This window comes from Toxotes jaculatrix, chromosome 8 (genome assembly GCF_017976425.1).
Source record: "Toxotes jaculatrix isolate fToxJac2 chromosome 8, fToxJac2.pri, whole genome shotgun sequence".
Lineage (NCBI taxonomy): Eukaryota > Metazoa > Chordata > Actinopteri > Toxotidae > Toxotes > Toxotes jaculatrix.
Genome location: NC_054401.1, coordinates 9,836,351 through 10,112,016, shown reverse-complemented (window position 1 = coordinate 10,112,016; position 275,666 = coordinate 9,836,351). Strand labels below are relative to the sequence as shown.

The window sequence follows — 275,666 nt, the reverse complement described above, 5'->3', positions numbered from 1 at the left end:
CGGGAAGACAAAAGGAAGAGGACTTGTGTGACGTCGCAGCTTGCCCTACAGAGTGACTTTGTCAACGTGACGTGACCTCAGTCACATGGAAGGGTGGGAGGATGCCCTTTTGCAGACAGATGGACACACATACACGCAGACACACAAACAACTTGCACAAACACACATATGCTTACGTCTGTTAGACTGTTCCCCCCAGCATTTAAAACAATTTATAACCCACTACCCCCTTTAACCTGACATGTCCTGGCTGTTTCTTTGAATGCTGACGCACTTCAGGCTCCTTCAACCGTGGCCATTCATTAAATTAACGCTCATTATACACAGACAATCATAAATCAACCTCCCACAACAATGATAGCAGATAACACAACTTATAACAGAGCACATGGGCAGCTGTATTGATTCTGCTGTCGTTCCACTGACCACTTCCTGTGCGTCAGCCATACAGAGTGTGTAAATTTCATCATAACTAAGAGCAAACACAGGAAAGGAAATTTCATATCCGCACGTTGTCACTGTTTATGTTTTGAAATAGCGTACGGAGAGGGATCGGGGAGCTGAGCACAACAGTTCGGAGGCAGAGTGCATTTGAAAATGTTTGGATATCAAAAAGACTTCTCTCCACACTCAGTAGGCTGTGCTTTGACCGCACAGGGAGGGGAGGTGGACCTCAAGTTCACTGAAATGTCAACTTTGGTTTGAAGTGACTTTGACTTGAAGCGGTGCAAACACGGCACAGAAGATACACTGTCTTCCGTTTTTAGATTGAAATTTCTGCAGTTGTTGCCGTATTGCTGTTTTGCAGCTTGGGTTTTTTTTGCATTCTCTTGCGTAAAGAAAACATTTACTGTAAATGTTTATATAAACTGAACTATCTATCCCTCATACTTCTTGGACACCTTATCTTTGGAATAGTGAGAGAAAGATATGGAAGTAATGTGTTTGCGTGCATTCTTCTTAACCACCATTATCATTATCTCCAAGTCGGAGTCTGACGGCCATCATTTACTTGTACATCTGCATGACCTGTCACAACCCCATCGTCTCTTCAGTTTTATTTTCTTGACCTTTGCTCATTGTGGGAACTCACAAAAGCTTTGTTTAGTGTGCAGTTAAAGAAGTACCTTTATCGCTGGAAGGCTGTGACTAAGAGGAATGACATGGAAGTTATTCCAATCTTGCTATTCTTTTTCCCAGTGTTTGTGTGCACTTTGACCCTCTGCTGTTCCCAATTAGCCACAAACTGCTCTGTCGGTCTGTCAAATGCCTTACATGTCTTTTTCTATCAATAACAGTCTGTGAGTCAGGGACTGAAAAATGAAAGCTATCCAGAATTTTCTATTTTTGGCACAGAGTTCACACACATTACCATTACGCCCCCGCCACCACTGTCTTTTTATGTCTACTCCTCCCTTTGCTCCCTGGCTCCTCATCCTCTTTCTGTTCATCAATCACATTGTCCATCCTCATCAGAGAGGTCACCACTGGATGCATGAATGGTGTCGTTGGCCTCTGCATCTGCCTTGTATTACAGACGCCCTCGCATCTGGCTGGACCCCTGGTAGTGCCAGGAAGCATGCCAGGAATGCAAAGAATGGCCCAGTGAGCGATAAGAAGGAAATTCCCCACAGCAGATTGGACTAAAAGCCCAGAAAAAACAGGCACACGGACAATCACTAGGGAGAAATGAAAGGGATGACGACAAAGAGTGGGATGGGATGGGAGGGAACAGGATGCCTGGACAGACATAGGTCTAGGTTTCACACTAAGACAATAAACACAGTGACAGTGACTATCCTTGGAAGCTGAGAATGATGACGAGAATGGAGTGGTGACACATCAAAAGAAAGGAATAGGATGGGTTGGGATGGCTGGATAGCGATAGGTGAAAGATTCAGGGAGGAAAAGAGCTAATGAGCTACGACAGAGGTGGGATTAGAAAAAACAAAGTGATGCCATGGAAGAGAATGACTGTACAAACATAGAGAAGACGTAAAACAGACTATCACCCACCTAAAGGGTGTTGGGTGAGAGCAGGGGGCAACTGTGGAACAGGAAGAGAGCCCAGAGATAGAGGCACGCCACAGGAAAGGTGAACCCCTTTTAATCGGCCCCTGATTGGGTGACAGTGAGTGGGAAGAGAAAGACACCCACAGACACGTCGCACGCAGATTTCTGGCTGGTGAATCCTTGGGTTTGACTGACAGCACCTCTTTATGACTCACCAACCCGGCTTTTCTAGTGTCCCCCACACTGCGCCATCTGCAGAGGCTTTCAAGCTCAGTTTGAATAGCGAACACAACATTGCCAAACCCTGATCCAGATTAACTTCCCAACTGTGGTGACCTACTAAATCTGACTTTACATCAGCTCCTACCAACAAGTCTACAGCTTCTTTGCTTGGCTGCTTGGGTGCAGATTTTCAAGGCAGCCAGTTGGTAATTGTTTTGAGCTGCTAAATTGCACCAGGAGGGATTGGATTACCTACCACCAGGGTTGTTCCCCCCCTTCTCGTTTCCCTGTTTCTCCTGGATTACATCAGAGTGTAGGCTCCTTCATCTGTGAGTAAGCACATACCTCACAGACACAGGGGGAGGTCAGAAACATTTCTAATGTGTTAGAACAGAAAGGGGATAATGGGATATAGGGAGGAGGGCAGGAAGTATAAACAGTCCTTTCTGTGTATGGTTTTCTATTCATCTCCAATGGAAAGATAAGAGATATAGAGGCCGGTTGGTGATGGTGATCTAGTTTCTGTTTATGCATGCTGGTGTGCGTATGTGTTTGCATGTGTGCTTATTGTTCCTGGCCAAAACCCAGTCCTTTCTGTATTCAGATCATAAATAATGAGCAACCTGGAAGGAAATGAAACATTATCCATATAACTCCCAGGGGCGTCTTATCTTGTATGACAGCGATTCATTCCTGTAATCTGACAGCATAGGCCTCAGCCAATTACAATAACAAAATTGAGATAGATAAACAAAATCACCAGCCACAATCTGGGCTTCTTCTCTCAAAAGCTACGTACTAATTAGTCTTCAAAGTAAAAAGCATTCTTGCATGACAAAGGGAGTCCTGTAAGTCGCCACCGCTCAGATCGAATCAGAACACTTTACCGGGTCAGATCAACATTGTAAAGCTTAATAGAGATACAGTAAGTGCAGAACAATGTGATGAGGGGCAATACATGTGACATTACTCGTACTTTATGGTGTGGTTGTACAGAACAAATTGGGGTCAGAATTTGATCCAGGGAACGTGAACTGTTCTGCCTCTCGCTTGTATGTTTAGGTCAAAACCTCACATAATGACTTAGTGTGGTTCCCTGGCTTTTCGACCCATCTGAAACAGCTGACACAAGGCAGAAAGGTGGGTGTGTGAGTTCTGAAGCGAGGCAGTGAAAGGCACAGGCAGACAAGAAGGAGAGGTAACTTTTTTTTGGTAACTCCATTAAAAAGAACCCCTGGGAAGTTTGGACGACTGACAGCTGAGGTGGAGCCTGGGGCAGCCAAGCAGGGGAGAGTGTTTTCATGTGTTTATGTGTGTGTTTCCCTTCACTAATGGGACATATATATATGGCTTCAGGGCTGTATCTCAGGCCCTCACTGAGTGTGACGGGGGGTTCACTCAGGAGTATAGGAACAGGCCTTGGGGACGACCTGTGGAACACCCCCTGTTATCCTCCAGGGAGCGATGCTTTTGAGGTGCGATCCCCCACCACCCTTCACTTCCAATGTGCCGAATCAGTGGAAGGCAGAAACTCAGAGAGTATCCCTGACACTAATATGGAAAAAAGCCTGTTTGGAGCGAATATAAGGGCAAATATTATTCTTCCTGAGCGTAACCACGGCGAGCACCTCTGACCTGGCAGTGAAAGTGCTGAAACAAAAAGCCCAAAGACTTTTTCTGCTCCATCAAAGGAGAACTACATAAAATAAACATGGCCATCAGATTACCACGCTGAACACGGGGCCGCATTAGCCCGCGCCGGCCGCCCTGCCGCCCAACCCCATAGCTCTATGGGAGTTAAGTGTGGGGTCTGCTCAGTCAACACCATGACGCAAAATGGAACAAGCCTCTGACAGAAGCCCCAGGCTGATGGAATAAGGCCCCTACCCACAGGCCCACAGGCCCCCCGGCCCGAGAGAAACATACTGAGCGAGAACGAGGGAGCAAGAGAGACAGGAAAAGAGGAGGAAAGAGAAGGAAAGGAGGGAAAAGGTAGATGAGGGCATTTTGGAAAAGAGGAAAAGACCACCAGTCCCATATTGGTGGCACTGGCCCTGTCCCAAATTGAAAAGCACACACATAAACGCACTGCTGCCCTGGACAGCCAGCAGCATCAGGCCAGGACAGACAGCCGCCAGTGGAGAGAGAGCCAGCGCAGGGCAGGGCAGGGCAGGGCAAGGCAGGGTACAGCGGTTGGTGGTGGTGGTTGTAGCTGCCAGTGAGACTGTGAGGCTTAGCTGGATAGTCCCACTAACAGTGGACACCCTCAGCCCAAAGGATCTGACCTCACAGGGGTTCTTTATATCCCTGCGTGTGCATTTGTGTGTAGGGGCATGCATGTGTGCACCAAAAAAAAAAAAAAAAAAAAAAATAGACACATTTGTGTGTTTATGTGTGCATTTCACATTTGGGTGACGTAACCAGGAGAAAACAGATCTGTCCCTTGAGGAAGACCACGGTTTTTCTCTTGGCCTTTTAGTCACCTCACTGAGGCTCTGCTGTCCATTTCATCCACAAATCTCCCCATCTCCAACCTCAGCCACAGTCTGTCATCTGTCTACATCTGACTGATTTCCCTCCCGGCACCTCTGACCTTCTTTCCAGTCGTCTCAAACCTCATGCAGATTCCTACACCCCCAGTCTGTCTTTTTGTCTGTCTGTGACCTAACAGAGATTCCCTTGCTCCCTTGTTTCCTTCCTGGCCTTAACACCAATCTTCGCCTGGAGCCATGCACAATTTTTTACTTTGACTTTCTTTCAGTCTAGAGCTGACTCTCTAGCTCTTTGGTAACTGTGTCTCATACATCCAGGTTCTTAAATATTTTCAGTCTTAGACCCAAAATGAGAAATATATCTTTGTTTCCTCTGAGCCAGACTCATAAAAGTAATATTACTCCCTTTGCCCCAGTGGGATCAGGATAAGAAAAACAAAAAAACAATTTAGGTCCCCACTGGTATAAGAAACCAGATTCCGCAATATTTGGTATGATGACTACTTTGGACTTAAACCCTCACACTTTCCCCTCTGATTTCCTGATAAAACATGTCTCACAACCTCCAGTGACTCTACAGTCATCGTATTCTGTCCTTTCCCCTGACGTACGACTTGAAAAACCTCCTTATACCGCAGGCTTTACGATGACGCAGGGATCAGGTAAAGTGTTACCAGATCACAAATAGATACTGAGGCCGTGCCAGGTTGTAGCTGTTAGTGTTAAGTGTGAGAGCCATGGGCTTTTTCTGGTTCCTGAAAATGACTCCTGTGTGTAACTACAATGAACACAATCACTGTGGTCCACTGGGCCTCACACCAGCAGCATTGCATTACCGTGCTTGCCTCCCTACTGTTCTCCTTTTCTTTTCATCCTCCTCTCTTTTCTCCTCTGACTCAGCTGTTTTGTAGGAAACTCCGTCTCTTTGAAGAAGGGAAGAATCTTTCATTACTCGACAGCAGGGAGAGAGAAGGAGATGATAGGGAGAGAATAACTGCCCCATTGTCTTCACCCCCCTTCCTCCATCCACCAGTGATAATTGTGTTGAGCTAATTACAGAGAGCCGTTACAACAGGTGTGGGACTCTGCACCTGGGTAAAGAAGTCTACTTAGTGTATGTGTAAGACAGAGAAAAGGGTTGTGTGTGTGTGTGTGTGTGTGTGTGTGTGTGTGTGTGTGTGTGTGTGTGTGTGTGTGTGTGTGTGTGTGTGTGTGTGTGTGTGTGTGTGTGTGTATGACTACTCAATGCTGGGTGAAAGTGTGTCAGTGATTGAGATCACAGAAAACAGTGTGTGTGTCACATGCTTACTAAACCTTCCATGTTACTTAATAGTACTCAGACATTGGTCACCGTATTGTATCACAGACTACTGTAATATCATACAATCAGCATGGACCTATACCAGTCTGAGCACCATCTGTGTTTAATTATAAAGCTACAGACATCTGTATGACATTACTGGAAAGTTGAAATTAGCACACAAACACAGTCTCACTCTCACTCATACACCGCATTGAATTTCAAATGAGAGTGATTACAATCACTTAATTGATAAATGTAACCACAGGGAGCCTCTTCTCGTGATTCATAATCTATAACTGGTCTTTCTCAATGGCATGTTTTTTGATGTCAGCACAGTAAGAAATTGGGAAAAGAGAACCGGAGGCAACAGTGATGATGTAAGCTGGGGGTCTCTCACGGGATCGATGTTTTTTTGAGCTTCTTACCGTAAAGGAATTCATCTGAGAAGCTGACCGGAAGAAAGGAAGCCATTTGGCCAGACGCCAAAGGAGGAACATCATAACTTGTGTTTGCCAAGATGTCGTAGAGCTTCATTCTCAAAACAAAGAGAGCGGTGATCTGTTTTCTAAAGACGTCTGGCTGACTAGACAGTGAAATTGACTGGATATTACAAAAGTGTGACAGGTCAAGTTAAGCTGTTACTCACTCGAAATAATGATATCACCAGTCTGCTGTCTGTTCATGGCAAGCACTTTCTAATTTATGCTTAATGAGCTGGACTTTTTTTTTAAGGGCCAGGGCATTATACCACATTAATGAAATGGGAAACCCTACCAATCAGACCACTTGAGTGTGTCACATCAACCAAAGGGAAATTAAAATCTCCCCTGCTCTTAAGTCACCAGCTTTGACCTTTACGACAGCTTACCTAGGTAAAGGTAACCTCTGTGTGTGGTCGTCACAGTCTCATTTGCTTGTTTGAGTCATGACCCTGCGTAAAATGCTACCATTATTACAGGAAATGAGAATGAGTGTGCCTTTGGAACAGAGGATAATGTAGTTGTATGATCGCCTCCTTATTCAAGCAATTCTACCTGCAGACTCATCATTTAACGTCAAAGAGGAATGAGTCCTGCATCGCCACCTTGTGGAATATTTCTTTGGTGTTCAAGCTGAGACGAGTGCCAAGCCCCAGGGGCCCTGCAGTAGGCAACAAACCTGTCAAAGATTATACGGAAACTGTAGGTCTTCTAGACGACAGTTCAGCGTTTTATTAAAAACAAGTACTTTCAAAACATACATGGAAGCCAAGTCAAACAGTCACGTAAAGCATAACACTATGTGGCCTAACAGACATGGGGTTTTACTCCCTGCTTTAAAATATATTCTATAAAGACATACCAAAGCCAATACATTTGTCTTACTTGAAAATATCTAAGTGAATAAATGAACTGATATGGAAATGTCATGAAAAAACAACCAAGGCACCAAAATGCAGAAAACATGTCCAGTTTGCATTTTCTGTGGTTTGTAATTTGCCATTTCTGTTGATATCCGTTTTTACTTCAATGAGACATCTGTAAGGAGACAAATATGGGCTTCCTCAAAGCCGAGTCCTCTGATTGGCAGGGAGCTCATCCTGGTCAAGTCCCCACAAGAAGGTGCGGAGACGTGTCACTTCCTTTTGGAGCTCAGGACTTGGGATTGGCTGGGAGAGGTCAAGGCGTGGCGTCTCATTTGGCAGGATAAGAGGAGGATGGTCCAGGAAGCTCTCAAAGATGTCTAAAAGATGAGAAAAGAAGTAAAAACAAATGACTTGGCATGACTTGATCATTTTTCTATTTGTGTCATTATATTATTATTCCTATTAGTAGTATCGGTACTAGTAGCTTGTTTTACCTCCACTCAGTTCAGTGCCTGGTGGAGGGCCCCAGGATGCTGGTGGGGCTCTTGTTGGTCCCAGCTTGTAATGAGTGAGCAGGTGGTGCAGCTGGGCAGGGCTTAGCAAGGCATGGTCCTCCTGTAGACTGGTCCAGGATGACTGGAAGCCAAGAGGTCAGTGCAGCAAATGTTGGTTGATATTCTAGCAGAGGACTGAGTAGGCACAGTGCATATGTAGTTGTATTACCTGGATAAGTCGAGTCTTGGGAATACACAGGAAGTTGACTGTGACTGACAGCTTCTTCATAAACTCAGAGGCAATGTCCCCTAATCCTGCCCCCTGTAGCCAGTCCAGAACCAGGTCCAAGTTTGTTCTGATCTGGACAGCTCTGGACCATGAAAACAGTCCATCTGAAAAAAAAAAAAAAAAAAAAAGGAAGTGGATGGAAAGGGAACAGAAAGAAAATGTGTCAGTGTCTGAAAAGCAAGAATGGAAAGGATTCTGTTTCTAAAAATAAGATAGGAGTTTATTCTGTTATCTAAGAGAGCATTTTTATCATGTTATCCACTCAGCCCATATTAAGATGTGACTCCAATGAGCTATGTAACTTTGAAAGAAAAAAGTCTTCTTTTTACAAATGAAAAATTAAACTTTATAAACAATAAACAATGTTCAATTCAGTATATTCAGGGGTCTTGCCACTATTTCACCTTATTTGGTCTGGTATGACCTTAGCAAACTTTAGATTGATATTGCTATATAACTGGTATTACTGATTCAAGTCACTGTTACTGTTACACAACATGTTAGCATTTACCATTGTCTCATAATTGTTCCCTGTGGTCACAGTGGTCAGAAAAAAGTGACACAGGGAGGCTTTAAGCCATGTCCTCTCACCTCTCTCCAGCAAAGTGTTGAGCAGGGAGGTGTTGGTGAAGAAGAAGAGGTAGCCAAAGGTTTGGGAGGTGAGAGGCGGGGACAGACACGCTTCCCGTGACAGCATGAGGGAACAGCGATACACCTCCACCAGCCCGGCAACCTTGGGTGGTAAGGCAGAGATGTCATCCACCTCTCCTTCCTCTCCCCTTTTTATTTCTCCCTCTGCACCTCCAGCTCCATCCTTCTCTTTCTCTTTCTCCTCACTGGAGAATGGGTTGGTGTCCAGGAGAGCTGGAAGTAGTGAGTACAAGGTCTATGTGGACACAAAAGACAGAAACTTGAGTTAATTTGTTTAAAAAAAAAAAACAAAAAACATATTTGATGCTGGAATGGATGATGGTGGAGGAAACAGGTTAAGTTGGGATGGATGGAATGACAGCATGACTTAGTGATGGCAATGTCTGTCTTTCAGCCGATCCACCATTTTGGTCCAAACTTAAGTATTTCAACAAATATTGGATAGGCTGCTGTGAAATTTTCTACAGACATTCCTGATCTCAAGAGGATAAATCCTGCTGACTCTGCCCATCCTCTGACTTTTCCTCTCGCAATGAGGTTGATATTTGTGGTTAAGATTGAAATGTCTCAACATCTGCTGAATTGATTACTGTGATATTTGGAAATACATTCACGCCCAACTACGGATGAATTGTAACAACTTTGGTGATCCCTCAACTTTTTTTTCCAGTGCCGCTATCAAGGCAAAATTTTAATTAGTCTTTTTCACCACATACCTACAAAACTAAAACCTTTGCATCACCCTCACTTTTACTTTTTGTAGTTGTAAGTAGCCAATGTTAATTTGCTAAAACACATTACTAAGATGGTGAACATTTATACATTAGCATGTTAGCATTGTAACTGTGAACATGTTGGCCTCTAGCATGGGTGTAGACAAGTCCTAAATCCATGCTACATTCTCAGTCTAAGCAGGTTTTTGGTATGTAGTATGTTTACAATGGAAAAGTGATAAAATGAAGTAGGCCAAAGTCACATACAGTATGCATTCTGAATACGGTCGATTTTTGAGTGTGCTGTTGATGCACACTATCCTACCACAATGCAAAGCACAAAGGAAATGGAGGAGATGCTCACAGCTGGGAAAAATTAAAATAAATTGTGGGTGGTGGTGAGACAGCTCCAGAAAGATCGTGGTAAACAACAAAAGTAAGTATTAAGACATTTTGCTGTCTTGTTAAGTTCAGTTGGTGGTGACTTTCCAAAGTCACAGTATGGTCAGTGTCACATGCATTGTACCATTTCAGTGAGTTGATTTTTCTTGTAAAAAAAAAAAAACGTATAGAGTGGTGATTAGTACGCAGTGTACTATATACAATTAGTTTTTAGTATAGATTTGGGCTTTTGTCTTATTTTTTTTATACCTTGGTGAGGTGATACACACACTGTTGGAAGGTGTGCATAATGACATCATCCAACTGTGCCAGAGCTTCTGAGCAGGTGTCCATGTCAGCTGTCAAAACTGGGTCCCCGGGGGCTTTAAAGAAATGATCATTAAGATAATGAGATAATAAGATAATTTCTATATCCAACATTGCCAAAGGCCTGTGGTGATTTATTAAACTGTCATAGCTTTTAAAGGTCTCAATTGTTTTCAGATCGCTCTCACCCTCAAACTCCCACTCTTTCTCCATGGTTTCAACTTTGACCTGGAAGAAGTTAAGAAGCTCTGTGGCATTTGACATCCAGAACATCAGGGGTCGAAGGTCAGATGACAGTTTCTGAACATTGGGAGTGCTTATCTCACCCTCTTGCTCTGTGGAACTGGACATAACATTTATGTAGTGTCAGAGTTATGTTAGCTGTAAAATTACTGTGAACATTCTTCTGTCAGTGTTTTGTTTATGCTGTAAAAGAGAAACACACCATACCGTGAGTAAAAATAGACTAAGTTATTATTACCCAACAGTGTTTGCTCCATTTTTCAACGTGACTTTGTTACAAAGCTTTCATCATACCACAAAAATTTACCAAAGACATAACAGCACAAGCACAAATGTATCATGAATCACTCAGCAGGAGATCTCTAAACAGAGGAAACATGACGTAGAACAAAAATGCTCTTACTTTTGCGTGGGATGCTTATCCCCGAATTCCTTAATGTTATCCTGTAAAGAGAGTTGGAGACAGAAGAGAGGAGAGACATTTCAGCTTAGTGTGGGGGTGGAGGAGGGGGAGCAAAGTCTAGCCCTGCAGCCAGGACAATTACAGCACATTTTCCAGCAGGAGGGAAGTGACATCAGCTCATCCTCACTCATGTCCACAACCTAGCAGGCCACAATGAAGGGCATATGTCTGTCTGCTGGTTTTTCTGTCTGACTGAACTTGGCAATCTCAATCTACCTACCTGATGTTTTCGTGCCAGGCTTGTTTAAGTGTGGTTATGGCCATGCACTACTATGCTAAAAAGGCTCATGGTTCATGGTTCACTTGTTCCATAGATGAACTACACTACTTTGATGAACTACTCTGGTCCAAACTGAAATATCTTTAACGAAATATCTATCAAACCTACTAGATGAATTGATATGACATTTGGTTCTCTTGGTATCTCTTGCTTCCAGATAATGAATCTTGTTGACTTTGGTGTTCCCCTGACTTTTTGTCCGGCACCATCAGCAGGTTGACATTTTTGGCTTTTAGTGAAATATCTCCACAGCTATTGGACCGCCATGAAATTTGGTCCAGACATTTATTTCCCCTTAGGTTGAATTGTAATGGCTTAGAGGTCATCGGCAAATGTTAGCATGCTAACACATGAAGCTAAGATGAGCAAAGTGAACATTACAATGTTGTCACTGTGAGCATTACAGTTCTAATGTCCAACATTTTTATGCCTTTAATACAAAGCTAACAGTAAAAAGATGAAAATAAATGAGAGAGAGGGCGCAGAAGTGACACATAAAGGCCCATGGCTGGATCCATTACGCTGGTTGGCCACCAGGTCACCTCACATGCTTTTATCTGAATTTTTGTATATTAAGTTTGTTTTTACTTACCCAGACAATTTCTTTAATTAGATTGGCTGACTTGAGTAATATCTGTGGTGTGAGAGCAGGGTCCAGGTGTTTAGAGGCGTGATCTATCATGATGGACAGGAGATAAGCAGGAGCTAAAGGCCCACCACCAGAGTCTGGAGAGGAATTTTTGGAGATTATTTCCTAGGAGAAAAGGGAGGGACAAACATAACATATGTCATCAAGGCCATTTCAACGACACTAGATAACTACACATTATTACGATTTTATATATGTTTTCCTGCCTCTCTCACCTGTAACAACACATCTGCATGACGGGGATGGAATTTCAAAACTGCCTCGGTTGATCCCAGGTACTGCCTCAGAGCTTCTTGTCTGTCCACCAATCCTGAGGGGCAGCAGGTGGTGGAGGCATCAGCCTGCCACGGCAAGGTCAGAGCCAGAGGTGGAGCTGGGGTGACACGGGGGTCACGGTATAGGAAAAGGAAGTGGCTCCCAAGACCAATCACATCCCCAGACTTTAGGACTGTCTCCCTGTAAAGGGCCACTCCGTTGTGTGTGACTTCACCTCCCCTGAAGGGCCGCATCAGAGCTGGGATAAAATGAGATTAGTTCAAGATGGAATATGTCACTGTAAGAATGATCTTTGTTTTAGGTCGCACACAGTATTTGGAAGGATAGCATAACTTCGCCAGTTATACATTTTGCTGCACCCTACTGAGTGCACAAAATATCTCTGAGCAGCATTGTTAGTACCTTGTCCAGTAGCTGTTCCGGGAACAGCTGAGTCTCTCCGCACCAATAAATGTCTAGCCAAAAGGTCAGGAGCAGAGAGGAACGTGTCCACCTTCAGAGGCCTCTTCCCCTTCCTCTCCCTCTCTCTATCCTTCTCTCTCTCTCTCATTGTGGGCTTTCTTCCAAACACATGCGTATGTCCCGCCATGATGTACAAAACAAAATCCTAAACAAAACACACAGTGGAGAGTAACAGAAAGTCAGGGAGGTCTGTAATCTTTTAAGTGGTATGGTTTATATCAATCCTCTATCAGATTTTAAGTTGAACAGAGGGTGGTTGATAAGGTATGAAGTGTGTCACAGTTTGCTACAATGGAGACCTGTGTGAGGTCATTGTGTGAGATGGAGTGATGCACACAGAGGGGTTTTGTGCTTTTGATGGAGAAATTGTTGAGGCATTGTGTTGCTCTGAGGCTGTTTTGTGCAGGATGCTGAATGGGAGAGGCTTGTAGAGGGATGGAAACCCCGATGGTATTTGGCGATTACAGACATGCAGGTATGATGTCATGCTCAGGATGTGTGCATGCGTGTACCTCCTCACAAATCCTTTACAATATGCCTGCCAGTTTGCATATGTGCACATTAGAGTGTATGCACCTTGCTTTAGAGCATTTGTGCCTGCATTTGTGTGTGTGTGTCAGTGTGTGTTCATGTGTTTACATAGTGTACGTGTGTGGGCGTTGTTTGCGGGTATTTGTGTGTGTGATACCATCTGTCAGCATGTCTTGCCTTGCTCTGATCGTAACCCTGCAGCAACAGGAAGTAGGGCCGGTCTGTGGGCGGAAGGATCAGACTTTGTGACATCACTTCCAGGTCGCAGCAGGAGTAATCCCTCTCATCCTCTGCTGGCTGATTTGTCCATCCAACCTTTGCTTCAGCTTTTGACGCCCTAATCTGAAATAGCAGGTTAAGACATGATGAATAAAACCAAAAAAAATGCATTAGTAATTCCGTTCTTCCTGAACACATCATCTTCTTTACCTCTCCTGGCTGTGGGTTGATCATGCTGACAATGTTCTTCCTGTCCTGCACTCCTCCATTATTATTAGCCCGGTTGCCAGAGCCACGTGGGTCATTGCTGACATGGTTGCCTTGGCGACGCCGCAGACTCAGGTTCATGTCGCTGATGCTCCTCCTGAGCTCTGTGTTCCTTCCCCGGTGGCCGCGCTCACTCTCCTCTGGTCCGCCTCCTGATGACATCCTGCTCCGCCGCCAGCGCACACCTGTTGTCCAGGCAGATAATAGGTGCATCGGTCAGTTTGACCCAGTGTCATTTCATAAAGAGTCAGTCATACCTGTCTGTTGAGTCTTACCTTGGTAGTTCTCTCCCTCCCTCTCTCGCTCCTTCTCCCTCTCTCTCTCTTCTCTCTCATAGTCTTCCTTCCTTTGGATTTCAAAGCGCCGTTCAAATCCGTCCTTAGGCCGCCACATGTCCACTAATAACAAGGGACATTCCCATGGTGCAACACCTCTCCGGCACTCTGTCTCCCATTTGATAGCTCCATCTGGCTGCTGGATGGGCTTTCCAATGACATCACACAACAGGAAGTCCTCAGGGCTGTGTTTCTGGAGAACTGGAAGGCAAATTAGGAAGGGAGGAAGAGTGGAGGGTTAATTATTTTTCCATAACACTGCTGTTTATGTTTATATTCAGTCATTCCCAGTTGGTTCAAAAACGTCTGAAAAAACTATTCTAAATAACAATTCAACAGAGACCCAAATGAGAGAAAATTCCTCCCTCTCATACCTGCGTCATCTGTTTCCTCCCTCTCTCTCTCAGTGTAGCGAGTGATGACCTGGGCAATGAGCTGCCTGGCTGTAGAATGGATGTTGGCCAGGAGGGAGCGATAGTTGGCTCCGCTGGACAGGGCATCCCCATAGATCTTGATCAGGCCTGGGGCAGAGGAAGAGGCAGGGGGCAAGTAGTGGTGGGAGGAGGGGGCAGCTGAATGAGCCCAAACCTCTCTCTCCCTCTCCCCCACAGCCCGGTCCCGGTCGCTGTTGGAGCGCCCCCTCAGAAAGAGATGGGAAAGGCGCTTTGTGCGAGACTGGGGCCCAGCAGGCCGCGGCCTGAGGAAGGCCGGGGAGGGAGATGGGGATGGGGTAGGGGAAGCCAGCGAGGGGGTGGAGTTAGAAAGGGAAGAGGAAGGAGCAGAGGGGGCCTCGTGGAGGGAGGCTGCGTCAGAGCTGGTTGTCGACCTGGTGAAAACCAAGGAAGGGAAGACAGATGTAGGAGAGAGGAAGGAGAGAGGAAGGGACCAGTCAGCTGTGAATTATGACTGACAAACAAGGACCAAAATAAAACAGGAAAGGGTTACAAGGTTGAAAGGATACTAATGACAGTGGAAGTAAGATAAGATGCCATCAGTACATATACTGTTCATCCAACAATACTTATCAGCCACTGAACTCTAACTAAACAATAACTAGAATGAGAGTTGCTTAACCTAAGACCGAATATGTGTGATATAGAGGTCTTTAGACTGACTTGACAGAGACAGCGCTGGGCCAGCGACCACCAAGCTTAGCAAAGTGTTTCCTGGGAGAGTTGATCCACAGACCCACTGGGAAATGAAGTTTCCTGAAGCGAGGACTGCCAGACCCCTCCATCTGACAGAAAAAAATTAAGGAGAAATTTGGCTTTTCAGTTCAGTTATCCGTTGTATGTCAACATACTGTAAATGTCATGTTTCTTCCAACCTGCCTCCCCACTGTATCAAGGAATGTGTTGCAGCCATGCCAGGATTAAAACAATATAACAATAGAATGATGTCACCATAAAAAATATCAACAGGATACCTACAGCAGGTTGTCAACATGATGAAAACAAAAAGAAATGAACCCAGCCCAACACCATCAGCCCCTGGAAATCATAGTGAGTATTCTTCATTCTCAAACAGGAAGCAGGTTTTGTGGGACAAGTCCAGCTGTTTGCAGTGACAGGGGAAAACCCACTCCAAAAGTCACTGCCTGTCCATTTCTCAGTGTTATTCCTTTGTAAATTACCACCAAAATTAGAGGATCACGTTTTCTTTTTTTCCTTTCTTTTTTTTTTTAAGTATAATCTCTCACAAGACTGAAAATCTTGTCATATCTTGACAAGTGTGTCCACACTTTAAATCTGTCCATTCTGGACAGAAAAGATTGCAGCTTTTCATAAGCATCCTGACATCAACGTTTTTGTGGGAAAAACCATAAAATCAAAAAGGTACAAGAAAGAAATGCTTTTCGGTATTAGATAATGAATACACTTACCCACAGAGACTTCTGATCCTTATAGTGTGTTATGATTATCCTTCACCACCCAAATGCTAACACGCAGCTCAGAGTAATCTAATAAAAACCTTAAATGTTTCCTTCTCCTCACAATGAAATTCCATTTTTTTAAAGCGTAACCCTGTCACACATCTACATACACGTCTCTACTTCTAATCGTCCATTTCTCTAGACTTAATTACCTTTTTCTTTAGTTTTTCTCACTAACTGGACAAGCTCTGCTGCCTCTCTCTCCCTGGCTCTCAGCTTTTCTGCGTCTATAGATAGAGAAACAGGCCCATTGTTCTAAGTGACAGAATTTCCTTCCTTTGCTGTGGACAACACCTATATCCTGACTGAGTGAGGGAGAGAGGGAGAGATTGGTAGAAAGCGAGAGAAGGGTGAATTTACACACATATGGGACCTTGTGGGAATATTGTATACTGGATTGTACACCACAAAGCAATCTAGTCTGTCTAGTCCAGTCTACTCTATTTTTTGGCCTGTGTGGATAAACAAAAATGTGCTATCACTCTTTCATCCATATACATTTTAATTACATCAATCTAAGTGCCAGGACAGATTCGTAAGAACATGCCCATTTAAATCCTGTAGCATGTTATGCTTTCACAGTCACGGTGCATCACACAACACACAGAAAATAGCCCAGTTTGAAGTTTTGTTGGAAAGAGGATGGAGGAAATGCACACACTGAGACAGGAAACTAGAGGGAGCAACAGAGACACCTGTGATCTTTGACCTGGTCTTCGACAGGAAAATGGTGATGGAAAGAGAAAGGAGACAGTGACTGTGTCCCAGTTCAGGGACTGGGTTCTCTGAAGTCCACTTTGCTAGATAGAATACATCAGAACACGCCAAATGTTTTGTCCCATTTCAAAGGTTCCCCCACTGTTTCAAAGTGCCTGTATTCACTGAAAGAGAGAACAGATTATTTCCACTTAAATACAGACAAGATGAACAGCAACTGTAAAATTAGCCTGGTATTGTCATTAGTCATCACTGTCAGAATCATATTGATACAAAAAGTCTGGCTTAACTGTAACTGTTCCCCTTACCAGTGATGTTTTTGAGCAATAAATAGCTGAGCGCCAGTAGACTGACTGATATATGCAGGAGGCCTGAAAAAAAGTGCCATTATATGACAAGTGACATATGACAAGAATAACGTGTGGTAGCTACAAAAAGGCAAATACAGAATGTAAGCCTACAGTGAAATGTTGTCAAATATTAAAAAGAAATGTTTTATCAAAGGCATTTAAAAGAAAATGCAAATATTAGAGTTTGAGTGCTCACATTATAAAAACTGTTTTCTTGTGGCCTGAGGGACCTGAGTCAGTACCTTTGACATGAGTCAAGAATTTGATGATTGACAAACTAAAAAAAAAAGATGTGCACTTTGAGTTTGACACTTAAACAGTGGATTTGTGGCTACACTAGGACTGAAATACCCAATCCATGCCCAGAGATTAAAACTTTGGGCTGTGTAAGCTACTTAAAAAATAGTGTCTCTATTTTTTCATGGCAAATAGAAGCAGAGTATTTGGCCATATTTGGCAAAAATATGAGTGTGGAACACATTGAGGACACAGATGGACAGAGAAAAGGAGCAGGTCGGTTTGAAACATTGCTATGCATATTTTGATATATTTTTTTTGAAACCGACACAAATTCAAGCTGACCACAGCTGCAGTCCTCTGAGGAAAGGAGTAAACTGGACTAAACTTGAATCTGCTGCTGGATTTTGCCAGCCACCTTTCAAGCCTACAAGCTTTGATACTAAAAGGATATACTTTGGGTGGAGTATTGCTCTTAAATTGAAATCAGAGAATCCTGTAGTCAGTGAGGTGAAGTCATCTTGCGTTCAAGATTAAGCAACCTAATGCTATGTTGACTGGTTGCAAAATGACTGGTTGAGTCTTGATGTTTACACTTCTTGCAAGATAGTTGGTCTTACTGTTCACCCTTGCCTTAACAACAAATATCATTTTGACACAAATACATGATTACAAGAGAAGACAGACTAGAGATACTTATTACAATCATTAAAACTCAATAAAGCTCAATGAAACAATTTTTGAGTCCTGAAAACTTAAGTTGAGAACAGGGACAGTCCCAATAACTACTCCAGCCATGATTTAAACTAATGCTTCAAAGAGCTAAGCTAACAAAATTGGTCTTTGGTTCACAGTTTCAGATTTCAACATTAAAGTCTGCAAAAGAATCAGTGATGGCTCATTGGTGTATACTGGGTAGACGCTGGCAATTTTGTCAGCACTGCAATTGAATACAGATGTGAGACCTCTGAGAGCAATAATGTGCTCTGACTCCAGCTTGTCACAAACCAGCTTGAAGTACAGCCATTAAGAAAGTCTACCAGATGTAGAGATAACAGCAAACACAATATAGAACTGAAATAATGGGACTAAGCATGACATTTGTATGAATACCAGCACATAAAGGAGCCAAAGGAAAGGAATTAGCTGACAAATATGCAAAGGAAGCCACAAAAAGGGAATGACACTGATGTGACCATATGCTTAAGGTGGAAAAAGCAGAGGGGGAGAGAGAACAGGAGGATAGTTATACAAAATTCAAAGGAAAGTTTGAATGCATGGTGCGAGCAGGAGAGAGGAGACAGTAATATCCATGCCATGGTTTGGATTTTACAGGATTAGAACAATATTTAAATCATTATTATAATTTATTTTGTGAAGGGGAGCACACTTTAGAACACACTAAGCTTTACTGTCCAAAATATGATGCCTTTTCATTTTCTTTCCTTTACTTATCATTAACAGACTCCCAGTCCATTTAAACAACGAGAAGAAGAAGAGGGGGAGGACCTTATAACCCAGCATTCATTGCGCGTCGACGAAGAAGGACATCTTTCTGAAGAGGACACAGCTAGAAGCGTCCCAAGGTTAGCATCGGTAACTCCGATTTTTGTTGTTGTTATTAATTATTCGATCGTTTACTTTATCTTTCGGGCTTTCTGATGCTCGTATCTATCAAAAACTCGAGAAACAAGCGGATGTTTTTAAACGTGTTAGTTATCAATCAAGTCTAGATAAGTTAGCATGTTAGCTTACTGCTAGCATGCTAGCTTGTATTCAGAGCTAAATGTGGCTGTAACATGGACCTTATGATTGTTTATGTCAGCGCAGATTTACGCCTGTGTATGAACAATTTAACATTGAGTAACGCAAAACAAAAATGGCGTAATATCCTTGCTGACGATAACTTTTGATTACAGTGTTATATGTCGACTTAGCCAGTTAACGTCGAGCCTTGTGTTGAGGTTAGACTGGTCGCTGTGTTCGTCTGACATTTATTTAAACCTGTTTCAGCTGAAAGTTAATCCAGCCTGTTTCTTTTCCCACAGACTCGTTTAGACGTGTATTTGAAGCCGATTAAAAATGGCTGAGACTATTGACGAGAAGCTGAAGAACTACAGGACTGCTCCCTTCGACGCCCGATTCCCCAACACTAACCAGACCCGCAACTGTTACCAGAATTACCTGGGTGAGTACAATAAGGATTTTTAATAAAACTAGTTATCCGTAGTACGCAAGGACAGACACTACAGTCATTTCATGTCTGAGCTTTGTCTGGAGTGGCTTCACCTATAAACGTCTGCAACAGCTCTAATATTATTTTAACAAATTGCTTGAAATGTGGTGAAACTGACAAGTTTGTGACAGTTCAATTAAAACCATTGTATACATGTTAACATCAAGTGTTTTGCTTACCCAGCCATCAGATTGACATGGTGCACCATAACAAAGATAGCTGACAGTTAACAAAGGCATATCAGTTGCCAATCAGTCATATGAAAGAGTAATTAAGATATTATCTCAGCACAGCATTGGTAGTGTTGAGTAACACAGTTTTGGCAAATTTACTGTTGTGATTTACTCTTGAAACTGTTTTGTTATTTTATATTTCCAGATTACCACAGGTGCAACAAGGCCCTGGAAGCCAAAGGCCAGGATCTGACTCCTTGTCAGTGGTACATGAGGGTTTACAAGAGCCTCTGCCCCATGAGCTGGGTAAGCTGGGGGACTTCAGCTCTGATAGTTCACTCTTAACATATGTTAAGGTGTCCTGTCCTTTTGGGGAAGATACTACAAAGTTCTTTGAGATGTACATTAAACTGCTTGTCATAAAGGACTTTATGATAAAAACAGTTTACCTGTTTTTGTTCTTAGTTTTCCTTATTATATTTTTATTTTAGAGATAGAATAGTCTCACTGCTGCATTTAAAGCTCAAAGAACCTGGTAAATTTGAGTTGAGAATTCACAGTCACAGTTCTTACCAAGGTCAGGAACAGACTTCCATGCTCATTGTTATTGACAGGTTCTAATGATTGACATGAAATGATTGTGAATGTAAATCAGTGCTCCTGCCTAAACTTGGGCATTACTGTTTGCTGTCATATGGCTGATATTTTCCTCTATCTCCTGCAGGTTGCTAAATGGGATGAGCAGATAGAAAATGGAAGTTTCCCAGGGAGAATCTGACATCTTGAACCATTATGGACCAAGACAGTCAACTGCAGGACGTTCTGTTACTTAAACCTTTACCTCTGTAGCATAGCATACTTAGTGTCATATTCAAAAGCTGTCACATCTTTGTTATCATTGATGTTACTTAAACTTTAAACTATAAACACGCACAAGTTTCTACCCTGCATGTTATGGACTGAAGTTTGTTTCCAGTTTCTATTCTACAGCATTGTTTAATCAATAAATACGGCGCAGATTTAACTAAAAGGTCGTTGTTCATCATGATGTTTTAATGTTTCTCTGCACTGAATTGAATTCTAGGGTGTTTCTCTAAGTCAGGCATGGATAATGTTTTCCTTAAATCAGTAACTTAATTTAGCAAAACAGGCCTGTTTGGCTGCCACTGTGGTTAAATTCTGTACCTATTTAGGGATAGATGAAATGGAAATGTCTTCTTCTCAGTGTCAGTCTCAACCATTTTTAAGGTAGGGCAAGGTTACACTGTGAATGAAGTTCAGCTGACACTGGGATTATCCAATTAACATTTCATTTTATAGATAGATAAATAGATACACATACTCACACGCCGGCCACTTTATTTGGTACATCTTGCTAGTACCAGGTTAGACCCCGTTTTGCCCTCAGAACTGCCTTGATTCTTCGTAGTGTAGATCATGGATTCAACAAGGTGCTTGAAAAATTCCTCAGAGATTTTGGTCCATATTGATATTTTTGCACATCCATAATGCAAATCTCCAGTTCCACCCACAGTCTATGGTTCCACCACATCCTAAAAGGTGCTCTGTTGGATTGAGATTTGGTGACTGTAGAGGCCATTTGGTGACAGGGAACTTATTGTCATGTTGAAGAGGCCAGTTTGAGATGATTTGAGCTTTGTGGCATGACATCCTGCTGGAAGCAGCCATCAGAAGATGGGTTCACTGTGGTCATAAAGGGATGGACATGGCCAGCAACAATACTCAGGCAGGCTGTGCCGTTTTAATGTTGTTCAATGGGATCCATGCTTTCATGTTGTTTAGGCCAAATTCTGACCCTACCATCTGAATGTCGCAGGAAAAATAGACAGTCGTCAGGCCAGGCAACGTTTTTCCAACCTCCTGTTGGCCAGTTTTGGTGAGTCCGTGCGACTTGTAGCCTCTGCTTCCTGTTCTTAGCTGACAGTAGTGGCACCCAGTGTGGTCCTCTGCTACTGCAGCCCACCTGCTTCAAGGTTACACGCGTTGTGCGTTCAGAAATGCTTTTCTGCTCACCTTGGTTGTAACGAAGGGTTATTTGAGTTACTGTTGTCTTCCTATCCGCTCGAAGTAATCTGGCCATTCTCTCTCAACAAGGCATTTTCGCCCAGAGAACTACCGCTCACTGGAATTTTTCTCCTTTTAGGGCCATTCTCTGTAAGCATTTGAGATGGTTGTGTGGGGAAAATCCCAGTAGATCCACGGTTTCTGAAACAGACCAGCCCGTCTGGCACCAACAACCATGCCACGTACAAAGTCGCTTAAATCACCTCTCTTACCCATTCTGATGCTCGGTTTGAACTTCAGCAGGTCGTCTTGACCACGTCTACAAGCCTAAATACATTGAGTCGCTGCTATGGGATTGACTGATTAGATATTTGCGTTAAGGAGCAGTTGCACAGGTGCAGCTAATTAAGTGGCTGGTAGTCTCGCTCGCTCTCTTTTCCAATTGTTGATTAACAGGAAAGACTTTTAGACTCGATTATCCAATGGACTGATCATTCCTATCTGTTAATAGCAGCTTTACTGGTTTTGTATCATAACTGATTGTGCTATAATGTGTGCTGGAAATCTTTCTGTAATTGAACAGGTATTATGTCGGTGGGGTGTCTGGTGGTCCAAAGAAAGTCCTGAAATGTTTAATAACATTCATTCTGGTGACCAATTTTCCATATTGTACAGTTGTATATCCATCACTATCTTTTGTTTTGAAACAGAGACATTGCCATGATCAAGTTGTTTTTTTTGTTTTTTTTTAAACTTTGATTTGAACTGTAGCCCTCCTGGATTACCCGTGTTTCCTTCATCAAGTACTCCATATTCTACGGATTATACCAGAGATGAAAATACACACAGTGATCTCCATGTGTTTATTTAGTCTTCTCTGAAACACCCATGGGCGGCACGGTGGTGCAGTGGTTTGCACTGTCTCCTCACAGCGATTCGAGTGAGCCGGCCGGAGTTCTTCTGTGTGGAGTCTGCATGTTCTCCCCGTGTTTGCGTGGGTTCCCTCCGGGTTCTCCTTCTTCCTCCCATAGTCCAGAGACATGCAGATTAGGTTAATTGGCGGCTCTAAATTGCCCATAGGTGTGAACGTGAACGCGGATGGTTGTCTCTGTAAGTCATCCCAGTGATAGACTGGTGACCAGTTCAGGGTGTACCCCGCCTCTCATCCAATGTCAGCTGGGATTGGCTCCAGCCCCCTGCCCCCAGCCTCCTAACTCAAGAGGATAAGCGGGATGGATGATAACGGATGAAACACACATCAGGCCTGTCTACTGTAAAAACTGAAAGTAACCATAACTAAGCTTTTCCAGAGGGTGGCAGTTTTTGAATCTCGTGCTTCTTTTGTTGTAATTCCCAATTTTAACCACAAGGTGGCGCCATTAGACAGTAAAGATGTCACGTCTCTGTAAGAGCAACTTACGTACTTAAGCTTGAGCACTCTGAGTTGGTGGTGGAGGTGGTGGGCAAGACCCATTTACTTTCACTCAGACACTGCGATCTGTCAGTGAGGTAGTTTTGAAGCTGGCTACCTAAAAGGCAAAGCCCCAATTTGATTAATTGCTTTGTGTTAAAGCTTCACTCTGGCACTTCCGTTCCCAGAGCACAGCTAAAATCTTCCTTTGTTTAGCGTCAGCTCACTGCATCCTTCACCTCAGCTATGCCACAATAAGTCCTGACATGCCTGATAGGGTGTGTGTCCCTGCTCTGTGTTGGTTTGCAGACCAAATAAACTCACGCTTTTCTTTCTCCCCCCCCCCCCCCCCCCCCCCCCGACACAGATACACTGTCATAGTTCTGGTTGTGAAAACAGAAAGTATAAGTGAAAAATAAATTACACAAAAATAGTTTCATGAAGTTGCGACTTCCAGCGAACTGTGGATGTCATTGTGAGGGTAGAGTATGACTGGCCAGGGTTAGTGTGAGGCTTAAGGTGAGTCAGTGGCAAGACATGAACACGTGGTGGCACTGTGGCATAAAATCATGTATCAGTCAAAACTCTGAACAGACAGCTCCCTAATTTCTGAGCAGCACTCTACAGTCTGTCAGATCTTCAAAATAAATGACCTTAAACCCTGGTGATCCTGCAACAGCAGATTTTCATTTTAAATACATATTTATCACGTTCAAACCCACAGTAGATGCAAAACTTACAAATTAAACACAAATTTCCTGGAGTTAAAGAGAATTGTGTAAAATTTTGCTGCAAGCAATAGTTGCAGTATTTCTATTTGACACAATGATGCAGCCATTTTAAACATGATATGACTGTGTTTGGCTATTTTGTTCAATGTAAAGTACAATAGGCCAGTAAAGAGTGGAAATAACCAAAATGTTGTTGTGATGATGATGTTGAAGTAGCTTAAATGTTGTTAGAAACTTTTAAGCTACTTCACAAGACATTTCAATGGGAAAATATTGGTTTTAAATGGCCATTACTTGTGTTTGCTGGGGATTTTTGTTGTTCCCTATTGTTCCCTATTGTTCCCTATTGTATTCCATATTGTTAAAGGAAGATATAAATTGGCTTTTAAGTACACAGTTAAACAAATCTTTGTTTAAATTCTCATTCAGCTCATCATTTCATGTAAAAAGACCTCAAGTCCTTGAGCGCTTGTTCATAAGTTCTGTAGGGGTCTTAAAATAAAAACTGGAAATTTTAAGCTGAATGAACTTGACAGGAGTTGTTTGACATTTTTATTTAAATTAAAATATGGGCCCAGGCTGCAGAATATGTGTCTCTGCAGTATCTTGTATTCACAGAGAGATACTGTGAATACAACTTCCTCTCTCTCTCTCTCTCTCTCTCTCTCTCTCTCTCTCTCTCTCTCTCTCTCTCTCTCTCTTTCTGTACTTTCTGTGTATCTGTGTTTGCTCTTTGCACATGTCTTATAATTTGATTTCCTCACTCAGGACCGGTCACTGGAGGAGATGCTGCACGATCAGTTTCCCTGACAACGGCTCGTGGGATACAGATGGGATGCTGGGACAAAGAGGTGTAATTTCATAAAAAAAAAAAAAAAAGAAGTGTGTTGTTGCAAGCACTTCAGGCACTGAACCTGAACATCCTCTCTTGCTCTCTCTCTGTTACTTCCTTTTTTCTTTCCTGTAGTTGGGGGAGAGATTTAATGAAATAGTTGTAATTCCGACTAAGTGTGTTGCACATTTTTTGATGTAAGTGCTGTGTTACAACAGATTTCCGGTACCTTTTTTTCCACTGATACCAGAAAAAAATCAGCCCATTGATGAATCAAATGCATTATGATGACTTACCTCTGCTTGAAGAGCTTAAGAAATGTGGGGTTTATCTCACGATAAAAAAAAAAAAAAAAAAAAAACGGATACAGAGGCTCTGCAAAAATGAACAGAAGTGATGAGTCTGCGAGTGAACCCGCCCACAAGCAGGTTTGTAGGTGCTGAGGTTTTATGTCAGTATGTACAGACAGAACCTGTTGTGTGTGATATTCAAGGTCACGTGTCAATTGGGTCAGTCATGGTTTGGTTTGGTTTTGAACTCTGATCACCTTTTAGAAACACATCTTTACTTCTTCCTGTTTTCATTATACTGATTATTTCCATAAACCGACTTGTTTCCTATCATGCATGACAAATTCTGATACAGTGTGACTGCTTCATAATGGGCCACAGAGATGAGTTCACACAAGTTAAAACAGGCTTTATCGCTGTGCATTGTTAAAAATAGTTTATCTTTCATGAGGTCAGATGCTTTTTTAAACCTAAAACTGGAATGAAGGAATCACTGTTGATCATCAAAACAGGAACATAAATAATCAATGTGCATTTAGTTTTGATGTCAACACCAAATCTCCACTTTCCATTAATTTGATTGAGAAATTGCTGCAAGCAGATATTAGCTTTATTTATGTTTAACACTCCTTAAACTACAGTGTACAAATGTGAGATTAAACTCTAGAACAGCTCAGAAGGCTTGGCTATGCCATCAGCTGAAACAGAGTGAGCTGGTACTTGATGCCAAGTTAAGACAGTGATTTTGATTAGTCTGATTAGTGACCCAAACTCATAATTACTCCATTATTCATTTCTGCATAATCAGTAGCCGTCTTTATATAATGCTGACCAGGGGCCCTGTGGGACATAGAGGTCACGGAGGTGGTTTTATTTTCAGTAATAGGCAATTTAAGAAAAAAAAAAAAAAAAAAGATCAGATTTCATGGATTTTTATTTTGATGTTTGGTCAAAATTTTCTGGGAGTGGGAACAGTATTTCTCATTCACCTCAGTATTTCTAAAATTCTTCCTGGCCAAGCTCTGACATTCTTTCACATCTTTAAGTTTCTCACTTAAAGCTGTACATATGGGCGAGAGAATCTCTGTTTAATGCATTTGGCCTCCATTTAAAACTGTCAATGAAAATCAAATAAATTTGTAAAAATATGAACCCAACCTGCTCACCAGGTGGATTTAAAAATGATCCCAGACCTCGCATTTTTTTTTTTCCTAGAGAACTTGTCAAATTCCAGACTGGGATTTAGGCGGGCTGTGAAGATTAGACATAGCTGATGAAGAATTAAGAGGGCTCCCCATTTGTTTGCCACCCACTGAGCCGGTCTCATGATTTCTGCATGACCAAGCTTTGTATCTGAGCTCCGCGCACATTGCCTTTTGTTCCCGCGCCCCCGGTGGGCAGCCGACGGGGCCAGCAGCAGCACAGAGACTCCTTTCACCGGCTACCGTTTGTTCTCCATCGCTGCTCCGTTGTGTACGCTCGCCCGAGCACGTCTCCCCGCCCGTGTTCGGAAACGCATCTGCGCCGCTGCCACCGACATTACGGCAGTGAGGAAACGCCGAAATGACTCGAGTACACTGGAAATTGCTACACGTTTCCAAGCATGTATGAGTAAGTGAGAACCGAAGGCGGTGAAACGTGCCGCTTAACTTGTACCACTTTTCTTTAAAAGCTCACAGGGGTGGGGAGGACCGAACATTTGTAGTAGCAAACAGGTCTGGACACGGCTCTTTAACTGGATAAACCGGTAAATAAACTTTTTTTTTTATTCATCATGTCGATTCATTCATGCGGGTTGTCACTGTAAAATAAATGTTGTCATTAGTTAATTTGGGCCGAATTCCTTATCTGTTGTGTCATTGTCATACTGTTTGAACAAAAGTATTATAAAGCATGTTTGAACTAAAATCCGGTCCATTAGAGCAGCATCAACTGCCGCTCCATCACACCATGTGGATAATTCTAGTCTGTGCAGCCCACTGAGGTGATGTTTTATGTCTGTATTGATTAGAACAAGCAAAGCGACAGTAATTTCATTTGAAGAGATGGAGTTACATCACTTTTCTCCTTTGATTTCATAATTAGTGAGAGCAGAAGAGGAGGGTGAATAGGGAGGCGGAAGGAGGGGTTTACTTTTATCTTGGGCACCGACTGACTCCGGTTGAGCACAGTGAGTGCAGAAAAGTACTTCGGCTGTTTGGCCCGCAGAGTCCTCTAGGTCCGCTAGGTCTTTGGAATATAGCCCTTACTGGTATAATCTGTACGAAACAGTAAAAGTTTGTATTATAAGCCACAGGATTCGTTTTAGTATTTTAAAGCTGAAGATATATTCAAGATGAATAATCTAATGAATGTTTGCTACAGGGTGATCACATATGCTTCCTGTGTTCGTTTATTTGCAGGTTTTTCTGCTGCCTGTCTGCACAGAGAGGTGTTTCCATAAGAAATAGGAAGAAGCTCAGTATAAGAAGCCTCAGTTTGTGATCTGAAGAGTCCCTGTGGTTTTCCTCTCAATATCTTCTAACAGACAGCAAGCAAAGATGGAGCGGATGCAGGATGAGAAGGTAAATAAACCTCTTTACTTATACTTCAGTGTGTGTAGCTGGTTTTATGTTGAGATTTGTTATTCTTTTTAAACTTAGAATAATTTTCAACCATTAAACCCTGCACATATGATATTGTTGCACTTTTTTTTTTTGTAGATTTCTGTAATTTCTTGTCAGATGTAAACGTACTTGCTTTAGTGTCGGTTATAATTCCCAGTGCTTCCAGAGGAAGAGTGTCAGCCTGGTTTTTGCCATTGTTTGTTTTACTCTGAGCCTGTTCTTTTTTTTTTTGAGCCAGCACCTCCCAGTGAATAAGAGGTTGTATAGACGGGCAATTCGGTATTTTTCCTTTCTGGCAAGAGCAGAAACTGGGGATGTGGGATGATAACTTCAGGACGTGACTAAAAGGGAAAGAGGAGGACACAGGGCTGTTGGGTGGCAAGTCTGAACTTGAGTGTGCTTTAGTTCCTTGCTTTTATTTGTGTGTTGCGTTGAGAGGTGGGATGAGGGAATAGTAAAATGACAAAGAAAGGAAAAAGAGAAGCAAGGCTGGTCAACTTGCTTCTAGTGATAACATGCAACATGAGTTAGTGAGTTAGTTTAATTAATCAAATGGGGAGCGTTAAATTTGAAGACAAAAATTTGCTGCTGTCTCTGGACGAGCAGTGCAGTTGCAAACCTTCCTTGTGGTTTGTGTTTTGAAATATGTTGCATGCAGTTGCTTCATTTTCATGGTTATTACTTCAGATTTTCACATCAACCATGTTACCCACCACTCTCAATATGAACATGCACTGCAAAAAGACCTGTACAAAATGTTTGCACAAAATGATCATAAGTAAGTAAACATTTGTTAAGTAAATATTTTTTCACATGTACTTTAGTGAAGAGAAAATCATTGTAAAAGGATGACTGCAAAGTTCAGGTACATGATAAAGAGATACGAGAAAGGGACAGGGAAAGAAGAAGGAAAAAAATATTTATAAAAAGTGGGAATGAGAAATATTAAATAAGTGAGAGAGATGTGAAGACAATTTCAAAATAACATAAATGTGGAAGTTAAGCATTGAAGAGAGAAGGCAGGCGTCAGTCCAGCATCACTCCTCTAAAAATTTTATGGGATGATGAAATATTGAAATCTCAACACTGATGAAATACTGCATCTGCATGTGGTTTGGAATTATTTATTCATTTTTCCGTATAATGATTTAGTATTATAGATAAAAATGAAATAAACATTAGCACAGAGAATGACCAAATTACAACAGTGTAGCAGAGCAGCTAAGGTTTAACGTTCATTCTTGACAGTGGAGAAAGCAGTTAAGAAAACAATCTCACCACAAGGTCCATTTAGCAGTTGTCAGTCATATCACATGATTTTCATGAGCAGGAAGTTTGTCATCAAAGTGTATTAGTTCAGAATGTTTATATTTTCTGAGCACTTTAAGCTCAGCTCAGTAAGTTTGATTTGTCACTATTTACATTACTGTTTACATTTATCGGCAGGTAATCAATAATTAGGTGTGGCTACAGAGAGTGCTGAGTGGCACATTGTAAAATGTATCTGGAGATCTTGAGCGTCATGTGCTCGGTTGCTGTTTGACAAGTAACCTACACAACACACACAAATGTACTAAAATGAACACATGCCTGAGTAACCACATGCCTCACAACATGTCGATACAACATCTGAGTCAGCCACATCATGGTCATAACATACATAATGCTCCTTACTCAGCCTGCCACTCCCAAATTAGAGACTCTGTTGTTACAAGAGGATGACTTAACAACGCTGTTGTGTTGTCTGAATCTTACTCAACACCAGCATGTCCCTGCAGATGCATCTGACATGTCTGTTTTACATGCTCACACATATGCACACACACCACGTGCAGTTTTTTTCCTAATCTAAACTCCCTGTAAGATAAGATGGTGCTACGCCCTTTATTCCCTTTTTAGGCTATGTGAGGTAATCTTGTGGCCAGCACTACAATTAATCTGTTCTTATTTTAAAATAACACATTTAACGTTAATTTGATTGGCGTAAGTAAACACTGTATTTCCTCCTCCCTCCTCCCTATCAGTTTATCATGTATGCAGCATTTCCTGTTTCCAGACCAAAGACATTCAAGCTGCTCTCTGTCTGTCACAAATGTAACACCAGTGCGTTCAGCTTGTTCTTGGCCGTCATATCCCTCAGTGAAATGTGAATGCAAATGTCGCTCGATTACAACTACCCCGATCTCTCTCTAGTAAGACTTAGAAATATTCTTTGTTATCAGTCCGCTGTCGTTATTTCAAATAATTTGTCATTTCTTCATGTGTGCAGTTTTATTCTGCACATTTTATGGTAACTTCACCAGCACCTGATACAAGCACCCACGAATACCACATGCTTAAAACACATTTTTATTGGTTTTGTTGTTAATAAGGAACCTTAAGTTCCCTGTTGAAAGTCAGTAAATCAGAGCAAATGAAAGAACAGACCGTGAGATTCCTGAGAGGGAGACTCTTTGAACTGCCCTGTTCATTTTAAAATCCAGTTCATATTGAGGCAGTCTGTGACAGATGAACACGCTGTTTCATGACGTTTGAGGAATTTGGTATTTTATCTGTGCAGATAGTGATATCATGTACGGTAAAGCTCACTGTGGGACAAAGCTCACTGTGCCTGTCTTTGTACATGTTTGTTGCTAGAAGAGGCTGTGATTACAAATTGTACAAAACAATGTATTAATTTGCTGGTGGATGTTTCGTTGTTGTTGCATGGTCGAGTTAGTGCTGAAACAGCAGCAGATTTTGAAAATAGATGGATTAAACTAGATGTTTAGAATGGATTTCCTTTCATTAATGAGGCTGTTTGGAAATTAGCCCCTAACCCTAACCGCTCTGGATTCAAATAAAAGCCTTTGCAAAAGTTCTTAGAAAATGTAGGCATTATAGTAAATATAACTCAAAATGAAACTTTGATTGGGGATGTCCATTTTTGGCATGAAGCCCCACATAGTAGACTGGGAACCCTAATTCAGACTAATTACTCTGTTCAGTTCTGCTTGATTGGATACTTTACATATTGCAAATTTCAGTCCCCTGCCATGCAAGGGATTAATGTCAGGTGTATCAGCTTGTTATTATGAGCTAAACCCACTTTAATTCCGAAACCAGCGGGAAAAAACACTGACAATAGGATTGTGTTTTATTCTCTTAAGGTGTGTTTAGCTACTTAGCTGAGAAATTCCTCAGAGCGGCGAAAATCATGGAGCCTATGTAGAGTTGTAGTAATACCTATCGTTCACAGCACGGCTGCGAGCCTCGGCTCTCTAATGCAGCAGACTGAAATCAGGAAAGGAGAGCAGATGTAGAAAGGCTCATTGTGTGTATTTACCAGTGTCACTATAAACAACAGGAGCTTTGTAGAGCCAGGAACAGGCCATGTCCGCCACACTGACTGAGGGGATGATTGTACATGAGCTGCATCCACTCATTGTTTTAATCTGTCATATCTCTCTGTTGTTTTCCCCCTCAACAGCCGAAGAAGACGATTACCGCTTACCTTCTCTACTGTGTTTCAACAGCAGTCATTGGCTCGCTGCAGTTTGGTTACAACACTGGGGTCATCAATGCACCAGAGCAGGTGTGTGTTTATGTGTGTGTTTTTCTGGATGTGTTATTGTTTTCTCACCACACAGCTAGTTGAATTCTGGTAATGGATGCCTAATGTTGCCATGAGACAGCCATTGAGGGAGTAGGCATAATTGCTGGATTAATAATTGATGCAATACCACATCTTCTCTCATTTTCTCATATTACAGTGATGCACAGTTAAAAACTTTTTTTAGTAGGTCTGTTCTGACCTAAACAGAGTTGTGGTGCCATACATTTTGTGTTGCTGCAATAAACCAGTGCTAACAGCTTTACTGCCCCCATGTGGATATGTCAAAAACTCAAGCACAAGCCCTGCCACAAGACAAATGCTTTCTTAAAAGCTTCCGCCTTGAACCTTTTTTAACCATTTGTTTCTGTGGTGTGACAGAAATTGCGTGGGTTTTTCTACAATGTGTCTTCGGAACGGTACGGAGAACCTTTCAGCCAAGGAACAATCACCATGGTGTGGAGTTTCTCTGTGGCCATCTTCAGTGTGGGAGGCATGATCGGGTCCTTCTCTGTCGGAGCTATGGTCAACAAATTTGGCAGGTGAGAACAAAAGGAATAGATAGATTGATTGAGAAAATAATCTGTTGCAGCCTAATTTCCTTATGTACACCATTGAGAGACATACTTTTTACAGTTGCTTTTTTATCTCTTTACTGTCACTAACTATGTGTCCTGCCTTCTTTCTGCCTTGTCGCTCATCACCAGGCGTAAGTCCATGCTGCTGTCCAATGTCCTTGCTATCATTGGGGGTGGTCTGATGGGACTGTCGACCCTGAGTCGATCTTTTGAGATGGTCATTTTCGGCCGGTTGGTCATCGGTGTGTTCTGCGGTCTGTGCACGGGACTGACACCCATGTACGTGGGGGAGATCTCTCCCACTGCGGTCCGAGGAGCTTTCGGCACCCTGCACCAGCTGGGTGTAGTTATTGGCATCCTGGTGGCACAGGTAATGGGTTGTGATATGGTGGTTATATAATGGATGCTTTTTATAAAAGATTTTGAAAAAGTAACATCAGTTACATGGACTAAATATATCAGTTTGCTAGAAGAATTTTATCACTCTTTTCCATTTTCCAGCTTCAGACACTACTCTGATAAAGATGATACCACTGAAATTGTTACTGAAATTTAGTTCATCTTTGCACTCTCAAAGTTATAACAGAAGAATTTCATGTAACAGATATAAACTGACTTAAATACATCTGCTATAAACACTTCATCCTCCTGTTGTGTTTCATCTCCTGTGTTTTTTAGATCTTTGGTCTGGAGTTTCTGCTGGGCTCAGATGATTTGTGGCCTGTGCTGCTGGCTCTGACTGCCCTGCCTGCCGTGTTGCAGAGCATCATGTTGCCCTTCTGCCCTGAAAGCCCCCGCTACCTGCTCATTGTCCTCAACCAGGAGGAGGAGGCAAGAAAAGGTCAGTTTGGAGACAGTTTACACTCTGCCAACAACCTGGAAACATCAGGCTTTAATGAGACTGAATCTAGACTGACTCATGGATTTTTAATGCTCTGTGGATTGAAGCATGTCCTGTAGATGAGGTGGCCTTGTGAGTTATTAAAATTTCAGCATGTTGCATGATGTTCCAAAACCCTTGCAGCCTCTTTTTACTTGACATTATATTTGCATAATAATGTCCTGACTTACGCTCGGTGCATCCGTCTCTTCTCCTCCTTGTAGCACTGGTGCGCCTGCGTGGCTGCGAAGATGTGGACGACGATATTCAAGAGATGAAGGAAGAAGGGAATAAGATGGCTATGGAAAAGAAAGTGACCATCCCCGAACTCTTCCGCTCCCCAAAATACCGCCAACCAATCATTATCGCCATTGTCCTCCAGCTCTCTCAGCAGCTGTCTGGCATCAACGCTGTGAGTAGACATCATGTCTTATAGTGGAGCCGAGTTGTAAGGATATAATTATCAAACGTCAGTCTATGTGAAGTGAGGGGGGCAATCTTTAAACTCAAACATAAATCTTTAAAGAAGCATTCACTGAAATGATACGAATGTTTCTGACAAGCACATGACAAGAGCTGCCTCTTGGCTCCAGGCAATGTTAGATTGAGTGGAATAATTTAAGCCTCTGAGGGTCAATGGAGAGAGACATGCACAGTGGTATTGAGTAGATATTTTGTTAATAAGGTCATGTAACCAGGCTGACTAAATGTGTTGACGGTTGCTGCATCAGACCTGACAATCACAGTAAAGCTGCCCGCAGCCTGCGGCTAAAGGCTGCAACATTGAATCATCGATCGAACCCTGACAGACGCATTAACACTCATGACCTCTATCACTCACTAGAAGAGTAGCTGGTACAATTTTCCAAAATGCAACTTGTATAGATTTGTGCTTTGTAACTATTCCTAAAGTTAAAGCTGCAGTAAGAATATGTAACTGTTTGATAACACATTCATCTTATCAACTTTAGAAACTGGTAATATGTCATTGTTGTGTTTAAAACTTTGAATGCAGGTTAGTAACTCTTTCTCTCCTTTCAGGTATTTTATTACTCTACAGGCATATTCAAAAATGCTGGTGTAACTCAACCCATCTACGCTACTATTGGAGCTGGAGTCGTCAACACTGTGTTTACTGTTGTCTCTGTAAGTGTCTGACTACCTTGTCTGTGTCTCAGAATATGGTATGTTTGATATTTAGTGGATTATTAATCAATCCCTTTTTTTTGTCCGGACCAGCTCTTCCTAGTTGAAAGGGCGGGGCGAAGGACGTTGCACCTTATTGGGCTGGCTGGAATGGCCATTTGTGCCCTCATTATGACAATCTCACTCTCTTTAGGGGTAAGTGCCCATTGCTAGATTCTTCAAGTCCTGTGAGCTTTTGGCCTACAGAATTAAAATGTCTCCCTTATGCTCCTTTATTATATTGCTGATTTCTCTCTGTTTCTCTCTCTGAGCAGAAGACCCAGCCGTCTCTAAGCTACCTGGCTATTGTGGCTGTGTTCGGCTTTGTTGCCAGTTTCGAGATGGGTCCTGGTCCCATTCCCTGGTTCATTGTGGCTGAGCTCTTCTCCCAGGGGCCCAGACCTGCTGCCATGGCTGTCTCTGGTTTCTCCAACTGGACCGCCAACTTCCTGGTGGGGCTAGGTTTCCCTAAACTGGAGGTATGGTTAAATTTACTACACCTTAATCTTCTTCATGAGGAAGTCTTGCAGTTCATCCAATAACAAACATCTTTCTAATCTTCTCTCAGGAACTTTGCGGCGCATATGTCTTCATCATCTTCACGGTCCTCCTCATTCTGTTTTTCATCTTCACATACCTGCGAGTGCCTGAAACCAGAGGAAGAACCTTTGACGACATTGCTCAGGGATTTGCTGCCAGTGCGGGGAAACCGCCCCACTCCCCGGTGCCTGAAGCGGTGGTCGTCGGCCTGCCAGACAGCAAAGAGCCTGCGCCCATGTCCCCGACAGAAAAGGTTCCCATGGTGGATCTTCCCATAGAGAAACCATGAGCATCTTTTGAGAAAAGAAGGAAGGTACAATGCAGACAAACAAGTTCCAACCACATCAATATTCTGAGGAGTAAGAGCAGCCAGAGTGTGTTTAGAAAAAACAGCTCTGTATTAATGCAGTAATACATTTTTAGTTTTTTAATGTATGTTTTCAGTGTGCCTTTCTTAATTTATATGTTTTTTTAAAGATTCTCTGGTTACAGATGCTAAAACAATTGACCGAATTCTCTGTAATCCTACTTTTAAACGTGGGCCAAACTTAACTGAATTGCCAGTACTTAATTTTTGTTGACATTCCCAGTGCCAGTTCCGTGCATATTGATCAATGTGAGAGGATCAACATATGTTAAGTGTTGAGTCTCAGCTACCCCCAGTATTAAAAGGTTGTAGGATTTGGGTGGGGGGTTACGAATTGAGGTCAAGCCTGAAAAGCCGGTTTTTGAGCACAGTAGTTTGACCCAAAAAAGACTGACTTGGTGTCCTCTCTGCTTGCCTGATGTGCCTCACTGCCATGAGATGGGAGCCATGTTGACTTGAGTAGACAGAAAAAACATGGAGGAGGTGCTGTAGCTATCCCTCTCTTCTTCAGGTGCACAAAAGGTTAAATTAAATATATTTAAACACCTTTAAGTATGAAATGTATTATAACCTTATTTGGGAGTAGACCATATTTGTATTTATGTATGTTGTTTGAAGTCGGGAGTGTTTGTGCTGATAAAGAAGTAACTCAAGTAAATTGGTGGTGCTTACATCACATGTGTTGTATGTATGAGAATGAGGTGTAGTCTATCACTGCCAAGTCTTAACAGAGTCTCTGTTTTACCATTTCACTATAGGGTACAACCATGGATGACAGAAAAATTGTTGTAGTGCCATTACAAAGTGCATTATAACAGTTGGGTACAAAAACTCAGGTGGCAGTTTGTGTTATTGTACATGGCTTCTGACTGTTACAGCAAAAAAATTTTATTCATCACTGTACTTGAACCTTTTTTGTCATTTGTTTGTAACTACAAGCTACTGCATCACAGGTCATGAAATAAAATATCTTATAATCTCCTAAACAGTGTTACATCAAATCAAATGTGCTTATCAGAGGGTTAGGGTTAGTAGGATGCACTGGAACACATTTAAGTCTACTGATAATTACAGAACAACACATATCTCAGTCTAAACAAGACATCAGTCATGTGACATGGTTATACTGAATAAAAACACTAGATGAATTGTATTTATTTCTACAGTTTACGCACAAAAAATGTCTTCTCATATGTATTTGTGTCCAATTGTCTGAAATTGTGTGTATATATTGTAGAATTTGTAGTTACATGATCAGCTTTTACAGCACAGTATACATGCTTATAAATGTTGTGCCAATGTTTGTACAGTTGCACCTTCTCTTGGATGTGCGCACTGTCATAAAGAAACACTTTTCAGCATGTGAGCTTTTCAGTGTTTGGTTTGCACTTTGGCCGTCTGACTACTTTCTAATGATTGTTTTGTTTATGTGTCGATCTCTGTTACATGTAAATACACTTGTATGTGTTCAGATATGTGCGGTTGTGGTTGTGTTACTGTGTTTGTTTTTCATAATCCTGTTGAATCCACTGATTTTTCTTTCCCTCTGGAAATACTGTTACTATGGTGAATGCCACAAGGTTGCTTTGCAGTTCTCCACATTATGCACATCTTTAATATGTATATTTTGCTCTTTTGTTGTTTTTGTGTGTGTGTGTGTGTGTGTGTGTGTGTGTGTGTGTGTGTGTGTGTGTGTGTGTGTGTGTGTGTGTGTTTTTTGTGAGAAAACAGAAATGAGAAGTGATGACAGTTGAGTGTGTGTGGGAGTCAGATAAGAGGTGACCTTTACTGTTTCTCTATGTAGTAATATTAGTGACACTTGGTTTGAGAAACTAAAAAGGAAATAAAGCTGTCCATCATGTAAGGAAATGTGTGACTTGAATTATGAGGTGGTCTGGTTTTTTCTATCTGTAATGCCATAAGTCAAAGCAAGTTTGTTGTCATGAATGTTTAATGTATCTGCAGCGTCTGTGCTGAAGTGAAAGTGTGAGAGGTATGTCTGGCGTTTTGTCTGATGCCCAGTTCAGCACTGTCACAACTCCTTTTCTGCGCCAGAGCAAAGCCTCAGTCAGCTGCTCAGTCATACATTTCAGAGCTAACCAACACTCTGAAACACTGAACTAAAGCCATGAGTTTTTTTTTTGTTTGTTTTTGTTTTTTTGTAGCTGCTGAAATGATATATTGATATATTTCATGTTGATGTTTTTTAGGGAGTGAATGCGTGAGGAGGAGTTAGGGGGTCACATCTCCTCTTGAGCCACACAGCTTCAAGCCAGACCACAAGAAGAGATGCAAGAGAATATTTACCGGAAAGGTAAATATTGTGAAAGGTAATATTATATTATTATTATATTATTAAAGGTAATAATATTCTGAAATTATAGGCCCTTTCATTTGTGTAGTTGTTCTCACTTTGATTATTTTCATTGTTATTTCAATTTAATATTTTATAATTCGGCCAATAGGTCAGCAAACAGAAAACTTTTTGTTGTGTTCAACCAGCAGTCCAAATCCAAATACATTCAGTTTTCTCTCACAGAGGACTGGGAGAACCACAAAATATTCACATTTGAAATGATGGAATCAGTGAATTCTTGCTAATTCTTGCTAAAATTTTGTGACTAATTGATAATAAAAAAATGCTGATAATTTTCTGATGATTGATCAATTTATCAACTAATTGTTTCTGCTCTAAAAACACAGAAACAGATTTTATTCAAGCTGCCACAGGGAACGAGTGCAGAAAAAAAAAGTGAGAAGTGATAAATCCCTGCTTAATGACTTGAGGATCATTATCCATTTCCCTCTTCACACTACCTTCTGTACATCAACCCCTCAGAGCAAAGAGCCCTGGGTAATGGGCCCCAGGCAGGCTGGGAATGGGGCCATCTAACTATGTCAAGCCAATAGGCAACATCTCCCTGCAAGAGTCTACTGAAGTCTTGCTCATTGCAGTGAACTGGGGCATGAAAGCCCAACAACAAGCTGCAGTGCTGCAGTCTAACCATCGAGTGGCGTGCACACACCAGAGTGTTCAAATCTCTGTGTGTGTGTATGTGTGTGCGAGAATACTGTCTGGATGAGCAATCCTGTGAGGGGAGGAAGTTGTCTGAGAGATGGAAGGGAGAGTTGCGGGGGTGGTGGGGGGGGGGGGGGGTTGTCATGTGAAAGATGGAGAGGATCCAGAACTGTGTCTAATTTATATTCATTTTCGGAAAAAAAAAAAAAAAGAAAAAAAAAGTAGCAGTGAGGGTGAGCAAGAAAAAAAAGAGGAAAAGAATTTGGGTACTTTCACATGCCACTGCCTGAAAAATGCAAGTTAGCACAGTTTTCAGACATGTGAGGGATGCCACAGTTTGAGGCACAGTCTGCCAGGCGGCCAGAAATTTGTGTGAGGCTTTAGAGGAGATCTGGAAAAGGATGCCGTTAGACATGTCTAGACAGTTGTTTTAGAGACCAGACAAACTTGTTTATTAATTTTTCCACCTCCTTCTCTCTCTGTCACTCTCTCTTGTTGACTCTCTCTTTGTCTTTGTTTCTCTCAAATAAAAAATAAAAAGAACTCTCCTCCTTTCTCTCTCTCTGATCTCTTTCTCTCCTCCTGTCTCTGTGACAACAGCGTTTTGTTTACTTCCTCGCTTGGCAGTGTACTTATTGTATGTGCTGTTCTGTAAATATTATTCTCCTTCTCTCATCCCTTCATCCATCCACCCCCTCATCCCCCCTCTCTCCCTTTTTCTCTCTCCCTCAGATAAAGAGAGCAAACAGACTCCACCCCTCTCTCACCCCCCTCTCCCTCTCTCTCTCTCTCGCTCTGTCACACACACTCAGTCTATTTCCCTCTTTCTCTCTCTTTCATGCTCTCTCCCTCCCTCTCTCTCTCTGTCAGTGTCATTCTGTAGTGGAGATGTGGAGTGTCTTTCTGTCTCTCTGTCTGTTTTTCCAGCCTAATTCAGCGGAGGAAGGTAAGAACTGAACTTTTACTTGAATTTATTCACATTAAATCGATGCTTGCATGTGTGTGTGTGTTTATGGGCATATTGCATAGTGCAATGGAGACTTTACACAGTTCTCTCATCATGTGCTTGTAATGAGTCCACAAGTGAAGGATGGACTCTAGGTATGCTTCTGCATCGGCTCTCCAAGAATGTGGCTCTCTGGGAATTCTGGGCACTTTGACAACATGTGAAACTGTGGCACTTAAGGCCCTGTAGTGCCACAAGAAAGTCCAATTCATCCTGGAATTTTTGGGCTCCACCTCCAGCTTGAGACCCCCTGAATAATTATACACCTTTCCCCTTGCTCACGCAGCCCTGTGTGTGTTAGTTCTGTGGGCTCTGCCATCGTGTCTGATTGAGTGAATATGCATGCACATGCTCGTGTGTGCCACTGTGGCAGCACATCAGATAGGACTTTGTTGGCATGGAAGTGCCAGGTGCTTGCCGGGGCCTATCAAGCTCCTGCAACAAAAGAATATGGAAATAAGGCAGGAGACAAACGAATAATAAGTTGCATAACCCGTTTCTCTTTGACTATGGAGTCTGCGACCTCCTCCCAGCCCCCATGTCACTTATGATCTCACGGATGTGACAGCCAGAGACCCCTACCCCCCTCCAGTACAGTTATCAGTGCCCTTTCTTTCTATGGATGCATCTCCTCTCTTAGCTCTCCACTCTTGGTCTACGTAAATGGAAATAATACGTGTTTAAAAAGTGCAAGAGCAAGTGAGCGAGCGTGTAAATATGTATATAAGTGTAACAAACTGGGAAGGCTGATAGTTGAGTGAGACTCCATCCATGAAGAATTCTGTCAGATCAGGGTGGGCTGACAATAATTTGATGACTCAAACTGCCTTTATACACTCTATATGCCTGTGCATCTGTACATATCTGTGTGTGTGTGTAGTTATAGGTGCATACATGTTTTAGCTTCTGCCTATACATAGCTCCCACTCCTACATCCTGTCCCCAACACTTGAGGGGGATTCAGCCGTCAGCACGCAATTATTTTCAAAGGAAAGAGCTGCACATGGGAAAGGGCTGCACCTGTTCATGCTCATCTCCCATTGGCTTCAGTTTACTGCGAGGTGTGTGTCAGTACTGGCCTATAACAGAGGTAACTTATATGTCAGCCTCATGCCACAGATTTGAGCTGCGTCTGTGACAGATGGCCTGGACTAAGATGAGACAGAATGACAGAGAGAGGCTGCACAGTGCTGCTGGCCTACTGACTCTGTTTGCGTAATTGAAATAGAGCGCTTCATAATACAGTATTAACCCAATAGCATGGAAGTCCATATAAATCCACATAAATTGAAGCATCTAGTTATGTCACGAAGGGAGGATTTGGCGTCTGCCTCTGCTTTGATCGCAGTAAATGACATGTCTGTCTGGACTGACTGACTATGGCTGCCTGTTAACTGATATGTTTACTGTCTGTCTTCCTATTGTTTATTGTCTGTCTACTGCTTTTGAAGTATATCAGTGTATCCACCTTTAACAACCCCTACTCATGTCTGTTTTCACACCACAGACCACGAAGAAGTGCAATTTGTAGTCATCACTTCTCACAGTTAAAAGTATAAAAGCTAGTTTGCTGCTTCTTTGCATGCAGACAAACTAGCAGAGCGTGTGAGTGACAGGGCATTTGATTTATCACTCGCACATGCCGCCTGTGTAAGTGTCAATGTGTTCGCCCACATGCATTGTTGATGTGAGGTGTTGATGTGAAGCCACATGGCTGGCCTCTAAATTACTGGATCTGTGTTCACATTGGATTAACACACCGCACTGAAGGGGAGGCCTGCGCAGGAGGCGCACCTGATGCCCCTCCAGCTCTTCCCATCATGGATGAGTGGAGCTGCAGTGATGCTCACGGAGCTAAGCATACCCAGATACTCACCTTGTGTCATTAGTGAAACTTGCCATACCCCGAAATGGTAATGTCATCTGATTTTGACCAAAAGGCGGCAGGCTGGCTAAAGTCTATACTAAAATAATTTAAATGTGAATGACTTTTCTGTATGAAAATCCAACTGGTGAAAATATTTTGCAGATGTTACTCCACTGCTCTACTTACATACAATTTGAACTTATTTTATTTGAGTGTTTCCCTTTTTAACCCTTTTCTGCTTGTACTCTGCTACGTTTCAGAAGAACATATTGTACTTTTTTGTAATACTAAATTTGTCTGACAGCTAGACTAACTTTTCAGATTAAGATCTTTACATAAAAACTTGTCAGACTAATAAAATTAAATACATTGCTAAAGGCTTGTGACACATTTCAAAAAGGGTATGTCTAACTGGGGTCCCTTGTCAGAAATGGCTTCAGAGGTCTCTGAGTTTAACATTTGCCCCTTAAACTTTTGTGTAAGTTTTTTATTCTGTGTTTTCTCATTAATAATCTCAAGTATATTTTGCTGCACTTTTTTTAACTTCGGCAAATCTCTGACTGCAGAACTGCTTTTACATTGTTGTACTGAGATTTTATCTTAAGTAAAGGATCTGAGTACTGCTTCCACCACTGGTTATCTGTGGCTTCCACCACTGGTTATCTGTGCATAAAAAGAAAAGCACCAGGCGGCATAAATTCTGGGGGCATGTTGACATTCTCACTTTAAGGTCATCCGCACCATCTTTCCTGCTGTGGATTGGTTCTGGCTTTAACTGGGTATTAATTAGGCAGATTACCACTCTTATCCTGGGTGTAGTAAACTGTTTTGTCTTTTTCATGACATGATAAATTAGAGACAGTGTGATAAGAAAACAAATGGCATGCTCGACACAGTGGGAGTGCGGTAGGACAGATGCCACTAACGGCCCTGAAAAGCTTCCTGCTCTCGTTCCTCCGGCCTGCACGTTCACCGAGCTGCAGAAAGAGAGAAATCACATGCTGGTGGGAAGTGGAGCACGCAGCATCCCCATCATTGCCACTACAACACTTAACTGTGACCAGGCGTTATTTTTAGCAGCATTTTTTTTTCCCATGTAATTTTTAAAAGCAACATCATTTTCTGTGGCTGTTGAGAGCGCTGTAATGACATTAGGCCACTTTTCCTCAAATGAATCACACATCTGCCATTTGTGATATGAGAGGTTGAAGCCCTCAGGCAGCTGCGAGCCAAGACTCTCTGCTTTGAGTCAGTCAGTGTCGTGGCAGATAGCATCACGGATAATACGCCTGTGCGGACAGGCAATGAGTTAGAGCCAAAGTATAACTGAAAGATGAACGTGTGGTATGGACTGCTGTGACACTGGAATGTAGTTTGCAGTTTTGAATTTCACATTAAAGCTGCACTTGGCACTTTGCGTGCTGGCACCAACCAAAAGGAGCTAGAGCTAAGTTTGATTGTTGAAGGCTTCACTATTGAAAAATTACACAATGAGATTACAGTAAACTGATCCCTTCACAGATTTACATTCCTTCTTCTTAGTGGCTGTTGAGGGTGGAGATGGGGATGAAAATATGTTTGATTTTTAGGAGCAAATTTTGTATTTTGATTCTTCCTTTCCACTGAGCACAGATTACTGTTCTCCAGTGAGCAGTTAAGTACGGAGAGGGACAAACTTCTCTACTGTGGCCCCATTGACAAGTATTTTTCCACAAGATTTTCGGCTAACACAGCTTTTATTAGGTCTCATTAAGTAACGTCATGATTTTTTCCTTCTTGCCAAAGCCAGGCCTTTCTGGCTCTTAAAACACAACCAAAATGTGTCTAATCTGGTCTTCAGTTTTCAAATCGACTGCCCTTTGCTAAAGGGGTAGGAAAGAGAGGTGTAGGAGTAACTGAACAGCATAAAGGAATTTGGGAAGGACATTTTGGCAAATACATTTATTTGACTACTTGCTCACAGTTAGATGAGAACATTGATAACACTCACATGTCTGTACGGTAGACACAAAGATGGAGCCAGGAGATAAAGGCTAGAAACAGGTAACAAAGGTAACAAAAGCTCCAAAGATCAAAAACTGAACACGTCAACTTGTATTTTTAAAAGAGGTCACGTAGAGGACTATTTCTTGGTTTGGTAAATTCCTGGAGCAAGACTGCTACAAATTACTTCTTGTATGCATTAAACATACAGTCTACACTGAGGGGCTGGTAGGTGGATTTTGTTCCACAGAGCCAAGCTAGAGGTTTCCCCCGTTTCCAGTCTATATGCTAAGCGAGCTTCCTCTTTCACCAACATACATGAAAATAATAATGATCTGCTCATCTAAAGATGCCACTGTACTCCATCAGAACTGTTTGTTGGACTTTTTTTTTTTTTGTTTGTTCCACAGCCGAGTGCAACACTAACAGTGTCTTCCAGGAGAAACCGTCTGAAAATTTGCACCATTATCTATATTTAACCAATACTGGGTCTCCCCACTCTTCACGAGGGCTGGATTTTCACACTCCCTTAAAGTGCGGCCATTTGTACCAGCTGTAAACACTTCTGACCTCCAACGAGGCTGTACAAAAAAGCTTAACTCTTGGCAAATGGAATGCACGTTTCCCAAAAATGTTGAACTATTCCTTTAAGATGTAGTTACCCAGAGCTTTTCTCCGGTTGGTAAACTAAGCACTCTTGCTTTTGCAAGAGTCAGTTCTTGTGAAATGTCCTCCTACCTGCGCCTGTTGCTGCCTGTTCTGCGACTCATTGCAGGCATTGCTCTGTCATCTAACCTGGCTTAAGTGCTGTTTGTTGCAGCTGCACTTTCATTCAGCTTAACCGCCACTGAGTTTTTGATAACTCCCTTTGACATGTGCATGCTTATTTCTGGAATCGCGTTAATCCCCCTCCTTCCTCGCTCCTCCACCCTCGTCCTCCTCCTCCTGCTCCCGCTCTGTCTTGGCGTATCACTCTCTCGCTGTGGTTGTTTGTAATGATGGTTTGGTGTAGGCCTTGTCCTTGACTGACTGTCTGTGGGTGGGAGCATCTGGAGTGTATAAAGAATGGGTGGATGAGTGGACAAAAGACAAAACATGACCTGATCGCCGCTCTGAACGCTTTCAGGCACTGTGGGAATTTTTTTTTTTGTCAAAGTGTGTGTTTTTCTGTAACGTGTTGTTACCTGTGAGCTCGGCGACTCTGTGTACTCTTTGCAGGTGCGCTTTCTTTGGTGTTCAGCCATATTACGCGCACACTCTCACACACTCGCACCTCTCTAGCCTACGTTAACGTTAACACCAAAATCCTTTGCTGAGTGTTTCGGGGGGGGGAGTGTATTGCCCGGAGAGTGTGCTGTAAAGTAGAATACATCTGCCGTCAAAGAGGCGTAATGTGAACGACAGCACTACACTTAGCGCTGGAGAGTGTCGGTGCATGCATGGCCACACAGAGAGGGAAAGTGTTGGGCAAAGAGAAATGCATGGAGAGAGCGGAGAGAGGGTCACTCAGCTGAAGTGAACACTCCAGTGGCAGAGGGGACAGTCGTGAACTAATGCAGGTCACCTCTGCACAACAGAAAGGAGCATTTACACCCACACCGCACACAGAGAGAGAGAGAGAGAGAGAGGGGGGGGGAAGAGTGAAAGAAGCACGTTCGTATGCACAAACACAATCCTGCCATCCTCTTTTCATTCCCGTTTCATAATCCTGCCTTTTCTATTCTATTGTCTACTCTTATTCTATCAGAGCTTTTCCCACACAAACAGCAGATCTGGCATCAATAATGGAGCACAGAATATTTTCTTATTTAATGTACAGAGATGCCTACCCTGCTGTCACTTTTTAGATGAATAATACACACGGAGGGGGGGTTTGAGGGGTGGAGGGGATGAGAGGGACAAGGGACAAGATGGAAGTAGAAAAAACGGGAAAGGTATGAAGTAAAGTGAGTAAAAGACCAGAGTGGAGCATGAAGATGTGAGAGGCCGCTGTGCATCAAAGCAGCACTCAGGTCCAGATTGCAGACTCAGCACTTCTGCAAACTGTCAGGGACAAACTTTGAGTGTCTCGGCCCTAAGATGGACCAATAACTCGGATGCTGTTGCGCTCTGTGTACATGATGGCCTTGTCTGAGAGTTAAATAAAGGGGCTTTTACTGCCAAGTGGACTTGCCAGAAAATGTCCCCCTCTTTTGTTCAACACTGTCTCACACACACACACAAGATCCAGTCATGATGCCTCAGCTCGAGTTAATCCTTGAAAGGTGTGTGAAACACAGCACTCAATGCTCATCTTAAGATGTCGTGGTGAATTATTCAACATGCTAATGTCACGCAATGAGACATCCATGAAGCTCTTTGAACACCCCTCCATGTAATCCTCATGTACAGGTTTGTCCCGGATAGATTGGAGGGAACGTGAGGATCTGTGGTCCCTAAGGCTCCACGACAAGAGGCTAAATAGTAGAGGCATAAATATTAATGTCAAAATAGTTTGCTATATATTATTCATGCATGACTCTGCCCTGAAGCACAGGGCTAATTGAATCTGGAGTGACACGCTTGCAAAATTTGTGTGTATGTGTTTCTTATTTGATCTAAACAGGGTGGGGTTTAATGAGGTCAGAATACCTGACAGGTGAGTGAATGTGTTTCACGCTGGACAGGTTTGTCCATGTAATGATCATTTATTATTCTGAAGTGAAATGAAGGACAGGGGACACAGCTTGGGAAACTAATCAATGGGCAGTCTCACACACACAGTGAATGTTGTGATCTGCTTGAGCGGCATCATTAAACAATGAGGGAAAGGTGTGTCACAAATGGGAATTGTCAACCTTCTGAAAGACTTTGGACTTCCTGGCTCGGTGGATTTAGTTTTCTCCCTGTAGCTGATTTTATCCTCATCAGCTCTGCCAAGCTGTCCAGACATACGTTGCACTAAAAACTATTTATTCTGATGCCTGTGGCTGCATATAATCCTTAGCTGTCACAGTCCATTTGCATTCTTTTCTTGATACAATTCATATCATTCTGAATCTTGGAGGACTCCCATGGAAAATGTGTGAATTTAGTGAGATTGACACAAAGACAAGCTAGTGGGTGAAAACAGATAGACTAGAGGGGAAGGGGGGCTTCTAAGAAGAAAAAAAAGGAGGGAAGTGAAGGATTGGAGGGCAGATTTGCTGGGTCTCCATCTGTGAGTATAATCCTAAAAAAAAAAAAAAAATCTGTACAGCACAGTCAGGGAACAGAATGGTGGGGGTAATTTATGTCATAAACCACAAATTATATCATTTTCTTCTAATTTGTTTGATTTATTAAGAAGAAGAGGGACTCAGAGTGTGTGTGTGCACAAGCTTGTACATCTGAGAAATAAAAACTGAGCCATCTCAGTGAGTCACCGGTGTTTTGGTGAGACAGGGTACCTTTTGAAATCCCATCCTATGACTGTGATGATTATGTAGATAATATTTTTCAGTCACTCTTTGTCTGGTTGTCACAGAGAGGAAAAGAAGGCCTCCTTTTCTCTGGTGAACGATTGTGTGACATGAAATGGAAACGAAAAGCATAAAAATTGTATGACAACAATGAGGAGAATTATTTATTTGTAAACAGAGGCGGATAGCTCTTACCTCCCCGCAAGGCTTTGTGTGTCTATGTGTCTACAGGCCTTTATGTGATTAGTGTTGTGCATGACCAAATTGGGCACTGTGTATTTGCCTATTAAATCCATCTGTGCGAGCATCCAGACCTGAAGTCTGATGTTTCTTCCACCTCTGTGTGCACGACAAACTTTGGCTTGCGTTCAATCGGCTGCTCCTCAAGACTGTGCCAGACTGAAGGAGCGGCAGCCACCATGGTTTTGGAATACTAATGGAAAATTCAAGGGCTTCAGTTTTGTGTGGGAAGCTGCCATGTGTCAGCATGCAGCACTCAGCATTAAAGTCACTTGGTGTGTGTGATTTCTTTGCCAGCTTGCTTTTTAAAGCACTTAAACTTATAAGCAAATTATGGGAAAATACACTCCAACATAAAAGTCGTACGCTATTCTCCTGCTTCCCCATCCAGTTCAGTGGAAATGAGAAAATGCCTGTAAAACCTGAAACAAAAGAGAAAGCTACAATGAACATATCATCCTCCACAAAATGATGAAGTTTCTCCTTGGGCTAAACTACAAGAAGAATCAGCTTGATAAGTTTCAATAAAATGTGACAGTAACTGTTATGGCCTTTTAAAGTTGGAAAATTTGACCTTTAATCACGGTGCCCCATCAGGTCAATCAGTTTAATTTTTGAAACACCAGAACATCGTGCCAAAATGCATCATCACTCAGAATCCGTTATGAGGTTTGACAGATGCACACAGCTGGAGCCCTCCCTGATTTTACTGCATGGGAGGAAAAGTCAAAAGAGAAATGTGGACAAATCCTGGACCTGTTCCACCAACAGTAGAGCAGCTTCCAACTACTTGTGGTATTTAAACAAAGGCATAAAAGACTGTTTGATTGATTGATTGATTTGAGGGAAGTACAGCTCACCCACAAATAAATTACTTAACAAAGTCCATCTTTGTCAAGGCATCTCAGAATCACACATTCTGCGGCTTTCAGTCCATGAGAGAATGATTACAAATTCTGTTTCACAGTCACTTCTCTTTTTTTTTTAGTGCTCACACTATTTCAAGTTTAAAGTTTTAACTCTTGAGCAGCAATCAACAGCATTCATTTGAATTCTGTACATCTTGTTTGTCTGTTTTCTTACACCTTGTCTTTGTCTTTGATTCCTTTTCCCTCAGTGATGTTGCTGGACACAACAGAGTCTACCTCAGAGCTGGGCTGGACCACCTATCCAGACACAGGGGTAAGCAGAGAGCAGACTGTCAGTGTGCTTTCCAGCTGTTGGGAGGCCAGTCAAATGTGTTAAACACATGTTACACATGGTTACATTTTTAGTGCTGGGTTGTAATCACATTGTTTGTTGGGCTTAGTAGTAACTCTAATGATGGATTAAACACCATTATACGTAACACATTTTTGTTACAGAAACAGTCCTGTTAGGTAAAGTATAGGCATTAAGTTACTAATGATTGTCTTTGACAAATTGTTCCACAAAGGGCTGTGTGGCTGCAGGTTTTTGTTCCAACCAATGAAGAGCACACACTTTGACCAATCAACTGTCTGAAGACTGAGATCAGTTGATTAAATGAGTCAGGTCTGGTGTGCTGCTGATTGGTTGGAACAAAAACCTGCAGCCACACGGCCCTTTGTGGAACAGTTTGGACACCCCTGGCTTAAACGATTGATCGACTATCACAAAAAGGTTACATTAAAGGTTTTTAGTGAAGCTTTGGTATAAGATTAGGACGGATTATGTTAATCTATTATGTCAGTCATGATGAAAGGTCCTGTACAGTTATTATGGCAAGTTAAATACACATGCTGTACAAAGGGAAAAAAAGAGAACGTCTAGATGAAAAATAATTGTTTCTGTGCTTCTCAACTTATCATGTCTTACCATAATGAGGTATATATATATATATATATATATATATATATATATATATATATATAGTTTCTGAGCAGGTTGTAAGAAAACACGCAAACACATTTGATTGTACATCTGTGTATGGCTCACACATGTCCAGCCAGTAACAATTTTTTTGTCATGGATTCCTCACTGTGTTTGCACGTTCACACATCAAAATCAAGCAAAAATCAAGCTGCGTAAATATGTGTGTGTGGGCTTACATGTGTGAGCGCATGTGTGTGTGAGTGTGTGTACTTGCGTGACTGTGCTAGGGTCAACTCCTGGGTCAGTTAAATTCATTCATCTGTGAGTGATTGTGGCTCAGTTCTAATATGGCTCATAATTACACTCATACATCGTCTTCATTGTCATCATCTTTGAAATAATCAGTCAAACTACATGTGGGAAACTATAGGACACATGTACTTGTTCTTATTCCTGTGGAGGAAATTCCTATGCCAGTTACTCAGAACAATATTATTTTAAGTCTTTATCCATACATGGACAATATGTTTAAACATGTGACATATAAATTTAGAGCATCATACTGCGCATGAAATGAAAACAAGTCACAACTAGCTACATAAACCTTCATGCGTGTTTTGAGAAATGAGAGCCAACAATTACGACCCCCTATACCACCAGAGTTTCACATGCTGGCAGATGAAAAAGGACCAAATGAAAGTACAGTCGTCTCTAACCAACATCTGGCAGACATACACACTCACATCAAGCCTTTTATCTCACCTTACACTAAACTGTAGCTTTACGCGCTGTCATTATCACCCCAGTCTGGCCTCCACTGTCGGCCCATAATTGTACACGATGTTGGATTAATTAGGGCCTCATGTGTGTTAGGAATCTGTGAACCATGATGGCAGCTGCTAATAGGGGGGCATCCATTTGTGTGTGTGAGGAAGTGAGGGAATGTGTGTGTGTGTGTGTGAGCAAATCAAGCATTTACATGAGTTTTTTCCCCTCTATGGTCCCTGGATGAGAAGTGCTTCTGAGATGGAGATATGGTTATTTGACCTGGGGCATCAAGCTGAGAAAAGTAGAAAGACAGACCAAGAGAGGGGGAGAGAAGAAGGGAGGTTGTGTGTATGTGTGTGCGTTCTTTTTTTAACCCTTTCCTCACTTTTCTCTTCATATCTCATCTTTTCTTCTGCTTGAGGGTCTGTGGATATGCTTTACTGCGCTCTCCTCCTGCTTCTCCTTGCTTTCTTGCCATCTTTCCATTCTTTTAATGTACTGACAAGCGTCTTTGTCTCTTTCTCTCCCCTTCTTTTAATCTTTCCTTGCTTTGCTGTTCCCAGTCCCAGGGCCACTGGGTCTCTGCCTCATATTTTTCCTTTTATCCCCCAACTCAATCTCCCCTCTGCCCCTCAAACCAGCAGAGACCCCCCACTTCTTACAGTAGTCTTTGCTTTTTTTCTCTCCACTTGTTTTCACTGTTTTTCCATTGTCTGTCTGTCTTTGCTTTGAGTGTGTGCACATGCATATGTCTTCGGTATATGTGCGTGCCTTTCTCTGCTCCTATACGTTTGTTTGTGTGTCCACAGTTGTGTCCGAGGCCCCTCCCTGTCCTCTGTCACTGGAAAGATCGCGTGGCTCTCTGGCGTTTCGGTTCAAATTAAATCACGAAGATGAGTCGTCCCTTTTTTTTCCCCTCTTTCTTTCCAACGCTTCATCCACCCCTCCTCCCCAATCTGCCCCTTTTTTTCTTTCTTCATGACGAAGGAAGAAAACGAGACAAGGAGAAATAGGAAAGGGAGAGGGAGGGGAGTTGGTGGTGGGGGTTTGGGGGTCAGAGAACAAATAAAAGCTGTGTTTTTTCACAAAGGTACAGAAGCAAACTGCACGCAATGCCACACATGAACACCAACAGCTACTCTCTCTAACTGAAAATCTGCGCCTTTTGCCACATGCTCAGGTTTTGTCAGCGGCTTCCTGACTGTCGCACAAAAATACACACTCACATGCCCTATCTGATTTCTATTTTCCCACTTTTCTCTCTCCCTACTCTCCATCTGCATCCCTCCACCTCGCCATGTGCTCTCTCTTGTCCCCTCCATCCGATTTCCCTCGTTCTCATGTCTGACAGAGAGTGAATCACGGCCCGGGAGAGAGAAAACTGTCCTTTCACTCCATTAGACTGACAGTGCCTCAGACTCTTTCTATCTGCTCACTGATCTTATCATTATTCCAATTGGACCAAATATGAATGCACTCTCTCATGTGTGATGCTACGAAGATCTTTGTTCACACTGGCTGTCAGAACCACACAGAGAAAAAGACATAAGCATGCAGAGATACACTAACATGCACAAACACAGGAACACACACACTTGCCAAATGCACCCTGATAGGGTGTCAGGACCTTTTGTCCTCTTGCCATTGTTGTAGGGAGAATAATGATGATGAGGCCTAATGCATAATTCCTCTGTGTTACAACAGAAAAGACCCTGCTTGTCACTCAGGGCTACACAGGCTTAAAGCAGAGCCTTTTCATCCTTGGAGGCATCGTACTGTATAATTGGTGAAACTAAACCCTGTGCCTACATTTACATTTTGACTCATCTGACTGAGTCTCACTCAGAGCCGTGTCTCTGAGCTCTGCTTACTTCTCTCCATGAAGATACCACTCATGTCCTGTTCCATTAGTGCATCCACAATTATTCAGATTCCCTAAAATATGACAAAATATTCTTGTTTCATTACATAACAGCAGACACGCAATTGTCTACTGCCGGTCTCGTGCGAGCAATTGTACACATGCAAATGCAAAACCAGTGCAAGAGATAAACCAACTACATGCCACTCTATAAAACGGAATTATTGTTATTAAAATAATTTAGCAAATTGTAACATATTAAACTGAAAAATGACAATATCAGATTTTACCACACAGACAACCAACATCATTGGGGGCAGTGAAAAACTGCTTTTCATTTGTGGATTCAGTGCCTGTGTGTTATATCAGGACAAAACAAATGCTCTATTATACTTATCTCACTCAGGATGAAGATGTCAAACAACAGTGTAATCTTAGTAAAGGATAAGATCCACATGTCAGCGCCACTGGCAATATGCTAAATATTTATCTGGTAACATGTAAACCATCTTTTAAGATATGAGGAAGATTCATAACTGTGAATAAACGTTAAACATACCTGGGTTTTAACAGTTTACACAGAGCTCCCTGTTTAGGATCATATGTTCCCCTTTTAGGATGTTGAGTTTACACAAGCTCATGATATTGTTTCTGTCTCTCTCAGTGGGACGAGGTCAGTGTCCTGGACGACCGGGGGAAGCTCATACGAACCTTCGAGGTCTGCAATGTCAACCAAAATCCCCGTCTGCAGGACAACTGGTTGGCTACGCCTTTCCTGTACCGCCACTCGGCTCCACGGGTGTTCGTCACGTTGCGTTTCTCGGTGCGTGATTGCGCCAGCCTGCGATCACCATCACCCACCTGCCGAGAGACACTCACCCTGTACTACAAACAGGCCAACTCCCAGAGGGAGCTGGAGAGGACCTGGGTAGCTGAGGTGAGGCAGAAGAACAACGCTAGACGTACTGTATAAACACTGCCGTGTTGTAATTTACCTGACTGTTGTATTCATATGGTAATCGTTCTTTTACTTTAAGTGCCATGCATCTTATTTGGATATGTTAGCATAACAAGAACTTAATCGATCCCCAGGTAGAAATAGTCTCCAGACCAAGTAATATAAAAGTTCCGCCAAAGAACTTCTCTTTCAGGCAGCCTTAGGTATGTATCTCCTCTATAATAACAAATACTTCAACAAAAACTGAATAGATTTTTATGTATCACAAATTTAAGTTGTGTGGCAGCACACAAGTTTTCACATAGAGCTTTATGTGTCCCTAAATATTTACACCCAGTAACAGCCAAGTAGCAGTTGTGTAGCTAACGGACAAAACTAATGTTAACTTGCTAATATATGAACCTGTTTAAAGAGGTTACATGAAATATGTCTGACACTATTTGACCTGACACTTGCGGCACTTGAGAAACTGGGAAGATTTTAAACGACATTTCACAAAAAATAACAAAATATAACATTAATCTTAAACTACAACATGTTATGCTAATAACATCAGGTTAAATACTAGCATCAGTTAGGGTAGCATAGTTTATTTCTCTAAAAGGGATGAATACTTACTCTGAAAGTCATATTTCTCATTTTTTTATATATATAATTGAAGTCTGAAGTCTTCATTAGCTAAGATATTTCTTAAATTTCAATGGTACAACCTGGTTTATTAAATAATTTGTTTGAAATAAGCTAGTTCTTCAAAAGTTGCACACAAATTAAGTAATGTACTTAAAAACAGCTAATGTCACCCAATCCAGGTTATGGATAATGTGTGTTCACCCTAACGGGCTTAGTTGCGGCATTTATTTATGTCTTTGTTCTTTGGTTTCTTTTGACAAACAAATTAATTAGAATTTTAAAATGTTCAACTAATCTCTCATTAAGGCTCATCTGCTCATATACTGAATTAAACAGGGATTAATTCCTCTCTTTTTTCCAGTTGTTTTTCATCACTGCTTGAGGCAAAGCAGAAGCAAACCTTCAGACAGAATCATTAAACAAAGTAAAATGAAAATTCGATTGTTGTCACAATTGTTGTTACGCTAATGTTACACCAAAACAGCAAAACCTCTCATCATCCCATGACAAGGAGTAATTGTATAATCACCCTGATTATTGTTGTGCTTGCCAAGAAAAGCTGCTTAGATTGACGGCCTTCTCAGACCGCAGTGGTGTGAAGCACATGCTGTGGTTTACAAAATACAAAAATGTGCTACTGTGGTCTGCAGAAATGTCACTTCTGTCCCACTAATTACATCTTTAAGGCATAAAATAAATGACAGTGACCATTTTACACTCACTGCAGGAAATTTTTCTGAACCTTGTGTGTTGTCAGCGAAGCAGTAACCATGTTTTTTTAGTGACTGATACTGACTGTCGAAAGAAGCTCTGTGTATTTATGTGTTTAGTCTGAATTTTACATTTTTTGGGAGGTGAATTGCAAAGTCTGAATTGCTTGAGTTACTGTCACAGTGGGAGGGATGCAGTATTTGTTCAGATGAATGCATTTATCCTTAGGGAAGTGAGATGCTTTTTAAAAATGCAAATCAAAGCCTGATGAGGAATCAGAGGAGAGTAACAGAAGAGCACAAGGCACTGCAGTGCTGAAAATCTTTGCAGCGACTTGAGCACGAACCCCCACTGGGACCTTCATACTGCAGATCTAAGTCAACATTTACTCTCCTGCCTGGGAAAAATTATAGCAGAACTTTGAGCTTGTCTTTCATCTTGTCATTTTCCTCTATATATATTTATTTATTTTTAATTTAATGCACTGCATATTTCCAATCCAGATTCATCCATCAACCAACTTATTTTAGTGCCCATCATTTTCTTCTTGTTTACTTCTTTCTTTCCTGTCAACCACACATCCTGTACATGCTATTTTGTTTTCTCTTGGCCACTCATTAACTTTCCCACCGCTGTCTCCTGTCCACTTTGCTCTGTCCTCACTGCAGCCATCCAGCAAGGAGAAGGAAACCAGGGAGGGCTGGGTGAAGATTGACACCATTGCAGCTGATAAGAGTTTCTCCAAGGTGGAGCCCAGTTCACCTCACCAGTACCAACCAAACAGATACAGCCGAATCAATGTCAAGACACGCAGCTTTGCCCCTCTCACACGCAATGGGTAACTGTCACTGTCCTACACCTTGATGCTCATGTTTTACTAATATCCTCACTCCCAAAGGTTTAACTGCTCTCCATCTAAAAATCTGTCTCTTGTTTCAGATTTGTTCTGGCTATTGTTGACAGTGGAGCTTGTGTTTCCCTCATGGGTGTGTCTATCTTCTACCGGCGCTGTCCAGCCACCAGTCTCTACTTGGCGTCCTACCCCGCGACACCCTCAGGGGCAGAACCGACAGCCTTGGTGCCCGTGAATGGGACATGTGTCGCCCACAGTAAAGCACAGGGAGGCACACACCCTCGTATGCACTGCAATGCTGAAGGAGAGTGGATGGTACCTGTTGGAGGATGTGTCTGCGATGAGGGCTATGAGCCAAACCTCAATGGATCTGCCTGCTTGGGTGAGTCAGGAGGAACGCTGACAATATACTGATCAGGTTGATTCCCACAGAGACGCGTCTTACAATCTCTGCACAATGTTCATTTAATTTGTCACGCACAGTAGCTGCAGTATATCAGCACTGTGTTGATGGTTTCAAGGGTTTTCCAATTTCACATTCCATAAAGTTGAGGGGCCATAATGTTCAGGGATCAAAAAAAGAATGGCTAAAAATTTATCAAAATTGTTGCAGCAGAGGCAGAGATATCCTGACTTTGAGTGCCTCTTATTGGTTAAGCTCTAAATACACTGGATCCTACACTTTACATAGTGCAAATCAATGGTGTATTTAATTTGACAGTCATTGACTAACATTGATTAATTTGATATTAAACACACAATGTGGCGTAATCTTAAAGTTTATTTTGTGCACTTTATTAGTATTATTAGTATTATTTATTTTAGCAAATGACTCATACTGAAAATCAAGACCTGTAGTGTGGGGCATATATACCATACATTTGAATTACGCACAGGTGACAGCCCTGATACTCACCATGACCTGCTAACTGGCTTTGATGAATTTGATTATATAATTTAAAATATTTAAATGATATTTAAATATTTTATATATATATTTATATATTTTAAAATATCAAAAAAGTTAAAAAGTTTAAAGTTTAAAAAGTAAAAACACTGGTAACCGGTCAGCTTTTCGGACCAATGTTGACTTCTGGCCAGTTTTCTTCTTGGTGTATTGTGAGATATGTTGCATCTGGATCAATACTGATACTGAACTAGGGTTTCACAGAAATATCTTCAGGAAATGCGAGGAGATTGTTTGGCCAGAGGTGCTTTATTGACAGTTTACTCTTCATGTGATATTACTGTAATGAAATGTAGGGACAGGAGAGGAAATAAAAGAGAGAGCCAGACAGATTGCACTGAGGTCAGCAATTGAAAAACTGTTCAAAGGCTTTCACACTTTTTCAAGTGGGTGTAAGTGGGGGGAAAAAAGAAGTAGAAAATATTTGAGAGATGTCCAGACGGACAGGAAGGAATATAGGGAGAGAGCAGGAGGAGGGAAATAGGAAGAGAGGGAGTGAGCCGTAGTGAGAGGGATGTGACACATTTAGGTCATGGCGATGTAATGGCCACTCGTCTGTGAACAAGTGACAGAAACCGCAGGGGGAGAGAGGGGGAGTGGAGGGAAAACAGGGAGAGATGGAGGGAGAGTGAAAGATAGGAGGATGCAAGTTAATGACTTAAAGAACAGGAGCTCGCAAAAAAATTCTGAGGGCGTGAAGGGAAAAGAGTCGATGGTTGCATGAGTCTTTTTGTGTAAATGTGAGTGTCTTGCTGAGATGCTGATATGTGCTTGCCACTCCGTTCACATATGTCTGAGGGCTGTAAATGTCAGAATTACGGAATTACACTAAAACACTGCAGTCTTCCTGGGATTTCAATGGTCATAATTGCTCAGCCCACTCACACGGGGGCTCTCAAAGTCTAACTAAAACCAGCACAATTAATCCTCCAATTCTGCTAAGTCAGCTGTGAAATGTGCTCATGCTCTTTTGCTTTGCATCTGCACTCGGCCCGCCACTTGTGTTTGTCTGCGCTTGATTGATATTTACTGACAAATCACCCCTCGAAACTACTCAGCTGCCGGAGCAAAGGCTTGCACTGACGGTCTATTAATGATCTAACACGTTGCTGCCCACGCTGCTCCGGCTTTTTGTTCCAACTCTCATTTGATTATATTTTGTTGATCACTTCACTGACTAATGATGTGGATTGGCATCATTACATTGTTGTCCTCCCTGGCTCCCTGGGAATATTGAAAAAAGAAGCAGATGGTTAACTGGCGATTCAGTCGTCATGGATTATTAACAGTAGCCGATCCTTGTTCTCATCGAAAAGCGGAGCACCGAACTTTCCTCACTATTAAAAGTTGTACATTGTGTTCTTGTTTGAATTAAGCCACAAGGACATTTAATAATAGCACAAAGTGTGCAAATGGTAGGTTTTACTCTAATGAACTGATGGATTGGTTGGAAGCTGTAATTAAAACACACTAACCTGCAAAATGTTCTTTGAACTCTAAGAAAAAAAGTCTTTATCAAGGGTTAACTGACATTTATTTCCACTCGCTGTGAGTATGTCATCATAACCCACATCCATTTCATTTAACACATTATGTAGTGAAATCACCACAATCCATTAAGGATGAATTGCAATGTATTTTTTCTTTCCATTTTTTTACTATTTCATTGAATTGTATTTGGCCACTTGCTATTTAAGGAAATCACTACAATGTAAATGAATGCGGGTTGATAGCTGTGTGAGAATACTACACCCAGCACAGCTTTACCCCCTCAAGTAAGACATAAATTTTAAGGACAAATAAGGGACTCTAGTTCCCTCCTCCTCTCAGTCTTGTGCGAAAATGAATATCAGTGTTAAATGATTGCCTTGAACTACACACAGCTCTAATAGCTTTCTATTTTTATATCCAGAGGGTACTCCATAATATATTTCTTTATTGATGAGGCTGGATTGTTATAACAAGGACTTGTAAGTCCTTGTTATAATAATATACAGTGTAAATAAGGTAAGTTAGGGTCACATTATATTATATTAATTTTCCAATAACATTTTATGTTTTAGCCCAAAGAGGTGTACTTTCTTAGCAAAGCTAATGTTATGGCTTTGTTGATGGAAGTTGTTTTTTTTTTTCAGTTGATCAGTAGGTCTAGCACTTTGGTCCAGAAGGAAATATCTCTCTTCTATAGTTTGGATGGGCACAGCAACCCCATTATTGAGGGGTTACTCACTCTATCGCCTAAGCAAGCTCTGTACTGGGGGAGATTCACACTCAAAATCTAAACTTATATGCTTTTCATGACTGTATGTGCATAAACATACCTTACATAATGTTCTTCCAACTGACCCACAACCAGTTCAAGAAACATAGAAATATCTCATGTGAAATTTGCAAAGTTTTAGCAGAAAATTGTGTGCTCATATAGGACCCCACTGCTCATAGTAAATTGATGAAGGTTTCAGGGTCTTCAAAACATATAACAACTTTATCCTATGTTTTTTTTTTCTCATATTTTCCTTCTACTGTTAGATCAGACCTTAGATGATCCCATTTCTGTGTGTTTGAAATGAAAATGAATCATGACAAATGATGACAACAACACTTGGTGGTGAACTGGTGAGAAAAACTTTGCAGCCGCCTGTTAATCTACCTCATGTGTGATGCCTGATTATCTGATAAGTCAGACTCACCAAAACAACACTGCACCATTTGGACTGATAAATTAAGTAACCAACTGAGGCATCAAGCACTTACAAAAACATAGTCGGCATTTTGGCAGACTTTAAAAGAACATTACTCAATTATTTATAAAGCTGTTTATCTCAAGCAAGTCTAAAGCAGCATTTGGGTTCTGTATGATTACTGTGACATTCAAAGCTCAGTTCTGGGATACACTTGTCTGCAGCTTTTTGAAAAATGTGAAGGACAGTGGCAGACGACAAGCAGCAGATGTCTGCTGTTATTTTATTTTCATGCCAAACAACAGAAGGATGTTTTTCTCTTTTGACATTTGCATCCCGCAAGGGAGATAGAGAGGCGGAGAGCACAGGCAGAAACACGACTGAGCATGAGACACAATTACACCTGTTCAGCCAGACATGAAACAGTCCTTTAGCTGTGGTGAGCTGGTCCGAGCTGGCCGTACGTCGCCCTCAGACAAACTTCTTCTTTCTGTTGGATTCCTCCTGCATATTAAGCCACTGTCAAGGATTTGGGACATGGATTAGTGCCGAATGCTCAAATGGGCTTTGAGATAATATGGACCCATGGTGGTATTTTGTGTAGCGTGCGACTGTGTTCTGACAGTGAACGATTCAACATGTCAGATTGTCCTGATTTGTCACCCAGAGTGCTCTCTCCTAGTACAGGCACATCCACTAACTATCCTGAGGCACGTTATGGTGCAAAACAAGAACATCTGGCCAGAGGAAGAAGTAAAAGTGCAAGTGCAATACTATTTTGAGTGTGATCAGTGACTCGACCTTGGTTCTGAACAGCGTGGATATTTTCACCAAACCGTGGATATTTTGCTTCAATCACACAGCAGGATTTGTGTATTTTACCTAATTCCAATTGCTCTTTTTTCTTCATAATTTTCACCCACCATTATATGTCAAGTGGACACTTATTACCACTGTTGAGATTTGAGTCTATTAATAAAGGTCAAGCTTTGAGCAAAACACAGCTTAATGAAATGATCAATGAGATACAGTATTGATTTTTGGCTGGACCTCACTGTGGGGGGACTGGTCATGCAGTGATGACAAATGAGCCTAAACTACATCGCATCAGTCGTCTGTGGAGGAAATTTATTGAGCATATTGGATCATCAAGCTGTAAGCAGTGTAAGAATACTGAAAAGGGAAACTCCATGAGGTTTTTGAATCCAGGGCAGTGGCCAGGATTTTAGAAATACAGAGGTCATGAGTCCCGAAGCTCCAACTACTTGGGACTTGACTAAGCAACAAAAAACACATAATTTTCACATCAATTAACACTTCCTGTAAACTGTATTTCCAAATGATAGTCTAAATCCTGTTTTTTATCCATGGGGCTGCCAGGAATATAATTCTGGCTTTTTAACACAACATTTTTGCCTAAAAATAGTCTCATTTAAAGATTTTGGCTCATGAATATCAGATTCACCTTTTAAAAAACTACCATGTGTAATTTTTCTGTAATTACTGCATGAATACTTCCCCTCACAACCTTACAATCCTGAAATTCACTGAAAGAAAACTGAGGTCATGCTCTCATTGTCCTCAAAGGCAGCTAAGGTCTGATTTTAATCTGTTGTTTGTTTCATAAGAAAAGGTGAATAATGTGTTGATCAAATGTGCACGTCGAAAGCAGATAAGAAATAATGCAGGTAAGAAAAAGAGAAGTATTGTGCACACTGAAAATTGCAAAAATCTTTAAAGTTTAATAAGGCAAGGTCTTAGGCAAACATCCATGTGAAAGAAAAACAACCTATAAATAAACATAAAATTACCACTCCACTTACAATTACAATAATTTGCTTTATGTAACCTCCTAATTGTAGGTGGAGGTGTAATTTTTTGGTGCACATAGTTTCTCTTTTTCACGGATGACAAAAATACTTAATGGTCAAAAAGTTTCCTCATTAAACATTTGGGAACTTGCGATATTCAGTGTGCAAGCTACAATATATCTCTTTTTCCTTAAGATTTCTGTAAACAAGAAGGATTTATATAAAACATGGTGTTGAATTTAATGGTGCGCACTAAAAAGGGAAGGAATTGTTTTCTTTGTCACTGTTATATATAAAGTTCAGCTTTTGCTGCAGAATATTTCACGGGTTGTGAAGGGCAACTTGTTTATGTGAGAAAATCCTACAAAGGATTATTTGCTTTTACATATGGCTGTGTGCTGTTGGAGCTTATATGGAAACAGATGATTTTAGAGTGCATATGACTCGGTGTCTGTCTGTTTCCAGACTGCACTGAACAATACAACGTAGAAAAACACAAAGGGTGGAGGGAGACAGGGAAAGGCATTTACAGTTTTGACTGTGTGTACCGACCTCTCCTGTTGTGTGGTCGCATCTGTGACCGAGCTTATGTGTGCGTCTGAGAGAGAGAGAGGGAGGGAGAGAGATTATGCTGGGAGCCAAACGAGGGAATGAGTGCATGAAAGAGGGAGAGGAAAAGAGAAAGAGGGAAACTGGGTCAGTGATCTACATACTAAAGTATTATGTTAACGTCAAATTACTCACCTCATTGCTGTCTTTTTTCAATTTCTGTTTATCTCTTCAGAAATAGATATTCAATTCAATTGTACTCTTGTTTTTGTTTATGTGATTCAGTTCTGTTGTGCGTACGTGTAACCTTTGCCAAACTAATCCCCTTTTCCATGTCAGTCTCTCTCTCTCTCTACTGATGGTCTATCTATCTATCTATCTATGTATGACTTTTTCCATTTTTTCCTATCACTCCTATTCATTGCATTGCCATGAACTCATCAGGTCATTGGATTAGATTAGATTCAGCTTGATTGCTGTTGCACACAGTTAGTAGCAGTACTGTGTGCAATGTCCTCTCTCCTTACTACCCCCGGGCATGCCTCTGTAAAGGCATGTGTGTCTCTGTTTGTAATGGCCATGACCTATCTGACTTTATAGCCAGAAGATAGAGTGAAGGGAGGAAGGAATGGATGGATGGAGCCAGGGGGGTGGGGGGGGTTGCAGATCAGGCGGGAGGGCAGAGTGCATGTACCATCATTGGCTGCTGCAATCAGGTGGATGAGGATGGGAGGAAGGGGAGGAGGAGGAGGGGGCTGAGTTGTTGCCGGAGCTCGTAACAGTAGGGGTGAGAGGCTTTGTAGCAAAGTCATGTTTCATGTCATAGCTGTAAGAGAACACGTCTGGTAATGTGCAGCCAGGACATAAAAGATGGAGGAAGAAGGATGTTTTCCTCTCCACCTCTGTTGTCACTCTCCAGCTGTTTTTCCCTCTCTATTTCCACTCGTTCTTTACCCATCTCGCACTCATTTACATAATCCTACTGTTCATCCTAACAGCTCGTCTTGAGCTATCCATCTTCATGTTTACTTCCTACCGGTTTATTGTCCCTCTGTGATCTCTCCACATCCTTTTTACTTTTCTCTGCCTCTTTTTTTCCATTCTTCACACCTGTTTGAGAGCGGAGTCAGCTTTCTGAGACAAGTGAGAACACAGAAAGCCTTTTATCTGTTTATTCTTTCCCTCTTTCACATCTTACCCTCTTATCTTTTCCTCCCACGCTGTCCCAACATCATCTAATATACACAAATGCAGCCACACGCACATACATCATGTCAAATTTAAGACATGTTCTTGACAAGGTTATATAAACAAAGTCAGGCGTTCCCTCCCTGACTGTACAGAATAAACACACTCATCCTCTCCTACAACTCTAAGAGCACTTTAACACTCTTTAAATACATATGAGAGGGTCCTTCTTTTAAGCTGCTGAGTCAGGTGTTATCAGGTGTGCCATTTACACACTCAAATGTACAAGAAAGCCTCTCTATATGAGAATATACACATGCACTACATTTAGCTTACAGACAAAGGGACCTTTTTTTGATCGATGCAACCTTTAGTTGATACTGCTGCTTTGGGCATTGACTCATACAGAATCACACACACACACACACACACACGCACACACACACACACACACACTCACACACACATACAGTGTAAAAATGGCAGCAGACCAAACCAGAAGCAGTGCTCACAATATTCTCATAGTCCTGTTCAGGACAAGCACTCGAGGCTCTGGCAGGCGGCGGCACAGTGTGTGTGTCACCTTGACCTCCGTGCTCAGCTGTCCTGCTGTTGACATTAACAATTGGCACTTTTCACATATTTCCCACCGTAAAGCACATCAGTTCAGGACAACAGCCTGCAGGTTCAAATGGTATTTTTAATGTGTGTGTGTGTGTGTGTTTGTGTGTGTGTGCTTGTGTGAGAAAGAAATAATTTTGCGTGCAGTGAACTTGAATTGATTTGATATTCTGTATAACACATTTTGGTAATGCTCAGTATGGTGTCACTTCACTCGAGGGGGCACAGAAAGGGTTGGTAATGGTCTGATAATCATGAAGCGATGAAGGGACTACATAGAAATTACTCAGTGTGATGCATCACTTTACTTGGGGGTGTTACTAGTTTTATGCCGTTCAGCGGCTGATTCAGATTTAGGAATAACTCCTAACTCATCATTTTCTATAATATGGTCCTCAATTCAGAGTCATTCAGAATCAACTTATTTTCGCTTCTCCTAATTATTAAACCAGCTTGGAGGAGACAGAGTTTTTACAGGTAAACAGCAATATGTGACACTTAATTTCTCTACTTACTAGCTTTATAGCTTGTGGTGAAGACTTTACCACAGCTCAAAAAACAAAGCTCAAAAAGTGGACACTGGAGTTTTAATTATTGTCCTCAGCATCAAGAATGATGAATAATTTGTATTACAGTGTGTTTTTGCTAGGCTAGGCTAACTTCCCCCCCTGTTTCCAGTTCTTGTGCTAAGCTAAGCTAACTGACAGCTGGTGGTAGATTTATATTTACCATACATACATGTGAGTGGTATCTATCTTCTTATCTTACAAAGATGAAGGAAACAAACATGGGTATTTCCCTAAACACTGATGCAAGGTCAGTGTGGTCATTGTGAAGTTGTGTGTGTGACTGGCGGTTTTGCTGTTCTCTGCTAACGGAGGCCACTTCCTCTGTAAACACAAGTAAATGACTGTGCTGCACAAAGCCAACAACAAAAAACAGGCTGCTGTGTTTTAGATGAACTTTTGACTCAAAGGGAACCACAAGCCAAGCTGAAATTGATACTTTACCCAAAAATAGTACCTGGTGTTTGATTTTGTCTTGGACAGAACTGACCAAATAAAAAAAGGGCGAGACATGTAAGAATTACACAAACTGTGTATATCACAAAATACTGTGTATTATTTTATTATTTTATTTTTTATGAAGTTCAAATATTTTTTTAAATATCAGTGACTTAATCAAGGATGTTGGTTAAGTATTTGAGATTAATTTATACTGAATCTTTTCCTTTTTGTACACCATTTATTTATACATTCCTTTATCAATGAATCTGTTATCATAAACCAAACTTGATCCTTAATCAGTTGACAAAACAGTCTTATCTCAAGGTTCACTTACGCGCTTGTTCTCAAGCTCTCATGGATCTTCTAAAGTTCTGTGACAACTGAGCAATACTCCATCTTTAGTTAAGATTATTTGCTCAACTGCTGTTTCTAAGGTCAAAAATGAACATAAGTACTAGTAGTTATAATTTAATTTTAATTTTACTTTTATGACACTTCATTTAATTGATTATAAATGGTATGTAAAGCTCAACCCTCTTTGTGTCTCTTCTTGTCTCTCTGCAGCCTGTCCTGTGGGCTACTTCAAGTCTGTTTCGGGCTCGGTTCCTTGCTCGGTGTGTCCCCCCAACAGTAGAACCAGCCAGGAGGGATCAAGAGTGTGTGAATGTCGCAGTGGCTTTTACCGTGCAGCCAACGATGCCAACTCTTCTGCCTGCACAAGTGAGCTTTGTGTGTTTGTTTGTTTATGCCTGGCTTTCTGGGAGGTGTGCAAGGGGCCTCAGTGGAGTCATTTACTCAGACTGTGAGAACCAAGATCTACTGTCAGTGACCAGAATTCTTCCTCTTTTTTTTAAGTCACAGTATAATGGACATTTAATTACATCAGCAGAAAAAAAATGTGAAGTATTTAGTTTCTATGCCTGCTTAGTTTAAAATGCCTCACTGCCAAACTTTGTTTTACAAAGTTCTTTCCATTATTTTTACTTTGTTGAATCTCTTTGCCAGCATGCGGCTTCTTTCATATCTTAAACTTTTTAGCAGATGCTTCCATCTAAGTGTCCACCGCTTACATTATGAATGTCAAACCCCTCCCGATCTCTCTGCCTCTCTTTGCTACTTCTCAGCTCCTCCCTCTGCACCGGTGTCTCTCTCTTGGGAGTATGAGAGCGGTGATGGTGGGGTGTCCTTAAGGTGGCGCCCTCCAGTGGACATGGGAGGCCGCAGTGAAGTGTGGTATGGGGTGGTGTGTCGGATCTGCCCCTCACCCACATTCACCAACCCGGCATCATGCTCCTGGTGTGGGGAGGGCGTCACCTTCAGTCCCTCCCAGACGAACCTGAAACAAACCAAGGTCACCCTTAACAACCTGCTGACCAGAGTCACTTATCTCATACAGGTACTGTGGAAAATGGTCAGTTAAAGACACAAACCATTTTTTGTTATCGCCTTGTAAATACAAATTCTCTATGAGAGTTGATTTTACTGTTACTGCTGTTTTAACCTGAACTGTTTGCTGTGCTGGGTTTACTGGTGAATGTTTGGACTGAATCATTCGAGCCTGTTGGAAGTTGTTTTTAAGTAATTTCTGTGAATGGCAAAACAGTTCCTGGAGCCTCAGATGATGCGGGTCATCTGTGCTGTATTATTCCTTGAGCTCCACATCAGCAAATACACACAAACATTTATTATTTAGCTTGATGTAGCTCAACCTAAATCACAGCTTATTTCTTATTGATAGTGGACAGATATTTCCCATTTACTGGTTTTTGATGACTGAGCGAGACAGCAGCACATGTCAGGCTTTGTTTCTCAAACATTGGAGCACGTCATAAAAGTAAATAGAAAAAAGCTTTGTATGTCACATCTGTGTGTTTTTCTCATTGACAGGTGCAAGCCATGAATGAAGTGTCAGCTTTGAGTCCTTTTTCAGCTCGATACGCAAGCATCAATTTCACTACAAGCCAGTCAGGTGAGCACGGGACAGAGACTGCGAGAAGGATGAGATGAAAGAGGACGAGATGCTGTGATGATGATGTTTGTGTAGATACTGCGTGTGTATCTGTGTGTGTCTGTCTCTGTCTCTCTCTGCTCCATCTTTTCTGCCATTGCTTTCTGGACAGGAGGTTGCTCGAGGTTACAGTACCCTGTCAGATCCCATTATAGTCACTGTGGAGGAGGAAAGAGACAAATGAGAAACAGGAAGACAAAAAGACAGACAGAGAGAGATAGATGAGTGGGGAGAGGAGAGAAGAATGGGGCATTGTGCAGACAAAGTACACCATTATACAATTTTCTAAGAAATTGATCAAAATTGATTAGAACTTTCAATGTACCCAAATTATCTGAAATCTTTTTGTGTGTGCTCTCTGAGTTTATTGATAAAATGGATGGAATGCTGGAAAGTTCTCTTCGGCCGGTCTAGCCAGCACAGTCACTGTAACAAGATCCTGCTTGGTGCTCCATAAAAACTCCACTCCACTTTCTTTCTCACTAAATATCCTCCACAGGCTCTGTAATGCTGACCCCATGTGGTCAGTCACTTAAACAGAACTATAGCTCACGAGTTGTGGGATGATCCAGAGGGTGCTTTAACCTTTCTCAGAGAAAGCTACAGTCCAGCTAACACATCGGTTTTCTGTTTGTCCCCCACAGTTCCCAGTACAGTTCCCATGATGCACCAGCTGAGTAGAGCCCCAGACTCCATTACTCTTTCATGGCCTCAGCCAGACCGGCCCAATGGAGACATCCTGGAGTATCAACTCAGATACTATGATAAGGTACGCACAAATTCACAACTACAGATGCGCACACAAACTTGTTTTTACCAAGGACACAGTACATGTTTGCACTCAGAAGCCCAAACTAATGTCAAGAGAGTCTCCAAATGTCCTTCTTCTGGGTCCCTCAGGGTTCAGATGTGGACAGTGCTGTGAGTGTGTACAGTGAGACCAACACCGTGACCGTCAACTCTCTGATTCCCGGCTCCATCTATGCCTTCCAGATCAGAGCTCGAAATGAACGAGGCTACGGCCCCTACAGCAACACCATCTACTTCACCACACTGCCTCTGGGTACTACACCCATTTAATACCAGTGAACTCCATTTCAGTCAAAGTGCATTACTGTAATTTACACACAACTGAACAGGTGGTGTTGATGACCTTGATGACAGATATTACAGGTAATATAGACTTTTCACTTTCTTTCCCACAGAGGAACATTCACAGCAGATCCAGAATCGGCTTCCTCTGCTGGTGGGGTCAGTGATGGGTGGAGCAGCATTTCTCCTTGTTGTGGCAGCCATTGTTGTCGTGGTGGTATTTCGCAGGTAGGTGCTTAATCTGTGCATAAGATCAGACATGTGATGTTTTTTTTAATCATGTGCACATTCACACATTTTGTTTGTGTTTTCGTGGCAGTAAGAGGAGGGAGAGTCCGTACAGCGACAGACTCCAGAGGTACATTAGTAACCGAGGTGAGCATAGGTATATTTAATTTTATGTGTTTGAATTGAGTCTATTTTTTCCCCTTAGAAAAAAAACTTATTTTGAAATAGAACTCAACTTTCCTGTAATAAAATATTATTAATTCTTAGGAGTAGCGTACTTTTAAAGCACAGTAGGTCTTTTGTTGTTCAATAAAATCATCCCAAACTAGTACCATGATAATAATTCTGTTTAAATGTTGAAAATGAAGTTGAAAACAAGCCAGACTTAGTTCTAAAAATAGCTCTTTAATTCCAGGTGGAGTAAAATATTACGTGGACCCATCCACTTATGAGGACCCCAGTGAGGCGGTCAAAGAGTTCGCCCGTGAGATAGATCCCACCCACCTCAAGATTGAAGAGGTGATCGGTTCAGGTAGGCCCCAGGCTTTTGTTTCTTTCAAATCTTATTGTAGTTATGTGACAATGGTCAACACAGTGTAATCTGTTCCACCTCCTCTCTACTCCAGCTCAGTTTGGTGAGGTTTCCAGAGGTCGTTACCGTCCTATGGGTCGCAGGGAGGTGCTGGTAGCGGTGAAGACTCTTCGCTGGGGGGCGTCCGACAGGGAGAGAGGGATGTTTCTCAGTGAAGCAGGGGTCTTGGGCCAGTTTGACCACCCCAACGTCCTGAAGCTGGAAGGTGTGGTCACTCGTAGCCCTCCAGAGAGGATCATCACTGAATTTATGGAGAACGGGCCACTGGATGCATTCCTCAGGGTGAGAAAACAACACACTGTCAACAGCTGGCATCAGTGGCTTGCTGTTTGTGAATGCACATTTATTTAACTGCACTATAAACCAAAAAAAATCTTCTTTGCCTCCTCCATCCTACCATTTTATTTCCCTCAGGAAAATGAGGGCCAGTTCAGCGTCCTCCAGCTTGTTGGGATGCTCAGAGGGGTTGGTGCAGGGATGCGTTACCTCTCTGAGAGAAATTTTGTCCACCGGGACCTGGCAGCCAGAAACGTGCTGGTCAACTCCAACCTGGTGTGTAAAGTGTCTGACTTTGGCCTGTCCCGACTCATGAGGGGCCTGGACCACAACATACCTACATACACTGCCTCACTGGTAGGTTCTGGGAGAGGGAATTTCTTTGGTGTGGTTTCTTTAACCATCGCTTCACTGCTTCTGTCTTTGTCCTCTATTGTTCTCCATCAGGGCAGCAAGATTCCTGTGAGGTGGACAGCACCAGAAGCTTTTCAGCATCGCAAGTTCAGCTCAGCCAGTGATGTCTGGAGCTTTGGCATACTGATGTGGGAAGTGATGTCATACGGAGAGCGTCCATACTGGGACATGAGCAATCAAGAAGTGAGTATGAAAGAAAATTCTGCCTGAGCAGGAGAAGTTATAATGAATTATTGATGGAAAAGCACTCAAAGCTTAACTTAAGAACAGCTTTAGCTACTACACTATAATAATATGCAATTAAAACTAAAAGTCTTTCCAGTCTGTCCCACCAAGTATTTTATATCGCGAATGCATATCGTGTTTGGAGCTAACTGTTTTACAAGTAAAACCTTGTTCTACAAATCAGCCCTTAGATTCACAAAGGGGTGTAACGTAGAATATTTTACTTTTTTTTCTATTCTAGAGGAATAGAAGTGTACTTTCTTAAAACACGGGACAACTAAAGGAAAGTAACTAAAGTGCTTAAAAAAAAAAAAAAATCTACAACTACTCCTCTACAGTGAATGTACTTTATTGCTGTCTCCCTCTTTCTTTATTCCACAGACACATTTAAATGGTGACAAAATGTCAGGCAGCTGGAATTTGCATAATTTCCTCTTAGTCACATTTTGCAGGCCTTCAGTGGTCCGTGACCTTTTATGTAAGGCAATTACACAAGACTCCTCACGCCATCTGCCCTACTTATGTCTCAAGTCTCTCTCTCCTTCTCTTTGCAGGTGATGAAGGCAGTAGCAGACCAGTATCGTCTCCCTGCCCCCCACAACTGCCCCCCTGCCCTCCACTCTCTAATGCTTAAGTGCTGGCAGGCCGATCGAGGGGACCGGCCAGGCTTCGACACCCTCCTGTCCTCCTTGGATAGGCTCATCAGACACCCTGCCTCCCTCAAGGCGGAGCCAACTCGGTGAGGCGGCAGCTTCTGGCAAACACTTGCACCAAATATATCAGAAGCAGCAGGTGATGTACAATCTGCTATTTTATGGATTCTAATACTCTCATTTTTGACATTTGCCTGCATTACAGAAGCTGTTCTCAGACGCTGCTCAGCCCCACCCCCACAGACTTATCATCAGTGGCGACAGTCAGTGATTGGCTGAAGGTGTTGAGGATGGAGAGGTATCAGGATGAGTTTGATCGGGCACACCTGGACACTTTAGACAGAGTCAGCAAGCTCAACATGGAGTGAGTATGGATGACCATTACTGTAACTCTCATATCAAATAAGAAAACTGGTAGTTTTTGAGCAGCAAATCTTTATGTTATGTTACTGTCCACCACTTTCAAAGCACATTAAATGTTTTGAGATTGATTTCCTTCCTTTTATAGAGTCATGACCTTTTATTCATGTTAGTCCACTATAAAAAAAAAACCTGGCATCCTGTCACGACCGGGCAGCCAGGAAAACAAGGGAAAAGAGGACCCAAATGCAGAAACCCCGGGACAGGCGATGAGTAAACTAAAAGTCTTTTAATTAAACTCAAAATCACTGGAAGAGTCCAGGGCCAGACAACAAAAGAACTAAAAATCATCCACAAAGGATGGAAAAAGGCTGGAAACATAAAACACAAAGCAAACTCCAAAAGTCCTTACTTGGGATCAAAAGGCAACCAAAGTAAGTCTATGAGGGGGAAAATGCAAGGTACAGGAACAAACAGACAAACTGGCAAGGATACAGGGGGAACAACAAGACTTACATGAGGTAATAGGCAACAGGTGCAACCAATTAGGGTGGGGCAGACAATCACAAATGAAGGGAAACTAGACAAACACAGGAAGTAGACTAAGACAAGATACACAAGGGCTATAACTTCAAAATAAAACAGGAAAAACTATCCGCACTTAAACTAAACCAGAGTCCAAAAACTCCAGATGCCCACAAAAGAGTTCAAAAGACAAACCAAAGGATTCAGAAAACAGGCCCCTGAGGGGCTGATCATGACTCATCTAAAATTTGAGATTCAGTGGCTTAAAAACAACATGTAAGTTCATGAAACTATAGGACTACTACCAAGATTTTCTTGTCCTTGTTTTGTTCTAGCTCATGAATTAAATGCTTTTATGTTGACTATTAATTTTGGATTAAAGGTAGGTTTCTACTCACTGCTTACATCTTTATGACCATGCCAGGACAACACTGATGTCAGTCACCATTATTTAATGTCACTGATGTTTATGTTAAATATTGTATTAAATTTTAAGCGTAAAATTAACTGTATTCAATATCCAGTTGTCTATATTCAGTAAAAATTAATACTGGCCAATATGTTGCATCCAATTTTTAAACTCTCTTATCTTGAACATACTTAGGCTTGTCAAAGTACTTTGTATATTTTCACTTTTTTTCAGGTTAAATTGAATAGTAGACAAAGTAATTAAATATAATTTAAGAATTGACCACGAGCAACACTGTTCATAAAAAGCCTCAGGGTTATGTGACTATCAATGAAATGCATTTATAGACTGAACATTAAACCACCAGTACTGTCCTGAAAAATATCAAAGTACACAACAAGCTGAAGCGTTGAACTTATCTCCCTGGTTTATCTGTTCTGTCCTTCAGTGATGTCCAGAATCTTGGAGTGAACCTGCTGGGACACCAGAGGAAGATCGTCAGTGCGGCCCAGCAGCTCAGGGCCCATCTGACGCAGGGACAGGTGGAGGTGTGAATTCAGAACAGAACAACCTGTACCATGGATATCTATGGTTTTCACATTCTTCTGCTTGTTGTGTCTGGTTTCTGCAACACGGATGTTATGTTCACAGAGCACATTTTAAGCCAAAAGAAAAAGAGAATCAGCCTAGAGAGTTGCTGTGTACTCTGATAAACCTGACACTACAACCAGAAGGGATGAAAAAGAAGATCGGATTTTTTCTTCCAGTCACTCAAGACAAATAACAGAACAGCGATGCGCCATGGGAGCTGGAGTCCGGGTTAAAGTGAGTTTAGGGAGTTGCTAAGGAGAATGAGGACCTAAATGTTTCCTCAAAGTTTTTCACTAGATTTCACTGTACTGTTGTCTGCCTTCTTCCCTCCTCACCCATCTTCAGTCCTAACCCCTCCCCCCACACCCACCCCGCCCCCATCCTCCATTGAGTACAATAAAACTTATAAAATATTTTTTGTCAAAATGCTTATGGAGATCTCTCCTCACAAAGAATTGCGTGAAGACAATCAAAGCCTTTTTCTAATATTTTTTGAGTTTTTGTAAAGTTTTTATCATTTCTTCTCTACTTAACACACCAAATGCTAAAAACAGAAAACAGTGTACTACCTAGCAGCCTATGGTTTGTCTCATTAAGGTCTTACCATTAGCTTTCAGAAAATTTTGTAGTTTGCTCAATATTGAAATAAAATGCTATTAATCACAAGTCCAAAGTCAGTACCACAAACCATTCATATATAACAAAAGGTTATATATGAATCACTGCCCTGAAATTGGGGAAACAAAAACTAAACAAAAAGATGCTTTTAAAAACTTTAAGCCATGTTTTTCCTTGTTTAATAGACATATCCATGGTCTGAGAGCTGCCCTGTTTGTATGACTCACTCCCACTGTGGGGCCTCTTATATACTGTCAAATTCTACAAGTATCACCTCCGCTGCAAACACAAATGTCCATCTGTGGACAGCACTCACCTTTATGTGTACATTTCACACTTCACCTCTTTTGGTTTGATTGCTTGAGTAAAGACACTGAGTCGTTGAGATATTGTGAGTGTGTGAAGTGGGAAAGATGGACAAAATCTGATCTGATTTACACTTGAAGGAAGGAGGCGAAATGCTTTGGAAGTATGTACCTGTGTGTCTGTAACCTGTGTGCCGTATATGAGGCTGTGTTAATATGTACATCAGGTACTGTATATGCTGTACATGATGCTGTATGTATGTGCGTGTGTGTGTGCGTGCATGTGTGTGTGTTTGAGACAGGTGTGTCAGGCTACACACATTATTAGCTGTGTTTACTTGTATGAGTGTTCACCACTATTCCATTATTGTGCAAATTTGTAAAATAAATGATATGATTTTATTTAAAAACACATTTGTTTCTTGTTTTACAAAGTATTATCTATCCAAATCAATAGAAGCATGTTTGACCTGCCTAACAACTCAGAAAAGAAGAAGATTATAGTTAGCACCAAGGCGGGGGGGGGGGGGGGGGGGGGGGGGGGGGGCAGTCGTAGGTTTCAGAGGTGAAACTTAACCTACCTCACTTCCGCGTTCAAAAAGCTGCAGTTCCTCGGCTGACGCTGGGGGCTGGCTCCAGAAGTGAGCAATTCTCCATTGACCCCCATGTTAAAATAGCCAACTTTACAGCCAAAAAAAACATATTTACAGCCTGGTACATTTTTTGTTTTTGTTATTTAGGCTTAAAATTCTTACATAAATTAAGACGAGGTTACGTTGAGTGACAGCCCCATAGACAGGCTCTGGCAGTTAGCTCTTTGCTAAAGCATCGGCTGGGCTAGGCGGCTACATCCAGAGGCCTCCGGATACCTCCAGCGGTGTTTGTTTGCCAATGTTCGGATAGGTTTTTGTGACAATGTGGCTTGTTGTAGTGTAGACTGCACTAACCGATCATCGAAGGAGTCTGTGTTGCAGTTTTTTCGGTAAGTACATTTCTCACTATTTTACCTGGATGTTTGCACTAATTAGCATGTATTAGCATATTTAGCCGCTGGCTTATGACTTAATTGCCGATTTATGGTCGCTGCTGATACAGATAGAGGACCGGAGCAGATAATATTTGGAACGCTTTTGCGGTGTGTTCCGTGCTCTCAGAGTCCGTTTATTGCGGGAATACTAGGCTGCAATTTTATTTCGTCTCATTTTTCTGTTTAAAAAGTTTGACATTGCATGGACAGAGCAGCTCCGTCAGTAAGCGACTGCGGTTGTTTGTTTGCTGCTGTAAGTGGATAGTGGGTGGAGGCAGCGGTGAAAGCCGGTAAATATTAAATCTTAAACATTTTAATATATTATTATTATCAATATTTTTTTATTGTTATCATCAATAATAATGACAATAATAATAATGTTTTTAACGTTTTAATATATTTTATCAATATGAAATAATAATGATTGTTTCACAGTTAAATAATAGGCTAGAAATACATTTCCCCCCACAACGCCACCAAACCCTGCAGTTTGACCTAAAACTTCTCTATCTGAAACAGTCATGTTTAAAACACAGCAGCAACATTATGATCTCTGTCGTATGCTGTGTCGCGGTTACACGAGATCGAGCTAGTCTGGTCGGACTCCGGGACTGTCGTGTAGTGTATGTAGCTGCGTGTAGCTGCCACTTAGCTTGTTAGCCTAGCTGATTAGCCTTAGACTAGCTCCGAGTTGCTCCGAGCTAAGTGGCCGGGTTCTCGGTCGGCTGACCCCGGCTGACCCGTAGAGTAACCGACTCTTCGCCAAAAATGGAAAGTACACTCCCACTAAAAAGATGGCGCAGCTCAAATCCCCATGGTTTGGTTACAAAACCGACTCCAAAACCAGTTGGTGACGTCACAGGTGCTACGTCCATGTCTTATACAGTCTATGATGTTAATGTCAGCATGCTAACATGCTAATGTTGGTGTATATTTTTTTAATGTTCACCTTCTTCGCTAGTGTGTTAGCATGTTAGCATTAGCTATTTAGCGCAAAATTTCAGCTGAGGCTGGCGGGAATGCCTTTTGTGTTATAAACCAAATTATTGGACAAATTAAACTTTTGACCTGATGATGGCGCCACACAGTTACACAGTTCATCATAAGGGGGACATGAACCAAATTTCTCTGTAATATGCCCTAAAGCTGTTAAGACATTTCATTCCGGTGGTTCATGGTGGCGCGAGATGAAAAGTCAGAGGATCACCAATGTCAGAAGGATTTATCCTCTGGACTGTCTGTACAAAATTTTATGGACATCCATCCAGTGGTTGTTGAAATAGTTTAGTCTGGACCAAAGAGATGGACTCAGCAGACATTCAACAACATCCATAATCTGTCACCTTATTCTCTGGAGAGAAGCATCATAGATAGAAGCATTATAGATGAGAAATATGCAAACTTTTACACCAGTTTCAAAGTAGCTACAACATAAATAACAGAATAGTCACCTTGATGTTCTAATATCACCTTCACAATGTTAAAGTGTGAACTTCATGTTTCTCAGGTTCCGCTGATCAGCAGCTTTGAGTCAAATCAGAGTTTGGGATCTGCTGGGATCAGCAGCTGTCTGAGAACAGAGACGGGTTTCCCACATGCTCTGCTGATAGTGAACGCTGATAGGGAAGCTGATAGTGATTCTGCCCATCAGATTCAGCTCTTGCTGTGGTGCAATTTGTGGTACATCAAGCTGACTGGTCTTCACATTGTCCTAGTATCACTGATGGGTAATTTTTAGAAATACTCAGAACACAGGAAATATCCAATGGTGGAAAGATACTAAGAACATTTGCTAAAATATAAAACTTCATTTTGATGATTTTTCATATAAAACATGTGCTGATGCTTTATGTAATGAATTAAGCTGGCCAGCAGTACATTTAAGGAATAAGTAATACTAAACTATATATATTTTATACTTCATATGTAAATACTTTTATAAAACTAAGTATTCTGACTTTGTTACTCACTTAAGTAATGTAGTAGTGGTAAGGCTACAATAAAAAAAACAAAACTACTTAAGTATCATCAGTAAAATGTACTTTCATGGCCCCTTTCATGTGATTTATATACCATAGGATTATTGTCGCTGATGCAACATTTTTATTGCAGCTCTTCTGAGTGAAGTAAATTGACTAAACTATTTTTTCAACTTTTTTTTCCAACTGGGAAAAATGACTGGAAAAGAAAGAAGAAGATTTTTCTTTTAGCTGAACTATGCATCAGTTTGAGAATATTAGAATAGGATCATTTAGATCATTCAAGTTTAGAGACAAAGCAGCTAAGGCCTGTTGTTATAAATGATGACTCTGTAGTGAAATTTATTAAAATTACACCAGTCCAATGAGTAAACCTGGTGCCTTTGTTTTAATAATGATCATTGAGCTCTGTTGTGTGAAGTCACTCTGAATAAGAGCATCTGTCGACTGTCATAAATGTATGAGGGATGTCTGTAATAACTGTTTGCTGTGGTGTCCCAAAACATATTAGCACAGTGTTGTGAAAGAGATGCTGGTATGTATGTTCAGAAACAGTGCACACGCAAACCACAAAATCATGTTTTTATGGTGTTATTGTTTCTTTATGAAGACATTAACAGACTGGAAACCACTGGTCTTTATGACGCTACTTAAAGATGGTGCGCTCCGTCTGGTAAACAGCTATTATCTCCACAATACTAAATGAGTGCCCCATCTGCAACCATTACCAGGGCCTCCTATAGAGTCTCCCTAAACCCTGTTTATCCTGTGGTAAACCGGCCTGTTAGTCATGACCTATAAGTGGCGCAGCAAAATATCTTTGCACTACAACTAGGATGAGCAGAAGTATTGTAAAAGGCAGCTGATTCAGCAGTTTACAAATAATTTATCTGTGGAAATGAAATCTGTGATTCTGTGTCAGTCAGTTACTTTAACTCCCTTGCATGAAAAGTATATCATTATAATTAATAATTTCACAAAACAAAACGAACCATGAGCTTTGTTTCCCAGCTTCAGAGGAAAGTGACATGCCCTCATTGGACATGATGTTTCCAGCCTCCAAATGATCATTATGGTCTTTGTGATGTGGCAATTACCATGTTTGTGATCATTCCTGTTGACACATCAATGGTGCTCAACAAGTTAAATCATCGTGAATGGAACTAGTTTTCTATTTGTGTGTGTACAAGATGCAACATGTTGAAAAAAATCACACATCATCTCCATACTGACTCCAGCAAATAATCCCAGATGCAAAAATAATGCATCACGGACTATCAGGCCTTAATATCTGGTTTAAATTACAAACCACCATTCAGACATACATGCTTGCAATTTCCAAACAGGTTTCCTCAGCAGTTCACTAGAAACAATGATGGAAATGTGTTGACTGTCATGATGTTGCAGAATTTTCATAGTGGCCATGCAGGTTTTGGTGGTAGTTAGAGGAATGCAGACAGGCCTGGTCATAACAGAGGTCTACTGGAATTAGGGACTGGACCATTGTCACTTCACTTTTAAGGTGACAGAATCAAGCCAGCAATTTCAGATCAGCATGATAAAGGAGTTCCTGGTCAAACGGTGAGTTGAATCTTAAAGCGTAACTTTCCCTGTGGGATCTGCGGTGAAAGTCTACCTGCTCATTATGCCCTCACTCTCTCTGTCTTACCTGTCTGTTGTTCACTCACCCTCCTTCTCCACCCATTCATTCTCAATCCTTCCACATGTCTCCTCCCTCATGGCTGGGTCTTATATAATGGTCATGTCACAGGGATTTCACTTCTCCTCAGGGACATTTTATAGGTGTTGCTTCTAATTTTGACAGTGTTATGACTGAGTATCACCAGACGTTGAGGAGCAGCACTTTCGTTGTTTAAGGGTAAGACTAAGGAACTTTTGTTTTTATTCATTTGTTTTTTTGTATTTTATCTTGAAAAGAATATACATTTAAAAAAAACATACCAAAAAAAATTTTCCACACTAAAATGATGAGGTAATTCCTGCCTGCTGGTGTAAACTCTTCTATGATTAAATGTAGAATTTTGTTTTCTCATCCACAGTTTGTTTATTCGAGTCAAACATCAGGTGCCAATGTCTCCGTCTCTGGCCAGATCTGCTCCTAGCGAGCTCAACCATTGGTGGAGCCAGCTGAGGTTTCGCTTTCAAAACAAGAAAGGATGGAACGAGATGTTGGATGAGACATTTTTGCTCCACACCAAATAGTGAGAAACTCACTTTCAAAGAAACTCATTTCAAAGATAAAGTAGATTGTGTCATAATCAATGACATGTAGGTGTAAAGCCTGTTAAAATGGTGTTTTGCTTCTGTCTTTCTTCCTACAGCATAAATGACATTCCTCTCTTCTATGCATCTAAAACGAACAGCGTAGGCTGCATCAAGAAACTGCTAAGCTTTGCATCCACTAATATCTTTGAGAGAGGTGAGGCTGAACTGTGAATTCAAACTTCACTGTGTTCATATTTCAGTGTAGCACTGAGTCAGTTGTACGTTTATGAAGCTGTAATCTTCTCATTCAGGTGCTCTTGGGGAGACAGCGCTTCACATTGCCGCGATGAATGACAACCTGGAGGCTGCTGTGGCTCTGATGGACGGAGCTCCCGAACTCATCAACGAGCCCATGACCTCAGAGCTTTTCCAAGGTTGAAGACTGTAAAGTCACAGACATAGGCACGAGCACAAACACATAGCTAATCATATTGCTGAAATTTTGTTTTGCCGGTACGCAAGTAAAGTTACCAACGTTATGGTCTGTGGTTAAAAAAAATAAAGTAGAGTAGAATAGACAGGTTGAGATAAAAAAAAAAAAAAAAACAAGGGCCGAGGCCAGTTTAACCCATTCACTCCCTAGTGTTTTTGTATATTGTCATTAATCAAGATCTCTTATGAGCTACATGGATGTACTACATGTTTTTGCTCCTCTGAATCACATTGGATGAAAATACTGGATATAGCTGAGCAAAATAAGCCATTTTTGATCATAAGAAACAGCAAAACACACATCGGTTTAATGTAAGTGTTACACAGCAGGCAAAAATGATGCAACGATAAACAGTTAATTCACAGTGGGCTGATGTACACTGTCCATCTCTGCTCTGTCTCAGGTGTTACTCCTCTCCACATTGCTGTGGCGAATCAAAACACCAATCTGGTCCATCACCTCATTAGTAGAGGTGGCGATGTGGTTACCCCTCGAGTCACCGGCTTGTACTTCAGGAAGAGGATAGGAGGACTCATTTACCACGGTATGTTAGAATGAGTCAGCCATGTATGAAGGGGCTATACTCAGGTAGTTGAGTGGGTCAATCATTCGTGGCAAGGATGGACTGACCATCAGGTTGCCATCCACAGATGTGTCCCTTAGCTCAAAATGCTCCTAATGAATGTGTACATGCAAAAAAAAGGTAAATTGAATGGAGCAAAGCATTTCCCAAATAAATGTATGTTTGTGTGCTAAGTGACACAAAACAGATGGTGTTTGAAAATGTGCATTTGGTTAACAGGTGAGCACATCCTGTCTTTTGCTGCGTGTGCTGGGAATGAGGACATTATCTCCATGGTAATCAACGCAGGGGCCAGCACCAGGGTCCAGGATTACCGAGGTATGAAATGTTGCCTCTTGGAGTAGGGTATTATTTAATATCTTTGTACCTGTCTGTTTTTTAAATTATTGATATCTTTGCTTTCTCTTCTTGTACCTCCTCTCTTCTGTCTACACACTCTTGTTTTTCCTCCTTGTCTTCTCCCTAGGCAACACAGTGCTTCACATTTTGGTTCTGCAGCCCAACAAGTTGATTGCGTGCCAGGCCATTGACCTGATTATGGCACGCGATGCAGAGCTGGACCACTCAGTGCCACTCGACATGGTGCCCAACTACCGAGGCCTTACACCTTTTAAACTGGCTGCCAAAGAGGGAAACATAGTGGTGAGTGAAACCCGGGAGGGCTCACAGGGTGAAAACCCAACATGAAAGGTGGAGCAGATTATTTCGCTAATCCTCTCTTCACTGCTGTGATTCCCTCTGTCTCTCTCAGGCATTTCAGCACCTGGTTAATAAAAGACGTATAGTCCAGTGGAGTCTGGGCCCCTTGACCTCTAACCTGTATGAACTGACGGAGATTGATTCATGGGCCGACAATATGTCAGTGCTGGAGCTTATTGTGAGCAGCCACCAGAGAGAGGTACTACACAATCTACCAATATCTACCACAATTTACAGTACTGAGGAGAAATCATAGGCTAATTTGTGAGAAATTGTTTTGATCTGCCTCTGAGAAGAAAATAAGACATTCTTTCTCTTCTCCAGGCGAGGAGCATACTGGAGGTTACCCCTGTGAGGCAGCTAGTCAGTCTGAAGTGGAACCTGTACGGAAAACATTACTTCAGGTAAAGTTTGATGTAAGTCTCTGAAGTCGAGTATGTGAACTGCACTAAGCCTTGTTTTACAATGTTTTCTCTCTCTGTCTTGTGTCAGGCTGCTGCTGTTTCTGTATCTGCTGTACATCGTGATTTTCACACTGTGTTGTGTATATCGCCCCCTGAAGGACGCTCCGGAGAACTACACACAGTCAGACATGGAGAAAACCGTCCGGATCCAGAAAACACTCAATGTGTGTTGGAGTTAATGACATGACTTATTTTTATTTCAGTGTGACCACATAAAACTATAGTGTGTTACCATACATAAGCAGGACCATGAACAAACCTCAACTGCACTTGAACTGCACTTAAGCACAACTTTAGGGATTTTACACGTTAGCTCCACTATATTTATTTCACAGCTGTAGTTGCTGTTGTTACTTGTTGTCACTTCAGAGATTCAGATTTTGTAAGTATCTCATATATCACAACTATATACAATTAATTCAAATGTTAAGACATTTTGATGATAATATTCTGATAATATTACAGCACTTGCACATGTTAACAAGAATTTTAATTTTTATGAAGTGGTATCGCAACTTTTACTTAAATAAATGTGCTCTGTATTTCATCTACCATTTGACCTTGTGAGATATTTTCCCAAAAATTAGTAAATAGTTCTACTTTTAAATAAATATCACGTCCTTGTGAGAAAGACAATCCAAAACCAAGAACGAAAACCAGGAGCTGTAACCTGTATGGATCTTACTATTTGTATTGTGCATGTGACATGCAGCCTAATACTAAAAAAGTGCTTTAAATATTAAACTCTATTTCCTCTTCCCATGTCTCAGGAGAGTTATGTGACATATGAAGACAACCTGCGGCTGACAGGAGAAATCATCAGCGTCCTGGGAGCTTTTGCCATCCTGTTGCTGGAGGTGAATTTATGAAACATACTTAATTTTCATACATAATGTATGCTTTATTACTGTGTATTGCACAAACACACATCCTGCTGTATCCTTCTCTTCCGACAGATTCCTGATATACTGAGAGTGGGAGCAAAGCGCTACTTCGGCCAGACAGCACTGGGAGGCCCCTTCCATGTCATCCTGTAAGTACAAACACTTCTGAGGAGTAAAACAAAGCACACTTTTCTGATATACCTTCCAACCTTTCTGCTGCTGTTTGTGTTGTTCTGACCAGTATCAGCTACGCCTGCTTGGTAGTGCTGCTGTGTGTGTTCAGAGTCAGCGAGGTGCAGGCAGAGACTGAGGTGATGGCAGTGTGCTTAGTTCTGGGCTGGTGCAACGTCATGTTCTTCGCCCGAGGTTTTGAAATGCTCGGTCCTTTTGTCATCATGATACAGAAGGTAGGATACAACTCAGTGTGGTCAGAGTGATACATGCTGCTGGAGCTCATGACTAATGCAGAAATAGAAGCTTGTTCCATATGCACCTGTACCACCTTTTGAGGTTCAACTATTTGTGTTTTTACACTGAACTACATCTCATGTCTCATTTCCCTCTAGATTATATTTGGAGACCTGACAAGATTTATGTGGCTGACTGTCATTGTGCTCATTGGCTTTTCCACCTGTGAGTATGTTCTATGAGACAGGAACAAACAAACCTTTAATTCTTACAAAGCTTCTAAGAAAAGAAGTTTGTTGAAATAAGACTTTTCAGCAACATAGATCGTGTCTTTTTCTTTTATTTTCCTTCTCAGCCCTGTGGATGGTGTATATGACCCAGGTGGCTGATGCCATCCCTTCATATCGCTCCTTCCCCATCACTCTCTTCTCCCAGTTTGAGCTCAGTATTGGCCTCATAGATCTGCCTGTGGACCATACCATCATTACACCCCCCATCGTTCATGTGTTACACTTTGCCTTCTCTGTGGTCTCCTGCACCTTGCTGCTAAATCTACTGATAGCCATGATGAGCGACACACACTGGAGGGTGGCCCAGGAGAGAGATGAGCTCTGGCGAACTCAGGTGACACACACATATGGGCTGAAGATATGCAAACAATACATCTAAAGGCACAAATGAATAGAAACACCTTGTCGTGTCCCTGTGCATTGCTGTGTAATAGTAAGAGCTATAATGATCTGCAGGTGGTGGCCACAACTTTGATGCTGGAGAGGAGGCTGCCACGCTGCCTGTGGCCTCGGCTTGGGGTGTGTGGGCTAAACTACGGCCTGAAGGAGCGCTGGTATCTCAGGTAAGAGTGTACTGCAGTGGCAGGAACAGAAACACTGGCTTAAAGTGAAACAATGTGCAAAACGACAACAACAAAACAACAACATTCTGACATAGAAACATGCATAACAAAGCTGACATCATATGAAGTGTGGCGACATAGAGTAAAACCTTTTTTAGGCTTACTATTTTCACTAAAAATAATCACATGGGTAGGCAAGTTTATCCACTGACCAAGCCTAAGGAGCCTTTAATGCACCGCAGCCACAAGTCATGTTGTGCTGTGAGTGTGAGTAAGAAGCACAACTCTTACTTTCTTGCTGCTACTATTATTATCACCTCCACGTACAGACTACAACAAATTTAACTCAGACATTTTGGGAAATGTACTAATTCACTGTCTTTGGAGCCAAGTAGCTTAGCTTACAATAAAGACTGGAAATAGGGGGAAACAGCTAGCTGGGATCTGACCAAAGGTAACAAAATATTTACTGGTGCCACTTCAAACATGTCGTTTTTACACTTTGGTTTTTGTACAGACTAAACAACCAATGTATAACAGGTTCATCAATGAACTTCAGAAGCTGGTAGGGATTGTGTTACTTTTAGGCAGAGCCAGGCTAGCTGTTCCCCCCATGTTTACAGTCTTTATGCTAAGCTGAGCTAACTAGCTGCTGGCTGTAGTAGCCTTGTTACTGTAAATGACGCAAGAATGGTATGTTGTCTTCCAGCATTCTTTTTCTTTTTCTCCAAATTTTCTGTGGAACTATTTCTAAGTTGCTGTAGTCTGTCGGTGTGGTAGGGGTGATAATAATAGCACAGTATCAGTAAGAGAGTGAGAGTTGTGCTTCTTACTCACAGCACAACATGACTTGCAGTTGCAGGGCATTAAAGACCACTTAGGTTTGTGGTCAGTGGGCAAACATGTCTCTATACAAAAATAAAGTATATTTCCCAAAATGATGGACTATTCCTTTAAACAAAGAGGGTGTTTGATGAGGAAAGCTGTGGGTTCACCAACAATTAAATGACATTTCATCTCCAAATAGATCAAATACCTGTAGATAACAGTTTTCAGTGTAAGACCGTTTATCTTGACACACCTGTTGCTCCTGGTTTACTCTATCCTCTTTGTAGGGTTGAGGATAGAAATGACCTGATGTTTCAAAAGATGCGACGTTACATCAAAGCCTTCTCCAAGGAGGATGAAAAGGAAGCAGAGGCATCGGAGAAGACTGACATAATGAAGGAAACGAGCTCAGGAACCCCAAACCTCAGAACCAAAAACAGAGCCGGGTTTAAAAACAGGAGGGCTCTGACAGGCTGGCAGATGATTCGCCACAGCGCTTTGGGTTTGGAGATGGAGAAGGAGGACCAAGAACAGTCTACACTACAACAAGCCATAGACAACCAGGACATTAAACTTGTGTAGAATGAGATTCTGCCTGAGCCTGAAGTGTGTTTTCTGCGGCCTCCCACCATCTCACAGTCCTGACCATACTTCGTAGACTTCAGTGATCTAACTTGCAAGAAGAGGACTCCACTATCTCGGTTTCTCTATATAGTCAAAAGTGCAATTATTCCTGCAGTATTATGCTATAGAAAAGAGTGTGTTATTTTTATATATAAGCAATATAAAAAATGTGTAGCAGTAATATATACTAAGCTAAAACAGAGTGAAATATAGACATTCAACTTACTATGTAGATGCATGACCATTTTTATGAGAATAAACCCTCTATTTGTGAGAAAGACAAACAGTAGTATATGAAATCATTCAGTATATTAGTGTGTCATTCCGTGCTTAGTGCTTTTACGGCTTTAAAAGAATCATTATTGACATATTAGAGTCCAAATTACGCGACACAATTCTGCTAGAAAAGATAAGTTTAAAAAATCTGACTAAACATGCACAGGTTTAATACATAAAAATCTATTACCTACAAAGCTTCATTCTCTTTTTTTTGCTGGATACTACTGATTGAAGTGGAAAGTGGAAGGATATATGACTTGAAATGTTATTGACAAGTTGATACTTATTGATACAGAATTGGTTTGCTCATTTTTCTGTTAAAAAGGATGATGCTCTCAGAGGTGCAGCTGGCAGATGAAGTAGGTGTGGGCTTCGCATGACGCTTTGATCCAATTCTTCTCAGGTGGGCTTTCACTGTTCAGGATCCCACAATCCCCTGGTGACTGATTTTCGGCCCAGTAACTGCAAACAACAGAAAATTGTATTGACTATTATGTTGTGATCACAGAAAAAGAAAAAGGGACGAGACACTAAAAAGGAAAAAAGAATCACCTCTCCTGCAGCACGGTGTTGTTGACCCAGGTCCATCTGTTTGCTTTGTTTCTCAGCCCAATCCAGTATTTTAGGTTCCCTTCCTTGGACAGAAAATTCTAGCAGAGAGAGCACCATTCGCATTTAGACAAATACACTGTGCAAATTATTACCATATTACCATCAGGGAAGTATGTGAGTATGACCAAGAGTTTAAGTGATTTCAGATCCACCTGAACTCTCTGGCTGGTGATAACAGCCAAAGATCCTCCTCTAGAGGTGCAGTTCCTCTGGCTCTGATCCCAACTCAGCCTGAAGGTGGACAGGTAAAAACACGAATGTTCAAACGTCAGCCACCCGTCAGCACACTGCTGGCAGCCAATATCTGGAAGGAGAGAGAGATTCAGTTCAGAAAATGTTGAAAAAACAAGAAAAACAAAAGGTCGCTCTGCTAATGTGAACTACATTCCTGTTTAGATGTCCTCCAACATTCCAAAGCACACTTAAAGCTTTCAGTCACCTTTGTTTTTCCTTGTCGTTTTGCTTTGTATTTGCACTCTTGACCATATTTTGTGTATTTTCATATGTTTGTGCACATACATTTGTCCTTATGTAATCAGGAATTAAGTCCAAGAGGAAATAATAAAATTGATTAAACTCAGCTGATTTTTTTCCCCCAAATTAACCAAAATGTTCCAAGTTCTCTAAAAACAAGCACATGAGCTAACTTCCTCTATTTGAAAAAACATTTCTAAAAATAGAATTATCACTTAAAACATGATGTATGAGAAGGAATCATCTGTTTTTGATATAGATGTTTCTTTGGCTTGTACAAGGTTTTCTGCGTCATATTTTTGCTCCTGGCATTATACTCACGACGGGGTTGAAGGTAGGGGAACTGGGCTTGGCATTGGTCATAGTCGCAGGGCTTTGCAAATGAAGGGTTTTGCTTGTCCACTGCAGTTGTTTCCTCTCTTTCCGGGCAGACTTTGGATCCAGTTTGGACTAGAAATCAGAGCACAGTGGGAGGGACTTTGAGGGAAACAAATAATGCCTACAGGCTGCAGCAGTGTAATCGGCCACACTTGTTGTATTCCTGTTTCATCTGCTGTTATGAGAAAAAATACATTAAAAGCAAAGCGATCCTGACATATGTTGTCTTTTCCATATGCTTTTGATTCTGCACTGCCAATAGTAGCTACGGTCCTTTTATAATCTGCTTTGGTGTTGCAAACATAATCCACCCGGCAGTTCTTTGTTTTCAAAGCACTGACATTAAATCAGATCCATGGCTGCAGATACTCACGTTTCAGACTGAGGACAATGACGACCAGCAGCAGGATCAGGCAGATTACAGTGAGGAACAAACACAGAGCACGGTACAGATGTGCATTTCCCCCAGTCTGTTTGCCTGAGGAAGAAGACAACAAACACATTAGTGAGATATTTCCATAACCACAACACCGACCACCATCGAGGCTTAAAAAAACAGCAGCACCTTTCTCCCCCTCCAGTTCAACCGACAATTTGGATGATAAGTTTTCCTTGGTTTCATCTTTTTTATCTTCACCATAACTGCGACAGAATTTTATATACATGGAGAAGAATGTCCTGGGATTTGTGAGGAAGCTCGCTTGCCCTTTCTTGCTCCGTCTTCTTGTCCTGTGAACTCACGTCTGCCTGCAGCACTGCAGTTTTAAGACAACCCCCCTCCCACCCCCTGCACTCTTGTCTCGTCACCATAGCAACATGACCTTCACTGATTCCTAAATTAATCATGGAGAACAGTGCTAGACTTGTCCTTCAATTCCCCACAACTTTTACTGTATCTCTCTGTGTTGCTGTCTTTAAAAATGAGTGTGTGAGAGGGTAAAAGAGACACAGGCAGATACTGATGGCCTCCAAAACAACAGATAGGCTTCACCCCCTGAGGCCATTTCAGATCAGATCACTTCAGACATGTGTTTGCGTCAAACACAGTTCAGAGACATAACATATGGTTCGTCATTGATGCAGAATTGAAACATTTGTCTGTAAATATGTGATTGAGGAGAAGAAGCTTATATAGCAACAGGGAATCAGACAAAACCTTTCTCAAGACACTTTAGACAATCAGTCTCTTTCCACTTGAACCTCAACAATATAAACTAAATATTTTTCATTCTTTAAAAGAAATGGCCATGATGTGAAACAAATCATGTCCTAATTGTCATTAACATGGAAAAATGTAAATATGCTAATATGTAAAAAATAAGAAAATATGCAAAAAGTCAAGGAAGCAAACTAAAGACAGCTGGTAGCACATTCTGTTGTGCTTTTTCACCCAAGGGGGCACTTGTAGGTTTCAGCAGTGAGGATCACTTCCGCGTTCAAAAAGCTGCAGTTCCTCGGCTGCCGCTGGGAAGGTGGCTCGCTCTTTGCTAAAGCATCGGCTGGGCTAGGCGGCTACATCCAGAGGCCTCCGGCTACCTCCAGTGGTTGACAGGGGCTGCAGTGTCCGTGTTTGTTTGCCAGTGTTCAGATAGGTTTTTGTGACTGTATGGCTTGTTGTAGTGTAGACTGCACTAACCGATCATCGAAGGAGTCTGTGTTGCAGTTTTTTCGGTAAGTACATTTCTCACTATTTTACCTGGATGTTTGCACTAATTAGCATGTATTAGCATATTTAGCCGCTGGCTTATGACTTCATTGCCGATTTATGGTCGCTGCTGATACAGATAGAGGACCGGAGCAGCTAATATTTGGAACGCTGTTGCGGTGTGTTCCGTGCTCTCAGAGTCCGTTTATTGCGGGAATACTAGGCTGCAATTTTATTTCGTCTCATTTTTGTTTAAAAAGTTCGACATTGCATGGACAGAGCAGCTCCGTCAGTAAGTGGCGGTGTACCGCTGTAACTGTAAATGGATAATGGGTGGAGGCAGCGGTGATTTGAATATATTATTATTATTATTATCATCATCATCGTCATTATCATTATTATTATTTATTGTTGTCATTAATAATAATGACAATAATAATGTTTTTAACGTTTTAATATATTTTATCAATATGAAATAATAATGATTGTTTCACAGTTAAATAATAGGCTAGAAATAAATTTCCCCCCACAACTCCACCAAACCATGTAGCTCCACCTAAAACTTCTCTATCTGAAACAGTCATGTTTAAAACACAGCAGCAACATTATGATCTCTGTCGTATGCTATGTGTCGCGGTTACACGGGGTCGAGCTAGTCGGGTCGGACTCGGGGGGTGTCGTGTGGTGGATGTAGCTGCCGATTAGCTTGTTAGCCTAGCTGATTAGCCTTAGACTAGCTCTGTTGCTCCGAGCTAAGTGGCCGGGCTCTCGGCCGGCTGACCCCGGCTGACCCGTAGAGTAACCGCCTCTCTGCCAAATATGGAAAGTACACTCACACTAAAATCCAAGATGGCGCAGCTCAAATGCCCATGGTTTGGTTACAAAACCGACTCCCCGAAACGAATCGGTGACGTCACGGGTGCTACGTCCATGTCTTATACGGTCTATGATTTCACCATGTCATTGTCTTCTTTCTTCTTCTTCTTCTTCTTTTTTTTTTTTTTAAATCGGTGCAATGTAACAAAACTAAAGACATAAAGACTAGTGGATGTGTCAGAATCTACAGACATTAAGACAGCACGTAAAAACAGTTTATAAAAGCGATCAATATAGTTATGGTGTGAAGGTTTAGGAGGAGTTCATCAGGTGCAAGATAAATTAGGTCAGTACGTACTAACAAAACATGATAAACAGATTTGTGCCTGCCTAAGCCTAACAAATCATTTTAAATAAATATTTATATTTTAGGAAAACAGTGAATTGTGTTAATTACTTTTGCAAAGCTGTATTCACACTAATGTAAAACTGTGCCTAGTGCAACAAGTATTGTTATTGCTACTGAGAACACATTGGTAGCTGATATTTTCATCTGTCATGGGAGGAAAAGCAGAACCAATACTAATAAGAATAACATCAATGATGACTCTGTTATATTCAAGAGTCCCAGGAAACCATGCTATTATCTAGGCCTATTGCTTTTTACAGCCTAAATGTTTTTGTCCTTATGAATTGCTTGTTAATTTTAGCGTAATTTAAAAGTATATTTTTACTCCCCATTTATACAAATTAATGATGTAAACTATGTTAAATTGTATTATATTTTGACCTCATTCACAGTAAAATCTTCAAGTTTAAGTCAACTATAAGCAAGGATGGAGCTCTCATGTTGGTTAACACAAAGAATGTTACTTGCTACTGGAGCTGAAGTAATTAATTATCAAATGGCAGAAAATTGTCAGCAAAATTAGTAAATAATTCATTGCTTGAGTCATTGACTGAGCAACACTTTTTCTAAGTCCCCTGTGAAAGTATCCTGACTGTCAAAACAGGCTATTAAAATATGTCATCTCAGGCTCTAGGAAGTTGTGATGTGCATTTTTCACTATTGTCAGACATTATAGAGACCAGATGACTAACAGATTAATTGAAAAAACAATTGGCAGATGATTCACCAGTAAGAAAATGAGTTAGCTGCAGCTCTACATATTTTAACTTTATTTTGATGCAATGTTACAAATATACAATAGACTGTATAATTATAACAGTTGCATCACAGAAATGCAAAGACTTAAAAAGAAATTCAAAAATAACTTTAAAATAAAAGTTAATTAAGGTGATTTTTTAATGATATATTTTTAATATTTTCAGCATTTTATTCTTTTTCTAAAAATAATTTAAAATGAGCCTTTGTGGAAATAGCATTGATGTTTTGAAAATGATGGGGTAGATATCTGAAATTTTACCAAGTGTCCCTCTTTTGTGTTTATTTAAGACAAAACACAGATCTAAACATATCATTAAAGTTTTTTTCATAGAAGTCTATAGTTCGTTCGATTATTATATTCTAGGCGTATGCTTTTTCCAGAATTTGGTTCTGATGTAATGTTACAGCTTTGCTTCTGCTTTGTTCTATTTTTTGTTCTGTTTTATTTGTCTGAATCATTTTTTTCTGAGAAGCAGAAAGATCAGGAGCAAATATACCGAAACATGGAGACCAAAATGCAAAGCCCTCGTAACTTTTTTTTGTGTATGATGAAGGAGTTTAAGAATAAAATGCAGTTTTTCATGTTGTGTCATATGAAAGACCTATAAAAAACATATTTTTTTTTTCCACAGAGAGTCATACGCATGCTATGAGGCATGCTGAAACATACCGTCTTTTGGTATTTAATAATTATACAGTACACAGATGACATGCATTTTATACAATAGTGTACCTGCTTTAGTTTTAACTGGAGAGTCACCAAAACAAGCTTCTGAATAGACGTCCTCAGGTAGATTTTGTAGTCTGCAGTAAGGGTCTGGTTCTGCTTCCTCTAAAGCTTGACAAAAATACAGACAGACAGATATTACAACAGGAGACATAAACCATCTGCAGTTTTCACCCAAATATTCAGTGTACTAGTAACTAAAATAACTAATAACAAATTTTCCATTAATAGTACATTTTTAGTGTTTTATTAAACTTTTTGGAAAAATTTGTCACATAGAAATATTTTTGTCAAACAACATTCCAATCAGGTACATGCCTAATTTTCCAGCCTACAACACCAGCTTGTGTCTTGGATCCTTATTAACAAGTGAATTAATTAAATGTCTGGTACCTTCAGTTTTGACCTCCAGCATCGGTTTACTTGCCCCTTCGTCTTCTTTGCTTTCCTTCTCTGCGTTGAGCTTATTCATCTCCATGACTCTTCGCTTCTGTCTCTCTAACTTTCGTTTTTCCCGGGATGTCTGACAGACCTGGCTAGTCAACTGACAATGAGGTTATATAACCTTTTATTCGTGCAGACACTGCAGTTGAAATACCGGTTGCAAGACTAATGTAGCAAAACTAACTTTTTCATTGGAAAAAAATAAAACTTGGTGAAGACAGAACACTTCCCCATAAGGATTTCTCCACTGTCTATGTTCTTCCTCTAAAACACATCTATAAAGTGGACAAGTGGTTCTGGGGGAAGGTGCTTGTATGCACACGTTGCTTAACCACGCACTTCAGGCATCTCTTGTATGAAGATCATGTGGTAAACTCTGAAAAGGGTCAAATATATAAAAAGATAAATATAAATATATTCTATGCACAAAACTAATGAGTTTTGAGGTTTTGATTTAATTTTTTAATTTAAATTTCAGTGTTTTTTCTATTTAAATATAAAACCACAGGGTTGACAGATGGAAACACACATGCGCAATGACAGAAAGAAAAGAAATCAGAAGTTTGGCTTTTTCATCTTTATTTTCCACAAAAGTTTGATATTAATTTACAAAAGAAAAAAAATACTATTTGCATTAAATACAGATGACTGAGAAAGGCAGAGAGCTCTCTCAACATAATTTCAAAACTTTCAACAATACTTCCTTTTATATGCTTTCTTTCTTTCTTTCCAACCTTCCTCTTTCTTCTTTCACCATGTAAGGAATCAACATAACTTGAAGTGTAATAAAATGCATTATGCTCAACCCCAGAATACTGACAAAGATAAAACCCTACCAGCAATCCCTTTCTTCCACCATGTACTGTAGTTACTTATCAAAACTAATATCACAGAGAATAATAGTGGTGTGAAACATTACAAACAGCCTTAACTTTTTATTTCTCAAACAGTCTCACTTTGTCTCATCTCATTCTCTCTCTGTCTCTTTCTCCAGTCTATTGTCCTCCCTCAGGCACCATACACACTCTCATTGCTGTAGGTCATGTAGAGAAACAGGTCCTCTTCATGGTGCTCCTGGAACACATGAAGCAGAGAATAATGAATGATTTTGCATGACAAGAGTACTTAGGAGTGTCCCCACCAACTGACGTGTCTGAACTAACCATATAAAAACTGCCCAATAAGCAAAACAGAACTTTTATTACAACATGATATGTGTAGTCAGCAAATTATGTGAATGCCTAATTTAATTACTTGGGTAAAATAAAGCTTCTAATACAATTGCTAAAAACAACAATAAATACATGCTGGCTTTGTTATACCCATCCTTCAAAAAGCTCAAAATACACACGAACTGCTGTCTTCTGAGCACACAACAAACTGCTAGTTTCAATTTCAGAATGGTCTGGGTTTTTTTTTTATTTAAGTGGTGTTACTGGAAGGCTATTTGTGAGACCAAGGAAGGTGAAGCAACACTGCTGTCTAAACAGATTTTATCTAGCATAGTGTAGCTGGCAAGACTTTCCTGGTATGCTGTGCTGAGGGTGAAAAATGTTTGCATGAAAGCTGAAACACCTCAGTAATGTAGCTGTGAACTCATGTATCACTTTACAGGAGGACAGTGACCTGCAAATGACTATATATTTAGGGAATAGACACCTATTCCCTAAATATGTTTGTACTCCTGCTGGTAATGTGTGTGTGTTGGGGAGGATCCTCATGTGAACGTGTGTGACGAATAGAGCAGTACCTCATATACAGCAGAGAGAGGGGAGCTGGATGGGGGAAGGGAGTTGTTGACAAAGAAGAAGAGTGCCTCCTCTGGTCTCAAAGACACACGCTGACGGATCAGGAAGCACAACTGGCCCACTAAAAAGGGGGGGGGGGGGGGGTGGTCAGCCAGGATCACACAAATTAGTTTCATTTCATGTGAGGAGGAAAAAAACTGTGTATGGAATTTTGAGGCACATTCAGAGACAGTAAACACAACATATGAATTGAAAGAAAACGTCAGATTTAATCAAAAAGACAAACAAAGCTATAAACAGTAATTTGTAATTACAAATGGAGATCCACAAAACTGGATCTTGAACAGTTTTACTATCTGGCTATACAACATTGACCATGACTCAGTTCCTGTAAGTGTCCCAGTGATCTTTTTCAGTGAGCCTGCACACACAATACCAGGAAATCCCGTAACTGGAACCTGGACATCATAAACCTTATTAAATACACCTGTGCCTTCCCTGTTGTGGCATGTCAAGATGTATGCTGTGACAAAGGTCTATACACTCGGAGCACAAGACAGACACAGGTCTGTCAAAAATACAGACAGATTAGTGTCAGTGTGATTGGTTCATCCAGGTTTGGATGGTGCGTCATCAGCGAGTTAGTTGGCAATCCAAGCCTGAAATGGTCTTGTCCAAGGTGGCTTACGTAACCATTAGAGTTAGACTGATAAATCAGTCAGGTTAGTACTTCACGCTGTACTTGCTTATTGCAGATATATCTGTGTATAAGTAACAAGAAACTGCAGTACAGAAATGCCAAAACTGGTGTTTGAGCTGCTCAAATCTTAAACCAGTCCCCTTTTTCTATGCATTCTCAATATTCTGGATCTGGCCTTGTGAAGTTTTTCCTTGTGTGTGTATGTGCGTGTGTGTGTATTTCACCTGTTAAATCTGAGGGCACTAGATATTTCTTCTTATCCAGTTCAGGAGCTCGTGACCTCGGGGCCCTCTCCACAATGATCTAGTTAAAAAAAAAAAAAATCAGTCATCATTAACAGAGAGACAGATTGTGTTCATGTGCTTAAAATCTAAACAACCACCAATAAATTCACACAACTTTACAGTTGAGTTTACGTCATCCAAGATCTAGTCTTTTATTGACAGAATTGACCTTAAATAAAGCTTTAGATGTGATTATAAAACAGAACTTCCTAACCCAGTTTAATTGACTGAAGATCACTAACGCTAAATACATCATGTTATAATAAAATAACCCAGTTTCTGCACTGACCGGTATCTTGTCAGGATGTTTGGCCCGAACTCTCTCTCCCTCTGCTCTCCTCACCTCTAGAGGTACTGAGCGCTGGTACTGACTTCCCATCTGAAAACAACACAAGGGAACAAAAAAAACACAAGAAAACATCAAATCCCACACAATAGCATTATTTACCAAGTAGACAAAGGAGATAGAGGACTGGCTGACTTCACCAACCAGTGTATTCAGTCAACAAGTGATACTGGCAGCCTGAAGAGCACATCTTTGTTTATTGCTGGATGAGATGCAGTTGTCTTTTAATCAAGTGTTTTGTATATGATTGTATAATTATATATGTATATGTGTATATGTACCTAATACTAAATGTGGTATCTGGTTTTGCTGTATACTGACCACTAATTTTCAGCACAAGTTGCAAATAAGCTGCTTGCTTTATGACATTTTTGGATTGACAGAGAGAAGAAGCTGACACAAGTAGTCGATGAACTGATTAATCAATAGACAGAAAAAAAATCTAACTTTTGAATTGATTTTTCAAGCAATAAAGTAAAAAATGCACATTATATGATTTTTTTAAACTTTTTTTTTTATTTCACAGACTGAACAATTAATCGAAAAATAGAAACTGATAGGTCAATGAAAGAACTTTATTTGTCCCCTGGGGGGCAATTAATCAGCTATGAAAATAATCGTTAGTTTCTGCCCTAAGTTTATTTACTGCATTGGCTCAAAAACACGTCAAAACTGGTCCACCTGTTCATCTTCTAAATTAATGAATTCTAAATTTAATTTGAATTAAAAACACATATACATTTACATTATGATTTAAAATACTACGATGTTTTACCCCATGCTGTCAGACATGGGAACCTTATAAACAGAATAAACAGAGTTCCCGATCCTCTCATGATCAAAAACCCCAGAATTATCCTCTTTCACGTGATCTTTCATGCCACTGTTTACAACTATCTCTGGGCGGAGTAAACAGCAGTATCAGTATGTACAGAGTGCAGCTAGCGATTTAAAAAAAATCACCCACATGATATCCCATCAACGGAAGCCACTAATGACGGTCAAACTGATCATACTTATCATTTTTGTTCAGTGTACACAAACAATTGTTTTGGTTTTGATATTGGTCACGATGACACACGGTTGTGGTGGCTGGGGTCATCGTCAAGTGAGGCCACGTCACTTTTCACAACAACAGCCCCGAGATAAGCTAACCTGCCGCCTTTCTGAGACGGATATACTTAAATCAACCAAACCAACTACGCGAATCTATGTAATATCTACAATCTTTAACATAACGCGCATAGGCTGGTTTTGCGAACGGCAAACAACGGTAGAAATCAGTTAATAACGGTAATGCTAGCAACTGCGGCTAACGGAGCAACAAGGCGTCACTGTTCACATACCTTTGAAAGACAAAAACAAGTTTCACAGATCCAGATATAACCCGCTGGTCCCTTGCGTCGTAAACTTTCTCAAAACAAATGCACGGATTCAACAAAAATTAGCTCAAAAAACGGTCATAACGTACAGAAATGCAATCAATTTCAAAGATGTCGACTGGTCTACTTCTTCTGATCAACGAAAACAACAATACTGCAGAGCCCGCCTACCAGATCTGTGGCCAATCAGAAATGAGGTTAAAGATTGACGGTAGAATGTGACCATTCAGAGGAACGAAAGGCAATTTTGCATTGCGTCCATTGGATTTGAACTGCTGTCTATCTACATTTGTTATCGGCCCGTTTTGTCTGAGTGATGGCAAATATAACCAATAGCAGGTTTCGGAAACTGGGACAGGCCTCATGGGGTCACGCCCACGGCCACGCCTCAGGCAGGCTACGTGCTTAGCGTGCGTACTTCTTTTTTTCCCATTATCTGCACTGTTCACTTTGTTCTGTAAACAGCTCCTGCAGACTTATGCCAGTAATTACATGCAATTCCTAAAGACTTGCTGTGGACATGCAACATTGCTGCCGATGTACAAACTCACAGTCATATATATAAATGATCAAAACAGCTTTTATGATGAAGACAGTAAGCTACATCTCATTCTCAATAAGGCAGACTTACGTTCAGAAGAAATTTTATTCCACCAATCTGAGTTTATTAAAATGTCCTCATTGTATACTGTTGTACAACATTTTGCATGATCTCCATCAGCTCTCCTGCATGCAGGGGCACAATTTTCAATAGACATGCATCATAAAATCATCTATTCAGTATACACAAATAATAATACGTTCTCCAAAAATAAAATTTCTTGGAAAAAGATGCTTTCTCTTCCTAAAAACACCTGTCCATTGAATTAGTATCTTACACACAATGTTCTTTGTGATGTAGATGAGAGAGTTAATCCAGTGACAACATCTTTAATGTCTTTCAGGTAAACCTCAGCAGGTTATGCATTGCTCCACGGCAATATATTTTTCCACCAAGTTAAACGGGCAATGCTACACTGAGATGCATTCTTACAGCATTTCCATTTGGTTCACTGAATGCCCACTGTCCAATTTTCAGCAGTTTGAGGCAGACAACTGAGAGTCTTATCCTTTATAGTGGATCCAGGACATCCCTCAGTTTAGTTCCTCTCTTGAATGTCCTGCCTAAACAGCAGCTCTGGCAGTTGTGAGTTTGAGTGCATCCGATAGGTTGCGTTCTCGGACTTTGTTGTTGCTTATGGTTTCCAAATGGGACTCCGGCACCCATCCACGATGCCGATCAGACAGTCTGGTCCCCTCTACCCAATCTGTTAAAAAGAAAGTATCCAACACAAATAAACTTACTTATTCTGTGCAGCAGTTGAACAGTAGATAGGTGAATGGCAAGGAAATGATGGAAAAGGTAGTGTGATGATCTTACGGTCACTGCTTTGTTGGTGCACTAGAATGATGTCAGCTTTTTCTAAGGACAGCTCATCAGGCTGCTGTGCAACAAAAGACCGGATACACTGCATCTGTGGAAAATCTGCACAGGAAGGAGAAGAGGTCAAACCTACAGTCATAAATATCACTACAACAAATTCTGTGATGCTCAGAGAGTCAGTCTACTTTTGTAAGGCCCCTAAACACCTGCCACTGGAGTTGTAGGTTTCAGCAGTGAGGATCACTTCCGTGTTCAAAAAGCTGCAGTTCCTCGGCTGCTGCTGGGGGCTGGCTCCAGAAGTGAGCAATTCTCCATTGACCCCCATGTTAAAATAGCCAACTTTACAGCCTAAAAAACATATTTACAGCCTGGTTCTTACATAAATTAGGGCATGGTTACGTTGAGTGACATCCCTGTAGACAGGCACTGGCAGTTAGCTCTTTGCTAAAGCATCGGCTGGGCTAGAGGGCTACATCCAGAATCCTCCGGCTACCTCCAGCGGTTGACAGGGGCTGCAGTGTCCGTGTTTGTTTGCCAATGTTCGGATTGGTTTTTGTCATTTATCATTCATATTTGTACATAGAGTGTTTACGTCATGTAAGCATAGCTTCACCCAACGTCACCCAACCTGACTACATGTCTAACCAGTCAGAGGAATTGTGCAGGGCCTTTAACAACTCTATAAGGTCATGCATTCATAGAAACGAATTCAGAAAAACTCTCAAACTGAATTTCAGAATTCCAAATACATTCAAAAATTCTATTGTACAATTAGCAGCAAATAGTGAGACTCTAGTACAGTGCCACCCACTTATGTTACACTAAACCAAGAAGATTACTTTTTTCCAGCAGCTCCTAGGTAGTTAATTGCATTCACCTATTCCCTGATTAGATAGGCAGAGTGAAAACAAGCCAGGCTCTGTTTAAACATGTCTTGTATGGGGTTCCACATCTCACAGGTGTGCCACAAACTGCATTATACACTTACTGTATTATACACAATACACTTTGGAGCTTTCATAATAAAAATGAAATGCACTAGTGTGACACCAAGTCATTCAAAAAGTAACTGATTACTTGTAAATCCTCCTTTGTTAATCTTCAGCCTCTCACATCACTTGAATGGATTTTTTCTAAAAAAAAAAAATGCACTAGCACATAAAATGTACTCTTCATTCATCACAAGTGCTGTAGTGCATTGTAGGATTTGCTACTAGCACAGCAGAGCTCTGGAAGCTAATGGACATTTGGACTTGCCAAAGAAAAGCACAGGCTCAAATAATAATATTAATGATGACTGTGAAACACACAGATTCCCCAGTTTGTTATCCAGTGAGCCAGCATGCACAATACCAACCCTTGGCACTAAAACACTCCTGGCTTTGATTAAGTATTATGAAGTAATATATTATTTGTAGTAATTTAGTTACTAATTTGTTGACACTTCTTTCTGTCAAGTGGGGGATTTTGTAGCTTTCAGAAATTCCCCATATTTCCAACTCATAATTGCAACTCCTAGGTTGCCGTGAAGACTTGCTTTGCCACCTGCCCCTACATGTTTACTGCATGATATGTCGTAAATATGGATTTAGATCACCATGTTCTCTACCTGAACTATACATACTGTCTGTCTTTTTATTTATTTATTTTATTAATGTTAAGTGTTCATTTTAGTGTTCAGCACTTTGTAACGGGGATAAATAGTTTACCTTGAGCTGCAGAAAAATCTGTTTCAGGGTGTGGCTGGGATAGAGCAGACATCCAACGTAGCTTATCACTCCTGAAGGAATAAAGCAAAGACGTGTACACTTCTGCCATTTTTTCTACATTTGTGGTGTGACAGACAAAACAGACATTCCCTGCTACTGTGTCAGTCTCTTACTGTGTGTCAGTCCTCAGCAGCAGGGACCTTTGTGACATGTGCAGGCGGAATAGGTTCTTCTGTAAGGAGTGAAGTTTGACGCGGCAGTTCTCTACACGCAGGTCTGACGCAGGACAGTGGTCAGTTACTGTGAATCTTCCCCCTCTGGAAACAGCAGACAGCAAAAGCACAACAGAGAAATGAGATGGTGGAAGAAGAAAACTGTGATAACATTGAAGGGACAATGAAAGACTGCAGATATGAGGAAAACAGCACGTAGCATATAGTATACATGCTCTATCTATCTATCTGTGCCAGCTGGTGATGGATTATTCTGACATTACAAAACAACACATTTATTGACTCACTCTTTTTGTTGTGAAACCAGCAAGTAGTCATTGAATAGGTGAAAGTAAATGTTCTTCTCTGTGTCTTTAAGAGAGAAATCCATCAGTTCAGTGACCGGTCCTTCCCGCACCAACCTCCGAGACTGACTGATCAGAGGAAAAGTCTGTAAGACACACACACACACACACACACACACACACACACACACACCAAAAACAGGGAGACAAAAGACAATAACGTTAGCTTATCATTTATTTTGAGAGTGAAAGTTCATTTTTCACCAGTAGTTTGGCAGAATAATCTTAACTCAAGGTCCACTTTCTGGACGACTTTGTGACCATATCTTACGATCAGTTGTGTATTGATCATGTATAAGACCACCTAATATCACATAACTGTAGATCATTTGATGCCAAATGAGCCATCTCCATGATGGCTGAGTTAACTCCATCCGTTGATGAAGACCCTGGTGTAGTTGAAAGCTCCATAAAAAGCTTGCAAGTAGACCTTGAGATCATTTTGTGAAATTATTTATTTTGTTGTAGTTTTCATAAACATCACTACAAACAACCAAGAAATGTACTCATTAGTGCCAGAAATTATGATTGAAATCAATGTCATGATATTAAAACACTATTTTCTTATATTGGTTTTATTATATGGCACAAGTACGCAAAATCTAATGTACAATAATTCAGTTAATGTTCCGCACAAATAACTGTGTTCATGCGTTTGCATTATGTCAGATAAAACTCCACACATGCAATAAAAAACATCTGTATGTTATTTTGTTAAATTTAAATTATAGTGTGCTGGGAGAAAAATAATTTAGACAACATTTTGTAAAACAATAACATGATTTGGTCATATCATCACAACGTGATCCCACTGAATTTCTCCCTTTATCCCTGGTAGTCATTACTCACCCTGTGCTCTGACGTGAAGTCCACTTTAGCACTAAGAGAGACAAGGGACTCAATGCTTTTCATCTGAGAGATGCTATCGTTGCTTTCTTGAATCATCTACAGGAGAGATTAATGAAAGAAAAAACAGATTTGTTAGCAAGGAGTCCAAAACAGCCAGGATGTTTTACAGCAATATTAAAATGTTACTATCCTATGTTAATGTAGAGTGGATAGAGGCTCCTACTGTACCTTCTCCAGAAGTTTCAAAGCTTTGATGGCCTGCGTCGCCTCTGGAGTTCCTGGAATTGTTCTTTTCACAATGTTCTGGATAGAAAGAGTGTTTGCATGTCAAGGTTAGATAAAAAGCTACAGTGCTGAACATATTACAAACCATTAACTTTTACCATTTCAGAGAGCCTGCACTCACTCACATACCTGGACCAGCAGCTTTATTCTTGTGATCCTTTGGAAAGGAAGGACAAGGAAGGAACGAAGAGGAAGTCTCTGACAAACAGGACTCCTCTCTAATTTCTCCACAGTCCGTTTGAACCCTGAATTCTCATTCCTGAAAGAAAAATTGAATGGATCTATGAATCTGGATCTCTTACCAAGCCTCCAACGAAAATCATCTTTCAACAGATAAAACATAAAAGATGAGTGGATGGCTTACATGAGTCTCTGGTACGTAGCGTCCTGATAGGACTGGTTGGTGAGGTAGGGCACATAAACCTTTTTGAAGCGCTGACAATGTTGAGTGATGATATCACACACGGTGAAGTGTATGATGTCTGTTTCCACACGCTCCTCCAGCTTTGACAAAAAACTAAAACAAAACCATAAAGTGCTGGTTTCAGTTCGTTTCCCCCACAGATTTATGAAACTGTAACTCTAAATGATTTTGCCTGAGACATCTAAATGTATAAATACAGCGCTACCTCAAATGGATAAAGAACTTGCTCTAGTATATGTTTAACATCTCTAACCTGTGACTGACGGCACGCACTTCAGCCAGTCGGGAAAACAGCCAGTTACTATCTTGAGTGGTCAACAGCGCCCCCAGCTGTTTTGACTTGACAAAGTGTTCAACAACAATGTCCAAACTCCGGCAGTAGGAGGCTTCTGAGGTCACAACCTCAAATCTCACCTGAACGCAAAACAAAACGAAACGAAATTCATAAAAAAAGATTAACACTGAGCAAGACACAACTAGTAAATAAATTCTAGCCAATAATTATGGAGTTGTGTGTTCTCTAGAGGCCAGGGCACTTTGACAAGGTTGTGACTAAGAGATGAGCACAATTTCTCAAGAAATGGAAGTTCAGCACATGTCTGGTTTACAGTTTACCACTACCAGAGAAACACAACATGTTTATGCAATCACATCCTCTGGCAAGAAACACTCCTCTGCCAATAAAAAACGGATCAACAGAATGGTTATTCTGGGATGTGGCAAGCCAGAATATTTTGTGTGATCTTAATAGTTTGAGGTGTGAAGTAATAACAGCAAGAAGCTGATTCATGTACGTCATGTCATTTCCCAAAAGTCACTATCCAATGAAACATTTGAGAAGCCGCCCAAAGCAGTCCGTGCCCATGAAAGTGGTGAAATTTACTTTGAAAATCTCAAACAATGCATTTCACATTCATGAGATAAGTAAAGCCGCAGGGAACATGAAAGATAAAAATTACACAGGATTCTCCTGAATTTCACCTATGCAGGAATGTTGTGCTGGTAACTTTCCAGTAAATGAAGTGCAAACCCTCACATTAAGAAATTCTCACATTGCTTAATCTTTACTGTAGATAAAAGAAACATACCGTTTTAGTTGTTCTAATCTAAATTTCCAATCTAATCAAAATTAAATCCATTGAACCCACTGAAGGAAGTAAACTCTAATCATGCACTTAAACACCCAGATTATCCTGAATGTCACCGAGTCATGAATTTTGTACCAATTACTTTCCAAAGAAGAACAAACTCCAGATTTCTTCAAGCAAAGTAAAAAGTACTGTGTGGAGGTTTGCACTTCATTCACTGCAAAGTTACTGGCACAACATTCCTGCCTCAGTGAAATTCAGGGGGATCAGAAGCTTTCATACATGTCGTATGAAGCATTTTATGTCATCAAATGCTAACTAGACTTTCATATGTGCAGTAAGACAGCGTGATACCTCCTGCAGTCGCCTCTGGTCCTCTGTGAGCTCCTCCAGCTCAGCACTGTTCCTGACCCCCGGCAGGTCCCGCCACAGTGTGGCCGACTGCGTCAGTGAGATGGACAGACGTGGAGAGGAAGGCCTGCGTTCACTCTTGGGGGGCTCAGGAAGAGGCAAGCTTTTGACACTGGTGATGGAGCCAGAGTGGTACAAGGAGTGAGGGTGTGGGACAAGAGGCAGGGGAGGCAGAGGTCTGCGGGCAGGAGGAGGTGAGGGAGCAGGAGAGGGGTCATTGTCCTCGCACACAGACAGGACATCGGAGCGAGACTGGCGCAGAATCTCAAAGTTCTGCGCTGCCTCACTGTACTGTTGGTAGAGCTGGGCAGCATCTGGGAGAAGGAGAGGAAGTGAAACCGACAAAGAAAGACAGAGAAGAGGGAGAAAGAAAAAAGATTGAAAAATACAGGAAGCAAAGGAAAGAACACAGACAGAGACAGGAACAGTGTTAGCCAAGAGGAGCTGTTTGCATTTGACATTCCTTTTACACATACTTGTTGGAATGCAAAATTCAGAGCAGCAGCTGTTTTCCCCTCAAGTTAGGAGATACGAATACTTGCAGAAACCTGTCTGTGGCTTGCACAGGCAGACACACACACACGCAAACACATGCCTGTGCCATTTCTCCCAATATCCATGTGAATCATAGGTTCAGTGAACTACTGCCATTTTAGTTGTTTAAAAGTAAATTTTTAAAGAATGTGAGCCAACAGTAAACTGCACGTAGATTTCCTTTCATTTGTGTGTGTCATTTAAATTCAGCAGCCAGCATGTGCAGAGTAAGAGATAAACGGTTAGTGGGGTTGTTTTCAAACAGATGAATCACGTACATTAAGGGGAAATGCTCAACTGCGTCATGTTTTTCCTGGCCACAGACAAAAAAGATATGATCTGAAGACACGTCACTATAGTCTGCACAGCCCTCTTCTAAGAAATCAGTCTTAAGATTCATTCTGAAACAAAACTGATGTGATTTTTTAAAAAAATGATTAAAATTAATTAAACCCGTAAAAGAATTTGTATGCAATAATACATTTTAAAACAGCCATGAATGAAGATGATATGCTTCATTTGTCCCTTAAGCGTTCACTTATTGATTTTAAGGTACATGTCCTGAATTAAACCAAAGTAAAGGAGGAGCAGAGATACTCACTGAAAATCTTTGACTTCCTTTTGTGTCTTTCAATGGTGTCCAAAACATTCCTACAGTGCCAAGAAAGAGTCGCAACAACAATTTATTTATAACCAAATCTGTCAAAACCGTTGTTTTTAATGTGGAACACTTGCATTAAATGTGCATAGGACTGTATTAAGTGATTCAAATTTTTTATGACCTTCCTGACACTACAGAACTATAGCATTGTCCATGCAAGAGCTAAACTCAGTTTTTAATATTAAGGAAAGAAAAGCCATATTTAAATATGTGAAACAATTGTAATTCAGCATGTATCACAATAACATTTATCATGTTGTGTGATGGTTTCACTCACCTCAGCTCCACTTCTCCCCAGCTTTTACTCCGATCATCCTCATCATCTGGAATGAAGAAGTATTCGTTCGTGGAAACATTGCACAAAAGCATACCTCTTAGTGCGTTATACTCAAAACAAATTTACTACAAACTACAGAGACAGTTTGAATGAATAAAGAAATGAATGGAAAAAAAACAAATGAAAAAAAGGTAATAAATAAATAAATAAAATAAATAATGGTTAGTTAAGCTATGAACCCTGCTACAAAAAGCATTAAAGAACAGATTAGTGTTTCCAAAACTTGTGCTTCTCATGATATGTCTAAAAGCAGGATCAACCGAAGCCTTTTAGCTCATGCTCTCCCCACCTCCCCTTATCTCCTCCCACTACCTGTAACCACAACACTGTGACGCAGATTCCAGTTTAAAGGTAGTATGTGTTCACATCATTTTACTGATAGCATCTACCAGCAGACGTCTGCCGTAGATGTTTAGTTCTGTGACTGATTTAACAGCAAAATGAGGTAAGAAACTATCAGACTGCCAAACAGAGGATGTGACTAGAAGACGACAAAGAAGAGAAACACCCAAATTCATTTGACGGTTATTTCCTCTATCAGTTACCAAATCTAGAACACGTCAATTTGATTAAATGATTAAAATAATCTGCAATGCTGATGGATGATGACCTAGACAGAAACTAAAAATGAAAGTCAAAGTAGAGGTGGATTAATTATGTCATTGTTGAAAATATCATGACTGATTTGAGCAGATAACCAGCGTTTCCATCCCCAATCTTCTGTCTTTACCTGATGTAGAGAATATTCTGGTTCTGCGATCCCTTCCAACACCTTCATCTTCTTCCACTTCTACAAGCTCTCCATTTCTTCTTTCAGTGGGTTTACGGATTCCCCTCCTTCGTATTCGAGCCTCGGGACCCAAATCTCGGAAACTGCAGGTGCTCGTTAGAGTCCGTCCTCTTATTTGCCTCTCTGCCTCCACCTTTTCTTCTCTGCTTTCCACTTCAACTCTTTCACCTACTCTCGTCTCTCCCACCTCTACTGCTGTACCCCTGTCCTCAAGCTCCCCTCCCTGCCTTTCTTCTTCACTGTCAAACATTCTGTCTTCCTCCTCCTGGCTCTTACCCTCTCTGGAGGGGGTGAGGAGGTCAGAAGCAGATTCATAATTAAGGATGGGGCAGCTGTTAGGCTTGTACAGTGTGTTACTCACAGATAAATACATCTCCACTTCTTTCGTTCGACTTTCTTCTTTTTCTCTTTCTGATAACGTAGCCTCATTGCCTCCCTCTTGAGATATTTTCACCTCTATATCTGCCTTTTCTAACACAGCGTGACCAGAAGGTTCAGTCTTGTCCATACTGCAATCCTCCTTCCCTTTTGTGTCTAAAGTTGTGTCAGCATGAGTGTGTGTAGGTGTGTCACCATGCATAGCTGTGAACTGGTCAGCATGCATGTCAGCGTGGCTCTGCCCCATACCTCTCAATTCCTCCACTTCCAGTGGCTCTTCCTCCTCTAGCCCTGGCTCGGCGTGCTGTTCGTTCCTCGTCAACATAACAACAGGAATCTCTCCAGTCGCTTGTGAGACCTCCTCCTGCTGTTTGTTGTCCTTGATCGCTGTCTCAGACTGGCTGACCACTTGATTTCCTTGTTCTTCTGAGTTGGGTTCATCCACAGTCTGTTCCTCCGAATGTCCCAGGATCTCTCGAACCACACTTTTGGCCCATTTGAGGTGGGGGGCTTGGGAATGCCGCTTTGGCTCCTCAGACATGCTCCATGCCCCACTCATTCGGATTCGAATGGCCTCCACCTCTTCCGGACTCATTGCTCCAGTGTTTATTCCATCCAAGATGGGTTGAATTTGTTCAAAATTGGCCTGAGAACAAACATTAGCATAGGGATTACTCGGGACCGGAGAAATTTGCTCCCTGCCTCTTTCGGCCAGATCTTTGTTTTTCTCTCTCCATTCTATGAGGAGTCTTTCAGTCTGTGAATCTCTTTTAATCTGCCCTATTTCAGCATAAGGGTGCTCCATTTTGCTCCTCATTTCCTCTCCAGTTATTGTGTCTTGAAGCTCTGAAGATGCTCTGTATCTGACATCCACTTCAGTTGTTTGTGCGACGATCCTCTCCTCCCTTGGTGTCTCATGCATACTCTTGCCTTCTGTGCCCTGGTTGTTGACGATCTGGTATTCATCATCTATAATCAGTGTCGGGTGCTGGTCATCCTGAGATGGCTGTGTGATGTCATCGCTGCAGTGATGACACTTTTCTAAATTTGGGTTGTCTTTTTCCACACCTCCCATCTGATCAACTTGTGACGGTGATATATCGCTTGGTTTTGATCGGGGCAACGTTTGTCCGATCACACAGAAGACGTACTGTGGCTGCTTTTCCGTTCCCTGTTCCTCCTCATCAACTGCCTCCTCCTTCCCCATTGTACATTCCTCTTCCTTCTCCTCGTCTCCCTCACACCCCTTGAAGGGTGAGGAGCCGTCATATGCAACTCCACCTTCCCAGGACTCCTGACAGTCCTCAAACTCCTCATCTTCATCTTCCTCTTTCTCATCGTCTTCGTCCGCGCCGCTGGACAGGGTCACAAAGCCGTCCTCTCCCGACAGCATACTGTCTCTCTCTTGTTTCCACCCTGATTCACTTCCTTCTTTCTCGGAGCGGGCAAGATTATTGCTCCCACCCTCTTCCTCTTTGTCACTCTCCTCTGTGTTATCTGTCATGTTCTCTCCCTCTGCATCCCTCTTCCAGCTGCCATCTATCCAACCATTGCTGTCAGACAGATATTCCTTCCCTCCCTTATCTGTCTCTCTCCAGACCTCCCCTACCTCCTCGCCATCCACACTTATACCCTCTGTCTCCCTCTCTATGTCTCCCCTGTACTCATTTCTCCCTGCAGGTCTTTGTCTGTAACCGCTTTGGTCCAAGTGCCTCTCATCTGGTTCCTCTTTTACCCTTCGCCCCTCTCCCCCCCACACTGCTTGTGACTTCATTGTCCTCTCTTCTTCTTTCCTCCTCTCTTTCCGCCTTGTGTGTCTCTCTCTGCTTACAGATTCTTCTTTACTATTCTTACCCCTTTGTGGTTCTAACCACATCCTTCTGTTCTCTGCGACGCTGCCTGTCATTTCTCCTCGATCTCTCTCTTGTCTTTCACTTATTTCTGTTGCCCTTTGACGTCTTTCAGCAGCTCTCTCTGGATCTCTCTGATCTTCCACATCTCTTTCGCTCTCAATAGTGCTGTCTCTCCCAGATTCCCTCTCTTCGTAACTGTCTCTACTTCTTCTATATCTTGTCTCACTGTCCATGTCACTGCTCCATTCCCCGCTGCTCTGGGATTGTGGTGGCACCCTAGGGGCCGTCTTGTTCATGGATCGGCTGCTTCTGCCTGTTGTATTATCCCACCTAGAATCAGCCTCTCTTTCCTTTCTTTCCCTGTCTTTCCTCTGCTTGTACTCTCTGTATCGGTCATCTTCTCTCCTCTCATCTGACCGTCCTCTGTCATCCCTCAAATCTCTCCCACTTTCCTTCCATCTCTCTCCCCCCCGGTCTGCCTCCCTTGCTGCTCTCCTGTCAACCTCTCTGTACCTGTCCCTGTCTTTCTCCACTCCTCTCCTCCTGGATCTGTCCACTTCTCGTTCTCTGTCCCTGTCTCTGTATCTCTGCCGGTCTTCTTCCCTGTATCCCTGTCTATTTTGATCTCTCTCCCTTGCTCTTTTGCCCTTGTTGTCCCCCTCACTTCTGCTGTGTTGATATATCAACTCCTCCCTCTCCCTGTCCCTCACTCTTTCCCTCCTGAACTCTCTCTCATCACTGTCTCCTTCACTTCTGGTGTCCCTCTTTCTCTCTCTCCTCTGCACCTCTTCCCTCTCCCTCCTATCTGAGTAGATGTCTCTGTCCTTTCGCATGAGCGGGGAAGGCATCCTGAACTCCCTGTCTCCCACGTTATGTTTTGGCTTTTCTCTTTTTCTTGTTGCATCTCTTTCTCTTCTGTCCCGTGGATCACACACTTCTCTTCCTCTGTCTTGAAAACCAGCATCAAACTCTGCCCTGCTTTGGATCTCATCTCTTTCCCTTTCTCTGTACCTTTCTCTCTGCCAGGCCTTCTCTCTTTCTCTCTCCCAGTCATCTGTCTCTGTTCGCCTTGGCCTCTCTCTCTGCGTCCTTTCTCCTTTTTCTTCATCAATCTCAGTGTTGGATATCATTCTGCCACTACCACGTTCTGCACTGCTTTTTCTCATTCTGGGAAATGTGTCACCTTTCTTCATCCCCCTTTCCACCTCTTTCTCAGGGTCCCTCTCTACATTCGACAGTGGCCGTCCGTTTCTGCTTCTGTCGTCTTCTTGCCTCCTTTCTCTCTCTCTCCACTCCCTCTCTCCCTCTCTCATCCTGGGTGCAGGAGCTCTTTCATAGTATCTCTCCCGTGAATCCATATCTTTATATCTTGCTTTGTCTCTCATTTTCTCCATTTCTCTTTCCCTCCTCCAGTCTTCCTCTCGATTGTTGACTCTCTCTCGCTCCGACTGGGCAGTCATAACTGGCCTGGGACTTGGATCCCGGGAGATTTTTCCACCTGGCTGAAGCTTGCGGTCAGATGTGTTTATGTTAGATAAAGTGTCGAAGAGGGTGCAGCTGGGCCTTTTGGTCCCCATTGTAGCATAATATGGAGAACCTAGAAGACAGTAACACTCATTGGTTTAGAAATGGGGCAATAACACTCAAGCCATTCTCAGAAACACATCACCCATATGCAGGAGGCTCTACAAACTTACATATTTAGTTTAATTTCACAGAGCTGAATATGAATTGCCTGGAAAACTACTTTATATTCCACTAATGCTACTGCTACCACTGAAACGTTATGATCTCTGCAACTATTCAGTTGAGTATTCACTCTGTTATTCTGTTAATTTAATTTTTCAAGTAAATTGAATAGCTACAGTTGCAATTCCAAGCCATTTGATTCTTTGCCCTAAATCAACTTATGTAGTAAATTTACAGTAGAATAGAAAGAAGCAGACTAGAGAAAAGAGAAGTTCACACCCTCTTAGTGCTGTTTAAGAATTCAGCACAGACCTGCAAAGCACAGCATACCAAAAGAAGTCTTTCAGAAAGCAAAGGCCTGTGACACATAGGCAAGGCATGTAACATGTAAACTAGAGCAAAGCCAGATCTAAATGTTTGATCAGACAAGAAGCAATCTACAGAAGTGTTCATCTGAAATCTGTAAAAAAAATAGTAAAGCCTCTCACCTGAATGTGGTATCCTGGGGAGATCAAGTCTCCCCCTCTCCAGTCCAGCTCAGCTCAGAAGCATGGGATTGCACAACACATAAGAATTCATGCCATGTATTCGCATTGCCTAGATGACATAACAAACTGCCTCCGTTTTTCAAATAAATCTGAAATGCCTTTGTCTTTTTCTCTCACTACTTTAACTCTTGCGAAAAACTTAATGTTTACGCCTGAGCTCTCTTTGCTTTTCCCTCTTGCTGCCTCTCTCTCAGTCTCTCTCCACCTCCCCTCCTCCCTCAAATTCCCAAACAAGTCTCAACAGATTGACACTTATCTTTCCCCTCTGCCTTCTCTCTGTCTTGTCCCCTCAGTCGCTGTTGTTGAGAGAGAGATCTCCCATAAATCAAAGAAAAGTTTGAGGAGTCTGTCCACTACTTCAGTCCTTCAGTCCCTCCCCTTCACCTCCGACAGAACCGCCTGTGTGGACCCCCCTGGCAAAAAAAAAGGTACACAACTCTCTCCTCTCTCCTGCCCCATTCTTCTCTCACGAAACACAGGAAGTACACCTCCTTGGTGTGTCTCTCTTGGAGCAGCAATTGGTTGATATGGCGCAGCCGGGTGTGTCTGAACAACACAGCCAGGTAAGGTAAGAGCTACAAGGAAGAGTGGGGGGAGGGGAGAGGACTGAAAGCACACACTGGAGGAGAGCTCACTGAAGCTTATAAAACCCTCCCTACATTGAGAGGTAGTAAAGAGGGGAAAGAAAGGGAAACACAAACTGTTTTTTAAAACCAAGATTAAGCAATCACAGAGGAGGAAACCAAGGGAGGGGCAATACAGTGGTGATCTGTGAATGATTTTCTTTAACAATGAGTGCTTTACTGCGTTGATTGACGACTGAGGAGACCTTAGATGAAAGATTTGCAGGACTTTGACTCCATGTTATTAGCATTACTGAATAAAGACAATAAGAACTAACTATGAACACTTCCCTGTTTACTTTTTTCATGGTTTCGTTGCTCCCCATTAATACTTCCCAGGTTTTTCTTCACCTTTACCTTCACTTGAACTGCATACTTCCCTATTTATATTTGAATACATTTTGATGAGAGACTTTATAATTCAGATTAATGTATTTTACAGTTTTACATCTCATCTGCCAGTTTATTAGATACACCTACCTAAATCTAATGGAGTCTAATAAAACAATAAAAGTAAATAAATCCTTGGTTGATTCAATTTTATGATCATGATGTTTGTTGTTGCTGGAGGTTTTATTAGGTCTACGTAATAGACTTGCTTCTGAGTGTATGTGGCTACTCATTACGTAAAGGGATATTGTGACATTTTGGGAAACACAGTCATTTGCTGTCTTGCTGAGAGCTAGATGAGAAAGCTGATAGCACTCTCGTGTCTGTACAATGAAGCTACTGCCAGCAGCCAGTTAGTGTGATATAAAGCCTAAAAACAGGAGGAAACAGATAGTCTGGTTATCCGAAGGTAACAAAATCTGCCTATCGGCATCTCTAATGCTCATTTTGTTTCCTTTGGACAGAGCCAGGCTAGCTGTTTCCCCCTGTTTGCAAACTTTATGCTAAAGAACTGTAAGTAAGCAACTCCTGGCTGTAGTTTCATATTTACTGTACATACCATGCAGATATGAGAGCAGTATCAGTTATCTCACCTGAGCAAGGAAGCAAATGAGCATATTTTCCAAAACTATTCTTTTAAAGGAGGAGCTGCCATTTACACTCAGTTGCTAGTCTTCCAGGTGAACCCAACTAAAACTAATTACTCCCTAACTAATAGTGGGTAGATGAATTTTAAAAAAAATTTAAAATCCTCTCAGAATAACATAAAACAAGCACCACAAACAACTGTCTTAAAGACTTTGATATAAGATAATCTGTATTGTATATACGGATATTGATAAACCGTATATACAAAGATAACAATTGTAGAAGATGTACTGCATAAATGCATATCATACATAGACTTAGAGACTAGCAGGAAATGTGCCATTATCACGTCATCGCGATAATGAGACTAAAAAAATAGTAAGAAATGTAATAAAATACAAAACAATTATAGCAATAGTTTAAAAATCTGGTATATTCTTATCTTTGTCTTGGTGCTACTTAAGAGTCTAATGGGGGAAGAGATGGATGACAATGTGAGGTTTTTAGATTTGTCTGCCTGTGAGGAGGAGCTCATACACTGAGTGGATATTGTATGTTGGATCAGACAGAAGATTGTATACTTTTAAAGGCCAGCTGTTGGAGGAACAGATGTTCTTGTCTCCCAACGATCTTCATGCAGATGCGTACCATACAAAATAACTGCAGTTATAACCAGTTCTGGTGGTGTTTGTTTCCTCATTAACAATTAGTTGGTTAAGGTCACAACACTTCACAAACCTCAGAGTGGTATGCAGAAGGGACCGGTATCTGTGTGCAGCAAACTGAGGACTGTACTATATCTGAAAATTTAAAGAAGTAGCTGTTGGGGTGGGTTCATGTGCAGTTATTTATGTCCAGTATGAACAAAGCAGGTGAGCTGACACAGCCTTGTGGAGCGCCTGTACTGGTCCACCTGACCACAGAGAGTGACTTGTTGGCTCTGACCTGCTGTGTTGTTTTGGTCAGGAGAGAGAGATACCAACAAGTAATGAGAGGATTTACATCCACATCCTTCGGTTTCTGAACTAGCAAGCTGGGTTGGAGTGAATTAAAAGCTAATCTAAATACTACAAATAAAATGCGTGCATGGGCTTTGGTCTTTTCAAGGTGCTTACTAACACAGTCAGTGATATATATCACTCTGCTACCTGCTAACACTCTGCTACCTATTAAGCTTAGAGATTACAAGCTTTTCAAAAGTCATTGTCTTTTTTCAGATTCTCATCCTTTGCTGGGGCTGTAGCCTAACCACGGTCATGTTATGCATGAAATTTCTTTAAATGTGTTGCATTTTTCCTTCCTGTGCACCAAGTGGACTACAATTTGCAAATGTTATGCTATCTCTATAGGAATTATTCTTCCAGAAAAATAGGAATTTAATTTCTGTTGTGACTGGGAAGCTAATAATCATGGCAAAAGTATTTGGGTTAAAAAAAAATGTATCTGTTAACTGAAGTTCAAACTAAACTTCTCAGTTATATTTTTCAATAGTTTCCTCATGTAGAGGACTGTTGTGTTAAATAGGAATAATTTGTTTAAAAAAAAAAAGCCAAATACAATGTTAGTGCTCACTAAAACCACAGCAAATAGACACATGGGCTACTGAGTAACTGTTTATGATCTTTAATCCTATCATTTTAAACTGTTCTTTTAGGTTTATGCAAATGATGTTATGAGTAGAAGAATGGGGCACTGTTTCAGGCAAATCAGTCTGATCAAACACTAAACAGGTTAAACTTTGTCTTGTATTTAAATTCACAGTGATAAGCTGGAAGGATACAGTACAAACTGCTGAAGAGAAAACAAATTGTGTGTATAGTCGTGTTGCAGCACTTGAAAAATGCTTATTCAACTGAAACAGTATACTGGATAAACTGGTGCACGAATGTGCTTTTATTCTGAAAGCATTAGGCTTTTTATGGGCCAAAATATTTATAACACACTAACATTTAATTTCTACCAAAGCTAAATATTTTCAACAATTTATACACTTTATGAACCAACATATTTAAAGAACATGGTAATACATACCTCTACCCTAACACCATAATTTGACTTCTTGAATAGGTGATTGCATATTATCATGCAGTTTCAGTGACAAAATGCACTCAGTTGCCAGGTAATTTGATACACAAAAATAAAACTAATGCAGTGGAAGAACACAGCCTGAGATTCTAATGTTTTGTTTTTGTTCAAAAGCGTTTTAGAGCGGTGTTGAATCAGCTTTATGGTCATTTCGGAGGCTGCAGTTTACTATGGCTTAGTTGCCATTAAGGAAGGAGGAAATTAAATCACAAGAGTATAATGTCAAGAATAAACCCAAGACTTATTTCCATTGTGGTCCTTGTTGTAAAGAAAGTAAAGTTAAAAAACTTCATGTTACTAGGTGACATCATTACTGACAACTTACACTTGTACTATGACCATAAGCCATTTTTTCCCTTCTTTTTAAAATTAGTTTGTCATTTGTAGTTTATGTCATCCTTTAATTGTACTGCATTATACTGAGCAGGAATGATGTTACGGTGTAATTACAATATACTCCACAAACGAACCAAAATGAACATAAAGTTGAATCAGCACTTCTCTAAAAAACTGAATACAACTTTTTTTTAAAGGTAAGCTGTACAGAATGGTTGTTGTTAGACTGCAGTCATTTTAGTTGGTGGAAACCGAGTGTATGTAAATGCATTTTGTTTTTTAAAAAAAGAGATGGGGCGGCTCCCACACTCTCCCAACCCAGCCACCCTCCTGAGTTGTGCCGCCCCCCATGTGATGCCGCCCCGGGCGGCTGCCCGGTTCGCCCATGCCAAAAACCGTCACTGCCATGAAGTCGACAGGCTGCCATTTTCTCTTACATTAAAATTGGGTATTTTTGTACAGTGTTCTTCCTTTCGCGCGCTGTTGAACAGACACGGAGCAAAGACACCCCCTCTTTTTCTTCCAGTAATATCGAATTGTGCAGATCCCAGGTCAGCTGATTCGCATGTGTGGATTCAGCCGCAGCTCATTGGTCGCGCCTCATTTGGACGGTCACATGCGCGCGCGTGTGTCAGTTTGTGTTTAGTTTCACTTCCGCACTCCGCTACCGTCTGTAGCCTGTTAGCCTCTTGGGTGTCCATCTCTCCCATTTTGAGGAAAAAAAAAGCACGTTTATTATCCAGGACTGGAAAGCGAGCAGCTAACGACGTTCATATTTATAACCCCTGACTACATTCAGATACACTATTTTATCTGCATAACAAAGCAGTAGCTTTCTTGCTGATAAAGTCAACCAGGAAGCGACGTTAGCGCGAGGAAGCTCACTACATCATCAACTGGCTGCATTTTTAAACATCTGTTCGCTTGTATGCTTAACTGTAACTAACAGAGGAGCTTTCCCCACTCATTAACAGCAGGAGAAGTCATGAAGGTAGGTGCACAGTGAAGCTAAAAGTTTGCCTTTGACAAGCTTTTCAGAGGGTTGTTTTAAACTGTTTCCTCTGGAAAACTTACTGTCTCACGGGAGGAGGAACAGACATCTTACATGCACATGCTGCATATTTGGTTTCACAACTTTACCTTCAGTAACACGATCAGCTTACACGGGTTCGTATTCTGCTTTTCTGCCTTTATATATCGTAGCCCACACTTAAAATAGCGTTTCCAAGAGATGTCCATGTATGTTCTTCCTAGTTATTTGGGTGATTTTTTTTTCAGGAAGCGTTTAACGAGCACGAGTTGCTTTTAGTCAGTAGCAGGTCTGCAGCCATGAGTTTATTAGTCAAATAGTCGATAGAAATTAATCAGCAGCTACTGGTGCACCGATTAATCTGTATTTTTTTCTATAAATCCATTATATTTTCCAGAGTCAAAGGTGATATATTCAGATTCCTTGTTATGTTTGACCAACAATGTAAAACCCAAAGTTATTAAGTTTAACATCATATTTGAGATATATGACAGAAACACAGCCAATTATCACATTTGAGGAGCTGGGACCAGCAGATATTTGGCATCTTTTAAATTACTGAAACGATGAACCTTATATCAAAATAGTTTCCTATTAATTTAACTACTTGATTAAGCAACTATTGATGAACACATTGTCATCTTGTCCAACTCTAATTACAAATGAATAGAAAGTAATTCTATTACAAAATTGCCTTCCTGACAATAAATTACAGTCTCTCTTAAAAAAAACAGTGTGTAAATAACTGTTTTATTGTAACATCTGTTCCAGGTGCTCATGTGTCCCAGTGGAAGGCTTTTCCTGGTCTGGACTCTGGCGGTTCAGCTGGTCCTGTGTGGGAGTGGGGTGTACGGCTCTGACGACATCAAAAACTGTAAACTGTTCTTTGACTCTCCCTCTGAAAAAAAAGCCCTCAGTCGACTAGAGCCCCTCACCCATAAGAAGTAAGAGATGACTTAGTTGTGTACCTGCATATTCAGTGTCAGCGATACAATGCTAGCTTTATTCATTTTTTTTTACTGGGATTTGTTCTCATGTTAACAGCTTTACAGCACAGACCAAGAATAAAGAAGAGAGTTACACGTACTACTTCCAGTTGTGTGGGGATGCAGGGGGTGTTCCAGGAGCTGGGGTTATTCAAGTGGACAGCAAGGAAACAGGGAAGAAACCAACTGTGATTGGCATGTATAATGCAACACAAGTCATTGGAGGAAGTAAGTCTCTGCAAATATAAAGATTTTACCACAATTTAGCCTTTTTTTTGTCTCAGGCAGAATGTCTTACATGACACATTTGCAGAATGTGATGGAATACTAACTATCCTAAATGGGGATTTTAGATCACAGAATTGCATTTTGAAACTAACTGTAAGCATAAAAACCTGAAGCCTAGGAGCTGAAATAACTCTTGACATTGGACCAAACCTTTCATGTGGTGCTTTAGTTCAGTACTGTAGCTGTTGTGATGTTTTCCTGTCCTTCCAGGTGACTGGGTGATGTTGATCTACAGAAATGGCGACCCATATGATGCCCACTGTTCCAAGGAAATGAGGAAAGCCATTGTTATGATCTCTTGCAACAGGAATACAGACATGGTAAAAGAAATGCAGATTGCTTTTAGATCACCAGATTTGAGAAACAAAACCACTGGGCGTTTAGAAAAAAACAAAAAAAACAACTAGGGGTGGTGTGTTGCTTCAGGTACTGGTGTGAAGATAAAATTTTATCAGATGTCAGAATCACTGCACTGGCATTCATGATACAGAATTTTAAAAGTAAAAACAATCTATCATGTCCTCTGATCACATCTTAAACTGGCCAACAGGAGCATGTTAAATCTTAAATGTGAATCTGTAAAATCTGAATGAGGAAAAACTTTTTTTTCTGGAGCCCTCTGTGCTGGCTCTCCTGCAGTGGTCTCACTGAAATAACTAAGGGGGCTGCATTTTTTCCACACAGTGCTCATTTAAGTCTGAACACAGCGTAATGCTTTTTGCATATGTTGCTTTGTCTTGCACCCTGTCTCCTGCTTTAAATTTGTGTTACCTTTTATTTACCTTTGTCTCTTTCTGTCTCACTCCCAGGGCAAGCTGCAGGTGGTTCTGGAGGACAGGAATAGGGAGCATGACTGTTTCTACCTGTTTGAACTGGACTCCAGTGCGGTGTGCCCAGCTCTTCAGTCCAAGCTCAGCACTGGCTCCATATTACTCATCATGTGCGTAAAGACTGTAATGACACAAAAACCTTTAATGTTGGAGAAAATATTATAAAATACTATAAAGGATCAGTGATCATAAGTGCTCTCTTCATTTAGTGGGGTCTGTCTTCTGGCTGTTTACCTCATTGGAGGTTTCCTCTACCAGCGGCTGATTGTTGGAGCCAAAGGGATGGAACAGCTCCCCAATTATGCCTTCTGGGTGGAAGTTGGCAACCTTTCAGCAGTAAGCCTGATCCACTTGATAAATAACAATAGTAAAAGCAGAGGCTCATGTGTTTTTTCGTTGTTGTTTTTTTTTTAGATTTATTTGAGATTCAACAAACTTTACCTTACCTTACAGGATGGGTGTGACTTTGTGTGCCGATCACGAAATCGTGAGGAATCCCCAGCTTACAGAGGAGTGGCTCAAGAATCTGTAGAGGACGAGCCAGAAGAGAGAGATGACCACTTACTACCTATGTGACCTTAATATGACAGAAATGGGACAGAAATTTTCACTGTGTCACAGTTTACTCTTTCACAGGATAGATGAAATTGCTGCTAGACACAAGTCTGCTTTCGTTTGCTGGTTTAGGTCAGGACCTGTTCACACTTCGTTCATATTCAGACTTGTGCTTAGAGCAACCACAGGTGCTCTGCTTGTCACTTAAGAGGGCATGTTACTCATCGGGCTGACAGGCTTATAGTCACTCTAAACCATGCATTGCTTGATGTTTGATGTCAGACAAATGAGCAATTCATCCAAAGTTGCAAAGTAACAGTAAAGAGTAACTCTTCTTACAGGGAACACAAACAGGAGAGGTCAAGTTGTTGGATTTCTGCCTAATCTAAACTTAATGACATTTTGCCCATCTTTTTCTGCTTGGCTAAGTATTGATGTTGTTTGATATATGTGCAGGCTGCAGCAAGCTCTCTTTCCTTTGGTGCTTGTTGTGCACTGACAGTTGCCGGTCACAAAACACACAAGTGCTTTTGCTTGTGTAATCTGGCTTTAAACAGTTTGTGTTTTGTTTTGAAAGTAGAGAAAGTAGAGTAATATGAGAATGTAAAGGTTTAATTTGAAGTACTGCGACTATGCTTACAGCAATGCTACACAAATGGAAATCATGGCAAGAAACATGTGGAATGAATTAGATATTTAGTTGGGTATTCCCCCCCCACATTATAGGGACAAGATTCTACATCAGTGTTAATATCCCCTTAAAATTATTTGTATTGTCATCTTCCTGACTGAAATCTGAGCTTGACAGTTGTTAATCCTCCTCTTAAACATTTGTCAGATGAGCAATGCCATTAAATTCCTTTGCTAAACCTGCCTTATTAATGCTACTTTCCAGTTAAAGGCAATTAGAAGGGATTTATATATGAATTTTGCTATTCATAATTTTGATTTCCAAAAGTATGGTATATATGTAGAATATGTACTTGTATTTTTTGTAGAATAAATTAACATTCACTACAAAAGATCAATGTTCAATCACAGAACTATTTAATAATGAGTATTATAGTGGGCAAACTCTGATCTGTCTGCCTGCATGATAAAACATGCAGGCCCCAAACACCAGATACACTGCGAGGTACATACACCAACCTTATAGTCTGTAGACACATATTTGACCAAATACTCAGGCCGCTTTGTGTCTGATATATTACTTCTTTTCTAAGATACGTAGAGTGGCAACAAAAGCACTTAATCTAAAGTAATTCTCTTGTATCAAAAAAATATATCTGTAAAAATGTTATAGTTCTGAGGACATTGATAATGAGGTTTGTGATATTTGCTGCTAGACACAAATCTATTCTAATTACTAATGCTGCTAAGGATTAATGCAGGCTTTTTGAACTTGATGGAAAAACTCATGGTAGGAAGTGTAGGCACTATATTACTGTCAGCATGAGCACTTCTGTTTGTTTCTATCATTTGCTTTTTGTGTTTATTAATGTTGACATTTCTTTGCTTAGTTCAGTGAATTATCTCCTGAATTATGATCTGGTGGGAATGGTTTATTCTGTGGTTGTAGTAAACTGAACATCCTCTAGACTGATATAATTGCTTGTTTGGTTCCAGGATAACTTCAAGTCACACACCTTTTTGATTTCTGATTGCATTAAAAATAAAAATCTGAAACAATTTATGCCCATTGTAGTGAGGAACTCATAACACTAAAGTCCACTCACCTTTGAAGACTTAATGGACTGAAAAAAGTTTTAATAACACCATTACATGCACACCAAATTTTATTGGTAATTTATATTTAAATTAACTTTAAGATCATCTTTGATAATGCTTGAACACTATTGTTGACCGTGGACCTCTTCTTGGCAGATGTTTCAGGGGACAGCATCAGCTTTACCAGGTTCCCTGATCAATGGTTCTTAAACCAAGACTGAAAACACAACTTTTCCAAGAAATCTTACTAAGTAAGTAACATGACTGGGAAACAGAAACACAGATATGAACAATGGGAACTGTATATTACCCTCTCCACTTAGGACACTCTTAAAATTTTACATAATCTCAAATATTATCATGAAATATTTGCAGAAAAATCTTTTTTGTATTTCACAAGATGTGGCTGCATCAGACAGACACAAACAAAACAAATGATTTCTTTTGTTTATTGCTATCAAGAGAAAAATAGCCAAACTAAGTAGTTACATTCCTTGTTTTAGCCATTTTTGATCTGAGGAACTTTCAAATGTGCTGGCTTCATATAGACACAAAGCACCCTAACAAAAATTGTCTTCAGTAAAAAGAATGATCTTCATTAGAGGGTCAGTGGTACCACAATACTCAAAATTTCTTAAGTATTTTTATGGAGCTAATCAATTTTAAGTTTTTAATGGCTGATTTTAGGATTGGTTTAGTATTGTGGCTCTGACTGTACAAAAACAAATTGCACTTGGAAACTCAAGCGTGATTGTTAATGCAATATATCACAAATGCATGGGGTGTCCGAAAACTTTTTCCACCACTGGAGCTGAAATTATTGACAATTATGGTCTCATACAGTTTAAACATTTTTCATCTCCACTAGTAATTTTGCCGGAGTAGTGTCTTATCAAAGACCCAGCTTACCTCTGACAGTACATTCACATCTGGGTTTCAGGTGCACATATTTCAATAAAAGATCAAACTTTTGGCATGATTCTTCACACTGCCTCCTCATTATCCTCTATCGCCACCTAATGAGCCCCAGTGTGTACTGTTCAACCTGTAAAAACATCTTTACAGAGAAAAAAAACATTTCGTCTCACCTATTGAAAACCTGTGTACCTTTAACTACTGACATCATTCAAAACAGAGTGCTTTCATTTAAATTGTGATGGAGAGCCGCACTATGCGACTTTACCAACATCATTGGTAATTTCCCCAGGAGGGATCAATAAAGTAATTAAAATTAAAAATTAAAAAGAAAATTAAAAAATCTTTCCATCACTTACTGGGATGGAATGATGTCGTGATTTGCCACTGTTAATATATGAATGTGTCCGCAGTTGCTGCACTATTGCCAAAATTTTAATAGCGCAAATAGTTGTTTTTGTCCTTATTTAATTAAGGACAAATTACTCCAGTTTTTTTGACCACAGACTCAGTGAAAGCACCAAAATGTGAAAATGACAGAACGATAGCAGTATTGATCAAACTAAAAAAGAAAAAGGGGTACAGCACATGTGTGTAATATTTGTACTTTAAAAAATTGGGGCCACTTTAAATACCATTTAAAAATTCTGGGTTAGGACAAATGTATTCTGTCATCTTGGTTGAATTAACTGCAACCTATTTCATGAATTTTCTTAATGTTGGAAAAAAAATATTTCAAGCTGGTCCAAACTGAGAATTTGCCGTTGTTGATATCAGAGAACTCATTAGTGTGTGAAGACAGTGGATAGTGGCACAAAGGTGCTGTACATAGTATAGTATAAAAAATAATCTATATACGAGTGTGACTGAAACCACATGTATGAACCAAAATTATCATTATTGAAGATGGTGAGCTTTATCTTTGTAGACTTCAGAAAAAGCCAGGCAAGCTGTTCCCCTAGCTTCCAGTCTTTAACTCTAAGCAAGAAAATAGATTTGTGTACTTCCCAAAATGTTGAACTATTGCCATAAAATTCTGAATTATCATAATAATATAACACTGGGATATTTTGGATGCTTAATTTATTCTATGATATACTGTTGAGTTGAAGAAATGTTCAGGCTAAATCAAAAACACGCCGGTACTGTAGGTGGACTTCTGCCTCTACTGAAGCAGAAGAAGGATACGAAGAAGAGGAAGATGACGAAGAAGAAGAAGAGAGCTAAGGGGGGGGACTTGTGAGGGGCGGGGTTTTGTTGGAGGCAAAAACCCTGAAAGGGGCTGTTGTTGTTTGCAGTTAAAACCGAGGTCGGACTATAAACTTGATTGCTTTTAACTGTGAAAAGGACAGAAATATCAAGGAGAGGTAAACACATAAGCACGCTGAAAATCTCTAAATGTTGACTTCTTGCAGGGATGAGAGCCAGATAGATGTTAGCTCTCAGCCTACTAGCATTGCTAGTGAGTTAGCCTGTGATAAACTAACGCTGCATCTTTTATACCAGTAAACGCCAGTGTTAGCAACAAACTGACTGCTCATCTGCTTTCATTTAACACTTCTGCACTCTGCCATTTTTTCTAGCCCGGTTACAATCGTTAATATATTTTAATGATGGCATGTCAGGCTTGCGTTTAGGAACAGCTAACTAGCAGAGTCCATTGTAGTTAGCCACAGATGGCTAGCCTCTTTCCTGCTGTGTTTGAGCTTTCCTCCATGTTGTTCTTTCTTTCGTGTTCATCTATCATGCTGACAACTGGTCTGCTAAAGAAAATACCACCACGCTCCTGCTCGCCGCGATCAGTGGTCAAACTGTGGCGGTGATCACATCTTCCAAGCTCATAAGTAGTTATACCTTTTTGTAGGGGTGTCGCTGCCTGTGATAAATCGGTCCTCTGAAAGAATAATCACTGGCACCACTGTTTATATACAATAATCTTAGTGCTGGACACTTTCAGGGAGTACTCCAGCAGTGGGGCCCTTGAGGTTTCACCAGGTATCAGCTAATTAATGCCAGCAGTACCCGTGAGACACTTGAAACCGACTGAATGGACAGTTTTTATAGACATAAACCTATTATAACTAATTATTGGAGTTATCATATGTAAAGTTATGTGAGCTTGTTATTTAAAAAAATATGTTTGGGCCCAGTGAGGGGTAAATTACATGCTCAACAAGTCTTCATGCTGAGATATTTACTGTTAAAAAGTTACGCAGTAGATAGAAGTGTAAACAGCACAGGTATTCTGTCACAACTGCTTTTGGTTTTGAGCAGCAAACATGGATGCAGGTGAAGACCAAAACACAGGCAACACCAATGGAACTCCTCAGACAAGTGGGAACTCCCGTGCGCCCCAGATAGCCCACATGTCTCTATATGAGAGACAGGCTGTACAGGTGAGAGTTTGTGTGCATAAAATAATGCCTAGATAAGACGAGAAGACTAATGTTGGATATCTGGAACTGATAATAATATATTAATTAAAACACTTTGATTTGGCCTAATACAGTCTGTGTATATGTGTGCGTGTGTTTGTGTGTGTTGGTTTAGGCTCTCCAAGCGCTTCAACGACAACCAAATGCAGCTCAGTACTTCCAGCAGCTCATGCTGCAGCAGCAGATCAATAGTGCCCAACTCCATAACTTGGCCGCTGTGCAACAGGTAGTCCTAATTATGACAGGAAAATACAGGTAGGACAAAAATATGGTCAAAGGAAGCATCACACTCCATTTCATTTATCTCCTGAAACCAGGCCACCCTTGCAGCAAGTCGACAGTCCAACACCCCAAGTAACAGCATGTCCCAAGCGCCCACCACTGTAAGTTTTTATGTCAGGTATTTTGGAGTGATTAATTACACAGCTAGTTTATGAAAGTAGTTGGCAGTTTTGATAAGAATGTAATTTTCTGTGCCTCCCAGGTCAACCTAAGCACTACGTCTGCAGGCGGGACAATGACTAATCCCCGTCCCCACGGCCCAGCCACCTCTGCAACGACTCCAGCTCTCAACCAGTCTGTGTTGCTGGGTGGAAACTCGGCAGGACAGGGACAGATGTATCTTAGGGTGAGTTAAAATGGTCCTGTGCTCTGTCCATTTTTGGCAGTAATCAATTAAATGAATGCACATTGCACTTGTCTGTGTCACCAATACTTTTGATGTAAAGATCTTTGGATTGCTTCAGTTTCTTGAACGATCTGTTCAAAATTAGCACATTTCAATTATCACCAAAATTGATGTCATTCGTTACAGTTTTGTCATTTGCTGAAAGTCATTTGCTGAAATATTTGGTGTTTACAACATTGTCCTGTTCCTCACATAGGTCAACCGCTCTCTCAGGGCTCCCCTTGCTTCTCAGCTCATCTTTATGCCTGGTGGTACAGCAACAGCTACTGTAGCAACCGTTGCCCAGACACAGCCTCAGCAGCAGCAGCAGCAACAACAGCATCAGCATGAAGTTGCTCCTTCCACTGCCAGTGCCCAGTCTGACAATGATCAGGTTTGAGTACAATTACCTACTTGTAAACTCTGAGCATTTTGGATATTTTTCAGTTTTGAAACATGATTGGTGGAGTCAGAAGTCACTTCTGCTACCTTTCCAAAATGCATTTCACCACAACCCAATCCTTTCTTTATGTCCCAGGTGCAGAACCTGGCCCTTCACTGCGCTTCCACTCCCAGAGTAGTTGCTGTCAAGTCTGAACTTCCAGAGAGGAAAGATGCTGCCAGCTTTCCTCTCGGTCAGCAGCAGCAGACTTTCCCCCAGACGGCTCAGCAGCAGCAAGTACAACCACAACAGCTACAACAAATGGCCAAACCCAACTTTACTCAGCAGTCCACTGCCAACACTATGACTGTAAAAACTGGAAACCAGGCTACAATGACTGTTACTCCTGCTGCTTCTGTAGCTCCCTCCTCCACCTCCTCTCCAGCACTCCCTCTCTCCCAGCTCCTCTTGTCCCCCTCTGCTGCCCCTGTGATCTTGGTGCCAACCTCAAATGTTCCTACCTCTACCCAGGGCTACCCCATCGGCTCAGTGGCCCCAAAAGCCAACGTTAACACACAGACTCTTGTGGTGCAGCCGCTACAACAGGCCAGCACTATTGCAGACAAAGGCCCTGTGCCTATCCAGCCTAAGACAGCTCAGGGACACCGCTTACCTGTGCAGCTGCCTCCTAGACACCCACCTCCCATTCTCCCAGCGCCACCTAGCAACACCCAGGCCACCACTGTGGGACACAACCCTCCCCACATCCCTGTGCATTTTGTGGGAGCCAGGCAGGGCTTGGCAGGCAATGCACAGGCTGTGGCCTTGGCACAGGCACGAACCAGCACAGCCCAGGAAAGCACACCTGCTGGGAATATTAATGCAGTCTCCAACAACAGTGCTGTGGTAAGATCAACCATCGAAAGGATGTACTTTGTGACACTGACACTGTTTTGGTTAGCTATAAGTAAGAATTCTAACATTTTCTGCCATCAGACAAAGCCTGCCATTGGCTCTCTGAAGAGAAAATCTGACTGTGATGCACCGAACGAGATGGCGACAGAATCTTCAGACTCTGCACCAATGAAAGATTCTGCTCCTCCCTTGTCTCCTGCCCCTACAAAGGACTCAGGTATGTCACTTTGTCATCTCCAAATCAAGCATAAATTATTAGTAGCCAAACTTGAAAATTGTAATCTTAAATCTTGAGCTCCGGTTAGAAACTCATTCTGTCCCCTGTTTGTTTCAACCCTCACTGTAGCGCCTCCTGTGGCTGCTGCGTTCTCATCTCCTCCCACCCTGTCCTTACCTCTGCCCTTGTCAAGAGTTGGGCATGGGGACAAAGACAGAGCACCTGTTCCCCAGGCAGTGGTCAAACCTCAAGTTCTCACCCACCTCATAGAAGGCTTTGTTATCCAGGAGGGAGCTGAACCCTTCCCTGTAAGGGCACTCAGTCACAAAAAAAAAATTTAATCAGATTATTTGAACAACATTGGCTATGCACTTTTCTGTATGAAAACATTCCTGACTGTCAGGCTTGTATTTGATGTGACAGGTTGCTGGACTCCTCAAAGACAGAGATTTTGCTCTGGTTGGCCGCTCAGAAAACGGACCTCCATGTATGTGGTGGAAGAAGATCATTTTTTTTATGATCGAGTATGATACCATAAATCCGTTTGCATGGTCAGTGTGTACTTAATGTAATGTAGCTTCTTCCTTTCCTTTTCTTCTCCAGTGTTGAAATGTGAATACTGTGGAAGCCTCGCTCCAGCCAGCCAGTTCAGAGGATCAAAGAGGTTCTGTTCAAATACTTGTGCTAAGAGGTAAGATTACAAGATCAAAATTTGCTAAAAAAAAACTCTATGAGCTTCAGCAAGGATGGACAACTTATCTAATGTAGTAACAAGAGTTTGCAGGTTTTCATTACAGCCAACGGCTACACCTAGTGATTCCACTTACTAAACACATTGTGGACATTGGGCAGTGTTCGGTTGACCCAAATGTCCTCCTGAGTATTGACTGTGCTCCTGGATCCACAGGTATAATGTAAGTTGCAGCCAACACTTCAAGACAAGCAGGGGGAGAAGTGCTGCAGGCTTGGCGTCACCTCCGGCACCCTCTGAGAGTGCTGCTAGGCGCAGGGGCCCCGCTCGCAGGAACAGTTCTAATACCGCTTGTAATAAAATATCAAGCAGGCATCCGCCTGTCAAGGTAAGACCTGTAGCTTAAAGGACAGAGCGTCGGAGCAGTAATGAACTGATCCTACTAATGAGTATTTTCTATGTATCTATAGCTGGATGTGGTTTATTAGACGTCCATTGGTAGTTTTTAAACAACTCACCAGTGAGTGACATGTTCTTTTGTTGTTCTGGACATGGGCACTAAAGCTTATTTTGAGTCAGTCCCACTGGTTCTGTACTCACTAGAGCACCAAATGTGTACTACTCCTCTGATGAAAATCATCCCTAACAAATTAAATATTATATATTAATATATACTATTAATAATAATAATATTAATATTTACTCCTATATTTACTCCTATTCAAAGAACATCTGCTAAAAACTATAGCGCCCAGCTGTTTTAGAATTATATAACCTTTTCTTTAAAATGAAACTTTATATTTGCGACCCATCTTTATAAAGAAGTGGCGAGGAGAGTGCCACAGACAGCATTTCAGTGTCAGACAAATATATTGGACGGTTTTATGCCATGTGACTATATGACCAACAACTGCAGCGTACTATGATGTTTCATCTCTGGCTTTTATATCTCAATTTCTGCTCTTTTGCATGTAGTGTCACTCTGAGTCCAGTCGCTCAGATGATGTGTCCAGCGATGGAGAAGGAGAGGATGATTCTCCTTCACTTTCCCCGAGTTCTTCACACTCCTGCTCTAGAGCTGACCACAGCGCTCCTCAGTCTGACAGCTCAGCCCCTGGTAGCATCCCACAGGAGGGCGCTAATTTTCTCTCAGCAACTCCTGCTCAGTGGAGCGTTGAGGAAGTCTTCAGGTTCATCTCTTCACTTCAAGGTTAGTACTCATTGATTAGAAGAGTTTTGTAAGCCATGGCCATGTCTCCTGCTCTCTTTTTGTGCTAGTCGTATCATCTTGTCTTTCTGTTGCGCTCAGGCTGTGAAGAGCTGGCGGCCCAGTTTCTGTCACAGGAAATAGACGGGCAGGCTCTCCTGCTTCTGCGAGAGGACCATCTCATCTCCACCATGAATATCAAGCTGGGTCCTGCTCTCAAGATCTGTGCCTCCATCAACAGCCTGCGTGAGTGATGAGGTCAGTGATTCAGGGGGACACTAGGATCGTTTTCTCGCTGATGATTTCTTACTAGAATCAATACCTGGACTTGCTCCTCTATTAGTAAGAAGTTAAAACCTAAGACTGAGATCTCCAGGGACAATGATGATGTTTTTTTTGTTTTGTTTTGTTTTTTTACAAAATAATGGTGTTCCATCAAACTTGTGGAGACATGGAGATGGACAGTTTACTTTCTGGACGTTGAATGTGCAAAAAACATGTTGTATGCATACTGTTATGTGTGAGTGGTGAGCATGGACAGTCTGAAATACCGATGTCAGTAGTGTTGGTCACTTTTTTTCTGTCACTGTGAGTAGAGACCTTTTGTATCTATACTATACTCCAGCCTGCAGTAATCGGTGCTAGGTCTTCTATCTAGGACAGTTCACCCGTTGGGAAAAAGAAATGTTGCCTTCTTGCTGTATTTCAAAAGGTGCTTTAACTTTAGGGATATGATTTCTGATGTCAGCAACAGTCATTTCATTTAAGTGTTTCAGTCTTTTAGTAGTTATTTGTGTTTTTGTTTTTACCATAGATGTTCAACCCAGGCTCCAATCACATCAATCAAAGGACACTCAAAAAGCCTGGTATTTTAATTAGTTCATTTTACCAGTTATTAAAAGTTTAGTTTTGTATCTTTCCATTTTGTACTACAATCAAAGTTATTTTTTCATGGATATGATATAGTTTTAGTAGCTTTAATCAACTTAACTACCTGAAAATAGGTATTCCTCATGGTTTGCTCTCTCAAGGGCTGAGTGGAAGTGCTCTGTGTACATGTATGCAGTACTACCAATAAACAATACCTGTTACTGGAAGTATTTGTGTATGCTTTTATGACCTTGAAAGAGAATAAGATCACTCCAGGCCTTTTCATGATTTTTTATTCAAATGTAAACTGGTCATTTCTTGCTAATAGATGTCTGTGAACAAAAACTTAGCTTAGAGAGAAAACATTGAATATAGTATCAGCGGAATTGCATTAATATGTCCTTCATTTCTCTGCCTACTATATAATCATATAAAAATGCAGTAATAACATATATTACATTTTTTTAAATATACATTGTCTACAGTTTGTAAACATTTGTAAACCATCATATATTTACAGGATCGACTACAGGTTCAGAGTGCAGCCGCTGTATGTTGGTCAAGTTTACATATCTTAAATTCTACTATAAAATTACTAGTTGCATTTTCCCCACAATTGAGCTCTTAGATTAAAATGAATGGTTCCCAAAGGTAAATAACTTTTAAATATAGAAGTTTTTTGTCTTTTCCATAAAATTTAAGAACAATTTCAGTACCCAAAGCACGTGTACACAGAGCTTGGAACACTTTTATTGCACCTGAAAGACTTCTGTTGGAAAAGTGCACAACTGGGGTATTTGACAATAGTGCAGTTTGTTTTGCTGTCACGGCCAGTGATCAGAAAACAGTGTAGCTGTTGGTTTCCCCGTATCCTGCTTCCTGCAGGTACTGCTCAATGTTAACTGTCCCAGACACCTTGAGGACTTTGTCAGAGGCACTCTTCTCTCCTGAGAGGAGCTTTCGGCTCACGTCAGCCAGGGAGGGTCGCTCTTGATCCTTCCATTGGCAGCAGCCCTTAATGATGGAATACCTGAGAGAAAGAGAGCGTAAGTAGTCTGAACCTCTGAGCACATTTGTTAACGAGAAAAGTTTTGCAACCAGTGAGTTGCTTTGGGTTTGGTGTGCTTTATCTGGATACTCACAGCATGTTGGAACAGTTGGAAGGTTTTTTCAGGCTTTTCCCTCGTTGATGAAACTGCAGAAGCTCATTAACTGAGATTTCTGCAAATGGAGCTTCACCTGGAGAGAAAATAGTAAATGTAGAAGATGTATGTGGGGGATATAGATAACCTCAATGTACTTTTAGATTGCAATATTGATGTATATCATGCAATGTAATACATTTTTTGGAAAATCAATAGACAGACTGTTTGGATACAGAGGCATGTCTGCTTTTTGGTTAATCCAGCAAATTAAATACTTTACAGTTTAAGATACTTTACCACATTGATGTGGTATTTTCCAAAATGGAAACTTTTTCAGTCTCACAGTATATATTTACATTATCAACCCCAAGTAGTAAATGTAATAAGTACATTTATAGATCAATCCTTTATTAATAATCTGTTTTCTCCAAAGTTACAGTTGCACTTACCCAGTGTTGCCATTTCATAAAGCAAGATGCCAAATGACCAGCTAGACAGGCAAACACATAAGCAAGAAATGGTTAGTCTTCCATTAAGTAAATGTTCCTAGCAGTAAGCATACAGAACATAAATTCCATGCCCTACACAAAGAAGTTAATAGCAACTTTTAATTAGAAATTAATTTGAAGAAACAAGTGTTTCTGTATAAATGGAGAAAGAACTCACATGTCACTGCTTTGACTGGCAGGTCTCCTGGCTAACACCTCTGGTGCCTGCCATTTCTTCATGCTGGGATCATCTCTCTGAGTGGCTCCCGCATTCTTCCTTGTGTAGACCCCATGCAGACCCCAAAGCTTGGCCGTGAACTGATTGCTGACCAGCACACTGCGGGCACGGATGTTTCCATGGAGAATATCTTTGCTGTGAAGGAACTCCTGATTGGGCAACAAGACAAGGGCAACTCAGGATTAAATAGGCAAGCCTGTGCAGTTCATTTCACAACTTCCATCTATGCTCTCTTATAAAGTAAATGTGTAAAGGTTCTCCTGAAGCCACACAGAAAGGGCATTTGATTGAAGACGGCATATTGGTACTGCTGGGACAGTTAAACCATGTAAATGTAGAGACCATTAAAAAAACAGTGGAATAAAAGTAGTTTAACTTGACATTGGGGCGTAAGGAGGGGATCATTAAAACACAAACACAGGACTGAGTAATGCAAACTGTTCCACAAAGGGCTGTGTGGCTGCAGGTTTTTGTTCCAACCAATGAAGAGCACACAGTTTGACCAATCAACTGTCTGAAGACTGAGATCAGTTGATTAAATGAGTCAAGTCTGGTGTGCTGGTGCTTCATTGGAGCAAAAACCTGCAGCCACACGGCTTTGTGGAACAGTTTGGACACCTCTGGAGTAATGTCACTGATTTGAAAGTCAAACATGTGGCCTAAAAAGGTGAGGGCATAGTTATTATCATACATACCAGGGCTGAGGCCACCTGTTTGGCCATGGTAAATATTCGTTTCTCAGTCATCTCACACGGAGGATCCACATGTTCCTGAAAAACCAAACACAAATATGCTATACTTTACCATTTGAATGTTTGTTTTTTTTCACTTCAGTTAAATGGTTTTGATGTTTGAGTTAACACATACTAGACTACTGTACCCTCTGTGAAAATATACCTCACACTTCATACCTGTCTGCATCTCCACAGGAAGCTGAGCAGGTCTCTGTTCTCCAGCTCCTCCACAACTGTAACCAGAGGAGCTCGCAAGGAGACCACGCCGAGAAGCTCTGGCAGGAATGGATGAGGTCCGAGCTGGGCCAGGAAGGATGCAAATTCCAGGAAGTTGTGTCTTTCTGTGGCATCAGCAGAGTCTATAGAGGATAAAAATTACAGGGAGATGAGAGTGGAAAAGAAACTCGAGCTATATAAGTCAGATGAGAAAGATGTGCAAATGAGGTAAATATTAAGAGCTCTTTCTAACAAACTCACTAAAACCTGGGAAAGTTTAACTATCTCACCATTTAGCACCCGCAGGACCACATTCCTGTTTTCCATACGGGCCCTGTACAAGGACACGGAGGAGTCAGAGCGCAGGGAGAAGGTAGCAGGCAGAGGGGTGACCAGATTGAAGGACTCGGGCAACCTCTGACGGGGCAACTCCCTGGGCTGGACAATGGGAGTGAAACTAGGCTTGAAGGGCTGTGGTTGGGGGTTGGGTGGGACGGAGGGTGTGCTCACAGATAAGGAGAGGGTTTTTGACGAGTAAGTGTTCGGGGGATGGAAGGTGGAGTAGGAACTGGGCATGTCCAGAGCGATGCTTTCATGCTCCAGGACATCAATACCTGGTGGAGCTATGGACAGAGAGTTAAGACACAGAGAGGGAGGGAGAAAGATGATGATTATTATTAGTTAGAAGCACAAGGATTTACATGAGAATAGTAAATATAGCTATTAGTGCTTTAATGAAAAACATTAAACATCACTTTAAAAAGGTTTTGTGACATAAGATGTGATTTTAATTATTTTCTCTATCATGTCTGCTCCAGTGTCTTACCATCAATACCATGCAGCACTCTCCTGGAGGCCGACTTCGAGGCCTGTGGACGGATCCGATCGACTTTCTCTGGACAAAAACGCAGCAGTAAAATGAAGACCAGAGTGACCAGGAAGCTGGCCAGCAGAAAGACGGGCACTATGATCACCTCCTGCTCATAGACCCGTATCTCTGCAAACAGGAACAGACACAAGGAAACATCAGTCTTTATAATCACTCAGCAAGTCTGTGGTAAAGATCTCAAAGTAGCACAGCAGACATGTTTGTACAGTAATGCTGGTATGTTTGTTCATCTGTCAACTTAGGCGCACAGTTAAGCCTCCAGTGGTCAGAACAGGCTGGGAGCCAAAATCTTCAAGGTCTAGCTCTGCAGGTAAAACTTACCACAGATTGTATCTCCATGTTTGCAGCGGAAGTCTGCTTCTGATAATGAGGACATCCTGTTGAGGGTAAAAAGAGATGAGATCTTTTATACACGTTTGTCCATTCCTCACTTACTGTCCCGTTTACACAGTCAAACTTCATATTCAGTAGGTTTATAGTATTTGCACATGCTTATTGTTGTCATGTAATGAATTCAGGATTCATTTTCTGTTTACAAAAACCATTTAAGTCTTTGTTGTGGATAAACAAATAGATGAACATGAATAAAAAAAACAACAGATAAAGTGACAGTGGTTAGTCCTGAACCCCATTTTGTGTCTGGGGCTGAATCTGTGAATAGTAACATGACTCTTAAGGGTAACCAGTATGAGAAGGTGTCTGAGCGAACATGTAACTGAGACCAGGAACTTCAGCTGATGTATCACAGTCTCTGAGGCATGCCAAACATTTTCCTCCTGGCAATCAGAACAAAAACTCTGACACAGAATCTTGATCCTTTGGGACTTAAAGCACAGAACTCTGGTGTTGGTGAACCATAAAGATGAAGCATTATTATTTGGGCTAGTTTGACCAGAATACACAGAAAAAAATGCTGTACACAGAAAAAAATGGTATTATTTCTACCTGAAGCATTTTTAAGATTTGACTCTGAATTTCCAGCTGCCTTAGATGCAGTGCACAGGAACATAAATGACACTGCAGCCACACAGGGAAACACTTCAACCCCATGATCATCCTTCCACGTCAGTTCCAAGCAGTCTAAACCTGTTCATCTGCATTTTTTTGACACATTAATGCTAGTGTTGTACTACACACCCAAAGGGCAAATATAAATGGCAAACCAGTGCTGGCTCACGCATTCAAACCAATGTAAAAAATATCTTTACCATCACAGAAAGACTGAACCCAGAGCGAGATACACTGGTAAAGCTTTTATCAAATTAACATCCTCCATAAACATCAGGTCGCTCTACCTCAACAATATATTACATGTCTTTAAAAAAACATAGCATGTCATTGTAAAAAAAAAAAAAAAAAAAAAGGAGACATGCAGTGAATAAATTCTTACCTCAGCTACTTGTTGCTTCTTATATCCCCCAAGAAATTTTTAGATCCTGTTATTGCAGGCTCATGTTTCCCTCCTTCACGCAGTCAGCCAATTTTCATACATGCTCCCACCTAGATGTGGAGTCTGGGTTCAGCCGTGCTGTTCAGCTCTTCATTGTCTTGTTTTGCCAGGCGATTTGTGAAGCTCAGGGGATTAATGTGCTGCTCTCTGTTTGTCTACGTTCCACCTTCAGTGTTTTCTTAACTCCACCCTCCTCACCTGCTCCTTTTCCCTCTCCTCTCCTATTTACCTCTTCCTTTTTCCTCCTTTCTTTCTCTGTCCTTCTCAGTTCGAGTATTGGAGCACCACACAAATATCAGGTGTTTGATAATCCACTGTCATGCCCCTGCTTTTCTCACTGTTTGCTCTGCCACAATCTGTAATTTTCTTTATCTTCGGAAGCCGACAAATGTCACCTACCTCTAGCCCTGCCTTTCTCTCCTTTGTTTAGGGAAACTGGTCCTGCCGCTCCTTGTCATTTTTTAGTCTCCAGCCTTTTGTTAAGCATGCTTGACCCTCATTGCCCGGGAACTTGTATGACAAGCTGTGCAATCTCCGGAGAACTTAGTTAACAAAGATTAACTGCAGTACTTTCCACATATCGAATATACATAATCCCTCAGCCTGAAAAATGTTTTTTTTTTTTTTTTTAATAAATTTCATTCAAAGCTTTATTAATAAACATTTTTTTTGTGTAAACTTGAAAACAAATGGTCACCCAACATTTTGGGCTGATAAGTGTAACTCTGAAAACTGGAAAATGCTCCACTGCTACCTCATGTTTCAGCAAAATACAAAAACTAGAGAAGCATCTCACACTTCTCACACCACTTTCTAATTTTTTTTTAAACCAGAATTGACCTTTTTCATACTCAGTCATGTGTTTTTTAATGTTCTGACACATGTGATGTGACATTTGAAATTAATTTCGTGACAAAGGTTTAATCCACCCATCCATTCGCTGAACCCACATCCTGTTTAGTGTTGCAGCGGCTGAAGCGTATCCCAGCTCGCATTGGGAAAGAGGAGGGTTACACCTTCCACATAACCACATGCACACAAACATTCATACCTGGGTACCATGGGCAATTTAGTTTCCAAACAACCTAACCTATCTGGTCTCTAGCCTGTGCGGGACAAACCCACACAGAAAAGTTGCTGTGGGTTTGCCTTGCAGTGGGTTTAAACTCTGGACCTACACAGAGATTTATTATGTGTCAAAAATGTATTTTAAATTACACTAAGAGGCTGAAGAGAGACTGATGCGTTCAGTATGGTAAATACATGATTTCAAGATAATGACAAAACGGGTTTGCTGACTTTAAAATCTAATCTCTCTTTGCATTTAGTACAGAATGGAATTGGCATATTAAACAGTACATTGATGTGTTATTTCATTTACACTATTTATTTGTTATGGGTTTGCTCTGTTGATTGGTTTCAGAAGGCACAGCAGACAAAATATACATTTTGAACAGTTATTATTAGAAAATGAAAGACATCATTAAATTGAGATACAAATTCAAGAACCTTTGAGTATGTATTTGAAGACAGCTTTCATCTCACAGCTTGACAGCTTATTTTCCAGGCTGAGGTCCCAGCCACTTCTCTCCTGAAACACAGAATAAAACGAGATTAGGCAAGAATCTCAAAAGGCTTCAGCTTGAATTGCTAATGAGAAGCTGAACTGTGCAGAAACCACATAAACAAAAGAGAAAAGTTGTAACACAGTTTGCCATGTTGTCAAATGTTTAACAGTGTCTCTGTCTCTACTGTTTCCAAAGCATTTACATTTTAGGCATTTATCTGATTATTTTTTCAAGGGTGATTTACATTTAGTGCAACAGTAGATTAAGACTACATCGAACGCCGTTTTAATCTTTATCTGATCAGTTTTACATTTTATTTGTATGTGTTTGTGAATGGTGCACAGTACAACAGTATTCTCACCAATGCAGTGGGCCATGAGTTCAAATCTGTCAGATCCAAAAAAAATCTCTGGCTTTCCATCAACATGACACACCAAGAGGGGGAAGCCAAACGCCTGGGAAGAGGCATTAGGAGAGACTTTGTTAGTTATATTATAACTAGTGTGGTGCCTGTTCAACATGTGCTGGAAGGAACTGACTGCCTGGCTTGAATTAATCCAGCTTGCTGGTTTCCTGAGAACATCATCCAAACAATGTCACACTCAGCACTGCACTTCCTTCTTTCTAAGCGATACACCTGCCGTGACATAGTTGTGTCCCCTAATATCTTGTCTCTCTTGCCTAAATCTACAAGAACTGAAGAACTGACCCCCACATCGAGTGCATCCTGTGTTGTTTTTTTCAGGTTGTCTTTGATCTCCTTTGAGGTGGCCAGCTTCAGCACATCTTTAATTTCACTGTCAGACAGACCTGCTTTCATCGCTGCCTGCAAGAAAGAAAAAACACTGTGACAAGGCTAAATAAATAGTGCTTCTTAATCTTTTTAAATGTAGCCTGGCTGAATAAGTTGGTACCTCAGACAGAGATGCAGGCTCAGTAATGTCTTTGTCCTCACTCCAGATTCTTCTCCACAGCTCCCGGGACACCTGCTCTACCTGCTTGTCTCCAACCTTTTCCTTTGCATGTACCGCGGCCACAAACCTCATTGCAGGCAAGGAGCCTAAGGTGACGATAAGGTGACAATATGTCAGTGTTATGATGACAGCTTGTCCCACTGCCTCCCAGGTGGCTAAAAATAAAAAAAATCAGTTAATGCTTCCTTATGATACATCTTGCTGTAATACCTTTTTCTGAGGCCTTGTGTTAACATTAGGGCATTACTCTCACTATCAACCAGTCTGCCACTTTTTTAAAAATTCATTTATCAATCATTTTGTCAATAAAATGCATGAAAATACTGAAAAACACCTGTTAAAATAGTTTCCAGTCTTTGATTGAATACTTAAGTGTTGCTATTCTACTCAAAATCTGCTTGTAAGACCTTTAATATTTCAGTTGATATTGTGTTTACATTGTGCATATTCCAAATGAAGGTGTGTTTAGACAAATTACCACACAGCGAACCTGGAACCAAGTAAAAAGAAAAAAAAAAAAGAATGCTGTGAACAGAGAAAGGGGATTAATGGGGTTAGTACAAGTCCATATGGGTCCAGCTTCTCCTTTATGCCCAAGGGCCCCCACACAAGTTCATCCAGCCATCTACTCGGCCAATCAATAAACTTCACAGTTCTGATTCCATCGGATCCTGCTTGTATTTACCTTTGTTGAACATGACTTCAAAGGGGTCGGATGGAATCTGCAAGGGAACATCAAAGTACTTTGCCAAGCGGTCCAGATCCTTGTTCATGTACATGAATTTGTTTGGAACCACACCAGGAGGCTTGTTTCCTGACATGACAGATAACCGGTGTTTGAATATTGACAGTAACAACAGTGAATATGAAAGTGCACCAAGCCCTGCAATAGTTTGCAGGTGCTGAATCTTTGTTTACCTGATCCTTGCATGATGCCACCCAGAAATGCAGGGCGCAGCTTGAGCTCTATGTTCCACACGTTTCTGTAGCGACACATGACCTGCAAAGACAAACTTCGTTTCCACCAAAGTCTGTGGTTGTGTTACTGAACCTGTCGTTATATGAAAAGACACAAACCTCAAAGCCAAGCCAAGAGTATGGAGAAACCACATCGTAGAACAGCTCGATCACTTTCTTGGAGGTCATCTTCAGAGTAACACTGCGCTTTGAATAAATGGCACCGTTAACTGTTATGTAGTGTTTTAATAAGAGTCTGATGTGATTGCAACCAGCCTCACCGCACTGCCCCGCTAAGTGTGTCAAAGTTCAACTAACCTGACAAAGAGCAGCCCGGTGTGTTGTTTACAGTCAGCGGAAATGTGTCGTTGGTTTTAGACTTTAGCTAGAACCGTTGTTACCTTTTGCAGAATGAGACCTTTAATATACAATGTATGAAGCAGACACAGCTTTAAGTTAGAATCAGTTAGCCAAACACTTTACTGCCCTCCTCTGGAACATCGGCAACTATAATCCACCAATGTTTCTTCTTCGTCGTCCTTCTTCTGCTTCTTGTTCTTGTTCTTGTTCTTCTTCTGCTTATTAGTTGCAAGACAGCGCCGAGGTGTAATACCGCCACCTACTGGACTGGAGTTCTATAATTAAAAAAACGCTAAGTTTCTGTTATATATATATACATTTTTTTTTTTTTTAAGTAGATAATTACATTACTATATATTTTCCAAGATGTATTTAGTTAATACAATTTTGAAGTGCTTCTACTCCACTACATTTCCCATTATTTGTATATTTATTTATCATGTCAGTGGGCTCAGTGGGCAGTTTATAAGGTGCACCAAGCTAAAACTAAATAACAGCTCTATGATAAACCCTGTCTTCATGAAGGTTATAATGTTGGTATAGTGCTGTTGAACTGTATTGCATTACATGGACAGGTGTTTCTCTTATTTAGTCCACCCCATGTATGTCTACCCTCATTGATATAAATGTGGTGGACAAAATAATAGAAACATTATAAGCCTCGTAAAAGTACAATTTTATATTTATCAGTAGGACTGTTGTATTGGACTGGTTAGTGTACCTAATAAACTGCCAACTGAGTATATTTTAACACTTTTATTTTGCAGCTGTAGGAACTATGTTCATATAGTATACTTATTTTACACATACAAGTAAAATTCAAGTCATATTTTGTTTATATAGCCCAATATCTCAAGTTACAAATTTGCTGCAAGGGGCTTAATCAAAAAATAAAAGACGAATTATTTGTATTTTTTTACAGATATATTTCTGTTACATTATAATCCCGGTATTCTTTACTTTGGATGTGACCTTTAACAAGAGTTTTAGTCAGTGGAACATGTTTGCTCAACAGCTGGTTTTACAAAGCACTGGTCGTGTTTTCCTGATATCATTAAACCCATCTTTTTTAATTTAATTTCTGCTGCTGTTCCCCACCTCAGTCTCCTTCCCTTTGACTTGTCTTTACATCTGTCACTGAAGAACAACTAATTTCCTGATCACACACACACACACACACACACACACACACACACACACACACACACACACACACACACACACACACACCACACACACACACACACACACACGATTTGTCATATTTAGCCTGATGACAGAACAGTGAACTCATTGTCTCGTTGTCTTTGCAGTTTATACATCATACAATTTGACCATTCTTATTAATCTAGAATATCACTGCTATGACAGTAAAATATATACTATTTATTTATTTATACTATTCTCAGACATACTATTTACTTTCACATTCTATTTACACTGAAGTCATCCAACTGGATAATAAAACAGTAACCATATGGACTATCAATATCCTTATGTATATTCATGTCTAAAATCTAAATATTAATATTTCTCTTTATGTCTCCTCTTGAGGACTTGTTTGATCTTTGAGTTCAGCTGGTCCCAAACTGTCAGCAAGTGGTCCTGGAGATTTGTCACTGAAAACCAGGGAAAACAGTGTTTTTTTTTTTTTTGTCTTACTTGTCTATGACATTTAATCAGCAATGCAAAAATAAATAACTTGTGTTTTCATGAGTCTTACCTCTCTCCATCTTTCTCTGTCTGTAAAGAAGGTTAGAGAAGATGATTAGCCTTAGGCTTTTATTTGGTCAAACATTTTCCATTTCATAGGGAGTTTTTACCTTTGGCTTCTGTGATGCACTGCCACCAGTCTTCCTGGGTACCCCAAGAGTCTCAAAAGAATGGCTCCTCACTCTGATGGCTCTCTAACAAGAGAAATCGGAAGGAAAATTTGTAAATAGTTAAGTTGAGTAATTTGAGGGTCTGTGAGCCAATATTCACCTTAAAGTTTTCAATGAAGCCTCCACTCCCCTCAGACGCCCCCCGTACGCCTTCAGAAGAGGGGAGAGCAGACAGTGATGGATCACCCATCATGCACTGGGAACGGGTGGAGAGTTCAGCCTGCAGGCTCTCCAGGAGCGATGAACGAGTCCGGAGCTTCATAAAAGGGGAGGCGGGAACACATGGCGCAGAGAGATTGATACTCACAAGCAAACATTAATGCAGTTAAAACGCAGGTGTTGTGCTGTTCTTCCTCTACCTCTAATTTGCTGAAGCGCTCAGCTTTATAACAGGAGATCTCTGCATTGATGAGCTTGGTCAGAAGGAATTCTCTCAGCAGAGAACGCTAGAACACAGGACAGAAGAAACCAAACCTGTGAAGCATTTCAAAAACATATTATACTGTAACAATTCAGGTAAGCAAGGCTCACAGGCAACACGGGTCAAGTAAAAACAAAGTTTACTCGGTTGATAATCGAAGCCAAGTTTGTTTGTTTTGCAACAAGACAGAGGCAGGTGAAAGAGAAGAGAGTGAAAAAACCTGAGGCAGAAAAGATGATGAGACAAAAGTATTAGATTGCAGGTGGGTGTAGGGATCAGGTGAACACACTGGGAAATAAATAATATGTGTAGAAAATTCTACTAAAGCTTTTTAAAGTACTAAAAAAAAAAAAAAAAAAGAAAGCAGCTGATTCAGTGGGACTTATTGACCATTGTGCTGTTTCTTACATCTGAGAAGATGGGAGGATCTGGGATGACTGGACCAAAAGGAGGAACATCCTCTCTAGCTGTGACAGACACCTGTGAGGAGGAGACAAATACTGTGAGCGCATAACTCAATAAACTGGCTTGGCTGTTGGATATTACCTCATGACAGATCTGTATGGATATCTGCTGATAAATAACAAGACTTTGCCTTCCATTGCATAGTTTGTCCACCAGGGGGCAGTGTTTTATTTTTTTTTACTGGAAAACGGCCCACTAAATACACACTTTGATTAAAAAATTCAAATTTAAGATCCCCTTGAGTGATTATCTAAAATAAATGAATATCAGCTGACACGATGTTTTTAACATACAGGAAGCTCAGGAAACAACATGTCACTCACTCCAATTTTCTTGACAGGGATGATCAATTCAGTGTGGTCGGGTTTTTTTGTCACCTGGTATGCAACGCCACCTGTCTCCTCCCCCTTCTGAATCCTCCGTACCACCAGGAAGCAATGCAGGAAGTGAGACTTGATAACATCAGATAGAAAAGGGGTTTGGCCCTCCTGGTAGACCAAAGCTACAATGTCATTACCAATGTGCCTTTTTCTTTGCAACTGTGTAGGATGATGAGAAAAAAAAGCGAGTCAGTGTCTGTTCAAGTGACTTGTCCAAAAAATGTCCCCAGAAAGACAGTTATGAGTCATCAGCACCGAACAGACTGAGATTCAAACAGTAACTGACCTGCTGTGGGTCACCCTCTGTGAAAGGCAGTTTAGTTGCGACATGGAACATGATTTCTCTTCCATGAAAGGAAGTGAAGACTGCTTCGCTTCCTGTCTGACCATGACACACATCCAGTCCTCCCCTGAATCTGTGAAAAGGCAGCGAGGAGGAGAAATCATGTGATTTTACACATTGCATTTGTCATATCTGCAACCAGACAACAATATCATACTCTACCCTGTAAATCCTTGAAGCTGAATTGTCTCTCCCAACATGGACAGGAACTCTTTAAATTCTTCGCTTTCATCATTGTTACTGAGTATGTCCTCCTCAGTGAACTAGAGAGAGACGGATGAAGTCTGAGAGGGAGTAGTTATGATATGGTGCCGTATTTCAGTTGTTTATAAAAAAAAAAAAAAAATGCAGGAAATTTTGAAGTAAAAGCACCCGTCCTTACCTGCCCGTCCTTTTGGTACAAAACGCCAAACTTGAAATTGGGAGACACTCTGTGCTCATCGAATGCGGTTATGAGTTCAGGAGCCTGAGGGATGAGATAGGGAGATCCGCTTTGAGTGGATTTGTGTAAAATAAGTGGCAGTTCTTTTAAATTATTAGGAGTTTGAGAGCAATACCTTGAGGTAGCTGACCACTTCAAACTTTGAGACGGTGACTCTGTCACAGAGCATCTAGAGAAAATATAATTTTGACTTTAAAGACATCTCTTAATCAGTCATCTAAGAGTCACTGAAAGTAAATAAATTTGCTCAGGCATTGTGCTGAAGTGTCATTTTTTGATCAGTAGAATATCAAATATGGTGAGCATAAATGAAACTACTGAAAAGTATGTAAAGTTTTAAAAATGAACTCCACCTTCAACAGCTACAACAATCAAAATGCTTCATGCATGTAAATGCATCATAAGTTCATAAGTTACAAAAAAATGGAACAAACTGACAATTAAAACTTTTTTTGCTGCTAATATTTAAGTACTTAGTTCTTGAGTATTTTTTACAGTGTGAAATTGTCACTTTTACTTTAGTATTAGATCTGAACTCTTTCCCACCAGAATAGGCGGTTTGGTACCTTTGATAATTCAACAGCAGATGGGATGTTAGGGAAGAGAGACACAGAGAAAACTCCATTCAAAGAGCACTCCTTCATTCTGTGAACAAAACAATAATATTCTGTGATACAGCTGCCAGGAATTAACTTCTGCTACTACTAAATTACTATGTAATTTAAAGATCCCCTTCAGACATGTTTTAAGACATAAATATAAAACCTATTTTTTAAAAAGTTCAATTACCTCATTATTCTTCTTAAAATTACCTCTACTTCTTCTCCATCATTTCAGTAAATTTACATAACTCATAAACATACATAACTCTACACAGTGAAGCTCAAAAGTGCAAGTCAGGTAACAATAAGCAAAACACATTTTTCAGTAAAGGGGAACAATGTTCAGAGAAATGCTTTTTGTTGTATGGCAGCTTCGTATTTATATAAAACCCGTCACATAGTCAGGTAAAATAGCCAAAGATCTTGACCTTAGTATCACTCGTAGCTTATTCTCCTCTTCCTCCAAACACACAGAGAGAACCAGTGGCCCCAGAGATGGATCCACTGCTGTGAATGAATGATGGTACTAGAAAAGCAAAGCAATATATTCCTTCAGATTGTACAACGGCTATTTCTACACTTATTTTGAATATAAGTGAATTTATTTATCTAGATAAAGCTTCATATGAAGTATACAAACCCTTGAGCGGAAGAACTCGTGGTATATTTTGGCCTCTCCATCTCTTTCCATGATGTCATAGCTCTCTGGATCAATGCCATAGTGTGAAGAGGTGGGACTCACATCTACAAGCCTCTCCAGTGGGGGATCTATCCAGTAGCCCCCCAACTTTGAAGGGAGAATGAGCGGCAGTTCTCCACCTATTGTTAAAAGCTGAGACTAAAATAGACACAAAGGAGATACCTGATGACGCTGATGAGGGCCTGTCTCTTCGTTGTTTGGGGAAACAAATGTTATGGTGGTCACGAAAAGGTCAGTGTTAACACACACGGGATCATGCCCGTATATAAAGTCAGCTCTGTGGGTTTTATTCTCAGATTGAAGACTAACCTTCAGAGGTAGAGGGAATTCACACCGCTGCTCATCGATCCTGCTGCCCTGATGGACAAGAGGAATACTGCTGATAAGTAACTTCTCCTGCTCAGGCATCACTGGCCGCACACATACACACAACCCAAGATCGATCATACTGTAACTCACCTGTAGCTTTTCAATGATTTCAAACAGCTCTGTGTCCTGATATGAACAATAGGCAGCAGACGCCAGACAGAAATGCAGACAGAGAGAAAGGGAAGGAGAAACATAGGGGGGAAGAGGAACATGACAAATGACTCAGCTGCAAGTGAAAACAAATTTCTCAGAAATGCAGTATATGGGGTATATTTAATTAGAATTAGAGGATGAGGTGAATGCTGAACATGATGTTGATATCACCCTCTGGTTGCTACTGGCAGAGAGGAAACGCTTGCTCTCGCTGGCAGGAGAGTCCAGGATGTCTAGTATATTGTCCTCTGCAGATTCAGGTCTGCAGCAACAGGTTGATTTACACAACAAAACAGCACAATTCATTGCTCTCATTCATTTCTTACAGTACACAATAAAGCTTGAATGTTAACTCAAAACAGCTGCAATACAATGGAAATAAAAAACAACCTCACCTTGTCTCATCCCCACATGTGAATCTGTCCACACTATAAACAAGGAAGTGAGAACTACTGAGAAAGTAAAACGGACAATCTTAAACTGACAGGATTGCTTAAATCTAAAAATAATGTTATTGACTCTGTGTTTGTAGCTACTCAATTGACTTTTTGTAGAGATTGTCAGTCCTAATATGAGACAAACAGTGTTTTACTCACCCTCCATATGCCCCAAAAGTGAAACTTCTCTTTCTGGAGAAGGACGTGTCATTCCTCTTTTCTCTCTCCATGGCTTTGGTGTCACTGTGAGTGCTTGTACATGCCAGTTTGTTGCCGAGTCAATCAGGGCTGGCTGAGGTTGAATTAATTCACTCTATCATTCTGTCACTCCTCCTCCTCTCTGCCCCCTGCCTCTCACTCATTTAAGTTTCCCTTTCCTGCCCTCTGTCCTGCTGTCAGCCAGAAAGGCAGGCAGCATTAACCCACTCATGGTCGCAGGTGTAGCAGCAATCACAAACTGTGAAGTGGACAGTCAGGCTGCTTCATGCCATTGATCCCAGTGCTCGAATAAACACTTGTGGTGGTCTCTCACACCGACCGAGCTTAAAGATATACTTGTAAATAAATAAAGAAATGGGTGAGACATTTTCTCCGGGACCAGTTACCCTTTGAGTCGGGAAGGATCATCAATTATTGACAGCACACACAGTGAGGGTGAGAAGATAGACAGCAGGGGAGGGTGAAGTCAGGAGAGGGAGAGAGAGAGGAAGACAAAAAGAAAGAGATAGAGGAGGTGTGCACATTTAAATGGTGTGTCACATGACGCAAATTACATTATTTCTATTAACTGTAACTCTTAATTCAATAATGTTTGTTCTGTTGGTAGAGGAGGTATTCAGAATATGTATTTGTCAAACTGCTAAAAGTGAAATTATAGTTAAGGGTGAAAGTAAAAATTCCCCAGTTTCAGCCCTTCATGCAACCTTTTAAAAAAGCTATTTACTAATTGGAAAAAGTACTCAAGTTCTCAAGCAAAAGTAAAAATTACACAATGTAAAATACTCCATTACAAGTAACAGTCCTTCAGTTAAAATCCTACTTGTGTAAAAGTGGGTTATGTAGGTATTACTGGCAAGCTGTTCTTAAACTAACAAAGTAAACATAAGAGTTTTAGATGAAGAAATAATGTAAAATCTTTATCTGAAGAATCACTACAGTGGTCCAATAAATGTAGGGAAATAAAAAGTATAATTCATTCCTCTTAAATATAGTGGAATACTCAAGTGAAATATTTGAGTAAATATTCTTAGTTTCTTCCAACCACGGATTTTGAAAAATCCTTCTAAGTTTAAGAGAGCTGCAGAGGTCTCTAAATCTGGTTAAGTTTGCGATTACTGCAGAACAGAGATAGATGAAAGTAGCTTCTAACACATGCTTTGGAATAACTCTATAATTCTGTATATTTTTGGTGATGAATGATACCTCTGGGGCAGTGAACATAATTCAGAATGAGGTAGCTGTGTTGCTCACCAGTTACAGGCTTTCTTTCTCTTGCAGTCATTTTGGACTAAATTCCCCTTGATATTTTATCTGTTGTACCCCCTGACCCACCCTACTCAAGTTCAGTTTACTTTTCGTTTCCATTTCCTATAATTTGTTCCTATTCATGTTTGTTTATTGGTAATTTTGCAGGTTTGTTTGCAGGAGATTCCAGGCACACAAGTTACAGTTTTTCTGATTTAAAATAATTATTTTATTTTTCAGAATAACACAGAACACATGAACAACAGCAGAATTGGTTATTATGTTGTAGGATTATCATTGTAATGAAGAATTTTAATGTGGTTGAGATGGAAGTTTTTTGTAACTACTTTATACAAGTTATTGTTGGGTATTTTTGTTTGTAACAACATAACAAACGATTAATCAATCAATACATACACATACACACAGCATATTGTTTGTATTAGAAATATAAATCAGCACAAAATAGAAATACTGAAGTAAATAGAACTACCCCAAAGTTTGACTTAAGTGGGTGTCTCTCTACTGTTAATTACACATCTTAATTAAACGTTTTGCGTATTTGAGCTATGATCACGCCTTTTATCATGAATGGAAATTATTTTATTTTGAATCCCACTCCATTTCCTTCTCATCCTCGTCTTGTTAGATGGCTCACTATTAGAGAGCTGTTTGTGTCTGTCTTCAAAGCGCTCCTTATCAATTGGTCAATTATTCACAGAAACCAGATTCAAATTTTAAAAAATGAACTTGTCTCCACTGTTTTACAGTAGTTTTACAGCCTGTTAAAAGGCAGCCGATTGGCTGCTCGAAACGTCACTCAAAGCGTATTGTTCTGTCATTGGTCCCGACCCAAAACGGCTTTGGAGCGCCGCCTCCTTTGATTTCAGTCCTTAACACCCGCGGAAGTTGGTTTGCGAAGTGAAGATGGGATGTAGTCAGCTTGCGTGAAACTGTGTGAAACACGTCGACATTTTGCTGTAGTTACGCTGGACAATTTCGTACTCACTTGCAGAAGGAGAAGAACGGTAAGAAGGAGGGTCGGGAGGAATTACATTTCGCTTAGCTGAATGCAGGGGAAAAGGGGGCAGTCGAAGTTAGCTAGCTAGCAAGTTAGCATTGGTAATTAGCCACCAGCGTTCAGGTTACTCGTAAATATAACTTTAAGTTAAATACAGTTATTTAAAGTGTTTTGTTATGATAAGCTAACATGAAGGCATGTGGAACGCGCAGTTAATTATCTAGCGACATGTCCGAGTGAGAGAGCCCAGCAACAGTAAAAGGTACAACGAAACTGAAGAAGAAAAACACCACAGCGTGTCTGGCTTGTAGTGAGACACTGGAGTTGTTGGCATTGCCAGTCACCTTGTTATACTGTGGTTTACCCTCTGTGCTGCTGTTATCGAAGTTCATGTGCTTTGTCACCTGCCCTGTAACCAGTGTGCCGGCGCAAAATGTTGGAGTGTGGCATGCTGGAGCGGGACAGACAGACTCTTCGGATACGCTCTAAGGTTCTCTGCAAACAGCTGGTGGTGGATGAGATGCTCATTCAGTCACTGCAAGCAGACGACATCCTAACCGAGAGCATGGCAGAGAGCATCATGGTATGTGAACACTGATACATGACATACTGTTACCCTCAGGCAGTAAACAGCAATTAATAGTACACTGACATCCCTTATTATTCCAACTTAGGAGTGTTCACGCGTTTTTCGAAAGTGGTTAACCCCAGTGCTAACCTTGTAGTCACACCAGATACATTAACTTGTTTTGTTATGTTACATACTTGTAGCACTTAGTTACCAAATGTAGTCAGATAACAGACAGTGTATATGTACTCCAGTAAAGTTAGTTGAGTCAATTCTGCCAGCAGATTACTCGGATGTTTGTGCTTCTGTTCACCATAAGGGAAATATTGTTGATGTTTCCACCAACGCGGCTTTTTTCACTCAGCTGCTCGTAATTATGCTTTAAACAATATTATGTGGGATTAACCTTTGATGCAGAGTTGCAATTGATTAATTTTAAGGGGTCACTGGCTACATAGCTTGGAAACCACTGGGTTATGCTTCTCTCACATGTGAAGTTACAAAAGGCCAAAATAAAAGATAGTCAAGAGTCAAATCTAGCTAGATATGTGAAACAATGCCATGTAAATGCAAGGGTTTCTTAATGGTTGACATTACTGATTAGCACCTGAGATGCTCCTTTTACACAGCGTTTGAATGCACGTCATTTTATTTTTTAGACAAATCTTAATGACATGGAGAGTCAAAAGTGGGTGGTAAGAAAACAAAATATCACATTAAGGAGAGTAAAGATGGTAAATATAGGGCTAGTAAAGATAGAAAATCAAATGTACTGTTAGATTTAATCTTTGTCAGTAATCTTTTCTTTTCTAATCTGATCTCTTCTACTTTAGGCTGAGCAAACGTCTCAGAAACGAAGCTGGCGTTTGCTACTACTCTTACCAAAGCGAGGACCCAAAGCCTTTAACAGCTTCTGCACAGCTCTCCAGGAAACTGAGCAGCAGCATCTGTATGATCTGCTCACACAGTCACCAGAAAAAGACGGCAAAGAGACACATTCAGAGGTGAGTGTATACGTTGTTTAACAAAGTTGTATGCTGCAGATCCTTACCAGACTTAGTGCAGTCTTAGAGTGTTTTCTACTCACAGAGTATTCAGCCTGAGGAAGAGCCAGAGGGTAAGGCAGGGGGACTGGTCATGCAGACAACAGAGAAGAAAAGAGAGGTGAGAAGAGTGCTTACAGTGCCCAGTCCAGGATTACTGTGGGCATTACCACTATTGACATTTTTCATAAGACAAAGATTTGACAAAAACTACTGTTGGTAGAAGTTTGTATTATTTAATATATGTTTTTTAATTCTCAGCTCAATTACACATGCTCACAGTTTGAAAAAAAAAGTTCTAATAGTTACATCGTCTTCTGGAGACATCCTCATTAGACAGAGAGGAAAAGAGTGAGGTGAGCAGGACCACATCATGCCCAGTCCAAACCTCAGATAGCTGCCTACGCTCAGAGTCATCACACAGTGTCAGTCCCAGTCAGGGAGGAGGACAGGAACAAAGAGCGTCAGAGGACAGAGAAAAGAGGAAGAGATAAGCCAACGCATGTGAGAATTATACACCACATCCATCTTATGTTGACAACCAGATGGCCTGCTGGGGTAATCAGACAGCAGACAGGACATTCCCTAATAGTTAAGTTACGATTGCAGTTGTCATTCCCACAACAGACAATGGAGGACAAGATTCTGCATTATCTATTTAATATGGTTTGTGTTATAGCAGCTAGTGTTTTGTCTTTAACAATTTGTGCATGATTTTACATTTCAGAGGTTTTTGGACTCTTCTCTCCCATTTCCCACCCAGGAGGGTATTGCAACCAAGAGAGCAAGGACACATGGTGAGAGTGTGGTATTGCAGTGTAGCCTGCATTCAGGTTAAAATGTGTTTCTTTGTGTCTGGTGTTGTTATCATTATTTTTCTGTTTCCCTGGAGATCCGGGTGGGGTGTCTGGACAAGAGAGTTTATCTGTTGTTCAGTTTTAAAACACAGGTAATTGAATACGCTTTAACACAAAAATGTTCTGTGGACAGGATCTGCTTAGATGGGTTTTGTCTGTGTGATCTGTTTATTACATGGTCTTATCTATCAAAATTAACTTTTTGCTCTATCTGCTAGTTGCTGGTAAACGGAAAAAAAATTTACAGACCCAAATATTTTACAATGCTTAATTCACCATGTAGATTTTTACTCGCCTTTGACAAGTGGCGGGTGCTAATTTTAGACCCTGATTTTGTCATTGAGAGAAGTGTAGGAGTGCATTTGCTCTGGCATTTGGCTACTGTCTCTACCTGCAGGCACCACGCCCCAAGAGTGACTCATTCACAGCACTGTAGTGCAGAGTTTGCTGTCACACTGCTGCTGCTGACAGGGGCACACAGTGATTTAAAAGTTTGCATCAGCATTTTAATTTGTAACAAGCAGAGGTTTTAACTCTGTGTGTGTGTGTGTGTGTCTTTGTGCGTGCGTGCTGCAGAGTCCATGGAGTGTAGTCTGGATGCAGACAGTCCCATCAGCACTCCCGTGCTCCCATGCTCTCCTGACTTTTATGTCTCTCACTGCCAGCAGGTAAAATACATCTTTTCATCAGGTCAGCTTGACAGGTTTGCAGCCACTTCACTCTGTTATATTTTACCTAGGCGCTCTTGAGAAATACATATTCAGTATCATACCACCTTTCTAGATCGGAGTCAGTATGATGAGATGCATAAAACTTTAAGATTGTAACTTGAAGTACTTTCATTTTGAACTCGCTAATCCATATTTGCCCTTTTTCATTTATTTTTTTCTCCATTTCTTTTGCATTTTTTGTTTTACTCTTTCACTTTTCCCGCTCCAGTCTTACAGAATGAATTCATCCCCACGGGGCTATGCTTTGGTGATCAGTAACGTGACCTTTGACTCTTGTGCTGCCGCCGATCTTGACACCAGGAAGGGAGGTGAAGTTGATGATGAGGTCCTCAGGAAGGTCTTCACAGAGCTGGACTACCCGGTTACTCTCCACAGAGACCTCACTGCTCAGGTAACACACACACACATATAGACGCAGGCTCAAATGTATTTACAGGATGCTGTTTGAAACATGAACCATCCATCTTATTTAGTTGACAAACAGAAAAGGGAAGTTGTAAAAGGGGGAGGAACAACCTTGACTTGTTCTGACACAGTCACTTAGCCGGTGCTTGTTGAAAAGATCCTCTCTCATAATAAGATTTGTTCAGTAAGTATGTTTAACTCAGTTCCCATATTCAGCGCTGTTCAGTGTTAACAATGTTATCAGGAAGCAAATACACATTTAAATAAATTTTAGTTGCTTATCCTGCTCTAAGAAACCTGGAATGAGGAATGAGTGAGCATGCTGACTGTCACTGTCTTGCTGAAAGACTGAGAAGATACACACCTGCAGTGTGGGTACTGACTGTGTGAGTCGAGAGACCTTGAATTTAAATGAAATTGCTGCTCAAACCCAGAATGATCTATGTAACCACATGGTTGCCTTACCAACCACCTCAGTGTTAAAAAGCAACCTGCAAACAGAAACTTGGAAAGCCTTCGATACATGCTTGTCTGTGTCACCCACAGCGTCCTGATTTCTTATTCTTTGTGTAGGATATGAGGACGTCTATTGAGAATTTTTGCCGGCGACCAGACCACCGGACAGTGGACAGCTGTGTGGTGTGTCTGCTCTCTCATGGAGTGGAAGGAGCTGTGTATGGCACAGATGGACAGCTCCTGCAGGTGTGTTTCTTTAAAAATTTTCTTTGCTTTTGCGTGTAATGTTATTCAAGACTCAGTTCCCTTTCAGACATTCATCAGACATGTAACATGTATGTCACTTTCAGCTGGACTGGGTGTTTGAGGCCTTTGATAATGCGCACTGTCCACTGCTACAAAATAAACCGAAGATGTTTTTCATCCAGGCCTGCAGAGGAGGTAAGACTGTGCGGTTAGTAAGCGGTCCTGGGAAAGAGCCACAAGGTATCATAATTCACTAAGTTTGTTTTTAGGGACTGCACAAATACAGGGACTCCATAGGGACACCACATTTTGTCAGGTGTCACCCTTCTGGCCACTGACAGGTAACCTGGGGAGCACTTTATTGAATGGAATCATAATATGTCAAATCCCTATGTTCTGCAGTAGACCTGCAGAATGCAATATAAGTACAATGATAGTCCATAAACATGTAATTAATCTGTGACTTAACCAGGCTCCCAGTTAATTAGATAGTCTCTGTGATGGAGGTTGTGGTCTCACTGCACAGCTGACAACGCCCTTAACAAATCCTCAGACCCCTCAGGAGCAATCCTAATTACTGTCATGTGTTTCCTCGCACCACCACAGAGCCCACCACAGGTGTGCCACTGAAAGGCCTTAGATGTGCTTGGCCAATACCTCTGTAAATAGCTTCAGTGAAAACCAGTAATTGTTTTGTTCCACAGTTCAGGGTTTCATTGGTTATGAAAATCCTGTAAAAATTACCTAGATAAAAACCTACACTTTTTTTTTTTATAACAAAGTCTTTTCTTTCAGAAACGATTCAAATAATCCAGTTGAACAGATGGTCCCTTATATGTGATGATTACAGATTTTGTTTTTCAGTTCTTGTTTTATCACAGAAAGCTGAGTTGCAGAAAGTCAGTGTGGGTCTGTGAGCTTGACATTAATCACTCAACAGCTTTGTCTTGGCTTTGCTCAGAAGTTAAAAAGTATGTTTTTTGCCAGGGCTCTGGTTAAAAAGACTGAAGTTGAGTCTGAGACAAGTCTAAGTCTGAGTAGTTTCACGATAAAGGGAGTGAGTGAGTCTGAATGAGGGATGAGACCAAGTGAAGACAGATAAAACCTCAGTTTAACTCTGTTGAGATGGTAAATATGATGACTACAGCAGACAAGACAAGTCTCCAGTTGTTGAACACAAGATATTGAAAAAAAAACTGTCACATATTAAACCCTAAATTGAAACCTTCTTGTCCTCCAGACATGATGGACTGTGGAGTGGAGCAGATAGATGGACCAGCGAGGACCTGCTCACCAAGCTGCGAACAGCGAGATGCTGGTCGGGAAGGACAGGGGGATGCAGACTCCAGACAGAGAGGGGACATGGGGAGGCCCAGGATTAAACTGCCCCAACGGTCTGACATGATCTGCGGCTTTGCATCTCTCAAAGGTCAGAAAATTTGTAAGTTTGTCTCTTTTTGCTATTCTGGGGTCGATTTATTTGGGAAATGTGCAAATGTAGTGATTAACTAAAATGTTTACAGTTTTAAAAAAAAATGAATGGGCCAGTGCAGATGTGCAGTAATGGATGCAATGGAAATGGAGAGGTTGTGCATACAAGTTTTTACAAGCTTACAAGTACATTTAATTGAAGCAACATTTTGACCAGGAAAATCAAATCAATGTGTGGGCTACATGCTTTTTCTCCTCCATAATACTGATTTTGTCCTTCTCCTGTACCCAACTGGGGCTGATTTTGCACTGGTTTTCTACCAGTAGTGCATGCAGTCTGCACAGGAACTAACCAATTTAAGACATAAATTCATCATTTTCAGTCTCTGTTTCCAGAAATGTAAATACCAGAGACCACCTTTGCTCTGTCTCCCTGCGTCTCATCTCAGTGTATTAAGCCTTTGTTTGATCTCTTCCTTCTCAAGGCACAGCTGCCATGCGAAACACCAAGAGAGGATCCTGGTTCATCCAGGAACTTAACACAACACTCCGCCTCCATGCCAGGGACACACATCTTGCAGATATCCTGGTTCAGGTGAATATAATTGTCCCATACTTTTCATATGCTGACCACACAGTGTAAAATCTGCCTTCATGGCTGTAATTTTCTCCTCTCTTCCTTTTTCTCTCACCCTTCTCTAGGTCAATGCGCGTATCAAGGAGAGGGAGGGTTACGCCCCGGGCACCGCCCACCATCGCTGCAAAGAGATGTCAGAGTTCACCAGCTCGTTGTGCAAAGACCTCTACCTGTTCCCCAAGTACCAGCCCCAGTATTGATATACAGTACAGTATGCAAAGATCAACATGCAGTGCCTAACGCACACAGGCCATTCCTTGCTTTGAAGCCTCTCAATAAGGGCACACAACTGTTCATTCCACAACAGTTACTGCCACACACTCACACATTCCTCAACTACAACTTCTCATCCAAGGATTTATTCATTCATATTTTCTGTGTAAATACTGCCTTCCCAAACACACACATACACTCAAACGAACCTTGGAAAGGAAAAAGGAGCAGGCTTATATTAATCTACATGTACTTGGAAATGAGCAACATATTACCATACAACTTACTTGTTTGTCTGTGTGTCTGTGTCTATGCCAGTTAGAGGGTTTAGATTTTAATCCTTTTTAGTCAAAGACGAATTTATTTTTTTGTTTTCTCACTGCACAGCTACGTTGAGGTTTCACAAGTCTCTCTTTTTAAACTATTTTGTACACAGATCTATTTTTGTGCCTTTATTTTGTATGAAATTGTTTTTATAAGGATTTTTAATCCCATTCTCTTTTATTTGTAAAAATTACCATTTCTTATTTTAATGAAGTGACAGGCAGGGGGCAGCACAGCTGAGGGAAAATGCATTTCATCATCTCTCTTTCATCAATATTTTTTCTGTCTCCTGCAGCTCTAAATAATCATTACTGTTAAAACAGCAGACAGGCTTTATTTCAGTGACAATCAGCCACAAGTGAGGGTTAAACAGTGAAGTCATATCCTCACATAGTTTACCTTATGAAGAGAAACACACCTATAGGGCAGCTTCAAAACAAATTGTTGATCACATTGTTTTTTTTGTGGATGATTAATCAGCAAAAATTCTACTTTTCAACCTAAAGTTTGATGAATGCACCAGCTGAAACCCTGCAAAATTCTCTGTTACTGTCCCTGTCTGGGTGGCGGGCTGCCAGGGGAATGTGGTGCTACTTGTGAGGTCATACACCTACTGTATGAACTTTGACCTTTATGCTAACTCTGACTCCTGATGGTGTTTCCCCCTATGCGAGCACTGTGCACTTAGTCCCCCTTACTGTATTTTGGTGTTATTTTACTTTATCTGATACACTAAGGACAAACCATGTATTTCCTATGTCTTCCACAGTTCCACAACAGTTTTCTACAGTCGCCTGTACCATGTGAGGATGATCTGTTAGACAAAGTTATGACTATGGTGCTTTCACAGTGTATTGTATCACTTTGGCACCCCCACTCGCCGAGGAAATCTATTTCTCAAGGCTGTGTGAGCATTGATGTTTCCCAGAAAAGGCCTGGCCAAGCGAAGTGTGTTTAGTTACAACAGTGTTGTAGTGAAGAAAACAGAATATATGGTCGAAGCAGTATTGATTGTCAACCATCTGTAAACAAAGATGCTTTTAAGCAGTGTGTGAGGTGCCTGTGATAGAGTTTACCCTGGTCTGGAATGTGCTCACTCCTCTTATGTTTTGGTTTTTATCATTAGGGACTATAATTTTAAAAAGAAAACAGATTGGAGTAGTATGAAAGGGTAACTCTCCTGCAGAGTGAGAAGTTCTGAAGGTTGATATTTGCTGCCAAGTTCCGCTGAGGTACAGTTTGGGTGACCGGGTGAAATTTTTATTTCTGTCAACACCAGTGACTGCCAAATGTTCTATACAATAAACAGGCCATGGTTTTTGAACATGACAGATCAAAGGTTTTTGTTTTCTTAAAGCTGCATGTGCATATGTGTGTACCTGGGGGGTGCATACGTCTGGTTTAAGCTGAATCCTGTGGAGTGAGTGTGTGAGGCCCCCTGCACGAATGTACACCGTGTGTGCATGCTCCACTTTATTTGATCCCCCTTGTTGCTGTGTTTGTGTGTGTTGTTCCCGGCGTACAGCCTGTCCTCTCCATTCTCAGGTATAGTATAACTGGCTCCCCACTATTCCGCTGCGCTCAGGTCTCTCCATGCTGCGACTGGGACGTATGCATCTCTCGCACTGCCCGCCGCCCAGTGATAATGTTCTTAGTGTATCAGATAGAGGCCCAGCCAGCTGTCCGCAGTCATTCTCCCCTGACGCACACATGCACACATATATACACACGCTGGCAGTCAGAGTAACACATTTCTCGCTGGCCTCTGGTGTAGCTGTGAGATTAGGCTGTTATGTGCTGGCGTGTGGACCACAAAGCAGGGTGGGGTTAAGGGGGATCTGCTTGTGTCTGTGTGGTTTTCATAAAGGCCGCCTGTCTCATCAGCATGAGAGGAGGAACCAGAACTCCAGCGAGTTACAGACGTTTAGATTAACTTGTCTGAGTGGGATGTGGTCTGCATGTGGGTGCAGAGCAGTGGTGGTCTACTCTGAAGGCCTGTGAGCTTTTCAGCTTTCAGCGAATGATGTGAAGCACATGTACGCTTAGCTCCCTTCCTGTATTAGCTCCTCTGGATATCTGAACCAGCCTCAGAGGTTAAGCAATATGGTTTTACCATGGGAGGGCACATTCTGTGTTTTTTTTTTTTTTTTTTTTTCTTGCCCCCCCAAGGGACAACTGCCATAGCATGTGAGTGTTATGGGGATTGCCTTGCATCATTGGCTGATTAGGTGTGAGCTGTCATAGGGGTGTCGTGTGCACCTTCCTGCTCACGTTGCAGGGGCAGCCCTATGGGGGGTGCCCTTCCAACCCCTACCCTTACCCCCACCACCTCTGTCCAAACAAGAACAGTCCATCCAAACACACACACACACGCATACACCTAATGGCCGGCTGGCAGGGAGGGTGCTGCTAAGGGCAACAAGTTGTGTGTGTGTGTGTGTGTTATTAGGTGTCTGCAGTTCTAATAAAGGAAAGCGCTGCGTCCTTCATTGCCTCATCAGATGGCTTTACTCTGCTTTGTCCGCCTGTCTCATTTCTGTCTGTGCGTCTGTCAGTGCTGCAGTGGAGCTGGATGGCTTGCAGCCTCTGGATCACCTGGAGAAGAACGCGTTTGGGCAGGACTTCATCTGTGTTTTTTGATCTTCTCTGTGTAACACGAGTGTTTGAGAATGAGTTTATAGGAGAGTGAGAAACTTCAGAAGATGTTTGCGTGCTTATTTGACCTGGCGTAAAGTGTGTATACAGTATATAAGAAGTGAGAGAGAGAGTGTGTGTGTGTGTATGGTGTTGCCCATGCCATTGGAAATGCTGGGGTGTCCAGCGAGGTTATTTTTGGATCAGTGACAGCGTGTCAATGGCTGCAGATGCGTCGCAAAGGAAGGCTCTGAGATACCAACAGACCCTGGTAAGGCTTTCCCAAATCTTCCTTTACCTGCCTGCTGTCCTCTCTGTCTCTTTAAATGTCCTTCCTTCACCCTTATTTAATGTTCCTTTACCTGCCTCCCCTTCATCTCTCCATCTACCTGTCACCTATCTCTTCTAACCATCCTTTGCCGCTCCTTATTTACTTTCCCCAATTCTTTCACTCTTACCTTTCATTATTATTATTTTATCTATTATTTTGTTTTTCCTTAACTGCGCTCAGGTAATCTGTTTTCATCTGTTGCATCCTTTCTCATCAACAAGCAGTGCTTTGCGTGTTTCCTCGTTCTCCACTACATCACACAAAGTTCTCCTCCATTATTCTTCCTCTCAACTATCTTCTTGCTCCTCCATTTTCTTTTCTTACTTCTTGAACAAGATTTCTGCAACGTGATGTCAGGTTTATTTGTACAGCCTTCAAACACATTAACAGTCTCCGCTGGTTTCACACCGCCTACGTTACAAAACGCTGAGTGAAGGCGATAAATGTAAAGTCATCCCTGCAATAAACAGGGATTTTATTATTTATTTGGTGTTCAAATACCAAGCTCTTACTCTTTCATTCAACTGTTATTGTTTTTTTTTGTTGTTGTTGTGTTTTTTGTTTTTTTTGCATTGCCCAGATTAGAACCATGAGCCCATTGCTTCTGTATGATCCTTTCTCTCACCTTCTGTCTGAACCTTCTGAATCTGCAGCCTTGTAAAGTCATTTCTGTTTTCATGTGGTGGTGGATATAAATACCTATATACAGGAAACCTGAGCAGACAGGTTAGATGTACTTGTTGAGATGAAGTCATGTCACTATATCTTCATGTTCATCTGTTTAAGTACTCATCCAGAATGATGGTCATTCCTCCCAGGAGCATCTTGAGATGTCTGCTGGTGTTTCACCGCCACTGACTCATTTTTTTCTGCTTTTTTTTGTCCAATCACACCTGTTCTGTGGGAATGAATGTCTCACAGCATCAGATTGGTTTTTTTCTCCCCCTCGCCCCCCGTGGATGATTTGCAGCGTTGTGTTTACTTCCAGGGTTTTTAAAGGTCGTTGATTATGAATTATAAGATGGAAGAATGACAGGTACATGAGCAACTGAGTTTAGAGCAGCTGGGGTGTGTATGTATGTGTTAAAGCAGCCTGAGCAACTGACAAACCGAGGAGAAGCAGTGAGAGAGTGTCAGCTCCTCTTCTGCTTTGAGAAGATGGGACGTTTGCCCGAAGCAAAATCTCTAATCCCCAGCCCTCCTGGAGCCTCTCGGGGGCCCACAGGTCAGATATAAATAAGAAATCTCAATTAATCACACTATTTACAGGCTTAATGTTTCTCTGCAAAGTCACATGTCTCTCAGGTGTGAAAGCTGCGATGGCGTCTGTGTGTGTGTGTGAGAGGAAATTAGAGCCTTGAAGGATTTGAGGAGTTTATGTGTAGAGCTGTTAATAGATTGTCCTAATATAATTTATTTATTGATCAGGAGCAGGATATGGCGGTGTATATTTTCAGGTTGATGATTTAGATGGCTAATTCTTCACAGATGTACACTGCTGATGGGAGTTAATGTTAAATGTCTGCTTTTTTTTTTTTTTTTTTTTCAAGCTCCCAGCAAGTGTTGAGCTTAAATCAGGTTACAAGGTGAGGTTGCACATAACTGTTTATCTTTATCTTTACATAGTCCATAATGTTTCGTTTGTAGTAACATTGTCGGAGACCCACTATGACTTTGAGGACTCTCGAAAACATTTAATTGAACTTGCAAATCTCTGTCATGTAATTGCATAACACTTCAAAGGAAACATCGTAGAAATTATAAGGAAATTATCCAGAAATGATTGGCCTGTAAACTAGAGAATTTCCTTGGTTGTTGTAAAGTTGTGTTAATTACTTCCAAGTCACACAGCTGTTGTTGACCCTTGACCTTAACAAAGAGGAAGCTCCCACTGTGGACTCGTGTCACGCTGACAGACACACTCCAGCAGGGTGGCGAGAACAGAGAGGTGCTTGTGTACAAACTCTACAGGCAGACTGTGTGTGTTTGTGCTTGCTCCGATACACCTGGTTGTGTGTTACAGTCTGTGTGATGGATGTGGTTAAAAATGAGGTTGTGTGAGGAGATGAATCTCAATCTGCGAGAATGTCAACAGCAGTGAAACAGATCTCATAAGTCTCAAATGTTACAGGCTACTAAAAGGGATAATGTTCACCTGCCAAATGTCTCACAGACTGGAATGACAGGGATGTAGACGATTAAGCCATTAAATTTCATTTGATATCACAGTCACTTGATGTGTCTTTTCAATTACAGAGGTGGCTATAATGTAATAATTAAACTACTTGCCGTTACGTCAGTAGCTACAGGATGAAACACCATGTTAAAGTTGTGAAAGTGTCAATAACTTGTCATTGTTTTTGTGTAAAGGTTAAATCCCTCCATCTGTCCGCACAACTGCCCTCCTGGGAGAGCTGGGCCGAAAGAGAGACAAACAGCGTGAGAGAGGGAGAAGTGTGGAGAAGTGTGTCAGTGAACATTGGGTCACACTGCTGCTAAATTTATCCACGAGTAAGGTTTCACCTCAGGGGTGGGGGTTAGATGGATGGGGACAAGGGGTGGTGAGAGGGAAAGTTTCAGGGGGAAGAGTGAGGGAGAAACGTGAAAGGCTGCACACAAGAGTTCAGGTACAGGTGAGGGATGGCTTGGAAAAGTAGGCACAAGAAAATCTGAAGGGCAGAAAAATCTGATATCAGATGTGTAGTTGTGTTTATAGAGCTATAATATCTGTGGAAGAACAATTAGAATAGTAAATCAAATCCACGCTTCATTTCTCAAAAGCATCAAGGCGATCTTAACTCATAATATGTTTTTGGGAAACAGGACCCAGAGCACAAGAGTCTGCTGTAATTTTAATTACAAATAAAAAAGATTACAAAAGAAAAAATAAAAAAGCTTGAATTCAGTTAATTTATATTTATTTCATATTTCATATAAAAATGGATGTATGCTGCACTAAAATTTAGATTGGATTTCGTAGAAATAATCACCATAATCATCATTGTGATTTTTTTTTTTTTAGAGTAAAATAAGAATTTAAAACTTATAATATGAAGATATCTTTGTGGACTAGTGGTTTAAGGCACTGACAATTTAACCAACCTTGATTTGAGTCCTTTGTTGCATCTTGTTTCACATCTCTCTTTTCTCTCTCATTTCCTTACTGATACAAGCACAAAATGCACCCAAATATGTTTAAAAAAAGATAATTCTAAATATTAAAATGTGCAGGACAACAGGCAGCAAGATGGTTGTATTGTACAGTGTATTTAGGTTGGCTAACTTTCCAGTATCCCAGTATGCATTAGGAAAAAAGCAGGGAAATCCCAGTCTGTTGCAGGCTAAAACACAATCAAACATGTTTACAATAAAAATATGTTTACACAGTGATGACATTGAAATGAAATAGTGTTATTTTGAAACTGACAGCAGCTCTCCACATTCAGGGCCAGCAGTAGTTTCTAGCGAGTAAGTTAATATAAAACCCTGCGACACCCAAAGTCAAATAAAACACTACAGTCCAACAAACTGACTGAACCCTGCTGCTGTTTGTTTTTTTTTTTTTTGTTTTTTTTTTAAGATGAATGCAAATAGCTACCTGGTGGCTTTGAAAACCAGCAGCACTCAGGTCCCCAAAGACCCAGAAACCACGTGAGAACTTCTGGGTCACAACAGAACATCAGATAGTGACCCACTTTCAGTCCCACAGTTGGAGAACAGTTAGACTAAATAAAGGTAAAGAACAGAACCCAGCTAATTCAACGTCAGGCCGATACAAGCTGATACTGAAGAAATCAGTGTAAGCCTGTAAATTGGAAGATGTGCAAAATATAAATGTTTTATAAGCTGCGTTCTTTTTTGTATTTTGCTCCATATTTTTCTCAATTCAAGTTTATTTCTCTTTTCTTCAGAGTTTCCAGTGAACTTTAATGTTTAAAGTGAAAAGTCAGGATATTTATTGTAGAATATCTTGGCTCAATATCTGTTTTTGTCATAACTTTAACTCAATCTTTAATAACCACGTTTGAGGAAAAGTAAGTGTGTGAGTACAAAAACAAATGTTAGCCAGACAAAAAAAACATGATACTGTACTGTATACTGTCCTAGAGCCCAGTCAGGCTTTAGTAAAGCATGTCATCCATGCTGAAGGCATTTAAAGTACAGTACGGTATTATCCACCCTATCCCACACAATGTTAATATGGTTATGGCCTCCACTCGGTTAGCAAGTATTATTTTCATTCCTTAAGCTTGTGTCCTACCGGCCTGGTATCATTTATGATCCTGCTGCAGGACTCTGCTGGAATCTGCTGGATCGACCGCCTGACTGAGAATCTACCCCACTGAATTAAGAGCTGCTGACAATTTATTGTCGAGCCTCAATTGTCTGTATTAACCTTTACTGCTGTCCCCCTCTGTGTGTCTGCGTGTATGAGTGTGTGTGTCTGGAAGTGCAGGACTGACCATACCTGTCAGTCACTGGGGGTCTATACTGTATGGATGGAGCAGGTAGCAGGTACAGCCTATGTCCGTCACTCTGGCAAAGACAGGAAAGGACAGATGTAAGACATAGATATCCAGAAAAAGAATTACAGTATATTAGAGACAAGACAGAGAGTGAGCTGCGTCCTGCAGGAGGAATGGCTAACAAGATGAGAGAGAGGATCAACACTTTCGAGACAGTTCTGAACATAGATCAGTTTCTGGTAAGGTTGACTAATTTGTATATTGAAACGTTTCCTTCTTAATGTTGTAACAGCTTTTTCAAGGTCTGATGCTCTCACATCTTAAATGAGAGGGAACTTTTGTCGTGTTGCTTTCTTTTGTACTGACTTAAAATTCTTGTTGTGGCAAAGCTAAATAAATGTAAACAACCGTTAAGAGAGGTTAAAAAGTCCTCCACGGTTGATTTCTTTTCCTGGATTACTTGGTGTGAAGTTGAACTGCGGGCTCATACATAACACATGGAAGTTTACAGTTTGGTTTATTTTTCTCTTGGCTGCGCCGACATGCCTTAATTAGAACATGACAGCTTGAACAGTGTTTGGACGAGGCATGGAAATGTTATTGTGCTGGTTAATTAGTGTATGCATATGGAGACATGCTCTTGTGGAATGTGAATGTGTGTGTGAGAGAGAGAGAGAGAGGGAGGGGGGGGGGGGGGGGGGGGGGGGGGGGGGCGAGGGTAAATCTCCTGATCTATCCGTCAGTGAGTGGGTCAGATTTTATCATTAACCTTGTGCTAAGGGACAGGACTATATTGTTTGAAGGCCTCACCTCACACACACACAGACACATGTAGACACAAGCACACACACACACACAAGAGCATCCATTTATACACGCTTGTAGACACACAAACACAAACTTAGCATGCTTAAGAAGCCAGACAAGTACACTCAGATATTTATGAATATGCAGTGCTGACTCTGTCTCATAAGGGACACAGGAATGTGCTATTATTTTTTTAATTAACTCTCAATGTCACACTGCCCTTCAACCTCTGCCTCTATTAGCAGCTCTCACTGCGACTTAAGCTCCCTCTTTCTCTCTCTCCATATCTTTCTTCCTACAAGCTCATTTCTTCTTTTGTTTACCCACGAAGTTGTTTCTTTCTTCTTCACTTTCTTGTGTTTTTAGAGTATATGTTACCTTATTAAATCCAGCTCATAAAGGGCAGATCCGTAAACGAATTCAAAGCTCCTGACAGCTCACCACCAAAATTCAACACAGGCTTTGTATTCGTAACAGAGCCAAGGGAGGAATGGTTTACATTCCTCCATTTTCTTCATCCCACGAGACCTGCAATAAGCACAACAGTAAAAGCTTGAGTTCTTACAGTAGAGCACAGGAAACTAATGATGAGGGGTGTGAGTGTCAGAGCTGTACAGTAACGCCTGACTACTTTCATGTGTCCGTAGAGAGATTAGAGAGAGAGAGAGAAAAGTACATGAAAATAATAAGAGCCACGAGGGGAGGTGGCTCTTATTATTTTCTTGCTGAGAGTAAATTAGTGCGAGTAGAGGAGGTAGAGGAGTTGGGGAGCGGGGAGGTGGGGGGGGGTGGGGGTACAGTATATCCTGTGGTGTTCTTGACTTGGTGTGGGAAGGTTAGAGAGCAAAACTGATGGCAGAAACTATATTCAAAGCGTGTGAAAGTTGGGAAAATGTTGGTTACTCATGTCATTTTTGGGGCTTGTGCAGCTCAGGGCGGACACAGTACAAGGTCACATGGTGACACAAAGGTAAACAGGGTTGAGAGATGAAGACAGGACAAAGTCACCTGATATGAATGAGTCACAGCTTTCCATGTCTCTCTCACGCTGTGTCTCTGTTGAGTTATTTTAGATTTATTTCCATTTTGACAATTCAGAGAACTTGGAACTGGAAATATATTAGGGTTGCATCCAACAGTTTTTTTTATTAGTGATTAATCTGTTATATTTTTTCAGTTAATTATTTAGACAATGCATTATGTTTTCCATAGCCCAAGGTGAAATTGTAATTTCATATCTATAGATATGAAATTATAATTTCATGATTGACCATTCATCACTAAATAAATGAATCAATTAAATGCTGCAGTCATCTACAAATGTAACAACAGAAAGACGACGTTAAGATGTATAATGGTAAATATTGTATTAGTGGAAATGTTATATTATTTCACTAGGACCTCGGAAGCTCAACGTATAAAACAACAGATCTTTCACTCTCTGTGAACAGTGCACAGCTTTCTCTTGTTACTGTACCTGGTTTTGATGGCGTCTGGTGCCAGAGCCTGTTTGATGATGTTGATGGATTAGTTCTTTGGTGTTAATGTGTAGTCCAGTGGTAGAGGTGGTGGTGGAGGTGGTGTGGAAGTTGTCTGCAGTGTAGGACAGGAGACAGAACAGGGACAGAGCTGCTGCCACATCATGCTGAAGACAACTGATGAGCAACAGGTAAAGACATGAGGACCAAAGGCTGCATCTGGTCAGGGTTATTTTTTTTATGCTGCCAAACTTAATCACACACTCCAGGTGTGTTTTTTTTTTTTTCTTTAATCTCCAGAAGTTGTTTTGGTGTGTCTGTTTACATGTTTTAATTATTTTATTTCCCAAATAATAGCTTTAATGGTTTGTGTGTGTGACTATAGTACATAAGGTATACAATATATTAAACATAGTGCAGTTCTATAATTTTAGTTATTTTTAATTCCAAAACCTGCTGTCTGTTTTATTATCATTTATTGCACATATTATTTTCTTAACCTGTAGAGTGATATTACACAACATGCTGTTTTCTATATCTTTAAACATACAAATCATGTAGGTTCCTACTATTTTGCAGAAGATAATAGGTTTACGTGAGATTACATGTAAATGTATCAGGTAATGTTAAAAGCAATGATAATAAGAGATTGATACCTAGATAGTTCACATATTATGCTGTGTGCCATTACACACAAGAAAAAAACCAATGCATTGACGTTTTTTATATTTCCATTGCTGAAAAGCTTCTTTGTCTGAGTTATAATGTTTTCCTGTAACTTCTGATTTAAACTCCTGCACATTAGAGTCTTGTCCTGAGTAGCAGACCCCATTATTGTGGCAGCAAACCAAGCTAAAACAAACAAATGATTTATGGAAGTAATACTCAGCCTGCTCTTTGCATAATGCCAAATCATTAAAATAGACAATAGTGGTTTGCATTCCTCAGCATAGCTTGTCAGTGGTCTACTGTTATCTCAGCTTTTACAGCATCAGTACAAGGGTAATGCAACAAACACTTGTTGCATTAGTGCTCATAAGCTGTTACCGGTGCAGCACTGTACTGAATAAGAGTTTGTGGTTGGTAGTGTTTAGTGAGGTTTAAAATAACCGGCCAGACGATTTAGTGGCATCAAAAGTTTTCAAGAGCCTTTAACAGCGTAACTGCATGGCCACCTGCTATGTGGTGCATTCATGTATTAATTATAAACTTCTATATCAGTCTGTTTGTCATGTGGTTGTAGTGACTCATGCATCACAGTGGATGGTTGTGTAAAGCAGTTTTTGGACACTCAAACTGAAAATAAGTTTCGTCAAAAGACAGGATTTATCTAACTTGTCATATAATCATTTATAACTTCTTTTCTTTCCATCATTGCAGATTGCTGTTGTTGCACCTTTATTATATTATTCGTGAATGGAACTATGTGCAGTTAGCTGAGCTTTCATCCTGGCAGGGCCTCACAGTTGGATGTGTCAGCTCTCCTTCCCTGTGTGAACATGAGACAGAAATGTGTGGCAGCCCCCCCCCCCCCCCCCCACACACACACCCCCCGTGTGATTTAGCGTCCTGCTTTGCTGTATGCTGGGATGCATGTGATCTGTAGGTTTCAGTTGCACATCCTAGCTGCACCTGGATCTGCAGTATTTTGCAGCCTCTCTGGTTTTAAAGAGTGCAGTGCAAAGTGATCCCACTGGATCTCAAGGTGTCATGTTTTCTGAACCAAGTGTGTATCATTGTGTGTGTTTCTGTGTGTGTTTCTGTGGATGTTTCTGTGGTTGTAGTTGTTAAGTGTGCACATGTTTGGAAGGGGAAGATGTGGAATGTCCTCTCTTCCAGGATCTCTTCCTCTGGCTCCTTTCCAGCCCCTGCCTCCTCTCAGGGAGGGGATTTTCCGATCCCTATGCCCGTTTTGTCTATTTCTGTCTGCCAGGGTATTCAGGTTGGTGTGTATCCCTTACACACACGCTGTACGCCCCCCCATCTCTTTCTCGTTATCTCAAGACGCTGGATCTAGTTTTATCCTTCACCCAAGTCTCAGTTGTCAGAGGTATTTCTCCTTCTCTTCCCTTTCCCTTCTCTTGCTCCTCTCCTTTCTCCTCTCTGCAATCCTTAGAGGTCCAACAAGCACATGATTTGTTGACTTGCTGCTTTTTGTTTCACAGTTTATTGTCAGTGTTTCCCCTCTTTTACAGCTGTACGGTGAGTACAGGGAGCAGCTGGGGAACTTTGCCCGACGGGAGGCTGCCCGTTTGCTGACTGAGAGACAATGGAGGAGACAGGCAGGGGACAGCGCCACAGCCTCAGGCCGCAAAGGCCACGGCCGGCGGCATCATCATCACCCTGTGACCCTGGAGTCGCATCACAGCCACGCTTCATCCACCAAGAAGCCTCGTCCCTACTCCAAATGCCAAGGTGACCAGCAGTGGAGTTATGACAATTAGCAGCACTGTTCAAAACTATTCAGATGCCAAACAAAAGCAAGATTGAGAAGGTGGAAACTGTGGTGATGGTCATGCTTTAGTTGCCATGACACCCTATGTGGTAACCAGGTAACAGAGGTGGAAATTAACAAAATGCCTTTTAACTAAACACAGTTTTGAGCTACTGGCACTTCACTTCCAATTTTTCTTTTATGTGAAACTTCATACTTTTAATGCACCACTTTGCAGAGAGAGCAACATTCATCCCATGGCTTCAATTACTGGTTACTTTGCAGCTTATGATTTTACATGCAACACGATAAGCTCATAAAAGATGATGCACTGCTATAGTTTAATAAGGCTGCTGCAGAGAACATGAGGGAGTGAGGCTTAGCACCTCATGCACTAATAAAAGAACATTTCAGTTTTTTTTTTAAATTTTATTTAGATGTCTCACATTTTATTTATTCAGTTAACTGTTCAGTTATTCTGAAGATCAACTGAAAATCAAGATCAAGGGAGCTTTTGCCCTTCTGCTCCACGGGAGGTTTCTGTCCTCCCCCCGCCTCTCGCCCATAGTCAGCTGGGATGGGCTCCAGCCCCCCCACAACCCTGACGGATTAAGCGGTAGAAAATGGATGGATGTTCAGTTATATTCTAAATCTTGTTTCCCAGCACAAAGCTCTAATTACTGTCTGAAAGCCATCTCCACCCCGCAGGTATAGTATTCTTGTGGAAAAAATACTGAATGCTTAATATTTCTCTCCTCATTTTTGCCAGCCTAAAAGTTATCAAATCTTAATATACTGAGTCTAAAACATACGGGAGTCAGCAGAGAAAATGCTCAGCATGTGTTTTAATTTTAGAATTTGCTAAAAAAACAAAAAAAAAACAAAACAAAAAGAAACATAAACAGAGGACATGATGATTAATTTACCTCCAGCCTCCACCAGTAACACACTGCCGACATATTAAAAATCTGAAAGTATATTTTGTTGTATTTTGAGTACTTTTACTTTTAATACTTTACCCAATTTTTCCTAATAATACCTACATTTAAAGTAACATTTACAATGCAGAACTTTCAGTTTTAATTGAGTATTTTCAGCGTGTTGATACTTTTAAGTAAAAGATCTGAATACCTCCTCCACCACTGACCTCAGTGCCCTCGGTGGTAATTACATCTGTGCCTGGACTAAAAACCACCCAACGCTGCATTCATCATCTACATTAATGCATCAGTAAGCTAATACTCTGGAAGAACACTGGTCTTTACAGTGAGATCATTGCTAATGTTAACTGCTAATTTTTGAGGACACTGTGGTGTTGGTGTTGTTGTTTCGGCTTCTGTTTTACTGCAGGGTATTGACGCTATTTTGTCCCCCTCCCCAGGAACACAGTGGCACTTCATTTAAGAGTTGGATTACACTGTGTTGTACAAGAGTTACTTAAAGGGGCACTCCACTGACTGTACATGTCGAAGTCAATTTACTAGTCACCAGGGGTTCTACAGAGCCTGTGCGGGGGGAAACGGTTGCATAATGTCTTTTGTGACTCTGGAGGGAGCTTTGTTAAGTGCGAGAAAATGATTGAAATGGCATCACTTCAGAAATTTTGCTCTCCAAAGAGACACCTATTCAAAATCTCAGCTTGTGCTTGAAGGCTGCAAATTTTAACAGCAAACCCGTGTTACAAACTAACTCCCATACTAGGGACTAAGTGACAACCTCTTTACACACAATTTTGAAGTCAGGACTTCAAACTGTGTGTTTTTACACTGGGAAATAATGCTTTTACTTCAGGACAAAAATGTAACACTTTTTCTCTACACTAACAGTAAACTCGCCAGTAAAAATTTGTATTGTCTTTCTCTATGTTCCTTTATATGTGTAAAACTTTTTACAGACAATGCACCTACATCCATTTGTAAATGTCAGAACACCACAAACCATTAAGATTATTCTGTACTGGCATTATAGGCGCTTCTATGATGAGCTGCAGCATTGTCACTGTACTCACAATCACACTGACTGATTCCCTCCCAGGCATTGTTACAATAGCTAACTGTCAGTAATTAAATCAAGTGATAAATGGCTTCAAGGTGAATCATTAATTTTCTCTCTCTGTCCCAGATTGTTTGGCTCGTGTGCGGCGGTACATAGTGACCAAGATGGGGGAGGACTGGATTTTCCTGGTTCTTCTGGGACTGACTATGGCACTGGTCAGCTGGAGTATGGACTATGCCAGTGCCAAGAGTCTGCAAGGTATCAAAGACCAAGTGTGTAGGGATTATTCCTGTCAAATTTACTGCTTGATAACACAGGATTTTAGTTTTTACTGTAGATAATCATTGCATCTATACTCATGTGTATAGCGTGCTTTTTTGGTCCTTCTTACTCTTTTTATTTCTGTCGTTTTTCCGTCTTCCAGCCTATAAGTGGATGCATGGCGAGCTTAAGGGCAATGTGCCACTCCAGTACCTCGCCTGGGTTACATATCCCATGATCCTTGTCATGTTCGCCTCGCTCTTCTGTCACCTGGTTTCCCCACAGGCCATCGGTAAGCTCTCCATCACCTGTCATCCTCTCTTATGCACTCCAACAACTGATGTTTCCAGTTTTTACCTCCTTTTATCTGTTTTTCTGTTGTAGGATACAAGCATCTTAACCTCTGTTTCTTTCCTTACTACATTCACTGTCTTTTCACTCAGATGTTTAGTTTCTCTCTCTATCCCTCCACTGTTTTTGTTTCTTTACAGGTTCTGGTATCCCTGAGCTTAAAACCATCCTTAGAGGTGTAGTCCTGAAGGAGTATCTGACCCTGAAAGCCTTCATAGCTAAAGTCATCGGCCTGACTGCTGGCCTGGGCAGTGGAATGCCAGTGGGCAAAGAGGTAAACAAACCCACCTTTCCACCTCTTTACTGTTTGTCTTTTTCTGCATCTATTACCACCCACTCATCCAGCATCTCCATCCTCATCATCTCCCTCCTCTCCTCTTTTCCATCTCCATCACTCCATCTTTTTTTCTTCTTCGTCTCTCCAAGCCTGGAGGATAATAAATTATCCTGTCATGTTTTTCCTCTCTCCCTCCTCTCACGGGACTGAGGCAAATTATTCAAGTCCTCAGCCAAGGAGTACATCCATTTTCCCTATTTCAGTAACAGGGCAACTGTCACATCCAGCAGTTATACTGTGATTTATCTGTTCTGATACAACACGTCCCAGTTTAGAGTCTCTGTTTTACAGACAATAGTCAGTGTCTGTGTAGATAACATTACACGTCGCTCATCTGTGTCAGTGATTTCCTCCCATCACCTCCAGGGGCCATTTGTCCATATCGCCAGTATCTGTGCGGCAGTGCTGAGCCGATTCATGTCCATCTTCTCTGGAGTCTATGAGGTAAGCCGAGGCCCTGACCAAAACAGACTACATTACCCATAAGTCTCACTCACCACAGTTAATGTACTAATGGATATGGAATGCAGCTTTTCCTTCAGTTTGGTTTGTCTTTATCATAATTACAGGGTTCCCACAGCCTCTACAAATATTTATTTCCAGATTTGAGCAAACTGAGTTGTTGTGATTTTTTTTGCCATGCAAGTAGCAGGGTTCAAGGGATGACAATGTTTATTAGTCGCTCAGTTGGATCGCCGCTTTAGTCCAGAATGGTATAGTTCAACAACTGCTGGATGGATTTCTGTGAAATTTTATGTAATTTCATGATCCCAAGATTGTGTATCCTAATTACTTTAGTTATCTGACTTGTTTTGTAATGGAACCTTGAGGTTCATGATTGTGGTGTTGAGTGAAATGTCTTTACAAGTACTGAATGTATTGCCATTGAACTTTGTACACCCATTCATGTCCACCTCAGGCTGAATTGTATTAACTTTGGAGATCCCCTGACTTTTCATTTATCACCATCATCAGGTCAAAGTCTGTGGACAGTAGACTCTTAGTTTCATTATAAAATGACTGGATGACCTTGAAAATGTCATTCCTTGTCCTTCAGCTCCATCAACACTTTTTATTTGGCAGGGTCTTAAATTACATGAGGCCCCTGTGGTGTTCGAGTTTGCCAAACATTCTAATTTTGAGTCCTTGAGAGTCATTGAGAGGTCCTTGAATTTTATGTTGAAGAGAAAGTGGGAACCTTTTGCCTGTTGTCCTCTCCCATCTGTCTCTTTCCCACCCAGTTCACGCCCTCCCCTCCCAGTTTCTCTTGTGTTTTTGTTTTGGCTCACCCCCTCACACCTCGTCTGTGTTTGTGTCTCACTGTATTAATAGTGTGATGATAATGTCTGGCATGTGTATTAACAGTGACCTCCCATATCCCTGTCTCCTTCTTTCCCTGCTCTCTCTTTCTCCACCTCCCTTTGGCTTTCTCATTCATCCCTGCTCGTCTGTGTCCCCTCGCTCCTCTGTTTTTCTCCCCTCCTTCCTGTCCATATCCACCCCTGACCCTTAACCCCAGAATGGAACCCATAACCAGGACCTGTTGGTGTGTGCGAGTGCTGTGGGAGTGGCCACCTGTTTTGCTGCCCCCGTGGGAGGCAAGTCCCGCCTTGCTCTGCCCCCCCCCTGACTCTCTCAGGCGCAGATCTCTGGTCAGCTTTGTCCTCCTGAAATAACATCAGTAACACAAATGTGGAGGTTAAATCTGACCTCAGACCAGTGTCCTGTATTACAAGTGATGAATAACACTGGATTAATGTTTAGACATGCAGACTGACCAGTCAATAGTACATGAGCCTTGGATTATAAGGTTCTGTCTACTTTAAAGGAACAGCTCAATATTTTGGGGAATGCAGACTCTGAGAATGCTACTGAGAAGCAGTATTTATATTAAGCTAAGCTAATTCACCCCTTGCTATAGGTCAGCTTCATATTTTAAGTACAAACATAAGACTGGTATCAATTTTATCATCTACTTCTCAGTAGGAACATGAATAAACACATTTCCAAAAATGTCAAACTGTTTCTTTAAAACCGACTTCATACCAGCATCCGGCATCACCAGCAATCAATTCAAAGTGAATGAATATTTAAACATACATATCAGCTTGCAAGCTACACTATACTAAATTATGAGGTTCTTTCTGCTATCACGCCTTTTCTGAAGTGGTGAGCTTCAAAGTTTTCAGCATCCCAACCCCTTTTTAGAAAGTCACAAACTGAAAATTATAGGCTATAAGCTTCTACAAAGATAACACAGATTGTGAAAGATATTCTCTAACCCAACTGTGATATTAAAAAGTTACGTTAAGAAACGTTATAATTCAAGGTCATGAATAATCAGTGGAAATATTTTATGTCTGCTACCTTTAATTTTCGGTCTGCAATCAGTTGCAGAGATCTGTCTCTCAGGACAGTGTGACCGCTCGGTTTGTTTCCTGATTTCTTAATTGCCTCCTCTAAGTCTGATTACTGTCATCTCCCTGTGCATCCTCTGCTTGATATTCTCCTGGTATGATTTTTTTCCCCTGCTTTATCACTTTTTTACCACACTCCAGTGAGCATAATTTATTCACTTTATTCCATTTTATTTCCCTTCTGTCAATCCTCTCCCTGTGGTTCCCCCATCCTGTCCTCTCTACCTTGATCTTTTATTCTGTCTTCCTCCAACTCACTCTCCTGTCTTTCTGTCTATGCTCTTGTTCCTTCGTCACCTTCATTTTCCCCTTCATCATCTCATGCCTTTCATCCCTCATTCTCTCTCTCTCACCCCTTTACTTCCCCCCTGTTTTTTCCTCTCCCTCTCTGTTTTCTGTGTCAGTAGAACCCTTATGGTTACACAGATATACTGACTGTTGGCTGTGCCGTGGGGGTGGGATGCTGTTTCGGCACTCCACTAGGAGGTACTGTACATCTGCACACTGCCTCTTACAACCAAAAATACTGCACCAAACACCCTCCTGTACTGGATCAGTACCATATTGAGGCTGCAATATGAAATACAAGTCTCCCTGGATGTTGGACCTCAATACTTCCTGAGCGCCAACTGATTGGGTATCACAGACTATCAGGTATCAAAATTTGGCAATGAATTCTTGGTCAGATCCTTAGCCCAAGATCTTTGTCTAGATGCTTAATTTTGTCTAGACAAAGATCTTGTTCTCATTTTAAAAGCTGTGAAAACCTAATTCATTAACTAGGTTTTATCATAATTCATATCACAGTAAAAAGTTAATTTATCAGTTAGTTTTTTACTATTTGTGATATCAGGATCTGATGGCTGTTGTGGGGTTGTTTGCCTATTGTTGCCAGGCATCTTTCAATCAAATCTGATCAAAATACATACACACACAGTCCTGATAAGCGTTGAACTCCAAATAAACTCCAAATAAACCACAAAACTCTAGGCATGTTTCTTTCGATGTAATGATTTCAATTATTAGTTTCCAAGGGTTTTAGGCAACATTAAACACTGATGCAATAAGAAGTAAACTTATTTACAGTGAAGCTCATCCATCATCTCAGAGCTCCTCATCCACGCCCACTTGCTGGACCCAAAATTCTGGTTTGTGAGGCTCTGACATCCTCCATACAGAAAGAAAATGTTACTAATTACATACTAGTAGTCCTTAAACATTGTGTTTTTTTTGTAAGTGATCGCACACTTGGAAGCTTATGTAAATGTTCTCCACATGTTCTCACAAATTGCAGCTCCTTTATCCACAAGTACCGAGTAGTATCAAAACAGTACTCTTTAGTGTCAATAATTGTTAATTACAATGTCAGTCAAAGTTCAAAAGTACACAATCCCTCAGTACACTTTTAAAAACACTAAAAACCTAGTTTTCAATCGACAAAGAAAGGAAAGAATACACTAATGACAGACTGTGAGTCCTCAAATATTTTTTCATCCTTGTCTTCTGTTCGGCTGTTTTTTTTTTGTTTTTGTTTTTTTTAAATCTTGTTCAGAATAATGTTTCTGATGGCTCTGATGTTTATTTTATTGCTTCACATGCTGATTATGTCCCTGTGTGTATGTGTGTGTGTGTATGTTCGAGAGAGTACATGCATATATATGTGTGTTTGGTTGTGTTAAGAGTGTGTGTATTCACTCCCTGTGGTTCTCCTGTTGTGTATAATTACACCCTTACCTTCTAGTGTTTTTGGTCTCATTCTCCCCTCTCTCTCCCCCTTTTCTATTTCTGTCTCTCTCTTTTTCCATCCTCTCCCTCTCCTGCTCACACTATCCATCCTCATTTTTCCTTTCCTCTGTAATCCCTCCTCTCCCTCTATCCCCCCCCCCCCCCCCCCTCTCTCTCTTTCTCTCTCTCTCTCTCTCTCTCTCTCTCTCCCCCCACCACCAGGGGTGTTGTTCAGTATTGAGGTCACGTCTACCTACTTTGCGGTGAGGAATTACTGGCGGGGATATTTTGCCGCCACATTCAGCGCCTTCATATTCAGGGTGCTCTCTGTGTGGAACAAGGATGCTGGTGAGAAGCGGAGCAGATGCACATTTAACGCACAAACCATACACACAAACCATCGAAACACTGCTGAGCTGGCACTTCATGGAAAGTAGCTGGATATGCTTCTTAAGATAAACCAGAAATGTTTTAAGTCATCATCTACAGAATATATGCCATCCACCAGCACTACAGTAAAGGCACTTGTAACTTTTGTGCAAATCCCTGGACCCTGTCTCTTTCTTTATTTCAGAAACGTTTCTTACAGTTTATATTAATATTTTCTAAGTCAGAATTATTATATGTGCAAGATACAATTCACAAAGGGAAGATCATTCCAAGTCAAACTTTTTACATCCAGCCATACTCGGGACACATCTTCTCAATAGTCGAACATCAAGCTCTTATATTTCATATAAAAAATTTCCAAATACTTTACTTTTATACCAGAAGTATACCAGAAGTTCAAAGAGGGGAATTTTTTTCAAGTCTTATTTTTTAGTAAATCCACAAATACGCTCTTCCTTAATCAGCTGTACCTGCTCAATACCAAACGGCAGATAAGACAAAGTTAGAAACTAGAAGTTGAACAGGCATTCAGCATTGACTAATTTAACATGTGAATATTGTTTATTATTTTGTATTATTTAGGTAAAGGTAATGAATTTTTCCCGTGTCCTTGACTCTTATGTCCCTTTTTTGATTTTAACAAAAGCAAATCAATAAAATTCAAACTCAAGATGTTGAAAACAAAAGTGTAGGAAATTTAAAGTAGAAGTGATTAAAATCACATTTTGAGGTGGCTTTACAAGATCGTTTATAATATTTATTTTTCTGTCTCTCAGTCACGATCACAGCTCTCTTCAAAACTAACTTCAGGATGGATTTCCCCTTTGACCTGCAGGAGCTGCCTGCATTCGCAATAATAGGGTGAGGGTATTTGCGAGGACGTGTGTGTCTCCCTGTGTGAGTGTGTGTGCAGAGATGCAGTGGTGGGTTTTTTTTGTCATCATTTGATATTATTTATTTGATATTATCTTTAAATAAAATGGAACATGGATCTGTCGAGTACCTGTTTTTGGTCTGCTGTGGAGCATACAGTAGTCAAACCAATGATGTATTATTGCCAATACATGTTGTGTCCATATCTAATAGTTAAGATGTAAATTTGTTTTATTGTTCAAGGATTGAGCTAACTGTTTGCTTCTTGTGTGTTAGGATCTCATGTGGCTTCTTAGGGGCGTTCTTTGTCTACCTGAACAGGCAGGTGGTTCTCTTTATGAGAAGACCGACAGCTCTCACACGCTTCCTAACCAAACAGTGAGACACACACAACACACACACACACACACACACACAAACAGGACTATACACTCACTCGATGCTGTAGATTAATTCTGGCAGCTCATGTTGTTCTCAGGAACTCAAACCGTCAAACCACGCATTCAGATAAAGTTTCTTTTAATGTATCTCAGCTCCACTCTCCAAACTCATCAGTCTTACAACACTGGCCAGGACAGCAGCAAAGCCTTAACAACATTTAAGCCAGTTATTCACTCAATGGGGAAATTCACTTACCCTCTGAGACTCAACAGTCAGGGAACATTAGTTGTCACCATTAGAGAGAGGCGAGCTGCAGTACAAGGAGAGGCATACAATCAGTCCTGGTACACACTCACATTCAAATGTTCATTACTGTTACATGCATTCATTTCTTAGTCATGTTGCAGGTTTCTGGGAATACACTATACTTCCTTTTAATGACTGTGTGTGTGTGTATTTGTACTCCCAGTCGATTGATCTATCCAGGTGCAGTGACACTGATCATAGCCACCTTCACGTTTCCTCCTGGATTTGGACAGTTCATGGCTGGCGAGGTTAGACAGAATCAATCTCACGCTCTCTGACTTCTCTTTGGTGTGTGTTCATTAATATTTATGGTCTTGTAAAAGGAGGTCAGTGGAGTCTACATTGTGTGGTTTTGTCATGTTATGCTATATATGGAAGCAGAAAAAGGCAGCGATAATTTGAATTTTATTAGCAACTTAAAGGGGAACTCCATGGATTTTACACATCAAAGTCTGTTTACAAGTCTTGGGGAGTACTATTGCATGTGTTGAAAAAAAAAAGTTGTATAAAGCTTTTTGTTGCTCCAGAGGGAGCTGTGTGAAGTCTGATAAAAGTCTGATAACAGTGTCAGTTAGATCTGAAGACTAAGATAAGATGAGAAAGAACTTTATTAATCCTGAGGGAAAATTTTGTGCCATTAACATTTCAGTGCACAGAAATACTGTGTAGAGAAACACAGTTCTTTGTCAAGTCTAAATACTATTCACAATAAATAGAAAAATAAAATAAATACAAATGAAATAAAAATATTTACACAGTGCAGCTATAGACACAGATGTGACATGAATGTGCAAAACAGAATAATGTAGTTGTCAGCGTTGGGTTGAAAGTGACAGTGTATATTAACACTGAAATAATAAAATGATGGCCACAGTGTTGACAGCAGTTTGACAATGAAAAAAAGCTGCGGTTTGGGGTAGATTTTGAAAGCAGCAAGGATAACAGAACTCTGTAGCCTGCCTGTCATCTCTGATTGAGGCTAGAGGCGCGAGGCTGCATTAGACACACCCGACAGGAGGCGGCGATCAAGTGTTTGCTGCAGTGGTTTTGATCCTTTTTTAAAGAACTGCCTTAATATTGAAATTTAAATTACACTGGATTTACAGAATTGAACTATTTTACCTCAAAAGCCATCCTTTTTGGATTATTTGAGTGCAACCTGTTGGGCAGAAATTTGATCAATTCCATTGAGGCTTTAATTGTGACTAATTTAAACTGAAACAATCTGAACATAGAAATTGGTTTTTATATTGGCAACTTTCTGTGTAAATATGTGAACAAATTATTAAAATATAGTTTTTGAAACTGCACAACTTTGAATTGCCACTACTACCACTACAGCCTAGTTGAGACATAATTCTTCCTTCTTTCAGTCCAGTAAAGTTTTGAGAGCTTTAATCCAGTGTGGAGATACTTTTTTTCCTCCATTGATTCTGTTTTCCTGACCTAACAAAAAGATGTGATGTGCACACATTTGCATTTTTAAAACAAGAATCGTGTGAAAACAGTATTATTCGATGTGTGTCTGTTCCCTGTGGCAGCTGATGCCCAGAGAGTGTATCAACTCCCTGTTTGATAATTTCACCTGGACCAAAATATCAGAATCTCCTGCCCCGCCCGGCCTCGGTCGCTCCTCTGCATGGCTGCATCCTCATGTCAGCGTCTTCGTCATCCTCCTTCTCTTCTTCATCATGAAGGTAACTCTCCCTCCCTCTTGCTGTGTACTGTAGGTATTGCCTTTAAATATATGTAATAGCATGAAAAACCTCTGGGACCAGTCTCGATCCTACCTTGATCCTGTTTTTGTGTTGCAGTTCTGGATGTCAGCAGTTTCCACCACGATGCCTATCCCCTCAGGTGCCTTTATGCCAGTGTTCATATTAGGTAAGAGGATTTTGTAGTGCGAGTGCAGTATCTCCTGCTGAGCTTCAGTTCAATTTGTCTTTACCAGCGTGCCTTATCTCCCTCCTCAAGGAGCTGCTTTCGGTCGCCTCGTAGGGGAGATCATGGCCACCCTATTCCCAAATGGAATCCTGTTTGATGGAATAGTCTACCGCATCCTGCCAGGAGGTTACGCTGTCATTGGTCAGTCTGCTCTCCTTAGTGTTGTTCTCAGATTCCCATAGACCTAAAGACTCTGTGCTGTGCAGTTTTGAATGTGACTCTGTAACCCTGCAGAAAAACATTTGAATAACCTCAAATGAAACCTTTTAAAGTAACTGACAACTCTTGAATTTGGTTTCTCACACACCGTGGTAAGCCTGCTCTGTCTGTTTCACCACAAAAGTAACCAAATTTTATCCTAACTGGGGGTTAATATAAGTCTGTATTTAACAGTAAGTACTTTTCACCCAGTATGTGCTGGAACAGGCTCTAGTCCCTCATGACCCTCCACCAGATAAACGAGTTAGAAAGTTAATAGTTGGAGGGAACAGATGCATATTTTTAATGCTTAACCATCTGATTTCTCTCCAAAATTTCTGTTTTGTAAAATTAGAATACTTACAATATTTGAAGCCCAAATTGGCTTTTCGTTGGGTACAGAAAAATTAGATGGAGTAAAAATGTTAAAGAGTAATCATACTTTCACTCTTACCATATAATCTTTATGCTCCCCACTGCTTTCTACCAGGAGCGGCTGCAATGACGGGCGCCGTCACACATACGGTTTCCACAGCAGTGATCTGCTTCGAGCTGACTGGTCAGATCTCCCACATCTTACCCATGATGGTGGCAGTCATTCTAGCAAACATGGTGGCCCAGGGTCTGCAGCCTTCTCTCTATGACTCCATCATCCAGGTGAAAAAGCTGCCCTACCTGCCTGAGCTGGCCCTCGGGCACATCAGGTAAAGTTTACAGGGATCATTTTGTGCGTTTATGTGTTCCATACCGCTGCCATCCTAAGGCAAATGGTAAATGTTGTCATACCTCTGCCTCCCCAGCAAGTATAACATCTTTGTGGAAGACATCATGGTCCGCAAAGTGAAGTTCTTGTCTTCTCAATCCACTTTTCGGGAATTGAACCATTTGCTAGAAACCACGACCCTGAAAACCATCCCACTGGTCGATTCTAAAGGTAGAGCATTCACCTTTGCTTAGCGTCACCTGACCATATGTTTATTCTTAAAGGAACTGTTTGGCATTTTGGAAAACACAAATTTGCTATCTTGCAGAGAGTAAGATGAGAAGATCAATGTCTGTACAGCAAATATGAAGCTATAGACTTGGAAAGGTTTGCTTAGCTTTGCATAAATACTTGGGGAAACAGCTTGCCAAGCTCAGTCCAAAGGTAGAAAAAACTTATCAGCATCTCAAAAAGCTCAATAATAACATTTTAGAGACTCCAGGAAGTCACTGCTTTTGGCAAAGAAACAGTCCCACACTATCCCCCCATTAAATCCCAAATATTATTTTTTTTCCCTTCAATTTTTTTGTACAGTTTGTGTTTGTATTATTTTAGTATTATCCAAGGTTTTTTTTTCTTTTGTTTAGTAACCTTGGACATTTTATTAAAATATTATGGTTATACAAAATTGGTTTGTCTGCGTTTATTTCTAAAGCTATATTCTGAATTATCTTTGACCATTTCTGTACCAGTGGTCAGAGCCAGACTACCTGTTCCCCCGTTTTCAGTTTTTATGCAAAGCTAAACTAACCACCTGCTGGCCCTAGATTCATATTTAGCAAAAAGACATGAGAGTAACATCAATTTTCTCATCTCATCCACGCCAGAAAAGCAAATGAAATGATTTCCTCACTATTCCTTTAACACTCTGCAGAATCCATGATTCTTCTGGGCTCCATCGAGAGAACTGAGCTGCAGGCTGTCTTTGATTGGTGGCTCTCACCAGAGAGGCGAGTCTTTGAAAGAGGTCAGAGTTCACCGGGCCAGGGCTCCAAAGTCAGCTGGGAGTCCTTCACCTTTGTTGATGAGGAGGGCGGAGAGGAGAGCGCAGACAAGGTAGAAAAAAAAAAAAAAAACTTAAATTGCTCCACAGATGGAAGCTGTGGGTGGAAAGTTTGTTAGTTTCAAAAGTTCATTATACAGTTACTGAGTATGTTGTGCCCTCAGACTGCTACAGTGCAGGAAGAATGCAATGGGCCCATCCCTTCCCCCAAACCTCAGGAGGCCTCCACCAACCACACAGGTTCAGGTAACATGGCACTTCCACGGCACATAAAGGCTCACCCATCAAATGTCACTTCCTCTCTCCTCTTACATGTGTTGCCATACCATTTCCTCAGACAAGCGTAAGCTGCCATCTGTCAGGAGGACCCTTCAGAGACTTTTCTCCTCCACATCTTCATCAGGCCAGACTGAAATTCAGGTATGCCTCTAAGATCAACCTCCCATACTCATTGCTTTGACCCCAGATGCTCAAGGGAGCAGTGCATCAGTGATCTACTGTCAAGTTTGCAGTGACAGCTCAGTCAGGGCCTTCAGCCCAACATGGCAGCCTGAGCCAACCTCGCTAATGTGAAGGGAAGAACATGACATGATGCAAACAAAGAAGAGTTGACATGTTTTCCAGAGCAATAAAACCACCAGGGGGCATCTTATCATCATCTGTATGGCTATCTGAACTGGCTGACCGTCCATCTGTCTGTCCCTCACTCTGTTTTTCCTTCTCTATCCTCAGGACACCACGCCCCCTCCGCTGACTGACACCATGTCACCAGAGGAGGTACTGTACACGATTGATTGTACAGCCAACAATGTGACAATCAAACCATCCAAATACATAACACAAAACTCTGTATAATCTGAGTCTGTCTCACTTTCTTGTGATTGGCTGATGCAGATCAAAGCCTGGGAAGAGGCAGAGCTGGACAAACCAATCGATATGGAGCAGATCCGTATAGATCCTTCCCCATTTCAACTGGTGGAAAGAACATCTCTGCACAAGGTGACCAGAGCAGCACCTGAGTGACGCATAGCTGCATGCAAAGATCATGCACAGACACTGATTAGTCATCCACAATTACCAATTCATATTTCCAATAAGCAGGTTTTAAAGGTGTAGTTCAACATTTTGGGAATTGCACTATGTTTTTACTCCTTCATTTTTGTACTGATAAAACAAACAGGAAATTACATGTTATTTAGTGAGCTTTAGACCACTTGGGCCTAACAGAAAAAAAGTTACTGTAAAATGTATTTATTTCTATTCTTAAACTTGTCTTTTTACTTCTTTGTTGTATTTGCATTCTTCTGTTCTAACTCTGTGTCTTCAGTATTTATTTTCCATATCAGCTTCAGCCTGTGAAACCAGTTGAATAACATGGGCAGGGATAGTCTAATGAACCTTTTGCATCATGGGAAATGTAGGATGCAGTGAATTTGGAGTTTGACCCATGCTATACACTAAAAGTCAGGATGTGACTTCACCGCTGACCTATGCTGACAAGGGTGTTATGGGTAAACATAGGTCACAGGGACTCACAGAAGGGCTGATGTAACACCATCCAAGTCTCAGCAATTCATCATGCAGGCCTTCATGTCATCCAAACTGGTTGAGTCAATCCTGTCAGAACTTGAAAAAAAATTGAAACATGCTCCACACAAGTTTAAAAGAAACCTGCATGTAAATGTTTTTTTGTTTTTTTTATCTGTGTCTTGTGAGTTCCCGACTGATGAAAATGGAATTATAAATCGCTCAAGTTTATTTATTTTTTATTTCTAATGAATGGGGATCATTGAGGACAGAAAACAGACTTTTCATGTGCAGCTCGCTGCAGCTTATTCTCTGTTCATGTGAAAGCATTGAATCCTGAATCTTGAATTTTATGCTGTGACTCATGCTATGTAGCCATGCCACATATTTCTTCTAGAAAATGTTTACGAGGAAGAGTGCAGCCATGCAGGCAGAATACTGTCACTGTACAATACATTGAACACTGACTGGATCATGTCTTCCTCTCTGCCATTACTCAGACCCACACTCTGTTCTCTCTGCTGGGTCTCAGTCACGCCTATGTCACCAGTATTGGAAAGCTGGTGGGTGTCGTGGCGCTGAAAGAGGTAATGGCTCTGTTTTTTTTCTTTATCTGCATGTTTTTTGTCACCTCTCTCAGTTCGATCCTGTAATGCGGCATGACAACAAGCTGTGGTGATCTCATGTTGTGGGCCGTTGTTCTGTCACAGGGTGCATCATGCTTTATGCTCTGATTCATGTGGTTATTCCGTTCACCGCCCTCACAGCTCAACTCCCTCGGTGTTCACTTTAGTAATCCTACATTGTCGCTTCAGCACATTCTCCTGTGCTTCATGGTTTGCCTCCGTAGATATTTAAACCCGTTTCTCTTTTCTAACAGTTACAGAAGGCTATAGAGGGCTCAACTCGTAGCGGGGTGAGGCTTCGTCCACCTCTCGCCAGCTTCAGGGATGCCAGCAGGAAAACCAAGAAGCACCAGCCTCCCTCATCCACCCCTTCCTCCCCCACTCGGGACAGAGACCTGTGGGGAGAGGGGAGCAGACTTGAGGGGGAGCTGGTGAGGAAGGAGTCCAAAGAGGATTCCCGAGGGAAAGCATCATTTTCCAGAGGAGCTGCCGGGTGTGACAGTGCTCCCTCCTCCCCCAGCAGTGTGGGGAGCATGAGTGGTAGCTTCACTGCCACAAGAGGAGTTGATGCCGCTCCTCAAGAGTTGACGTCCCCTTCTACCTCCTCCTCAACCTCACCTTCATCTCCTCCCTCCCCTGTGTCACCCACTAGCCCTGTCCTCACGCTGTCCTCCCTGCAAGAGGAGAGAGAAAGTGAGGAATCAGATGAGCCCATATAGGACTGAGGTTAAGACAAAAGACATTTACCTACTTCCGATTTCACTCCTTTTCCCCAGAGACAGAGCTGATGTCTGGGTGGAGGAGTTGGGCCGACCTGCAGCCCTCACAGAAATTCAGCTCTCAGTGAGCAGGACGAGCTAGTGCACACAAAGCTCCTGAAACTTGTAGTACAGGATTTTTTCTACTCTTACAACAATCTCACTTTTTCACTCAGGTGCCTTCCTGTGTCTTTTGAACTGCAGACAGACAAACATGTCCAGTCCTACATATCAATAATGCTCATTGTCCCTCCATATCTTGGGAATGATGAATGTAACTGTACATCACATCTATCAGTGTCTGGTAATTTCATTAACTACCTTTGAAGAAAAATTAACTGGCAGCAATGAATTGTATGATAATGAAATAATATATTGAGAAAGACTTAATTAATTTGACCTAGAGGTCAAAAAGATCATGCATTTAAAGTTTACTGATTGAGGTTAATTTTTAATTATAACTTACATTTATCATATATTTGCTGTATAGTAAATATTCAAATCACTTATACCAGTCTGTAATTTTTAAATATAATAAATATTAAATTTGTCCACTAGATTATTTTAATTATTCACAACTATCAAAATAATTATGAGAGGAAACGCTTAAGTTTTGACATCTGATAAGCCTTAAAATGCACATACACAAGAATGTCTGTACCACATTTCATAGCAACCCATCGAATAGTTTATGAGATATTTCAGTTTGATATCATCAGCATGCCTAATTTCGCCATGTTACTGATAGCATTCCAGCATTCAGGCTTTTAAAAGAGAATATCAAACTATAAACATTTTTCTGCTGTGAAAGTCAACAGTGTGTTTCAGGCTCTGATTCCTATGTGAGCTTGAACAATTAAGCAGCTATAGTCCCTATAGAGGAGGCCTGTTTGTGAGAATTTGTCATTAATATTCTCCTGGCGTAAAATTTTCCTGATAAGGACTGTAGACGAATGTTTTTGGAAAAGCATGACAGGCTGGATTACACTGCTGCCAGTTCCTTGGCAATGGCTGTTCTGCCTGACAAGAACCAATGAGCTGGCCAGAGACACTGGCTGCCACCAAACGTCATTTAAAAAAAAGGCATATCACATGTGTTAAGGCTCCAGAGAAAAAGGGGTGAACGTGTGAGAATCTAATTATTTACACCTTATGAACAGATATCCACACATATGCACAAGAAATGCTGTTTGTTGGTTTGTTTATTTGCTCTTTCTCCACTGGAGGAAAAGAAGAGGAGACAGGTAAAGGAGCTGGTTGGGGCATAGGAGGTTCTGTCGTGCAGGAAGAAGAGGGGAAAGGAAGAGAAACAGGAAGAAATGGAGTTGTTGTTGATGGGGGGTGGGGGGGGGAGTAGGGCACGTGGAAGAACCATCCTGTGACAGCCGTCCAACAAGCATGCATAGGAGTGAGTGTTATGAGAGTACGCTGGTTTCACCAGCTGCACTGCCTCATGTCAAACAAATAAACCCAATTTAATACAGACTTTTACAGAAGCCATCCAATTTTATACAGCATTTTATACAGCAGATACTTTTTTTTGCCACACACTTCCAAATTATTATCTATGTTACATGTCTGATTGCCTAAAATCCCCTTTGGTTGATGTGAAAACTTCAGTTATATTTTTCTTTTCTTTTTTTTTCAGGCAGTGATTCTTCCAAGAAGACAGCAGACAACTTACTGTACATTGACAGACAAACATACAGACAGACACAAATATACAGAACAGATACAAAGAGATAGAAAGAGAGAGAGACACGGAGAAAGGGAGCGGACCAGGAGCAGATTTTGAGCATCATGCCTGCAGACAAGTTATGGTAACCCTTGGAAGATGGCAGTAGAATTACACAAAAAGAGGAACTCAACTACAAACCAGTTGGTTGACAAAGAGGTGATCAGTAAACCTTAACATCCACAGAAATATATTTGGCTTCTTGTTATTAGTTTATTCATTCATTGAGATTTTGATAAACAAAAACCAAAAAAATAAATAAAGTAACCCAAACTGAAGCAGTGTCTTTTCTGGTTGAATCGAGTCCAGTGCACGTTTCCTTGCTAACTAATATCTCTTTTTAGCAAACAGTCAAGCCCAAATAAGCTTTACAGTTGTTGCCATCAAAGAGTATATACAACCATAGTCTTTCCACCACATCATGTCTTTAATATTGAGACTCATAAAGAAAAAGATACTGCTCCCAGAAGGGTTGGTACCTACGTGAAATTATAGACTCTGTACAAGCTGTCACATTATTCCTCCCCACCAAGTAATTGTTCAATAAATAAATGAATATGTGCCATTGTGCAAAGACATTCTGTTTGCAGTTTTGAGCCCTCTTAGCTTGTTTTCATGATCAAAACCGGGATTCTTGAAGTGGAATAAAGTGATGATAGATTTGTTATCATTGAGAGCTGCCAACCTATCCATCTCCGTGTAAAGTGCTCAAAACCACAAAACAAGACTGCTTTACAACCGTGACACCTATTCTAACCTATACTGGAAGGGATTTCAACAAGTTAGTAGAAAAATAAACATTGTCCCCAACATTGCATAAAGAAGCAATCAATAAATAAATTCATTCAAGTCAATAAACCATTTATATATATATTTTTTTTATCTTAAAAGTTTCTCACACAATCATCAAAGTGAGAGGAGAAGGTGCTCCCCAACAGGGAAAAGATGAAAACAGTGGTTGTATATTGTAAAGTTCGTCAGTGAGACATGCACAGAAAGTCCACTTTGTTCACTGTCTCTCTTTAACTCCCCTCCTCGCTAGAAAACACAATTTCTTCCTCAGGAGAAAGAAAGAAAAGCAAAAAACCAAATGAAAACATGCTTCCTCAAACATCATCATAATCACTATCACACACCAGGCAGCTGCTTCACAGTAATCACGATGAGCAGGAAGACACCGATCTATTCGGCTCTAGTGTTCAGTCCTAGTCTTCTGTTCTATTCCCTGATTGGCTGATTGAGCGGCACACGGGCTGCGATCTTCCCCGTGAACTCAAGCCTACTGCTGTACTTTGTTTCTCCGCTGATGGATAAAGCACCCTCCAGTTTGAGTGATCGCTCTATTTACAACACAAACATACCTATGTTTCATTTGTCTTTATGTGGTGGTACACGCGAGAAAAACAAAATTCAGGCCTCAAGTGTGAACTTGAGAGCAATCCCAAAGTAAAGTGGGACTGAGAGGTGTAAAAAAATAAAGAACTCATACTGTACTAGAACAGTTGTGACTGTGAGCGAGAGGCGATTTTTATATACTTAGACTATTTACATCTATACGACAGAGCTGACACTGGTCTGGTGGGAAACCAGTGTTTTGCCTGCCTATTGCTGGTTACAATTTAGATATTCTGTGTGTGTGTGTGTGTGTGTGTGTATAGTGGTGGTCTAAGTGAGCCAGCAGAGATTCCATTTTCAACACACATCTGAAAGACTCCCCTTGTTTATCTTTGTGTCTTAAGGAAGCATTTGATTCTCTCCCATGTGGACAGTGAGAAGACATCAAAAACAACGCTCATATACTGCCATCTGTCTTCCAGTACATTCAAAATAGTGGTTATCATCCTCAATTTATCACGACTACGTCTGTGGAACAAAAGCAGCTGAGGGTTCGTGTTGTTAAGTGGCTCGGTTTTGGTTGTCCGTGGTGCTGAAAGCTTTCAGACAGGGAACTGGGTAACATCAACAGTCCAAAGGCAACCTCTGATCTGTTGGATTGCATCAGTGCAAAAGAGATTCGCTTATGCAGCTCTGTCTTTATTTCTCTGCTCCAGCCCACCCCAGGTCCACTGTGGCCCCACCTGGGATACTACGGTTCAGTGCAAAGTCTATACGGTGCTGTATAGTACAGGTACTCCATAGTATTCTGAAGAAACATGCATACAGAGAGACAGAGTAGGAAGCACACTATCTTACAGTACAATCCTTATCTGTGCAGTGTTTAGTGTGTGCAGTCTACAGGACAGGCCTGTCCCTGGGTTGTGCCTCAGGCATCCTGGTGCCACAACATCATACAAGAATTTATTTTAGAGGGTTAAATGGCATTTCACTGAAATGCTGACATTTTCTGAGCCTGCTTTAATTATAGGTGACATTGTCTGGGTTGCCATTTTTAAAGTATACTGTGTGTGTTTGATGCAACAGGGAAATTGATTTAACACTATCTAATATGTTGAGTAACAGCTGTAAACAGAGTAGTTCTCCCATAGGAAAACTGTAATATATTATTATACACTTATACATAGATTTTTCCCATGTTCTTTTTTTTGCTTTATTACAAAATTATTCTTATTATAATGTTTTATTATGTTAGATTTTCATTATCATTATCAGACGATGACAGGGTCAAGTTGCTTGTCTTCATAAAAAGCATGCATGTTTCCATTCCCCTCCTCTTCACCTCAGCAAGGTTTCATTTCGCTGATGGAAATGTCTCTGTCAGTTGGTGCTCCTCATCCTCGTCCTCCTTCTCACTCCTCTCTTCTTTTACCTTTGGGATATAAGGCTTACAAAGAAATAGGTGTCCTTTGTTGCATCAACTCATGTCTCGTTAAGAGTTCGCTTCCAAATCTGTTTCCCACTGTTTTGAGGAATTTGTCTCGCAACCAAAAAGTGTTTGTGATACCTGAAAAGGAACAGATTAATAGATATATATTGTAGTATTACGCTCATTCCTTCCTGACTCCCCGGTCAGTTTGTAATAAGGAGTCTCTTAACAGACAGGAACTCAGTTGGTTGCTATGGAAGCGGCCGGCCCCTCCTCCTCCTCCTCTTCCTTCTCCTCAAGTGTCTGAATGAGGCCGGAGGTGACATCGGAGGCCTTCCGCTCTGTGATTGGCTCCGCCGGCGGTTGCCCCGGACTACTGCCTCCGGAGGCATCCCCTTGTTGCGTGGGCGGGGTCAACGTGACCGACTCTGGCTCTATGCACAGTATCACCTCCTCCTCCTGGTCAGGACAGATGGAGCCAAACATACAGCAGGTTCAGTCAACTAAGGTCACAGACAGAAGCAGTTTAACCATAGTTTTGCACCATAAATGACTAAGGGGCCGTAATGATGGCTTTGCATGTATTCAATCAACTACAAGTCTTAAACTGTTTACAGTACTGCCAATTGTCCATAAGTTTATCGGCTGATTTCTCTTTCAGAAACCCAAAAGAATTCAAGCTTTTTTCAGATGGGTAATTCTGTCACATTCAATATTTAGTGGCCATTAACGTGTGCTTGTTTCTTTTTTGTTCTGTTTTATTAATTAAATCATAGTTACATGGTGATGCACTTGTGAGTAAGGACGGTTTCTGCCTTTGTAAAAGCTGTGGAAAACCTAAGTAAGCCAACCTTGAAACACGATGAATTGAACTGCTACTTTTGTGAATTACAGGTAATGACATCAGATGATGTCAAAATGGTTTTGTCCAGCGAGCAACCCTACAGGTGTAGATGACCGCGAATCAATCTTTAAAACTTAGGGAATCATTTGGAAAATAAGTGTATGATGAAGGCAAATTATACATGAGTTGTATTTAATTAATTAATTTAATATTAATCACTGAATATGTAATTTTATGTAATCTAACCCCAGGTTCACCTCACCTTGACCTCCTCCTCCTCCTCCTGCTGCTCCAGTAGTGGAGAATGTTCTGTTCCCACCATGTCATCTCCAGAAGGGGGACAGAGGCTCGGCTCCACCACCGCCGCCACACCTATATAGCCTCCGGCCTCCGCCTGATAGGCCTCCATCTGCCCCGTGTTCCACAGGTCAACCAACGGAGGGTGAACAGGATGCACCAGACTGTGGATGGTACTGTTGGGCGTCGCTTGCAAAGAGTGGTTGGCGCTGTGCAGCCTGTGCTCCAGGGACTAGAAATACAAGGATCAGACAGCGATCAGAGAAAGTAAGGGGTGAAGAACAAAAGACAGAACTGAGATCTGTTGCTTGTTTATAACCAACTCCAATTACAGTATTTCTTTATTCTAAGTTTATTTCATTTATTTATTGCTCTGTTGGTTTCAGGTTTATTCATCATCAAAGTGGCTTAGAGCAACAGGAAATGTGTTCACACACTAAATCTTAACCACATGTATTGTAGCATCTTGGCTAAACCCATGAATTCAATCACACCCACAGAACTGAGACTCCACCTGCTCTCATTCAATCACCTGTTGTTGCTGATACTGCAGGAGCTGCTGTTGCTGGTAGTGCTGGATCTGTTGGATCTGCTGCAGCTGCTGTAGTTGACTCTGCTGCTGGAGACTGAACTGCTGCTGCTGTTGCTGTGACAGGAAATGAGCCTGCCCGTCGTACGCGTCCGTCCCCATAACATAGGAGCCAGCAGGGGGAGATGCCACACCGGAGGGATCGTTGTTTATCGGCTCCCAGGCATCAGAGGAGGAGAGGCAGTAGTGGCCCTGGGAGACGTAAGTGTGAGGCCACACCTCTGCTGATGAATGGTGCAATATCTGATCTGGAAAAAATGAAAAATACAGCAGCTGTGATTACTGCTCTTCAGACAAGTGATGAAAACAGGAAGAGAGTATGGTAGAGCTTTAGAACCTAGAAACACAACAGATGCTGCTGTTCTTTGGTTTTAATTCAGAACTTTGCAGGAAGAAAAGCACAAACAGGTCATTGCCCTAATTAAAGATCAATATGGTCTAATGACCATCACATTTAGCTTGTAACAATACTGACATAACTTCAAAGGTTTGCAGAGTAAATCACACTTTTAATTGTACTTGGATAATTTGGTGATCATGCAGTAAAGAAAAGTTTGAGCAGGGCAGACTAATTAAGTTTGAATTTTGGCTTTGATCTGTCCCACTGAAAAGAGTGAGCAGGTTTGACTGGGATCTAGATCCAAAGACTCAGCAGAAAAGTCTCCACACTGGCTGAATAAATGTTATGACAGAAACTCTCTGGCACACCTCGCACTGTTGATTCATCACTTGTGTCAAACTGTATTATGCAGACACAGCTTTGATTTTGTGCAGTTTATCTTTCTCTCAAGAGAAGGGTATAAATTGGGCCCGAGAGTAAACACCGCAACACATTCTCACCCCATGCTAAAAGTTTATTTGCTTAAAAATGACGAGATAATTTGATGCAAATGAATTAATGAAGCGTTGTACCCTTAAGGACGTTTATTTTACAGCAACAAAGTGCTTATTATAATTGTCTGCACCTCTAACTTCATGAGGAGAAAAACTTTGCATGTAGGATACATTGCTGTGGACTAAAAATGCCCCAAATCTCTATTTAAACAGATGCAGTGGCTGGTTTTACCTTCCAACAGTCCATGTTGGAAAATGTGAAATGAATAATGAGGGAACCCTCCAGCCCGGAGAGAGGAGATGGAACAGTATGTTCTCATTACTAAGCAACATGACACATGCTATACTGCAGGCTGCCTGTCTGCGCCTACACAAACACTAACGTTTAACACAGCAGTTTTAAACCTCGCTGGCCAATTCCATTATTATTACTCTGAATAACTTGTGTTAAATATGCAAAATTACATCATTTCATTGAGCATTTAGAGAATATATTGTCTGCCAATACGACGAAGTAACTAACTACATTTCCTACATTTTACTGGTACTTGAGTATGTCCATTTTTATGCTACTTTATACTTCTACTCCACTGAATTTCAGAATAAAAATTTTGTAGTTTTAACTCCTGATCAGGTTGTAGTTTTATTTTGTCATAGTGTTACAGTTACTCAAGCAAAAGATCTTAATACTTCTTCCATATGTATGTCATGTGCACTCATAGCATGTTGTCAATTTTGTTTAAAATAGTCATTACCACATAATTACCATGTGTAATGCTTCTTAGATTCTGCAACACAAGCTACTTTTAGATTAGGCTGCAGTCATGTGTAGTCCATTACCTCGACTGGTGATGCTCTCCTGGTTGACCTCGCTCAGATGAGCCACACTGCCCTGGTTTGATCCCGACCGCGGACTCTCTCCGTCCATCGATGACCAGGCTAGAAGTGTTGCCTCTGAGATCGCAAACTGCTGCAGGATACCTGAGGTCAGAGTTCAAAGGCACAAGTCAGGATCATTGTGAGGACCTGCGTCATGTTTAATTGGCCGAATAAGTGTTATAAATCCAATAATGTGATGAGCACATACATCTGCTGATGACGGTTAACAGGCTCTGTGGCTTGTGTGTGTGTGTGTGCGTGTGCATGTGTGTGTTTCCGAACCTGCAGCGAAACGGGCCTCCTTCTCTCCATCGCTGAGGTCACTGTAGGCATCGTTTTCCAGCCGCCGCTCCTTTTCCCGTTCCTGGGTGGTGATGCGGGACTGAGGGATGCCCCCTGCACCCACCGTCTGCATACCCCAGTTTTGCCATTCAATCATGTGGGCGACACGACCCTGAGCCATGGCTGTGGGCTTGGTGACTCTTTCCTTCATGGTGCGGGTCACTCCTGGTAGTAGAGAAAGACATGGGACAGAGGAGGGAGCGGAGGGAGGGAGGGAGGATAGACCAATTAGGGGAGAACGGAACAAAGAAATGACAACGGGAAGGATTGGGGTTAAGGAAGTGAAAGATATGATGAGTTGATGAAAACAATTTTGAGGGAAGATGGAGAAAAGATTGAAGTAGTAGGTGTGTTGTTTGGAGATAAAGTGGTGCAGATAGAAGAAAAGAGAGGGACAGAAATAAGACAGATCTGTTATTATCAAGTGTATAGTTCTTTTGGTCATGGGAGCTGTGATGGCCAGTGAAAGTATGGATTTCCAGTAGGGTTGGACTGATAAACCTGTTTGGAAAATGGGGTGACATAATAGGCAGTCAGTGTTGACCTCCCATAATGCAGTTCATCTCATTTCATTGTGCTGTAAGTCCAGTTCAGATTGACCTGAACTGGATCAGACAAGTATGTATGACTATGTGTGATGATATTAAAGCGTTATTAGTAATATTTTCTAGTTTTTCAAATTGTAATTTTACTCTAACAATTTGTAAATTTGGTTTTGATATCAAGAATAAAAATCTGGGTGAAACATTGAATGTTCACTCGGTTTATTCACTGAAGAACTAAAATGTGGGGGGAAACTGGGATGTGTGGGGGACTTAAATGAGCTCTTTAAAAAAAAAAAAAAGAATATTGAATACTGGCAGCCTCAAATAAAGATAAGCCTGTAACAAAAAACATTATCAGTCGAATCCTACTGATTAAAAGCTTGTATCTTACTGAGGGTCTGCATGAACATGGATTGTAGCTAAATGACAAGGGTTGTGGAGGTGGAATTCATGTGTTTAATAAGTCGAAGCCATCATCTGCTCACCCTACATGGAGGAAAGGAGGCAATGGATGTGTCTTTTCTGACAAAGGTGCATTGTGGGATGGAACAGGTTAATTGGGGTGAGGTGGCTGTGTGGCATGAGTAATGAGAGGTTGCCTTGTTGACATGATAGCTTTCACACCTCTGCTAAGCTGTGCTGGGTAAGCAGAAAACTGCTCTCTTTCTCCTCGCTGTCTGTCTGAGAACTTGACTCATGCAAACACTGCAGAACATACACTTTTAAAAAAAAAGAAAAATTAATTTCCTGCTACCAAGCAAATACCAGCTGATATCTGCATAATGGCTGTGCTCCATATTTCATGTGACCAACATATGATGACACACAGTGTAAATCCCTGGTTCTTTGATTCTCTCTGATGGTGGCGCATGGAGATGAGATTTATGAATAAATTATAGGATTAAATTATAGGACAAATCAGCACCACACCACACTGTGCAGAAGCTGCACTTCATTACACTGCACTGCAATACACTTCACTGCACTCAAATAAACTGCACTGCACAAAACAGCTGGATTAAACCAAAGACACTGTACTTCACTACACTGTACTTAACTCTATTTAACACGGCACTTTACACAGTTCAAAACATCCATACTAATACTTGTTCAGGACACCACAATTTCACAACCACTTAACATTAAAAAAAACTACACTTCCCACTCACCACTCACCACTCACCTTTTCTTAGAGCTACAAGGTCTATGATGATGCACTGAGTGTGTGTGTTTTTTAGGCTGAATTTATTCCATCAATGAGTCACGAGGAGCCATTGACGAGTGTTATCACAGTGTGGGGAGGAAGTGATATAGGGGAACCCGTTTCGGGTACCATGCTGACTCCAGGGTCCACTGAGGACAGAGCCAACATGGGGTTGGTTTACCAGTTACAGCACAGACACACACCTGACACACCTGACAGAGAAGACTTAGCCAGTGCACCGATGCCATAGGCATTTGAGTTCCTCTTGAGCCTTGGTAGGATTGACGTGGTATCTTCCATAGACAGCTAGAGGGAGAGAGGAGAAAGGAATGGAGGAGGGGAAAAAGCGTGGAGAAAAAGATAGTATGGCAGGTGTGACAGGGCACACAAAGACATTGAGACAGTGTGTGTTAGAGAGGGGTGAGTGGAGAGGAGAAGTGATGGAGATGTTGGGTTAATACAAAAGATAAAATCAGCATTATCCTGATTCTAGGTTATTGTGTACATTGTTTATTCTGTACCACTAAGTGATTCTGATTGTGCTCACTATTGTGCACCGCTACGATAAAACCGAAAGAGATCAACTGTAAAGCCAAGGTGGGGCGAGGTGGGAGGGGGATAGAGCCGATTGCTAAAAGGTGACTTAAATCAAACCAGGTGAAAGAAAAAACAGGGAAAGAAGAGTAGTAGATGAAGGAATGGTGTCACGACACTTACATTGATTCCTTCCCATGAAAATTCTGAACGTCCATGCTGAGGAAGAGAAATAGGAGGAGAGAGGGATGGGGAAAGAGTAAGAGAGTGAAAGGACAGAGAACATTGACATGCATGGAGGGGGAAATGGGAGAAGACAAAGAGAGGCGGGACAGAAGGGGGGGGTTGCACATTGGACATGCAGAGGAAGATAAAGAAATAAAGAGAAAGGAGAAGAAAAAAAGAGCAGACAGATACACAGGATTTTCCAGGAACGAGGAAAAGCAAGAGTCAAGGACCAGAATGACAGGGAGGAGGGAGGGGATTAAACAGGGATCAGTTTATATTTGCTTAGTTATGTATAGCAGAGTGAATACGCTACAGATGAATGACTCTCGTCTCTGGTTACATGTGCTGCCAAAAACACTGAAAGCCGGCGGAAAATCGTGTGTGTGTGTGTGTGTGTGTGTGTGTGTGTGTGTGTGTGTGAGAGAGAGAGAGAGAGAGAGAGAGACAGAGAGCAAGTGAGAGATGTCATTGCTGTGTGGAATAGTATCTGATGCTGCAGACAGACAGGGGACTGAGGCTATCAGGAGGAGGGGGAGTGTATGTGTTTATGTGTGTGTGTGTGTTGTGTGTGAAGGCAGGAACAAAGAAGATAAGCAGCAGCCTCTGCCACACCACTTGTCTCTATCAGCTGGACTGACACTAACTAGACCGGGGACACTGGTGGGTTAGTGGCTGTGCTGAAATGTTTTCATCTTCCTGTCGATATAAACAGACAGTGGAGGCCGAGCAAAAATAAATGAGCAAACAAACATAACTGGAAAAATAACACTTGCTCCCAACCTTTATTACACATATTTTCTGTTGTTTAAAATCTGTCACAAAGGGGCCCATGTCTCCATTTTTATATTGGATCCCGCAGATCCTTTATTTAGCCTGAAGGAGTAGTTTGACATTTTGTGCTTATTTGCTTCCTGACGGGGAGTTAGATGAAACGCCAGATACCACTCTCATGTCTGTATTGTAAATATGAAGCCACAACTGGCAACTGGTTAGCTTATCCTAGCCTAAAGAGTGAAAGCAGGGGCAAACAGCTAGCCTGGCTCTGTCTAAAGGAAAGAAAACTCTCTTATCAGCACTTCTTAAGCTCCCCCATTAACACGTTACATCTTCTTTTTTTTAACCCATACAAAAACCTTCTTGCTGGAGTCATGTCATCAGGTTAGTTTGCCAGGCAACCAGAAGACACACCAGAAAGTTTCTTAAAGTAAGAAAAGTTGTCAAGTAAATGTAGTAATAAATAAAATATTTCTCTCTGAATTATTGTAGAGAAGAGGTATTAAGGAAAATTAAGTGTAAATGCATACAAGTTCCTTAAAATTGTATTAAATACATTCCACAGTTCCCCCTCTGGTCAACAGACTGTAAAATGTAAAAAGCAGGTAATTTAATGCTGAATGACATAATGAGCTCACGTTAATCGATATCATCCTCTTCCCGTTCTTTTCTTCACTCCTTCTTTTTCTTGTAATTCTATTCTTTGCTCCCTCTTCCTCCCTCTCTGGCTCTCTGCTCATCTGTCTCTCTCTCTCTCTCTCTCTCTCACGTTCTTTCTTCCTCTCCCTCTACAGGAGTGGGTGTGATGAGAAATTCAACACACTTGAGTGGAAGAGCTGGGACCCTTCAAGCAGCTTTTCCTATGTTCCTTCCAAAAAGCCCTGATAGTGCTGATGTGTGTGTGTGTGTGTGTGTGTGTGTGTGTGTGTGTGTGTGTGTGTGTGTGTGTGTGTGTGTGTGTGTGTGTGTGTGTGTGCTTGGTTGTTTTTTATTTAATTTCTTTCCTCTTCATAAGACTAAAGGGCATTCTGGGGCACAAAGCATAAATAAATTATGGAATCAGTCCACAGTGCATTTGGTGAAGAAGTAGAGTTCTCTACATTTTAGTCCAAAATGGTTCCCTCTCCTGTGTCCTGTCTCAGAGGGATCAGTTTTGGAACATGAGATCAGTGTGGCAGCGGGAGACAGGAGAGGAGGGGAGAGGAAAGGAGAGGAGAGGAGAGGAGAGGAGAGGAGAGAGGAGGCTATACAGTAGTAATGGTGTGCAAGAAGTTGGAGGAAGATGGAGTGATGCCTCTGCTGTTTTGCTTTGAACCAGCACTGAGCAGTGACTCTCAGATGGACATCAAGCAACAAACTTAATAGCAACAGCAATGAGCCAACCAAACCAGCGATTGTTCAGCCTTCCAGCTACGCCACACCATCATGGGTGGGGTAGTGTAGTGGAAGGTAAGCGACTGACATTGACATGATGTGTGCTACTTTACTAATCTACTAGCATAAGCACCTTGAGTTACAGAGAGCTAGTGGGCTGAGCCGCTTCTAAAAGCAGTAGCTCATCATGTGGCTGCCTGAGAAAACTGGTTTTCAGTCAGGAGCCATGTTGGTTCCTCAGGTGGAGTGGCAACAGTCCACTGTCAGAGGAAGTCAACAAGAGTGGTGAGCCAGAGGTGTCACTGAAGACTTACCTGCTCCCCATCCTTCTGGACTGGCACGCCATCTGCCGCTGAGAAGAGGGGAAAGGAAGGAAAAGAGAAAGACAAACAGAAAGAGAGAGAGAGAAGAAACAGTTTTTATTCTTTCTATTTAACTCAGTTCGGTGATGAAAAACAAAGCTTTGCTTCCACAAAATGTTCACTAATTTACCACTCCCAATAGTAAAGTAAAGTCTGTTCAGAAAGGAAGCTATTCTCTCCCCCCAAAAGAACAGCAAATATACATATGATGCACTGGTCTCTTAACAATGAACCATTTCTTGGGTGCCAGAGTCATAATGATAATTAAATATAAATATATCAACAACAATAAACACACCAAATAATACTTTAATTCTGTTTTTTCAACACACCCTCTCAGTAACAGGATTAGGTTTTTCCATGAAATGTAGCAGGTTAGCCCCAAACACATTAACATTAATTAGGGGTTTTCCTAAAATTGCTTTTTTCATAAGGAACACTTAAGAAACAATTCATTAAACCACACAAAAATTGAAGGGAAAGTCTACGCTTTCTCCATCGATGGAGTCTAATCACTAATCTAGTCTTTTTCTCCTTATTGAATTTCCTCTACATGGAAATGACACCTGCACAATGTTTAATAATGCACTATTTAAACTAAGTGGATGATCACACACAAAACCATCCATCCAGTCATCTGAAATACTTGCTGTCTGTTGGATAAATGAATGTTAATATCCCTCCTCTTTCCTGGCTGTCCAAATCCTAATTAAAACATTGGTTTAATTAGAAAGACTGTACTGGTAATGGAGTTTAAACACAGAGACTTCCGTCTCTAGGTGCCTGCTCTCTGTATCAGAGGGTCTATGCTCTGTGTGCACAACTCTCTGAGGGGCTCACTCCTGTATCAGCACTCTGTGTGTCTGCGTGTGTGTGTGTGTCTATGTGTGTGTGTGTGTGTTGCTGAGCTAATCACGTTTTTCACAGCTGCATTTGGCAATCATGAGTGAATCCTCTGGAGCCCTGAGAAACACAGAGTTGTTGGCTCTCTGGATGTCCAGTGATGTCTCTGACCCACTGACCCAGTGATTCAGAAACATCAGCTCGACTCTGTCTCTGCTGGGCTCTCAGATATTACCCTTCCCTCTGAACTCCATCCAGTCGCATCAGATCACTGCAAGGGCAGGAGACGAGGGACAGACTTCATTCCAGAACCTGACCCTCTTTACCCGAGCGGGGAAGGGTGTGCCAACTACAAATCAGGGCCACCTTGCCTCATTTGTGCAATTAAGACTGTACTCACACCTCAGATGTCCTAATTTCTGCTTTTTTTCTTCTGCAAAGATTGTCTGAGAATCCTTGTATATCATCAGTTTCTGAGCTTTAATACATTTTTCCTGATTAAGTGTTTTATTTCCTGTTTTGTTTGACCCAGTTTGACTTAACCCACTTTTTGTATTTCTTCTGTAGTTAGCGTTCCCTGTGTTTCCCTAAATACCTCTGTACATTGCCACAGCAGGTACATGAAGTTGCTGTATGTATAAATAGCTGCTTGCCAGGGTAAATTTACCTTAAAAGGACACTCCAATGATTTTATATGTCAAAGTCCATTTACTAGACATGGGGAGTGCTACACCACTTGACAAAACAGATTGATAATGTCCTCTGTATCTCTGGAGGAATTACTTCAACATGGTATTACAGTACAAATCTTTAACACAGAGAAAACGCGTCTTACAAAAATGTCGGTGCGAAGTCTGAAGACATGTCCATTTACAAAAAAAGTTAAAGAGGGTCTGGCAAAAGATGCTATAGACTTTTTGGAGACTGACCTGTACTTTGACCTAAAAGTCGGGGTATCTTTATTTTTTTTATCTCTTCCAAGTCTAGCAGTCTTATGGAAGTGCAATACTAAATTGCTGGAATGCCCCTTTAACATTAAATATTTGTTGGACACATTTGCAAGTTAACTGAAACTGGTAAAATGACAAGCAAATGTCCAAAATCAGCCATCAATCAAACTTTGCTGCAGTTTTATGTGCAAGAAGATCCTCCTTACACAAAATAGAAACATTTTGTTCTGTACATTATGGTCCATCAGCGTCTATGTCGGTAGACGATCTGGTCTTTCAGTGGGCAGCTGTCATAAATGGTGAGACGAACATGCATTTGTTCACTGATATTAAGGACCTGACATTAAATGTCACATGAATGTTCAGACTGAAATGTTTCTTCCATTGAAACTGAATTGAAGCTGCTTTTGAAATATAATGTACTCTTTGAAATTGAAATACACCACTCACCAGCGGAAATATTGCAATAAATGTTTGTGTACACGGCCAATTATTGTTTTGACACTATAAGTGCTTTAAAAGTCTTCAAGGGCACTAATAGCAGCTGTTGACAGTACTCCCTGCTCTGCTGCAAGCCCACCTTTTTTCTATGAAACTGCGAGAAACTGTATGAGTGTGAACAAGTTCATCCAGAAAAAGAAAGCACTTTGGATCAGCTGATGGACACCCCCAGCTGTAGAAGTAAAGACACTATTTTGCATCAGGGTTTGCCATTTTCAGAGGGGATGGACATATTTATATTCAAGCACCACTTTCACTATTAGAAATGAACTCTGTGTGACCTCAGAGGGATTAGTCAGGCGTGTTTGATTTTTTGGCACCATGGAGCGTGGTGTTAGATGGTTACTTATTGGCTGATATCAGTTAGACAGAGACATGTCTCATTTTCTGCCCGGGTGGGAGAGAGTGTCCCAGATTTCTTCCTCATCTGGGCTCAAAATCTGCCCTGCAAACACAAACTATACATGAACATACTGTATATGCACACCCACATACATCGGGCCTACAGCAACATACAGTATAATGCATAGGGACACACACAATGCCACTCCCTCTCTTCCTCTGTTTCTCTCCCTCTCTTTCACTTTCTCAGCCTCTCCCTTTGCCATCCCTCAGCCTCGTTTGGCCAATTAGTAGATTAGCAGTCACTCTCTCCCCACATGAATCACAATATGGCTGGAGAGTTCTCTCGACTGCAGCAGCACAAACTACCACTGGAAAGCCCTCTAGTCTTCACACAGCAATGGACCAGAAACAGTAAACACAGACTGTGTACCTTTATAGCTGTATGTATGTTAGCTACTGTCTGTGAGACTCATGTGAGATTACAAAGCTCAGATGTCTATATCATGCTGTGATTAGTCAGACTTGTTTATAGTTCTCATAATATTTCTCTAGATGATGGGTCAGTAGTCATTGCCCAGCATCTCAGTGGTTTCTCAAGCCATGGCACACTCAGTATTCCTGCACTCGGGTAGGTGATGCTCATGGGCTCTCAGCAGCACGGTAAGCAAATGCGTAATTCTGCTCCCGAGCAGGCAGGCAGGATCCCTACTTGAGGAAACAGCAACAACAACAGAGCACATGACCAGAGCTCTGAGCCAGCTTTTCTTCCCCTGGCACTCTCCCTCCTCCCCCGCACACACACACACAGCAGTGCGGCGCTGGATACCCCCCTGCGGTCATAGGGGAGCCGGGCTTAGCTCAGCCGAGGAGAAGGAGCGAGGAGGAATGAGGGTGGGAGGGAGGAAAGAGGAAAAAGAGGGAGCAGCGCAGCCGTGCGTAACGAACACCCAAAGATCTGCAGCGGCTGCACTGTCAAGTCCAGCTCTGACTGTAGTGGCTTGACGGCTCCCACTGAAGTGGGAAGCATTTGAGCGTCATCTGTCTTTTTTACTCCCATTGCCCTGCAGCAGTAACGGCGACGAACCAGGGGGCTTGGTGCTTGTTTACCGTGACAGCTGCAGTAAAGCTGGTTGCCACGATGGGGTACTGGCTTGGATAGCAGCCCTCTTGCAGCGGTATGAGCAGATGCTGAGTGACTGAGCTCCAGAGTTCAGCAAGAACACAGCTGAGGACCAGAACCCAGATGGTTGGGAGAGTTTGGTGAAGGAAATGGAGTTAAGTGTGTCTCAGGACATAATCCACACACATGCAGGGGCTTTGATATTCACTTACTGAGACACTCAAGCACAGCAAGAGTTGCTGACATTAAATGGCATTCCCATTCTACATGCCCCTGTCATTTGCAGTCCTGACACGCCTCATTAATCTGTTTAGGCATGATTGTGGCTGCCATCCTGTGCAGGTCTTCATCACTGATACAGGGTAAATAGGCTACAGCAGTCATCAGTGCACTGACTGAGGTAACTAAAAACCTACAGCATGTTGTATCTTGGCACAGGCTGTTGCAGTTGAGCATCATAAACCTGATCACTCCCATAAACATCTTAATGGCCTGCTAAATATATAACGAACATTTAGACCTGGAAAAATGCAGTTATCCTGTAATCCTTCCATTCTGTTTAGATGAAGCAAAGAAAACCTGCAGTGGTGGAGGAAATCAACTGTTTAAGTGTGTGGCAGACAGTACTTTGTATGCAGGAAATCTTTATTTTCTCACTCTTTGATATTCATCGGTGACTTCCCTTCCGTCTTTGAGAACATGGCCTTTTTTTTATCAGCACTGAAGTAGTTAGTAGCTGCAGATAACACTGAGACAATCAGCGCTGGTTGAACACTAATGCTGAGCACATCTATAAATACCCATAAACTCACACACACACACAGAGATCAAATTGTAAAGACGAAATTCTCCCTTTCACAGCATTATGTTTCATTTTCATAACTCACTCTCTGGCTGAGTCACATTGTTTACAGAAATGCTTGCCATCATGAGCCCACACACAGGCCTCTTATTTCTGTGATCTGCCATATACATGTACAGGCTGAAAATGATATGCACAAGGACATGCACATATACACAGCCATATACATTTTAAGCGGTGCCTGGCCCATAATGATCCAGGTTTTGCCTGGCATCCAGGACAAGGCAGATCATAATAGAACACATTAGACAATATGACACAGAGACACTCACACACATAAATCTGTAGGTAAAGACCCTATGCTATATGGTATATGCTACATTGGAGTCCTTGAATGTATCAGCATGTGCACACATGCCCTGACACATGCTCACACAGGTAAGGGTCATCAGGTCCCACCATATCTCTGAGGTACTACATCACTGAGTCATTCACCTTGAATGTGTTCGTGCGCACAAGGCTTTTCCAACCGAGACAGAAGCCAATCAATCAGCCTCCACCTCAGTCTGCCAGATTTGCCAGTTTGCAGGCAGACTGTGAACTGGCAAGTCCAGGACATGGAATCAGTTGTTGACTGAATATGTGTGAAGACATGGTGCAGCGGGGGTGTTGGGTTTTTTAATTTTATGGAGGGGAATCCCTCTCTCTAATGCAGTAGTGGAAACAGTGATGGGACAAAGTGGTGAGGCAACAGTGGTGCATCTACTACTGTATATTCACGCCCACACATGGGCCCACATGTACATAAATATAGCAGCAAGATTACGACCCTGTGAGAGGTGGATGTAAACTGGAGGTCATTCGCAGAAATGTACACATGAACATGGGGCTCAGTATTATTTCTCTATACTACTAATTCCTCTATACTACCAATACTACACTTATAGTAAACATTTACCATATAGTAAACATATTGGGTATAGCTGCTTATTGAATCAGTAAATTGTGTGTCAGCAGTGGCTTCTTATACCAAAGTTAACTGAAGTGAAAAGAGAGAAAGGGTCTGCTTAGAGGCTTCACAAACAGGTGAGAGTTCTCATAATGCCCCACATTCATTTCTATAATTTCACCGCTGCAACCTGAACCATAGCAGTTATATTCACATTGCATGTAACTGCCCTATATTATACAATGATTAATGTTTCCAGCACTCACAGGTATGGAGTGGCCTGGTAACTGGATACAGAAAACTGCTTCTGATGTGTAGCTTTCAGCACAATTATGGGTAATAGCAACACTACACCTGGAAATGTGATCAGCATTATAACATTATTACTAACACTGTGTTTGGCAGCTGTAGGAATTTGCTGTCAGTGAAGCATACATGAGTTATGTACTACACACAAGCTGATCCGCAGAGAAAAAGCATTGTTTGTCACTATTTTGTGCACCTCCCATCAACTACATCTCAGACATCTCATCCCCTGTACATCACTGTCTGCTGTCACCTGACACACTAACAACTGTGGTGAGGGGCTAAACCAGATGTTAGAAGGGTTGCGGTCAATATGTTTCCTGTTCTGTCAGTTTGAAAGATGACCCAAAATAGCTATAAACATACACTGTATCTACTGCAAGGATACAGAATTTATCCTTGCAACCCTGGTATTTATGTCAGCCCTCATTTTCCAGCTGGGTGTGAATTAACACCTTGCATGTGTCTGCAGCATTTGTCGGGATCCTGCTTTTTTGGCCCAGAATTTTTTATGTTAAGGGTTTTCTCTTTAAATAAATCTAAACGGCCAGACCTCTAATGACATGTGATATCAATGTTAAGAGTGATGGGGATACTAAAGGTTTCTATAAATGTTGATACTACTAAAAAGATGCAACTGTATTTTCTTCAGTGTCACATTACCTGTGACATCCAAAACAAAATCAAATGTACAGTTTCCTGCAGGACACCATGCAGTCTGTGGTCTGTAGACCTGTTGGGCACAGACAAATTGCAGAGGCATTATTTTTGCAAGGAATAGATTACTACAGCACTGTGCGGGTACAAACGGATATCAGAGCCTGACCACGGAGTACACTCCCAGATATGATGGAGCTGCGAGAGATAGTGTTACCAGAGGGTAGACAGATGCATCAGGGCTACTCCCGTGCAGACTCAGATCCAGTCCTGCTGCCTGCTGCTCCTCCTGTTGATCTCTGCTTGGCAGTGTGGACTGCAGTTGAGAAGGCCGATCAATAGCACACACTAAAGCCATTCTCACCCAGGATAAACACAACCACGCCTCTAAACCGGTGGTACTGCTGCTGATTCTGTTGCTTAGAAGAGAATCACAGATCAGGCACACAAGCTGCTTGAAAATGTGTGGACTTCCCTTTTCTTAAGTACTGTTTACACATTAATGTTAGATTAAAGTGCCCACAGCTTAGGATAGTGTTTGTAAAATGAAGGGAAATCTTCTATTAAAGAGATCTACAGTCTTGACTACATGGGACTGACGGCATACAGTGTACTTTGGATGTGTACTCATGCATATTCACCTTTATCACAGCTCTTCATCACTTATCGCTGATTAGAAAATGTAACTGCTATTAGCAGAGCAGACTTATTGGATTCTTAAGCTTCTGTGATAAAAATGAGCATCAGTATTCAGGTGGCTTGCAATCAGATTAATGTGGCGCCTTTCCGAAGCCTTGTGTCTACTTCAATTACATTACTTCCAGCAGCTGGAGATGCCCAGTGTGTGGAGTCTCCTGTCTTGACCTGAGTGTTGACAGAAGGATCCCAGCCTCCTCTCCTGATCTGCAGTGTGTCAAATACTGTAATTTGGACAGCCTGAACTGCTGCCTCCGCTGTATTTAGTTCACACCTGCCTTCCTAACTGTGTCACGTACTACACTTTCTCCTGCACTTGCATATTCTAGATATTTTTAAAATCCTCTTCATCAAGAATTTACATTGAGTTAAAAAGGGGGTGGGGTGGCATGCACACCTGAGATCCTGTTTGTAACCTGGTTTTGACATTCGTGACCCTTGTAAAGGTTATGTTTTGCTCAGTGGTGTTAAATATGCGTTCAGACTGATGCTATGCCATAAATACGTTTGAGAGTCTGATGTGCTAAGCGGTTCATTAATATTTAATGCCAAAGGAAGTCTGTGTTTATTTTTACCTTGAGCATGTTTTAGACATGCAGGTCGTGAATGTGCACTGCAACAAATCTGAATCGTGTTCATGCGAACAATTGATTGTTTTTTAAAATGATCATTTATACAAACCCTCCCCTCCCAGTCTCTCCCCACTTAGCATCAGTCCTGGTGTTGGTTTGCTTAACATGTCATCTTATGGGTTTATCCAGGAGGGTCCTCACCTGCAAACTCCCATCAAACCCACACACCCTCGCCTGCACGTATTTGCCCCTCCCTCTCCCCTCTCTCCATTGCCATCCGTCCGTCTCCCCTCCTCCCTGCCTGCCTGCACTGAAATTCTTCCTCTGCTGCTCGTTTCTTCATCCCCCTCTATCCCTATTATTCATACAAATAATAACAAACTGTGCAAATGCCACTGACAATGGCATTATCCCTTTTCTCTTTTTCCTCTCTTTCTCCAAGCCATGCCATCCTATAAATAAGCACTATCACAGCGTTTCCATCTCCCGCCTCTCTCTCCCTTCTCTCCATCCCTCTCTACCTCCTACTCACACACATATACATACTGCCAAACAGCATCATAAATCAAGGGATGGGAGGAGGGAGGGAGGGGAGTAGGGAGGTGGGGGATGCAACCACACACACAGTAGCACATTATAACACATATTGCTTCTGACATCTTGCCTGTATACTGTGCAAAGCTTCTGTGACCATACATCCACAGCTTGATTATACATTGCACTGAAAGAGGCAAACATCTCTCTCTCACACACACATATACACAAACACACATACAAAGCCCGTCTCTACAAAAAACCCTCACTCCTGCAGGACCCCCGTCCTCCTCCTCACCCCACCCCGCCACCCCAACCCACCCACCTCCTCTCTAGCCCGCAATGAGGGAAGGGAAGAGAAGCGGGAGCTTACTCAGTCTCCTGGAGCCGATGCATCCCATGGTGTATTCACAAAGGCCCTGGATACAAGCGTGGAAGTGTTACCCAGACACCGTGCATTCTCCCTCTTCCTCCTGCGACTCTCCCTTTCTCTCGGCTTTAGCTTCTTTTTCTTGCTCTCCTGTGCTCTCTCTTTTTCTCTCTCCCTCCTGCGCTTGCTCGATCACTCTCTCTCCCTCCCTCTCTTTCTCTCTCTCTCTCTCTCTCTCTCCCTCACGCTCACCCTCTCTCTCTCTCTCTCCAGTGCAGTGTCTTAGAAGCGATCCGGTTAGTAAGTCAGTATGCCTTAGGGAAATAGATTAAGACTAAATAAAGATGTGAGGCACTATTAACATTATTTAAAACAAATATGTCATATATATTTTTCTTTTTCTTTAACAATATGCATCAATATCTCTAATATCTTACCTGTAACAACGGATTTATAATATACAATGCAATTTGTAGCAATTGTCACATTTATTTAAACAGTCTGAGTTACTGACAATGACTGACAATGACACAATTGGATAATTTGTAAACCAGATCAGAACAACCATGGGCAATAATCTAATGAGAGGTTAAAACAACAATTATACTGGCTGTGGGTGTATTGGGTTGCCACTAGCAGATCAATAGCACAGTGCTGAGAGTGCCGGGCTGCCATTGTTGTAGATATCTCTGCACTGCTGTAATATTGTTGAGCTAAAATGGGGGATTCTCTCTCTGTCTCCCTCTCCTGTGTGCACTCAGCCTAACAATGCACTGCAGCGGTTTCCTTGCACCTCTCCCCTCTCCATCTCCCTCTCAATCAGCCTCCACCTCCTCCCTCCTTCAACCCCTCCCTCTCTCACACTGATCGCTCCAAAAAAAAAAAAAAAAATTGCACGCACATACACCAATACTAAACAATTCAGAGGAAAAAAAAACAGTAGACAGTAGAGGGTTTTCCTTCAGAGTCAAGCCGCTCCTGAGTCTCCACCTCTTTCTCTGTCGTCTCTCTGTATTGATCCAACCCCTCAGAAATCTCTGTTTCTTGCTTACTGTTCACTGTGAATCACATTCCTAGATCTTCCTCTATCTTTTGCTCTCGACTTCTTCCCCACCACACTCCCTTCTTTCCTGCTGAAAAAACAAAGAGAGGAGTGGTTCTTTTATCGTCATCTCTCTCAGTTGACTTGTATCTATATCTCTAACACCACCACACCTAAACCCTCCACCTTCCCACAGTTTTACATCAACACTTGCTCTCTCTCTTTTTTTTGCTCTTTTCCTCCAACCTCCCTGTCTTTCTTACCCCTAACACCTACCCCTAACCCTCTCAGTCTGGGCAGCCCCCTGCCCGCCTCTTCGCTGATTACAAATTTATGTGTGCTGTGTCTAGAAGCGTTTGCCCTGCAAATGATGCAAGCAGTGAGAAAGTATGTGTGGTGGGGGGGGGTACATGTGTGGTCACTCATGTTTTGTTGACTTTGAACGCACATTGAGCGATGAAGAAAGGGAGAAAATGAACAGGACAGATGGAAGGACAGAGAGAAAAAAGACATGGGCAGATGGGGGGAGTGATGGGAAGGAAAGTAAAGAACAGTTGAGTCATGTGTGGGAGAGGTGTGGAGATGATGCTGTGTGAAATAAAAATTAGCACTCCAGAATGGACGGAGGAAAAAGACAGAAAATCCAGTCACTTAGTTTAAGAATTGAATAGATGTAAGAAAGAGAGAGAGAGAGATAAATAGGCATAGATGCGATATGTGTGTAGCAATAAAGGGTTTACAGTGGATGTGTGACTTGCCAGACATAACAAATCATACATAATCCAGCCAATCCCTGCATTGTGGGTTTATATATAGACATGTGTTAGCTCTCTCTGGTGGTTTCCCACTGGGGCAGAGAAGATGAGGCTATAGGCTGCTGCAGGGGTCAGCTTCACTCACATGCCCTGAACCTGGTTATTAAAAAAAACAACAAAAAAAACTACTCCCCTCTGATGTGTGTAATTGCTGCTGAAGCAAACTGAGTCTATTGTCTTCTACCCATGTCTCTGGCTCTCTATTCCCATGCATCTGCCCTTCACTCTGTGTCAGTCACTGTGAGGATGTCTTCATAATGCTTCAGTCAATCTCCCTCTTTTCTCAGCATCATAGGAAATCATGCTTTTTGCTGAAATCCTCTGTTAATCTTGGTGTATCTGCACTGCTTTACCTGACTTTCCTTGTCAATACAATTTGTATGTGTTTCTCGTTTTCCTCTGTATTAATGATGGGACATTTTTAACTCTTTGAGACACAAACACAGCTACAATTAATCAAGCGACAGAAGATTAACATGACAATACATTCAGTATCGTTTGGTTTTGGAAAATTGGTTACACAAAACAGGACATTTTTGTGATTTCACCGTGATTTCTCGCCTGTGGGAGGTGCCGTAGGACTGCATTGTGGATTGGGCAGCAGTCGCCCCTGCGACCTGGGCCTGGACCCAGATAAGCGGCAGATGATGACATGACACGACATTGATTTCTAAAAATCGTAGCCAGCGTTTTTCACTGTTTTCTGATGTTTTGTAAATCAAATGATCAGTCGATTAATTGAGCATATAATCTTCAGATTAATCAATAATGAATATAATTGTTTGTTGTAGCCCTATCGCACACACTCACATGCTTCTTGTACATACAGTCCACCTGTGACAACATGGTGATCTATGATAAGGACCGTCAATGCGAGACAAGGTCAACCACAGAGGGAACAAATTCTTGACACTAATCTCACTCATGATACATGGGCCATTCACAAAGAAGACTGCCTATCACCACTCTTCTCTGCTCCTTTCTAATTCACACACACACATTCACAACAATGCTAACAAAGCATGTACCATTACATGAAACCACTTTGCAACACATGACACAGACGACTTCTTTCATGTTCCTGTCAGCACGTCTCTTGTTTTCTTATCTGGGGTGATGATGCTGCACCGAATTTAAATGCAAGAGCGCCTGTTTAATATTATCTTGGAGACTCACACACACCTCATTCCTGTAATCAGTGACTTTCATGTACCTGTCACTATCTGTCTATCAGCTCCTGCCTGTTACGTAGGATGCATCTCAAGGATAATGAATAACAGCTTTAATGTTTTCTCGTTCAGGCATTCTGCACTGATGAATCGAAATTTGTGTTTCTAAAGTCATTATAAAGGTAGTCTTACCATTTTTGCTTTAAAAATAAACTAGCTCAGACTGGTTAAACTCCTCTGACATATACAGTTTTTGTCTTTATTCTCTGCTCTGCTGGATCCAACTGCTGTAAGTCTGCATTACTACAGTATATGTGTTAATTGGAACCACATGTTAAGCATCTGCCCTCAAGGAGCAAGCAAGTTAGATAGACAGAGAATGTGTGTGTGTGTGTGTGTGTGTGTGTGTGTGTGTGTGTGTGTGTGTGTGTGTGTGTGTGTGTGTGTGTGTGTGTGTGTGTGGTGTGTGTGTGTGTGTGTGTGTCTGTGCACGCGTATGTGTGTGTGTCTTGAGGAGGGGGGGTGGTGTTTATCTGACAGCAAGTCTGCATTGGGTTTCACATATGAGGAAGGATAGAAAATACGTGAGTGGGGAAGGAGGAGTGAGGGTGGATGGAGGTAAGAGAAGACGATGAGAGAAGAAACTGAAGAAGGAAAGAAAGACGAGAGGGAAATACTGTGTGCTTTGTTTTGAGCAGGGAAAGGGTGTAGTAGCAGATGGGTGGGGACAAGGGAAAGATATAAATGTAGTTATGAAAAGAAGCAGTCTCTGATAAGGTGTTCTCTAATGGTTGTGCTTAGGTTTGTTTTAGCCAGTGGGAGATGGAGTTTATAGTGTGTATTGTTAGCCGATGCTCTGGGCTATGATTTTTAACTTGAATTTTTCAGCACACATATTTTTTGGGGTGTTCTGTATTTGTGTGTGGGTGGTATGGAGTCCCTGCTCTCATGATGTCCGTGTGTGTTTGTGCACTCCAGTTCAAACACCAAGAAAAAACCTTGCATATGAGGAGTTCCCAACTCTCCTCTATTATTTACAATTCTCTTTCCTTCTCTCCTGCAATTACCCTACATTCTCTCTCGCCCCAACCCTCCTTGTCTCGACCACCACCACTGCTACACTGTTTACCCTCAGAGACGCTCCTGTGTTCGGCCTGTGTCCATTCTCCTCAACAAGCCTATCAGTCTCTTTTACAGTCATGCCAGTATCTCTGGGTTTCCACTTAACATACTCTCCTGTTTTTTATCACATCTCCAGATGAAGTGGATTTGCCTGCTGTCAGAGATTCTGGGGGAATCTTCTCCCCTTAAGGCATTTTAGTCTGGCTGTGTGTGGCACAGTAATGTGTGTGAGTCTGACACCTGCCGGGGGAACTGGAGAGCTGCAGTCTAACGCTGGCTTTGAATGGAAGCCAGTTTGGCAGCAGAGACATTTTTCCTCTGGGTGCTGAGTGAAGAGACCGTGTCCTGTCACGAGTATACAGATTCTCATCGTGTCTAAAGTACGCCTGGAATTTCTGCTTAATGGCTAAATGGTTTTTACTTTGCACAGCTATCTACCCCAAATCTCTATCGCAGGATACACTTTCGTATACTATGAGGGAGAAGATTTTTGCTCACTACATTACAGCATCCTTCATCAGCTCTATCTCACACCCTAGATTTACTCCAGTACAAATCTTTTGATCTTACCCTTGTTGATATAAATGAGGTGGACAAAATAATAGGAACATCTGCTAGTTTAACACAATACAATTCAACAGAACCACAAACTACAGCCTCCAAAATGACCATAAAGTTGATTCAACACCTCTTTCAAACAAAAACTGAACAACTCACCTTCATGAAGGTCAGCATTATTGCAGAGCCGCTGCATTAGACTGCATACGTTTTAACTAAGTGTAATGAACTGGGAGTGTAATTGATATTATTGCATTAGAATTATTGATGCATTATCCATCGATGTGTGTGCAGTAGAAGCACAGAATTACAAAAAACTAAAGTACAAGTATCTCACTATTGTACTTATATACAGTACTTGAGTAAATGTATTTACTTTATTTCCCACCACTGTTGGTTATAACTAAAAGAATATAAATATTGATATGAAAATCTTTGCCTAATTTTGTAGTGTCTTCTGTATTTCTATTTGTTTGCTTAGTGTATTTTTTATAAAATTCACTTAGCTTGGAAATCAAATATTCACCAAAAATATTTGTGCATGCACCATATTATATCAAAAGTTGAAAAGTGGAAAGAAAGGCAATATTTTTATTTCTAACTGCTCAGACAGCACAAATCATTTGCTTTTACACAGTCTAGAGCATTTAAATGGGCGTGAGCAATTAAATAGATTAACTTATATTCAATCGGCTTCTCACTTTTCCTTTGTTGAGAAAATGACTCTGTCCAGAGAGAGAGAGAGCGATAGACAGAGAGAGAGAGAGAGAGAGAGAGAGAGAGAGAGAGAGAGAGAGAGAGAGAGAGAGAGAGAGAGAGAAAGAGAGAAAGAGAGAGAGAGAGAGAGAGAGAGAGAGAGAGAGAGAGAGAGAGAGAGAGAGAAAGAGAGAGACTATACCACTGTATGAACAGGAAATGATCCAAGACTGGGATATTAACTGTGAGCACAGAGGTATTATGAGCAGGTACTGACTCACATGAGCAGTGGGAGGTGGAGAGGGAGGAGGGGAAAGGAAGATGGGAAGGGAAATGAAAGTGTATGAAGGGCAGACAGAGAAATGCAGGGATTGGAGGAGAAAAGCGGTGACAGAAGAATGCAGAATGAAAGAGAGAGAGGGGGAAACAGAAATATGGCACTTTAGAGAGGGAGGGGGGTAGAGGAACTGTTCATTCCAGGGTTTGGCTGCATTCCAGGCTGTCTGGCTCTGATTCTGCTGGCCTCCTGTTTTTTTGGGGGGGGGGTTGGTCTTACCTCCAGACTGACTGGACCCTAGCTCTGCCTTGTCCCTGCCTGATCCAAACTTTCCAAACTTCAGTCACCATGGTACCACCCATTGTTTGCAGCTGGCTGAAAAAGGGCAGAAGAGCATTACACATATGTCACTTCAGCTTCCTTACTCCCGTCACTGGTCAAACAGAAAGAACCCTCATGGACGGACTGGAATTTGGGACGACAAACAAACATGGACCACTTCTCACATAGAGTATATCACCCGTAACCAGAACAGGGTGCACACTTTTGTTCTAAGCACAGCATCACAGTTACTGTGGAAAGCTCTGAGTGGAAATTTGACACATTTTTTGTCCTAGTGGAAGTGGGGAGAGACTGGAAACATTCCTTGCGGGACAATAGGCTATCAAAGACCCCAGTGACCACTCCCTGTAGTTCACAGACATGAATCAGGCAACAACAGGTTATACAACAGCTACTGCAGACGATTGCATGTAGCAGAACTCAACCAAGATCTTGCCTACGGTTTCACAACCTGAAACAAGTGAAACTCTGCTGTATCTAAACCTGGGTGTCATAAGGTGATCTGTAAGGGGGTGACAGTCTCTGTAAGGCTGCAGTGAGTCAGATCATATACACATTATATTTATTGCTCACCTCGTATTCACATGGAACATATTTACTGTAACAAATTATTTAGTCTCACATTCAGATTTCAACAAAGACAAAACATTTGTCACTGTGCTGAGATAACTGAAATTGTTTCCCTAGTTTGTCTAGAAATATACTGAAAAAACACAAATGGGGTTATTTTCACTATCAGTTAATCTGCCCATTATTTCCTCAATTAATTGCTTCATCGTTTGCTCTATGAAATGTCAGAAGATAATGAAAAATGAATATCACAATTTCCTAAAGCTTCAAATGACATCATGAAATTACTTGTTTTATCAGAGCAATGCTCCAAAACCTAAAGACATTCAGAAAGCAGCAAATTCTCACAGCTGAGAGCCTCAAACCATAAAATGTTTGTTCTCACTTGACTGATTATCAAAATAGTTGCTGGTTATTTCTTCTGTTGATCGATTAATCGTCATTTCAGCTCTAAACTCTAAAATTAAAATATAAAATGATAACAAAATGTTTGAATAAAATGGGGCAATAAATGTCAGAATAATCTTTACATTAGTGCTGGACTCTGTGAGACATGACTGACAATGACTGAACCTGAAAGTGTGATAAAACTCAAAGGTATGGGCTACATGAATGTGTGGTGAGTGTGTGGTGTGTGTGTGTGTGTGTGTGTGTGTGTGTGTGGGTGAGACAGAGGTGACTAGTGTGCAGGATGGGAGGTGTCATTTAACACCCAGGTTCAGGGCAATCACATCCTTATTGTCAGGATGAGCAGCAGATAGCCTTGAGAGAGCCATTAAAGGTATTTACTCTCTACAATCATATGCTCTTATTGTGTACAGAGGAATCTAACTCCTTGCATGTTTACTGCCTTAGTGCAAAGCAAATAATGATGTGGCAGCTCACTTGGCAGCAGACAGAATAATGCCTTTACAATCTGATCCTCAGCTTTTTTGTTGAGGCAAGTGAAAGAAAGACACAAAACTCTTATAATTTCTTATCTCAAAGTACATATACCGGTAAGCACAAGCCAGCTCAGTTTTAACATACTTTCTCCAAACCTCCTTGAGTTTAAACCCCTGACTGCTTTTACTGTCTGTATCTAATCAAGCCTCTAGCCCCATTATCTCTCCCTCCCTCTGGCTCCCTCATTCCCTCAGTCTGACCTTACAAGGAGAGGCAACAGGGTTGATGTCACTGAATGAAGAATGCTGCAAGAATCCAGAGAGAAAAGAGAGGACGAGGAGGAGGGGTTTGAGAGAGAGGGAGAGAGAGAGGGAGAGAGAGAGAGAGAGAGAGAGAGAGAGAGAGAGAAAGAGAAAGAGAGAGAGAGAGAGAGAAAGAGAAAGAGAGAGAGAGGTGCTGTTTACATAGTAATACACAAGTCCTGAGCCAAAGTCAAACAAGAAAGAACTTGTTTGGAAGGATGGTGTCATTCCTTTTCCAGACCAAAAAGCACAGGGGGAGGGTCTAATAGCTGGAGAGGGGAAGAGAGAAAGAGAAGTTACCATTGCAGTCAACTCTTACTCAGACTGCACCTAGAGAAAAAGAAGAACAAAAGGAAGAGGGGGGAAGTAAGAGGGAGCTCCACACTGCGGCTGCATTAGCAAGGTACGTGATTTTATCTGTGGCGAATCAGGGTAATGGGAAGTGGTGGCATGCCGTATTTCTGTTTTTAATTGGGGGGTGCTACAGGTTACCTAATAAGGTAAAGTCTTTTGTCAATACAAGCATCATGATAGCACAGATTTTCTGATTACTCAGTGAGGGCTGTAGTGAACACCTCAGGGAATGGCACCTTGGTGGATATTGTGAATCTGTCACATGGCAGCCGGTGTAGCGTTTTTGTATGATATGTAAAAAACTACTTCATGGTCTGTTTGAAAGATACCACTCAGTGGGTGGTGCTCGGTTGAGTATTTTGACGTGAATACACCTTCCTGAAAGTACAGGAGGTTGCTACAGCAGCTGATGGATACCGATGATAAGGATTGAGCAACGCGGAAGCTCAGAGAGGAAGTCCAGCTAAAAAGTTGACCGTACTTGCTAGCTAGCAATGCGGCTGTAGGCTTTTATGTTCGAGGAGTAGCAAACATTAAACTTGATGACAGCACGGGGAAGAGAAGCCGTATGAGGTAAGGGGTAAAAAAAATGGGGCGGCGTTTCGCCACCGAAACCTAGCCACTGACCGAGGTTTAGGAGAGTGGTAGGGGTGTGTGCGAGTGGTCCGACCTAAGCTAACGTAACCGTTAGTGTGATTGCTGGTAAGCCCGAAAGGGAATGATAACGTCTATCACACAGAGTGGCTGGTCATACTCGTGGGTGAGTGGCAGTTGTCATCCAGCCGTACGTGGGGGTAATTCCTGAGCTAACGTGTGTTGTAACGCTAACTGATTCAAACTGAATTAAATCAAGCTAACGTTAACCGAACGTTGAACACATTCTGTAGGCTAATATTGGCATAAACGTTAAACTGATAGGGTATAGCAACGTTAGCTTTTTTGGGTAGCTTAGGTTAGAAACCTTCATTTTGTGTTATAATTCTGCAAATGGCTAAATGGTGATGAAGGTTTAAGTAACCCTTGCCGTCTGGCTTCGTTGGCTGTGGTTTTGACCATTCACCCATTGCTGTCAGCTGTCAAAGCAGTGGCTAACAGTTGGCTAACCCTATCTAATCAATGGGGCGATAAAGTGGGTGGCGCACCGAGCTACAGTATGTTTAACATCTTGATATTGCCAAGTAAATAAAAATCTGTTATCAATTGTTAGGTTTTACTCTTCTGTTTTGCCCTTGTTGAGGCCTATGAGTGTGGCTGTTTCTAACGTCTTCATTCATTCAGTATTTACGTGTGCCCTAGTATCCTAGCAAATTATATATTTTTGGAGTAAATTGAATATTTTTGGACTGTTGATTGCACAAAACATTTGTAGATAGTACCTTGGGATTGGAAATTAGTGATAGACATTTCCCACCATGTTCTCAGCCTGTTTATTTAACAACTAATCGATTAATTGAGAGAACAATCATCACATTAATCAGTAATGAAAATAATTTTTAGTTGGGGGCTTTATGTAAACACCTTATCCCACCTTTCTGAATATTGTTTGTCAGCTGAGATGGTGAGAAATCAAGATACAACTGCACACAGAGGATCAGAATCCTACAAACTGTAATGACCATGTATACAGAGACATGGATAACCAGGTTTTTCATGTTCCTTGTAAAGGCTATAACCCACATATAATCAAAACCAGAAGAAGAGTCAAAACCAGGGTAGTAAAGGATGCTGGGAAAATGCATAAGAATTCAAGTTATTTTAGCATAGAACTACTACTAGTCTCTGAAAATCCTGTGATTATCAGTGTTAGCCACACAGCTGTGCCTTGCCTCTGATTTGCCTTTTCGTCAGCTAGATAGGAGGGGAGCCTCAATCCGCAGCCGCAGTAAACCGTGTTTAAGAATAACTTATAGCGAGAAGGCTCTAGTCTGAGGTTTGTGTGGTGCTTCTGTTTGAACAGACTGGGATTATGGTCACTGACGCCTCAGTAAATCGGTGAAGCAAATGAAAATCTGTGAATGAAGATCATCTATGAATAACTGTATGCTACCCCTTATGACTGGGGTGACGAGGAATCCTCCTTTAATTGCAGCCTCCATGATACACACAAGCTATTTTTGGGCATCTCTTGCCTCAAATCACTGCTTGTCTAGCTCTTTGATTTTGACTCTCACTGTCTTGTGACTCTACGTCATTTTACTGTATGTCAGTTCAAGCAGACAAGCCTGTTCAGGTGAGAGCTTGACACAGAGCCTGCTGGCTGATGTTATTGCCATCTTTGCAATGTTGCCTGTTCAATCATTCATCTAACTGCAGCCCGAGAAGGAGCATAACACTGGTGCTCAATGCATGTCCAGTGACCTGTAAGATTGTACTCAAAAGGGTTGTTTGTCTCCGCATTAGTGACCCCCGGCCTAGACACGCTTTCCCAGAAACTGTGTGTGCTATTAACATCAGAACAATAGAGAGTTTCATAAACAACACACTATTCACTGATATAATGACTGACCAGACATGGCAGGAATTACTGGAAGTTCTGTCAGAAATTCAACTTCTTATTAGGTTAACAGATACGAAACCTACTTTATAATTATGAAAAAAAACTTTCTGTTGTTTTCTTATTGATTTTATTAGTTGTACTTCCAAGTATAGATAGTTAGCAGGCAACGCAATATGAACTTATTACTTATTTGGGATCTTTACCAGAGTTGTTTTTTTTTTAAAAAAAGGGGCATTCTTAAATGTTTTTATTGAATCTCTGTGGCAGGTGGCAGTACTATAAAGAAACAATTGCTGTATGAAGAATTTCTCTACCTGCACATTTTACGTGTTTTTTCTTTTCTTTTTTTCTCTTTTTTTGCTTTTTGGGGAAAAAGAGGACAAAGACTTTGGTTCAGTTAGACGCTGTGCTACATTTCCCTCTATGACCTTTTAAAAAGCTGTAGTACAGTATACAAACCAAATGTAGTTCCCATATAACCATAAAGCAATGAACCAGTGCTGAGTGAAACAGTATTTTTTAAAAGTGTGGTAACAGCTACTCCACTATGTTGTCTGTGCCTTCATGTGGCTCTAGCAACAGTGAGAGAAAACACAAAGATGATAGAAAGTGAGCCACAAAAGAGCTTAGTTTTACTCTTGTTTGTTAGAGTTGTTTAATAGTACATGTGGGACTTCAAACACTGAGTCTGAAGTCCCTGTTTTCATGTCTTGAAGTCCTGCAGTTTTCTGGGGGAGTAATTCTCCAACCACGTCACTGAGCGCCACAGCCCTGTTGGTTTTTTACTACAAGGCAGTTGGGCTTATAACCTTCTCCCTCCATCCCATGTGTAAATCAGTCCCTGATAAGATGGAATTAAAACCAAGTGGGTTATGGTGCCCAAAACAAGGTTGAGTACAAGTTTATATAAAGTTTGAGAGCTACAGAGTAAAGTATGTGATATATGCTGGGGCCCTATGTAAAGGCTACATAACGCCATTGTCCATCACAGCTGTAAAGTAGAAATGATTAAATGCAGCCTCAAGAATTGTCATTCAGTTCAAGTGGGGGATGTGAGATGAATGAGCAGCTGCGGAAACGTGCAAGAATAATACAGATAAAAATGGTTGTGGTCTGCCACAAAGCACAAGTCTCTGCGTCAGATTGTGAGAGTAAGCAGGGGCTTAAGGTCCTTATTAAGGGAGTAAAAAAAAGGGGGCTGATTGGAGAGAAAAAAAAGCAAAAAGGGTGATGTCATTCTGTTGTAGTGCCAAATATGTTCCTTAGCTGAGGGTCTCTCTCATCTCAAGGATCAGGTTTCAAGATAGATTTGAAGTGGGACCGTTGGGACTGAGAGTGTAGCTGATCTCACCGTATTAAACCCCTCTGGACTGTATCAAGGAACAGATGGAACTGGACCACAAGTTATCATCACTGTTGAATAATTGAGAGGACTATTGCATATTGTCTCTTAGAAACAAGGTAGGCTGAAGTACTGTAATGAAAAGACTAAAACACAGTACGTACCTGCCCTTGTGAAGCACTCCTTTTAGAAAGCCATAATAAATCCATGTCTTATGTTTGGAGTACTCTGTTGATATTCAGATGTGCAAACCTCATTTAAAGTCAAGAGTTTTATCTTGACCGTAACCAGTCAGTCTGTTTTTGTATTAAGAGTCCACTCCATTTAACATAGGTTGGGTTATTGAGTGGCCAGCTATTTTCTAAAAGACTGAGAAACAGCTGTCTTTTCTCTCTTTCTTATAGTTTTTTATTGCTGCGGATTTTCAGCCTGGCAAAACTCATACCAAAAAGCAGAACTGTTTGCTTCTTAAGCCTCACCATCTTCCCTTACTGATTCATGCAGCAATTTAAGAAATTATTGAAGTGAAACAGTGAAACAGAGCTACGGTTCTGTAGGTTGTTTTTACCCCCATTTAAAGGGCAGTGACATATAAGTGTGAATCACATACCATTATATGATGATGTTTTTCCACTGAGCGCTGTAACCTCGTTGATGAGATCAATGGTTGAAACTACTTGTCTTGTGGTCGACTATGCCATGGCACAATGCAACAGCTGACACCTCTGTATGCCTAAAGGGCATAACGGCCTCAGCCTGGACATATATGGTAAAAAAAAAATACATGGTTAACATCAATAAATCTTGCATTGAAGGAAGCTTACCCAAAAAGCTGCTTTCTCATCAGAGAAGCAAGTTATGTCATGAGCACCAGAGATGGTTTCAGGAGCTGTAAGGTTTTTGTTGTCTTGTCAAAACTTGATGTGTTGCCTGTGTGTCTCAACAAAAAAGACTTTTTTGTTTGGCTTAGTTTCTATCTTGAGCTCCGCCCCGTCTACAAAATAATTTTCAAGGCAGGCTTGATCTCTTCATGGAAAGTTTGTTTTCCAAATGCTAACTCAATTACATCTAAATGTTGCAGTCATAGTTTTCTGTGGATTTTGGAGGAGTCTAGTTGACAACTACTCAGCATTATGTGCAGAGGGAATATCAAAGCCCTACAATTAAAAAAAAAAAAAGATAATTGTTTTCTGTAAAATATTATCTCCAGTTTGTCTACTTCTTACCACACCTGCTGAAACTCTTCCTGTTACAGGTTATGTGTGGCTTCATGACACTAATATTTTACAACCTATTAAAGGCTGCATAAATAGTCCAAACATCGGTGCGTTAATCATTGCCACAGGTCTAATAATTATTATCATTAAGTGTATGCAGCTGTTTCAGAACTTTAAAATCAAATAGTTTGTTAAACAGCAGCAGATTGTGTGTACAAATGTATGCATGCATGTGTTTGTGTGTGTTGGAGGAGGAGGGTGGGCTATGGGGTTTGTAAGAACAACCATGCTTTTGACTAAAGGTCACATTCGGGGTCCAATGGCCTTCAGGGAAATGTGTCCAGACTTTGTGAGGAATCTCAGTAAAGACACTGAAGTAGCATCAACATTTGTTTAACCACGGGCATGTGTGAGGTAAATATTTGAGCTCACCCTCATTCTGACGCACCTCACATGAAAATGTTATGATAGTTGCTATCTTCCCTGCTTCAAACCAGTCTTTCTCTTACAAACCTTGGTATCTGTGTGCTTTAAGGCACTGTAAACAGCCATGTGTTAAATATTGTAAATTGTCTCTGGCATCTGGGAGTGTCACTGTGTCTGCTGTGTGGGCTCTGTATACATGGCCTGAGGAAGTTTTCACACACTTTTTTCTCATTCCACTGTAGACCATTTACCAAAGCTTTTGTGTTTAAAGGGATTCAGTAACACTGGATTTGCAGAATGCCCAGCAGTTGTTTTGTTTTTTACTGCTGTTTAACTAAATCCAGAAATAGTCCAAACTACATTTTAAGAGATGCTGTGAGACACAGTAAACCTCTGTTTTAGGTGCCAATCTGCATAATATACTGTTTTGGCAGTTAATGTAAAAGGAGTTAATGTTTTGTACTAATAGGAAATGCTAAACATTATGCACAGATTGAATGACACTGTAGCTTTAGGAAGCGCCTGCCAGTTTTAAAGCTGGAAACTTAACAAAGCGCAAGAAAAAAGTTCTCCCCAAGATTTATTTGTTATTTTCTTTGTTGTTTCTGCAGCTGCCTCACCACCATCCACAATTTGTTTTTGATTTTAAAACGCTCCTCCGTTTCCATTTTGCAGTGCACTAGAGGACAGCTACCCATCAACACCACTTAAAATTTTGTCTTTATGTATACTTCCATCTCTGAGTGTAGTTGATTTTGTCACTTTTTCAGTGTGGAGGCATTACAAACTCAAAACCTGGTTATAATTAGTGTGCAGTTTGGAACTGTGATAGGCCAAATGTTTTGTTGATGTGTCATCGCCACTAATTCTCCAGCAAAAGATCCGGCACGCATACGCTGCCAAAGAATGCGAGCCCTTTGACTTCAGTCAGCTGATTTATGTTGGATTCATGTGGGGTGTGAGAGTAAGACTCAGCAGTTGTTTGAGCTCCTCTGCGACTTGCTTCATCCCTTTGTAATGAAACAGCCTCTTATCATATAAGAATTTATATTGTCCTGTATGGTGTCTATAATGTTTCTTGTGTTCATCCTCAGATAAATACACAAAATGGAGGACTCCAACGACAGCAAACCCTTCATGGTGACATCCTCTCTGAACTTCAAGGTCACCACCCCGTCCTTCTACAACCAGCCAAAGAAGTTTGCCTCGGTGGCACCCCCACGGCCTAAAAGCCAGACACCTCCCTCAGCTCCATCACCGACACCGATAGGCACAGGTGTGATTGGTCGCGTTGGAGATCTGCCTCTGCCACCCCCTATACTCTGTGATGGTAATTGCATTATTTATGCTATTTTGTGAACCATTTTTCTAGCTATCTTAAAATATATCTACTTAAAGAGCAGCCCTCCCTTATCCCACCCCCTGCTTCTTATGCTAGGGCATGCAGCGCTTCAGAGTTGAGTACAAGAAAAGAAACACATCAGTTGTACTGTGGTTTTAATGAGTTGTCTCTCTGTACTGTAATTCCTGCCTTTTGGACATTTTTGCCAAATGTAGTTTTTACTTTTAGAGCTGTGCATGTTATACTCCTAGATGTATCAGCTGATCTAATTCATGGGTGCAGTCAGAAGCCTCAAAATTTATTTTAATTTAAGATTAATTAATTAATTAATTAATTTAAGATTTAGATTGTCACTTGTTGATGGCGACATGCTTGCTGTGAAGACTGCAAACAAGCAGACATGAATGTAAACTGCAGGGTTTAAAACATTCCTAAAATCTGCTTTCCAAGTAAATGCTGCTGATGTGTTTGTTAGATGTGTTTTGGTAAGAAACACTGAATGTAAACATAACATTTCTTTGCTTACATGAAAAATTCACAGGGCACCTTTAGTGCAGGAAAACATACATGAACACTCACATTTTCCACCTTTACCGTATGACTCATGTTCTCAGTAGACATTTAAAGTTAACAAGCTATTGGAGGAACAGCTAAAGGTCATCAAATGTGTCTCAAACTGGCCAAATTCTTCCCACAGTGTTTTTTTTTTTTTTTTTGGTAAATATTCAGGATATCTGATAAATGCTTGACAGTGAACCTGGACTGGGTTATTAGTAAAAACTTTTAACCAATCAACCCTCCTCATTTTTGCCAGACTTCCCACCCCCCCCTCCTCCTCCATTGGATGATGATTTGCCAGCCCCTCCCCCTGAATGCCATATCACACCCACTGCCTCCGACGTCCCCCCTCCCTCCTTCCCCGCTCCACCTCCAGTGGCAGATGACCTGCCCCTTCCCGCTCCCCCTGAGGAGAGTGCCTGTCCACCCACCTGCCCCTCTCCCCCTCCTCCCCCACCCCCTCCACCTCTCCCTGTCTCCGGTACCAGCATTCCCAGCGCTGCTGGTAACCCACAGGTAAGTCACGATGGTATCTCAAGTTGCTTTGGCTGTCTGCATGTGTCTTCCTTGCGCTGCATGTAACTGCATTTAGGTATAATTTGATAATGAGTTAGGACACTGGAGGACATTGTTGAGTCCATGGAGTGTTGGCAGGAAATACTGTCTTTAGAGACTTTCCCACAAATTATATTAGCATTAGTCTGGGCTAAATCGCTCAGTTTCATGCCTCTAACAGGATTTTTGCACATTTATGTCACTGAAACAGATTTTAGCCATGCAATGAAAGGTTTATTGTAGACATGTTTATTGTACGACTCCATTAACTGTCGTTGGTTTGTAAGACTACAAAAGCATTTGTGTATGGAATTAGATTCTGCTAGCCAGTTTTAAAAGAACAGAATGAAAAAAATGGCGTCACAGGAATGTATCTCATGTTTATATTAACAAAGATCGTCTGAATGCTTCCCAGCAAACAACCCAATGAATCGAAAATTAAATAATTCAATATTCGGTATTCTCTTTCATCAACCAGGGAAATTAAATTCAAATGTCATTCATTTATTCACAGTCATCATTAATCACATCATTAAGTTTGTTTGCTTTTCATTCAATCTTTGATTCTGGCTGTCCCACCTCAGTAGCTGATCCAGCTAACTGTGCAAGCGCCAAATATTTTAAAACATTTTCACTATATGTCATTCTGCATTTTGGGAAAGAAAATCAAACATAGATATGTAAATATAACATCTTGCAATTCTGTGTTTAGAGTCTGTAGCATTTTCTCATCATCATCCAGCTTTCTGTTCTTGGCTCATCCATGCATTTTTGCTTCATTTTGGTAATGCAAAGAAATGTACTTTCTGAGACTCTGTTCCTCCTTCTGCATTCCTCTGCCAGAGAGTGATGGAGAAGCAGACTAGCTTCGATCAGCAGCTTGACTCTCTGACTGACCTGCTGTCTGAGATGGAGACCAGGGGACCTTTTAACCCTAAGGTACAAAGCATGGAGGGAAGGGGAATACACTATAACTAACATAAGACATTAGGTTACACGCAGGAGGTTTGCTGTAGAAAATGAGAATGAGTCAGACAGAGGAAAGTTCAAAAGCAAGGTGGATCAGTGGAAATAGTTTGGAGAGATGCCAGGTTGGTTTTATTAGTCTTTCCTCATCTATTCAGGTTGAAAGCTCAATGATAAGTGAACTGCACACACAGCACACCAGACCAAAAGAGAAAACAAAAAGTGAGGTAGGTGATTCACAGTGAGAGAGGGGATACTTGCAGAGGGAGGGAGTGATGCACGCTGAACTGAGTGGGGTGCATGAGAGTGTGATGAAGCCAGAGTGTGCTGCCAGAAACCCAGTGAGAGGGCCATAAATGGAGAGTGTTTTTATCCAGCTGGGAGGTACTGGATCAGGACAGAATAATGTTGGCTTGAAACTGCAAAATAAATGTCAAAAAGACGAAGCACTTCTGATAAGCTGAAACTGTGGAGCACTTCCAGTGTTTACTTTAATCAAAGTACCTCATTCAGTATAATAAATGTGTCTGCTTTCAGCATTTCAGCATAAAGTGCTACACACAAGATATGAACTTCCCACAGTTGAGTTATTGTTTGTGTTAGATGGAAGTTTTATACAAATTCAGTTTTTGTCCAGAACAACTTCACACTGAATTTGTCTTTCTGTGTGCTTTGTCTTGAGGTAAATTAATCAGCATTTTATTGTGTCGTTAATGTTGTTTTCTCTTCAGCTACCAAGCCAGTATTCTTCAGCACCAGCACCCAAGCCTGCAGCTCCTCCCCCAACTGCCCCCAAGCCAGCTCTCTCCTTCCTCCCGCCTCCTGAGATGGGAGACCGCCCACCTCCAGCACCTTGGGCCGAAGAACTCAAAGCCAGAACGAACCGACAAGCCAATCACAACTCTGCACCAAACTCTGCTGCTCAGCCATTTGCTAAGGGCCCAGCTGTGGCGCCCAAGTCTGGTTTTGGAGGGAGAATGACAACTTCATCTGCCTCTCTGGCACAAAAACTGAACCAGAATCTCAATCTGAACCAGACCCCCACCCCAGTCAGTGGAGTGCCAAAACCTTCCCCTCCCTCTGCCACCACCTCTTTCCCACCACCTCCTGCGGCTCCCCCCGCACCTCCTATCCCACCAAACAACATGGCCGCTGCCCCGGCCTCTAATCACATAAAGAGTTCTCCCTTTGCCAGTCAAGTGAATGTGAACCAAAACCCTCCTGCTGCTGTGCCTCCTCCTCAACCCAAGATGATGACATCTCCTCCCTCTTCCTTTAACCAACCAATGAAAACTCCCCCTGCATCAGCAGTACGTTACAACTTTATTTTTGTTACTAAGAGACTGTGTTTGTGTTGCATGAAGTGTAGAAAGGTCCAGGAAGTACAAATAAATAAGTAAACAGATGAGAATTATTCCTTTCTGGACATGCACTAACAGTGTTTTTAAAGGTTGTAAATAACAAAATGCTCTATAAGGCATGCTGCATGAAACAATGTAAATAATGTATAGGTATGTACTAATGGCTTTTTTTGTGCACGTGTGTCTGTGCGCGTAATCAGCCCTCACCCCCCGGCCCAGTTTCTGTCCCAGGTGGAGGTGTTCCTCTGAACATGAGGGAAGTGGAGGAGCTGGAGAGGATGACCAAGGATTTCATTAAAGACATGGACACACACGCACCTGTCATCACCTCCCCTCCTACAGGTACACACATTCTCACTCCATCACTCCTACCGTCATACGATCCATCCTTCATATGCCAATGAGAAAATAGTTAAGCTTCTGTTTCACACCTTCTCTCTGTACTATTCTAGATTTCTCTGTACTATTATAGATTAATGATGGATGTCATTGTTGCTAACTGAAGTCATGAAATAACTGCCAGTATGCACATCCTGCAAAGTTCTGCAAAAACTAATCAAGAGCTGGGAGTGTGGTATAGTGTTAGCAAAAGTAATAGCTTAACTTTTTTGATTGGTGACTGTAATATTCTTGGTGAAATGAATGTGGGGAAAATAGAGTGTTGCCAATAATATTTTAATATCCCACACTGGAAATGTTTAACACACAGAAGAGAGAAGGAAATTATTTTCTTGTCAGTTTGCTGACTGATTCCAAAATGCAACCCATTATGGATATTAAAATTTATTCACAATTTATTCTTTATATTATACCACACTCTACAAGCGTGGTAGGCTTTTATTTATCTCTGCTGTGGTTCTCTGTTTATTGCTGTGGTGGTTCAGAATCTTTTCTCCTTATTCACTGTTTGATTACTAAGGGAACATCTTAATAGACATTAAACTACATGTGTTGTATGAAACTGATGTTGCAGCAAAGAGTCTGTACAACTGGAAAAATCCATGAAACGATCAGTTCATTATCTGACTTAAATACAGTGTTATCCTCTTTAAGTAGGGAATTATACAGTAATTAACACAAGCGGAGCTGAGTAGAAAGATTGTGTTTTTAAATAATCTGATTCTTACTCTTTTCGGCCTTCTTTCTCTCTGTCTCTCTTCCCAACTCACCCTCTTTCTCTTCCCATTTCAGAGGTTTGTGGGAAGTGTGGTGAGGCTTTGTCCCGTACTCAACCGGCAGTGAGAGCCATGGATAAACTCTTCCACTCCAACTGCTTCTGTTGCATGACCTGCCATCGCCCCCTGCAGGGCATGCAGTTCTATGACAGGGATGGTTCACCTCAGTGTGAGGACTGCTACATGGTGAGGACACACACAGAGACAACAGTGCTATATACTGTCTGTAACATGAACAGTAGTACAAAGTGTGCAAGTTCAGTATGGGAATGGATATTTACTGCACAAACAAAACAAATTGTAATTTGTTGTGTTGCTGTTATCATGGGGGTCATTGACCATACAATACTCTATTTGTTTAGCATTTACACACTTACATTATGACGCAGTTTCATGATAAAATGTGTTTCTAGTAAACAGCTAATAATGAAAGCAACAACATATTTTTCTTGATACACTTCAACTTAGATATTAAAGCACTGAGAAAGCACCAAAAATCGTAATTATTCAGTTCATATTTGAAGCGTGAAACAAAGTGCTGAGCAATGTTGATACTGTGAATATACCAAGGTTATTACCTTGTCTCATATCCCTGTCTCATCCCGTGTTATTTCTCTCCTTCCTCAGAGTTCCCTGGCAGTGTGTTCCCGATGTGGGGAGAGGATCACAGACCGTGTGCTGAAGGCAGTGGGCCAGTGTTTCCATGCCCACTGTTTCCGCTGCAGCACCTGTTCGTGCATACTTGAGGGGGCGCCCTTCATCACAGATGACAACAACAACCCCTACTGTGTCCAGGATTACCACAGGTGGCTACTGGCTGTTGATTCCTCAGTTATTAACCTAATGAGATATTACATCTCTGTTCATTTCTTATCTGAAGTGATTAGTTTGATATGCAATGCAATCTCTTTGCCATAGCTTATGTTAATTGAACAATGATGCTCCTGAATTTTAGCAGTGTTTGTATTTATCTAGGTACATGATCACTTTCATTTAATCTATCGGGATTACTGAAAACAGTGGTTGTTGTGGAAGAAAGACAGTAACACATCTTCCTGACTTGGTCTGGACTCACTGAAACTTATTTCTTCATGTCCTGCAGATTAAAAAATGCACACCTTGCTAAACTGTGGATGAAATAATTGGGTTCAACAAAGCTGATTAATCCCCACAACCACTAGACCCAGCAGCAACAAACTTGATTTAGTTTCAGTAGAATACGTTGCTTTAGGTGTTCAGTGATTCCTGAGTGTTAATGTGTGAGAATGTGACTGAAGGCCATCAACTAACAGCCACTTTTCCACCTCTCTATTGCAGGCGTTTCTCCCCTCTGTGTGTGAGCTGTAATGAGCCCATCATTCCAGCCCCGGGCAGTGAGGAGACAGTCAGAGTGGTGGCTCTTGACAAGAACTTCCATCTCAAGTGTTACCGTTGTGAGGTAAGACATTTAAACTTTATCAAAATGTACATCACGTAGTTTATTCAGTGAACTGCTAATAAATATATGTATTAATTTGTTCTGTAGGACTGTGCTCGCCCCCTCTCCATAGAAGCAGATGAAAATGGCTGCTATCCATTGGATGGTAGGATCCTGTGTATGAAGTGCCACACCCAGCGAGCCAAGCGAGCTGCGCAGTGATTGGCTGAAGCAGCGGTTTAACTATGAACCAAATCCAAAAGCACAGGATTCACTCAGCTACCGTCTTTGCCTTTGCAGCAGGGCTTTATTCAGTATATGTGCGCAGGTGTGAATGTGCTGAGTGAAAATGTTTGCATGCAGATACGGTGTAGTATCCCCTCGTCTTTGTTCACTTCACTTCAATGCAGAAGTAATGTACTGCATTGAAATAAACCCCCATCATCTTTTATTCCCCATCTCTAACCTTCCAGTCTCCCATGAAGCCTTCTTTGTGAGCTAGAGCGTATTTTCTGTGCCAATTCTGTGTTTACTCTAAAATTTCCAGCATAACTTGCACAAGAACAGTTTGGTTAAAAGAGCAGTCTGATGAATATAAAGTTGCCTTCCTTTGTCTTTCACCTCAGTATTGTTAGGAGCACCATGTACTGAGATATTTCCATCTTAAGACTCTCACTGGCTGGTCTCTTTCCCTGTGAGCATTGTAGCTGCACCGATGTTACTCAGATAGATTGTTACCTTAGGGTGTGAATTATCAGAACCCATTTGATCATTCCACAGATTTCACCACTCTGGTTGGCTGTTGATAGAGCAAATCTTTAACACTTTGGCAGTTGATGTGCCTGCAGGCATGGTTAATGATGCTTCCCTGCCTAGAAAGTGCTTTATATCAGTCAGTCTACTCTGATAGCATTTTAAAGTAATGTAGGGCTAAACGTTGACTGCAAAAAAAGATAAAAAACAGTGAATGTTGCTCTTAGTTTTTTGTGATGTAAATCTGATCATTTACAGGCATGTCTTGTTGCTTTCCTTATTTGATCATACAGTATAAGGGCAAGATTAGAACAAAAAAAAAATCAGCCATTTTCTTTACAAAAAAAATATAGTTTAGCTGGTTGAACAGTGTTAAGTATTTTTAGATGCATGCTTTTTGGATGCACAAATTCTGAACAAACAGACTAGCACAGGTTTGACTCGCACAGATTGCATTCCAGGCATCTCATAATTTAAAAACAGTGTAGTTAAAAATATCAGCTGCATGGCTGAAAACAGGACCTATTAAGTGATTGTTGCACAGTTTCATAGTGAAATAAAATATCCTGTTAGCGTCACTTTGACTCTAAACCCCCTGCACATAATAAATTTTAAGTAGAAACATTAGTAGAATAGGAGTATAGTTTTTGATATGCATCTTCTTGGAATCTCCTGCTTTAAATAATATAATTTAAATACCTTTTTTCTATTATGTATTAAGGTTACATGTGTAAAATAACATGACAGCAGGATAATAGAACGGTAGAGGTTGTAAGTTTGAGCTTTAGGTAACAAAGTGACCAAATATTTCAAAGCTGTTTGCAAATTTGAGGTTACTAAGACAATTAAATGGGATACAGTGTTTTGACATTCATGTATGTTTTTTGTCACCTTTTTTTGTGTTTGAGCCCAGTTTCTGATCTTGATCTATTCTGTTCAATACAGTAAATACCACTATAATTTCCATTATTCATCTTTTGTACTTCATTCTGTTCATGAGGGTTATATACTATTTTATCTTATGTTGCTGTACTGTATTTCGTTGATAAATGGATACAATTATTTGTTTTCATTTTAACCTGGCAACGTGCCTTCTCCACTCTCTCTTATATTCCATTGTTCCTTTTGAATTGAGCCTGATTTGCAGCCACAGAAACAACTTCCTCAATAAGAATTGTCGTTACTTGTGCTTGTATTAAGCCTGGTGCCCTATAACACCAGAATGACTAACAAAACATGGCAATAGTGATTCAGCATTGCATGCTAACTGTGTAGGTGGTGGTGGCATTTCCTCTAGTATTATGTCTTTTGTTTGCACCAGCTACTCCACCTTTGTGGCCCTGCCTTCGTCATCACCATGTGATATTATACACATGATGATGCCTTCACGGTTGCATTTATCTAGAGTTTTGTTGCGTTGTGTCCTATTGTATTACATGCGATGCCTTGTCTTTTCATATAACTTTTTTATAAATTCCTGTTTGATATGTGTGAATGTGTACATGTTTAAAAACATTATTTAGCCCTGCCCCTGCCCCCTTTGGCTGTATCAAAAGATAAATAACAAAATAAATGCTAAATACCAAAAGTGTTTGTTTTTGCTCTCTCGCCTTTAAGCAATACAGTTTTAAATCTATGGACTTTTACAATACAAGAAACATATCAGCAGTGTCCACAGGTGTATTAGAGAGTCTGTGCCTCTGCCTTCTCTTTGTGGTTGGCTTCCATGTGACATCCATGAAACGTGTTTCCTCCTAGACTCTCAGTGATGTGCTACACTGTTACATGACCTCCACGACTAAACTGCGCTATCAGTTGTTACCAGCCATGTGTTGCTGTGATAATGACGACAGCGGACGTGTGTGTGTGTGTGTGTGTGTGTGTGTGTGTGTGTGTGCGCGTGCGCGCACGCATCTAAGTGTGTTTACTTTCCAGGAAGAAGTGCTTGCCCACAGTCAATGCAACGTAACAATGTGTAAGCAAAAGCAATGTGTTGGCCTTGACTTACCAGTCTTTACCAGCCTTCTGTTTTCAAGCCTTTGACCCTGCATACAGGTGGAAAAGAGAAAATACACGTTGGGATCTTCATGTTAAATTTCTCCTGAGTTCATAAACCACAAAACATCCATAAATGTCCCCAGGGTGAAACCATAGTCTTTGCTTGATTATCTGGGTTCTGGAGAGCAGCGTAAGACGTAACTTGCAGAGTTGTTTTTATCAGTGTCAGATGAGGAGAGAAGTGAGTGATGAAAAGAGATAGAGAGCCGAGATGACAGCTGTTTGACGGAGGGACAGCAGGAGGAGGAGCACATGAGAAACCTCAAATGTAAAGGACAGAGGATGCAACACGCTGGAAAAACACAAGGCAAGACATCCACATGCTAAGAATGAGTGAAATTCCAATAGAGCTTGAGGTAAGAACTTCACCAAAACAAAAAGTTTGTCGTGTTGTTATGAAGCTGTGTTTACCACGTTCACATGGAAACTAGGCCGATGTGAGTTTTAGTTGCTGGAAACGGGAGCAGAGCCATCCGTGTTCCTGGGAAATTACGCTCTTCAAGTTATGTGGTTTTGAAGTTATTGAGCGAGGTCTGCAGTGTGGTCAAATTGTACTGAATATAATGCTGGATGCCAAAAGGCAAACTGATATGGTTTTAATCAGCATTTTCCAGTAACTTTTGCAAATGTTAGTGCAAGAGAGAAAACACACTGAGCACAGACTGCACAGACTGCTGAACGTGCATTGTGATTCTAATGAATTGTAAACCAAAATTTGAACAGTAAAGCATAAGTCAGTGGAGATATCTTAAACTTGACATACTTGAATATTCACTTCGTTGTAAGTTTGAACAGAATGGGCTCTTACGAGAGAACCATGTTTGTTGGTGAAAATTGTTGAGAGCAAAAATTCTTCAACTATTAAAGGAAAAAAAAAAGCATATTTCCAAAAATGTCATAGTATTTTATATGCCCAGTTAAAATCTATTTTTACTTGCTCACTTCCAGCCTCAGCTATCAATCCAGCCATTGTCACAGCCAGAGCTTGAGAGGGGGCTTCAGTCTCTACCTCTGTTTCAGCTGCCGCTCCCCACCCAAGATCCCTCTGAGACCCATCAACAAACCAGCCTCCAGCCTGAGATACAGCTGTCAGAGTCTAACCCTGAGGACCAGCTCCAAGCAAAGCCACTGTGGATAAAACATAGAAGGCTGCTACTCCTTGTTTGGGGGTTCTGCTCATGTGCTGTATTTCTGGGACTAATGTACTATATGTACCACAAACTTCAAAACAGGAGCAATAACCAGACAGGCGCAGGTAGGCCTCCAGAGAAACACAATGATGCAGCAAAATTACACAATAAATAGAGAACTTTTTTGTCTAACTTGTCTCTCACTCCTTCCTGTAGTGACTCCATGTCTTTCCCCAGCCTGTCAGTGGGCCTCAGCTCGCCTGTCCACGTCTGCTGATCCCTTCACGCAGCCCTGTGACTACTTCCTGTTTACATGTGGATCAGACAGACTCTCACCAGAAAGTGGGGGAAGACAAAGAGGAGAGGGCATCCCTGGACATCCACAGAACCAGAATGAGAAGTTTGTGTGGCCAGAGATGAGAGAAAAAAGTAAAGAGAGAGAAGACAGAGGAATGAGAGAGGAAAGAATACTGGACAGAAAAACTGTGCTGCTGCAGTATCTCAGGGAGATTTTGGGTAAGAGTCTGCATTTAAAAAAATGGCCTCTCAGAAGACACCACTGGACTGGACTATATTGCTTTACGCAATCACTTTGGTCTACAAGGGAGAGGGTTGCATCACTGCACAGTCTGAACTGTGTTTTTCTGTGTCTCTCTGACAGAATCAAATGATAAATTGGGTAGTTCAGCGGTGCAGAAGGCCAAAGGATTCTACCGCTCCTGTTTGGACAGAACATCTATAGAAACTGCTGGAGCAGAGCCCTTCCTCACACTTGTCCAGAAAGTATGATACTCAAATACCCTTTATAAGCAGGTCCGTGGCTGACAATTCCCAAAACAGGTTGTCAGTGTTCCCTTATTGTCTCTCTTTTCAACTTCTCAAGCAACACTTGGGTAAAATGTGGAGAAACGATGCACCTGACTGCTAACACTGCAGGATTTTTTTTTCAGTCACCTTGGTTAGCTCAAAGGGGGGCTACAGTTACAGGTAGTACTTTGTGATAACAATAACAACAACAAAAGCTCGGGTCATTAAGTGGTGGTTCCTCCTTTGTTGCATTTATAAAATGATCTGGAGCTTAAACAATTAGGTTATTAATTGACTAACTTGACAGTCAATGAGAAATATTTGATACTTCTCTGTTTTTCCTTGTCTTACATGACAGTTTACTGAATATGTTTGGGGTTTGGACTAATGCCTAGACACCTCTGGGAAACTGTGATAGGCATTTGGCATATTTGTTGTGGTTTGTCTCCGATGGCAGACACATTATTTGTGAGAGACATATGTTAAAAGCTGTTTTATTTTTTAAATGTGTGCCCCACTCTTTTCATTCTGATAATACCTTATTTGTTTTTAATCTTTCTTTCTCTCTCTGTGTGTGTGTGTGTGTGTGTGTGTGTGTGTGTGTGTGTGTGTGTGTGTGTGTGTGTGTGTGTGTGTGTGTGTGTGTGCAGCTGGGAGGTTGGGCAGTATCAGGCCAGTGGAATCACACTGATTTCAACGCCACACTGAGCATGTTAATGAGAGACTACGCCACATTTCCATTCTTCAACCTCTATGTAGGCAAAGACCCGAAAGAAATCGCCTGGGGAACGACCAAAAGATACATACAGGCCAGTATCCATTAGGATTATTTGTAGGTTCTAACATGCTGGTGGGAGCGATGCCATAGCAAGGACAACTTAACTCCATTGTCCTCTTTGTCAACAGATTGATCAGCCAGATCTGTTGATCCCGATTGAATGGAACAGCAAGACACAGAAGTCTCAAGCTAAAGCTCAGGTTGATGACTTAGCCAGACCAACACTGACTCGAGAAATATCTTTCAATGAATTCATCCCTCTCACTAATGCATTCATTCACACATTCACCTGTCTCTTTTCATTCAGACATTACGTCCCTTCTTGGCGACATGTCAGAAGTACATGGCGCTGCTGGGGGCCTCGCCCAGCAGCAGAATGATCCATGTGGGCATGTTCGTTTCTCTGTCCTCTGAGCTCGCTGTCGCCACTGCACCGCTGCAATATCGCCTGTCCAAAGGACAGCTCTATCAGCGCATGACCATCAAGGAACTACAGGTCCTGGAGGAGGAGGGGGCTGTGTTGCTATGAATGCTTACTGTGTCTGAATTCACTGTAATAATAGATTTTCTTCATGTAAATGCTCCCACAGATCCAGGCTCCTGCCATTGATTGGTTGGGATGTCTGCAGGCCGCTTTCCATCCACTGACCCTAATCGAAGACGATCATGTCCTTCTGCACAACTTACCCTACATTGTGCAAATGTCTCCCATCATTGGGAAATGGCTCAACAGGCATGAGCTGAGCACCAGGTACTGTAAGTGATGAGGAACGACACAAAATCAAATATGCACAGACCCTTTCCCTTTTTCCTTCTTTTGACCCTTTTGCTGTCTCATTTGATTCCACTCAGCGGTCCCCTTCAAACCTATATGGTCCTGAATCTACTGCACACCCTGATGCCTGCCCTGGACTCCAGATTTTCTGAAACAGCAAACAATTTATCAGTGGCTCTGGGAAGCACTGAAGGGGTGAGTCAACGCAATGAGCCATAACAAAAATAAATAAATAAATACCTATGAATTGATTTCTTTGAGTCACGTCTTCTTTGTGGGACACTTCACCAGGTAGCTCCTCGCTGGAAACACTGCGTGTTGGAGACTGAGAGAGGATTTGATTCAGTTCTCACACATCTTCTCAGTGAAAGGACAGCACACACAGAGGTGAGACGGGATTGTGGGGATTTGGGATATAATGGATTCAGTAGTGGTTAAAATTATTAAACTGATTTGTTGTGTACTGAAGATTTTTATTGTTCAACAGGCAGAGGAGATTATTCAAAATATCTTCTCGTCCTTCAAGTCCAAATTACATGAACTCAAGTGGACAGATCAGAAATCTTTCCTGTCTTTTATGAAAAAGGTAACATATGAAGTAAGAATTTATATACTGCCTCTATTTTTTCACAGTTTTCTGTAACTAGTTTCAGTATCAATAGTCTGTCTTCTTCCAGGTTCAGTCCTTAATTCCAAGACTCTCAACTACAAATCTCTCTAGTGAAGCTGAGCTTGACCTGCTTTTTTCTGAGGTACATTATACACACCTCTTATGGCTCCAATAGATTAAGTATATAAAGATGTTAACTTTTTTTTTTAATCACAGACTTAAGTTTAGACTTGTCATTTTATTTCATATTAAATCAGTGGTCAATGGGAATATGGAAATGGTCTATATGCTTTCAAACACACATGATTTAAACCCTGCAGTCCACCCATTTAAAGGATCTGGCCGTTAAATGCAGCTGCTAATTGTTCTGTACAGCTGAAAAACAAAGAACACAACTGACTCCGCAACCTGTGGGATTTCAGGTGTCAGTGAGCACACATAGCTTCTTCTCCAACTATGTCCAGCTACTGTCCTTGTGGCAAAAGAGGCGCAGAAAACTCTTGACTGAGCAGACCGAGACGGCTGATATGTAAGTCTCGACTCAACTCTTAAAAATAAGAATATGAATGTTTGATGTATTATCGCATGTATTTAATCTGCTCTCATTTCTTTCAGTCTATCTGTCACACCACATCTCCTGGGTAATGAGCTCCTGTTTCCCATGGGAATGTTTGTCCCTCCTCTCTTCCACCCAACCTATCCCAGGTAAAGAGTAGACTGATTTTAAAACCACTATTAATGTTTTTTTTATATATATATATAAATATTATTGTAATTATTGCACATTATGGTTCACTCTTCTTTTCAACAGGGCAGTAAATTATGGTGGAATCGGTTTCCTAATCGCCAAAGACATCCTCCACTTGCTTCTGCCTTCTGACAGTAAGAGACGCTCACATTTGTTGTGTTAAGGTTACATACGCAATAAACCATCTTAAAAATGAGTAAAAAATAGTTTTAAGATATAAAACCTGCATTCTCTGCACTTCAATTACAGATTGTTTACTGCTACATCATGTACATGTTTCTGTTGTGCTGTAGTTTACTCTCAGAGTGAGACGGTGCATGCTGTGGGGGAATGTGTGTGGGCTCACTATCTCACTGTGACAGAAAAAGCAAGCAGAGGTGGAGCATTTTCTCTCTCAGCAGCACAGCAGCAGGAGGTGTGGGTGCAGTATTCTGCACTGCAGATAGCATTGCAGGTGAGGAGCCATCTTCAGGCTTTAGTCTCTGTGCGTGAAAACAACATTAAGCTCACACATCCACATGTTGTCCGCCCTCGTTCCTCAGGCTTATCATCAGAGTCTGAAGAACCGTCCGGGGGACACCTCCATCTCAGGAGTCTCACACACTCGCCTGTTTCTCTCATCTTTTTCTCAGGTAATGCACTGTTTTCGTTCACTTTTAATGTTTTCTCCTTTTATCCTCAATTACTGAACTCAAGTCTCCTAATGTATTCTTTTCCAGGTTAACTGTGACTTTGACCCCTACCATGAATTCATGCCCTTGGAGCCCTCCTTCTTGATTACAGTCATTTGTGCCAGATCTCACCTGTGTCCTGCAACCATACAGTGCCCCAATAAAACCCAGCAACATTCATCACAAACATGCTAAAGAGACTGCTCTAAAGACCGGCAGGGACTTTATTTTTAAGTTACTGGACATTCTGAGCAGTCCGACAAAATATTCACACTCATGTGGTGCTGTAAGAATACCTACAGTGTGTACAACTGAAAGAAACACCTACATTTAGCCTTAGTTGTTTTTAAGATGTGATTGCATGTTCCATAAATCGGACAAGCTGTTTAGTACTCAAATAAAAAACAGACATTTGAAAAAATATTTTCATGTTTCACTTTCAGTGGTGGGAGGAGTACTCAGATCCTTCACTTTAGTAAAACTACCAATACTAGAATGTAAAAATACTCCATTACAAGTAAACGTCCTGCAATACCCTACGTAAGTATACAAATTATTAGCAGAAATATGTAAAGTATCAAAGTAGAAGCACCCGTTCTGCTGCAAAATGTCCCCTGTGACTGATTTATTTTTACATGACATTATTACATTTTTAATACACATGCAGCTGTATGCAAGCTGCATTTTACTGTTACATCTGCTTGAGGTGGAGCTGGTTTATTCACTTTAGATAAAACTGTTTTGTGCAGTGGTTTCAAGCTTAGGGGTGAGATCCCACCAAAGGATCACCAGATAAATAATGGATCAGTTTACTTTTTTGGGCCCCAAACTGTTATTTAAATGAAAACAGTGAAGTTTAGAAAGGAAACATCTCTGCAGTGGAACTGTTAACAGTTTAGTTTTGTCTCTTCAGTGATGAAGACCAATTATGTACATATCATTCCTTGAAATGTTAACTATAATCAGGAGAATTTAAACTTAAAGAATTAAAAGTAAATGTACTCAATATAGAAAAATATCCCCTTTGACTGTTATACAATATATTTACATTATTATTACGGATGCATGCTACAACTAATGACTATTTTCATCATGGCTTAATCTAATGATTATTTTGTCGATTAATTTGTTGATTCTAAAAATGATAAATGCCCAACGCAATTATCCAGAGCTCAAAATGACAACCTCACAAAGTTTGAAAAGAATTAAAAGAAAAAGCAGAAAGAAAAAATATTTAAATGTATCAAAATAAGTTCTCAGTTATATCAGCTCTACATACTGTTGGATTGTTTTTAATAAAAGTAAGAAGTAACTTGAAAGTTGTTAAATAAATAAATAGTGGAGTAAAAAGTACAATAATTATCTCTGAAATGTAGTGGATCATAAGTACAACAAAAGCATAAAACACTAACACTATTCATTAATATTACGTACAGTATCAGGGTAACCACTGGGTTGTGGTCAGCAGTTACACAGCAACTAAACTGTTATTTTTCAAAAAAGGTTTTTTTTTTTTTTTTTTTTTCTGTAAAACCACAAACATACCGTTTCTTCTCCCTCCAGCTAATTCCCAACAATCAGCTGGAGAGTTTTCATTCTTCAGATTTCTTGAAACATGAAATAGGCCAGCAGCAAGAAAAATGCGCAGGGAAGCTGCAGCCAAAGAAGTCTTAGAGAGAGGCGCACAGGGAAACGCTGAGGTCAACATGAAAGCAAGAGGAAATACACCTGTGAGGCTGATGAAACAAGCTAAAACTCCCACTGGCAAAGGCCTCGGAAAAGCAGGAGCCAAACGTTTGGGCCGATTATTGAAACGGGCCATGAAGGTCCAGGAGGAGCCCGCAGGGAAGGGACGAGCGTCTCTGCCCAGTGAGTAACGGATCAATACACTTATTGAAGCTAACCGTAGCTAGCTAGTCAAAGCTATATTCAACACCTTTTCTTGTGGTTTCTGGCAGACTCGTTCGTCTTTTTGTCAATATCTTAACTTGCTCCGACAACATTTATTCAAACTTGGAGGAGAGACCAACACAAAACTGCGGATTTCTGGTCCTCAGCGTCCACAACTCATGTGGGATCACCTTGTAGGAAGAAGCAGACGATGAGAGATATTAGACTGATGCACTGATGTTTGACGAAGAAAAATATTTACTTTGAATGTATGAGATCCAATCTCGGTGTTATTTAATTCGGTGAGATTTTTTTTTTGCAAACTTTGATTTCCTATTAAATTGTTAAATTAAAAATTTTTTTTTCTTCCTAAAAAATGATTAAAGAAAATAATTATCAAAATGCTAAAGCCATATATATTTATATATTGAAAGTTTGCAGGCCTAAAAGTAGACTTAGATTTAAATATTTTGCGAGGAAAAAAATACTGGAATCAGCTTAGAACTTATCTACTGTGTGTTTTTATTTGTAGAATGTAAACTCCCTCATGTGGTTAAAACCCCTCAGATTCACCATAAAGTAAATAAATAAGCAGAAAAAATAAACACAGAGGATACACTCTCATGTATTATCAATTATGTATTAGACTGTAATGAAGATTACATTTATCCCATCACTGAAATCATGATTTGATTGAAGATCTTGGAACAAGATACAAATTCTGTACTTTCAGTTATCCTCTATTTATTTTAGTTCATTCATTATTTTTGACATGTCACACAACCTTTTCTCATCTTCATTGACTTTTCAGAGACTCCCGTTCGCCTTTTCAAGCATCAGATTCAAACTGAGGCTGACAGTGCACCCAAGGCAAACACTGAACAAACGAAGCAAGCCTCACATCAGGTCTCCCAGCTCATCCTCAGTGTGGTTTCCCAGTGCAAACACAGAGGTGGCATCTCGATGGCAGAGCTCAAGCAGACGTTGGCTGCTGGAGGCTACAATGTCACCAAAAACAACAGGAGGGTGAATTTGGTGACAAGAAGGCTGGTTCATAATGAGACAGTTGTACGAACTACGAGACGTTCATCGTTCAGGCTGAACAGCAAGGTAAAGAGCTTTTGCCTGTTTAATTTGGTAACTTGTGTATACATTTGGTGTTGGTTTAAAGGGAAATACAGGTCTGAATGACAAAGAATAAGGCAGAAAATTGCTGCTGCAATGCTCTGTACCTGTTATACATACAGTACATCGAGATGTGGCCAAAACTGGAACATACTAAGAGCAGCAGCAGTTTTCTTCCTCACGTGATGCAGTGTTGACTTGACCTCAAAATGTCAATGTACAAGATAAGAAACAACAGGTTTCTTTTGTCAAAAATAATTTAAAATTATTTGTCATTTCTAATACTTTATTTACTACAAAAATCAAAAAAGGCTGACACAACGTATGTAAGGACAAGCACTGTGAAACCCCCCAAACCAAAGGGAGATCTGAAGCAGAGAAAAACAGTCAGAAATTCCTCCAAAGGAGCAGAAAAGTCACAGAGACGAGCCATAGAGACTCCGAAACCAAGAAGCAAATCGCACAAACCAAAAGGCAAGGTGAACAGACGAACAGCCAAATCCCGCAAACCAAGAAGAAATGTACGTAAACCAGCAAGGGGAACACAAAAACGAACAGGCAAAACTCACAAATCAGCGAGCAGATCGCACAAATCAAGAACGAGGTCACCTAAAACAAAAAGAAAAGTAGCAAAGCCAGCAGGGAAGAAACGCAGATCCTCAACAAACCAAGCCACACGGGTTGGAAAGGCACGAAGGAAGACTCAAAGGAGCCGGAAACGTCAACCAAAGCGAAACCAACATCCGTATAAATCGTCCCCAAAAAGACAACCACCAAGATGGAGGCTTCCTAAAACAAGATCAACATTAAGAACACGTCGACGTCAGATTGCCAGAAGGGCTTACTGCTATTAGGGAGCGTAATTTATCGTGAGGAATAATAAACCAAAACCATTTGAGCAAACTGAAATTGTATATTTTCTTTTTATACATCAGGTGGGCCGAAAATGTGTTTTCAAATGATAGTATTTTTTTTCTTCCATTTTACACCTACGTTAGGTGCAGTTAATCTCTCTGTAACGTTTTTTTTTCTTCATTCATTTATTGAGATCCATAGCTCAAGGAATTGGTTGCTACAATCTGTAATGGTACAAAAACAGCCATGACTCAACATGGAAAGGGAAGATTGGGTACAAAAATTTAATGTATATTCCACATGGTGGCCAAACAGCATCATACTCGTATACACACAACCGGATACATATCTGTGGCTTCACTGGTGAAACAGACATTTGGTGCAATGTTTCTGTTATATCCATTCTTAGTCCACTGAAAAAAATGTCCATGTAGTCTATTGTCTGATCAGTAGTCCATGAACTGTGGGTCACAGGACGCCCCACACCTCCTCGAAGGCTGAGCACATCTTGGCACAGGTCAGTGCCGCAGATAGCGGGTAGTTACTGATGGACACAGTCTTCTCTGTGTAGTCCACATTCACCTAATAAAGACAGAGAGAGATGAGTAACACAGATATTTGAAGCTTAAAGTCATGAATCAGCCACGATGAAGAGCCATTTCTCACCGCTCCGTGTGCAAATGCTCCAATCACCACTGCAGCTGGTCCCTCAGGCACCAGAGACCGTGGGCAGACGGCCTCTCCAGCAGAGAAGGAGGTGGTGATGCGAGGGCAGCCGGGAGGCAGGTGGTCGGACACTGGGTTTTTAATCATCCTCAGAAGCTTCTGTGGACCGTCAGCAGCTCTGACACTCAGCTTGTGCAGTAGCTGAACTAATATGGAAGAAGACGAAAGAGAAAGATTAGAAAGAGCTGAGGAGGGAAGGCAGAAGAGAAGCTATGATCCAGACGTGTAAGACTGCTCCCTACCTGCAAAACTTATCTGTGATTTATACACAAAAAACACACACACAACTGAGGTGTTGATTTACCCATGAGGCCACAGAAGCGGGGGAAGGTTCTTGGGATGCGGGTCTGTGGGTTGATCTCTATTAAGGCATTTTTCTCTGTGTGGATGTAAACCTGCAGCAAACCTGCCCTGTTCAGTGGACTGTCCATCAACATGAGCAGACACTGGTGAAAGAGAACAAGATATTCAAGACATACAGTGTTTATACAGTGTGATGAACAAAACCTTCTGTACCATCTGTACATTCACTGACCATATCTACCGGCTGATGTGTGTGTGTGTATGTTTTAACGTAAACACCTAAGATAAACAAATATTTTGTGATGTGAATCCCTTAAATTGGGTCGTTAAAGGATTTTTCAGTTGAAAACCTGCCAGTGCTCTCTGGTGGACAAACTCTGAAATGAAGACACACTAAATTACCTCAGAAGTCTCAAACTAAGTTATGCTGATATACTGCACGGGTTCTGCTTTTAAAGTTTAATTATAAAGGTTACGGCTATCATCAGGATACTGGCAGCTATCACATAAGAGATGTAGCTGGAGGTTTTCTGAAATGAGTGATTACCTGATGTGTGATATCTGGTCTTATGTGTCCTGGATCTCTTCCGCTTTTGACGATCATATTTTTGTGCTGGTCACAGTTTAACAGCTCAAATGTTTTTCCGACCTGCAACAAACCAAACATATTTCGACTGTCTATAAATTCACTTGTTGTAAACCAGTTTAAAGGTATGATAACGGATGTCACTTCCACTCGTAGCAGGCATCACAACAACACAGTAACACAGCCCTGACGCTTTACCTTCACGGTTTCTAACGATGCTCCCTCCAGAATAACAACCAGTCTCCGCTCTGCCATTCGGTCGTGCAGGCTGCGGATGTGTTTGGCTGGTTTGGGCTCATATTCGTCCAAATGTTCAAGACCACGCTTCTTCCCATTAAGTGCCGCCATGATGCCTTCTGGGGGACTGTCGCGGATGGAGTACGTCAGGGCAGACGGGCGCGTTCACGAGCGAGTGTCTATAGAATCTGAGGCACGAGCATAGACTGTATATAAATATAAAACATGAATGTAATTCATGTACAGTCCATGGGCTTGAGAAATATATTTAAAATCTTACCAAACATGCACCTCACCACTGTTTTGTTTAACATTTTGCTGAACACATTTTAGTTTCAAACATTACACACAACTTAAATGTTATATTTTGTGTGCAACAATCTCAAGATTAGTTTTTATTGTAAATGCAATGATTAAAATGTGTTTTTTCTAAAAAAATCATCTCATGCATTTTCGATTTGCTTTCAAGATTTTATATATTTTCTAAATTCTAAAATTCCATCCAAGCAAACTCAGTCTGCCTTTACTTTATGTAATTACATTTAGTTACTTAATTTTTTATTTTTAGTGTCATTTGTATTTTGTGGACAAGGATGAAATAGAAATTTATTTCTTTAATTTATTATAAAATCTTTTGGGGAAAACAAGCGAGTCACTAACTACTAACTACTGTGTTTCTGTTGAATGGCGTTTGTGCGTGTGCACGTATCTGTGTCGCTACCATCATGCCGTCATCTACGTGCGCCGGATACTGCTCTACAACGTGTTGAAGAAAATTTCACGTGTGAACATTTTTATCTCCCACCGACAGTCAGACGTTGGAACAAAAAGTGACAGATAAATCGGTGAGTATGTGATGAAGATTCGTTGCTGAGTTTCACGCAGACGGTAAAGACTCGGTTCGTCAGTGTTTAATAACCGAGATCTTAGCTTTTACTTGCAAACACTGCGTGCGGAGTTTAGTCAACTACTACGCGGTGTGTACATGGTCATTATTTTTGTAACGTTAGTCTGTCTCAGAAAGTTCAGTAACAGTCGTGCTATAATTTAACATTTGGGAAATTGTGCCTCAAGCAATAAATGGCCTCAGACGAGTGGGGAATACAAGTAACGAGTGCGTTGCTCAGGAATATGTGAGTGTTTTCTCTAAGAAACATTCGGCACCTGTCGGAGATAACGTGGTCAGTCAAAGTTATTCTGCAGACTTGTTTTCAGCACAGCCCTTTCTGCTTCTTTCTCTACTTAACATTTTATTTTTTATTTTGACATTTCTGTTGAGTGCCTCGGAGTCTTAAACCAAAGACCTCAATCTGTGTATTCAAGATCTTCTCACATTCTAATGGGGCTCTAAACTAAACAGTTCTAGTTTTGCTGATATTAGTGTAAGATTTACTTAAGTCTTAAATAGTGTTTTGTCTGCTGAATGTGGCTAATAGGATTTATTAAGATACAGGTGTTTTCCAATCAAATTAAATTACAGATATTTTTAAAAATTTACCTAAATCTCACATTCCCAAATTTTTCCCTTAAATTGCCCAATATTTACTAAAATATACTAATAAACTTACTTACTGAGATAGTTTGTCATCTAACCACTTGTGGTGACTGGTCAGATTTCTCTTAATCTGTTAATAATTAAAGGGCCCCAAGGGTATTTTGCAATTCCTTTAAGTTAATCAAAACACACTGCAACTTAAAAGTTATGCACATCTAGCGGTTCACCCAGTCTTCTCTGCTATGAAGTTCTGCAGCTGTTTGAGTCCTATCACAACAGCACATGGTGGAAAGAGGGTACAAGCTATGGCCTCTTCTCTTACACACTGACGTTGTTTATGCACAGGCGGTGAACAGGTCTTGTCTTGGTCATGGGTCGGAAGTTGGATCCCACCAACAAGGTGAAGAGAGGGCCGGGGAAAAAAGCCAGGAAACAACAGGGAGCAGAGACCGAGTTGGCCAAGTTTATAACTGATGGTGACTATGGTGTTCTTTCTCTCTGTCTGCTCTCCTAAAACACATATATTCCCTGTGGAAATTTGGACCATAAAACATCATCCAGGCTTGTTCACCAAAATGTTTTATTTTTTTCCTGTTTGCAGAGGAAACTGGATCAAAACGTCTGTCAAGTAGAGCTAGGAAAAGGTAAGAGATTGACTGATTGCATAACATAAAATAACATTATTCAGTTTACAAGTTGCTCATTCATATTTTCATTTTTCAGAGCTGCAAAGAGAGTCCAGAATTTGAAAAAGCCTAAAGATGTTGCTGAGGAACAGCCCAAGAAAGGTAATCCCATCATTGTCAGTTAATGTGATTGTGTCTGTATACTTTCTAAAGATTGGCTTCATTACACACAGGACTTTCTGCTTCCATAGTATTAATTAACTGTTGTCCTGGATAATAAAGGTATAACAAATGAGAAGACATGACATGGATGCGATAGCACATTTCATTCTGTGGATGTCAGGGCATCAACATTAAACAGAAATTAATCTAATGCAGCTCTGATATGAGGAGTTCCAAACATGGACATATGGGCATTATGAAATAGCAGTGCAACAACTATTTTGACAAAAACAAATTAAGACTTCATGTTCACTGTGATGGATTATCAAGCTTCAGAAGTTTCACATCTGTGGATGGTGGTTCAAAAAGAGCCTTTTCTAAAGGAACAAAAAATGATAAAATGAGAAAAAATTAGAATAGATATTTAATGTATTTTTTTTTTGTTTCTCTTTCTTAAGGATTCACTGATGAGAACAGTAAATGGTTGAAACCAGCAAAGAGGAAGCGCAAAATTGATGAACCTGAAAGTGAGGATGACAGTGATGATCACTGGGAGGAAGAGGAGGAGGAGGAGGAAGAGCAGCAGCAGCAGAAGAAAAAAGGAGGAAAAGACCAAGGAAAGAAGGGTACAAAGTCAGCAGTGAAACAGCTAGAGGAAGAGGAGGATGACGATAACGGTGAAGACGTTGACGACGATGATGATGATGATGACGACGATGACGAGGAAATGGTTGACGACTACGGCACGCTTGATGATGGTAGTGGAGATGAAGCAGCAGAAGAAGAAAGTGATGGAGAGGAGGTATGTGAAACTGCCACTTTGAAATTTGACCAAATTGTGATTGTGAACAGTTGAAATGTCATTATTGATAAAAATGCAAATTTGCAGATACAGTGTTAAAACAGTGCGACTGGCTGCTACAACACAATCAGGCGCTGTATCTTACAAAATGTAAGGGTTGATAATGTGATAAATACATAATTATTATGATTTAGTGACTACTTTTTGTTTCACATTTAGCTCCTTCCTATTGAGCGTGCAGCCAAGAAAGAGAAAAAACTGAAAGAAACCATGGCTCTAGACGAAGATGATGATGACGATGACGATGAAGATGAAGATGATGATGAAGAGGAAGAGAAATCAGATGATGACATGGATGAGGAAGACACGGTACAAACCAACATAGATGAAATGGATAAATTTAGGCTACCCGGGGCAGAGGAGAGTGAGAAAGAAAGTGAGTGATTTACAGTTATATCCAATAAGATTCCCCTCTTATTGGCACGTGTCACAGCAGATTTACTCTAACTGTTCTTCAAACAATCAAAGCTTTTTCCTTATCTGCATTTTTAAGGTGTCCTGCCTCTTGACCTGAAGACGATTCATCAAAGAATAAAGGACAACATCGATGTCCTTTGTAATTTCTCAACAAAAAGGGAGGAGGGGAAAGAGAGAGCAGAGTACATCTCTCTGCTGAAGAAAGATCTCTGCACCTATTACAGCTACAACAACTTCCTCATTGAGAAGTTATTAGACCTTTTCCCTCTCTCAGAGGTGTGTGTTCTTCTGTGGTACAGAAGAAAGCAGCAATTCTACTTATCATGATTGCAGCTGTTTGACGTACACAGTTATACAAGTTTGACAGTATTTTTACTGGATGAAGAACAGCCTCATTAATCTTTTTTTTTTCTTGTGGACAGCTGGTTGATTTCCTTGAGGCCAATGAGATTCAGAGACCTGTCACTATTCGGACCAACACGCTGAAAACGAGGAGGCGGGACCTTGCACAGGTAACTGCTTGAGTTGGGAGATAATGATTGAATTGCCGTTTCCACTGTTTTCACACTCCACAAAATATGTTTTGTAGGTCAACTCACTAAAAAGCACAAATGTAGCAATAGCATTGCTGTTCCACAGGATTTAATGAAACTATTTGTCCAAGGGAATAACATTAAAGAATGGGTTTGACAAATGCAGTCGCAGAACAAAAATTATGCTGAGTGTAGATTTTCAGAAAATTAAATGTGGAAATTTTACTTCAGACCTATGAAGATTTGAACTAGGCACATAAAGTGAAAAATAGAATCTTTTTTTTAATAGTTTGGCTTTAGTTTTAATTATGATATTCAGAAATAGTCAGTGAACGCCTGGAGCAACTCCTCATCAAATTACTACTATTGTGAGATGCTGCCTTGAAGTGCTCACATGTTGAACATGCTGGTCTATGTTTTTCCTTATTAAGGCCCTGATCAACAGAGGAGTGAACCTTGATCCATTGGGCAAGTGGTCTAAAGTGGGTTTGGTGATCTATGACTCTTCAGTACCTATTGGTAAGTTTCAGTACATCAATGTCAAGGATCTTTATTGGAGAATATCTGAGACCGACTGTAGCCTCACAAGCTCTAACTGTAATCCTTGATGTATGCTTAAAACAGGCGCAACGCCAGAGTACCTGGCTGGTCAGTACATGCTGCAAGGAGCCTCCAGTTTTCTGCCTGTCATGGCACTTTCTCCACAGGAGGGAGAGTTGGTGTTGGACATGAGCTCAGCTCCAGGCGGCAAAACCACCTATATTGGTAAGATGTGCTGCAGTTATACTTTATGTACTTGACAGTTACAGTAATCTTAAGAGGCGTTTTCAGACCGTGTAATGTATAGTAGGGCTGTTTTTTTCATCATCCATCATTAATCTGCTTATCATTTTCTTGATTAATGGAGACATTGTTTTATCTATAAATTATCAGGAAATTGGGAAAAAAAACATCTAACATAATTGACTAGAGCCTAGCATGACATATTTATATTCTTTGTTATATCCAGCCAACAGTCCAAAAACCAAATATATTCAGTATAAAAAAGAAAAGCATTACATTATTACAAATGAGAAGCTTAAATCGGCAGACTTTTGCCTTAAAGATGACTGAGACGACTTATTGAATATCAAAATAGTTGCAGATTAATTTTGTGTGGATTCATTAATTGATTAACTGACTGATCATTTCAGTGTAATGTAGACCAGGGCAAATGAAGGCAAATACAAACTTTTCTCAAATGCGAAGTAAATCTCCTTAAATGATATATGTGAATGTTCTACCTTTAGCTCAGCTGATGAGGAATACAGGGGTGATCGTGGCTAACGATGCTAACGCTGAAAGATTGAAGAGTGTGGTGGGAAACATCCACCGTCTGGGCGTCACCAACACCGTGGTCTGCAACTACGATGGCAGGCAGTTCCCAAAGGTAACACTCATACATCTGTAGAAAAAAGATTATCTCTATGTTCTACATTTACTCTAGAGTTTTATAATGTTTGTCTACAGGTAATGGGTGGGTTTGACAGAGTACTGCTTGATGCTCCGTGCTCAGGCACAGGGGTCATCTCTAAAGATCCAGCTGTGAAGACCAGCAAGGTAAACAACCATTCACCATTAATGTATGCACCCATGTAGATTCATATTAATTTTAATGTATTAATAATTTGTTCCTGTGATGCTCCTGCTTCCTGATAGGATGAGGCAGACATCCTGCGCTCCGCTCACCTGCAGAAAGAGCTGATTCTGTCTGCCATAGACTCTGTCAATGCTGAGTCTCCCTCAGGAGGATATCTGGTCTACTGCACATGTTCGATAATGGTATGTGTAAATGCAAAATTAGTTTTGTGCCATGTGTACTACATTGAAATGTTGAGACAGGCTTCGGTAGTGTTCAAATATATTCCATTAGGTGGAGGAGAATGAATGGGTGGTGGACTACGCTTTAAAGAAAAGGAACGTCAAATTAGTTCCCACAGGACTTGACTTTGGAAAGGAAGGCTTCACTAGGTAAATAAGATAACCAATGTGTATTTTCACCAGGTATGTCATTGAAAGGCAAATACTTTGATTTTCAACACTACATTTATTTTTCATTTCTTTTAGGTTCAAAGAACGCAGATTCCATCCTTCTCTTCGACTGTCTCGGCGATTTTACCCTCATTCCCACAACATGGACGGGTTTTTTGTGGCCAAACTGAAGAAGTTCTCCAATGTAATTCCAACTGTGCCAGCAGGGAAAGGTAACACATTTTTATGACTACTGGACAGCTTTCTTCATGATAGTTACCATGTTTATCGTGAACTAACCTTCCGTGTCTGTTACTAATACAGAAGAAGAGAATTCAGAGGCTCCTGATGTGACAGTAGTTACAGAAGCTCCTCAGGAGAAACCATCCAAAAGCAACAAGACCAACAAGACTGTCACCGGTACGGCAGGCGGCTCAAAGAAAAAAGCCCAAGCCAATGGAACAGCTGCCAAGGAAAAAGCAAACACCAAGTCAAAAGGCAAAAAAGACTTATCCACTGGACCAAAAAAGGCAAAGGTCGCCAAGATGGATGGAGAGACTGTGAAAGTGTCAGAGGCCAAGAAGCCTGCAGTGAAGACAACTGAGGAGACTAAAGCATCAAAAGCTGACAAAAAGGAAGGGAGCAGATTTGAGAAAAAACAGGCCAAAAAGACAAAATCACCCATGAAGGCAAAGAATAGAATGGGAAAGAATAAATTCAAAAAGCTGAAGAATATGTTGAAAAAACAAGAAGGAAAATGACATTGGAAACAGTGGGTGAACATGTGCTAGATAATGTAAGAGCTTTTTAGAGCTTGGTCACAGTCACAGATCCATTTCCCTTCAGTTCAAGTCAGTATGCTCTACTGTCCTTTCAGAGCAGCGATACTGTATTTGTCATATATGATTGTAACACAGTGTTGTACAGATGGATTGGACTGGTCAGTTATTCTCATTTAAGTTTAGTCCTCCTTTTATTTGTATTGCAGAATATTCATTGTGTTTGTTGATTTAATTTCAGGGTGGGACAGCTTTCAGAAATCTGTGATACATAATAAATCTTTTAAGATATTTTTCTCATGGCTTGTTTGATTATTGATTGTTTGATTTATGTACACCTAGATCATTTTGGTGTTTGATGGGTAGAGATAAATGTTACCACCAGCTATGGAAAACACTTAGCAACTAATAACTTTCTCTTGACCACATCTAATTACATTCTAAAAACACCCACAAATGTATTTTGACTAGCTGACAGTTTTATTTTGATTAGTCATAACTATAGTTTCAGATATTCACCATTGAAATTTGACAAGTAACACTGAAACCAGCCTCTTTAATTCAATTGATAACTAGTGACAACTACAGTAAACTTTCAGATATTCAGAATTGAACTCTATCTCCATATAACTCAATGGTTCATTAACATTAGTCAGAATGTAATTAGATATATGTTGAATTAAAGTTTTGGGTCGCCACAAATGCACTGCAGATATACTGTTAATGTGTTATAAGGGCTCTCCATAGGCCTTATGATATTGATTACATTTATAGTAATTGATATATAATATACTTTAAATATATATCAATAGTTTGGATGGGATTCTATGTTGGGAAATCCTCCACCAGCGTTGTCCAGCGTGTGGAAACAACCAGTCAGATTGGTCCATTTCGGACAGGAAGCTGTGTTGTTTACATTTTCCAAGATGGCGGCGGGGATGTATTTGGAGCATTATTTGGACAGTAAGCTGTTTATCCTGATTTCAGACGGTTGGAAAACACGTCTGCCTACTTAGCTCTTGTACGCGCCGTGTTTCGTTGTGTATTATAGCTCACAGTTAGCCCGCCAGTGGAAAAGAGTGGTGTAACCGTCTCCTAACGGTCGGCGGGTTTAGGCTCTGTCTATTTGCTGGAAAACCGCGTCGCACTGTAGCGAAGAAAGGATGCCGTTTGAGACCTACAGCTCACACGCTGTTATATATGTTACGATTTAGTTTAAATCAACGCCCCGTGCAAAGTTAATTGTCTTAATGCCCGTTGTTATTAACTGCCTTAACCTGCGTATGAAAGCTAATTTAAAAGCTAAGGTTAATGGCAGCCGCATCATGAGTCCACACGTACAATTAAGCTAGCTATACTGTTTCCATTATTGTTTCATGTTGATCTCACTGAAAGTGGGATTAAACCCTTTGTTTTGTTTTCCTTTCACTTTGCCAGGTATAGAAAACCTGCCGTTCGAGTTGCAGAGAAACTTCAATTTGATGAGGGACCTAGATCAACGCACAGAGGGTGAGACAAAGACGTGAAATAAGAGTGGATATCTACTCAAAATCAGAGGTGTTGTGAAAATACAAGTCATATGCACTAGGAAAACAAAAGGAATATAAAAGAAAAAAACGTTTCTGTTGCACAATATTAGGTTTATTTTTGGACTTTTTTCTTACTGGATAATTTGGAACTTCTTTTAGTGAGACAGTTGTTTCTTTGAAGCGCTTACAATTCATGTCTGCAGTGATGCCATAACATGTGATCAGGGGTTATAAGCAGACTGTGCTTCATTTTAGGGGGGTCACAAGCCAAAAACTTTGGGACTTCTACAAGTGCATCATACTCCATAACAGTTTGTAAACATTTGTAAAGAACAGGCTTGAGGTCATAATTAACTTTTGTCTGTTGAGTGTTGAGTAAATTCACAAAATATCTTAACCAGTGCCATAGCTATGTCCTGTATTTCTGAACATGTTTTGTTTATAGGCATAAATAAAATGAAAACCCAAATGATCAATATTACATTTATATGTAGTTTTAGAAGATTTTCTTCTTGTTTCACCTGTAGATCTAAAAGGACAGATAGACTCTCTGGCTAAAGAATACACAGCCAATGCCCGGACTCTTTCCTCTGAGCAAAAGCTGTCCATACTGAGGCAGATTCAGCAGTCATACAGTAAATGCAAGGAGTTTGGAGATGATAAGGTGCAACTGGCCATGCAGACCTATGAAATGGTTGGTATCTTACAAATGAATATAATATTTTATGTACACCTGTAGGTAATATGACTGCAATAACTTGCGCAATATATAGACCTACTGTGCTGAATGTGCACATGGATGATGTATGCACCAGAGTCAGTTCACTGAAGTACTGTTTTCTGCAGGTCGACAAGCACATCAGACGTCTTGACACAGACTTAGCCCGGTTTGAGGCTGACTTGAAGGAAAAGCAGATTGAAAGCACAGACTATGATTCCACCTCCAGTAAGGGAAAGAAAGGTGTGTGTCCATTTTTTTTTTTTTACGTGTCTTTTTATTTTTGTGTTGATGACATGGAAGATTTTTTAAAATCCATACTTAGTTATATATTTACTTAAGTGGTTGTGTCATTCCAGGTGACTCCAGACAGAAGGAAAAGAAGACAGCTAAAACAAGGTCTAAAGTCAAGAGCTCAGATGAAGATGGCAGTCCCAAGAGTGCACAGAAGAAAGTCAAACTCCTTCAACCGTACGTTGTGTATCCTCTTTCCAACTTGTGACAGAGCTGTGTTTTATTTATAACATATTTTTACAACAACAATTTTTAACATATTTTTTGTCCATCATCAGAGGAGAATTCAACAGCCCTTCCTCCAACTTTGGGAATGTGCACCCATCTGATGTGCTGGACATGCCAGTGGACCCCAACGAACCCACCTATTGTCTGTGTCATCAGGTCTCTTATGGCGAGATGATCGGCTGTGACAACACTGATGTGAGTTTCTTTATATGCACTCCCTTTCTGCCTCAATCAGGGGTCATGTGCAAATGACTTTGGGATTGTAATTTTCTGCATGTAACAGGTATTTGGATGGAGCTTAATATTGTGAAGAATTTGATTTGAGAATTTAAAAGTAGGTGTGAAACAGACTACAAAAAGATGCTAACATCGGTCTTTATTTTTGTGGCCCTACATCAGTTGCACAATTTTTCAGTCAAGACAATAATTAGAGACAATTGTAATAATTATAGTGATAACACATTTACATTTGTATTTGTTAAAACCACAGTCTGTTTATGGATTTTTATTTAGGTTTGTATCTTGTTTTTCCCACATGTTGGTCAGTGGCATTGCTTTAAAGTCTCTAGTCATATTTATATGTTTAAAGAAGAAGAAAGAATGGAATTTTGAGATGAATGTATGCTGAAATGCCCTTTTATGACATTTTGACAGATTTAAGAACACAGACAAACAAGGAAAATGCATTTCTTAGTTTCATGGGACCTTTAATGTAACAGACTGTTGAAACAAATTCTGATTTTATTTATGTGTGCTTACTTAAATAACATTAACATTAAATGCCATTCACATAACACAAAGGTCATAACAATATACTTTTGATGGTACAGTCTTGATACTGAGAGGAGTAAATAAGGTTAATTCTAAAAAAAATTGAAATTGTAATGTAATGTTATAAATCAGTAGTCTCTTATTATATGTACAAAAGAAGTGGATAAGGTCACAGATGACAGAGCCAGAAATATCAAACTACACTTACTACATGCGATGTTTCTCCTTGAAAAGATTGGTTTTGTTTTTGATCATGTGTTTTGAATAACGTTGCTTTGTCTGTACTGAGTGTTCCATTTGCAGGACACTTAACAGTATGTTGTCGGTTCTTGTCTTTTCTCCAGTGCTCCATTGAGTGGTTCCATTTTGCATGCGTGGGCCTGACAACCAAACCAAGGGGAAAATGGTAAGAAACTGAAGTGAAACTGAAACGGAGGCTGTAATATATGATCCCTTTTTCATTGTGTGCAGTAAAAGTGTGAGTTGCTACTCATTGAAGCCAATCACCTAACTACTTCTGTGTCATTTTGTTATTAATGCAATGCAGGTATTGTCCACGGTGCTCCCAAGACAGAAAGAGAAAATAGAAACTCCTGGTTGTCCTGAAAGAAAATGTGGACACTGATCAGATGGAAAATGAGAAGAATATTTCTTCATTAGTTTCTAGAACTTTTTGTTTCTCATCTTCCTTATCATTTGGTGCTTTTTTCTTTGGTTTACGTAATTTGCCTTGGTCTGATGCAATGTGTGTGAAGGAGCCAAGTGGTTACAATTATATTTAAATATTGATTTTTTTTGTAACGGTTAACAATAATTTTGATTTTAGTTAAGTTACTTTTGGTGCTCTTATTGTGACTTTTTTTACATTTTGTTTTTACGAGTGGATAATGAACACTACAACTGCCCCTAATGATAAGTTCACGTTCCAATGATATTCTAGACTGTATTCACATGTATGACTACAAAATTTAAGTATTTTCTCTGAAAATAGTTTGGCCATGGATATTTTTTGCTTTGTTTTAAGGTTAGTTTCTTGTGCTTAGCCTTGGAACACTAGTTTTATTTTTTAAGTGTGACAAGAGGGCAAAAAAAATGAAGACAAATGCTGCATCCTGACAGTATTAGTCATCTGTGGAAGTGAGTTAGACCATTTCATTTTAACATTTGATTGAGTGCTGTAAAGAAAGTAACACATTTTGTGAAAAGTATTGTCATTTCTGTAGCTGAAACATTGGTACAGGGGAGAGGGAGTGATTGTGTTGTCAATCATTTGAATACAGCTACTACCTCAAAAAAAAACCTCCTTGTGTCTTCTTTTGTGTCTGTGTGCATATTGTATTTAATCAGTTAGTATGGTAGTTTTGTATTTGTGCTGTAGTGTTCATATTTTTCCAGTAGGTGGAGCTGTTGGGTCAAAGTGCCTCGAAACGGAGGCGCACATGTGTGACGTCAGACCTTTGGCGCTTTGGCGCGATGTCCAAACAAATTTGAATCAGACCGTTTGTAGATCGTGGACAGAGCAGACTACATTTCTGTCCTCACAAGTTGTCGTTGTGGCTAACGGGACTGCAGGCGTTACAGGTGAGCATTACATTCCCAAGTTTGTAAGACTGAGTTGTTAGCTTTCTCTTGCAAGATCCGTTTTCACTGAACAGTAACGGTAACAGACAAGTTGGGCTACGCGGTCTACCTAGCCTTAAGCTAGTTAGCTTGCTAGCTTAGCTTGTCTGGCTAGCATAATTCACAACAACAGAGCTGTATTGTTTGGTTTATTGAATTATTCGTTACATTTTCAACGTATTTGCTGGTCCTAGAAAGTCTTACGTACTGAAATAAGTTTCTCTAGGAAGAGGCCTTGGAAGTTACTAAAATGTCTTTAAGTTAAATGTTATGTTATACTAGTTTAGTTAACGATCATGATGTTCTTGATGCAGGGATGTCGTGGGATTTCTTTGTACCTGTGTGTATTGGAGATCTGGTGAAGACTGGTGGGATAAACCAGTACGTTGTTCAGGATGTGGTCCCCCCAAAACAGCTTCCATCCTATCTCAGTAGTAAGTTGTGAACTAGATTCTGTAAGTTGTGGAGCTGCTCATAGTGAGACATTTTCATGGGTCATTTTTGTCTCTTTCACATAGGATTCAAGGCTACATTGAGAAACCAGGGACCTTTGTGTATATTGGAACACTTCGACACAGCCTACAGTGTGCTACAGTAAGTGTTGATCATATATAGCTTGCTCTAGCTATTTCTGTTAAGAACTGTATGAGAACAAAACTGCTGTCTTCACTTTCCAGGCACTGCAACTCAGTGGAGCTGGGTGTGAAAGAGGATACTCTAGAATTACTTGTACAAGGTTAGACGTGCATATTATATGTTTAAAATAACAGAAATTTAACCTTGATATGTCGGGATGATTGCATATTGTCTGTTCTTTGCAGTGGTTAGTGGCCTGGCTGTATCCCTGCCGGCGTTCCTCGTCTCCACCTCGGTCTCAGCTGCAGAGCGCAAAGAGAAGCTTAATGCAGTTAAAATGAGTGTCTTCTTGCTCTGCAAGCTCACAGAGATCCTTGAGAGTTACTCCTGTAGACAGAGTATTGTCACAGCCCCAGGGAAGGTATGGTTAGTTTTGACATAAATAAGAAGTACTTGATGAATGGCTATGATCGTGAATTATTCTTTGTTTAACCATTGTAAATGCCCACTGATGAGATCTTGGCAAGTTTTATGATCCTGTCAGATCAAGAGATTGTGGTCTTTAGCCTGCTGTTAGGTGGGTAGTCTTGGTAGTGTGGTGGAGTATTATTGCACTGCTGTAAGGGCCCACCCACAGTCAACTTGTCACCTTCTATAACCTCTGCCCCCCCAAAAGCAATGGGATGGGATAGGTAGGCGATGTCAAACAATGTGTGGATGTTTATTTGTCTTTGTGTGTAAGTTGTATGAATGTATATGTATCAGCTGGCAAGAGCTATATTCTCTTTATATGGTTTGGCAGGTATGAACTACAGTCTTTGGTAATCTGAGGGCATGCATTGTGTGTAAATTTCAAATCATTAATTTTGCTGTCTTACTTAGCGATTTTATAGTCCAGTATCTATGAAACTTAACTAATTGATTTAATCAGGTTTTGTCTGTCTTGGCACAGGGTAGTAAAAAAGGTAAAGGTGGTGGAGAGGGACTGCTGCAGTGGGACTCAGAGAGAGAAAAGGTGCTGCAGGCCCTTGTCCAGCTCCTCCAGCTGGATATTCGTTCCCTCTGGAGCCTGTCCCTGGTGGAGGAAGAGTTCATCAGGTACTCTGCTGTCTGGAGAGCTCTAGGCAATAGTACAGTGTCAGGCTTAGCTGTCTTGATTCAGTTTTTTGGTGTAATTTCCCACTCTCTAATTCAGATCACTTCTCAGCATTGATGACACTGCAGCCTTAATTGGAGCTTATATGAAAATGATCTTTGCCTAGACATTAATAATGTCACAAGCTAATAAGGTTAGATGATCATGGAACCGTGTTAATTTGCCTAATTTAAAATTTCAATTGCAAACATTTCCTCACAGCCCTTGCCTTTCGTTTTCAACAGAAACAAATTTCCTACTGGAGAGATTACTTAGTTTTTAATGTTCCCGTTGTTGACTTTGGCTTTAAGAGTTATGAAAGAGTTTTCAGTTAAGGACCGAGAACTGTTACGAACATGGTGTCTGAATTTTTACTTGAGTCTTTAGAATGTCTGCAGTTTCATCCAGATTCCAAATTGCTTTTGAATCTGGATTTTATCATAACAAATTTCACATTTTAGTTCTGTGCCATTCTTCCCGTAGCTGTGTGACCTGTTGCTGTTACAAACTACTTGAGAACCCAACCATCAGCCATGTCAAGAGCAAACCCACCAGAGATTGTATAATCCACCTACTGGGACTGCTGATCAAGAAGTACAATCACCTCCTGGGTTAGTCCCTCACTCATATATTAAACCTGTGAGCAAGATCTTCAACTGAGGGCACATCAGTCTTTTATGTTTGAATTTATTCTATACTCTCTAAAAACTTTACAGGTGCAAGCGTAAAGGTGATCCAGTTGCTGCAACACTTCGAGCAGTTGTCATCTGTTTTTGCCCAGGCAGTGGCTGTATGGAGCACAGAATACGGAGTCAGGGCTATCATAGGAGAAGTAATAAGGTCAGAGTACATAATTTGTGTGTATATTAAGTTTTGAACAAGCAGGCCTCTTTGTAAATCCTTTTGTGGAAAGAGGATTCTTTGGCTGCAGTTTACATAGAAGTTCATGCCATGTTGTTTTCCCCCTTCCTACAGGGAGATTGGTCAGAAGTCAAGCGAGGAGCTTGCCAGAGAAGGGTCAGGAGTCAAGGCCTTTTCCTCCTTCCTCTCTGAACTCAGTGGTCTGGTGCCTGAATTAATGATCCCCTACATTAGTGTGCTCATCACACACCTGGAAGGAGAGGTACTGCACACCTGAACATGTTTGTCCTGCAAATATAAAAATGTCCCTATGTGAGCACACATACATTGACAGAGGCAGATTCCATTTCCCACAGTGTTTTTTTTTTTTCCATTAGAGACTTTTTGCATAGATTTTCAAGTAGTTTTTGCCAGATTGAAGAGGACTCTGCACTAAGCTGTTAGATTAATGTGTTATGATTGGCTTGTGCAGCAGGGTCAACACATTTGAAAAAAAAAAGGATTGTAGAAGAAACAAGCTTCTTTCTTTTTTTTGTTGCACAGACTTTTCTCTGATAGGAGAGAACTACATTGTTTTGTGTTTCACAGGGTAACAGACCACTGGACACCGTCCATTTTTCAGACAAGGCAGTGACTTTACAGCACCCAGTTAAATTTTACATAGTGTTTGCAATACTCTAAGTGCAACGAGTAACATGCTTGGGCTCTAGGAAAAATTTCTGCCGTTTTGTTTGCTCCAACTTTCCTTTTGCTCACTGACACAGTAAGGTACAACTGTGTTGTGAAAAAAATGTTCTCTCCAAACGAGTTTTTTTTTTTTTGGTTACTGTTCAGTTTACATTTTGCCCGGTGATGAGACCAAGGCGAATACGAGCTTACTGAATGAGAATTGGGTTCTTCTTTGCCTTGACTGGCAGGTAATCTTGGCAGTGCAGAGGAGGATTCCTGCTCTGCTGTAAGGGCCTGCCTATAGTGATTTGGCTCAACCTAAATTATTCCTCAGCAGTCACAGTGGAGTAATTGCTGGGATGATGCTGACAGTGTGTGTGTTGTGAGAGTGTTTTGCGTGTACGTGTGTAAAAGTCAAGAAGTTCACCCAGCTCTCTTTGCTATTCAGTCAGCCATGAGTTGCATCTTTGGTAATCTGAGGGCAGAGTTCAGAAACTCATCTGAATTCATACTCTAAACCACTAAACCAGAATTTAGTTTTACTGACACAAGAACATGCGTAGATTCAGCCTGATTTCCTGTTTCCCCCTGTTTTCCAGAGCCATACAATGCGTGTTGCTGTGTGCGAAGTGCTGGGAGAGATCCTTGTCCGGGTCCTGTGTGGCGACGGCCTGGATGAGTCTGGTAAAGCTGACCGCGACAGGTTCTTTGACACACTGCAAGAGCATCTGCATGACACACACTCCCACGTCAGGGCACGTGTGTTGCAGGTCTACACACGAATCGTCAACAGCAAAGTATGTTTTCCAGACTTATTGTATATTTGTAAAACCATGACGTTAAAGTCCCGCCTGACAATAAAAAAAACTCTTTATGTGTTTAGGCACTGCCCCTGTGTAGATACAGCGAGGTAATGGAGCTTGCTGTGGGACGATTGATGGACAAATCTATAAATGCAGTAAAGAGTGCTATCCAGCTATTAGCAGCCTTCATTGCACACAACCCCTACAGCTGCAAGGTAACTAAAACCAGCATGATTTAAAACTGGAGAGTGAGACATTTTCAGGTTTCACAATATCACTGGGATTTATGTCTTTCAGTTGAGCAGCGCAGATCTGAAGAAACCACTGGAGAAAGAGACCGCTAAACTCAGAGAGATGAAAGAGAAGCTGGAAGGAAAAGCCCCAGGTGCGGATGAACCATGTGAAAAGTTATTTATCTTCATGTCGAATTCGCATTTTGCCCAGTGATGAGACCAAGGCGAATACGAGTTTACTGAATGAGGTTTGGGTTATGCTTTGCCTTGACTGGCAGGTAATCTTGGCAGTGCAGAGGAGGATTTCTGCTCTGCTGTAAGGGCCTGCCTACAGTGACTTGGCTTGACCGAAATTATTCCTTTTAAGTGACAACGGAGTAATCACCGGGATGAAGCTGACAGTGTGTGTGTGTGTACATTTGTGTGTGTGTGTAAAAGGCAAGGAGTTCACCCAGCTCTCTTTGCGGTTCAGTCGGCTGTGAATTGTTTCTTTGGTAATCTGAGGGCCAAGTTCAGAAACTCATTTGAACTCAGCAGACCAGGCCCCCTGAAAAAGTTCAAAATTCAGCCCCATCACACAGTTAGTAAAAAAAAAATTGCAGTTTTATAAAGTAGCAGGACTGTAACAGATTTCATTCACTTGACATTCAGACATTTCAGCCTAAGGTTTATGGTTTTGTTTTTCCACTAATCGATGAGTAAATCCTCCATTCTCCTTCATAAACACATTTCTCAGATTAGATGCACTAATAGATCAATGACTAGTAAATGATGCTTCCACCAGTCTAGCATTCCAGTCACTTTCAGAAATCCCTTCACTTTTGTTCTTTATTAGCTTTAAAACACAACCTCGCATATCTAATAAAATGGAGAATACAATGGCACACTGAGAAAAAGTTCCAAAATATGATCAAATGGTGGCACTCTGGAGCTCAGCTTTACAATCTGGATGCTAAACTACATGAACAATTGTCTTACAATTCTGCCCTACTTTTAATTGATTCCTTTTAAATATTTTTCTATCAGTTGTTTTTATCCTTATTGGATTTGATTTTTTTTTTTTTTTCACCTTTTCCTTTCCTTCCTGGCAGTTGCAGTGATTAAAGCGTCTGAGCTGTGGGCCGCTATGGAGCCTGAACTGCTCGTCACTGTCAGGAGAGAGCTGGAGCCCACAAGTGAAACGGAAAAGGAGCCGCAGGAGGATGAGGGCGACAGGGATGTGGAGGAAGAAAAGGAGGCAGAAGATGACAGGGCAACCGCAGTGAAGATTGCTCAGTACCTCCGTGTCAACAAATACAGGTGACGCTAATCACCAGTGTTGGCCTGGATAAAAGTTGACTTGTGGTGCTACTTGATTTTTTTTTTTTTCTCCCACACTGTCATTTAGCCAACATTTTGATATGGGAGTCTTTTTTTGTGCTCGCTCTCCACAGGAATGCTGTGCGTCTTTGTGTAAGAGCTCACAGCTTCTTCCCTGAATCTGAGATGTTTGCTTCTCTGTCCACTCTCACCCCTGAGACTCTAATGGAGACTCTGGCTCTGATTTTCAAAGGTAAACCCAGTGCTCAGTTCACCGAATGCACTTCTATTGAGAGATACTCATCAAAAGTGGTCTCCTTTGTGAGTCTTAATAGAGGCAAGACTGAGCACATTTAAGATTCAGTTCTTCAGAGGAAATGTATTTCTCATTATCTTTAAGTGTCAATTTGTTAAAACGGACTAGTCTGTAGAATTTGCCTTTACCACAGTGTGAGATGAAGATGTATTTTAGAGCAGAGAACACTTCACTTCTCAAACCAGATGTCTCATACGTAATGTATTTTAAAGCACCAGATGACTGATTATGATACATAACCTCCACCAACACTATGCTGCAGTTGTACAGCTATGTCAGATCACCATGTTTACACACTTCCAAAAATTACTATCATTACATAAAAGAAATTTCCATCTAAGATGGGTAATTTAACCCAAGAATTAATATTTCAAACTTGTTTTGCCATTTCATTGATTCCAACAATATTTAAGTCAGGAGCTGCTCTGGTTATACACAGATGTGCTGTAAATTTCCCAGGGGTGCCCAAACTTTTGCCTACAACTGTACATACACTGGCCCTGTGCGATGAGTAGACACCAAAAAGAGAGAAGTGTATAAAGGCAGACAGAATTTGACGGCTTGATCCTTAATGTTGTTCATGTAAATGTGGCTGCTTTACTCACACTAAAAGCCTTACAGCAAAGAGAGACGCAAACTTACTTTACATCATATGACCCCTGATGTTTTCCTCAGGTTCTGATGAGGATGCTGCTGAGCTCAGCCAGAACTTGCCACCAACCCCGCAAAAAGAGGGAGAGAAAGAGGGAGAAGATGGGGAGCTGAAGAAGCAAGAAATGTTGGTGCAGTACCTGAGAGATACAGAAACCTTTGCCTTACAAGTGGAGAGAGCGATCTCTGTTATCAACACCATGCTCTACTGGAAAACCACTTCAGGTACCAGGCAGTATTCACCAGAGTGCAAAACTATTCAAACCTGTGCATTTTCATTCCATGTTTGAAATTACTGAGCAGTGAGATGAAGACGTTTGTACATCCTTCAGCAAAGTTTTTTTTTTGTGTGTTTTTAGTGGTCCAGGAGGCCGTGCAGTTCTGCGTGACAGTGTGTGAGTTCAGTGTTGCCAACTCGGTCAGTGGAGTGAGGAAGATGCTGCCTCTTGTCTGGTCAACTGACGCTGCCATTAAAGATGCTGTCGTTCAGGCCTATAGACGCCTTTATCTGAACCCACAGGGAGACACTGTCAGGTCTGTGAAACATACCCGACAGTATAAAGAGCCCTAATTTAAAACAAGTGCACATCCTGTTCAAGCCCTAGTATATTGATATAGGACTATTACCAATTTAATGTCATAATCTTCTAATAATTTTTAGTTTAGTCTTAAATAAAAACCTGTGTAACATTACTTACTCTGGTTTGGTAACTTTTTATGCATACACAGTGAAATTATTGGTAAATACCACTCTGTTATGCTTGTAATGTCTAAGAACACTTGTAGAGAATTATTTTGTGTTGTCTTCTTAAAATAGCTGTTATATCTTATATTAGGATGAAAGCCCAAACTCTTGTGGACAGTCTCTCTGAGCTGATGGTGGATGCATCTCTGGGAACAATCCAGTGTCTTGAGGAAATAGTGAGTAACTGTTATCACTCTCAAATGGCTAATTTTAGGTATATGGACATGTTTGTGATGGTCATAAAATGTACAGTGTGGGTTTTCTTAAGGTTTTGTTAAATGTTTTGCATGTAAATATCTTGAAACAAGGCGTGTCTAACTCGTCTCTGTAGGTTCAGGAGTTCTTTGGCAGTGGCAGCAATCTCCAGTCCACTGTAGTGCAGGTCTTGTGGGAGAGGTTTACTGGAAAACGAGAGACTTCAGGCTTACACAGGCGAGCTGCTGTGTTACTGCTGGGCATGGCTGCACGGTAAGACACAGGCTACTTACAGTTCGTTCCTAAGAAATGAATTTCTTGTGCCACATGTGTCACAGGCCTGCCTACTCTGATTATGTAGAGTAACACAAAGGATAAGAGGTCACAGTGCACATGTATTTTTGTTTTGCACTTAAGCCAGGGAATGGTAAAATTCAATCAGCCATGGTGGTAAATCATCTAAGTTCTGATTTGCTTCTAGAATACTGATAAGTCCCATCACAGCTTATGTTTATTCACTTTCTCATTCTGTCCACATAGTGATCTGATCTCATTATGCACACACAACGCAGTGCAGTAGAGTAGGTGGGGATGTCAACCAAAACAAATATGCCAAGTTACAGCATAATTAGACATGATGCTCTACAGCCTGTATTTATTTTCTAATTTTGTAAAAGGCAAATTAAGCAGCTAAACAACAGCAGCGCTTGCAGGTGCTGTGTATACTTGTGACTTGTTTACTATGGATGAGGAAAAGGTGTGTTGACTGGTGAGAACAGATTTAACTGGAGCTCCTCTGAGGTGCATGGTAAATTTCAGACTTTCAGAGTCATAATGTTTGCAACAGTGAGCCGTCCTCTCACCAACAAGTGAGTGTAACAAATTGCATTTGCATGTGTCTGACTGTTGGTAAAATCTTATTATATTCCCATTATATTTTGTTCTGGAAACCAGTGGCGTGAAAATACTTTTGCTTTATAAGGTAACAATTTTGTTCACTTGAATCAGTGTACTTATCGTGTTCCAAATCATGAAATGCTGCAAAAATGTAAGGGGAGTAAACTCAGTGTAGACTTTCCAGTCTGCACTTGCTGGCATGTTCAGTGAGGTGGAAGAAGGCATCAATTCCAAATAATGGGCCAAGTTGCAGTACAATGGCTTCTCACAAATATATACTAAATATATACATAAACTGGATTTTAAGATCATGTTGAATATATTTGCACTCAGAAGAACAAACCTCATTCCCTGTTGTTTATTAAAATGAACTGGACTGTTTGATCTATTGAGAAAAAAAATTATGTGTTGAGTAGACTAAGTTGAGTTGACTAAATTTTTTTTTTAAATTATGTAAAATGTGCAACATTCCTCACCACATAAAGGCACTTTCTTTTACATTTTGGCCCTGTTTCAGTCACTTGACATTCAGCAAATCCCCTCATTAGTCAGAATATAAGCTCAGCCTTAGCTCTTCTTCATTGTAATCAAAGTCACGACCGTATAACTGGGCTCCTTGCCAGTGCATTTCACTGAACATATATATATTTTTTTAGTGTTCCCCCTCAATCTGCCTCAAAGACCGCCACTGCTGTAGGGAAGAGTGAGCAAGAGAGAGAGTAAAGAGAGACTATCTGCAGTCCACCCACACTGCTGCCTCTCTTCATCCAGCCAGCAGCATTCATAACCTATTCAGTCTTATGCGCTTCTCCTAACCCATCCTCCTACACGCATTATCTGGGCAGCAGCCTCGCACCGGCTAGGCCAGCACACAGCAGTCGGGGTGATATAGGGCAGAAATGTTATTACTTTACTTTGCATAATCATATGATCATTTGGGAATAAAAAATATATATTTTGTGCCTCTTTGCAAAAATGTCTATTTTGTATGTATGTGAATGTAACAGGGCGGAAAGGGAGGTGGTTCTCAGTAATCTGGACACTCTTTGTTCTGTGGCTCTTGGAGAAAAAGTGACCGAAGACTTCCTCCTGGCCAGAGACACAGTTATAACCATCTGCAGTATCACTGACCATGTCAGGGTAAGAAAACATAAACATGGCTCACCTCTAAGCATGTCTTGATAACCAGAGGGCCTCACTGACTTGAGCCTATTGATTAGTGGGTCAGTGTGACAGGGCCCAAAGTCTTACAAAAGTCGATTTTACTGTAATGTTCTATTAGGAGTGCTGGAGATACTGAGCCTCCTTTAGCAGCTCAATAGCATACCTGACAATGTTTTATCAGCTTCATACTTTATTTATTATAATTTATGAGAATTGCTTATAAACACAATTGTGAACAAATGACATGTTTCATAAGTTTGTTACAGCAAAGTCATGATTGGGCTTTGGAGATCTCTGCTCTAAAACATGGTTAAATACACTAAATCCTCTGTGCCCCTGACTTGTGTTGATAGTACTTTTTATACAGCTCTGTACTTCCCAGATAAGTTTGTTTGGATTTCGGTTTTTTAATTTTAGAATAATTTGATCATAAAGGATACGCCTGGTCTGAAACATAAGTAACATCAACATGTAGGATAGAAATAAATGGAATTTATATATTTGTTCATGTATAGCCCAAACAACATACGTTTTTTTGCTTGTTAAGTTTAATTTTGTAACCTTCATTAAATGAGCAAAGCCCAATTTGTGGAAAAGCCTGTTCACATGCAGAGGGACTCAACACAATGTTAATATCATACATTTCAATATTTCTACCAGCAATCAAAAGGGGCTCCGTTCAGACTGCCCCAGGACCATCAGCTCTTCACCTGCCTCACACAGGCCATCGCTGAAGGTAAACGCATACAGATGTGTGCCCTTTGTTGAGAAACATTCCCCACCTGTGGTTTCTTCCTCTGACTGTCGTTTGGTACTTTGGTGCAGGTGTGGTGATGGAGGACCCTTACTGGCAGAGCTTCATGGAACAGGCTGTCCGCCTCATCTACTTCCTGGCTGAATCCCCTGACCAGTTGTGCTCCCGGCTGCTCCAGCGCAGCGCTCGCCTCTTACTAGATCAGATTGCAGAAGGTGGGGAAGTCAACAAAGATCCTGGCCAAATGCAAGATGGATCTCAAGACTCCAATGAGCAAGGCGAACAGGGTGAGTCCCATTGTGTCTCTTTATAAAGAAGACTTTAATAATACTTTATAACGTCAGTCTGATGTTTACATTGACTCCGTGTGACCTTTACCAGTGCTCCTTGCTTTGTCAAGATACTCTTAATCACATGTGTCCACGTGTCTTTGTCTCCTGCAGTGAACTGTATGTGCCTGGCCCAGCTGTTGGCTCTGTGTGGCTGCGTGGCTTTCTGGCAGGTGTCTCACCTTGAGCGCAGTGTGAGCGCTGAGCTGCGGAGGAGGAGAGGAGAGACAGAGGAGAGGGAGGAGAAGGAAAAGGGCCCGTCCAGCAAAGCTAAGGTAATGCGGCTGCAGATGCTTGTACACAGCATCTGTATATGCTGTACAAGTGTGTGAAGTAATCCACACACTCGCTCATGTGCTACTACAAGCCAGTGTAATAGCACATGAGCAAAAAAGCAGAAATAAAATTGTGATTGGTCACAAATAAATGTGTAACTATTCCACATTTCCAATTTACCTCATGAGCGTGCATGTGTGGAGCAACAATCAGATCAGTGATCAATTTAGAAAGTTGATGTGTGAATGACATGTACTCTGCAATTAGCCTGCCCTGCTATGTATATATTTTTTTATTTGACTAAACTTTCCAGGTCTAAATGTCAGTTGCCCGTTTCTAAAAGTACTTCTGCAGATACTTTAATGTTACTTAAATGCTACAAATGAAGCCAGAACAGCCCCCTGTGTGGTGAAAAGTATTTTGAAAATCATACTGAGTCTCAGCAGGATGACTTGATGAGATTTATTTTAGTGACACAGTCAGATGAGTGATAGCTCGTAATTGTTCAACCCATCGGGGAACAGGAAGATAAATGTCTCCTTAATTAGCATTAGAAATCTTTTTTTTTTTGTTTATTAATTTCTTTTCCTCTTAGATAACCAGAGAGACAGAGTCAAAGAGTGGCATACAGCAAAATTCATAGTTTGGACTGTGCCACACTATTGGGATCCAGAGTAGCCACCCGTCAAGTTAGTAGTGTTTTATACTAAAAAATTCTTTTGAGTCAAGTATCACTTTAAGACTCTTTAAGCTGCAAGCAATAATGCTGTAAGCAAACAGTGTTTCCTGAATGAGAGGTCAGTCCCCCGCTCAAACTGGCTAGGCACTGTTGGAGGGAAGTGGCTGCTTTTCTGTTTGTTTGTTTCTTAAAGCTTTCATGGTTTTCCAACAGCAAGCAGCCAATGAGAGTGCCATGGAGGAGGAGCTTGGGTTGATCGGCGCTTCTGCAGAAGATACAGAGGCTGAACTCATCAGAAAGATCTGCGAGACTGAATTACTGGCTGGTAAAGAAAATCTCCTTTGTTCCTCCGTCCCATGTTAAGCTACATTTAAAGCCCACTCTTCACCATCCACCACATTCAGTTCCTCACAGAGGTTCGGCTTGTACCATAATTTTATCTATTAGTTCATTGTCTTTTCTCCACCCTTCTCTCTCTCTCTGTTTAGAGGAGAACCTGCTGTGTGCATTCCTTCCCCTGCTGGTGAAAGTCTGCAGCTCCCCAGGACGCTATTCCCATCCACAGCTCACCACTGCTGCCTGTCTGGCACTCTCTCAGTACATGATGATAAGGTATACATGCTGCCTATTCCCATGCTCTTTCACCACAGACATATGTAGAGCTGATTAATCATTTGATCAGCCAACACAAAAATTAGTCTGCAACCATTTAAGCCCATTAAGTAAAAAAGCCCCAAAACTAATTGGTTACATTTTCTGAAGTGCAGATATTTGCTGTCTTTTTCAGTCTCGTATGGTAGTAAACTTATTATCTTTGGTGTTTATACTAATGGTTGGACAGATGCAGCTACTTGAATGTGTCAGCTTGGCCTCTGGGAAATTGTGACTGGTATTTTCTTAATGTTTCTGACAATTTATGTATGAAAGAATAAATTGCTTAATTGAGAAACTAACTTGCAGATTATTGAAAATGTTTGTAAGTTGCTGCCACTTTACAAAGGACTGAGCTAAATTTTTCGGGTAACTTTTAAAGCTGTGATTTCTTTATTCCTTTTGTCAGCCCGTCTGTGTGTGAAGAGAACATCCGTCTCATGTTTACAGTGCTGGAGCGCTCCTCTCTTCCTGTTGTCAGGGCTAATGCCATAATAGCACTCGGAGACCTCACTGTCCGTTTCCCAAACATTTTGGAGCCCTGGACACAGAATCTCTATGCCAGGTAATGTAATGACTCATTCGATTTTTATCAGCCAAATAATATAAAATAAATTTGTCGCAGTTGCAGCTCATGTTCATCATCATCCCCTCACGCTAATTGATTCTCCTCCAATTAGAGGCACATTATCATAATATCCGTAGATTTGTTTTGTTATTCTCATTTGCGATTACAAGGAACAGCCTACGCCTGATGGCGCAGCTGAGTGGGTGTATTGCAAATGATGTTTCATCTCAGCCTACATTCCCCCTATGCCTGTACATTTGAGCCACTGTCATCTGGATCCCGCCACCACCACGTCTCAGTGTGTTGTTCCTCTCAGCCACTGAAGTGTTGCCACTGTCACAATGCTCCACTGAGCCACATGATGGGAAAAGTTTACTCTTTCCATCACAACTTTTTAATGGGGGGGGACTTTGGGATGATCTATGATGGCAAACTGTGATGTCTGCCTTGTATCCTGACCCCTGCAGTTGCCGTGGCAACCAGCCAGGGTTTCACAGCTTGTAGAAAACCCACCCCCAGTCGTGAACTGGGGTGGAGCCTTAGACCGCCTCAGATAAGGGCACTTTTAGACAACGAACAGCTTAATTCCTAGTGTGTTCCAGACTGTGACTAGAACCAAAGACTAGTGTGTCATAATTACATAGGTACGGTTGAATGAGCCGAAGGGAATAATTTTGGGTCAAGTCAAAGGTTCTGCAAGGGTTTATGCTTGTAGGTACGTTTTCATTTTCAAAACGCTTAATGGTTCCTGTCTCTGTTTTTCCTGCACAAAGTTACACCGGTTCCCTATAGCCAACTCAGGAGCTGAAGTTGCTCTTTTTGATGAAGTGTGGTTTTAATTATAATGGTTGATTATGCTCACACTGAGGTGTTTCGGACGTGTAAAACATTCTGTTCTTTTTTACAATGCGTCATTGCCCTCCTAGTGTTTTCTACCTGATAAGCCTTACATAGTGTTCCCTAATTGTCTCCCACATACCAACACTTCCACTGTTCTCGTGGCTGCTGCCCTGGAGCCTCCTGATAAGCACATTAAGAATTAATTACCCAGTTCTTTACTATTGTAAGCCCCTGCATTGGCATGTGGAAGTGCCATGTACAAGTGTCTGATTCACTGCCAGGAGTCCTGCTCTCTGGCATAAATGAGAAATGGTTAATGAGTTTCTTTTGTTCTGTGGTTTTGGATGAGGGTGAATCTAAATTGGTCTCAGAACGCTATCAGATTGCCCTGCCACAGCCTGTCCAATCCCATTGTACTCAGCTGAAGCTGTGACAGTTGTTTGGTTTCACAAACGTTCTGGCTAATTCCAAGTCTTTACAGAGCTCTTAATGAACAAGGATTCGAAAAATAACTAATGCATGGGTGGCAAAACATTTTACCTCCACTTACATTTAGTTACGCTAGCAGAGTGTTTCAAGGATTTGGCAGTGTTGGTTTTACAGTCGATTAAATTCAGCACAAATCAGTGAGGAAAAGATTTGACAAAAATACAAATACAGAAATGTGAAATAACCAAAACTATTCAAGCTCAGACAGAACATTATCTATGCCTATGTGGGACCCGGTCACTCACAATAAAAGGCTGCTGGTGAAAATAGGTTTTCATTTTTTGCCCTCATCAGGACACAATTTAATTTGCCTAAAGTTTTGGTTTATCATCAAATACCTGCAAAGTGAATGCACTTTGTGTTTAGTGCTTATTAGCAAACATTAGCAGAGGCTAAGATGGCTGTAGGCTGTTAGTCTTGGAACCAAAGTGGTAGACAATGAACTAGCCAGTAATTTAACATCCTCTTCTCTTCCAGGCTCAGTGATGAGGTTCCTTCAGTCCGGCAGACAGCTGTGACAGTTCTTACTCAGTTGGTGCTTAAGGATGTGCTCAAGGTCAAAGGTCAAGTCAGCGAGGTGGCTGTGCTGCTAATTGACCCAGAGCCACACATTACCAGTCTCGCCCTGAACTTCTTCAATGAGTTGGCCTCCAAGGTGCGCACGCGCACACACACAGACACACACACATATCCAAAACCCTGACTGGAGACAGAATAATTGGAAGGTTTTTAACTCAATTGTTGGTGTTACCCATCAGGACAATGCAATCTACAACCTGCTCCCAGACATCATCAGCCGCCTGTCTGATCCAGAGAGAGGCATGAGCTCAGAGGACTTCAACACCATCATGAAGTGAGTTGTGCAGCTTCACAGCATGAGTGTTTGTCCACAGAGGATTTGTCCATACTGTGCAGGACTGTGAAATTGTTTCAGTTTTCCCAGGGAAGGTTGACATCTCTGCTTTTTTGGGAGCTTTGTTTAGATGCTGTATTGTTTGCGTCTGTGTTTTCAGACAGCTGTTCTCCTACATCACCAAAGAGAGACAGACTGAGTCTCTGGTAGAGAAATTGTGTCAGCGCTTTAGGACTGCCAAGTGAGTACATCTCTGTCACCTCTGACCTGCATCTTTTATGTGTTATTTTTTTTTCTTCTTTCTTTACTGTTTCCCAGCTCGTTTCTAAAGTCTGTCCAGCAGTATTTCATTTGTGGGAGATGCGGGGGTGGATGTGTGGGTAATTAGTGGGTGTTTTCAGTGTGTGAAGCGAGATTGACAATTACATTGGGTTCACAGTTCATTTGACCCATCACCTGCACCCTGACATGTTCTTATTCACTCATTTTGTCATGGAAACTGTCTTACCATGTAGCCGCGGAATATAGACGAACAATTGGCTGGGTCGGGCTTCAGTCTGCCTCTGACTCATACTGCATCCATACTTAGAGCTCAAAGGAAGGACATTTTATATTCCACAATGGCAAAGTGAATTTAGATATAAGAGGTTCCTGGAAAATGAGATTTGGTCCAAATGCCAGCGCGATGCCATATTCATGAGTGATGAACTAATGAGCTTTTTAGTTGGATTTTGAATTTCTGTGCATTTCACATAGTTTCAAATCCAGTTTGGCTCCTAATTACTATGACTCTCATTCTGCTTCTTTCCTCAGGACGGAGCGTCAGTGGTGTGACTTGGCCATGTCTCTGTCTCTGCTGTCTATGTGTGAGCGCGGTTTTAAGAGACTGCAGGAGTGCTGGGAGTGTTACAGTGACAAGTTGACTGAACCTGGAGTCTACCAGCCTCTGCTCTCCATTACCGCCAAGCTCCGTCGTGGAGCTAAACCCCAGTTTAAGGTAAGATATACTCTCATTTAAAGAATGTTTTTTTTTTTTCTGTGGTGTTAACCTTGCTTGTGTTTAACTTCATTTGCCAGGCCCAGGTAGATGAGTTTGAAAAGCGGCTGACTGCAGTTCACACACGGGGCCTTGAGAATGTTGAAAGTCCTGAGATGGAAGAGGAGAACCAAAAAGAAGGATCCACTGAGAAGACGGTCATGCGTACACCTTTGCCCACCAGAGGCCGTCCAAGGACCAAGAGAGGTCAGTACTCATGGGCTTTGACTTCCAAGGACCGTGCTGGTTGCAAATGTACATGCTTAAATACATAAATTTGATTGTGACAAACTTTTCTCTCTCTCTCTTTCTCTGACACAGGTCAAACAAAGCCTTCAGTTTCCAGCCACGGTGATGACAGTTTTGTGACTCCTCAGAAATCTCGCAAGTCCAAGAAACCTGTGATCACCTTCAGCAGTGATGAAGAGGAGGATGAGGAGGGTGAGTGCAGCCACTTTATTCGTGCACCATTACGCAAATTAAACATGATTTTCAGTTTAACTCGCAACACATTATCGGTCCATTAATCATTTAAGTGTCTCAGCTATACCTTAATTTTACTTTAATTCTTGGTTTTAGAATTAGTTTTCAGAATTTAAACCATTATTTTTGGGACAATTCAATCATTTACTTTGGATCTGTGTGGCAAAATTGAGTGTTTGGTCCACTGGGCTGAGCCACACCAGGCAGCTCTCTAAGAAGATTTAGGACTGTCGTACCTCAGTTGCTTTTAAAAGTGAGCTGTGCAATGCAACAGCACTAATCCCAGATCTGAGGATATCCCTGTTAGAGCTGATAGAAAATAACTTGAATGGGGGGAAAACATGAATCTGCAGGTTAATGTCAACATTATGTCATTTTTTTTTGGCTATGCTCGTGATTAGATTACGTGAAACTATTCATGGACAGTTTTTTTGTGTGGCAGCTTTGTGGCCTCTTTGATCTGACTTGTCTTGCTCAATCAAGTTGTAATTCTTAATCTTTTTTTTTTTTTTCCCCTCAGATGCTGTAATGGCAGAGAGTGAGACCCCTAAAGTGACAACACCCATCGCCCGCACTTCCAGACGAGCTCGCCTCAGAAACTGAAGTTCTTTTTCCTTGTTTTAGTCTTATATCGGTGTCTTTTTTTAAGCTTTTATCTAAAATTAAGCATCGCATTTTTACGTATTTTTACTTTTTACTTGTATATTTTTTTTAAAGATACTGGTACTTAGCACCAAACTACAATAGTCTAATGACAGAATCAAGACATCTTTAATAAACCTGTTTCTGGTTTCGATGAGAGCTGTACGGCTGACTGTCTCAGTTTGAACTGTGTCACTCACCAGCCTCTGCACACTGAGGAGAACTCCAAGAGCCTGACACCAACAATTGTGTGAAGAGCTGGGTGTATGCTGGGTTATGTCAAGTAAATTTATACCATCATTACAAGCAGCTTTGAATGTCTGCTTGTATTATGTGTTTGGACAGCGGTGTTTAATGGGTTGTCACAGCTTGCCCAGACAGCATTACTGCCCCACATGGTTCTCCACTTCATTTTCTTTTTCCTTTCTTACAGCATGTTCTGTCATATCAGATTTTTATCAGACAAGAAGAAAAAAAAACTTCCCTGACCGTGGCTGCATGTTTATTTACAATCGTGTTAGATTTTTTTTTCTCTTGTTCTGTCTGACACATTTGCTGTTGCTTAGTGGGCCGCCTCTGTTCTCTTATAATCAATCTTTTTTGTAGGTCTCCCTCCGCTTTCTGCCTGGCGCTTTTCTCCCTCCCATCCTCCTCCTCCTACTCTCCGCTGCCTACTTTTCCTCCTACAGCGCTCCTCTCTTCACTGACATCACATGCACGGTAGTTTAACCCCCCCTCACTCCACTCCCCTCATCGCTAATCTCTCTCCTTCTCGCCTACTCCCTCTCCCACACGTTGTCCTCTCCGAAAAGATGAGAGGGGTGAATTTCTGTATGTGATTGATATGTTATATAAAGACACTTTGCCAACAACAGGATAACAATATGATTGCACCAGCGGTTAGGTTTTATCTGAGTTTAAATGTATTCAGTGGGTGCTAAGTGCACAAAGATGAGTAAATTGGCTGTGTTTACAACTTTATTTAGTCCTGTGCAAAGATGAATTCTGCTTGCTGGTTATGAAAACTTTGACTATACACATTTTGCTCTCTGCAGATGCCTGAATTAAGATAAAATACTCACCACTGTAATTGATAGAGGTGGACATGAATCCCTGCCCAAGATCTGATGCACATTTCTAATGGCAGGGGTTTATTTGCTTGAAATAATTAGAGGCTGCTGAACTTTGAGGTCTGTGTGTTGGATCGCACAGCCTCTGCTAGTGTTGTAATTTGGTGGCAGGGGGTACAGGGAGCAGATGGTACTGACAGACTGTAACTTACCCAACAGAGAGGGGAGGTCAGTGCCTGCTGGGAAAGACCACGGAGACAAAGGGGAGAGAGGCAGGCTAACATGCACGAGGAGCATTGTTGCTACATGGGAAATGGATAATTCAGATTAAGTCGTGACATAAAACACAGGGAACCTTTCCAGCCAGGTCACTTCATAACTCACTGGTCTCATTGACAAAGCACTGGCCGACTACTGCCCTCTGACCTTGATTTGTGTAGTACAGTGGCATCAGTGTGGTGCACAGTACACAGTCACCTTGGCAATGACAATCATTCTCCAAGGCTATGACATCACTCCAAAGAAAGGGAGATGATGATGAGGAGGAGGAGGAGGGTGAGTGGGGGGGAGGGGGTCATCTCTGGCTCTACAAAACCCCTGCAGCATCCCAGCTGATGCCCCAACATTCAGCTTCTGCCAAGAGGACAGACGCAAGAGGAAGAAAATCATCCTTTCAGTTCCATCGCAGAGCAAGGAGTGGGAGGAGTCAGGCGAGTGAGATAGTGATGCTCCAGGCAGGTGCCAACAAGTGAGAGGTAGCCGAGAGACTAAGAACGAGGGAGATGGAGAAGAGTCTGTGAGAGAAGAAGACACCACAAGCTTTGAGAGAAAACAACAGGTGAGCACTCCAATTTCCTTTTAGATATTCATGTTAAAATAAATGTAGACACTTTATTCTATAGTTTTTGATCATTGCAATAATTATTTCCCAAAGTAATCAAAGAAGACTAGAATAGGATTGTGTTGTTTTAACACTGGATAGAGCTAGAAATGGAGCTGGATAGTTTTTTATAACCAAACATTTCATTTTCTACAATTGAAGGATTAAATCCTTTCAATTTTACAAGGCATACTACCCATATAGTACTTTTTGAAACACTAACTGATCCTTAAATTGAAAATATTTAATACGACAAAGTTTTCCTTTTGAAATATTAATATAATAAGTTTATCCTGCATCTGTTTTACATACTCATTTGATGAACTGTTTTTACCAGATATAGAAAGACGGGGCCAGCAAATTATCTTCGGATAGATTCCCTAAATACATTACATTTGTTGCATTGTTCATCTGTATGGTCTTCCTCTTACATTAAATTAAATTAAAAAAAAAAAGACTAAATTTTAAAATCCTGAAGATACTGACTGAGGATTGGTTAAACAGTGTCTGCACAGTACTAATCAAGTCCATTCATATTATTTTCTATGAAAGATTCTTCAAAACTTGTTTTATATAAAAGTGTGTGTATATATTTGTGTTTTGTGCATTTTGCACGAGTAATTTTAATTTCTCCATATAATTTAATTTGCAATTGGGTGTTAGGAGCCTGCGCATTTCCAGTTTCTCTGCACCAGTCGTTCCTGCTCCTCATCTCTGCTGCCATGTTGTGTCCTGTGCTGCTTTGTGCCACTCTGCTCCTCCTGACACCCCTGGAGATCACAGAGGCTCGCGCTCTGCATCCTTCTCCTGATGCTGTGCAGGTACGAAGCGGGGGAGGGGATGGGGGAGGATAGAAATTGAAGAAAAAGAATGGACTGAGGAGAATTCAGAGTGGAAGAATAGAGGATACAAAAGAATAGTCCAGATGGAGGGGAGAGTAATGAAATGTACCACTGATTGAATTATTGTCCCTCGTACACTCCCTGGCAATTAAATTGAATCTTTTTTTCCACTCTGCAGTTCATGGAGCAGTTTCTGGAACGCTATAATGACCTTTTGACTCTGGACGACCTGGAGAACCTGTTGAACAGCCAACCGGAGGAGCAGTCCACCTTCTCTTCTGGGGTCAAAGCAGCTGAGTACCCCAAATGGGCTGATGCACAAACGCAGCCTGAGACCCCCTGGCTGCGCCTGCTGAAGGGTGCCCTGGCCAATCAGAAGCGTGCAGAACCAGACCGGTCACGGAGGGGATGGAACCGGGGATGCTTTGGGCTGAAGCTGGATAGGATTGGGTCCATGAGTGGACTGGGCTGTTAGTGGGGAGAGGAGAGAAAGAAAGACTGATGGCATCCTTCTTAGATTATAATAAGGATAAACACACATGCAAAGGCGTTCACCTGCAGTGAAGGATGTTTACATGCCTGTAGACTACATGTAGTATGGTGTAAACTTGCAGTGTTGCTAATGTGGTTTCACCCAGCGTAGATCAGATGCTTCACACTATCGTGGCTGTTTAACAGCTGTAGTTTATTCCATGTTTAAGTGTTAAACTGAATATTAGAAGATGTGAGCTATGTTTACATCAAATGATCACCTTTGATTGTTGGGCTTTTTGTGTGTTTTTTAAGTAAACTGGCACTTTATGTATTTCTAGCTTTGTCTGCGTACAGTAAATGTAAAGATGTTTAGACATTATGTGGCCACGAGATTGTGTTTAAAAGCAGGTGTAGTGGACATAAATGTCCAAAAATTGATGGTACCTATAATTCCTGCTGAGTGTTTTTATGTTTACTTATGATTTGCATGAATAAATGGATTTGACATTTACCACATTCTATTTTTTTTCCTCACAGAGTCTTGAATGATTCATCGTTCACTTCTATCCTACATCTACATCCCAGTTTGTTTACTGTCTATTGACACGCGTCATCTCAATTTGTCCATCAAAGTAGAGCTTCAAATTCTCCTGACAGGTATGTTTCTTTAACTCTTAGTGCTTTCCAGTGGCTGTTTGAGGAAGTTACAAGTCTTCTCCAGTCATTCTGGAGTACGGGTGGCCAAATCGAATAACCGCTGTATGTATGAAAAACCTCTGCTGCTGATTTGAATTCTGGCACAACAGCCAAGATCCCAGGGCAAAAAAAAAATCTTAAAGCATTATACAGGGGAATGGAAATAAATATTCTGGCATGTTTGTCAGATAATCTCATATACTGGCAGTCCTTGTGCCAGCAATGTGCCCAGTTTAAGAACATGACATGAACAGCTTTTTTCAGACTTGGAGGCAGTGATCAAAGGTTCATGAGTGGGGGAAAAAAAACATGTTAATTATACATGTTTTGATTGAGGGAATCTGTTAAAAACTGTACATTAAAAAAATCTCTTGAAACAATTCAGAAAGAAGTTAAACTGCTGTCACAAATGTTCAAGCTGTTTCAACATCCCAGTCCAACTGGTCCACTTACTAGTAAATGTAGGATCTGTTCAGAACATCGTCTTAACACTGGCTTCCTGCTTTTCCTTGTGTTTTAAATCATTATAACTTGAATATCTTAGGGTTTTGACTGAAAATAACTGACAGATTAAAACAAATAATTAAAATAATAATCAATGAAAAATATGTAGTAAAATATGTTGTCTCTCTATGACTTCATGTTAATTCTGGTATTTAGGTTGAAGACTGACATAGGCACATGGATGCAGATTTCTACCCCAACACTAGATGGCAGTCTGAATGTGCTTTTCTTTATCTGTTTGTCACCATATAGAGCTACTCTCTGGACCTTGTACTGGGCTTTAAAGCAGGATACACGTTGCAAAACTGTGAGTATGGAGAGAAGTTAGACTCAAAATTGGAAGACACATTTGTGAGTACCCAAAATTACGTTGTACACGTTTGTAAATCTTATTTTTCGTTTGTAGATCATGTAATACACGTGACCATTCTAAGTCTAATTTCTCTCCATAGCTGAAGGCCCTTTTTACATGCACACGACTGTGCACAGATCACCAAACAGAACTACACGCATTTTCTTGTTACTGTACTTTCTGTCAAAGTAAACTATAAAAACACTTGTGCATATTTATATTTACAGTAGATAAATATTATGGTAAATAAACTTTGCCATGATTGTTGCTGTTTTAAATAATTTTCATTCATTTTACAGCAACCGTTCTACTGAGCTACTAAAATGAAAATTTCCCCATAAATTTTATCCAATGGTTTCACTTTCCTCTCTACAGTTGGGCAGAGTTTGGCTGTTGTGATGTAGAAAGAACATGTGATCTGCATGAGGCAGCATTTACAGTACTGAGAGTATAACATGGCCCAAGTGTTGACTCGCCAGCCAGCATCTAATCTTAGCCCGACCTTTACTTCCCCTCTTTGACCTTAAGCTGCAAAGCAGAGGCCAAGACTGGCATGCATGCACTCAGGGTTGTGGTAGTTCAGCTATGTCTGGACCATTGGACTGCAGCCATAAAACACACCAACACTGTCCAGTTTTGGTGCAGTGACATGTCTGTTAGCCTGCGGCAAAATATGTTTAACCACATGAACTGCTGAGTTGGAAAAGACGTAAGTTTTCAGTTCACTGTCAGGACTGTCCAGTGGTGAGGTCCAGCATGCATCCAGAGAGACAGGATCCAACCTGAATTAACCTCTGGTTTAAAATGACATTCTCATAATTCAGGTTTAATATTTTTTATAATCCCCCTGGGAGTGCTTTCTTTTCAAAGGAACTCTGTTGCCAGGCAAATGAGTCAAAACTCAAAAAACAAAACCAACTTGGCTGGGCCTTGTCATGTTTTGTGTGCAATGAATAAAAGAGAAGCAGTGTAACAGTGCCAGGACTTTGCGTGCAGCAGAAAGGAACCTGTCTTTCAAAGACATGTTTTTTACCATCCAGATTCTGTTTTGGGAGTCAGTCATTTCTAAATACCCTGAAAAATCAACAGTTTGACTGAGAAAATGGACCCAAATCTGAAGACACCTCCTCTGCACATGCGTAACAATCATATGTTAAGTAACCAAGACTCAGCCTATGACTCTTGCTTAGGGGATGGAGAGACAGAGAAAGCAGGGTGAGCGTCTGAAAGTGAAGGGTCATGGTCTTTGGACATTAAATGTCAGAGTCAGACGGCAGAGATTTGATCCCTGGTTTGCTCCCTCTGTGTCTCTGTGCGTCTGTATTTACTGAGAAGGTCAGTGGGGGACCCCTCTCTTTTTTCAGTCCACTATATGAGGACCTTAATATCTGAGTATCTATGTCTAAGCCTCTTAAAGGTGGCAACAAAAGTCAGGCTTGATGGCACTGGAGCTGTGACTGAAATCATGTAACTTAAACAAAATATTCCCAAACTTTAGGCCTATTATTAGCAGCAGACATGTTATGACAAGAGAGAAGCTTCTCGGTTGTTCAACTCACATGAAGTGAAGTTGCAGAGGCCAGTTTGCATGCCTCTCTGCAGGCTGACGACCTTGACATTCAAAGGGGGCGGGGCGAGGAGCAGTGACCATTAGGGGGGTGTGGCGTTAGACTCTGGTCAATCATAAAAACACAGAGCTTAACTTTGCTCTTCCCCACTCACACCCGGAGTCGCAAGACAGACTGAGGCATCTCACAAACGGTAAATACCTCAGATGATGAATTGATTTGAGTCAGAGAGGGTCAGGAAGCTGCAGGGCCTCAGCAACAGGCTGCAGGACTAAATAATTAGATTTAGATCAGCTGGGGACAGTCTGCATGGGCTTGATTAAGCCTCATTTTAAAGGAAATGAGCTCTAAAGTTCAAAGAAGTTCACTTTGCTTTGTATTATTGCTTTAAATGAGTTTACTTTTGAAGATGTAAAATTGTAATTTTGTTTAGATTTTTTCTACAGATGCAGGGAAGGTTCTTGTTTTGAAACTTGGACCAAAAAAACTGCAGTCTGCAGATTTTCATTGAAATTTTCTTGGACTGTGGTCACAGATAGCTTATCAGTGGAATACGTTTGCAGGTTCTTTTGAACTCTTTGCTTATCTAAACACACAATCTAATGACAATGTCTGTCATCGAGTGAATGCTAATATAAGGCATCATAAATGTATGCCACCATAAATGCTATTTATCAGTATTCAGCAGGAAGCATGATTCTTCTTTTTCTCCCTCCAGAGGACTAGACCAACCCAGACAAAATGGTGAAAGTCGGTATCAATGGGTAAGAGAACATTTTTATTCCCTCACTTGAAAAAAAAAAAAAGACGACAAAGACAAATATGCTGAATTAAACTAAATGAGCAACACACACTTTACTTCAGCATTCACCCTTTGCACCCCCAACTCACAATGCCACACCCCTCTCATCTGTGCACGCACACGTGTAACTGAGGTTTACTATAATGGCTGCCTTGGTTCAGTTTTCAAAATGCCTTTAAGATATTTTTTTTTTTTTTTTTAAAGATACGCACAGATTGTTAATGATGGATACTGTCTGATTTCCACACAGCATCTCTGTATCAAGAGTCATTACTGAATTCATTATTGAAACATAAATGAAGATAAACATGTTCGAACTATGTATATGACTGGTATATGACTGGATGGCTCCACTAGTTTGGGGAAAAAAACATGAAAAGTCCAGTCCAGCTACCAGTGTTAGTTTTTAGATAATAATGACAGTTAAAAGATTAAACTACCAAAATTTTAAGTTCAGAGTTCTGACATTATAAGACACCTATGAAGAATTCACAGTAACTCTTTGAAAACTGGATCGGACTGGTCTTTTATTGAAGCTCATTCTTTTAATGATTAGATGAGTCTTCAACTTTGACTTTCAGGACCTGAATAGCAGAACAAACTGAAGTCTCTGTGATTAATTAATAGTGACACCATACAACTGCTGAACAAGGAACAGTGTCTTGTAATAGATACACACACACACCAACGTGTGCACAGTCACCGAGTTGTTCTCATGTTTTTCTTGATCTTTGAACTTTGGCCCTCTACAGATAACAATGTGGACGCTGGCTTCAGCATGGGGATTATTCAACAGGGGATTGTTTTTTGGGTTTTTTTTTTTTTTTTTGCTGTGTGAAGCAGGTGGAAAGGTGACCTCCGTAATTTAAACGTTGTCTAACACACATGATCTGACGTTAAAGTCTACCTATCTATCTCATGGATCTGTTTTTTATCACTCCACCCCTCTTCCTCCTCCTCCTCCCCCAGTGTCTGAGAACAGACTGTATCTGTGCCAGGATTTTGGACCCACGGTTAAAAAGTAACTCAGCCGCTGATCAAACAGTGCATTGCCGTCACCAGGATTACCACATTAGAGGTTCATTTCGACTTTAGCCCCCAGAGAGGAGAGTGTGAGAGCTGTGCAGCCATAAGCTCTGCAACATACACCTCCCACGGCCCCTCCTCCTGAACCCTGCCCTTTTTTCAGCTGTGGTTTCAGGTCTCCTGCATGGGGGTTATGTAGCCCACACAAAGGGGGAAAAGCTAGAACTGTGATGTGAAGTAGGCCATGCTTACGCTGAAGTGAATGCCAAAAGCCCAATTTTGCATTGTGATTGATTTTCAGACTGATTGTGTCCACCTAATAAGCACGTGCAGAACAATTTCACTGTAACTCTGTGACATGACTGTGACCACATCACCCAAAGACTTTGCTCAGAGTTACATGGTGTCCTATCACCATCTAGAGGCCAGACTAAGAAACAACACCGTTCACTTTTCAGATTCGGCCGCATTGGTCGTCTGGTGACCCGTGCTGGTTTCAGCTCCAAGAAGGTGGAGATCGTGGCCATCAATGACCCTTTCATTGACCTGGAGTACATGGTGAGTCAGGAAGATGGTGATGCTTGTAAAATTTTGGCTGATGTTTGGAAGCTTTTCCTGTTCTTTTATCTCGGCAAATATGTTTAAGATGAGAATCACTCAGGAAAATGATGAATTTAAGATGCTGAGCAAATAATTTGTTCATGTGATTTCAATCCAGATTAGGAATTAATGTATTAAACTGGCAAATTTCTCTTTCATCTTTGTGAGCTGCCACAATTTGGTGATTTTCCCCTCCTTATCACATCTTCATCATCTTCTCATTTCTTCTTCAGGTCTACATGTTCAAGTATGACTCTACCCACGGCCGCTACAAGGGTGAGGTCAAGGCTGAGGGTGATAAGCTGGTCATCGATGGACATAAAATCACAGTTTTCCATGAGTGAGCTCACTTTGTGTTTTTGCATTTAACATTTAAAGCGCTGAAACATGCCAATTCAATATACTTTCACAAACATGCACAAAAGAAAGACCAGAGTAAGGATATATTGTGACTCTAACCCCTCTTTTCTCCCTCTGTTTGCAGGAGGGACCCCGCCAATATCAAATGGGGTGAGGCTGGTGCCCAGTACGTGGTGGAGTCCACTGGTGTCTTCACCACCATTGAGAAGGCCTCTGTACGTACTCAGTCCGGTCCCATGCTCTTCAACATATAATACTGTCTAATTACATTGCAACAAAAGGATAAAAACTTATTTGGGTTTCAACACAACCTTTCAGGCTCACCTGAAGGGTGGTGCCAAGAGAGTCATCATCTCTGCACCCAGCGCTGATGCTCCCATGTTTGTCATGGGTGTCAACCATGAGAAGTACGACAAATCCCTTCAGGTTGTCAGGTAAGAATCAGAAATTATCTCAGACTATTTGTTTGGTCATGTGGTTTTTGTACCTTTAAGTGGGTTGAAATTGAAGTTCAGTTTTTAAAAGTAATGCCAAAAATTCAAATTTTATGACTGTAGTTTGAACTTATAGCATCACTATTAAGTGTTTCACTTGTTATACATCTACCTTGGCAAAAAATTACTTTGAAAATCCTCAGCCAACTAAAGCATGTATTTTGAAAATCCTCAGCCGTCTAATGCTCTTTCTTCATTTTTTCCATAGCAACGCTTCCTGCACAACCAACTGTCTGGCCCCACTGGCCAAGGTCATCAATGACAACTTCGGCATCATTGAGGGCCTGATGGTGAGGATTAAAACACTCTGCCTGAGAACAATCTGGCAGCAAAACACTAAGCAGCCCCTAAAACGGATTTACACACCAACATGACTTTACAAAGTTAGAATGGGGGGAGGGTTAAGCTTTATTTAATCATCCTCCTTTCTCTTCCTCTCTGTGAATTTGTCTATCAGAGCACAGTTCATGCCATCACTGCCACTCAGAAGACTGTGGACGGCCCCTCTGGCAAGCTGTGGAGGGACGGCCGTGGTGCCAGCCAGAACATCATCCCCGCTTCAACCGGTGCTGCCAAAGCTGTCGGCAAGGTCATCCCCGAGCTCAACGGGTCAGTGCCAAAACACATGGCTATACTGTAGAGACAAACTTTATCTTTGTGATCCAAGCCCATGATCAGGGCTTGCATTAAATCCAGTGAATCAAATTTCTGATCTTGCCTTCTGTATATCCATATTTCACAGCAAGCTGACTGGTATGGCTTTCCGCGTCCCCACCCCCAACGTGTCAGTGGTGGACCTGACAGTCCGTCTGGAGAAACCCGTGAGTTACAGTGCAACACAAGCATTCATAACATGCTCAAGCCTGGTGATATGACTGTTGCCCACGTAAACGAAAGTGCTCATGTTCAAGGTGATAAGGCACACTGCTTTTATAGAAGAAGTATATTTTAATACGTTTCACTGTATGTACATTATGTAACGTTTTGTCTGCCAGTGTTAAATTGCCTGTTGTGTTTTGTCTGGCTTCACCAATTCTTAAAAGAATTTTAAGAATGCGTTTTCTACATTTGTGTTTAGAATTAAAAAAAAACCTCTTTTCTTCCCTACAGGCCAAGTATGACGACATCAAGAAGGTTGTGAAGGCCGCAGCTGATGGACCCATGAAGGGCATTCTGGGATACACAGAGCACCAGGTGTGTTTTGTTATCTCATTCATCTTTAAAGTGATTTTTGGGTCAGTTTGCTTGTTAATGTGGCGCTTTCTCTCCTCCTGCAGGTTGTCTCCACAGACTTCAACGGTGACTGTCACTCCTCCATCTTTGATGCTGGCGCTGGCATCGCCCTCAACGACCACTTTGTCAAGCTGGTCTCATGGTACGCCTTCAGCATGGGTTACTTGCATATCTTCATGTTTACTTCCAGTGATACATATTGACTCCTTTTTTTTTTTTTTCCTTGCTTCACCAGGTACGACAACGAGTTTGGCTACAGCAACCGTGTCTGTGACCTGATGGCCCACATGGCCTCCAAGGAGTAAACCAACCAGCCAATTCACTGCACTATGCCGCATCACCCACATTCTCCTGAATCCAGAGTTATAGATTTACAATAAGGCATTGTATTATCTATAACTCTGCCAGGTTCCATCTGATAGTCGACACCCATTATACGTCTGAGGAAAGGTCCCACAGAGAGCAAATGAAAAGATTTTAAATTGGTGACCAATTACTTTTTTTATTTGTTAAATTCCCTGTTCTGTTCTTGTGTGAGTTGGAGTGAAGGTGTGAGAGTCTTTCTGTCTGTAGTACTGATGTACTGCAGTCAGTGGTGGAATAAAGTCCTCTGTTTGTGAGACTTCCTGCCTTCTTGTCGCTGCGTTGAACAAATCTATATCAAAACTACTCCGCTGGGATTAATGCAGATATTGGATGATAGATTCTTATATGGACCAGTGACTTTGCCAAACACTTACAAGATCTCTGTCCATGGATCAATGTCCTTCTGTGGGAATACACTGACCTCTCTTAATTGCCCGGACTTGATTAGGTTGAAACATGGAGGACAATTTCCATGGGTTCAGCCTCTCACATCAGTTCCTGCATGACTACATTTCCCTCTGTGTGGCTGAGAGTAGTGTTACATGGCTAACGTGGCACAACTTAACAACAATCTGAGGGCTTTGTGAATTATGGCTGCAGGTGATTTTTCTTCCACAAAATGAAAAGAGAGTGGCAAATTCTTTTAGCACGTTATTCTTACAATTTTCTGCTCACTTATGCATCTGTATTGATCACTTTTCTGAACCACTGCTCACGATGGAAGTGAGCTGCTTTGAAATAAGACATAAGCTCCAGTGATCGTCTTTAAAAGAGAAGGCTTTATTGGTTAAAACCACACAGACACGTATGGGATTATGCAAACTCGTAATAACAGCACAGAAAGTTTAATGGTGTTTCTCTTGAATTTTCCCCTCAAAGGATGTTTTTATTTAACTAAAATTACTTATTCCTGTTATAGAGCTTTTGTGAATTGATATGGTCTCCCATGGGTTGGGATGTTAATTTGGAGTGATTTTTTTTTTTTTTTTTTTACCTCTAAGAGGCTCCTTGTATAAACATGAGACAACAGCCTTGACATTAACATCTGTCATACAGCTACTGATGACGTTTTCAGAGCCCAGAATCAACATGAATCTGGAATACTAATTAACTTACTGCTGTGTGTGTCAGTTAAAATATCCAGTAATTTATTCAATGAGTATCAAGTTGGAGATCAGATACCTAAATTCACTTTGAAGCATGAATATTTTAGCTATCTCAGTATTTCAGTTCTTAATGAGTATTACAATTAAAGTGGCGGAGAATGGAACATGATACAAAACAGAAAGCAAACGGACCCCTGTGTCGGGCAAG

At 41.2% G+C, this 275,666-nt stretch overlaps 24 protein-coding genes and 3 non-coding genes across 43 annotated transcripts; 18 read left to right on the top strand and 9 right to left on the bottom strand.

Moving 5' to 3' along the window:
- Nucleotides 1-7,216: 7,216 nt before the first annotated feature.
- Nucleotides 7,217-16,094, bottom strand: rasip1 (Ras interacting protein 1). The gene is made up of 16 exons (XM_041044166.1): nucleotides 15,838-16,094; nucleotides 15,071-15,192; nucleotides 14,330-14,781; nucleotides 13,896-14,156; nucleotides 13,564-13,805; nucleotides 13,312-13,476; nucleotides 12,544-12,748; nucleotides 12,081-12,379; nucleotides 11,809-11,970; nucleotides 10,877-10,917; nucleotides 10,419-10,573; nucleotides 10,174-10,286; nucleotides 8,750-9,044; nucleotides 8,099-8,262; nucleotides 7,870-8,011; nucleotides 7,217-7,752 (listed from the first exon to the last, which is right to left on the bottom strand). Exons 2-16 carry the CDS (start codon nucleotides 15,190-15,192, stop codon nucleotides 7,574-7,576), a joined length of 2,997 nt encoding a protein of 998 aa, XP_040900100.1. The 5' UTR covers nucleotides 15,838-16,094; the 3' UTR covers nucleotides 7,217-7,573.
- A 2,620-nt stretch (nucleotides 16,095-18,714) lies between these two features.
- On the top strand, nucleotides 18,715-20,631 carry LOC121185874 (cytochrome c oxidase subunit 6B1). Its single transcript, XM_041044364.1, has 4 exons — nucleotides 18,715-18,778; nucleotides 19,241-19,380; nucleotides 19,807-19,907; nucleotides 20,326-20,631. The coding sequence occupies exons 2-4, from the start codon at nucleotides 19,275-19,277 to the stop codon at nucleotides 20,377-20,379; spliced, it is 261 nt and encodes an 86-aa protein (XP_040900298.1). The 5' UTR covers nucleotides 18,715-18,778; nucleotides 19,241-19,274; the 3' UTR covers nucleotides 20,380-20,631.
- Nucleotides 20,632-26,487: 5,856 nt separating this feature from the next.
- Nucleotides 26,488-36,109, top strand: slc2a3b (solute carrier family 2 member 3b). 5 transcript variants are annotated; one of them, XM_041044232.1, is made up of 11 exons: nucleotides 26,488-26,637; nucleotides 27,293-27,454; nucleotides 30,966-31,070; nucleotides 31,470-31,630; nucleotides 31,796-32,036; nucleotides 32,345-32,507; nucleotides 32,771-32,958; nucleotides 33,588-33,692; nucleotides 33,786-33,887; nucleotides 34,007-34,210; nucleotides 34,300-36,109. In XM_041044232.1, the coding sequence occupies exons 2-11, from the start codon at nucleotides 27,431-27,433 to the stop codon at nucleotides 34,558-34,560; spliced, it is 1,554 nt and encodes a 517-aa protein (XP_040900166.1). In that variant the 5' UTR covers nucleotides 26,488-26,637; nucleotides 27,293-27,430; the 3' UTR covers nucleotides 34,561-36,109. The 5 variants fall into 5 exon arrangements, with proteins under 5 accessions (XP_040900166.1, XP_040900167.1, XP_040900168.1 ...); XM_041044233.1 differs by lacking the exon at nucleotides 26,488-26,637 and adding an exon at nucleotides 27,052-27,150; XM_041044234.1 differs by lacking the exon at nucleotides 26,488-26,637 and adding an exon at nucleotides 27,063-27,141.
- A 2,383-nt stretch (nucleotides 36,110-38,492) lies between these two features.
- On the top strand, nucleotides 38,493-74,803 carry ephb6 (eph receptor B6). Of its 3 annotated transcripts, none has more exons than XR_005894386.1 (19): nucleotides 38,493-38,603; nucleotides 47,311-47,375; nucleotides 51,320-51,592; nucleotides 53,623-53,792; nucleotides 53,894-54,189; nucleotides 63,196-63,351; nucleotides 63,756-64,027; nucleotides 64,519-64,600; nucleotides 65,284-65,408; nucleotides 65,540-65,702; nucleotides 65,845-65,959; nucleotides 66,051-66,106; nucleotides 66,375-66,491; nucleotides 66,586-66,833; nucleotides 66,966-67,424; nucleotides 68,021-68,205; nucleotides 68,325-68,483; nucleotides 69,862-70,711; nucleotides 74,792-74,803. XR_005894386.1 is itself a non-coding variant. In XM_041044158.1 (19 exons), exons 1-19 carry the CDS (start codon nucleotides 38,546-38,548, stop codon nucleotides 69,965-69,967), a joined length of 3,015 nt encoding a protein of 1,004 aa, XP_040900092.1. In that variant the 5' UTR covers nucleotides 38,493-38,545; the 3' UTR covers nucleotides 69,968-71,323. The 3 variants fall into 3 exon arrangements, 2 of the variants coding, with proteins under 2 accessions (XP_040900092.1, XP_040900091.1); XM_041044158.1 differs by lacking the exon at nucleotides 74,792-74,803 and having other exon boundaries at nucleotides 66,966-67,184; nucleotides 67,275-67,424; nucleotides 69,862-71,323; XM_041044157.1 differs by lacking the exon at nucleotides 74,792-74,803 and having other exon boundaries at nucleotides 69,862-71,323.
- A 920-nt stretch (nucleotides 74,804-75,723) lies between these two features.
- On the top strand, nucleotides 75,724-82,130 carry trpv6 (transient receptor potential cation channel, subfamily V, member 6). The gene is made up of 17 exons (XM_041044186.1): nucleotides 75,724-75,812; nucleotides 75,994-76,155; nucleotides 76,276-76,373; nucleotides 76,471-76,593; nucleotides 77,056-77,196; nucleotides 77,455-77,553; nucleotides 77,702-77,877; nucleotides 77,987-78,133; nucleotides 78,259-78,338; nucleotides 78,427-78,562; nucleotides 79,169-79,255; nucleotides 79,355-79,431; nucleotides 79,524-79,689; nucleotides 79,849-79,915; nucleotides 80,046-80,314; nucleotides 80,437-80,543; nucleotides 81,659-82,130. Exons 2-17 carry the CDS (start codon nucleotides 76,025-76,027, stop codon nucleotides 81,951-81,953), a joined length of 2,199 nt encoding a protein of 732 aa, XP_040900120.1. The 5' UTR covers nucleotides 75,724-75,812; nucleotides 75,994-76,024; the 3' UTR covers nucleotides 81,954-82,130.
- A 95-nt stretch (nucleotides 82,131-82,225) lies between these two features.
- si:dkey-26c10.5 (uncharacterized protein LOC563797 homolog) lies at nucleotides 82,226-88,797 on the bottom strand. 2 transcript variants are annotated; one of them, XM_041044305.1, is made up of 7 exons: nucleotides 88,488-88,797; nucleotides 88,101-88,205; nucleotides 84,112-84,216; nucleotides 83,682-83,810; nucleotides 83,039-83,190; nucleotides 82,827-82,924; nucleotides 82,226-82,736 (listed from the first exon to the last, which is right to left on the bottom strand). In XM_041044305.1, the coding sequence occupies exons 1-7, from the start codon at nucleotides 88,570-88,572 to the stop codon at nucleotides 82,610-82,612; spliced, it is 801 nt and encodes a 266-aa protein (XP_040900239.1). In that variant the 5' UTR covers nucleotides 88,573-88,797; the 3' UTR covers nucleotides 82,226-82,609. The 2 variants fall into 2 exon arrangements, with proteins under 2 accessions (XP_040900239.1, XP_040900240.1); XM_041044306.1 differs by lacking the exons at nucleotides 88,101-88,205; nucleotides 88,488-88,797 and adding an exon at nucleotides 84,304-84,491.
- Nucleotides 88,798-89,100: 303 nt separating this feature from the next.
- zgc:92606 (uncharacterized protein LOC100000242 homolog) lies at nucleotides 89,101-93,157 on the bottom strand. The gene is made up of 5 exons (XM_041044360.1): nucleotides 92,963-93,157; nucleotides 91,560-91,649; nucleotides 91,211-91,289; nucleotides 90,289-90,407; nucleotides 89,101-89,612 (listed from the first exon to the last, which is right to left on the bottom strand). Exons 2-5 carry the CDS (start codon nucleotides 91,647-91,649, stop codon nucleotides 89,547-89,549), a joined length of 354 nt encoding a protein of 117 aa, XP_040900294.1. The 5' UTR covers nucleotides 92,963-93,157; the 3' UTR covers nucleotides 89,101-89,546.
- A 484-nt stretch (nucleotides 93,158-93,641) lies between these two features.
- Nucleotides 93,642-107,087, bottom strand: arhgef5 (Rho guanine nucleotide exchange factor (GEF) 5). Of its 2 annotated transcripts, none has more exons than XM_041044148.1 (15): nucleotides 106,495-107,087; nucleotides 102,027-105,914; nucleotides 101,237-101,282; nucleotides 100,900-100,949; nucleotides 99,708-100,078; nucleotides 98,519-98,679; nucleotides 98,206-98,358; nucleotides 97,971-98,100; nucleotides 97,785-97,859; nucleotides 97,557-97,652; nucleotides 96,651-96,793; nucleotides 96,304-96,447; nucleotides 96,131-96,201; nucleotides 94,419-94,523; nucleotides 93,642-94,305 (listed from the first exon to the last, which is right to left on the bottom strand). In XM_041044148.1, the coding sequence occupies exons 2-15, from the start codon at nucleotides 105,892-105,894 to the stop codon at nucleotides 94,163-94,165; spliced, it is 5,556 nt and encodes a 1,851-aa protein (XP_040900082.1). In that variant the 5' UTR covers nucleotides 105,895-105,914; nucleotides 106,495-107,087; the 3' UTR covers nucleotides 93,642-94,162. The 2 variants fall into 2 exon arrangements, with proteins under 2 accessions (XP_040900082.1, XP_040900083.1); XM_041044149.1 differs by having other exon boundaries at nucleotides 102,714-105,914; nucleotides 106,495-107,084.
- Nucleotides 107,088-111,218: 4,131 nt separating this feature from the next.
- On the top strand, nucleotides 111,219-115,954 carry m6pr (mannose-6-phosphate receptor (cation dependent)). The gene is made up of 7 exons (XM_041044299.1): nucleotides 111,219-111,567; nucleotides 112,378-112,550; nucleotides 112,651-112,820; nucleotides 113,091-113,200; nucleotides 113,690-113,820; nucleotides 113,920-114,046; nucleotides 114,164-115,954. The coding sequence occupies exons 1-7, from the start codon at nucleotides 111,562-111,564 to the stop codon at nucleotides 114,284-114,286; spliced, it is 840 nt and encodes a 279-aa protein (XP_040900233.1). The 5' UTR covers nucleotides 111,219-111,561; the 3' UTR covers nucleotides 114,287-115,954.
- Nucleotides 115,955-118,151: 2,197 nt separating this feature from the next.
- On the top strand, nucleotides 118,152-124,530 carry phc1 (polyhomeotic homolog 1). Of its 2 annotated transcripts, XM_041044180.1 has the most exons (15): nucleotides 118,179-118,275; nucleotides 119,183-119,304; nucleotides 119,459-119,569; nucleotides 119,661-119,726; nucleotides 119,828-119,971; nucleotides 120,228-120,404; nucleotides 120,549-121,298; nucleotides 121,389-121,524; nucleotides 121,654-121,832; nucleotides 121,948-122,011; nucleotides 122,128-122,215; nucleotides 122,432-122,603; nucleotides 123,191-123,425; nucleotides 123,525-123,680; nucleotides 124,237-124,530. In XM_041044180.1, exons 2-14 carry the CDS (start codon nucleotides 119,188-119,190, stop codon nucleotides 123,674-123,676), a joined length of 2,391 nt encoding a protein of 796 aa, XP_040900114.1. In that variant the 5' UTR covers nucleotides 118,179-118,275; nucleotides 119,183-119,187; the 3' UTR covers nucleotides 123,677-123,680; nucleotides 124,237-124,530. The 2 variants fall into 2 exon arrangements, with proteins under 2 accessions (XP_040900113.1, XP_040900114.1); XM_041044179.1 differs by lacking the exon at nucleotides 124,237-124,530 and having other exon boundaries at nucleotides 118,152-118,275; nucleotides 123,525-124,107.
- A 38-nt stretch (nucleotides 124,531-124,568) lies between these two features.
- styk1b (serine/threonine/tyrosine kinase 1b) lies at nucleotides 124,569-129,902 on the bottom strand. The gene is made up of 10 exons (XM_041044252.1): nucleotides 129,393-129,902; nucleotides 128,324-128,379; nucleotides 127,940-128,110; nucleotides 127,404-127,736; nucleotides 127,075-127,256; nucleotides 126,859-126,933; nucleotides 126,104-126,312; nucleotides 125,887-125,927; nucleotides 125,435-125,531; nucleotides 124,569-125,322 (listed from the first exon to the last, which is right to left on the bottom strand). The coding sequence occupies exons 2-10, from the start codon at nucleotides 128,376-128,378 to the stop codon at nucleotides 125,130-125,132; spliced, it is 1,356 nt and encodes a 451-aa protein (XP_040900186.1). The 5' UTR covers nucleotide 128,379; nucleotides 129,393-129,902; the 3' UTR covers nucleotides 124,569-125,129.
- An 888-nt stretch (nucleotides 129,903-130,790) lies between these two features.
- Nucleotides 130,791-133,511, bottom strand: LOC121185854 (glutathione S-transferase kappa 1-like). 2 transcript variants are annotated; one of them, XM_041044335.1, is made up of 8 exons: nucleotides 133,270-133,511; nucleotides 133,072-133,158; nucleotides 132,913-132,994; nucleotides 132,680-132,808; nucleotides 131,935-132,080; nucleotides 131,730-131,846; nucleotides 131,382-131,475; nucleotides 130,791-131,043 (listed from the first exon to the last, which is right to left on the bottom strand). In XM_041044335.1, exons 2-8 carry the CDS (start codon nucleotides 133,138-133,140, stop codon nucleotides 131,009-131,011), a joined length of 672 nt encoding a protein of 223 aa, XP_040900269.1. In that variant the 5' UTR covers nucleotides 133,141-133,158; nucleotides 133,270-133,511; the 3' UTR covers nucleotides 130,791-131,008. The 2 variants fall into 2 exon arrangements, with proteins under 2 accessions (XP_040900269.1, XP_040900268.1); XM_041044334.1 differs by having other exon boundaries at nucleotides 133,072-133,153.
- Nucleotides 133,512-134,082: 571 nt separating this feature from the next.
- On the bottom strand, nucleotides 134,083-139,873 carry si:ch1073-90m23.1 (rap1 GTPase-activating protein 2). 2 transcript variants are annotated; one of them, XM_041044222.1, is made up of 19 exons: nucleotides 139,666-139,873; nucleotides 139,465-139,497; nucleotides 139,241-139,331; nucleotides 139,007-139,042; nucleotides 138,857-138,904; nucleotides 138,488-138,685; nucleotides 138,276-138,373; nucleotides 137,812-137,890; nucleotides 137,361-137,414; nucleotides 137,186-137,269; nucleotides 136,966-137,066; nucleotides 136,747-136,876; nucleotides 136,404-136,619; nucleotides 136,024-136,095; nucleotides 135,554-135,640; nucleotides 135,295-135,450; nucleotides 135,135-135,218; nucleotides 135,035-135,054; nucleotides 134,083-134,930 (listed from the first exon to the last, which is right to left on the bottom strand). In XM_041044222.1, exons 1-19 carry the CDS (start codon nucleotides 139,734-139,736, stop codon nucleotides 134,849-134,851), a joined length of 1,740 nt encoding a protein of 579 aa, XP_040900156.1. In that variant the 5' UTR covers nucleotides 139,737-139,873; the 3' UTR covers nucleotides 134,083-134,848. The 2 variants fall into 2 exon arrangements, with proteins under 2 accessions (XP_040900156.1, XP_040900157.1); XM_041044223.1 differs by having other exon boundaries at nucleotides 136,458-136,619.
- Nucleotides 139,874-139,948: 75 nt separating this feature from the next.
- Nucleotides 139,949-150,231, top strand: casp2 (caspase 2, apoptosis-related cysteine peptidase). 4 transcript variants are annotated; one of them, XM_041044247.1, is made up of 12 exons: nucleotides 139,949-141,998; nucleotides 142,411-142,574; nucleotides 143,393-143,563; nucleotides 143,649-143,723; nucleotides 144,330-144,399; nucleotides 145,036-145,127; nucleotides 145,399-145,581; nucleotides 146,169-146,297; nucleotides 146,402-146,492; nucleotides 147,538-147,726; nucleotides 148,214-148,323; nucleotides 148,431-150,231. In XM_041044247.1, exons 2-12 carry the CDS (start codon nucleotides 142,425-142,427, stop codon nucleotides 148,563-148,565), a joined length of 1,395 nt encoding a protein of 464 aa, XP_040900181.1. In that variant the 5' UTR covers nucleotides 139,949-141,998; nucleotides 142,411-142,424; the 3' UTR covers nucleotides 148,566-150,231. The 4 variants fall into 4 exon arrangements, with proteins under 4 accessions (XP_040900181.1, XP_040900180.1, XP_040900184.1 ...); XM_041044246.1 differs by having other exon boundaries at nucleotides 147,538-147,738; XM_041044250.1 differs by lacking the exon at nucleotides 143,649-143,723.
- Nucleotides 150,232-151,090: 859 nt separating this feature from the next.
- clcn1b (chloride channel, voltage-sensitive 1b) lies at nucleotides 151,091-178,225 on the top strand. Its single transcript, XM_041044171.1, has 23 exons — nucleotides 151,091-151,807; nucleotides 160,814-161,033; nucleotides 163,174-163,305; nucleotides 163,472-163,600; nucleotides 163,800-163,933; nucleotides 164,363-164,440; nucleotides 166,821-166,899; nucleotides 168,361-168,486; nucleotides 169,305-169,389; nucleotides 169,678-169,779; nucleotides 170,252-170,336; nucleotides 171,630-171,785; nucleotides 171,903-171,972; nucleotides 172,063-172,173; nucleotides 172,721-172,934; nucleotides 173,031-173,164; nucleotides 173,868-174,049; nucleotides 174,161-174,242; nucleotides 174,334-174,416; nucleotides 174,729-174,773; nucleotides 174,891-174,995; nucleotides 176,024-176,110; nucleotides 176,404-178,225. The coding sequence occupies exons 1-23, from the start codon at nucleotides 151,757-151,759 to the stop codon at nucleotides 176,866-176,868; spliced, it is 2,955 nt and encodes a 984-aa protein (XP_040900105.1). The 5' UTR covers nucleotides 151,091-151,756; the 3' UTR covers nucleotides 176,869-178,225.
- A 3,280-nt stretch (nucleotides 178,226-181,505) lies between these two features.
- fam131bb (family with sequence similarity 131 member Bb) lies at nucleotides 181,506-197,043 on the bottom strand. Its single transcript, XM_041043787.1, has 12 exons — nucleotides 196,903-197,043; nucleotides 196,692-196,761; nucleotides 195,989-196,076; nucleotides 193,959-194,076; nucleotides 193,218-193,311; nucleotides 190,165-190,196; nucleotides 187,144-187,246; nucleotides 185,132-185,356; nucleotides 184,811-184,951; nucleotides 183,080-183,384; nucleotides 182,513-182,779; nucleotides 181,506-181,865 (listed from the first exon to the last, which is right to left on the bottom strand). Exons 1-12 carry the CDS (start codon nucleotides 197,041-197,043, stop codon nucleotides 181,647-181,649), a joined length of 1,803 nt encoding a protein of 600 aa, XP_040899721.1. The 3' UTR covers nucleotides 181,506-181,646.
- A 9,845-nt stretch (nucleotides 197,044-206,888) lies between these two features.
- Nucleotides 206,889-221,019, top strand: zyx (zyxin). 2 transcript variants are annotated; one of them, XM_041044198.1, is made up of 10 exons: nucleotides 206,889-207,038; nucleotides 213,566-213,801; nucleotides 214,628-214,887; nucleotides 215,770-215,865; nucleotides 216,624-217,202; nucleotides 217,454-217,595; nucleotides 218,445-218,614; nucleotides 219,056-219,234; nucleotides 219,746-219,866; nucleotides 219,954-221,019. In XM_041044198.1, the coding sequence occupies exons 2-10, from the start codon at nucleotides 213,579-213,581 to the stop codon at nucleotides 220,065-220,067; spliced, it is 1,884 nt and encodes a 627-aa protein (XP_040900132.1). In that variant the 5' UTR covers nucleotides 206,889-207,038; nucleotides 213,566-213,578; the 3' UTR covers nucleotides 220,068-221,019. The 2 variants fall into 2 exon arrangements, with proteins under 2 accessions (XP_040900132.1, XP_040900133.1); XM_041044199.1 differs by lacking the exon at nucleotides 206,889-207,038 and adding an exon at nucleotides 207,382-207,562.
- Nucleotides 221,020-222,887: 1,868 nt separating this feature from the next.
- kel (Kell metallo-endopeptidase (Kell blood group)) lies at nucleotides 222,888-228,575 on the top strand. Its single transcript, XM_041044178.1, has 18 exons — nucleotides 222,888-223,012; nucleotides 223,605-223,911; nucleotides 224,003-224,302; nucleotides 224,448-224,569; nucleotides 225,244-225,402; nucleotides 225,500-225,571; nucleotides 225,679-225,867; nucleotides 225,962-226,122; nucleotides 226,224-226,341; nucleotides 226,438-226,533; nucleotides 226,634-226,732; nucleotides 226,824-226,898; nucleotides 227,179-227,285; nucleotides 227,372-227,461; nucleotides 227,568-227,638; nucleotides 227,798-227,958; nucleotides 228,047-228,136; nucleotides 228,224-228,575. The coding sequence occupies exons 1-18, from the start codon at nucleotides 222,977-222,979 to the stop codon at nucleotides 228,368-228,370; spliced, it is 2,400 nt and encodes a 799-aa protein (XP_040900112.1). The 5' UTR covers nucleotides 222,888-222,976; the 3' UTR covers nucleotides 228,371-228,575.
- Nucleotides 228,576-232,315: 3,740 nt separating this feature from the next.
- Nucleotides 232,316-234,023, bottom strand: emg1 (EMG1 N1-specific pseudouridine methyltransferase). Its single transcript, XM_041044331.1, has 5 exons — nucleotides 233,859-234,023; nucleotides 233,622-233,723; nucleotides 233,076-233,217; nucleotides 232,712-232,917; nucleotides 232,316-232,627 (listed from the first exon to the last, which is right to left on the bottom strand). Exons 1-5 carry the CDS (start codon nucleotides 234,006-234,008, stop codon nucleotides 232,514-232,516), a joined length of 714 nt encoding a protein of 237 aa, XP_040900265.1. The 5' UTR covers nucleotides 234,009-234,023; the 3' UTR covers nucleotides 232,316-232,513.
- A 620-nt stretch (nucleotides 234,024-234,643) lies between these two features.
- nop2 (NOP2 nucleolar protein homolog (yeast)) lies at nucleotides 234,644-241,072 on the top strand. Of its 2 annotated transcripts, none has more exons than XM_041044181.1 (16): nucleotides 234,644-234,742; nucleotides 235,738-235,868; nucleotides 235,994-236,036; nucleotides 236,116-236,180; nucleotides 236,639-236,982; nucleotides 237,202-237,418; nucleotides 237,536-237,735; nucleotides 237,882-237,971; nucleotides 238,424-238,511; nucleotides 238,617-238,757; nucleotides 239,282-239,421; nucleotides 239,502-239,591; nucleotides 239,691-239,813; nucleotides 239,905-240,002; nucleotides 240,099-240,235; nucleotides 240,327-241,072. In XM_041044181.1, the coding sequence occupies exons 2-16, from the start codon at nucleotides 235,763-235,765 to the stop codon at nucleotides 240,761-240,763; spliced, it is 2,319 nt and encodes a 772-aa protein (XP_040900115.1). In that variant the 5' UTR covers nucleotides 234,644-234,742; nucleotides 235,738-235,762; the 3' UTR covers nucleotides 240,764-241,072. The 2 variants fall into 2 exon arrangements, with proteins under 2 accessions (XP_040900115.1, XP_040900116.1); XM_041044182.1 differs by having other exon boundaries at nucleotides 234,665-234,759; nucleotides 235,756-235,868.
- Nucleotides 241,073-241,625: 553 nt separating this feature from the next.
- On the top strand, nucleotides 241,626-245,603 carry ing4 (inhibitor of growth family, member 4). Its single transcript, XM_041044327.1, has 8 exons — nucleotides 241,626-241,744; nucleotides 242,219-242,290; nucleotides 242,838-243,004; nucleotides 243,157-243,271; nucleotides 243,388-243,499; nucleotides 243,601-243,745; nucleotides 244,666-244,727; nucleotides 244,869-245,603. The coding sequence occupies exons 1-8, from the start codon at nucleotides 241,708-241,710 to the stop codon at nucleotides 244,906-244,908; spliced, it is 750 nt and encodes a 249-aa protein (XP_040900261.1). The 5' UTR covers nucleotides 241,626-241,707; the 3' UTR covers nucleotides 244,909-245,603.
- Nucleotides 245,604-245,803: 200 nt separating this feature from the next.
- ncapd2 (non-SMC condensin I complex, subunit D2) lies at nucleotides 245,804-263,574 on the top strand. Its single transcript, XM_041044153.1, has 32 exons — nucleotides 245,804-245,902; nucleotides 246,256-246,375; nucleotides 246,460-246,535; nucleotides 246,619-246,677; nucleotides 246,763-246,938; nucleotides 247,470-247,615; nucleotides 248,136-248,263; nucleotides 248,369-248,492; nucleotides 248,628-248,775; nucleotides 249,782-249,979; nucleotides 250,066-250,200; nucleotides 250,283-250,370; nucleotides 251,310-251,517; nucleotides 251,652-251,770; nucleotides 252,509-252,709; nucleotides 252,844-253,018; nucleotides 253,321-253,405; nucleotides 253,561-253,697; nucleotides 255,329-255,461; nucleotides 256,146-256,221; nucleotides 256,311-256,526; nucleotides 256,683-256,843; nucleotides 257,737-257,848; nucleotides 258,012-258,135; nucleotides 258,584-258,739; nucleotides 260,549-260,726; nucleotides 260,830-260,924; nucleotides 261,085-261,165; nucleotides 261,738-261,921; nucleotides 262,002-262,167; nucleotides 262,282-262,401; nucleotides 262,964-263,574. Exons 2-32 carry the CDS (start codon nucleotides 246,258-246,260, stop codon nucleotides 263,044-263,046), a joined length of 4,206 nt encoding a protein of 1,401 aa, XP_040900087.1. The 5' UTR covers nucleotides 245,804-245,902; nucleotides 246,256-246,257; the 3' UTR covers nucleotides 263,047-263,574.
- Nucleotides 247,021-247,352, top strand: LOC121186676. Its single transcript, XR_005894531.1, has one exon. It is a non-coding gene; the product is annotated as a small nucleolar RNA U85 (small nucleolar RNA).
- Nucleotides 249,358-249,666, top strand: LOC121186672. Its single transcript, XR_005894527.1, has one exon. It is a non-coding gene; the product is annotated as a small nucleolar RNA U85 (small nucleolar RNA).
- LOC121186671 lies at nucleotides 250,424-250,726 on the top strand. Its single transcript, XR_005894525.1, has one exon. It is a non-coding gene; the product is annotated as a small nucleolar RNA U85 (small nucleolar RNA).
- Nucleotides 263,575-265,747: 2,173 nt separating the features above from the next.
- On the top strand, nucleotides 265,748-266,352 carry wu:fj39g12 (uncharacterized protein LOC563937 homolog). Its single transcript, XM_041044352.1, has 2 exons — nucleotides 265,748-265,856; nucleotides 266,056-266,352. The coding sequence occupies exons 1-2, from the start codon at nucleotides 265,758-265,760 to the stop codon at nucleotides 266,350-266,352; spliced, it is 396 nt and encodes a 131-aa protein (XP_040900286.1). The 5' UTR covers nucleotides 265,748-265,757.
- Nucleotides 266,353-269,553: 3,201 nt separating this feature from the next.
- On the top strand, nucleotides 269,554-274,608 carry gapdh (glyceraldehyde-3-phosphate dehydrogenase). Its single transcript, XM_041044285.1, has 12 exons — nucleotides 269,554-269,664; nucleotides 270,190-270,235; nucleotides 271,758-271,857; nucleotides 272,133-272,239; nucleotides 272,384-272,474; nucleotides 272,578-272,693; nucleotides 272,962-273,043; nucleotides 273,211-273,362; nucleotides 273,496-273,574; nucleotides 273,864-273,947; nucleotides 274,031-274,128; nucleotides 274,222-274,608. The coding sequence occupies exons 2-12, from the start codon at nucleotides 270,213-270,215 to the stop codon at nucleotides 274,289-274,291; spliced, it is 1,002 nt and encodes a 333-aa protein (XP_040900219.1). The 5' UTR covers nucleotides 269,554-269,664; nucleotides 270,190-270,212; the 3' UTR covers nucleotides 274,292-274,608.
- Nucleotides 274,609-275,666: the final 1,058 nt, after the last annotated feature.

What these genes read in the sequence shown, in the direction of transcription:
- zgc:92606 (XM_041044360.1), bottom strand. Translation starts at nt 91,649, where the DNA reads ATGGGAAGTCAGTACCAGCGCTCAGTACCTCTAGAGGTGAGGAGAGCA. An exon ending in AACATCCTGACAAGATACCG is followed by an intron (nt 91,290 to 91,559) that starts GTCAGTGCAGAA and finishes TTTTTTAACTAG; the next exon opens with ATCATTGTGGAGAGGGCCCC. An exon ending in CTCTCTCTGCTGTATATGAG is followed by an intron (nt 89,613 to 90,288) that starts GTACTGCTCTAT and finishes CATGTGTTCCAG; the next exon opens with GAGCACCATGAAGAGGACCT.
- slc2a3b (XM_041044232.1), top strand. Translation starts at nt 27,431, where the DNA reads ATGGAGCGGATGCAGGATGAGAAG. An exon ending in TTGGCATCCTGGTGGCACAG is followed by an intron (nt 32,037 to 32,344) that starts GTAATGGGTTGT and finishes TGTGTTTTTTAG; the next exon opens with ATCTTTGGTCTGGAGTTTCT. An exon ending in CAATCTCACTCTCTTTAGGG is followed by an intron (nt 33,888 to 34,006) that starts GTAAGTGCCCAT and finishes CTCTCTGAGCAG; the next exon opens with AAGACCCAGCCGTCTCTAAG.
- m6pr (XM_041044299.1), top strand. An exon ending in GCAACAGGAATACAGACATG is followed by an intron (nt 113,201 to 113,689) that starts GTAAAAGAAATG and finishes TCTCACTCCCAG; the next exon opens with GGCAAGCTGCAGGTGGTTCT. An exon ending in AAGTTGGCAACCTTTCAGCA is followed by an intron (nt 114,047 to 114,163) that starts GTAAGCCTGATC and finishes CTTACCTTACAG; the next exon opens with GATGGGTGTGACTTTGTGTG.
- gapdh (XM_041044285.1), top strand. Translation starts at nt 270,213, where the DNA reads ATGGTGAAAGTCGGTATCAATGG. An exon ending in CAGTCCGTCTGGAGAAACCC is followed by an intron (nt 273,575 to 273,863) that starts GTGAGTTACAGT and finishes TCTTCCCTACAG; the next exon opens with GCCAAGTATGACGACATCAA. An exon ending in TGGGATACACAGAGCACCAG is followed by an intron (nt 273,948 to 274,030) that starts GTGTGTTTTGTT and finishes CTCCTCCTGCAG; the next exon opens with GTTGTCTCCACAGACTTCAA.
- trpv6 (XM_041044186.1), top strand. Translation starts at nt 76,025, where the DNA reads ATGTCTCCGTCTCTGGCCAGATCTGCTCCTAGCGAGCTCAACCATTGG. An exon ending in GGATCCAGAAAACACTCAAT is followed by an intron (nt 78,563 to 79,168) that starts GTGTGTTGGAGT and finishes CCCATGTCTCAG; the next exon opens with GAGAGTTATGTGACATATGA. An exon ending in GGCCCCTTCCATGTCATCCT is followed by an intron (nt 79,432 to 79,523) that starts GTAAGTACAAAC and finishes TGTTCTGACCAG; the next exon opens with TATCAGCTACGCCTGCTTGG.
- ephb6 (XM_041044157.1), top strand. Translation starts at nt 38,546, where the DNA reads ATGTGGAGTGTCTTTCTGTCTCTCTGTCTGTTTTTCCAGCCTAATTCA. An exon ending in AGAGGACCTGGGTAGCTGAG is followed by an intron (nt 51,593 to 53,622) that starts GTGAGGCAGAAG and finishes TCCTCACTGCAG; the next exon opens with CCATCCAGCAAGGAGAAGGA. An exon ending in GGGACATGAGCAATCAAGAA is followed by an intron (nt 67,425 to 68,020) that starts GTGAGTATGAAA and finishes TTCTCTTTGCAG; the next exon opens with GTGATGAAGGCAGTAGCAGA.
- arhgef5 (XM_041044148.1), bottom strand. Translation starts at nt 105,894, where the DNA reads ATGGGGACCAAAAGGCCCAGCTGCACCCTCTTCGACACTTTATCTAAC. An exon ending in AAGGAAGTCAAAGATTTTCA is followed by an intron (nt 100,079 to 100,899) that starts GTGAGTATCTCT and finishes TCCTTCTCCCAG; the next exon opens with ATGCTGCCCAGCTCTACCAA. An exon ending in CTTTGAAACTTCTGGAGAAG is followed by an intron (nt 97,653 to 97,784) that starts GTACAGTAGGAG and finishes TCTCTCCTGTAG; the next exon opens with ATGATTCAAGAAAGCAACGA.
- phc1 (XM_041044180.1), top strand. Translation starts at nt 119,188, where the DNA reads ATGGATGCAGGTGAAGACCAAAACACAGGCAACACCAATGGAACTCCT. An exon ending in TGTCCCAAGCGCCCACCACT is followed by an intron (nt 119,727 to 119,827) that starts GTAAGTTTTTAT and finishes TGTGCCTCCCAG; the next exon opens with GTCAACCTAAGCACTACGTC. An exon ending in TCAAATACTTGTGCTAAGAG is followed by an intron (nt 122,216 to 122,431) that starts GTAAGATTACAA and finishes CTGGATCCACAG; the next exon opens with GTATAATGTAAGTTGCAGCC.
- emg1 (XM_041044331.1), bottom strand. Translation starts at nt 234,008, where the DNA reads ATGGCGGCACTTAATGGGAAGAAGCGTGGTCTTGAACATTTGGACGAA. An exon ending in CATCGTTAGAAACCGTGAAG is followed by an intron (nt 233,724 to 233,858) that starts GTAAAGCGTCAG and finishes GGTTTGTTGCAG; the next exon opens with GTCGGAAAAACATTTGAGCT. An exon ending in CCGCTTCTGTGGCCTCATGG is followed by an intron (nt 232,918 to 233,075) that starts GTAAATCAACAC and finishes CTTCCATATTAG; the next exon opens with TTCAGCTACTGCACAAGCTG.
- casp2 (XM_041044246.1), top strand. Translation starts at nt 142,425, where the DNA reads ATGTTGGAGTGTGGCATGCTGGAGCGGGACAGACAGACTCTTCGGATA. An exon ending in CAAGAGAGCAAGGACACATG is followed by an intron (nt 144,400 to 145,035) that starts GTGAGAGTGTGG and finishes TGCGTGCTGCAG; the next exon opens with AGTCCATGGAGTGTAGTCTG. An exon ending in TCTCAAAGGTCAGAAAATTT is followed by an intron (nt 147,739 to 148,213) that starts GTAAGTTTGTCT and finishes TTCCTTCTCAAG; the next exon opens with GCACAGCTGCCATGCGAAAC.
- wu:fj39g12 (XM_041044352.1), top strand. Translation starts at nt 265,758, where the DNA reads ATGTTGTGTCCTGTGCTGCTTTGTGCCACTCTGCTCCTCCTGACACCC. An exon ending in CTTCTCCTGATGCTGTGCAG is followed by an intron (nt 265,857 to 266,055) that starts GTACGAAGCGGG and finishes TCCACTCTGCAG; the next exon opens with TTCATGGAGCAGTTTCTGGA.
- si:dkey-26c10.5 (XM_041044305.1), bottom strand. Translation starts at nt 88,572, where the DNA reads ATGGAGATGAATAAGCTCAACGCAGAGAAGGAAAGCAAAGAAGACGAA. An exon ending in CATTGTCCTCAGTCTGAAAC is followed by an intron (nt 83,811 to 84,111) that starts GTGAGTATCTGC and finishes TCTGATTTCTAG; the next exon opens with TCCAAACTGGATCCAAAGTC. An exon ending in CCCCTACCTTCAACCCCGTC is followed by an intron (nt 83,191 to 83,681) that starts GTGAGTATAATG and finishes CTCTCCTTCCAG; the next exon opens with ATATTGGCTGCCAGCAGTGT.
- LOC121185854 (XM_041044335.1), bottom strand. Translation starts at nt 133,140, where the DNA reads ATGACCTCCAAGAAAGTGATCGAGCTGTTCTACGATGTGGTTTCTCCA. An exon ending in ACTCTTGGCTTGGCTTTGAG is followed by an intron (nt 132,995 to 133,071) that starts GTTTGTGTCTTT and finishes TTGTCTTTGCAG; the next exon opens with GTCATGTGTCGCTACAGAAA. An exon ending in TGAAGTCATGTTCAACAAAG is followed by an intron (nt 132,081 to 132,679) that starts GTAAATACAAGC and finishes TCGTCACCTTAG; the next exon opens with GCTCCTTGCCTGCAATGAGG.
- ncapd2 (XM_041044153.1), top strand. Translation starts at nt 246,258, where the DNA reads ATGTCGTGGGATTTCTTTGTACCTGTGTGTATTGGAGATCTGGTGAAG. An exon ending in TCTAGAATTACTTGTACAAG is followed by an intron (nt 246,678 to 246,762) that starts GTTAGACGTGCA and finishes TGTTCTTTGCAG; the next exon opens with TGGTTAGTGGCCTGGCTGTA. An exon ending in CGAGACTGAATTACTGGCTG is followed by an intron (nt 257,849 to 258,011) that starts GTAAAGAAAATC and finishes CTCTCTGTTTAG; the next exon opens with AGGAGAACCTGCTGTGTGCA.
- ing4 (XM_041044327.1), top strand. Translation starts at nt 241,708, where the DNA reads ATGGCGGCGGGGATGTATTTGGAGCATTATTTGGACA. An exon ending in CTCCAGTAAGGGAAAGAAAG is followed by an intron (nt 243,272 to 243,387) that starts GTGTGTGTCCAT and finishes GTGTCATTCCAG; the next exon opens with GTGACTCCAGACAGAAGGAA. An exon ending in AAAGTCAAACTCCTTCAACC is followed by an intron (nt 243,500 to 243,600) that starts GTACGTTGTGTA and finishes GTCCATCATCAG; the next exon opens with AGGAGAATTCAACAGCCCTT.
- clcn1b (XM_041044171.1), top strand. Translation starts at nt 151,757, where the DNA reads ATGGCTGCAGATGCGTCGCAAAGGAAGGCTCTGAGATACCAACAGACC. An exon ending in TTCTCTTCTTCATCATGAAG is followed by an intron (nt 171,786 to 171,902) that starts GTAACTCTCCCT and finishes TTTGTGTTGCAG; the next exon opens with TTCTGGATGTCAGCAGTTTC. An exon ending in CAGGCCAGACTGAAATTCAG is followed by an intron (nt 174,417 to 174,728) that starts GTATGCCTCTAA and finishes CTCTATCCTCAG; the next exon opens with GACACCACGCCCCCTCCGCT.
- zyx (XM_041044198.1), top strand. Translation starts at nt 213,579, where the DNA reads ATGGAGGACTCCAACGACAGCAAACCCTTCATGGTGACATCCTCTCTG. An exon ending in GCGCTGCTGGTAACCCACAG is followed by an intron (nt 214,888 to 215,769) that starts GTAAGTCACGAT and finishes TTCCTCTGCCAG; the next exon opens with AGAGTGATGGAGAAGCAGAC. An exon ending in AAACTCCCCCTGCATCAGCA is followed by an intron (nt 217,203 to 217,453) that starts GTACGTTACAAC and finishes GCGCGTAATCAG; the next exon opens with CCCTCACCCCCCGGCCCAGT.
- rasip1 (XM_041044166.1), bottom strand. Translation starts at nt 15,192, where the DNA reads ATGGAGGGGTCTGGCAGTCCTCGCTTCAGGAAACTTCATTTCCCAGTG. An exon ending in GTGTGTATCACCTCACCAAG is followed by an intron (nt 9,045 to 10,173) that starts GTATAAAAAAAA and finishes GTGTCCACATAG; the next exon opens with ACCTTGTACTCACTACTTCC. An exon ending in CCAAGACTCGACTTATCCAG is followed by an intron (nt 8,012 to 8,098) that starts GTAATACAACTA and finishes CTTGGCTTCCAG; the next exon opens with TCATCCTGGACCAGTCTACA.
- si:ch1073-90m23.1 (XM_041044222.1), bottom strand. Translation starts at nt 139,736, where the DNA reads ATGGAGAGAGAAAAGAGGAATGACACGTCCTTCTCCAGAAAGAGAAGT. An exon ending in ACTTTTGGGGCATATGGAGG is followed by an intron (nt 139,498 to 139,665) that starts GTGAGTAAAACA and finishes CCTTGTTTATAG; the next exon opens with TGTGGACAGATTCACATGTG. An exon ending in TGTACCAAAAGGACGGGCAG is followed by an intron (nt 137,067 to 137,185) that starts GTAAGGACGGGT and finishes GTCTCTCTCTAG; the next exon opens with TTCACTGAGGAGGACATACT.
- LOC121185874 (XM_041044364.1), top strand. Translation starts at nt 19,275, where the DNA reads ATGGCTGAGACTATTGACGAGAAGCTGAAGAACTACAGGACTGCTCCC. An exon ending in CTGTTACCAGAATTACCTGG is followed by an intron (nt 19,381 to 19,806) that starts GTGAGTACAATA and finishes TTATATTTCCAG; the next exon opens with ATTACCACAGGTGCAACAAG. An exon ending in GCCTCTGCCCCATGAGCTGG is followed by an intron (nt 19,908 to 20,325) that starts GTAAGCTGGGGG and finishes TATCTCCTGCAG; the next exon opens with GTTGCTAAATGGGATGAGCA.
- nop2 (XM_041044181.1), top strand. Translation starts at nt 235,763, where the DNA reads ATGGGTCGGAAGTTGGATCCCACCAACAAGGTGAAGAGAGGGCCGGGG. An exon ending in CAGCTGTGAAGACCAGCAAG is followed by an intron (nt 239,592 to 239,690) that starts GTAAACAACCAT and finishes GCTTCCTGATAG; the next exon opens with GATGAGGCAGACATCCTGCG. An exon ending in ACTGCACATGTTCGATAATG is followed by an intron (nt 239,814 to 239,904) that starts GTATGTGTAAAT and finishes ATATTCCATTAG; the next exon opens with GTGGAGGAGAATGAATGGGT.
- fam131bb (XM_041043787.1), bottom strand. Translation starts at nt 197,043, where the DNA reads ATGGCTTTAGTGTGTGCTATTGATCGGCCTTCTCAACTGCAGTCCACA. An exon ending in TTCTCTGTCAGGTGTGTCAG is followed by an intron (nt 185,357 to 187,143) that starts GTGTGTGTCTGT and finishes CTCTACTACCAG; the next exon opens with GAGTGACCCGCACCATGAAG. An exon ending in TGCAGTATCAGCAACAACAG is followed by an intron (nt 182,780 to 183,079) that starts GTGATTGAATGA and finishes TTGTATTTCTAG; the next exon opens with TCCCTGGAGCACAGGCTGCA.
- styk1b (XM_041044252.1), bottom strand. Translation starts at nt 128,378, where the DNA reads ATGTCCTCATTATCAGAAGCAGACTTCCGCTGCAAACATGGAGATACA. An exon ending in GGTCCTGCGGGTGCTAAATG is followed by an intron (nt 127,257 to 127,403) that starts GTGAGATAGTTA and finishes TATCCTCTATAG; the next exon opens with ACTCTGCTGATGCCACAGAA. An exon ending in TCCAACTGTTCCAACATGCT is followed by an intron (nt 125,323 to 125,434) that starts GTGAGTATCCAG and finishes TCTTTCTCTCAG; the next exon opens with GTATTCCATCATTAAGGGCT.
- kel (XM_041044178.1), top strand. Translation starts at nt 222,977, where the DNA reads ATGCTAAGAATGAGTGAAATTCCAATAGAGCTTGAG. An exon ending in AGGCATGAGCTGAGCACCAG is followed by an intron (nt 226,123 to 226,223) that starts GTACTGTAAGTG and finishes GATTCCACTCAG; the next exon opens with CGGTCCCCTTCAAACCTATA. An exon ending in AAAGGACAGCACACACAGAG is followed by an intron (nt 226,534 to 226,633) that starts GTGAGACGGGAT and finishes ATTGTTCAACAG; the next exon opens with GCAGAGGAGATTATTCAAAA.